The sequence below is a fragment of the Chaetodon trifascialis genome, chromosome 16, assembly GCF_039877785.1.
Source record: "Chaetodon trifascialis isolate fChaTrf1 chromosome 16, fChaTrf1.hap1, whole genome shotgun sequence".
NCBI lineage: Eukaryota > Metazoa > Chordata > Actinopteri > Chaetodontiformes > Chaetodontidae > Chaetodon > Chaetodon trifascialis.
In genome coordinates, this window is record NC_092071.1 from 10358164 (window position 1) to 10628853 (window position 270690).

A 270690-nucleotide genomic window follows, 5' to 3' on the forward strand; every position below is an offset into this window, starting at 1 on the left:
AGTAAGCCTTAGAAACACTCCTGCTGCTGGACGACAGATGGCAGAAAAGTCAAGTGTTTCCTGCGTGAATCACACACTCCAGCGCTGACTGAGTCAACGAATGCAGAGGAGACGGTGCTGTTTTGCCTGAGATTTTTATTTTATGCATGAACAAAGTGAAACACAAGACAAGAAGTTGACAAGTCCATCCCTGTTATTTCTCCCTGGGAACCAGGGTTCACTTTGCATTGATAACAAAGCTGCTACTAAGATGATGTTCAGCGCTGCAGTGTTTCCTTTTTATATTAGAAGAGGCAAAGAACATTTTTCACTTAAAGTCCTCAGGAGAACAAAACTGATATGTTTCTTAACTCTGGATTTCATAATGTGCTGAATCACTTACTTGTAACAATGTGTTTGGGTGCACAGTAAGGCTTAAAGGCACTCCTGGTGGATACAGTTTTCATTTTAAGCCCTGTCTTAACAGTATAATGCTGTAAATGAAATTCTATGACAGATGTGCGGTTGCAGGAGTATCAGGGGAGTCAGTGTTGCCTTCTGCCAGTAAAATGAGCAGAACAATGGAAATTACTCTACAATTTGCTTCAAGAGTGGATCCTTAATGATCTGTGAGCTTAACAATTCAATTAACATGAATGACGATATATACCAGTAGACAATATAAAATATGCTGCTTGTTCTTGATACAGATTTGTAATTTTTTTGTTGAATATTCTTGCTTTGTCAGGTATTTAATTTGCTCTATTAGCTAAAAAATAAGTTTCTTGTCTGTTTTTTTTCTTTTACATTAACGATTTCTCAATTGATTATGCAGAAAATGTATTATATCACCATTATCACCATGTAAATGCCATATATCAAATGAGTCATATCAAATGACAAGATATAAACAGTGACAGAGGATTTTACCTATATCTTCCACCCCTGTTAAGACATAACATTTCAACCCTTCTACATACAACATGAGTACAAAATATAAGCCACTGGCACCTTCAATCCTAAAATATCATAACTGGTACTGGCCTTAAAAGGTTCTGCCACCCCTGGATACAGTGAACTGAGGCATGCTGTTGACAGGAAGGGTGCTGAGAGGAAGTGAAATGTGGAGGCGTAAAGAGAGGTGTGAGGTAAAGACAGTGATAAACCAGCAGTGAGCCAGAGGGGAAAAGAGAGGAAAACGCAGCATTTCTTTTGTGCACGTTTTGTTACTCTGCCTTTGTGTGCTATTTGTCGACGGCCTATTGTTCCCTGTTGGTGTGTTTTGTTGCCGTTGCCTGTTTCAGCATCTCTGCATCAAAGAGCTGCACACTCCCCCTCTGTTCTCCTAATCCCCCCTCCGACTCACTGGACCGGACCACAGTGGCCATTAAGGTCACTTGTGTTTTTCCAGCAGCCCCATCCAAGTAAAAAGCAGCATATGCCGCCTTTTGAATATTAACAGCAGAGAACATACTGAGGCATCCTAAATGTGATGTCTCCGGACTGTTACTGGAATACCTTTTGGAGACATAAAGCCATTAAAATTAAAAAATGAAATCTAATGAAATGATAAAAAATAGTAAGACTAAAAAAGAAGTCCCAAAAGCCGCATCCATCTGAGGTATCTGTTGTTTTCATGGTGGAGTCCCCCTCACATGACGTACAGTTTAAATCCAATACTTCAACGCTGTTAATATAAACTTCACTGTGGATTCTGCTTTAACTGTCTGTTCTGGATCAAACATTTTAACCCAGGTCTCCAAACTCTTTGTCCTTGGTGAGAGCGGTGGCGACGACGAGACAGATGAATGACATTCTGGCTGCATGTCGACGTCGTGCAGATGATGTGCTGAGCGGGCGAGTGGAGAAAGTGTTGATCAGGACAGCTGCAGCCAGCTCAGGTCATCTGATCTGTCAGGAAGAGGAAAAAGAGTGGACAGGCTTTTATATGGATTTACAGCACTTCATGCACTTGGTTAGCCAGTGATAAGCATTCAATTATAAAATAGTTACCCAACCCTGACTCCAAAGAAGTTGGGACACTAACCATAAATAAAACAGAATGTGATCATTTGCTAATCCTGTTTGACATATCCTCAGTTGAATACAGAACAAAGACAATATATTTAACACTTCACCTCATCAGCTTCATTGATTTTTGTAAATGTCTGATTATTCTGAATTTGATGAAGCAACATGTTTCAAAGAAGTTGGGACAGGAGCAACTACAGACTGGGAAAGAGGTGGAACGCTCCAAAAACAGTTTGGAACATTCCACAGGTAACCAGGTTGATTGGTAACAGGTGATCATGATCATCTCCATGATTGGGTATGAAAGGGACATCCTGGAAAGGCTCAGTCAGTCACAAGCCGGGATGGAGAGAGGTTCACCACTTTGTGAACACATGACTGTAGAAAGGAGATTAGTACATGGGCTCTGGAACACTTTGTGAAACCGTTGGCTGTGTTTTTATTTATATTTTACACAGCGAATTAGTCAATTCCAACTTTTTTGGAATTAGGCTTGTATTTAGCCGCTTCAAAGTTCAAATGCAGTGAATTTGTTTCAATCTGTTTGGGGGTCTTTGATGCATGTCATCCCCCATCTCTCTTCCTTCATTTCCTGCTGAATCTCTACTGTTCCCTGAGCAAAAAAAATGGCTCAAAAATCTACTTTAAAAAGATGATTAATCAAAACAGAAGACAGACTTTACATACTCAGCCTCTTTCTTTGTGATGACTTTTCCTGATACGAGCCTCTCAGCTACTGCTGACACTGCTGGGTCGTAGTTTAGGCTCGCAGCCGCTATGACCTCATCGTCCCTACAGGTGAAACAACAGAACAAGCAAAAATGTACATATCTGGAAATGCAATTGTTAAAGGAGTTATATTTTTCTGGGTGCAGATGTAGTTTGTGAACAGCAGCAGCTGTTTTTCTCAACTTACTTGATGTACAATGCCAGGAACTTCTTGTCCTCAAACTTTCCTTTCATTACAATCTCAGTGTATCCCTCTCCATAGCCTGCACACAGCCACAATAAAAACACGAGTTACTTTCAGTGATGATAAGTGATCTTTGATTAAAGGGTCCAGTAAGTGAGTGAGTTATTGGCTTAAATGTTAAGATACAAACATAGAAAATAACTTAATAGAATCAAAAAGAAATGATCCAAATAATATTGCTGCATCTATCTTCCCGCATCTGCTCTTGTGTGTGTGTGTGTGTGTGGGGGGGGGGGGGGGGGTTGGGGGGGGTCTGTGTGAAAATGCTGCGACAGCCTCAATCATGTGACTATGAAGGCTGCACTGAGTATTATGGGGTTTGTATCAAACTGAATGATTACAAACAAACACACAAACATATGCAAATGTGTGTGTGTGTGTGTGTGTGTGTGTGTGTGTGTGTGTGTGTGTGTGTGTGTGTGTGTGTGTGTGTGTGTGTGCGTGCCCACCTGCATATCGGATGGTTTTACTCAGTAGGACGGTCCAGTAGAAAGGAACTGAGGTGAGTTCAGTTTGTTTATCCAGCATGTTCAGAGCTGCTATCCTCCCTGAACAACAATAAACAAACATTTATGTTCAACTGGAACTCATGTTCAGCTGGTTGCAGTCTGCAACCTCACCACTAGATGCCACTAAATCCTACGCGCTAGACTTTAAATCCTAAACTTATGCATTTCCATGGTAACAATCAATGACACCTGTGGACCAGTGGAACGAAAAACAGAAAACATGGCTCAAAATTTGGACATTTTGCTGAGTGAGCAATAAGAAGAGTGTTTTAGAGACGACAGTAACCTGTTGGAAATGTGCCACAGCGAGGACGTAATCAGTCGTTTTCATTTGTTCGAGTCTGGTTTGACATGGTTGCTGAGTTGCCATGTTTAGTTTGAAGAAAGTTTTAATCACCCAGAATGCCTGGCAAATTATTTCAGGTCAAGATAGTGAAGAACTTAATTGTTTTTAGACGCCTATCTGAAGTGTGACTATAAGTTTGACCGGACTTTGTAAATACATTTAACTTGTCACTACATTACCATGTGCTTGTGCCATCTGCCAGTGTCCGATGTTGACCAGCTGGTTTTTGGCCATCGCCAGCGGGAAGGTGGCCAGATCGCCCCCGCAGAACACATCAGGGATATTGGTGCGCATGTACTGCATGAGGGAGACACAGGCAGAGAACTGATGATGAATGGTGCAGAATATGCTGATTGATGTGAAGAAGGAGAACCTGTGCCCGATTTAACTGCTCAAGACGGTGGTCTGACAGACAATGATGCATTATGTACTTATGTGCTGACCTTGTCGACTAGTACAAAGTTTTTCGAGTCCATCTGTATTTTGCTGCTTCGCAGGAACTCTGAGTTGGGTTTGATGCCTGGGGGAAGAGAGGATGTAAGTGGTTTAGCAGGTTTTACTGCTGATGCTGTTGAGATGTGTTTTTTTTTTTCCTTAGCACTGAAGCACTGAATCTATCAGGGCTTTCTGTGTGTCATTAGGAAATATAATACAATTACAAAAACACGTTTAAAGCAAATGCTTTTTGCTTTAAATCAGCTGCCCTGACTGAGAGCAAAGGTAGCAAAGTCAGCATTTTCTAAAGCTCACTGATTAACATGTTATACCTCGTTAAAGATCAACATGCCAATGACAAAACTCTTTGTCAGTCTGATGTGAAACTGAAAAATGTCGTTGCTATATAATTACTGAATGAATAAAAATAATTCATTTACTAAAAATGCATTCTCCAAAGGTCAAGTTTCACATTTATTATATGAAGCGATTATGATTTAGAGGACACGTCTAATTGATAATGTGAAGACATTAAAGAATAATAAAGTTAATGAGCAGTACAAATAATAAATATGCAGATGATGTAATCAAAAAAGATGTCTGCGTTGCACTTACCAATACCAACGATCAAAACGTCTGCTGGGATAACTTTTCCACTTTTAAGCACGACCTCCTTCACCTTGAGGAAGCAAGGACAATGAGACAGGAAGGCTGAGAGTGTCTCAATGATGTGGTCCCAATTTGAAAAACCAATTTGGCACAGCGTGAATTTTTCCACTTTACCTTGCCGCCCACACCTTTGACCTCTGTCACATTATCGTTCATGTAGAATCTCACATTTTTCTCCGACAGCATCTGCAGGAACAGCAGAGTTTAAAGAAACTGAACTGAGAAGCAATGCGACAGCATGCAGGCCTTTCTCTCTCTCTCTCTGTCTCTTTTTTCTTACCATCATGGTGAATCTGCCAATTTCACGACCCAGGGTGTTCTGGTACGGCAGCTCACTGCTGCCGATCACTGTGATACTGGAGGCTTTGCCAATCAAATAAGATGCGATTTCCATGCCTGGAAAAAAAAAAAAGTTATTGAAGGTGCAGTAGAGAATATCGGGAAGTAGAAAATATCCAAATGAAAAGCAGACAAATGAAAATAACTGCAACTTTTTGGAGCCCCAAACCTGACAAACACTGCAAAGCACCACTAAAGTTGAAGGAAAAAGCATTTTCGCACACTGCACAGTACCGACAAAAGAGGTTCCCACGAGGACGACGTTGCAGCCCAGACAGGCTGCATGGATTTGCCGGGCGTCCTCTGGTGTCTCCAACATCTTGACATTGTCCAACTTCATGCCAGGCACATCCAGACCCTTTGCCCTAAAGGACAGGCCATGACTCTGTTTATAAGCAATGCAGTGCAGTGTGGCGCTGCTGCAACAGTGATCGTTTCCCTGGTGCGATGTTCAGATACAGTTATCTTATAAAGCTTTCACTGAATCTGTACATCATCTGTTGTGCATGTCAATGTGTCCTCTATTCTGTATCAGACTGACTATGTGAGTGTGTTTGTTGTGTTTTTTATTTTCTCATACATTTTACATCAAATGTCACCCAACAAACAACACCAGTGTTTATGATAGAAGTATAGACTTAAAAATGAGCAAAAACAATTAAAACCTAAATGAATCTTGCTGATTTTTGTTTCCTCCTGCAGCTTCTTTAGATGCTCTTTGGCTTGTATGAGTGGGAAGGAGGCACTCGATAATCTATGATCATTTCTTCAGCTACAAAACTTTAGAGAAACATCGTTCATAGCATAAGAAGGTTTATGAGAGGGAAATAGTCCAAGGAAAACAAAACAGGATCAGTGTGCACATTTGTGGGATGAGGTGTAGCTGGGCCCCTAAAAGGCACGCACAATGACACCCTTCCACACATGATCAGTGTTTGTGTGTGTATTCATCTGTACCTGCAGCCTGTTGAGATGAGAAGCTGATCATAGCACTGGACTGAACCATCATCAAATGTGACTGTCTTCTTGTCTGTGTCCACTGACAGCGCCTGTAAACACAGCAAGAGTTTCACAACGTGGCCTTTAGATCTGAAGCACTATGAATCCTCCCACACTCAGGTCCCGATCAGCGGCTCAGTCCCAGGACGACATTAACGTGTCACGAACCGTCCGGTGCAGAACTGACTCTGCAGACAACATTTGTGTGGAGACAGGAGAAAGCAAATCAACTCACCTCTTTCTTGAGCCACACCTCGATGTCATACTGATGGAAAAACTCCATCCTCCTCAGCAGAATGCTCTCACTCTCCACATTCATCACCTGTGAGATGGGTTCAGGGTGTGTGTCTTTAAGTAACGGTAGTGAATTAAGAAAATAACACACACATATTCATCATGTTCGTGTGGCGTCAGTCGCTCTGCAGCACCTTGCTGAGTCGGGTTTTGTCGTAAGGTAAAAGGTCGTCTCTGGTGGCCATGATGATTCTGCCGCCAAAGTTTTCCTGCCGCAGAATCTCAGCGCAGATCAACGACGCAGCTCCTGCGAGTTAACACACCATCACACACACATTAATTAATGAACTAATTGTTAAATCTACAATGATATAAAACAGAAAAGCAGCAAATCCTCACATTGAAGAAGCTCAAAAATGGCAAAGATCTTTGCCATTTTTGCTTCATTTAAATTACCATTATCAAAGCTTTAAATGACAGCAACACTCTCTCTCACACACACACACACACACACACACACACACATATACAAAAACATATGAAGTGCTCCACGCTCACCTCCTCCCAGCAGCAGAACAGTGTGAGTAACTCCTGGTACTGCGGTTCCCATACTCTTTATTCTTTTTTCCAGCCTGAGAGTCTAAATCATGTATAATACACAGCAGGTGTGATGAAGATGCGATGAGGCAGGAAGCAGTGAAGCAACATGAACAGACAAAGACAAGGTAACCTACTGACCTTTTTGTTTACAGACACATACACTTTGCTGTTTTGAATTTTGACCTTCAAAAGAGAAAAAGACAAAAATGATGATGAATGTCCTCGAACACTAAACGTCTGTTAGTCTGTCAGTCTCTCTGGTTTGTACCTTGTGGCAGGGTAAACAGTCGATGCCAGGGTACTCCTCCAGATCTCCTGTGTGGACGTTGAAACAGCTGCCGTGCCAGGGGCAGCGCACTGTGTGGCCTGTGATAACCCCTGAACACGCACACAAAATGTGCACGGTGTTAGTGTTAGGAAAGCTATAATTTAAGACTTAAAAACCGGATGATGGATAAACTTCATATGACACATGTAACTGTGAGTAAATGAAGGTGTGCTTATCTTCCTCTGTGTTCACACCTCTTTACCTTTGCTGAGTGGAGCGCCGTAGTGTGTGCACTGGTTTCCGATGGCACTGAATTTCCCCTCGCTGCGCGTCAACAGCACGCTGTGATGTCCCACCTCCACCTCCATCATCCTGGGGTAACACACACACACACACACTGCAGCTTTACATCCAAATGAGACTTTCATGTCTGTGGAGTTGTATATTAATCATCAAGGTGTGTTTGAAAGCAACGATTTTGTACTTGCAATCTTCGTTTTGTAGTTTTGTGTTTCTCTTTCTATTCAGGCTTGAGCTTGAAGTCCACTTTGGTCCAGATTGACACATTTCATCAACTATGAGCGTGACTGCCATGAAATTTTGTCTGACATTCATGGTCCCCACAGGATGAATCCTACAGACTCTGGCGAGCCCCTGGTCAGAATTTGAGTTTGTCCAAAACTTTGACTGCAGAACTGAGTGATTCTCCAACAGCCTCAGCTGTACCTTATGGTTACTTTGCTAATTAGCAAATGTTAGCATGCTGAACTACGATCCTGAACCTGGTAAACATTGTGCCTGATGAACATCAGCATGCCGACATTGTCACTGAGAGCATGTTAGCATTTAGCTCAAATCAGAGCTGCGTCTAAGTACAGCCTCACAGAGTTGAAAGCATGGCTGTAGACTAGTTTGATTCATCACCACTTTACTGTTTTCAGTAATTATGTTTTAGTCAGGTTGTTGGTTGGTTTGTTTCTTTATCAGAGATACATGCTTGGCCACGTATTTGTGTGGCTATCATCATTTGCTGACTTATACATCATTTTCTATTTATCAGTAATAAGTTGTGATGAATAAATAAAAGCAGGTTTGGGGTTGCCAGGTTGTGAACATCCCCCCTCCTTACTGTCCATCCTGCAGGTCTGACTCCAGACACACCACCTCTGTCAGCTCCTCTGATGTGTCCTCTGGATCAGAGTCCGGAAACTCCTGACGGGCTGAACACACACACACGCAGACACACACACACACACACACACACACACATTAATAAGCACATACACGAGTGCATGCAAACAGATTTTAGAGGAATTTAAACATTAAACTACATTACAGATGTAGTTTAATTGACACAGATCATTACTTTTGTTTCAGACACCCAGAGACTAAACTGAATTCAGTGACTGACTGATGAAAACTGTCCAACTCATTTGTTATTGAAACATTCGAGCAGGTTACTCACGTGGTTTGGTCCCAGACATGTCGCTGATTCAATTGAAACACCACAAATATACACAAAGCCCCTGCAGACACATTAAAAGCAAGTCAGATGCTCCGCCGAAAGAAGTTTTTCCTCGTTCACAGATTGTTTTCTGCTCATCAGCTCAATGATGGGATAGGAGTCCATTTCCACGGCAACCGGTCCATCCCCAACCCTCATCCCTTGATCCTGGGAGACTGTGAAAAGTGGACGATTTGGGTTTGATAAGACAAAGGTAAAATCATCCAAAAAGTTACTTTTGGGTGTCGGGTGAATGAGCAGTTTCAGTGATGTCACTGGTCATGTTCAGCCCCGTTATTGTTGCAGAGAAAGGCGACGGTGGTCTTTTGTGTTTCACAGCGGCAGTGTAGAGAAAGGCTGACGAGGCAGTCGTCACTGAATGAACAGGCAACAAAGCACAACTTACAAAACCCGAGGTAGCCTTCTGTCGTTCACACATCGTTTCAAGTTTCAAGATTCATGCCTGCAAAGCTCAAGGATTTAAAACACGGCCCAGTTCAGAGTAAAGTTTATCAATTATTGGATTACAATTATTGATCCATTAACGTGTCCATCACTGGAGCTGATTTATTTTATATGATATCTCAGTTTATGACAATCCATCATGAATTATTTGTTGTATTTGTTATTAATCTGAATCTGCAAAATACTGGAAAAACTCTGGAAGTAAAGTACAAAAACCTCAAGTTGTTCTTGTGAAGTTGGCTTGAATTAATTCATTGAGTTACTTTCCACCACTGTTAATAGGTTAATGTATTGATTCAGGGGATGTTTCATGTCACAGGTCCTATAGTTTGTTTTCAGTTTAATGAAGCTGACGGGTCAAAGGTAAACACATTGGAAGGCGTAGGCTACCTGACATGATAGTGTTTGGTACTGATTAAAGGGAGAGGATGGTGTTGAGTTGGAACACTTCCAACTAATTAATTCCAATTAATTCGTCTTTGCTCAGAGGATAGCTCCGTCAGAGCAAAGCAGGTGAACTGAAGATGTAAAAATGTGAAATTCATCAACAGGCAAGCACAAAATTCAACATTCAACAGGGATTCAACTATTTTATCAGGCCATGAAGTCGTGTTATGGTCGACCCCTCAGCTGTTATCAGTGACCCTTTTATTACTTCATGCGAGAGGAGGAATGTGTGTCAGAGGGCAGGCGTTGTTTCTGTATGTTTTACTCTTCATAAACTCCTATATTTTCCTTCAAGGTGCCAAATTCCATCGTTACAACTTACAGAGCTGTGAAATTAAGTATTATCACCTTTTTTGTATTTGTGAAATGGTTTAATTGCCTTGTTCATGTCCATCTGATAAGTGAGTAAGTGTATGTGTAATACATCTTCATAAGGTGCAAAACAGCAAAAAAAAATCAATAAATAATAATTTTATAGTATATTGTTATATTTTAATCTGTACAACACATAATATTAACATACAAATATATATTGGTTATTACTTTCATTTTCATCTATTTTTGTTTTTTCTTCGTTCATTTTTGATGCCCATGTGTCGCCTAGTCCGTTGAAATATCTCACCAGCCGTTAGATGAAATGTTAAGTTTCACCGAGTGAAAAAAAATACTGCGCGAACAAGAAAACAGTGTGTAGATGAATTTATTGTTTGCCAGAGAGGGAATCGTGTCATAACCATGACCTTCACCTGTTATCAGAGACCAGTTTATCCATTCAAGAGTGTGGAGGAATGTGTGTTAAAGGGCCGCATTGCATACATACACACACACGCTGCATGTTACGAAGACTTCGGCACTTTGTTTTTCAGTCTGTCTTTCCTCAAAGTGTGTTTCAGCGGGGCCCTGAACGCAGGACCACGTGGGATTTGAACGCAGGGCACCAGGCTCTGTGGTGAAGTCATGGATTTGAGGTCAACGTTTCTGGTCATCGGAGGATCCACCTGCTCCTTCAAACTGCTCAACACGATTGTCAGATTCCTGCCAACACCGGAGTCGGCTCGCAAGAGAGCCTGGAAGTGGAGTAATATCAGCACTTCTTTAGCTCACAGCTCGCTGACAGGGACATGGGCTGCTTTATGGTGCGTGCAGACACAACGGTCAGGGTTGGTGCGGTCATTTATTTTCATTTGTACCCTTCCTGAGGTTTCTCCCTCTCTCTCTCTGTCGATGCAGTTTGTACCGTCAACCTCAGATGTTGAAGGACCTGATCTCCTCTCACTCCTTGTTCTCCCACAGCCTTGTAGCTGTGTCTACAGGTGACACCCTCGAACTAACACACACAAATTCACACACCTACTAAAAGTTAGTTTACCTCATTTTCAAATCAAATGCTCGCCATATCACAACGTGCACATTTTGATGGCAAGAATACAGATACATGTAGATTGTAAAACATAAGCAAAGAGCTTGGATTCAGGAGGATGTTGAGCAGCTTCAGGTGTTGTCAGATAGGTAGAACCTGAGTCACGAGACAGACCACACAAACACACAAAAGGCAGCACAGCTTTCAGAGAATCTCCTGATCCACATCTAAATATCTGGAAGAAGCACCAGCAGCCAGCAGAGAGCGAGGTTCATGGTCCAGCAGAGAGGAGCCTCAGTGAACGAGAGAGAGAGGAGAAAACTAGAGAGAGAAAGTTAATATAAAGTTATATATTCACTGAGACTGAGTCCGACCCGCTGTGGTGCTGCATGCTTACATTCAACTCGTTTGCTTTCTCTTCTAGGTTATTTTATCAACGACTTCTTGGACGTGGCCTTCAACCAGTCATTTAAACAGTCCTGGGAGGTGCTCCTCCACCACTCTGCAGTAATAAACTTTACACTTTACACTGTGTAGCATCGTGGCAGAGAGAGCTCAATGTGCTGCAGCATGTAGATAAAACACAAGCACTCATCACTTTTGTCATATTTAGAAGAAAAACTACATTTGGCTTTAACATTGTGACTGCAAGTTATTATTGCAGATGCTAACTACGCTTAGCTTTAGTCTTACAAGCAAGTGTTCAGCAGTGTTCAGTGTCCCCTGGAAACGTCTTTTTTGTTGTGTCTGACCTGGAGTCGCTCTGTGTTTGCAGTGCTTGTGTTCTATTTGCAGATGATTTCTGAGGATGAAGTGTGCTCCGCTCTAAGGAGCCACCATGTGAATGCTAGTATGTTAAAGAACCAGCTCCTCAGGCAGTACTTTAGTTCAAACCGTATTGGCTAATTCTGTAAATAGAGCAAAATCTCACACACATTGAATGTAAAAAAGGAAAGCAAAACACAACATGAATCGCAGACTCAGCAGTTTATAGATTTTAGACTGCAAGTTAAATCTTTTAATCTTAGCTTAAAGATCCATTTAGCCAAGCAGTTTTACTTCCAGCCAAAACTGGAAAAAAACACTGCCCTTTTTTTTAAATGACAGCTGCAGCAGATTAGCGATATGCTTATACGGATCATTTGGGGATTTAATGGAAAATGTCCTACTGATTCATAGAAGTCTGAAGATTTGTCAGGACAAAATAACAAAAATAGCGTTTTCAGTAATGTGCAGTGGTGGAGAGTCACTACTGTGAGTACATTTGCTTCTGAACAATTTTGAGATACTTTACATATATTTACATCAGATGCTGCTTTAGACTTCCTTTCTTTCTTCTTTCTTTCATCCCAGAGAGAAATATTGCTGCTTTTAATCCACTACATTTGTCTGACAGCAAGGTAGTTAATGCACATCAAACTTTATGTTCGACACGTGCGATTATATCATGCATAATCGTATTAAATGATTCATTATTCTAGACTAAAATACCCTACAGAATGGCTGGATCAACCTGTAAAGAAGCCCTGAGGTAGGAGTTTGTTGCTTGGTCCCTCTTGCCCCCTTCTTCATCATATGTTCAACACCCAGAAACCAACCATTGCTCCCACTCACTGACCACAGTTTTTTTTGTTCTTTTCAACATAACTTTATTTAGTAATATGTATCATGTGAGCACAATATGAAATTAAGCCCTTTTACTTTTGAAACTTTAATGGCCTTTTGCTGATGAGGCCTGTATTTTTAATGAAGTAAATATTCTAAGTGCACTTGTAGTGGAGTATTTTTCCATTATGGTATTACTTCTTTCACTCAGGTAAACAATCTGGTGATAAGATCCGCTGTTAATATAAACTCTGTGCTGCTCATAACATGCTGAGGTGTTCCTCTTAATTTGTCCACCCCTTACGTAACTGTGTGTTGTAATGATGACAGGGTCAGTGAATGAAACTGCACAGTCATCCTTCAGTGTTGTGCCAGCGTTCAGCCTTGGTGTGTGTGACAGTTTAATCTCAGGCAGCAGAGGTCGTGACCTGATTCACCTCCAGCAGGGCAGCAGCTCATCGCCTCAGTGTGTGTGACTCCGCGGCCACAACTTTGTAAAATATAACACACATTCTGAGGCTGCACAGAGCGCCTGCTCGTGTGTGTTTGCTTAAAGCAGAGCAGAGTCTGGTAGGAAAGCATTTCTCTATACGTGTAGGATACTTTATATTAGACATCACAGTTCAAGGTCTGCTTCGTGCCAGTGCTGTGTGGGAGCTTTATATGCTTCAGGGCAGCTTTCAGATAAGGCTCGGGAGTTTATGGTTGCCAGGCTGGTAAATGCTCCCCAGTACATCCTCCTCTAATATGTCACTCTTTTTCATATCTTGATATTTAATTCATCAAGACCTCAGATGCAGAGTCTGATCACTTACCTTCAGGCTACACAACATCTGCACCAAAATCTGCTCACAGCAGCTTCTCAACACCTGCAGAGGTCTTCCTGATCGATTAAAGAAATTAAATATGAAACAAGCTACAGCATCGAGGGACTTTTTGCAACTTAGCAACTTAAAATGGCTTAATATTTATTATGATGCATAATGATTGACTAATTAGTACTCAAGTACTCTAAACCCTTACAAAGTTTTGCCCCAGTAGGTTTCTCAGTGTAATTCTCACCAATATTAACTGATTAATCTAAGACCTTGCAGAACTGTGTGCAGCCATGTTGCTGCATATTTCTGTGTCTGCGTGTGTGTTAACCTCTGATTCTTTTCTTCAAACTCTTTTCTCAGGTGATCTCCTGCTTCAGTTTGGCTGTAACTTCCCGTCTCTATCTGGGTTTTGCTGCGGTGTCTCTGCTCATTGAGATCAACTCTGTGTTCCTTCATATCAGACAGCTTCTCCTCCTGTCAGGACAGAGGAACAGGCCAGGGACTGAAATTACAGCCCCTCGTCCCTCCGTGACCTACAGCATGACCAGCTGGCTCAACCTGGGAACGTAGGTGGCTCAGTGTGTCTCTTCTGGACGTTTCACAAAGGTCACATGTGGAAATACAACGTCAAACTGCTTCTTGGACAGGACAGTTGTCACATGTTGTGTTTGTGCATTTGCACATGAGAAATGTTGCTGAACACAATGAGAGAATCATTTTATGTTCATGTGCAGTTTCATTGGTTTAAATCGATGGCGGTTGTGAATTTGAAGGAAAAAATATCTGTGAAGGTTTACATCGTGTCTGTCTGACTTTCTGCCTTTTCTGCAGGTTGTTGGTGTTTCGTGTCTGTACGACGGGTTGGATGAGCCGCTGGCTGGCAGCTCACCGTGAACACATACCTCGCCACGTCCTGGCGATGGGGACAGTAGGCCTGAGTCTCATCTCCACCACGAACACAGTACTGCTTTACAGACTGCTCAGAGCAGACATCCTCACCGACACAGGCAACACCAGCAAGAGCCACTAGAGGGAGCCAGTGCTGCGTTTCTCCTGGTGAAAAATGACTCCGTTCAATTCAATTTTCTACCTCATGATGTAGCTGAACAGTGGCTCATGGACCCGAGGAATTTATAGTGTTTGCTTGTAACTTGCAATGTTTTTCATTATAATAAAGCAAAAATAAAGTAAGACTTAAAAATATTCTCACAGGGGCAGCTTTCAGCTCCAATATGCTGCCTAAACTGTGGTTTTCTATGAGATCATTGGGGAAATTACACATCTGTTTTTTTTTTTTAAATATAAATTTCAGTGTAACTCAGACCATTTAATTATCAGTTAATAAATTAGAACTTTAATTTCATGACTTCAGTTTCATGAAATAAGATATTCGTTATTATACACAACCACCCAAGTATTTATTGTGTTATTATATATATATATATATATATATATATATATATATATATATATATATATATATATATATATATATATATATATATATATATATATATATATATATATATAGTTTTATTCCAAAAATGTATATTCAGTGTTTACAATGGCAGTTAATCAATCACTGCATTTTAAACATATTAATTCACTGTATGACTTATTGGAAAAATTGTCTGCGAAGCAAAAGTCATCCTTAAAGCCATAACTTTAGCATTCAAGTCTAACTCATAATTGCCATAAAATTACATCAGCGTTCCAACATTTATCTCACAACTCAGCAGGGAAAAGAGGACACAGCATGCAACAAGGTCCCTGTTTCATAATAACAGATTAGAGCAGCAGGCAGCGCATCAGGGCTAAACACTACATCATGATCCTCTTGTGCTGGAACAAGTCAACCAGAGAGGGACCTTTGCAGCTTGTCGTGGTTTGGACTTTGAGGCGCGGCAGGCGAACCTTCTCTGTCCTGGTCTCTGTCTCGTAGTAGGGACACACCTTCAGGTGCTCGGACATGGATGGGACGTCTTGGAAGCACCAAGTGTCCACAGGAGAGAACAAGGTGCTGAACTGCCATATCTGAAGTCACAGAGCAAGAGGTGATAAAGAGATAAAAGAGTGTTCAGCTCTGACTGCAGGACTGCAGTTTCCACTGGGGATGAGGAGAAATCTGCTTGTCAAAATGTCCATTTTATAATTTCAATTTCATTTTCTCACTAAACTTTAAGTGTCCTGTACATGCCCAGATGAAGGAACAGAGAGGCTGATAAAAATGTGTTTTTAATTATCAGTGATGCTTACAGCAGCTAAGCAGGAGGGAGTGTTATTATGTATGATCCACTGTTACTCCTCATTGATTCTCCTGATAGACAAACAGGCTCTTAGCTTACCTTCTGCTTCACCCTCCACTTGGCTCCTCCGTGTGAGTAGGTCCTCCTCTCCCAGCAGAGGGTCACCATCCCTCTGTCCTGCAGCAGCGTGGAGCACACCTGCCTCATGAGCTGGGACACCAGAGCCAGCTGGGACAGGGACTGACTGTCCAGGAAACTGGCCATGTGGCACAGCACCTCGTAGGGCAGCGAGCTCAGGGAGTCCTCTCCTCCTCCTGCCCGGCCTTTTCTCTTCCTCTGAGTGGTGGAGGAGTCCACTGAGCTCCTGGGAGGCTGGGAGGCGTCACTCAGAGACACAGGGATGGTGGGATAGAGGCTAAAGCAGCCCAGATCCTCACTGTACACAAAGTTGAAGCAATGGTCTTTAAAGGTGCATTATAGTAGATTTAGTAGATTTATTTATGTGCAGGGGATTTATAAGGTGTTGAACAAAAAGTGAAACAGTCACAGAGTGAATACTGGACTTACATTCATCAGATGACAGAAACTCTGAATAAGAGTAATGTTGTTGTGTATCTGCTGGATGTGTAAATAGGAATCTTACTGCTAAATTGTTTGCCATATCAGCTTTTTAAAATGATAATATCTTGTGTTCACAGCTTGTTTCTGATACCCCCAAGTGGCAAAAAATGTAACATCTCATATTTTATGAATATCAGTAATTATATATCAGATTAAATTGGCCTTTTTCACATCTGAATTTGCTCAACGCTATGTCCTTCGTTCCACCCGTAATATGTCGCTTTAACATAGAATATATCTCATTAAAGAGGGGAGAAGAAAGGTGCATCAGTACTAAACAATAATAAAGATGAACCGTTTTCTCACTTGTAGGTGACGTTGGCTTCGTACGTGGAGGGCTGCAACCTTATCTGGCTGAAGGTGCATCCCAGGTAAGCCAGGGGGCATCTCTGCTCGAGCCATCCATTCACACTCATCTGGATGTCACTGTGGACATTCCTGCATATGACAGCATATTGATTATCACAGAATTAAACCTAATAAAAACATTTTTGTGCATTACATTGCATTATCTGAGAGGAATCTTACAACAACAAAGAAAATATGAAGAAGACTTATCTCCCATCTTGGCAGGAATTTAAAAAACACAGATTCTGGAGAAAATCTGCATAAAAAGACAGAAACCCACTTATAATGTCTTCCATATTCTCTGCGCTGGAAAGTGTGTCCACAGAGGAAGGTGAAGGCGGAGGTGGCCTTGTGGTGGCGGCTGGTGACGCTCTCCACCTGCAGCTGAAGGTGCAGCTCCAGTGGTCTGGCAGTGGTCAGATCAACCAGCGACGTGTTTCTCCGGAAAGGAGCAGACAGGAAGCTGTAGGTCTGAGTGCCCTCATCTTGCAACAGACCGTCTGTGCATATGCTCTCTGCAATGAGGTGACCCCTCTGCTCCTTCTCCAGGGAGCACAGCAGAGAGGCCTGAGGAGCCAGTCAGACACATCATGTGACAAATATTCAGTGTATTTGTGGTCACGTTCGTCAGGAGTTATTAGTGTTATAGTTACTATTAATATGACGACACTGAACTCATCAAGTAATTCGATGTCTTTGAATATTTTTCACTATTTTTTAAAACAAATTAATTAAGTACATGGAGCTTTAAGGCTAGCTGTGTCTATATATATGCATAGATTGGATCTTCTCAGCACCAAGACAGACGAAGTTAGCAACAATCTTGTGAACACAGTGAAACATTTAAAGCCAGATTTTTGGCTCAGGAGATGGTGGAGACCAAAAACAGAGCCAAAAGGAAAGTTAATATTGGTGTTCAGTAACAAGACTACAAATAAATGCAAAGTTTGTTTGTGCCTGCTGGATGTGTAAATAGGCAACTGTTTGCCAACAAGACAACTTAATAAGGTGATGATGCCGGCGTTACGTTCACAGCTTGCTTCTACTGCCCTCAAATTGCCAAAAAATCCCCTTTTGCAGACATAAAAAGGACATTTTCATCAAAAGAAGCTTGATGGATTAAAAAGATTGAAAGGAGGATGAATTTCTCTCTCTCACCTGAACTTCGTCCCACACAGGCATCTCCCCAGGCCCCACCCCCAGGTCGCTGGTATCCACGGCTCGACTCTCCCTCCTGTAGAAACCAGGGTTGCGGATGCGGCTCTGCCTGGCAGCAAAGCTGGTTGGGATTTTGAAGGTACGTACGGTGATGATCTTCATCGGCTCCACATGTCCATAAACAAACTTCTTCAGACAGGAGGAGGAGGGTTTGGAGAAAGCAATGCATGCACTGCTCCCCTGTGTGCAGGTGTTGGGTACTGTGGCACCCATAGAGGTATCTGCTGTATCTTCTGTCAGAGTGGCCAGGCCTCTTCCTCTGCCTTTAGCCTGTCCACGGCCTCGGCCCGCCACAGCTGCCTCTTCAGTCTCCCTGCAGCCACCCATCTCCATACTGAACATCCGCTCCCAGGCGTTGTAGTTCACTAAAAGATCAGCACTCAGTCCTGTGGCATTGGCTATAGCCTCTCTCTCCTCCTGGGTTAGCTCCCGCTCAGGTGCAACCTCAACCTCACCCTCATCCTCATCCTCATCCTCAACTTCTTTTTCATCAGGGGTGGGGAAATTAAACAGGTTAAAAGACTTCCAGGTGTGACCACTGGCTTCCTTTGCAGCTACACTCTCTGCTGCCTTTCTCTGCTTCTCCTTCCTCCTCTCCTCCTCCTTCCTCTCTTCCTCTTTCTCCTCTTCTTCGACACTCTGGATCAGCTCTGGAAACAGTTTCTTCATCTTCATGGAGTGAAAGAGGCGGTCCTGGTCTTTCAGGGCCATGGCCAGGTCCAGACATCCTCTCTGCTCTCTCTCCTTGAGCAGGTTTTCATGCAGTTGTGTGTTCAGATGAGAATGGGCATCGTTGGCCGGCCAGCGGTTCCACTCCATGGAGCAACACACCACGCTGGCCGGACACACCTGGAGGTGAGCTGCCTGCGAGGAGCGGGGCAGGTGGACCGGGCAGCCGTACTCAGCATTGAGGCAGGGCACCCTCACGTTAGGGCAGAGCAGCAGGTGATCCTCCTCTTTGCACAGGTGGAAGAGAGCTCCACAGTGCAGGCGGCAGGGGACGAAAGCACAGCATACCGAGACCTCCACCCGAGCCCTGCAGCGCCGGCTGTAGCAGGAGTCACAGTGGAGGTGCTGTCGAACCCTGGAGGCTCGAGAGCGCTGACTCTGATTGGGTTTAGTTGAAAAAAGGATGATTACCAGAATCAAGAAAAGTTACTGAATCAGCATTTCTTTTAAACTTAAATTTTAAATTGAGTGAAGTCATAAAATAGTAACATAACACCTTTTTATATTACTTTAGCATTTCAAATACATCTGCAAGGTCAGTGTATTTATTAAAAAAACTGCCGCATCATCAGTTAACCCCACTGACCTGCAGGTGGTGCACTAATTGCTCATGCTGTGCAGCCAAAAAACAGATGTCTGGAGGAGATCCTAAAGTTTCTACTGATACCAAATATGTCAGACTGAATTTGAGGAATGTGGGTATAAAATTAAAGGCATCTACATCATTTCAATTTCATAGAATGATTCAGCCATGAAAAACAGGTCTGAATCTTACTTTTCTTCAATCAAGAGCCAAAACAGAATTTACTGTATTCAATACTGTCAAACAATATACAATAAAAATCATTTTAAAAACTTTAAAGCTACTTAAGAGGGAAACAAGGGGGGAAACTAGACAACATTTGATCTTACAGTTGGAAAATAAAACCATACCATGCTTCAGATCCACTGGCAGCACTTTTTTATCTGAAGCTGTAGGTCTGTCCTGCAAACATAGAGAGGAAACTGTGAGTCTTGAAGTCTCGCAGTGCAATCAGCTTGGAAAAATGCATGTAAATGCACAGTGAGAGGACACAGCAGAGTCCTGTGGCAATAGAGTCAATGGGAAAAGATAATTACAGACCTTAGCCTACTGCTGTAACACGCTCCTCGCACTCCGTCTTGTGATTAAAAGACCAAAGTGTGTGTGTGTGTGTGTGTGTGTGTGTGTGTGTGTGTGTGTGTGTGTGTGTGTGTGTGTGTGTGTGTGTCTGTGTGTCTCTGTGTGTCTGTGTGTGTCTGTGTGTCTCTGTGTGTCTGTGTGTGTCTGTGCAATGTGTCAGTGTTATAAATAGAGCCAAGCACTGACAGAGAAATGTTACACAGGTGGTCAGAAACATGGTTTGGGTTACCCAGCCCCTCACCCACATACATGAGGAAATATTTTTCACCGACTGCCCTCTGTCTCATATTGTGCTGCTTTCCATAATTGATTTCAACCTGCAGAGAGCAAAATGAGTCTTTTAAAGATCCAAACAGTGTCCTCTAGTGGATATTCAAGTATAATCAAAACATTGAGTGTGTTTTATTGCAGGGATCCCAACAGAGGATGACCCATTTATTCTGCTCTGGAAACAGGTGCTCAGACACATTCACTCCTCCACAAGATGAAGAGATTTAGATGAAGTCTGGCTGCAGCTTGAATCCACCGCTGCAGGGTAAGAAACTGAGGGGGGAGTTATGTCTCCTGATGAACCTGCTTGCTGCTTCTTGGCTAATTTTAACCTGCCAGTTCAAAGCGCACAGGGACGGAAAGCAAGGTTATACAAGCAAAGAGAAGAGCGCAGGACGCCTGTGGCAGCACCTTGGTAAGACCTTTGTCTATGTAGGATTTGAGCCCGCTGTGAATTTGTTTAAATATTTTGACAATGTCTGTTTTTGCTGATCTAAACTGTGAGTAGCACAGTGAAACTGCTCAAATAAATTTATCTTTAATCATTAAACATTTCAGTTGCTTTTAGTGCTCACAGTGCACCACAGGATACATAACAGAACAGTACAACGATACCAGCCCGCAGTTTACACTTTACTTTGAATATCAGCTCTTCTATTCACAGTGAGAACACAGATTAAGTACCTTTGAAATTGTAAGACAGCTTTGGAGCCAAATAACACTTGTTAGCGCTTAGTGCATGAAGGACAAAATGCTTCCCATTACTGTCTTTGTTTGCTGTTGAATGGTTGTGTGGCCTATGTCAGGTGCAGACCCCCTAAAGGATTGCAGTATAAATCTGAGGGGTCATGAGAGAACAAGACAGAAAAAAACAAACCAAACAAATTCAGGCCTCTGAAAATTTGTCTTCAGGGGTCGCATGCCGTAAAGGTGGAGGATCACTGGCCTATGTGATCCACTGCTTAAGGCTTATGTTACAGATCAAAGTATGAATCTGAATGGCAACTTTTCTTGCAGGATTACAAAACCTCTGATTCAAAGTCATACAGAGATGGTGAGTCACAGACTTTTCAGATATAATTCCTGATGTTGAATCAAGTATTAAGCATTATACAATGTTGATGTACCATGTTTAATATAATTTATCTCTCTGTCATCTTTCATCCTTGTTGTCTCCTCTCTTTTTCTCACTATCAGAGTCAGCGCTCTCGAGCCTCCAGGGTTCGACAGCACCTCCACTGTGACTCCTGCTACAGCCGGCGCTGCAGGGCTCGGGTGGAGGTCTCGGTGTGCTGTGCGGTCGTCCCCTGCCGCCTGCACTGTGGAGCTCTCTTCCACCTGTGCAAAGAGGAGGATCACCTGCTGCTCTGCCCTAACGTGAGGGTGCCCTGCCTGAACGCTGAGTACGGCTGCCCGGTCCACCTGCCCCGCTCCTCGCAGGCAGCTCACCTCCAGGTGTGTCCGGCCAGCGTGGTGTGTTGCTCCATGGAGTGGCTCCGCTGGCCCACTGATGACACAAGCCCACATGGGGATATAGCTCTGCAAGAGAACGTGATGAAGGAAAATGAGGAGCAGGGAGAGGCTCTGGATCTTGCTATGGCCCTGGTGGATCAGTCAGACCTTTATGACCGCTTGAAAATGAAGCCCCTCTATCCAGAGCTGATGGAGGCAGTAGAGGAGGAAATAAAGGATGAAAAGATAGAGGAGGCTGCAGGAGGAGGTTTAGTCAATGGTGTCGCACATGAAGATATTAAAGAAGGTAAATTGCTTTGGTCCAAAATGAAATAACTACATTTTAAAAGATGCCTCCTGTAAGAGATTGTGCCTTGTTATAAAGTCCATTATGAGTCGTTAAGGTAGAGTAACGACCAATCTTTCAAAAGTGTATCCATACTTTTAACACAAAAAACACAATTTCTGCTCTGTCGTGTCTCCTGTAGATCTCTCCACATCAGTTCCTGCAGAAAACCGCTTTTGTGAGAATAAAGGTGTTGAAGAGGCTGTACAGAACGGTGCAGTGGAAGGCTTGAGCCTCAGCAAAGAGAAATTCGACATGTGTGAGTTGATGTTCAGCAAGGAGAGAGGCGGCTGCACTGTCGCTCAGGAAAACCAAGACAATCCGAAACAAAAACCAAAACCCGGTGAGAAGGTGAAGACCCAGAGGCAGGACAGCGTGGGGACAAGTGCAGACCACAGAGACATGAAGGAAGACGGTGAGGCTGCAAACAAAAACTGTGATCCACATGACACAAGTAAGACAGGGCACGCCCCCTGGCAGGAGGGGGTGCTGGAGCGTCTGGGGCAGGAGCTCACCCCGCAGGAGTACAACATGTATGTGGTGCATCACGGACGCATGCTGCTCACCTTCGGCCAAATCCAGGCCTGCACACCAAGGGATAGAGATTTTGTCTACGGCAGCCTGGAGCCTATCCCAGTCCAGACCCTGCGCTCTTTCAAGGTGATGCTTTCAAATGTATTTACTGTCAGTGAATGTTGTGATTTCATCAGATTTGATCGATAGTGACGTAGCAATGTGAGTAAACAGTCCCAAAAACTGTCATCAGAGTTTGCTCAATCCTGATTGGTGCACAGATGCACGTGTCATCACCCTTTTCCAGATGAGCCATGTCCACTTTAAACCAGTGAGAAACACACAGACAGAAATTTATCACAGGAATTCTCCAAAACTTGACCCGCTCTTTGTTTATATTTTCTTGTATTTTTCTCTTCTGCGTTAGATCCCTGACAGCTATCACTTCAGGCGGCGGGCTCATCTGTACGACACGGCTGCTCGCGCTCAAAGTGAACCTTGCAGTGTGGACACGTCAGACCTGGGAGTCAAAGAGGAGGACTGGTACAGCGATGAAGCCACAGCCACCCTGCTAGGCTACGCCGAGATGGTGGTCATGGGTCACAAGGTCAGTCAGATATTTATGAGTATAATTTGCACACGTGCATTGCATCACCGCGCAGCTGCACTGCGGCTTTTCTTCAGAAAATAGAAAAGCAATCAAGATGCAAAATGTGCATTAAAGCCAAGCTCTCTGATGTGTATCCAGATGTAGAAGACAATGCATAACTCTTCATGCAAAAAAAAATAATTCTCCGTGGTGCATTTTTTTTTTTTTTTTGGACCACAACCATTTTCTCTGCAGTCAAAAGAAAGAAATGAACTCCTGCATGCTTTTGGTCTTCATGCAGATCAGCGAGTCAAAGGCAACCGACGGGCTCTACGTCGACGTGGGAACGCAAACGCACTCGTTCCGCTCGGCTCCGTTTAAAGAGAAGACGACCCTGGGGGAGGTGATGGTGGACAGGCCACTGAAGCTTCATCTCCAGCTGCAGGCGGAGAGGGTGAACAGTAGACACGGCAGAGCCAACTGTGCCTTCACCTTCCTCTGTGGTCACAGCTTCCACCGCAGAGAGTTCGCCACACATTTCAGGTGTCACTTTCAACAGTTTGTCTCAAAGGACTAAAATGAAAGCAATAAATGTTGATTTGTCACTGAGAATTTAACAGTTGTGGAAAACCAAAAGGATGCCACCAACTGGGAATGTCATCAAATGCTGCTGATGTAAAATAGAAGCAGAATCTATATTCGCTTGATTATGAGTGCCTTTATCCTTCTCTGTGGATGGACATGTGAGTGTTTCAACATATTGATCCTCATCTCTTTTCCAGGAACGTCCACAGCGACATCCAGACGTCTCTGAGTGGATGGTTCGAGCAGAGGTGTCCCCTGGCGTACCTGGGATGCACCTACAGCCAGAGGAGGTTTCAGCCTTCCACACATAAAGCCACCGTCTCCTACAAGTGAGAACAACTTACATTCATCAGTCCAGATTCAAGTTTTAAGATCAACATTTGTATTTTAAGAGTTTCACAACTGAAGACTTTTAGCCACTGTAAAAATACTATGATACACCCATACCTGCTCACACTCAGGACACACTTAAGTAAGACAAACTTTATACTCTCCACCACACACGCAATCTTAAAGTCGAGTGCAGAAACTCAGGTTGCATTTACTAAAGCTGGTATTTGCTTTGGTGAATGAAATCCTCATCAGTGCATCTTTACTTCCCTGCAGTAAGCAGCTGAGGAGTTTCAACCTGCGGCCAACACTTGAAGACTCAGTATTTGATGCCTCCCAGCCACCCAGGAGCTCAATGGACTCCTCCACCACTCAGAGGAAGAGAGGAGGCCGGGCAGGAAGAGCGGAGGACTCCCTGAGCTCGCTGCCCTACGAGGTGCTGTGCCACATGGCCAGTTTCCTGGACAGTCTGTCCCTGTCCCAGCTGGCTCTGGTGTCCCAGCTCATGAGGCAGGTGTGCTCCACGCTGCTGCAGGACAGAGGGATGGTGACCCTCCGCTGGGAGAGGAGGACCTACTCACATGGAGGAGCCAAGTGGAAGGCCAAACCTGTGAGATGCTAAATCATCCAGTCCATCCGTCATTTCAGTGTTTTACAATAATGAATCCATTATAACAGTGATCCTTATCCTTCTTTTCTTTCCTCCTCTTGATCTTCAGGTGTGGGAGTTTAGCCACCTCTTCTCCACCGTGGATTCATGGCATATGGCTGACGTCCCCCCTATATCTGCTCATCTCAAAGTCTGTCCTTACTACGAGCCCTCTCTGCACAGTCAGCCTGTCCCCCTCCCCAGCATGAGTGAGAAACAGCAGGGCGGCAATGAGAAGCACAGCCTCATCAAATTTTTCACGGGGAGCAGATAGCAACAGTTAAAAAAATGCATTTAATTCTACCTGCTGTGTTTATCTTAATATGATTTATGTTATTTACACTGATGGCCAGATTACACCGGTATAGGGACGATGTCTTATAACAGTATGTCACAAAGGACTCCACAGAACAAATAAACTCAACCTGAATTTGTGCAGTTTTTTTTTCTTCTTTATGTCCTGCGTTAAGTTACAGCAGAATATTGTGTGGAAAAAGAGGTTTATTATAATATGTGATTGTGGAGCATACGGACTGCCATGATTGATCTCACTTGCCTCTCTAAAATGTTGGGATGCAACCAATTTCAATTCAGAGTTTACATTGATGTTGGACATCTGTTGGCCTAAAACACAGGTGGGTTTATCCTGTGCTGAAACCTTCTGAGCAAACATAGTGAACATATTTAGTGTGTCTATAAGGGATGGTCAGTGCCACACAGTGAGGGGACGCAGAGGAAGCTGTCTGACTTTTAAAGAGTATTTTGTCATTTTTTAGCAAGAAATACCAAACATCTGTGGGTTCAAGCCTCTCAAGTGTGAGGATTTGATTTGTCATTATTTTATGAAACTTCACAGGCAGAATGACTATTGAGTAAAATCATCAGCTGATTAATTTATCGTGAAAATAATAAGAATATGAACAGCTGAAGCCTCGATTTAGAGGATGGCAAGATTTTGAACCACCAAACAGACACACTTTGATCAGCTACAACATTAATAAGCTGCTAATACTTAAATATATATCTATCCATCCATCCATCTTCTATGCCGCTTATCCCTTTCGGGGTCGCGGGGGCTGGAGCCTATCTCGGCTGTTGACGGGCGAGAGGCGGGGTACACCCTGGACCGGTCGCCAGCTGATCGCAGGGCACATACACACACCATTCACACTCACACTTGCACCTAGGGGCAATTTAGAGTCACCAATCAACCTAATGAGCATGTTTTTGGTCTATGGGAGGAAGCCGGAGTGCCCAGAGAAAACCCACGCATGCACGGGAAGAACATGCAAGCTTCACACAGAAAGGCTTGACCCGGGAATCGAACCTGTGACCTTCTTGCTGTGAGGCACGCGCACTACCTGCTGCTCCACCGTGCAGCCCACTTTAAAAAAAAAAAAAAAAAAAAAAAATATATATATATATATATATATATATATATATATAAAATATATATATATATATATAAAATCAATAACAGAAAATAATTTCAACACTGCAAGGAGACACTTCTTCTTTGCATTGCTTTACTATGCTACTAATACTAATAATACTATGCTAATATTAGTTGAATCTAGGACGTTTGAGAGTATTTTTACATTATTTCACACTATTATCACTGAAAATGAATTAATAGTCTCATATGATGCTTACACTTTTCCAAAAAGGTCAATGAAAAATAAAGGTAACACTGTAAAGGTAGACACTTTAGCTCGCTTTATGCCTTATTGCCTTTCCTTTTTGCAACAGCTGGCACCATCCTCTCCACGCAGCTCCTCCTCTTCCTGCGTCGTGGCACTGATCACCCCTCATACCGGCCTGCTTTGTTGTGTGTACAGCAGCGGCACCGTGCAGCCCGCACAGCCGGAAGGTTATGAGGAGGTTATTCCGGCTCTTGACTGCAGCAGGATCCATTCACACCAAGAAAAAAAACACATACACGCAGCTGCAGCCCTGAAACCGCTCACCCGAGAGCGCAACAAGAAGGCGCCGTTTTGCGCACTGGCCGCTTTGCACGGTTCTTTTGTTTTCTCCATCTGTGCTGCATCAAGGGCAGAGATAGCAGGGCGATACGAGGATCCATGAGAAACGCTTTGAAGAGGACGCCGTTTCAGTATCACGGTAGGCCACGGCCACAGCGATGAGTGGAGTGCACGGTTACAGGTAGACGCTGAGCAGCAGTGAGCAACGGCGCAGAGACGGGCGAGAAAATCAGACTGAATTGGATTAAATAACAGAGTGGAGGCATATTGCAAAGAAGCTCTCGAGAGAATTGCCTGATAAATCTCTTGAATGTTGCAGAAAAGATACATAAATGTAGGTCGTCATAGAGTTTGTGGCGTTATATCACAATAAGATAAGAATGTAATCTTACTGTTGAGGGGAGTAACTGAAGGTTTATGACCCTATTTTCATAAATATGCATATTATTAAATTGCATCACTATATTGGACTGACACTTAATATCCAGGCACTGTCCTCTGTCAGAGCTCAAACTGGGACACTGCTGTAGTATAAACATGCTTGTACAGGGAAGTCAGTGTGCATCTGTGTGCAGGTTGTGTGGGGATTCAGCCATGGATGCAGGGAGGCTGGAGCAGCAGGTGGCCAGCGTGGACAGAGGCATCGCCTTCCTCAAGCAGGAGCACCTGGCCATGCTGACCGGTCTGCAGCTGGAGATCACACACCTGAAGAGGCGCTGTCACGGTCAGTCTGCCGGTGACCTGCCGCTCTCCATCTCTTCATGCGTCTCTCAGCTGCTTGACTGCCTGTCCGTCACCCTGTCTTATCTTTTTTTTTCTCTCTGTCTGCCTGTTGTGTTTCTTCTCCTCTTGGCTGCAGAGCTAAGCTGTGAGCTGGACTCCAGGTTTCCTGATAGAAACACAGAAGGTAAGACTTTGCAACTCTTCGCTGACAAGGGGGGAAATGATATGTGGGAGATGCTGAAATTGTATATCCTAATTGTGGAAAGGAAAGCACAAAGGCTGTGCAGAGGAGGACTCACACAGACGTCATGATAGACAAGGGCACAGTGACAAGGCAGATACAACACAGTAAAGTGAGAGACACCTTTTTACTATAAACACCATTAATGTATGTTTATATTTAATATATTTTGTTCATTCATTTCATAATTGTTAGTAAAAGGATTGCACTGATTAGATATGCACTATTGGTATCGGCACTTATTCTGACTGACCAAGTGGATCACGTATTGGCCATTAATCTACCTCCATTAATTGCAGTTTCTCTCTAAATGCCATCATAAAAAATCTTTTGAATATGTTACCTCACATGAAAATGATCAAAAATGAGTCACTGGGAGACAAAAAGTTGGTTCGGTGCATGTGTGTGCATACGTCATGTAACACTAAGCCCTGCTTCCTGCAAGAAAATGCAAGATAGATAACTCGATAGATTTGTGATTGAGCATGTTTGCTTTGTTGCAGTGTGTGAAAACGTAATGTCACCCATAAAAAGTTAGAAAACGTAGCAACATTTTGTTGGAAATTAAAGTACGGTTTCATCCTACAACATTGCATCATGTTGTGTTTCATCATTTGAGTCACATGCATTGATTTTGTGCGTATGTACCTCAGTCCATACTTTGTGTGTTCATGTCTGTTTCTCAGAGGAGGAAGCAGAGCTCGCAGCACGATGTGAGGCTGCCGAGCGCCTCCTAGAGGACCAGCAGTGCATGACGGTCGCTGCACGTGGGGAGCTGAGGGCTGGCCGGGCACGAGCATCGGCGCTCGGAAGGAGCCTCCGGGAAGAAGAGCGATGTTTCCTGGAGGAACTGAAACGGCGTAGCCACAAGATCACGCTGCTGAGTCGTGAGCTGCAGCACCAAAATGTCATCACGACGAGCCTCTGCCACGAGCTCCACGCCGCTCGCTTAAAACTGTTCCAGCAGCGGCAGAGCACAGAACCTGCTGCAGAGGGAGAGGAAGGGCCCAGGCGAAAGGAGGTAGAAGAAGAAGAAGAAGATGAAGATGAAGAGGATGAGGAGGATGATGACGATGAAGGGGGGGGCTCAGACTGGCTTCTGTCGCCGCCTCCTCCATCCTCTCCCAGCCAACCAGACGCGAGACACAAGAGGCGTGTCAGCATGAGGGAGGAGAGAGTCCGAGCTTGCGTCCCACAGGAGAGAGTGACGTCACCGCAGAGGCCACACCCCATGCCTGACCCCGCCCTCTTCTTGGTGCCGCTTAGATACCGCCTCCTTCGCTTGAACCAACCAATCAGAACGCAGGATGCAGAGGGGCTGGAGGACGAGTGGGAAGATATAGAGGACAGCAGGGTGCACAGGAGGGTGGACATGGGAGCAGGAGAGGGAGAAACTGCTCTGTGATGAAGATGAAAGGACAGCGTTGTCTTCCAGCAGGCCTCGGCCGACATCAATAGACATCTGATGCAGTTATTCTAGAAAAAAGCTTGCGATGAGAGAGATGTAACCTTGTGATTGTCTGTAGATTTCAGGAAGTGAGTTAGATATTTAGAGTTAGTTGCACAGGACTGTGTGATCAAGCATACACATGAGCTGAATTTGTCACATTGATGGTACAGCATGTGCTTTGAATGTGAAGAAACAAGTGGATCAGCAAAGACTGACTGTTTCATATGGACGCCTTTTGATTTTGACACAGTCGATCACGGCTTTTGCCTGTAATTAGTAGCCTTGCCTCTGGGTCTATGAACACTCACACCGTACTGCTCAAAGTGGCAGCCTGCTTTTGCACTGCACTAGCCGTACTCCAGGTTCGGAAGGTCACTCTTGAAGGCTTAGGGACATTTTGTATGATTTGCACTTTATTAAATTCATGCAATGTGCCTCGTAATGGCAGAGAAGTACTCCTTGTGTCATGTTGTCTGTTTGAAGTTTTTTTCCCCACTGCAGATACTTTGACTTGTCACAGTAGGACAATCACTATAAATGTCAGCTGAAACTGAAACAGCTAAATGGAACTCAGCCATCATTTATTTTATTAGTTAAGCCTCTCATTTTCCTACTGCGACCTGTTCAAATATCTGGCCTATTGCCATCTACAAGATGCAGTTACAAAAACAATTGAAACAATTATCAGTGTGAACTGTGAATATCTTTGGGGTCTGGACTGTTGGTCAAGTCAAAATGTCACTTTTGGCTTCAGAAAATGTATTTATAGACCAAGCAATTAATTGATTAGATGATCTACGCTAGATTGCACTAAATACAAACACTTATTGAATATCAACATAATCCTGTCTGAATGGTTCACAGCCCTCTTCTCGATCTGGAGCATTTCCAGTGAACAGGGGAGAGAACAGTGTGCTGCTCATAAGTCTTTATGTCAAATCCCACACTGGGTGGCAGTGCAGCCAAACCTTGACTAAAATATGGTCGGATTTGCATGCACTGCTGAAGGCGCTAAAGAAGTAAAAGAAGGAAACTCCTACACAAACACCTGTATCACTGAGATTTCTTGCTTTTACAGTTGACCGAATGAAATATTAAAGAAAGAGTGGGTGGAGAGTTCAGACAACTCTGAGGAGGTGTGCAGGAAGAGTGTGTTGACTCACAGTCTGACCAGCCATCGTCGGAAATTCAGCAATCTGCATCTTTTCTGCTATACAGATTTATTCGCAGCATGCCATCGCAGCCCACTGAGTGATGCAGACATTGGCAAAGGTGAGTGCACACACACACACACACACACACACACACACACACACACACACACACGGCCAATGAGCTGAGAGCTGACAGAGCTGAAATTTATATTACTGTTAACAAAAAATTAAAAGCTGGACATTTTTATGATTTGAAGTTTATTGCTGTTTTTAAGTTTTTTACTGCACAGTTCTGAAAAACATGAACTAATACAGCACAATATAAAGAAATAATAATACTAATACTAATGATGGGTAAGAATAATGAAACCAACATTGTATATTAAAATACACACCAAAGGCACAATAGCAGGTAAACATATAGATATTGAATACAGCATCATTCATCCCTAAATATAAACTGTAGATCTGGTGTAGAAAAGCTGTTCATATGAGGCCACTGCAAGTCTGCTGCTGTGTTTTTAGTCCTAATCGATGAAAGTTTAAATGAAGTGAATGAAATAAAATCAAATTAAACTACATCAGCTGTTATAGTAATGACATTATTTAGCTAAAAACAAAGTGTCAAATAAATATTTATCTACTCATTGACTAATTTCTTAATGAATTTGTTGACAGTCATGAGGAGATGTTGAATCATTCAGTTATTATTTGAATAGCAAACAGCTGTCTTCCTCACATGTAGTCGTCGGTGTAACGCACACTCGCAGCTCGTCTCAAACGTCTCATTCTACAGTGTCCCACAGTTGTCGTGGAGACCGTGCTCAGCATCTTAATGTCTCTCTGCAGCGCTGCCATGGCAACCAGAGAGCTGCGTTCCAGCTCATGCCAGAAAGTGTGTAAAGACAGAAAACAGGAGGTTTGTTTTCGGGACGCTCTGTCTGGGGAGGGCTGTGCTATGTCGTGCCAAAATGCAAAGAGGTGCCAGAACCCCTGCTGCTGCTATTTATACACCTCCTGCATGTGCTCATATTCAAGGTTGATAGAGAGTGCATGAGCACAGGAAGTTACATCATGAACGGCAGAAAGGTTGCCCTCTTCTGGACTTGGATGGGTACTATAAGTGTGTGAATGTGCGTGTGTGTGTGAACAGAGGGCCTACATGCTCTCACAGCTCCTCTCCACCCATGAAGGGCAGACGCACACATGCACTGACACAGTTTGTGTAACGTGGTGTCGCAGCAAGGACGGGGGAGCCTCCTGCACTAGAGGAAAGCCTGGGGAACTCAGCTCTCTGATTTCAGCTGGATGAACAGCAGAGGAGTGTGGAGAAGATGACACAGACTGGCAGTTTCTTCCTCTCTCTACACTGGCTGGTAGGGCCCATGGATTGGTTACATTAGTGTGATGTTGACGCTGTTTTATTCTTCTGTTGTTTGAGATATATCCTCATATTTTCTGCTGCACTCTTGTGTTCTCATGGGCTTGAATGAGGGGTGCTACTTTGAAAAACTCTTTAGTAGGATTCAAGAAATTAAAACTGGGTCTTTTTAGGATTCTATGTTTAGATTTTGAGTCTTTTTACACAGCCAAACTCTAAAATCACTCAGCATATCCTTTCATCTGTGTTCCAGGATTCCCACATGTCCAACATCATTCCAGAGTTCATCTGATGAGATTTAGGCTCTGAGGTCTTCCAGTCCTTTCCACTGTAAGGTGACACCAGAGCAGGAACGCCTTATAATCTTCCTGTCATCAGCTGTTGTCTAAGGCTCTTAGCTGCTTGCGTTGGGACATGCAACACATACACACATGTGAGAGTGTCAGAGTGTATGTAAGACCTGAAGAGTTCATTCACACCAGGATGAGGGTTAGGGTTAGGGAGTCAGTTTCACCTTAGTCTGGCTCCAGTAGTGGGTTGGGTGTGGTCAGAAGTGGGCTCTATCGCACCTGTAACAGTGATGTCATAGTGTACTGACCACACCCGGTAGTACACTTCTACATCACTGCAGCGAGATGGGAAGTTAAACCACAAGAGGTCAGCAAAACAAGATTTTCAGCTGCTGTAAAAGAAAAAAATTAAAGTCTTTTACATCTTGAGTTTTTTGTTTGGCAGCATGAGCTCTGATAATGCTCTCCCCAAATAATTGCAGCCACAATGCCAAAAATAGGGCCGATAGGGACAACAAGCATCCATGGCCAGACGATCATACCGGCTGTTAATTCGGGTTGGGTCCATTTACTTTCAAATTACTTCCTCAGGTCGTCCTTGAAGTGTGCAGGTGTTACCTTTTTCCCTTGCAATGTTATTCTGATTCTATTCATTAGAATCACTGGCTGAAGCTACAAAAATAAACCCATTTATGATCAACCACAGTTTACCTTTAAAAATCTCTTATTGATTTATTGTCACTGAACCATGGTCTTTTCTCCCTTAGGCCACCTGCACATTCGCATCGCTGTTTTGTGCACAAAGGCACCATGGGAAACATAGTCCAATGCTGTCACACGCTGTCAAACTACTTTAAGTGTAAGGACACACCAGTCCAGGGTGAGGCGGAGAGATCCCCTCTGCTCTCCAGTGAGGAGAGTGAATGTGAATCGCCGAGTCTGCCGGACGACTTTGAGGACGATCTGTTAACCGTCTCCACCGGTGTGACAAACCCAACCCTTGAACCAGAGAACTTTCTGTTTCCTGACATCATCCTGAGCAGCAACCCTGGAGGGGACGTGACTCTTGTGGAACCGATGGTGTGTCTGCTGGTGTCAGAGGAGGAGGAGGGAGAGAGGGTGGACGAGCGAGGAGGTGAAGGACAGGAGAGGAGCAACAGGGGGTATTCTGAGGTGGAAACACAGACCGAAGTGGAGACACAGATTGGAATGGGGGTACAGACTCAGACGGAGTCACAGGCTGAAGTTCAGGCACAAATATTGTTGTACCACGATGAGACTGTGGAGAAAGCCATAAACACACTAACAAATACTGGTACTACAAACAAGATGGCTGTCGGTGTTTGGGAAGAACACAAAATACTAAAACAGGTGGATGTGTTCTTGGAGGTACCAACAGATGCACAAACATCACAAGCAAGATGCTCAGAGATGGAGAAACCAGAGAAAAAAATAGACTCTGGAACCTGGTCTGGCATAGATGTAGAGTCTGAGGAGCCAGGGAAGGTGCAAAGACAGACAGAGAAAAACAAACTGGCCTACGAAGACAGAGGCAAGGAAGCTGAACAGGAAGAAATGAAAAAGAGTCACATCCATAAGGAAGTGGCCGCCACATCAACAAAGCAAAATATTGAGCTGATAGAGGAGTTAAACACTGATGGAGAGAATGTCTTTGCATTGCAACAGAAGACAGACTTTGCCTGGACAGAGCACCGCACTGTGCCCACAGAGGAGAACGTTAAGGACAAAGAGCAAAAGATGGAGTCAGAGATGCTGACTGAACACAATCTAAACAACACGGAAGGGAACGTTGCTGCAGTGGATTCACAGAAGAACGTTCAGCCGACGACATACAGCGTCTGCGGCCCTGAAATTGTGGAGAACTTCTTCGCCGCTGAGTGTCGTGCAGACCCGACACAACAGAGGCATCAGGACGATGGACAGATGGGACGGGGGACTGTGGCGTCGGATCGGAACGTAAAAGAAAAAGACCACAACGTTATCCACACAAAATCAAAAACGGATCAGACGGCAGATCGGTCCATTTCAAACGCAGACCCACCAAAGGGAGAAGAGGACGACAACGAGACTGGTCTGCAGCACGTTTTGGAGTTGGAGACAGTCCTGCCACAGGTGGAGAAGGAGGAGGGAGCTGAGATGAAGCAAATGACTTTGTTTTCAGTTGACAGGCTGTTTCTGGCAGCACCACCTGTCAAAGGTGTGTGATTTTATTTGACTCTCTTCATATATTTGCTCTGTTTTCATTTCCACTTATGTTTAAGCATTTACGTTTCAGCTGTTTTAAATGAAATTTTTCAGTCTTATTTAATTAACATAATAATATCCATTTATCATTTCAGTAAACATTTCCTTTCCCAGTTTACTTTCTCTGTTTAACATTTGATAATTGCCTTATTATCCTGCATTCAAATGAAATAAATAGTTTATATTCCATATTCCCTTTTAGCTTTTTCCCCGCCATATCACACAGCCAGGTTTCAGTTTTTTTGCCTCTTCTGTTGTGAACAGTGCCTCCAAGCCAAACTGAGCAAAGCCCTGAGGATGATCCTGCAGAGGAGTCTGATGTTGACAGAGGCAAACAACTGAGCGTCCGTGACATCGTGGATCTCCAGGAGACCGGCTTTACTGTCAGAATTCAGCCTCCTGGAACAGAAAGTTTTGAGCTCCAGGTGCTGCTCTACAACTGTCATTATTTTCTTCAAGATACTTCTTGTCATGTCTTTCTGAATCCGAAGTCTCTGTCTGTCCTCCGCTCTCAGGTGTCAGGCCAGCTGCTGGTGGTGGAGCTGCACCAGGTGCTGATGGAGCACGAGCTCACCTGCCACCGCACGTGCTTCTCCCTCCAGCTGGGAGGCGCGACGCTCGACAGCCTCACAGAGCTGAGCTCCATCCAGGGCATCCAGGATGGAGCGCTGATCAAGGTGGTGGAGGGTAACTGCCTTGTCCTTTTCTGTCTTCTCTGTAACTTGTCTTTTTCTGATGATTCAGTCTGTACTTCACCTTCCCAGTGCAACACTGCCAGCATCTGACTTCAGTCCAGTTTTATTAGACCGCGCATCCGAAACTTCACATGGACCTCTCATCCCAACTGTTATTAACCTCTTCAGGCATCAGACAGAGGATCTCTCTTTGTGTATCAGAACCGCAAAGGCTCAGATCATCAGGCTGTGCAAACCAATTTTGCAAGTCAAAACTTCATCCAGGAAGGTTTAAAACATTAATTGTAACTCCACACAACCCAACCACAGTTTAATTTTGTTTTAATAAGCGTCACCACCAACTGTTCTAATGCATCACTCACCTTCAACCTTACTAGAAATGTTTCACTTTTGTGGAAAATGCAATGCTTGAATACTGTGTATTGTTCATTTTCCAAGGCTATATGGAATGATGAATTGCAAGTAATAAATTAGATCGTAAGATTAGATAATGATGCTCACTATATTGCATTGCATGTGTATGGTATCACTGATTTTGATCACTAATTTGCGTGTCACGTGACATTATAATAACATGATAAACTTCATACAGTGTCTTCTTATACAATCCATACATAGGCTGATCTTCTTCTGTGAAAAGTAACAGCTTCCACATGATCGTACGCTTGTGTGGGCTTGAATTAAACACTTTATAAGCATCTCTTCTGACTTTCTCGCAGATTCTTACTCAGTGCGTGATGCTCGTCTTCATCTCAGACATGTACGCGATCTTCTGAGGAGCCTTGACCCTGCAGATGCATACAACGGAGTGAACTGCAGCTCTCTCTCTTATGTCTCTTTTTACACCAGACGAGACAAGGGTAATATTTTTCATTGCCTCCTCTCACCAAGCTTTCTCTGAGGATTTCTGTTGGATATCCTTCAACCTCTTCACCTCCATATTCATCCCTTCAGATGGTGAAAGCATAGGCACCAGGCGAGCCTCTGAAAAGGAGTCTGGCGACTTCAGGCCTCCTGAATACATCCTCCCTGGATGTAAAGACCGACCACTTACTCCTCTGCAGCCCGTTAGAGATGACAGGAAGGTGAGAGATCAGCTTTTGCAACTGCAGATATTACTGGTTAAATACATAATATTCAGTGAAACATGTATTCAGTTTTGGTGAAGCAGCAGCAGAATTATATGAAAGTGTCATTACAGCCATTACAGTGCCTGCGGGTTCTGACCATGAGCAGCTGGAACCCGCCTCCAGGAAACAGGAAGATGCATGGGGACTTAATGTACCTCAATGTCGTGACTATGGAAGACAAAGAGCTCAACATTACATCCTCCACACGCGGTTTCTACCTCAACCAGTGAGTGTTAAACTGATCAGCCATTTCCTTCCAAGCTATGAAAACTGAAGGTCAGTCGACTGCTTTTGTCCAAAATGAATTGTAATGAAATTAAGTACAGGCATTAATGATCCCCAAAGGATGGATCCTGATGACTTTGGGGATCCTCTGGCTTTTCTTCTAGCGCTACCAGCAGGTCACATTTTTCATTTATCCCATATCTCAGCATCTTAATGGACTGCTACAACATTTTGTTCAGATGTCCATGGCTCCCAGTTGAGGTGTTTTAATGGCTTTAAATGATCCCTGTACTTTTCCCCAGGCACCATGAGCTCACTTATATTCACTTACCGTGAGAAATATTTTATACAAAAGCCTGTGCAGCCATTTGTGGCTCCCAGACGATGTATCCAATCTTGACCTTAATGGATTAATAGCGATGAAATTTGGTACATACATTAGATGCCCCCACAGGATTAATTGTAATCACTTTGGTGACCCCTTAACTTCTGATGTAACACCACCATCAGGTAAAAGTTGCAATTTGTCCAATACTTTGGTTTATGACTAACCTGACATGCCACATGGTCTTGCATCGTGTAAACTCACGACTCCAGCTGCCTTGCAAGGTAAGTGTGTGTCCAATTACCTGCAGAACTGATGATATTCCCATCAGCCTCAGTTGTGCTTTGTGCCTGTTTAACATCAGCACATTAGCGTTGTCATTGTGAGCATGTTAGCATTTAGCTCATTGCGCCACTGTGCCTGAGTACAGACTGACAGAGTCGCTAGCATGACTGTAGACTTTCAGTTTTGCTTTATAGTTATAAATTGCATTGTATTGTACTTCTTCCTCTCAAAGTCCAGAGAGCACTTAACAGTCATGCATGATGAGGGCAGTAGAAACTGACCTGGATTCAACTTGTGTCATTGTGTTATTCAGGTCAACTGCCTTCAACTTCAACCCTAAACCTGCTGTTCCCAAAATCCTCTGCCACTCTCTAGTCGAGCTGCTAAGTCAAGTCAGCCCTGCTTTCAGGAAAACCTTCAGTGCCCTGCAGAAGAAGAGGTGAGCAAACTGTAACCAAGTTGGAAAGTTCACACTAATGCAAGAGGCATGCAAGGCTGTTCAATTCATATTCAGTACAATATGTGTATGGAAATTCAGTAATTTCAGTCATCTACATTTCTAGATTGAATGAAATATTGAAAATCCTCCAACCCCTTCTAACCATACTAATAGATGTTTTCTGTCATCTGCTATGAACCAGAGTTCAGCAACACCCTTATGAGCGGATCGCAGCACCTTTCCAGGTGTTCACCTGGATTGCTCGTCAGGAAGACCACATCGACTGTGTCAGAGCGGAGGAGACTCACACCAGCCGCATGGGCCAGGACGAGCACACAGCTGGGCAGGTTGCAGACATGAAATTTGGAAACACAGAGAAACATAATATTGCAGTAAAGCACAGAACTTATGGCGCATTCATGCATGCGCATACGCACAAAACCAAAGGTTTCATGGTGCTGAGGCTACCTGATTGTGATGGTGATTGTGTTGATGCTGATATTTATGACCACAGAGTCGGGATTGGAATGAGGAGCTGCAGGGATGCAGGGAACTCACCAGGAACTCCCTTCAGGAACGCCTGCACAGAGAGAGGAGCATATTCAAGGTGAGACCACGGATTCCTGATGAATGGTTAAGGAAGCACACTTATGACAGAACCTGGATTTATAAAACCACCCTCTGTACTGTCCAGCTTTTAACTAAATAACTTCCTCTTCCTGCTCTGAGATTGGATTATGTCGCTCTTCACTAAAATCAAGGCAGATAAACTGTGTTCACCAAAATTTTAATCCCTCCATCCAGATCAACAGTGACTTTGTTGAAGCGGCAACACGAGGAGCTGTAGCCGTGATCGACGGTAACGTCATGCCGCTGAACCCAGGGGAGGTGCCACATATGCAGATGTTCATCTGGAACAACCTCTTCTTCAGCCTGGGTTTCGACATAGCTGAGCACTACCGCCCACTAGGGGGCAACGCTGCTGCTCATGCTGCTGCTGGCTGTGACCTGAGGGGAGCACAGGTAGAGTCCTGACAGCACTGTCTGCATGAGTAGTGAAGTGTTTGGGATGCAGTTAGTGTTTCATCTGTCCCAGTTAAAAGCATATTTGTTCAAGAAGGGACAGTATGACATTCACTGCTTCTGTACAAGTATGGTTATGTGGTTATTAAAGGGAAAATCAGTATTCAGCATGCACCAGGAACAAAATCTTCCCTGCAGTGGCATATACTACTCTTATTTTCACTCTTACATATGTATAATGCAGGCCTACACATCTGTCGACATAGAGGGGCTTCATACACTTGGGACCACTGTGGTGGATTATCGTGGCATCCGTGTCATTGCTCAGACAATCGTTCCTGGTATACTGGAGAAAAATCAGGAGCAGAGTGTCATCTATGGTTCCAATGACTATGGAAAAACAGTTTTCACACACCCCAGGTAGAGCACAAAAAACATTACATCTTATATTTTAGGTATTTAGATTATTAAAAGTTTAAATTTCTCAACATTGTTCCAGGTTTCTGGAGCTTCTGGATAAAACCAGTAAAGTGCTAAGAATCCAGCGTCACCAGGTGCTCGACCACAACAACAGCCCAGTGGAGCTTTGCTCTGGCGTTGAGACCAAAGGCATCCTGGGTAACGACGGGAGACCCTATATTTTGGACCTCCTCCGGACCTTCCCCCCTGACATTAACTTCCAGTTCTCAGAGACAGAGGAGAGTCGGCACGTGCCGAAGGTGTGTCATAGCTTTGGTTATCCACGGCGCCATGGTCACAGCCTGGCCAGCCTGAGACCAGAGCTGATAGAGGCCTTCATCCAGCACAGGTGAGGAAGAGGAGATGTGGAACGCAACACAAATGCAGCCACCATGCAGTTATTAAATCAGCTGGATGAACCAAGCTGTGGAAATAAAAGTATCAAATTTCTCCTGTGTTTGCTGTTGCAGATATGAACTTTATGTCAAGATGGTGTCCCAGGGGCTCATCCAACTGGAAGACCAGGATAAAACCACAAAAAAGAGTGAAGAGCCGAGAGAGGAGACAACTGGAGATGGTGCTGACATGGGTGAATAAGGCCAGGTTTTCCTTGACTAAAGAATCTGAGTACTTCCACCACTCTTGATTCTTGAACCTGGAAACAACTGAGAAAACAGGTTCAGCACAAGTTCCATTTAGTAGCTGTGAGTGAACTTTGACCTCAGCCAATGTGGACAAGAAGAAGCGCTCAGTAAAAGAAAAAGAAACTTTTTTTCCCCTCAAATTTTGAATCAGGAGTTTATAATTCTGATAACTCACAGATAAACCCTCAAAATATGCAAATATGCATTGTTAACTGATAATCAGGGCCAAGGAAAGTGCTGATCATTGTTTGATTATTCTCTGTCAGTTAATGACTCATTCATATTCCCTTTTTTAGAATATCAGAGAAGAGCTGTGATTCTGAACGCTTGTCAGGCTGTCGGATCCGTGAGTGACTCTTGCTTTGACATCCGCTTCAATCCTGATGTTTGCTCTCCAGGTATTGAACACACTCGTTCTCACACACACACACACACACACACACACACACACACACACACACACACACACACACACACACACACACACACACACACACACACACACACACACACACAGTCATGTATGAAAAGGTTTTTTTTTTTTTTTTTTTTTGAGGTTGAACTGTGTGCCTTTGCTGCAGGTGTTCGTTTCCCCTCTGAATGTGCTGAAGAGGTTCGGAGGCAGAGACTGTTGTTGGGGGACGCAGCTGCTTTTCTTCTGTCTAATCAGATTCCAGCAGTGGTGAGTCTGGTGTGGAGCGTTGTTCAGTTCAATCATGTGCAAGAAGTTAAAGATGGTATGTATGATTATACTGCTGCTCCTGTGTGCGTGTGTGTGTGTGTGGTAGCTGAGGGACTGTCTCGACCACACAGCAGTGCCGATGGATGGAGCGACCCTGACCTCAGCCCTACATCAGCGGGGTGTGAACATACGATACCTGGGCACTCTACTGAGGGAGCTGGACAGGGTGGAGGAGGGAGGGAGACTCAGCCACATACAGGTATCTACTACAGCTAGCGTTTAACCATGAGCAGGGTCGCCGTCGTAGCTGCCAACCTCTTGTTCTTGAGTTACTTTTGGATAAGATTTCCACGTCACGTTCATGTTCTTTTTCTGGTGAAGGATCTGTCAGGATGTTGAAGTCTTCCTGATCGAATAACTGTTCGAATGTTCCCTCACAGAGAATTTCAATCACTGAAGTCATCATCAGAAGTGCCAAACACATCTTCAGGACCTATCTACAGGTGAAGTGCTCAAATAATAACAAGCATGAATAACACATGCATTTTTCAATCCAGGATTACTTTTCTAATCTGACTTTCCATCTTAAATTCTCGCAGGACGTGGAACCTGCAGCGCTCTCCGCTGCTGTCAGTCACTTCCTAAACTGCCTCCTGAGTTCCTCCTCCTGTTTTCCTGAGTCCTGCTCAGACGAGCTACTCTCTCGCCGCAGGAGCCGCCGCCGACGGAGCCACGGGAGTCGAGTCGCCATGCTGACGGACAGCGTGTGGGCCAGGCTGACCCCCAGTGAGCTGTGGGGCAGGATCAGGACTGAGGCTGGAGATTATTACCACTACACAATAGATAGGTGTGTGTCTATGTGTGTGTGTGTGGTTAAATATGTGTAACAGGATTTTACACTGTCACCCTCTCTGTGTTCAGTGAAAGTATAGATGAAGTAATAGAAAAGCACGGCCTTCAGAGGATCTCCCTGCTAAGAGAGATGGCCATCAAGACGGGCATCCAGGTCAGAAATCTCCCATGTTTCTCTTCATAATACATTCACTTGTGAAATTAAATGGATCCATATTACTTACGGTACAGCTTTATTGAGAAAGGTGCCACAGGTCCATAGTTTCCACATCTCAAACAAAGGAATCAATAAGGACTTGAGAGAGAGACAAATATTCTTCTAAACATCAGGTTCTCTTTTTCCAACATTTTCACTTTGGTTTTGGGTCTGAGGTCATCTTTTTTGGCCACACCTCTGTCTGGTCAAGCTCACAGAGCAAACAAATGTATGCTCATATTTAAGTTTAATAAAACAGGTCTGACTACATTAATTGAGGTCTGACATTATGCTAAAGGATGTTTGGTCCAAAAACCCTTAAAAACTGAGATCATCCCCAAACTTGGGACTGCTGAAATGTAAAGTTAACTGGTGCAGCTTTAAAATGCAGCTGTTCCCCTTCTGCCCCTCCTTCCCTTTTCTCTGTGTTTAGGTGCAGCTGAGGGAGTACACGTTTGAATCTCGACACAAGCCGGTGTTTGGTGAGGAAGACGTTGTCAACATGTTCCCTGTGGTCAAACATCTCAAACCCACAGGAACGGACGCCACGCGGCTTATTCAACAAGCGCAGGTGGTGGTACAGCAGGGTGAGAGACACAGACACAAATACACTCACAACTGCATCAGATACAGCAATATGGTGACATTTAGAGTAGCATGGTGGCCTCGCTTGGGTACTCAAATGACTGACTGTTATCTGGAGGGCCCTCATGGAAAAGTATCTGCCCTGCTGATGTGCTGTTATTACCAGCCAAGCCAGTAGTATGACATTATTCAACATGTATCATAAAGCAAATAGAGCAAATGTCACACATCTGATGTTACTGGTACCTTCAAATTGAAGTCATGAGGTCCTGTTTTCCTTCAGGTGGTTGAAGCCTTCAGAACACGGTTGTGAGACCACATGAATGGACATTGTATTGTCCCCACTTTGAAGCAATGAGAAAAAAAACATTTAGTTAATAACAGCTTAAAAAGTAACTTCCTCAGAGACTGTCAGTGTCTTTGAACTCAGCGTAATCAGACACTTTAAGAAGAAAGTCCACATTTTTTCAAGCCTGTCTTCAAACAACACTCTCATGCACATATGTGCATTGAAAGACTTTGCGTTTGCTGCTCAAGTCCTCATTTATAGTTTATAATAATAACTGAAAATTAGGCTCTAAATACCCCATCAGTGAGTCATTCTGGGAAACACGACTCCATTTTAAGGCACCATAAGATTACATGAACATGTTCTGTCACTCAGTGCATACACACAAAGTTAGGGTCATTTAACACAATGTTTGAAGTACCCAACCTGTAGTTACAGATCCTGGCAGCTGCCATCATTTATCACATCATCTTACAGTGCAAAAACACAGATCATGTTTTCAGCATGTTTGCACAGATTTGGACTTGTTGATGGGTCAAATCATTTAGTGGATTAGAGTCCCTGTTATTAATTATAGTACTTTTAAGGCCCCTGAGCAGTGTTTTGTGTTTGCTTTCAGGGCTTCTCAAAGATGGCTATGAATTGATTAGCCAGGCCCTGACTCTGTTCAGCAGCGTATGCGGGGTCCTGCATGAGGATGTTTGCATGTGCCTGCGACTCCTGGGACGGCTCAGCTACATCTTGGGGGAATATGCAGATGTAAATATGCATTACTATTCATTTCTACCATGACCTTTTACCTAGCCTGGTTCCAGACCTCTGAGTGATCGCTCACATGTCAGGATTTGTTAAATGATATTATGCGGTCTTTGCCCTGCATTGTGATACAAACAGACAGAAATATGAACATTTGTGAGGTCTTGTCGAGTTATGTTTCCCTCATTTTCCATGCCTCATAGGCCCTCAACCACCAGGAGAAGGCCGTTATGAGTAGTGAGAGAGTACAGGGTATAGACCATCCACAGACCATTCAAGACTATGTGAGTTCCTTTACCTCCTCATGGATCCACACAGATTGTTGGCCCATAACATGTTAACTCTATCAGAATAATGTGTATTCTCTTCTCTGTGATTCAGACTCATCTGGCCCTGTACTGTTTTGCTGGAGGCCGGCTCTCGACCTCCCTGCAGCTGCTGTATCGTGCTCGGTACCTCACCCTGCTGGTGATTGGAGAAGACCATCCACAAGTCACGCTGCTGGATGTAAGTGAGATCTCACCACCAAACGTGTCAGTCTGTCTACTTTATTTTGCATAAAAATCCATTTTGATGTTGTCTATCTAATTTAAACATGAAAGGTAGTTTATATACATTATTTGGTCAGTTCTTTGAGTTAGATAAAAGTATTGGTTAGTTAAGAAAGTCAGAATAATCCAAAATAAAGTATAAATAAATACAAGGAAGAAATGTCAGGAAGCACGAAACAAATGGAGACTGATGGGATCTCAGTGTCGTTAATGTCCCTGTTGCGCTCTGCTGCATTAGAGTATGCTGGGTTTAGTGCTTCATGGACTGATGGAGTATGAGCTCTCCCTGAAGTTCCTACAGAATGCCTTAATTTCAACCTCTAAATACCACGGTGCCACGTCCCTGAAGCATGCACACAGGTAGGACAGTTGGTCATCATCTTCTTCTGTTTTCTTACATTCTTACATACATCGCAGCACATTTCAATTAGAATCTGTGAAAATTGTAGAAATGCTTTCAAATACAGCTTGCTGAGATCATCCTTCATTCTCTTCACATTAAAGTTGTCTTTACCTCTCTGTCTCTCCATGTCTATCTCCTGCGCAGTCATCATCTGCTCGCCTCTGTGTACGAGAGTAAAGGAGAGTTTCGCTCAGCTCTGCAACACGAGAAAGAGGCTTATTCAATATTTAAGTGCCAGGTGTGCCTTAAAATGCTGGAATACCATCTTTACTGGTGTTATGTTTAAGCTCTGTGCTCAGAATTTCAACTGCAAAACTTCTCTGTTGCACACATGAAGGTCGGTGAGGACCATGACAGGACGAAGGAAAGCTCAGAGTACCTGAAGAGTCTGACTCAGCAGGCTGTGATCCTTCAGAAAGCCATCAACCTGATCTACAGTAACACACCCAGTGCCTGTATCCCACCTCCAAAGGTTTGGACACTTTCGAAATCCATGATACATACATGCAAGCATTTCTTCTGTGACATTTTATCTCACCTGTGTTTCTCTGTAGTTTCCCACACCAAGCCTTCCCACAATCCTTCAGCAGCTCAACCTGACATGTGGAATCCTTCTTATTCCCCTTAGGTGAGTGTTGAATCAGTCCCAATGAAGGAAATAAAAACAAAAACTGCTACTGTTCATCTCATCTGATTGTTATTGTGATAAAAGGTGACTGTCTTTTCTTTCTAGTGCAAAAGACATTGCAGACCTGACGACTGAGTTGCAAGGAAAGGTCCTGGTGGAAGAGCTGGAAAAAAAGACTTGAGCGCTACAGACAAGGCTGTAGACAGTTACAAAAGAGCATCTGTGTTTTCAGTCAGACTTCTGAAAGTGACAATGGCAAATTGCTAGTGGCTTAGTAGGTTAGCCTACTTTGGACAACATCTATATCCCATTAACAGACAGTTGCAGCTATCTCCTATTGGAAGAGGACTTTGTTCTGCTGTTGCCTGTGGAGGACGGGACATTGAAGAGATACGTATGTAATGCAAGCGACGGGCAGCCATGTAGCTCTTGTTGAAGGATATGGGATGCATAAATGGACTCTGCAGACTGTGACTTTCATGGCAACTCTATAGTTTTTGTCAGAAAAATGCATAAACCCTTCATATTAAATGAAATGTATACTGATTATACTGCTACATGAATGGAGAAGCACAGTATGATTAGGTCCACTTCTACTGATATAGCAGTGTACTAAAAATCATTATTTCGTCGTTTTTTGTTTTTTGATGATGCGCTGTCATCTTGCAGTCCCGTGTGTGTCCACTGGGTTTCACACTTGTGCCATGGACACTTCTCAGAACATGATTATGTGTATTGTGTATACCCAGTACACACAGACATTAAAATAATCTTTATGGTTGGTTTAGACATGTACTAGCAGTCCATTGTAATTCAATCCACATTGTTGTCGTGAATATGGAGATGATTGTTAGGAAACAATAAAGAATCTGATCATCTTATGTCTTCATTCTGCAAGTCAAATTAGTGGCTTATGAAGATGGAAATGAGAGAATGACATTTTGAGCTGGTATTGTTATCAAGTGACCACATTATTGACCAACTTATTGACCATGAGCTAACTGAATATAGTATCAATTAATTTATTAACACTACCCAAAATAACTGCTAATTCAGTGTATGGCTTACATCAGAAAATGTATCCATATAGTAAGTGCAAAATCATGATAGGTTCTGTTAGAGTTTCCTGTCAGTTGCTCCATTATTCACCATCTAAGGAGCAGCTTTAGGATTGGTCTCTATGACATCATCATCACAGTCTGTCCTGTCTGTATATAATCATAATAAAAATAAGGTACATAACTCATATTTATGGTGTGTTTTCCCTTTAATTCAAAGAGCGACAGATATGCACATTGCGCGCCTCCACTCACCTCAACGTGCGCGCGACCGATATCCAATCGCGACCGTTAGCTGGGGCCGGGCGAATGCGGTGGTACCAAAGAGGAGAAAAATCTGACCGACCGTGCCGGTGATGTGAAAAGTCACAATACCACACCAAAACCGGGCTTTCCCATCGCATGCTGAGACCAGTGAAGGAGATATGAGATTGACCTTTTGTCAGATGGTAAGTTAGTAGTTTTTACACGCGTATATGTTTTTGTTTTGGCACTTAGAAAGACTTGTTATTTTTTGACGACGAATTGCCTGCAGTGTCTGCGCTTTCCCGTTCTCGTCTCAAAATGGCGGAGAGGCCGAAAGCTAAGCTAAGTGGCAAAGTTGGCATTCACAAGCGCATCGATTTAGAGACTGACCATTAAAATAATCCAACAGCGATAGCATTCAGCTATGTCGAACGCGATTGCAGTCTTCAAACATGTTAAGTGCTTCTCGGTCAATGCGTGATCTGTACCGACTTGACACACTTGTTGTGAAACCTTGTTAGCTAGCTGAGCATTTGGCTAACGCTAGCTGCGTCTATTTATGGAAGTTCTGCGGGGATGAGCTAACGTGGTACGTTAGCCGGCTAAGCTAACTTAGTGCTGTCAGCTTGCTGCCGTATTTCCGACAGCTGGATGAAAATAATTCCGATGGTGTTGGACAATACGCAAATCCAATGCTAAATTTGAAACATTGACAGTATTTGTTATGGAAACATTATAATTTGCGTGGGTAATAGTTAAACAGTTAAAACAGTGTTGTCTTGTATTATCAGCTAACGTTAATAGCCTTACAATCACACTTGGGCTACATATTCTATTCACTTACACATTTGAACGGGAAACTGTTATTTTATTTTCAACACGTGACTATGTTGCTTAGCTTCATGTCAACGCAGACCAACGCCCTTTGTGTGCTTTGCTATGGTGAGTGTAGGGTAATGGGAATCGAGCCTGCTCAAACTGACAGCTCCAGTTAACGTCTACGTTATCGTGCTAAGCTAATGTTAGCTGGAAAGGGCGTTGCTGAGCCATTGCTGCAACTTTGCCCTTGTGGCCATCGAAGCTTGGAAAGACGTCACCAAAGCAAGATTTTAAACTCAGACCTGTTTATCCTAAAAGAAAGCAGTCTCATGCTGATTTGGGTTGTTTTCATGCATACTGCAAGCTCCCTCAAGGTAATCTATCAACGTTTGAGGAATGACAATTAACGCTGGGGTGGAGACTCAAAAAGGATCAGTACGAAATACTTACATTAAACTGTGCCATACTGATTTCTGTTGAGATCTACCAAACTGACTCATGAGCGTAATTTTACCACCTTATTGCCATGTATAATCTGAAGGCCCATGCCTGTAGAATAGGTTATGAACCTTAATATGTGCTCAATTTTTCAAGGTACTCCAGCATGTCAAGCTGTTACCTAATACATGTTTTTAAAATACAATAAGATGCTGTTGTTGAAAGTGCAGTGAAGGTTTTAACAATATTTATATTAGCTATATTTATACCAACATCCCTTGCTATTCCTTTTCTCCTTTGTTTGAGAAGAACTGCACTTGCTAAAGTACAATACTTCGAAATTAAGTGGAAAAGCAAAGATGTATTGGTGTCATGTTTTAATATTCTGTCACAGCTGTTTGAAATTCTGTCACTGTCTTGTCACATTTAAATCTTGACTGTTGGCATTGCTGACATGTGCAGCATGTTTAGATAAAGGTTGAGTAAGTTTTGAACTCAGTGATTTTATTGTGACAGACTCATTTAACCGTAAAGCCTGAGAGACATTGATTAAGAAAATGTAATGAAGTAGTGTAGGCTGCCAGTTAAAGGGAGGAAAAGATTTGCCTTCATGCTTTGATTTGTAATCAAACATTGCCTTGTGGTTCAGTTTGTGCCAGCAGGGACTTGTTTGGCCTGAAGGTCACCCATAAGGAGGGGCATTGTACAGCAGCTTGACACAAACAGAGCATGATGACTGAAAACTTGATATGCAGCCCAAATTAATGCCTGTGGCTGGTTTCGTTGCCTCTTGTTTTGTTATGTTTACAATGATCGTCTCCTCAGTGCTTCTTTTTTGTAATAAATCACCCCTGCATTGGAGAATAACATTAAATTTCAAGAAAACAATTTAGCATGGGAGAAATTTTCTTTAATTTTTGCTGTTGTTTTATTCATTCAGCCAATTTTGAATGCAGACTTGATGATTCATTTATTTAAGTGAGTCAGGAGACTCAGGACATTATACCCTCTGGTTCTACCTGTAATCATTATGTAAGAGTGGTATCCCCACCCATGGGCTGAAACTAGGATTTAAATTAGCAGTGTCTATTAAAGTAAATAATTGATATGTTCTTAAAACATGTAAGCGCCACCGCCCAGAGAACAATTATTTTATCAGTTGATTATTTCACTAATACCATTAATTAATCATGTAAGTAATGAAAATCACTCTCTGGTTTGAGCTTCTCAAGTGGAAGGATTTGGTGCTTTTTATTTGGTATTGTGAATTGAATATGTTTGGGTTTACGGCTATAGATAGTCAAAATTTCTTATAATTTATAAGGATCATTACATTTACAAATTAATTTTTACATTGTTTTAGGGAATGTTGCATTCATAGCAGGATTGATAACTGCATTTGGAGAAAACAGGAAAGGTCTGTTTCACATCACAGCTGTATCTGCTGTTTGTTTAACTAAACATGACTGTGTTGAAGACATTTTCAGTGCTCTGAGAAAGACAGATGAGACATAATTGACGTCACAGGCTGGTATTGTAGCCTAATGGGAGCTTAGTCATGTCATCTGTTCACCTTTTTACATTTCACAGCTTAAACCAAGACAATATGGTATGGTCACATTTTGTAGTTGTTGAGAGAGAGTGAGATGGGCATGTACATTCTTATATCTGTATTGTGATTGAGAGTGGATGCAGAGATGGGAGCCTGCTCCACCTCTTAGTGACATCTCCGTATTCTTCAGTGGCAAATAAATTAAATGTGGTTGCCATGCTACTTATGTTCTTACTGTCCTCCGCATTGTCACATATTGCAGTAGGAATGTTTCTTTATCTAAAATGCATTATTATGACTTGATTGTGAGTTTTTAAAGTAGAGTTTTTGTATTGCTGTTTATACTAGGGATGTCCTGATCCAGTTTTTTGGCTGTGATACAGATCTGAGTCCTTTTTGATATTGGGTATTTGCAGATGATATGTCTGATATGATTCTGTATGTCTGGCACACTGAAATGAGAGCTGTAGCTTTTCACAAGCCTCTTGATTCAAATTTCAAAATGGTTATCTTGATAAATTATTTATTTGGTATGAATGAAAATTTAACGGGGATTATGAAAATAGCCTTGAAATTGGTTTGAAGTGATTGGCTACGAAGAAGACGTATCACTGTTGTAGTTACTTAAGTGATTTTCTTTTTCTGTCATAAACAATCTTTTGCACAGTACAGACACTGGCTTGCAGAGAACACGCTAACAGACAAGTTTTATTGGGCCTGTTATCAAGTTACTCACAGAATTAATGCAGTGAAAGTGAAGGCGACAGTCAGTGATCTCTGCACCTGTTACTTCGACGGCAGCAGAAACTCAGCAGAGGATGAGTGGAAAGAGAAGGAAGCAAAAACAAACCTGTAATTTTAGATTTCATTTTGTAGATAAAATATTCAGTTTCTTTCCGGGGGGGTGGCGGGTCCCATTGGCAATGATAGTGGAAACACTGGAATCATCAAGTTGTAGGTAGGGCTGGGCAACATGATTGAATGTATCATGTAAAATGATTAAATTGATTACTAATACAATTAAATGTTGAATGAATTTCACTTGATTAAACATTTTGCATATATAAAACAAAAACCTTTATCTAAGTTTCTCTAGTGAAGTCCTAAGCCAAAATATGTATCTATTTCTCTCTAGGAAATGACCACAGGTAGTGTCCACAAATGAACAGATGCAATATTGCTTATGTGAGCAAATTCATTCAAAGTGGTCATTGAGCAGAAGTAGAAGTGAGCTGAGTGGTCAGATAGTCACACTGGTTGTAAACAAACCTCTCTGCATTACTTCCTTTTGATAAGCCTGATACATAAACAGGACCTTGAACCCTTCTTGATTTATGGCTCACACCATGCTCCCTTTGTGTCGCACTAAGCCGAGATAACTGTAGATTTGCCTTTCAGTTTTACTGGATGGCTCTTTAGAATTCTTTTTACTGACTGAAACTAAGCCTCATAGTGTCACTTGTTTATTTTGCATACCCTTTTCTCTGTGTGTTGCCTTGAAACATTTCTCTCAAACTCAGTTGCTCATGAAGCTTAGGAGTCTCAGGCAGGTGCATTGTCTACCGAGATTGTCTTAGTTACGTAATAGTTTAGAGGTTGGTGTCTTTGGTCAAACGGCTATATTTGAACCCCGTACAGAGTGCTGCTCAGCTAGAATCACTATCTCTGTCCTGTCAGCTCAGAGCACTCGTCGTGTTTGCAGTTCTTTCTAGGACACTTCTGGTACGTCCCTGGCCAAATGTTTTGTTGTCCTCTACGACTGCAATGATTTTCATTGAAAGGAAATGCTACAGAGCTCATCTGTAAAGTAGAAATATATGCTGAATTACTCATCTGAATGTTATGAGTGTCATTCAAGAATTTATTTTCTGGACATAGTCTTTTTTGTGTTTAGAAGCAGCAACTGGCAACGGATGGTGGAATAGGCAAGAATGATGCACCAAACAGAAATACAGGCAAGGGCTCGCTATTAAGGTCCTCTCCTTGTGTCTGGGGTTAATCCTGTTAGCTGCCATCCAGTCCTTTCTTTACTCTGCACTGTCAGCTTTATGGAGGTCTCTATCACTTAGAAACACACACACGCATACACACAGTCTCGACTTTGTCTCGTCTAGCTGCTAAGCAGCTTCGTGCTATTGTGGCCCCAGGTGCCAGCAGTGTTGAAGCTCAGGAAGTGAACGTTCTTATTAGCTTCATAATCCTTGAGAGGTGTGTTTTGAGCCATCAGCGTGTCCTGTTGTGCTCTTGTGTTGGGATGGTCTCATTGTCCCAGAACAATAATCAAGAAACAATGTTTTCAAACTCCTACAGATTATTGATGAGATAATTGGTGCAAAGTCATGCAGGTACAAATAGCAGAATCAGCTGCTACCTTTATCGCTCAATTATGCAGCATCCAGAGTTTCAAATCAAGTGTGCACAAGGTAGAAAGTTGCTAGTTCACTCTTTAGTTTTACAATAAAAATGTTTTCCCTAACCCTAACCCGTACATTTGGAAATTGATGTTATATTATTTCCAAATATACTGAGTGTGTGGCTGCAGTGAAAGGTCTGAAGATGCATGCACCAGTGCATCAATGAATGAACAGGAGGATGACAAAGAGCCCATAAGAAGGCTTTTTTCCTGCTTCCCAGTATTGTTGAATTAAATGTTGTGCTTCCTTCTGTTGCCTCTTTACTTCATTCACCAAAACCTTGTTAAAACCTAAACTGTACTGTAAGTCTTTGCATCACTTCTTGCATGAGTGTATTTCGATGAATGAGAGAATATAAGAAAACACGATAATTAAGAAGCATGAAATTTGTCAACTTTTTGTCTTTTCCATAACTTGTCTTGGTACCTAGCTGTGCAGGTAACTCACTTCTCTCCCTTTCTCTCTCTCTCTCTCTTCATAAGGTGATGGGCACGCCTGATCAGTGAGTGAACTTTGGACTGGTACATACTGGTGGAGCCTGGTCCCAGCAGTTGATTGACAGCTCTCTAGTTCACCTCCCCCTGCGTGGCACTCTTTTCGCCACCTCCGATTCTCTGAAGGAAGAACATCACTGAGGGATTAAACACCTCCCCACCACACACTTCCCAGCCAGACTCCCCCAGCACATCACCTCACCCTCACCTCCCCAAGAGGGAGAGAACAGCAGCCACCATGGTGCTGTCACAGAGACAAAGAGATGAACTGTGAGTGCCTGAATGTAGATATATGGATGTGCACACTCATATATGCAAACAAGAATGGATATGTAGATGAACACATTTATTGCTTATGAAGAGGATATCTTTCCTTTAAGTGTGCATACATGTAGGCTTTTTAGCAATCCCTCAAAGTTTGATCACATGGCGCAGATATACATCATGTTTTCCTCTCTTGATAGAAAGCTGTTTGAGCTAAGTCATCCAGAAGAGGTCAATGTAGATGTTGTGAGAAAGTGCATTTGCAAGAATGTGAAATCATTGAGGATTTGTGAAGAGATGTGAGCTTCAAGGTGCTTCACTTGATAGGTCCTTAGTGAATATTTCATAACCCACATGACAGGAGCAAAGAAGTGAGGGGGTTGGGGAAGGAGGAGGAACTTCCGATGGCTGGTTAACATTAGCAGCACTGTGCGGTGACATCTGCCTGGCTGACTATACAGTATGCACCCCAGTCCAGACAGCACAAAAGAGCAGATATCTTCATGGTGTAACCCTCTCAGTCAAGAAAATCTGGACTGTTTATGTTCTGGTGTGTTTAAAATAGGATTTGATTGCAAATATTTAGTGGAAATCCTCCCACCAGTGATTGTCTAATCTTCAAAGTCTATAACAGACAGTTGAATCAGGGTTACAATTACCAGCCGTTCAAAGTAGCCCTGAAGCTGCAGCCTAAATTTAGCACCATTACTCATGAAATATTCACCCTTCTTCTCATAAAAAAGCTGTTCCACTCATTTATATAACTCTGTGTGTATGTCTGTGTGCGTTTGTGTGGAAGTCTATATGTGTGTTTAAGGTTGTGTTTCCTTGTGTTTGTGGTTGTCCCATCCCTGTGTTGTATGTATTCGCTCTTTGTGGCGAATCTGTGGTTTCCATAGCAGCAAAAACATAGTTTCCCAGTGATTCGGTCCTTATGTTTTGTTTTCTTCACTGAAGGATTGTAATTTCTTATGGCACATGTTCAGATTTGCTGACATTTAAGGTGGAACTGTGAAACTTGAATCCCATTGCTCCCATCTATTAGACAGGGTGTGTTCTCCACTCTTTTAAGGAGGAACCAGCATGTCTCTTAAGGTGGATATTTAATGAATAAGAACCTCACTTAGACTTTGTTGACATGTAATTCATTTCGCACAATTTTCGGCTTAGTTGAATGAATCCTGGCTGCATAAGTTTGGCAGTGGGTATGCTAGCATCTGTCACAATCTAATCTGACAACATCTGAAACCTTTTAAAAATCAACTTTATTCCACTTTCTCAGAAACCGGGCTATAGCGGACTATCTCCGTTCCAATGGATATGAGGAGGCCTATTCCACCTTCAAGAAAGAGGCAGAGTTAGATATGGTAAGGCAAGACAGGTGCATACAAACCTCAGAATAAATGACCAAAACAATATTCATGCTTACTAAGAGGAATGTGGATCCCTTTGTCAGTGTATGCCTTTTCTCCATCCATAGAATGAAGAGGTAGATAAAAAGTATGCAGGGCTTTTGGAAAAGAAATGGACCTCAGTCATCAGATTACAGAAGAAGGTAAGGAACATTTGTGTGCTGACTGATAATCTCTTTTAAATTTCCCTCTGGCAAATCTTGTGCGAGTGCGGTCTAGTTGTCATGACGTGGACAGTGCAACGTGTAATGTAGTGCTCATTGCTTTCTGCCAGGCCCCCTTACCTGTCTGAAAAAATGTAAACACAAAAACATAAGCTTTTTACTACCTGATGCATGATGATATATATTTCTTGCTTTTCTAAATCAAGTAATTAAATATTATTTCGATAAGCTTTTGCTGATCACTGAGTCTTCTGACGCCTCTGCCTTGACTCGCCACTCTGCCTCAGGTGATGGAGTTGGAGTCGAAGTTGAACGAGGCGAAGGAGGAGATGACACACGGAGGATCTGTAGGTCAGAAGAGAGACCCCAAGGAGTGGATCCCCCGTCCCCCAGAGAGATACGCCCTGAGCGGGCACCGTGCTCCGGTCACGCGTGTCATATTCCACCCTGTCTTCTCTGTCATGGTCACAGCCTCTGAGGATGCTACCATCAAGGTGTGTGTGTGTGTGTGTGTGTGTGTGTGTGTGTGTGTGTGTGTGTGTGTGTTTACACACTGAACTGCCAGTTTATTAGATACAGCTAGCTACACCTGATGCAGTCCAATGCCACAGCCCTGACATAAATCTTCACTTAATTTATCTTCATTTTTTTGTTGAGACTGTTGACCTGCTGTATGTTTGTGGGAGAACACCAAATATCAGAAACACCATTTAATCTGATGCAATGCAATCCACGTCACTATAGCCTCCACAATGCTAATGGAGTTAAATCAATACTTTTCTGACAGAGTTTCAAGAAACACTGGGGGTTATTGTGTGTGCATTAGGTTGTATTACCTCTATCTTGGTGTGCCTGCATTGCAACTGGCAGCAATGTACAAATGTATCATAGTACACTGGCAGAAACAGTTTTGATATATTGCATAATAGTATATCAATACAATTTGCTCAAGTACTTAAAATTTTGAAAAAGTGTTTTTTACTAGTTGAAAAAAACTGATGGGTCCACCCAATCTAGGATCTACTATAATAGGAGGTCCCATGTGTGCTGTCTTGAACTGTCAAGACTCTTGCATTTCTAATGTTTGCATTATTTATTTTAAAGGGACAGTTGGACAGCTCAAACATATATGCCACCATACACCGTAGTGTAATGTTGTTTCTAAAGTGAGCACTGCTTTGAAAATGTGTCTCCAGCAGGATCATTAAAACACAGTGATGGCTGCATGCAGCTGCATTCATAAGCAAAATCAGCGAGTGTTGCAGTACACCACAATGTAGCCTCTGCAGCTCTGACCCTTCAGATCAAAGCTGTACTGCAGATCTGAGCCTGTTCTCCCTTTTTATCCTCAGTGCTTTTGCTTCAACACACTCCCCCCTCTCTGCCTCCTCCCTCCCTCCCTGCTTTCCTTCCTTCCTCACTCGTTTTTCTGCTTTGTCACTGCTCATCTATGTGGAGACGGGCTGATGCTCATGTTGTCAGCGGCAACACTCCCAGAGCAGAGCACCTTGGGAAATGTGCAAACCTGTTTATCGTACATCAGCTTTTTTTTCTTTTCAGCCTTTTTTTATTAATTAAACAGTCTCAGCAGATTATTAAATGAATATAACTTGATTTTTGCTATGAGGATATCCTCTACAATTTAAAGTGTGTTTTAAGTTTAACCACAGGTCTCACAACTTCAGCATTCAAAGTATCATTTAATGTCAAAACACATCTATTCCAATCTAATGTGTCAGAAAACACATTGGTCATCTGATTTTACAGCCCGAAAAACTTGATCAATCACTAACCTCCTGTTCCTCGACATCAGTTATGCCGATATATCCATTTTTGCTGTTAAGGCTCTCGTAGACACAGTGCAATAATGGCACCACTATGCTCTGAGACCCATTATTTCCTATGGCTTGTGCGGCACCACAAAAGCTTTTCACTGCATCGGCCAAAGCACCACGCACAGCCCAGTGCGCACCACTGATGATGAACCCGGTGCTGAACACAGCTCAAATTGTGTTGTATCTGAAAGAGCCTTTAGGATGCTCGACGTACTTGGAATTGACCAATGTCAGCTGTTTCATACTTCTCTTTGATAGTGAGGGAAGGTAGACAGGTCTGTTAGATAACTGGGATGGGTGAGACTGAAACGCCTCGCAGATTGACTTTGACTGTTCCTGTCTGATTTTAGGTGTGGGACTATGAGGCAGGAGACTTTGAGCGAACCCTGAAGGGCCACACAGACTCTGTGCAGGACATCTCCTTTGACCAGACGGGAAAGCTGCTGGCTTCATGTTCAGCTGACATGAGCATCAAACTCTGGGACTTTCAGGGGTTTGAGTGCATCCGAACAATGCATGGTAAGAGAGCCTTACAGAAATAACAATGGTGACACTACAGGAGCACGTGTGAAAGTTTGTGTCTAATACACAAACACAGAAATATGACTAATGCTTTACAGTATAATTGAAAGTTATGAGCAAATACTCTATGGATTAAGATGAATGTAGACCAGTTGCAGAATTAAACTCTTGACTGTCGTCTAGGCCACGATCACAATGTGTCGTCTGTAGCCATCATGCCAAATGGTGACCACATAGTGTCTGCCTCCAGAGACAAGACCATCAAGATGTGGGAGGTGGCCACTGGGTAAGTGAGGGGGACCCTCATTTCAACTCTCACTGCCATGAGCTCTCATTGATGTAATGCTCTTTTAACTTAACAATATTTCCATCTACAGGTACTGTGTGAAGACATTTACAGGCCATAGGGAGTGGGTGAGGATGGTGCGTCCCAACCAGGATGGCTCGCTGATCGCCAGCTGCTCCAACGACCAGACGGTGCGTGTCTGGGTGGTCGCCTCAAAAGAGTGCAAAGCCGAGTTGCGGGAGCACGAACATGTGGTAGAGTGTATCGCCTGGGCCCCTGACAGTGCTCACCCCACCATCCTGGAGGCCACAGGTTCAGAGGTACGTACAGCTGCTGCAGGATCTGACATTTACCTACAGAGGATGTTTGGTTCAGCTGCAGGATTTCCCACAATTGTTTACAGCAAAGATCAACCATGTGCACTGAAATAATGACCATGCCTCATAAGACATTAATGCTCTTTTATTAACAAAAACTCCAACATAAAACAGAAGAAGCACTATTTCAGTGAGGCCAGTGAGGCTTTTGTGAGATGGTTACCTAGCTGGTAATTGAATTTAATCAGAAGATTACGTGCCATTGGGATCTTTTGGACTTGGCTCAGCAGATTAGTGATTGATCAGGTTTTCATATCACTTATGATCACTCTGTCACAAACAGCTGGGGATGTGTCAATGACTCCCCCATCATACATGTACCTTCAGTTTGTGTCTATGTTTATTACCCACTCTGCAGCCATGCTAGTGACTCTGAGACTGTGCTGAGGCACAGCGGTGCTGTAAGTTACGTGCTAACATGCTGATGTTCAGCAAGTATAATATTTACTCTTGCCATCATAGTTTACTGTGTAAGCTAACATTTTCTAATTAGCAGTAAACACAGTACAGCCAAGGCTGGTAGAAAGGTCGTTAGCTTACAGTATTTAGTTTTGTAGTTTTGTAAGCATTGGACAAATGAAGACTCTGAACTGATGCTGCTGCCACATGAAAAATCAATGAATTCATCCCTTTGATATTGCCTTCCTTAGAGCCATGCCTCCAGCATGGCTGAAAATTGCCACATCATACCTAAGTTGGCATCTTTTTTAATGACAGACTGCATTGTTGTCTTTCATGTAGCCAGTCACTGTTCTTACATCTTCCATGTATCTCTGTTTTGTAGAGCAAGAAGAGCGGAAAACCTGGCCCCTTCCTTCTCTCTGGATCCAGAGATAAAACAATTAAGATGTGGGACGTCAGCATTGGCATCTGCCTCATGACTCTGGTGAGTAATGGTTCAGATGACTGTCTTTAAGTTACTGCTTATTACTGAGGGGAGTGGTGGGTAATATGTCGTGTTTCCTCAGGTGGGACATGACAACTGGGTGCGTGGGATATTGGTTCATCCTGGAGGAAGATTCATAGTGAGCTGTGCTGATGACAAAACCCTTAGGATCTGGGACTACAAGAACAAACGGTGCATGAAGACCCTGTGTGCCCATGAACACTTTGTTACCTCTCTGGGTAAGACACAGTTAATAATGGAATTCATTTTGCTTCTCAAACATCTAGCAGTAACAGAACTTAGACCTAAGCTGAAATGCCCACTTTTTCATTCAGATTAAACTTATTTCAGCCTTCTGGTGAACCTCTTTCATTTATTGATCTTATCTTTAATGTAGCATACCTGAACAAATGTCTACCTCTCTTGCAGATTTCCACAAGACTGCTCCCTACGTGGTGACAGGCAGTGTCGATCAGACAGTCAAAGTCTGGGAGTGCCGCTGAGACTGCCTCCATCTCTCACCCTGTCCTGCTCCCCCTTCCCACCTCCGAAAGCAGCCCTAAAGCCCCACCCTACCCCAGCCCTCTTCTGCACCTCAGCCCTCTTCCTTCTGTCCTGACACCCAGCCCAGCCCAGCCCCTCACCTCTCGCACTCCAAACCATAGTTGACCATGGCGCTTTACCTTCTCCCCGTCCCCTCTCCTCGCTCTCCTCTCCTTCCCTCTTCCCCTACATCGGTCCAGCCCTATTAAGATGACTATTGTCCTTTTATGTAAATTATTCTGGATGTAGGGTACGCTTAATAAATGTCACGCAATCTCTGACACATAAACACACTCAAAAGATAAGAAGTATTCCTTGCATGGTGAATCAAACAAAAAAATTGTATACTGTTAAATTTGCCGAATTTGCATACTGTTGTCATGACTTCCTGTCGGTTCAAAGGGTAAATATCCTTGTGTGCTGGCGCAGGTGGATTTCGGTTAACTGACTGACTGACTGCCCCCCTCCCCTTGTTGAAGGGGTTTGGGTTTTGTTTTGTTCGACTCCATGCCTCCATTGTTGTGGTCTGTCACTGCGTGGATGGTGATAGAGAAGGTGCGAGGAAAGTGAGCATAAAGGAAAGAGAATGAGTGGAAGCTGTCCAGGGCAAGACGCGAACACGTTGAAGAAAAAAAAATAAAGCAGGATGCAGCTCCCTAGTTGAATCACATGAGGTTCTGTGGGCGAGTGCACGTGTACATGTGTGTATACATTGTATGAGTGTGTGTGTGTGTTTGTATATTATGACAGGAGAATCTCTCCGCCGTCTCTGCTTTGATGGTCAGAGGCGAGAGAGGAGGCAAAGCTTCTCGCCCACTGTGTTCATTCATACTACTTCATCTCTTTTAACAAACTCGCTTTCTAGTAGACACTCACAGGACCTTAATGATCCCTAAGCTGCTGAGAGCACAGTCAGGCACACGCCCCATAGCAAGTGTGTTTTACAGAGGAAAAAGTCTGCTCACCTTTTATGAGATTTGTGTGTGTGTGTATGTCGGCCCAGAGAATCGCCCAGTGCCCTCTTGCTCGCTATCTCTGCCTTGTTAACCCATTGAGGGCTCCCTCGCGCGGGATTTTCATTCTGCTTTCTGTGGTCTCACTGCTCTCTTTACACACACATACACATACACTCACAAACGCACATACACGCACAGTAAAAGTTGTGTATCAGTATATCTGGATGTCATTGTTTGCAACATAATGAAATAAAATTCTGTAAATATAAGTTATCTATTTGTGTTCTTTCTTTTTGAAGAGGAGGTGAAATGAGATGAAGGGGATAAATCTCTGGGAGTCGGACAAGATTTACCGCTGCCAGGTTTCATAGTGAGGTCAGATACTGCAGCATACCTTCCAGCTCATGCACCCGTGCTTGCAAGGTGGTACAGCAATCAAGCCAGCTGTGTTGTGCTGTACTTCCTGTGTCTCCAAATACCCATACTTTGAAGCAGGCTGGTATAATAGAAGTTTGCCTAAGTGTTACCCTTATATGGTGAGCCTGGCACTCAGACCATGTCATTATATTTTACTAATGCAAGTTGTTTTTTCTTTCCAAACTTGCTGTTGGAAAGTGCAGTTTGGTTCAGTCAGGTAAATATTAGTTTGTGACACGGAGACCAATGACAGTGTGCGGCCCAGAAAGTTAAATGTTCATTTTAATCCAAACTTTGGGTCTGATAACTTAAATCGCCAGAGTAAAGCATTCAGAAAGAAAGAAATGGGTCACCAGACAAAAACTGGGAAATGACTGCTCTAGACAGCAAATATTATTTATGTATAACTATCTGGCTGTGGTGCACAGATGTCAGTCTGCTGCTCCACCGTGGCCTCTAAGCATCTTTAGCCAACTTCCATCTGAGCACACGCTGACTGTAAATGTTACTGAAGCAGGTAGAGGAGAAACTGATCGGTCCTGACCTAGTAGTAGTTTTTTTTTTTTTTTTTAACAATAGATGAGTTGGGAGATGGCGAGGAGGGTGTAAGACTTATCACAGACAGTTTAATAACTTTTGACGTTTATTCCTCAGGTACAGCACAGCTACTTACACTGTGAGCTCAGACTGGAGAGGCATCAGACATCAGGAGGCAGCAGGGACAGTTCAGGCCCCCTTATCAATTATGTACGGTACCCCAGCCTACTTCTGTGCCACACACACACACACACACACACACACACACACACACCTGCTCACTCACCCACACAGCAGCAATTACTTTTTCTCTGCGCTCTGCGGTATCCTGGCAACAGTTGCCAGGATGGCAAGTGTGCACGCGCCACACCTCGCTCTGTCCTGCAGGTCTGTGAGGGTGGAGGAGCGGGAAACAAGCGGCGCGGTGAAGTAAAACATAAAATGCAGGTTCCAAAAAGGAAAGCTATTACAGCGTAGGGGTCGTGTAGTAACGTTGCATTGACATTGGGAACGCAGCATGATGGACTGACTCTGGTGAGGTACACCTGTGTACCTCACCAGAGTCAGTCTCTGTGTACAGAGAAGTGAGAAGTGGCTTCATGGGACTTAATGAAAGGATAATAAACCTGTCTCAGTCTGAAACTCCTGATTCTCAACAGAGGCACTGGAGTAGAAACATTGGCCTACATCCCCTCGCCACCACTCTCTCATGCCTTGCACACACTTTCCCCTCATGCAAGTTAAGGCATCAAAACAGGGAAGAAGAAGCTCACTTTCTCATTTATTTTGCTTCTAGGTCACCCATTTCTCTCCCCCTGACAAAACTGATACAGATTTATGGCAAGGAGAGGAGTGAAAAGGTAGCTGCAGAGGAGGTCTCAGGCAGCATCGATACAGATAAGCTGGCATGATTCTCAAGTGTTGAGAGGTTTCAAGGTCAGTGGATACACCAGACCTGTCTATGTCAGATGCAGCAGTATTGATTCTCTTAGAGAGGGTTGAAAAATTCTATACAGCAGGTTGGCTTTTCTTAATGAACACATTCAGGCAGATACGAGTAGTTTCAACTGCAGGCAGCTGCAGGTTCTGTATTAGTATATAGGTTTGTGTGTCATCCCAGTATACCTTACGTGAGTCCCACTGTAGTTTATGTGACCAGCGTTCTAATCCCCACAAAGCCTGGGAAGGACGCTGGGGAGGTTTGGAGCAGCTGTGGACAAGGTACGTTACAGGATGTGGCGCTCTCTAGTGGTAGCACGCATGGAGAGGTTCAATGTCCCTATAAGGAGAAAAAAAAACCTGCCTCCCTGCACTGTGTAGTGAGCAGTGGTCACATGGATGTCATGGAAAAAATAATAAGCCTGAACATCTTGCAGAGGCAGCAGAGGAGAAGTTTGTTTTTGCATTTATTGTGTCTTCACAACGACAGATCAAAGAAAACTTGAGGGAAAATGGACATTTTTGTTCAGCTCAGTCATGTTTTCCAAGTGTAGGACTGGAGTTGTAATTAGAGTTGTGCTCAGGGTAGGAATAAGCATTTTGTCTGACGTAAGGTTCAGAATGAACAGCAAGCGTTCAACACCGAAATGAATCTAAGATCTGATAATGTGTAGATATCCGAGAAGTGTACATTTTCAACTTTCTGACCAAAGAAATAGGCCTATAGACAGTACATTGCCATTCTCTAAGATGCTTTACATTAAATTAAAATTGGAATTCTTTGGTGGGAGTAATTTAATTTTAATGTTTGGGATATGGATACGGTTAGGCATTCTTCTTTTTGCACATTTGTCGTATACAATGCAAGAAACGAATCCACGAGGATCACCATTACCAAAACTTATGCATCAACTAAATCGTGACGCTTGTGCAAATTGAATTTAGTTAGGGGATATAAACTTTTCGCATTTGTGGCTCCCCCTGGTGGTATAATCTCCCAATATGCTCAGACCTAGCATCTCCACATGTGCACTGAGTTTGGTTACTTTTGCTGAAGGTTTTATATTTATTTTGTCCCCACGTGTGTGTGGCTCCACACACTCATTGCTACTCTGGTCTCTGTTTAAAATCTCCAGTATTATATTGCTTCCTCTTTGTCTCTGCTCTTTATATCCACTAGTGATGCAGCACTTCTAACTGGGTCAGCCCGTCCCTGCCTCACATCCCTCCCACCCTCCTTGTCTCTCCGCAAGCCACCTCCTCCTCCGCCTCCCCTTTTTCCTCTGTATATGCATGCCTATAGAGGTTTTTTTTAATGCAGCTCATGTGCTTACCATGTGCAGCGGCTCTCTCCTCCCTGATTTCTCCCTTGTCTTCCTTTTCTGCCTGATTCATTTTCTGTCACACATCCTCTCGTGGTATCTCATCCTGCTGCAAAATGACCCCCACCCCCTCACACACACTCTCGCACACACACACAGTCACTTGCATTTGTGTCTTATCATCCTGAGTTTTAGTTGTTCAGATAGTAATGGTGTTAGTAGGTTTGTGTGCACAGGCAGGACTTCTGGCGTGGCGAAAGCAGCTCTTATGTACATCTGAGCTGCTGTTTTGATTGGCTGAGACCGTCAGATCACCCTGTGATGCGGTGGAGGATATATGTGACCGAGCAGTGCCCAATCAAAGACTGTTACTATGCAGCCGTGCATACACTACATACATCTGTATACAGTATATAGACAAACAGACTATTGTGACATAAACCATTAATAACACTAAGATAAGATTTATTTCACCCCTGAGGCAGATATGTTACATCAGCCACCTTCCCTTTTTTGCCACATGTTACATATCATCACATAACAACATGTAACACAGCATTCACAGTATACAATACACAAGATCCAACATAAGAAGAACACCATACCAGATGGAAATAATGAGTAGCTGCAGATGAAGAGGAAATCCTTGTGATGCAGTACATCACAAGGATTTTTTTTGAGAGTGTGAGACAGAAATGGTGGGTGTGAGATGAAAAATCTGGAAAAGAGAGGCAGTAAACTGGCAAGAAGGGAAGTGAAATAGAAATTCTGAAGACATTCAAACAACGATTACAACACAGCATGAATACTATAGCATGCCATTATATTTTGTTTTTAAGTTAACAAATTGATTAGACTTACAGTATCTGTAAGATCTTTTGGTTACCACTTAATAAATTGTTTTTTCTCTGGCAAAGCAAATGTGACAATTAATGGATTGTCATGGACATTGGATTTTTTTTGGGGAGAAACATAAACGTATCTACTTTTGTTTTGTGAATTACAGTTGCCTTATATCACATAACTGTTCATCTAAATGTTAATCTCAATATAACACACACTAACAGGGATTTCAGAACACAATTTAATAAAATAACTTTCTTTTTTGGTCAGTTGCTTCTCCTCAGTATTCACCCACATGCGCTATCTTGTAACCCCGCCCCTCGTCTTTTGATTGACAGCTCTGATCCCGAGACAGCAGGGTGGCCAGTCACGCTCTCGCCATGCAAATGAGCCGCGCTCGGGCCGGGCGGGTGCCCATGTGGACCAGCACCATGCCTTGTTGTTCTGCGCGCTGATTGGCTCGCTGGCGCCCGATAGTTCTTCATGCGCTGCGGGCCAGCAGCAGGAAAGAAAACATGGAGGACCACAGACATAAACGGGACTTTCCTTTCTCGAATCTCACAGAGATACCTGAGTATACCGTGAGCCCGTTTCGCTCCGGGAGCTCTTAAGAAGAGGTTTTGATGACGATAAAGGCAATGGTGCGATATGGAAGGGCTAATTGTCGCCAAGACTGTCAGCGCGGAGTACGAGGGAGTGGTACGGTCTCCGGGTTTTGTTGGAGGCCGTAGTAACAGGGCGGGGCAAGGATCCGGGAGGGGCGGGCCTTAACGAGAACACGACTCGCCTTGTTGTGTGTATTCCCGTGCTCGCATCGCCATCTTGTTGCAATCCTATTTTTTACGTATGCGAGGATCTACTTTCCGTTCGGCCGGATTAAAAATCGCCCGTCTGCCTTCAGGAGAAACACAGGGGACGAACAGCTCGGGCCTGCGGGTGTGAACCGTGCACACGGCGCTTCCTAACGGGACACTACCTACCCCTCGGTCTTTTTCCTCCTTCCGTCCCGGGCCACCGGGTCGCCTGCCGTGAGGGTTTACGCGCAATGAGCATCGATACACTTTTGGAGGCGGCCAGATATCTGGAATGGCAAGCCCAGCAACAACAGATCACACGTGGTAAGTTGAACAGCAGACTGGCGCATCGTGCTGAACCTACATGACACCAATTAACAGCGTGTGCTACGTCCTAAACTGCCTTTTGGATGACCGTATCCCGTTACTATCAACGGCTGGTCTTGCATTTTCAACCGACCCGCCTATGATGAACGGAAGCGTTTGTAGTTTTTGTTTTTCGCCCTGGGTTCATGCCAAAAAAAACGAGCCTGAAGTCACTGCAAACTATCGGCAATTCCCGAGTGGTTAGTTATTGCACACATTTGTCTTCCTTAATGCGGAAACGGTCAAAGTTGTTTTGCGAACTACTTTGCGCGCTCTCGGCGTGTGTGTGACAGTTTCAACACTCAAGTGACTCACCGTAAGCGTGCGTGTATGTGTGTGTGTTTGTGTGCGCGCGAGAGAGAGAGATAGAGAGACACAGCAGAGGAGTTCCTGTCAGTAATCGTGGTCCATTTATTTATTGTATCTTTATTATGAAGCAGCTATCTGTAGAGTGTACATTTTAATGCAGTATATTCATCTGAAAGCTCAGCTGCGTTTATAAAAAATCTGTGAAAATCGGTGATCAGAGAGTTTTATTTTCAGGAGAGTTTCCCCATATCTGTGGTAAAAGAGCCCCGTCAGAATCGATTTGCCACAGTTTTTTGTCCGTCGAGCACCGGCAGGGCGGTGGCGAGCGGAGGCTGCTCTTTACATAATACCCTGACATTGCTCAGCTATCTCATGACACACACTGGGGCGGGCCCTCACGCGCTCACCCCGTCCCATTCGTATTGTAATCTGCGCGCGAACACGCAGAATATTTGTTTGTGTTGCTCCTTTTTATTCGAAACCGACGAGTTGTCAATCGAAATAATGATCACTGCCTGACTAAAAGGGGACAGGGGGTCTGCTTTTTGTGTTTCTCCCCTCTGATGACGTGTCAGACAAATCAACCCCCCTCCCCCCCGCATACTTACCCTACCGCGTGCTAGGGTCCGCCCACAACGACCACGTGCACACTGCCCCCCCCCCCTTCCTCCAGATACACACCTACGCGCACACAAACACATACACACACGCGCACACTAATCGTCCCCGCCCTTCCCATTCAGACTACTGACAGTGGCGGGTCAGAGAGAGAGAAGGGGGGGTAAGTAGGGCAGTGTCCGTGTTCAGCCCACCCCAGCCCAGCCTCCCTCAATGCAGAAGTTATGTAATTTACGTTTGCGTGCATTTGACAATCTGGAGCATGGTGTGTGTGCGTGCGTGCGTGTGTGTGTGGGGAGACTTGTACTACACAGGCTAGGAAAACAGTTTGGCCCATGTTAGCATACTCTGATCTGATATCGACTTCTATGTCTGCATGTGGGATTATTTTTTACTGCTGCTCTTTGTGGAATTCACCCCTGGTTGAAAGCGTAGTCATGATACTATAAAGGATTTATTCCAACGCTGTTTGATCAGCACATATGTGAACTGTTGCTGATGTTCAAATCAATGAACAGACTTTCTTTGCTTTACATGACTGGAGACCACTCTGTAATAATGATTTTGGTTCTGTCTCAGTACTAGAGCTGCAACATCGGTGGATTAGTTATTAATCAGTACCTGTTTTCATAACATACATTTTATAGACCAAACAACCAAACAAACCAAACAATGAAAATAATCATTGGTTGCTGCCCTCAGCACTACTGTGGCTGAAACAGATAATTATTTTCTTGATTTAACTGATGAATAGATTCTTCTGTTTAATGTCTTGACTCTTCAAATGTCTTGCTCTGAGCAGTAGTCCAAAACAAATATTCAGTTGGCTATCAAGATATGAAACCACAGAATGACTGGCATTTTATTTCCTTGAAAAATTACTGAAACGATTCCCCAGTAATCAAAATTGTTGATTTTTTTAATTGTCAATCGACTAACCCATCAGTTAATTGTTTCAGCTGCACATATAATAAGATTTCGTCCGACTGTATTTAAAACAAATTATGACGCTGACAAAAAGAGGGAGCAGGAGTTTGAAGGTATGTTAACACATGAAGAAGAGTAATAGTTTTGTTGTGTATGTCACGATGACTGTAGCTGGGCAGGTCTTCTCCGAGCTGAACTATTGCCCTGGCTGAGAGGGGGATTACGTCATCAGGAGTTACTTTGTAGTTTCGTGTGAGAAGCAGTAAAAGTGTTACTTAACACCCAGCCAGGGCATGCTGGCGGGTGGTGTTTCTATTTAGCTTCATGATGGTGGTGATGGCTGGGCGGTGTGTTGGCGTTATGCAGGTCGGAGGAATCCCTGGGATCTTCTCCTGTTTCTAATGTTGCTGTTTCCATGGTAACTGAGGGCTTTCCACATCGCTTTGAGTCTGCTCGCAACGGTGTGGAGTAACTACTCGCTCACATCATTAAGTGTGTGGATGTGCTTCTGTGTGTGTGTGTGTGTGTGTGTGTGTGTGTGTGTGTGTGTGTGTGTGTGTGTGTGTGTGTGCTCCTGCATGATCCACATGAGCACAGCGTGGGAACATTCCCGTCCTACCCTGTGATTCGTTTTTTGGAGGGGGGGCTCTTTTTCGCTTTTTGCCATACATCGGTGCTTTATTTCTGTGTTGTCGTTGTGCCAGCTCTACATGAGCCAGCAGAGCGGCCCCTTACAGCAGTCCACTGCTGTTGGTCAGACGGCCCTGACGTAGGCCAGGGGTGGAAGCACGCTCGGTGCTGGAACGGTCCAATCGCAGGCCAGACAGAGGGGTGTTCTCCCAGTCAGGCAGTGGATGCAGACACTGTGGTTATGTCCCCCACCCCACCACCTGATTCCCCCCAATTACATCATTATGTCTATGTGTTTGTGTGCATATAGTGTTGAGATGTTCACTGTACAAACAAAGTGACGTCCACTCTGAGACAGTAGTCTGTAGCACAACTGTGAAGCAGCCAGAGCTGCAATGATTAATCAAGTAGTTGTTAACTATTTAGTTAATTGTCAACTATTTTGATAATTGAGTAATTGGTTTGAGTAATTAAAGGAAAGTCCAAATTCTCTGATTCCAGCTTCTTAACTGTGAATATTTTCAGGTTTTTTTACTCCTTAATGACAGTGAATTGAAAATCTTTGGTTTGTGGACGAAACAAGACATTTAAGGACATCATCTTGGACTTTGGGAAACACTAAAAAAACAACTTTTCCGCATTAGCTGCAACCTTTGAAACAACTAAGATCACCTGAAGGTGAATTACAGGTAATTAATGATGGACAGCTGGACATAGGGCTGGTCCACATTCAGCACGGACGTGTGTCGGGTGCATCGGGTTTGTCATGTATATGTATGTTGAGGGCATGAAAGACAGATTTAACCACCAGAAGTGGTCAAACATGAGTTTTTCTTACATTGCACAGTGCACTTTGTCCAATTGTCTGTCTCTTCTGTTTGTCTCTCACATCTCGTCCATCTACCTTTCTTGGTGGCATCCATTATTTTCCATTGCTTACTCCTTTGTGCGTCTTCTTTTTTCTTCTCCCACAGAGGAGGAGCAGCGCAAAGAGAAGGAGCTCATCAACAAGGAGGCGGAGTCAAGGCGGGTGGAACTTGTGACCTCGCTGTCTCAGCCAGTCAGAGCCAACCACATCACTTGGGGCGATGACATTCACCGCCAGCAGTCGCATAACCCTCCCGCCCCTCCGCCCCCCTCTCTCCCGCCTCCTCAAGTCCCAATCGCCGTCATCCCAATGGTCCCAGTTGTTACTGCGACACCCTCTGTCCCGACCCTTCCGCTTACAACGCCGATTGCTGCGGCAGCGACGTCGCTCAACAGCTCCCCGCCAGCCAAGAACGCTTCCTCCCCTCCACAGCAGCAGCAGGCGCAGCAGCAGCCAGCCTCTCCTCACCTGTTGTGCACCCCTCAGATGAAGGTGGAGACAGGTCAGCAGCTGGTTGGTGCAAAGTCCAGCCAGCCACAGCCTCAGGTTCAGATTCAGTACCCAACCTCCATCAGCACTAATGGCTCTGGCTCTCAACATGCATTGGTCCCACATCAAGCCCCACCCACATCTCAGCAGCGGCCTAATGGAGTGACGATGGAGGACATGAGGGGGATGGAAGGGAAGAGGAGACCAGGAGGGTCAGTTCATCTGTGTGTGTGTGTGTGTGTGTGTTAAAGGTGATGTACAGTTAGAGTATAGTTTGATTTATTGTTGTATTTAATCATTTATTTTGTGTTTCCAGAGCGGGGACCAGAGAGGTGCATAATAAACTGGAGAAGAACAGGTTAGTCACCAAAATGTGAACTTCTCGTTGTTGCAGTTAGAGTTAATTCATCAGGAAATAAATAAAGCAGTCCTATTTAGCTTAGCTTAGCTTGACTTACTAACAAATGGTGAATATTCTCCAAGACAGCGAGCCCATGACGAACACATCAAAACTGTGACTCCTTCTCGTTTCTGACTCTTGGTCCTTCAGGCGAGCGCACCTCAAAGAGTGTTTTGAGACGCTGAAGAAGAACGTTCCGAATGTCGATGAGAAGAAAACCTCCAACCTCAGCGTTCTTCGCAGTGCTTTGCGTTACATACAGGTAGAGTTTGAATGTCTTTTCTCAGCTTTTCCAGCGTGGTGAGACTGTGAGCTTTTACATACTGACGTGGTCTGACAATATTTCGGGTACTGCTGGTGTTATTTCAGTCTTTCTCTTGTCTTGAATTGATTGGTTCAGCTCTGGAAACAGTGCAGGCTGCGCTCCAGTGTTATTGACATTTAATGCTGTTACGCCATATGTGACTATGATATGGTATCCACAAAGTCCTAGTGAATCAACCTAGAAAAATGTGGTGAATAAATCAAAAGTTTTCCTCTGGAGTTTGCTTTTCTTGAGGACATTAGGCTACATTTGAGATGTTTTAGTGAGATTCTTGTCTACTGGAAGTGTTGTGTAACTCCATCCTGCTGTGATGTCATATCAAAAAGAAAAGGTGCTGGTTTCCCCCAACAGCTAAATAACCGGAAAGGGGAAAGATTTGTAGCATATTGAAATTGTGTAGAGAAGGAACACTGCATTATTGAAGGTGGTGTGGGGGAGGGAACTGCGCACCCTGAAGAGGTGAGTTTTCAGTCTACGAAAGTAGACGAGGGAGGATTTCTGCACTGTGGCAGAAATGAATTGCAGCCTGGAGCCAGATGCAGTGTTTCTTTCTTTCTTTTTTTCTGTGAAGTCGAAGCTCATGATATTGAGTTCAATGGAATATGCGATGGGGAGTCAGTGGAAGCAGCTAAATTAGGCCGTGAGTTGCGAGAGCTTGTTCAAAACAAGACTGGCTGCAAGACGTTGGGTCAGCCTGCAGGGAGCACAGCGCAGAGGGGTTGGAGGCAGTCTTTGACAGGAGGTGGTGATGGGTTTGATATGAGGCAGAGGCAGGGTGCTGGTGAGGAAACCTACACTGCACAACTCAAGTTTTCATGTTTGAAAAATCTTTCCTTTCATCAGCCTCACAAACAAATGACAACAGAACAACAGTTTTTCACTTTTATGTAGTCAAATGCCTTCTTTGTATGAAGTCAGTCGTGAAATTAATCTGAAAAATTTGATTTGGAAAACAGACACTGTAACACAGCTGCAGTACTCTGAGCATCCAGCCTCTGCTCTGTATACGTCTCCATGCTCCTGCTTCGGCATCTTCTCCTGCGATCTAGAATATCATCGGTGGGTTTTTATCGTAGATCAGTGGCTCGCCCCCTCTTTTTCCCTCTCTTGGTACCTCTCCTCATGCAACCTCTCGCTCCCTCTCTCGGAGCCATGTGAGATCTGAGCACATGGCTAGCGCAAGCCTGATGACATCACCGCCGCTCACCCACCCCGGTGTGCTCTGCAGCGGCAGATTTTAGGGACGGCGTCAGGTACCGGGCGCGCTGATGGAGCGGTGCAACAGTGTTTCATGGTTGTGGTGGTGGAACAGGTGCAGATTTGCAACCATTGTATCAGATTTTCTTTGCCCTTCAATCCGTCTGATTCAAGCTTTCCTTCCCTTTCGTCTCGTCCTGCGTCTCCCTGCTGTCTCTTGCGATCAGAACACTTGGTGACCATAGCAACAGACGGCAGGTGGCCGGGGCACCTCAGTCAGTCCGTTCCTCCATGTTTGTCTGCATGAGTTAGTGTGTGTGAGGTGGTGCGTGTCTGTGTGTGATGTCAAGAGTAAACCAATCAGTTTCTGCTTCCAGTGATCTGTTGTCAGTGGTTGTGGATGATGGACTACCGATGTGAGATTTCAGGACATCAAGTGTCTCCATTCACTCCTTTTTTAAATTCCCTGTCCTCATATCAACCTGGTGAAGATCACACGTCTACCTGGATGTATACGTGATGAATGCAGAGACACGTTAGGGCAAAATATCGAGTCATTTTCACCTTTTTTATTAGAGGGGACGTGTTGAAAGAGGAAGGATAAAAGAGGCAGAGATGAAGCGGAGGAGGACGGGGAACAAGGGGGGGAAGGGTGTTGAGGGAGTGTGGGATGGAAGTGAGGAGGAGGAGGAGGGGGCGTGGGTCGGGAGTGATCTGAAGCACCCGACTGGCAAACGTCCAGTCACATCACTCCTTACATGTAATTACCCCTGTGCTTCACCCAGTTAGATTGCTCCTTATGTTTTTTCACAAGCTGCCGCTCAAGCAGCCAAATCCTCACGGATGGGGTTGCCAAGGAAACTGCTGTGGGTGACAGCTGTTTCCTTGGTGATTTGCCGCAGGCCTAATGGCGTCTGGGTTTGTATGGGAAGACCTTGAAATCATGTTCTGGGGGGCTCATGCGCGCACACACATAAGCAGTTGCAGTTCCTCTGTGGCCGGCGCGGGCGAGGTAATGTTTGTGTTTCCATGAATATTTGTTGGGTGTGTATGTGTGTCAGTGGTGTCACGCTTTGTCCGAAAGTCATGTAGAGGGAGTGTAGTGAGTGAGTGTGCGTATGGAGCACACACAATAGACGTTATAGTCACACATGAAACAGCAGACGTGAATCAGCTGGAAAAACTTTCCTTGGAACGACAGAAACTCGCTATTAACACAAAACCGCCAGTATGGTTTAACTCTGTCGTCAGATGTTAAGACTATTAGGACGTAATCGTTGGAAATGCTCGAGCTGATTTGCTGTTATTTCCAAAACCACCCCCTCTTCACTCACGACCCTTTAAACTGTACCGACTGTGGGAGAAGCCTGCATGTGTGGAAGCACGTAGAGGGGAGGAGGTCACGTGAGAAACGTTGAGCTGTTGTGAGATGGCAAAGTTCAGCAGGTGTGGACTGCAAGCAAGGGAGCAGTGAGGAAAGTGGGCATGTGTGTGAGGCAGAGGGTAAACGGTGTCCTGTGGAAGAATTATGTGTTTGGAATTGTTCTTTACAGAAATTATGTCCAATCCTTTGTTTTCCAGTAACATAATGAAATCAACCAGTTGCACACAGTAAAAACCGTGACTGGTTTCTGTTTACCAACCTAATCCCTTCACCCCTTCCTTTCTCACCTCTACATCCTCTGCCGTCCTTTACCCACCCATTTTCCTCCTTTACCTCCCCCGCTCCCTCATTCCTCGCCAGTAATCTGTGTTAATGTCCTTAGCCCGTCATACTATTTGGTGTTCCTGCGTCAGCTGACCCACACAGAAACTGGGTCACAGAGACAGCGTGGTGGGGCTGGAAAACTGCACTCTGTCTGTCTTTCAAGTTTTCGTTTTGTGTCTCCCGCTTTGTTTTTATTCCTCATTTCGATTGTAAAACTACAAACAGACATGCAGCTCACTTTTCAGTGCATGACAGCGCTGTGCGACGATTGAAGACTTTAATTCAGCCGCATGTGGCTCAACGCAGTGATTCAGTGACATCACAATTTATGGGATGGTGATGAACTTGAGTAATGAAACATGGCAGGACGTTTACTCCCACTCTGACCCCGTTCTCTCTCTAAAAAAAAACAAGCCTGATATCCAGGAAATAGGAGGGGCTTAAGTCAGGGACGCCAACAAAGGCAGCGTGAACATGCTTGAATTTGTATGCATGCCTTCCTGCACGGAGAACATTGTGTTTCAGGGTTGTGCAAGCTGGGTTGAATGTGGGAGTGGTCAAGACTGCACACACACAGACAAACACGCAGAGTTAGTGTGAATTATTTTTCCTGTTGCAGTGGAGACATTTAACACTGCCTCTAGCTTTGCGTACGTAAGGTTTATTCTCAGTTAGCGGCCCGGGTCTTTATTAACGAGAGACAGAGCAAGTCTTTGCTTCTTTTTTCCCCTGTGTTTAAAAATACATTTTATTAACCTGCTTCCCTGTTTTATGACCTGCCACTGTTTGGCTTTTGCCGTTGTTAACTATTAATGCAAACTGAACGCTTCCTCCATCTGTTTCATATTAACACGTTTCCAGTATTTCATGGGACATAATCCTTCTACTGGCGGACTTTTATTGGAAACCTCTGCAGGAAGTTTTGAATTATTTAACACAGAGGGGAAACCCAGCAAAGCAATATTGATCACACCTAATTAAGTGGGTGAGGGCAGTAGTTTTTGTTAACAACATGGTTTGTACACAGTCTTGAAAGTTTGGAAATGCTTATTCTAACCTTCATGTTTTCAAGGTTCGAATAAACTATTTTTAAAAAAATGCTTTATTTTTAGCATCATCTGGTGTTTCATTGACACAGTCACTCCTGTAAACCAAAAATCGTTTAATGCGTGAAATGAAACACACCCGTCATCATATATGTTCAGGTACCTCGAAAGTGCTTGAAAAATGTTTGAATTTTACTCTTAAAGTGTTGTACGAACCTGTAAAAAGGAAGTCAGAGCAACAGGTTGAGTGACTGTTTGCACTGGTGGAAATCAGGATTGTGCAGAATTTCCAAGATAATGTGAACAATTGTAATAAATATTTGTCCACATTTGTTTTCTGGGCTTTATTTATTCGCACAGACGGCAGCCTCAGCTAAAAACAGGCGTTTACTGGAGAATTTGCAGTGCACGTGTCAACTACATACCAGTCACATATTCTGAAATGTACCATGATTGTTTGTCAGAGTTTGGAAGTGTTTTGCAGTGTTTTTACATGTGCTAGCGATCCTCATCGACTGCGCTGTATTTGTCTCCCCTGGAAGACTCTGAAGAGGAAGGAGAAGGAGTACGAGCACGAGATGGAGCGTTTGGCGAGAGAGAAGATCGCTACGCAGCAGCGGCTGGCAGAGCTGAAGAACGAGCTCAGCCAGTGCATGGATGTCATCGAGATCGACAGAGTCCTCCGTCAGACCATCCAGCCGGAGGACGACCAGGCCTCCACGTCCACTGCCTCAGGTACAGGGATAGAATGCAGCAACTCTACAGTCATTCAGGAACACACACAGAGTACATACACATGACACTGTTTCTTGGATCGTGTCATGATGACTAACTGTTTCCTCTCTGGTCTGCAGAAGGAGAAGACAACTTTGAGCAGGACATCGACGATGATGTCCCCGCTCCTATTCCTGCTCCTGCTTCCCTCCCCAAACCAGCACCTCCCATCTTGCAAGCCCAGCCGCTCCTAACCTCTCACCTGTCAATCCAGCACGCCACCCTGCCTCTCTCTGGTGTCCTGACTACATCCTCCCCCTCAGCTCCCCCTCCACCTCAAGCCATCGTCCCTGCTCCAGCCCCAGGTCCGCCCCCTCCTCTGCCGGCTCATCCTGTGCAGCCCCCAGCTGTGCAAGTCCAGCCTACAGTCATCGCTCACGCCGCGGTTTCCCACCCATCTGTGATCCAGGCTGTCAATCACGGCCTGCCAGCCAATCACAAGCACCTGACACACATCGCCCCGTCACCTGGGCCCACCTCCTCCACCCCACAGCCAATCGCAGCAGCTCCAGCTGCCACCGCCACTCACCAGCCGATAGCCGCCCAGCCCATCGGACACATCACCGTCCACCCTGTGGCTCACCTGGGAGGCCCCTTGTCATCGCACCTCCCGACTCTCTACCCCCAGGGCGTGTCTGTCTCCCAGCCCACCATGGTGGGCCACATCACTCACACCTTCACACATCACACCCTGCCGCACGTCCAGGCCAATCCTCAAGCTAACACTAACGGAGCCCAGGTGAACAGCGCAGCCGTGATGAGCCAGGGGAGCCCGTCACTAGGGAAACCCACAGCTGTGCTGGCCCCCCACCCACAGCTGGTTGGACAGGCTGCCGTCCTCAACCCTGTCACCATGGTTACAGTCCCAACCTTCCCTGTCAGCACACTCAAACTGGCCTGAAAGAGTAAAACATTGCTGGGGTGGACTGATGGGAGGAAGACACGAGGAGACAAGGATTCAGAAACTCTGGACGAGTTTTCACACTCCTACCAATAATCACGAGCAGAGACACAGACACAGGAAATTTACAAGAGGAGAACATCAACTGTGTTTTGGACAACTTGCAATGAATATGTCCAGATGTTTTGGTCACAGCTCTGTCAGTTTGTGAACAATAACATTAAAGCAGAGTCAGTGGGTCAGGCCATTGTTAGTGAAAATAAGACTGTGACGTTTGTCTGTGGTGCAAAGACAGGAACTCTGTTTTACCTTCCTTCCTTCCTTCCTTCCTTCCTTCCTTCCTTCCTTCCTTCCTTCCTTCCTTCCTTCCTTTACAACCAGAAGCACTAACATAATAAGCTCAGTTCACACTCAGGCATCCAGGATTTACCTTAACTTTTCATTCACTCATTGAGGGCAAACGCATGAGAGAGAGTTGTTTGTCGTTAGGCTGCTGCCCTGGTGATACAGTGTGTGTGTCCATCTTGTATTCATATATTCATGCCGTGTCATGTGGGACATTCTGGTGAAGTAATGTCGCTGTGTGTTTGAGGGCAAGAGGAGAAGGCAGCTCAGTGGTCTTACTCATCTGAATTAATGACACACAGGGCAGACCTTGTAACATAGTTGCTAAATAGAGCTGAAGTATTGTCACTTACTGACCTTCTTCACTGGTTGTCATCAGGGACACTGACAGGGAAGTTCCTCATCTATATTGCCTCCGATTTCTTTTTCCCCTCACTTTTGCCCCCCCCCAGTCCTAGCATAAACCTGCTCCATGAAGTGGCCGCTTCAACCCTCTCCATCGTCCTTCTAAATGAAGCTTCCTCACCACTGAACTTGGCACCAAACACCCTGCAAATAGTTTAAAAGAAAGAATGAAGAGTGCAATAATGAACCTGGATCCAGTTTGCAGTTAAAAAAGAAGGAAAAGGATGCAACCTCATTACCTTTATATGTGATTTTTGTTCTGCCATCAGCTTCTGTCCCAAGTGTCCTATTCAGCAGTGGAGTTATGTATCCACTTTCCCTTGTGGCTTTCCTTTGGAGGGCCACTCAAAACAGCGGCGTGTCCCTCCAAACATGGAACAACTCCAGAAATGAGAGGCACGGTTAAAGGGGAAGAATTAGAGCAGTGATTGCCTGGTTTGCTGAACATCCAGCAGCATCTGTTTTTAACTGCCGCGTGGAGAAGTCATTTCGAGAGACAACATGACCTTTGCCTGCTGGTTATTACGCAGGCTTTGGATTTCCTCGTAGGAAACCACCAAACTGCAGATTTAAAAGTAGAGCGACAAGTCTGAGCTCAGCGGTCAGAAAGTCCTGAAACAGACAGGAAACCAAGTTGGGATTAGAAATAGCCCAAATTTTCCTTTGAAACAGGAAGTCGAGTACATGTTAAATGCGTAAAGATGATGCTTTCCTGTTTTAGTGTGATGACTTGTCCCACAATGAAAAGCCCACTCACAGTTAAATCTACCAGTAACGTTAAAGGCTCTTGGACCATCAGATTGATTTGATTCCTGCTGTGCACACAATGCAGAGCAGTCTGGACAACATGATAAAGTACATCTACACATTTGTCATTTGAGTACATCAATTCCTGTCAAGTCTTTGTGCTCGCTGGTGATTTCTGGGGCAACAAAGTTCAGGAAGGCAGCCAGAATAATTCCCGAACTCCCAGCAGTGTTCGCTTGCGCATCACATTGGCTTAATGTGATTGTTCATCAGTTAAGGCCTGCTATAGACCGTGTATCCCAAACGCCTGGATTTAATTGCAAAGACAGAAAAGATGTTGACAGCCACCTATTTGCTCTCATAACGTTTGTGAGTGTTTCCCTGAACACTGCAGGCGATACAGGTTTTCATCCTCGTCACTCTGATGCAACAGCTCCCTCTGCTGCCTTGTCCCCGACCTCATACTGATGTTACTCACAACTGCAAACTTCCTGCATGGGCCTTTAAATTTTGGAAAAATGAAAAGAGATGCGACAAGTGCAAAAGTTCGCTCTTGACCTTGAAAACAGTCATAACCAAAAAAAAAACCTTAACTGGAGAGATGATCCTGACCCGAGTCTACAGTTGGGAAGTCCAGCTGCTGGGAAGATTGTGAAGTTTGGATGAAAGCCACAGAAAAGCTCGAGTTAAGATTTTTTATTTGGTCAAAGTCGGAGAGATGCATTTTCTCACGGTCTTGAGAAGTCTGGATATAGCACAAGACATATTTAAAAAGGACCGAAGGAAGTATTGGTCAGGCCTCAGATCAGTTTCATGAAGAGTAATATGGCAGCGACGAGAGCTGCGACGATTAGTCCATCAGAAGAAAATGAATCAACCATTCTGATAATCGATGAGTCATTTCAGTCATTTTCCAAGCAAAAATGTCAAACATTTGCAGCTTCCAGCGTCTCAAACGTTTGGATTTTATAACATTTATGACAGTAAATGAAGAGTCGTTGGGTTTTGGACCGTTGGTTGGACAAATGAAGCAGTTTGAAGACGTCGCTTTAGACTTGGCAGGTTAATGGATAGTGAAAACAATCTTTAGTTGCAGCCCTGGCAGCGAGGCGATGCTTTGACATTGACAGTATCGACCACCACAGCTTAAACCCTCTGCCCCCAGTCCCAAGATCAGTTGGAGAAAATGAGTTTCTAAATGTTGTCACGCCCCCTTTTCTTTGTGTTTTTTTTGTGCGTCTATGTTTCTGTGTGTTCATGTGCACGAACTCAAAACATTCATGGCTTCACAGCCGTCTTGCCAGCCTATTCATGTCACACCATTAAATCTCCTGTCTGTGTATGTGTATGTAGTCAAAGCCGCGTGGATCCGCTCCTCGCCTCTTCTGCTGTTTCTGTGTTATGTCTGTATATGTGACTGTTCAATATGTTTTATATTCTGTATTATAATTAATCCTACTGTACCTGTAGCATGGCTGTGTTTTGGTTATACAATTTGCCCTGTGCATGATAGAGAGAGAGTGTGCAAGTGTGTGTGTGTGTGTGTGTGTGTGTGTGTGTGTGTGTGTGTAGCAAGCAAGCTATGTTTTTTTACACAGAGGTGATTTACGGTATGAGCCTGTTTGGGTGCTATCGTGTGTGCCTATACTCAGTTTTCCTGAACACTGTGACAACTCTGGCAGAACACGTACACATTGAGCGAATGGAAGAGACAAAGATTTACTGTCCTCTTTGTTTTTTATGTTTTTAAGTTTTCCATTTTGTGAGTTGGACTGAGACATGGAGTGGAAAAAGTAAAAAAAAAAAAAAAAAGTTGTTGCTCTTATCTTGATAACATAATAATGTCTAATATTCAATTTGAGTTTTGTAATATTTGTATGTACGTATGAAAGTTTTGTAAATTTGTGATCGTATGCACGTTTTGGCATATGAGTGTATGTATCTTCAAATTTTAAAATGCTTGTTTCTTTATGGTTTTGTTTTGCATGTAGATCGCCGTTTAGTTTCTTTTGTTTAAAGGTTTTGTTTTCTGTTTTTTTTTGGGACCATGTACAATACTGTATAACGTGGGCAGGATCTTGGACCTCATGCTACATTGATATTATATATGAATATAAAAACATGTTTTCCCTATGGAGAAAGTTTTAAGTTATATATCGCCTGTACACTTTGGGCTGCCTTTTAGATCTAACTGTCCACTGTTTAAGATAACAATGATGATAATGGATACAACATATTAATGATGAAGAATTATGCTGATGAAATAATAAAGATTCTTAATAAATCTTATTACATTTACAACACACCTTGCTCCTGTGTTTAATGCTGTTGTGTTAAAACATAAACAGGGATAAGCTGCAGTTAGAAAGCTTTTTTTATTGATATGTTTGGACTTGTCATTACGAAACAGTGATGATTAAAAATACAAAAACGATTTACGATGAAAAACAATTTACTCACAAGTAATAAAACAAATGTTTGCACATTTAAAACCCAACGTTGATGTCACTAAATGACCTCTAGATGGCAGCGTTACATCAGAATGAGGGTTTCTAATCAAGGAGACGTCCTGGAACACATCACAGGTCAGTCCACCTGTGGGAGCTGCTGAAGTGCTCTTGAACACAACACTGACTGACTGCTTAATGCTGGAACATGCCTGTACAGAGTTTGAGAGTAAAGTTTGGTTTTTTTTTTAAAGCAATATGGCTGACATCCTGTTTGTACAATGCTTCACAAATAGGACCTTGTCTGTGTTCCTGGGCGCTCCTCGTGTGCCCCCTCACCTGTGGACCTATGGGAGAATCAGCAGCCATCACTCTGGCTGTGCTGCATCTGCTCCTGAATCCTCTCCAGCACCTCCTGCATCCTCCTCAGCTACAGAGGGAAGTAAAGGAAAGAGTGATTACCTCCGTTACTGACTAAATGAATGAGTGAGGCGAAGAGTGAAACGTACCTCTTCGTCTTTCTCAAAGATGAGTCTTTCCCTCTCTGCGTCAACGGGGTCAACGACGGCCAGCGGCAGGGGAAAATCCGCCTCGCTCAACCCTCGATGCTTCTCCAGCAAACTGTAATCCACATTCACACAAGCAAACATACAAAGAAGATCTGTGTGAGGATGTGTCTCAACAAGAGGTGTGTTCAATCAATCAATCAGACCGTGTCCAGCTGCATCCTGGCCCCACCCACCTGCGCTTCCTCTCCTGCACCACCATGCGCGTCATGTTTTGGATGCACTGGGCTCTGTAGTTTTCATAGTGTGTTTCCTGCGTCACGTCCTTCAGGTCCTGCATGTGTGTCCTGACCAGCATGTTCCTCAGCAGCAGGAAGTCAGAGTGAACTGGGTCCTCCACTGACCGACGCAATGACAACATGTTACTGGCTCAGGCTGCTTTTTATTTGGTATCAATAGTCACATAAAACCACACTAAAACTAAAGAAACTACAACTACTGAGTGTGTGTTTGTGGAATACCTTCTACCACCCCCCAGGGATAGGAACGACCCCTGAACTTGCGACCTTTACTCTCCACCTGAACATTACTCCCAATTACTGCAAACGGGACGCTCTCCTGCAGAGAAAAGCAAAAACAAAAACACTGTGAGTCTTAACATGGAGACACCACATTTCAAGTATGTCAGCTGAAGTACCTTGAGTATCTGGTCCTGTTTCTTAAAGTCCTCCTCCTCATCTGAATCACACTCGGGAAACTGGTAGATGTTGATCCCAAACTGCTTGATCTCCTCTCTGATCTGGAATAGACGAACACAGTGAAACAGTAACATTTGAGAGGACTAGACAGAGAGAAAAATAAAAATATTGACACTTCCATCAGCTAAAAAGCACTGCTGTGCTGCTAGCATGGCTGTAAATCACTGAAGTACTCTTTGACATACGCTGAATTTTTAACAGTTAATGTAGCAAAAAAACTGTGACTTCAGCCATGTGTCTCAGATCAATGTGTGTGTTTCTGATCTCACACCTGCATCTTCTTTCTGCAGACCTCTGTGCGTGTCAGGCTGTCAGCTTTGGCCAATATGGGAACTATGTTGACTTTTTCATGCAGGGCTTTCATACACTCCACATCCAGTGGTCGAAGTCTGATTGGATAAAAACATACATGTATGTGTGTCAGTACACACATGCAGAACTGATACTGAACACGTTTTAGATGAGGTTGTTGCAGTAACTGTTGTCTGACATGCTGTCATTGTACCCGTGGCCAAATGGAGAGATGAAGTAGAGGCAGCAGTGGACTCTGTTGTCCTGGATGTTCCTTCTGTTCAACCCGCTCTCATCTCTGAAGTACTGTTCAAACTGCTGGTCGATGTAGTCTTCAAGTGGCTTCCAGCTGTTGCAAACACATGACATCTCTGTGAGTGAAACAACAACCCTGGTGCAGAACGGTTTCAAAATAAAAGTGTATTCAGTGCTCCTTGTGATGAATTGAAGTCTGCTTAATGACCTCTCTGCTCCAAATTTCAATCATGACCAATAATACAGCAGTGCCACCAACGCAGCACTGTGTCATGTCTGGATCAAGCTGGTTTGAGTCTGCAGGCGCATGTTGATGACCTCACCATTCTGTGTTGTTGATGGCATCTCCGAAGCCTGGTGTGTCTATGATAGTGAGCCTCAGTTTGATTCCTTTCTCCTCGATGCTAACTGTGTGTTTGACGATGTCGACTACTTGATTGATGCGTTCTGCAGACACATACATGTGTGAAGTAACTCAAGCTGCACAGGCACCATGCTAACAGTGAGTACAAACATGAACGACAAAGTGAGCACACACACACACACACACACACACACACAAACAAGCACACATGCATGCACGCACATACATTAAGGTCAGAAAGTAGAAGTGGTGTGACATTTTCCACCTGAAAAGTAATGTAATGTTTTTCTACAGAGACCATACATTTACAGAGCCTGGTTCAGCTACTTTCCTATTTTTTTCACATGGACCACACGTGAACAAATAATACAACTGATCTCACCTTGCGCACTAGGAACCTTCCTGTCTTTGTAGAGGTCCGTGAGGAACAAACTGTTGATTAGTGTGGATTTACCGAGGCCAGACTCCCCTACAGAGAGAAAGAGAGAGACTCTACAATCCTGTTTCTTAAAGCAGCACAAAGCAAAACATCACATCCAACTGTTCAACAACTGTATTACTCTAAATAATTATTTTCAGCACATATGGCAGTTGAGAAACCTGACACATTACTCATGATTGATTGTCAGCAGAGATATTGAAGGACTGACCTGCCACCATAAGCGTAAATGTAAAACCTTTCTTCACAGTCTTTCTGTGAACCTGGTTGGGCAATGTGGCAAAACCCACATACTCCTTGTCCTGATCCTGCAGAAGGAAAACACAAACATAACATGTGTGCATGTGGATATTGTTTCATTTAATAGGATTTGATAGGTGAACCCAAATTATTAGTTCAAATATTACGGTAAATACTCGGATATTAGTGCAATTTTTTTTCTCTTTCAACACAGTTGTGCCATCTCCACTACTTCCTTCATGCTACAGTATTGACACATTACAGCATGAAATAGCATTTCTGTTACAAGAACGAGTACAGGCCAAACAAAGGGCATCAAAAGGCCAGAAATGTCAGCACTAGTTAAAGAATAAGCCATCGGTGGTTATCAATTACCCTATCAAAGCTCCACAGATACATTCTGATTTCTGCTATGGTGTAGCAAAAACAGTATTTACTTAAAATCTTTATACACTGCTTAGTGAACACGATACTGCAGCGCATCATGTTCCCTCTGACGAAGTAGCATCAGAGGACAGAGCAGCGAGTCAAGGAAACAATACAAGGTGGCCTTTGGGGGCTGAACAGAGGTGATAACTCTGGTCTAAAACTTGTTAACCACATCGACATGAAGTTCTACTTTGAAGTAGCTGCAAGTATATCTGGAAATAGGGGTAAATGTTTAGAGATGTGTGAAGAAGATCAATGTGCAATGTTCATATCAATGTGCAATGTCAGTATTGTTTGTTCATATTTTATTATTTCTTGTTTATATTGTTTATAATGTTTGGTTTGATATTTAATGTCCTTTTTACTGATGCCCTCTACGTTTGCTATTCACTTTTGCTGCTGTAATACCTGAAATTTCCCCACTGTGGGACTAGTAAAGATATATCTTATCTTATCTCTTATCTTAAGATTGGCTGAAAAGATGTCTGATCAATTGATTCAAATTCTTGAGATTTTTTTGAAATCAGTGGTTCAATTCAGCTCACACAACCTTGTTTTGCTTCATTCTTTTTGTTTGTATTCATAGTACATATCATTTCCTCTATGGAACCAAAGACAATTACATTCACACAAATGCTGCTCTTCTCAAACTCCAAGCACTCAAAAAGAACTACATCACAAAAGCAAAAAACTTGATAATGGATAACAAAAAAACAACACACTCATCATAGGAGAACAAAAGCACTCACGTCTGGCGAGTCGTAGGGGTCGAAGCGACCCCAGGGGCTGTGTGGACGTGAGGCCGGACTGGATGGACAGTCCATAGACACCTGAGACACGAGCTGCCGCAGTGGCAGGGGCTGAAACTCTGCATCCGGTCTCACACGATTTGGTCTGGGAGGGACTGTCGGCCAGCCAGCAGGGTGGCAGGGGATGGGATGGGGCAGAGGGGGAGTCCCGGGAAGGCTGGGGAGTCTCCCGTTGTATGCTGTCCCAGTTTCCTCTGCTTCATGGTTAACTGGTGCCTGGTGGCCCGGCATCTGGTGCTGGTCACCAGGCTGTGAGACAGGAGGCAGATCCCTCATGGCGAAAGGAAACTGAGTGTCCTCCTGGTCGTCAATGGACAGGCTGGACAACTAGGATGGGAAGCAGCAGAGGTGGACATGGTTTTATATGGATGATCAAATGTCTCAGAAATAAAACACACTTTAAACTAAAAAGGAAGTTAATCTGGCTTTTTTAATTGCTTGGAAAAATGATGGCACAGTTAAAATAAATATTTGAGGATTAACATTTAGGAGGAATGAAAAGATGAAACACCATTTTTATTCAAAATGCAAGCAGAACTAAAATCATGCATTTATTTCTATTTTGCTTTTTTTTATAGCTTCTTTCAATTGACATTTATTATTTTCAAATCATCAGCTCAAGATGAACAAGTTGAGTAAGTAATATAGGCATGTATCCTATGATTGATGCCATATATGAATAAATTGTTGACATGGCCCTGTGATAATACTACAGGTGTACAGACAAACACTCACTGACAAATTGTCAGGGCCATGCTCTCTGAGTCTATTATAGGATAAGTCTTCTTTGTCTTTTGTTGTAGTGGCTGACTACAACCTTTCTTCTCTAATTAGCCCTGATCTTTGATCCCATTATACCATTACAGAGACCTTCATCCATCTGTCAAGGCAAAGGCAGGGAGACAAATAACAGACAATCTGGAGTTGGAGGTGAGTAAACACTGGGGTCAAACTCGACATATTAACTACACCGACGTGAGAGTTTTTATCGTTTTAAATGAGCATCTTCAAGCAGGAGTTTATGTACCCATAGCTAGTGGCTTTGGCCTCCTCACAGGTAATTTCCCCACTCCACCTGCTATAAAAAGCAGCTAGGACAGCCTAACGTCTACATCTGCTTCACAGGAGACGCACATTACTCCAGTCTCACATCATCCTGTTGTCCTGGTCTAATGACAGCGGAGCAACGAAGCCGGTAGTGCTCCTGGCCTGATCAGGGTTCATCTGGCGTCCCTCTACCTGTCACCTCTCATTACCCACAAAGCTTTGCAGCAGGCTTAACCCAGCTTCTAATGCTCTAACAGGGTGGGGGGGGTTGGAGATTTAACTCTTAAAAAGACACACACACACACACACACACACACACACACACACACACACACACACACACACACACACACACACAAATACAAGCTATAAACACTAGCATTAAACTAGTTAACTAGTCCACAAACCTGTCGTACCTCCTTTTCTGAGAACGCTGCAGTTTTTTTGAGCAGAGAGGATGGGACATATGAATGTGTGAAAACATGTATAGTTCGTAAAAAAGGAAATATAAATGAAGACAGACTTGTTGTATAAACTGGATGATGAGAAGAAAAAATATGGTACTTATAATACTATATGGCAGTATTAGTCCTTGAGTAATTAGCTTAACCATACCCTCCTGGTATCAGTAAAAAAAAAATCTTTAAAATACAATTGAGCACTACACGTTTAAAGTAGTATAAAAACACTGAATGGTAATCTATCGACTATATCACACACACGTACAGGTTTATACTGACCATATACACAGTAAATCAGGTGCATAAAGGTTACCATGAACCCAACAATAAAACAAGTGTCATGCATAAACAAATCCCTGCAGGAATATTATGGGCTGCTATAATGATTTTTAAGTTATCTCAGAACTACATATAACAGACACTATCGGCTGCTGTAATAAATCGGCGGTGCAGCCTGGCTGTGTTTAAATGCTGCCGGTCAGAGTTAAAAACGTACCTCTTTTATTGCTGCGGAACCTGACTGGAGAGGACATGTGCTCCATGACGCTGCCGGCTTCTCAGGCAGAAAGTGAAACTAGTATGTTTGTGATGCCAAACGGTACAAGAAGTAATAAAATGCGATGAGGCATGTGGTGTGCGTGGGTCCATGCATTGGACTGAGCTCAGGCTGCAGAGCGCTCTGCTCAGTGCCTCCTGCTCTGACGTGCAGAGTGTACGAGAGGCTACAGCCCCTAACAACCCACTGACAGGACGGAAGTGCAGGACAGTTACTATTAGTAGTGGTACTACTGGTACTTCTACTACTACTAATAATCATAATAACAATAATAATGATGCTAATAATAAAAGTAGTTTCGCCCAAAATGCTATTACTGCATTTTTCACACTATTATGTGAACATTACGCTCATACCGACGTTAAGCTAGTTTGTGCCTAATAGTTAACATTAGCTAATTTAGCCGTTACTGACCGTTTTATCCCCTGTTGAGGAAGTCGGGGCAAAGGACCGAGTAAACTGCGACGTGCTGGGCTCGAAGATACGCCAACGGCGAGCTTCAGGGCCAAAAACCAAATATAAAAGCCTCCACAGGCCATAGGCCATAGGCCGCCCTGACATCTTAAGAATTTTTACACTGTCAAATTGTATGCTGAATAGTTTTGAAACGCTCAAATATACACATTGTCCTGGAAACGGCTGTTTACGTTTGTAACGTACGTTATAACCTGAAAACAAAGACAGTAGTCAGGACTTAATGGCTGAAGCAGGTGCCTTACAGGTAGTTGTATATTTTGCTAAATACTAGTGAAATATGAGTATTTACTGCCCACTGACCATGCAAATGGACAAGTGAGATGCTGAAGCATCTCTGAAGCAAGTTTTAATGTAGCTAGGTTTTTTTTTTTTTTTTTTTTTTTTCTTAATGTAAGAATCCTTGTAGCAGGACCATCCAGCTACGTTAGCTTTGCAGCACAAGAAAAATATCTTAAACATTTAATATGCTTATTCCAATGGAAAATATCTTAAGAATAGACAGATATAATGGAGATAAATCATTTTTCATTTTTGGTCCCTTACAAATAGCTAAGTTAATGCTATTTTTCAGAGAAAGGGATGCTTAGCTAATCTTAGCTTTAGCTGTGTGATTTGAATGTAATGTTATTGATAATTGCTAGTTACAGGAGAGGCACAAATGGCTGGCCGAAGTAAGTTACAGCTACGTTCCTTGCAAAAGCATGATGTATATCACTATGACTTTTTCATAGTCACCTGTCAAGCCTACAAGAGGTGAGTGTTTGATACCTGGTTCATATATAAGCTAGTGTTCGTTTAAGCTTAATGATGTAAATTTACTCTAAGCTATAGGTGAAATATCAGAACACCAATGTCAGGTCACTTCAAGAATAATAAATTGTTGGCCACCTTCTGTGCTAAATTTCAGAGAACTGCCTTAGAAAGGGACTATTTGATAATCAAGTAGGAGCAAATTTTACTAGTGAGACATTAAATGTTAATAGTGATCTCAATTAACACATGAATTTATATTTCTTTTTATTAATTTAACTATTAGTTCATTTTACAGTTGTAGTTTTATATGTGCACAGCTCAGTGTGTTGTATGTGCTCTAAAAATTTTATGCAGAATATACATAAGGTATTCTGATAAATTATTGACCGATGCAATATAGCTTAAAGTATAAAGTGCCTTGTGTTTCACAGCTTCTGCACAAAGTTGACGCTAGAGCCCAACCGATAAACTGACTGGCCAATATTATCTTATTACAGATATACTGATATCATCATAGATGCTGGCTGATAAGAAAAGAGAAATTATAGTACAGAAATGTCAAAGGTATGTTTGAGGTAATTTGGAAACACTGTCAATATTACATAGCCTGCCACCAGAGATGACTGACAGATCTTGTGAGATCTAAGACGTATCAAATAGGTATGCACACTGTTGTTATCAAGCTGCATACAAATCTGTTTCATATTTTTCATGCAAAATATCCCATATCACTCTGCATTGATTAGTTTTATCCCCATGCATTAGTCCTCCCTATGCAGCTTTGATTGTTTACTTTTCTCCCAGTTGTTTGAAAAGGCACACACGTCTTGGCCAAGTGTTTTTATCCGTCAAAAGTGGGCTTTGTAGATGTGTCCAGTCTTGGCCATTAGATGAAGCAGTCAGAGAAAAGAGCTGTCCTCTGTAGTTCTGTCCCACAGCACTCTGCATATCCTTCTGGGCCTGCTGGACCGGCTTATTAGTGAGTTGTTGACCTGCAGCAGTTGTGAGGGCTCATGCTGGGTTTTTGGTTGTCCTGAGGGGTTATTGTGTTCATAAGTTTCAGAACCATTCGTGCCTGAGTCTGTACTTGCAGATGTGCAACAGGTTTGGCTCTTGTCTCGTGAGTGGTCATTACAGTGTTTGGTCAGGTGGTCTTGCTCAGTCCTCTCATTATGGTTGTCATGCGTGTTTTGCTGTTCATCTGTATGGCTGTCAGGTGTGCCATTTTGGTCTTGGCCCTGAGTGAGGTGACTTGACTCTGTTTGTATGTTTGTTTTGTCTGAATGTCGCATGGGGTCTGGGCTCTGTCTTTGTGAACAGTGGGTCTGTTCATGAGAATCAAGGGTCCTGTCCTGATTGTGGAAATGGTTTTGATGGTTGTGAGTCTGCCAGAAGGCTCTGCGAAGCTGCTCCAACTCAGATAGCATAGGTAGACCAATGTCCAGGTGCATCAGTAGGTTCTCCAGCCACTCCTCCAGCTTTGAAAAGGAAGGGCTAAAAGCGTAAAGACAAAGACTTATGATGAGAGGTTGTCAGGATTGGTTGAGAGGTTACTGTACTGTAGTCATGCATTAATAGGGTATTTGGCACTGTATTAATTTGTCTGTGAAATGCATTGCTGTGTCAGAAGTCACTGTTTGGGCAGCACACTGCATAAAAGCTGTATGTGTGCTCATACATCAGTTATGATACAGTAAACTTTGTACACTGTACATCAGCTAACCAGAAAATAACCTCAGGACTCTCTGACTGTACTGGTGAAGTTAAAAGATGAATTATGTTTTTTGTTGGACAATTTCCTTTACGACATTATACTACCACAGCACTTTGACACCATCAGGTGGAGCAGCTAATCCTGGAGTAAGTCATAAAGGACTGACTTACCCCAAAGTGTACAAATATCGCACTTTTTTAATGAGGTAGTTCTTGGTTAAATTTTAGTGGCTGTTGTTGTTTGCTTAACTGAGATTAACTGACTAATTAAAATGTGTTTTCGAAACAACATATAAAACAGAGATTCTTTATTTACAAATAGCTCATATTTTGTTTTATAGAAAGTTAGATCTGCAGTTGTATTGGATTTGTGCAATCATACCGTTTATCAGCGTCCATGTCACAGCAGAGGACAGCCAGTGGAAGGAAGGCTGAGGGGCATTGTGGAGTGTAGTACTGCTGCAGGAAACCATGTACATTTAGGCCGAAGTCATTTGTCCGGGGAAGGTAGTCAGGGTCGGCGTTCACTCTACCTATTATCTTAAGAGAGTGATCACATGCCTGATTAATTAACATTTCATTGACGTTTATACAGCATTGTAGCTTAAGAATTCCTACATTTTTTTTACATCACACCGTATCTTTTTAATTCTACAAACTCAAGTGCTTAATACTTAGTAATATTTTACCCTGCCTAGCTGTTCTTACCTCACATATCATGATACCAAAGGAAAAGATGTCCACCCGTTCATCATAGCTTTTCCCTGAGAGGTGCAGAGGAAAGATTGGAAAATGTGAACCACATCTTTACTGTCTTGTACTAACCCATGACAGAGATGATTTAGAGACTGGCAATCTCCTGCTATAAATGATAGCCCTGTACTGCGTGCACTCACCATGGATCATCTCAGGGGCCATCCAGTAGGGGTTTCCTACCACGGTGTACCGTTTTCTCCGGTCAGGCTTGCGGAGCTCTGTCAGCGGCCCCTTCGCAGGCCGTTCCATAGAGGATGTTCTGCCCTGATTCCTCTCCTCCATTACTAGCCTGGCTAGTCCAAAATCTGCTACCACTACAGACTGGTTCTAAATTAGAGAGAGAGAGGAGTTATGTTTATGTTGGTTATGTCTGTTTTTGTTAAAAGTGCAATATGTAGCATATGTGTTTCCCAAAAATATAGATCACATTTTCCTTAAATTGTAAGTCTTTTAGCATCCTTGAAGTCAGTTACATGTGTGACAAAGAAAAACTAACATTAAAAATACGCAGTTTTGAAAAGTTTGATTTTTGATGACATTCTAGCTTAAAAAAAAATAAAAAAGAAAAATACTGAGGCTGGCAATAGCTGGAAGATTTTCCTGTTTGTGAAAACTGAGAAATTTGAATTCCAATCCAGATGACTGCATTTTACACATTGGTCTTTGCCATTTAATAATAACAGATAAGAGATCTGCTAAACTTGGAACAGACCTGATTATTTTATCAACTTGGAATTGAGTCGAAAATGGAGCTGTCTATCAAATTGTTGTTTTTTTCATTCCACTCATTTCTGAAATGTAATGAAGTAATCAACATATTGATGTAACACTGCAGCACAGTGGGGGAATTATCATTTTTGATGTTGGTGCATCCTACAGTGAAGATATATGATGTTTGCTGATGCGTGTGATGGAATCATTTGTTTACCTCTCTGACCAGGCAGTTGTGTGAGTTTAGATCTCGATGGATAACATTCATGGAGTGTAGATAGGCCTGAGCAGGAGAGAGGTTATATACATTAGGGTGTGATGGGACCAGATTCAGAAATTATTTGGAATTTTAACCTTTTACTTTTAGTATACTGACCAGGAACACTCACCATTCCAGCTGCAATGTCTTTGGCATAACCCACTCTTATACTCCAGGGAAAACTCTTGTCCTACAACAGCAAGAACCAACATGCTGTGTCTGAGTACTCTTGACAGTACTCTTGACAGTACTCATGGAACAACATAATAACCTTTTTTAACTTACCATTTTTGTGATGGTCTCTCTGAGAGTTCCTCCCTGGATGTATTCAGAGACGAAGTTTATTCGTTTGTCTTTGTAAAATAGTCCAATGAACTTTAAAACATTAGGATGGTCCAGACAGCGCATCACCTTCACCTGTACAAATTGAGAGGAATTCTGTTCAATCAAATGCTGATGTCATTGTAGCAACATGAAAATACCTCAGTAAGACAGTCATGTAGTAACCCTCTTGATGGTGTAAGATTTAAACATTCCTGAACAAATTCATCTTTCGTACCAACTTAGTGAAGAGCATCCACCTTCCTTGACTTACTGTAGACCCCTCCCCCCATCTTCTAAATTAAGTGACAACCAGCGGGGTTGGTAGAAATTAAATTGCTGAGATTAATTCCCCGCTATTTACATTTTAAATCATAATGCCTTTCCTTCTCTGATGACCACTTACCTCTTTTAAGAAAGTCTTCTGTGTCTCTTCGTCAAACCTTATCAACTCTTTCATCACCATCACCTCCCCTGTCTCCTGGTGTGTTACCTTGACAGCAACATGTTAATCACAATGCTGATTAGGATGAATGAATTGACAACAACCGCAATATTGAAAGGGACAAAGTGATAGTGAAATTGATGAAAATTGTAGCTGCGGTACCTTAACAGCCTGTCCAAAGAAGCCCTTTCCGAGCACTTCCCCATGGATGAGGTCTGAAGGTCTGAAGATGCGATGAGTCCGATCTCCAGAGTCCACACGAAGAGACTCTGAGCGAACCATGTCTCTTCTTTGAGATAAAAGTGACAGTGCTCCAGGGGACAGAGGACACTTATCTATACTACAGCTGCGCCTGAGAAATAAAAAGAAAGACTTAGACGAAGAGAAAGAGAAGAGTAATGAATCGCAGCAAGCCGGGAGTCAGCACGTACAGAATGTGTCTGGATCGCATTCCCGTTGTTCCTTGGTGCTGAGATGGTGAGAGGCTCATTGTGATTGGCTCATCTGTCTCTTCCCCTGGACTTGGCTCTTCCTCCAGACTTGGGAGTTTGTGGGTTGAAGCAAGTTTCTCGCGTACACAAGGGTCAGGACAGCTGCTGTCATCCTGGGAATTGTTGGAGCGAAGGAGATCGTCAGGAGACTGCGGGTTGTGCTCAATGGTCAGCTGCAGTGGTCTGTTTGTGTCCTGGATCACACGGTTTATCTAGAGGAAAGGGTATGGACGTTACTACTTTTTCTGTCTTATTTGTTTAGTATTGTTTTTGTGCATGCCAGGAAGTGTATCTACATCTCACTTAGTTATGATATTATTGCTGAATTGCTAAATGGTTTGAGGCCTACCTCATCTGGGGAAATGTTGCGGACAGGAATGCCATTGACCTCCAGTACTCGGTCACCAGTGTGCACAGAGGGAAGCAGGTCACGGCTGAGGACAGCTGAGTCTAACCTGAGAGAGAATGGCAATGAGTGAATGGGTACAGGAATGAGGGGGTGAGACAGAAAACAAGCCAGGGGTGTTGGATCAGTGTTTGGGTTTAGACACAATGAGACTCACCCTGTGACAGTGACAAGAAGGCCTTTCTCTTGGCTGAGGTCAGTGGCTACAGTCAGGCCTCGTCGGCCTCCTGCACGGGGTGGTAAGGACACCAGTGCCACCATATGTGGACTCTTGGTAAGAGGAGAGGCTGGCCTCACAGTTGATTCTACACCTTGACAGAAACAATGGCCGCTATGGAATAGACAAATCAGGACATAAAAGAAAGGACACTCATCAGAAACAGAAATCTGTTTGACCAAAAATTCTACTTCATTCAGCTCACAACTTCCCTCATGCAGTTGTATTGATGAATTGTTTGTTTTTTTCAGTTTCTTCTTCAAACTTACCAGTAGAGCTTGGAGCGTTCGACGAGTGTGTAGGTGTCTCCATCTCCAATGAACATTTCACAGCTCATGCAAGTGAAGCATTCAGGGTGGTACTTCTGCTCTCCAGCAACCTGTTTAAACAGAGTGATAATAGACAGTGCAGAGGCCAAAAGAATAATTTTGGTTTTTACAAGATGACATTTCGTGGGGTCAGACTTTAGGGGCCACTCTGAATTATATCTCACTGCATTCCTGCATCAAGGCCTTGTAGTGTCAGGATGTTTTTAGAGGATATCCTCTTGTTTTGCAAGTTGAAAGAAAAGAGCATTTACTTTCATAGCAGGAGGAAAACAAGAGGCCGGAAGGCTTTGAATGTTTGAATAGACGGCGCAGCATGCTGTGATTCCATATTTCTTGTTGCAGTATTTGATCCTCCAGAGGTTATTGCCATACTTCCATCCGTGATATTACATAATGCACATATTTGATATTTGTATGACCGTCAGTCACTTCGAACAAATGGTGGCTTTGAACGATCAATATGGCAGCTATTTTTAAAGTAGCTCACCAGCTATCAATCAATTTGTTGCTGGCTGAGTTCAAAATGTTTTGGCAGAAAAACAGAGAGGAGAATTGTCTGCTAAGGTGACTTTGGCTCAGGACTGTTTGTTGGATCTGTTTGTTAGCTGTGATGTTGTGACTAATTATAATGAAATGTTAGCCAGCATTACGCAATAAGACCAGAGAGGAGGAACTGGTCAGGAAATTAGGCTTTCCTCTTATTAAGTCTAGAAGTTTATGTACAGTGAAGTTTGTGGCCTGCATAGACAAGAAGTGTTTGGTAAGAAACAGTTTTACTCGGCTGTTAAGTTACAGTATTTCCTTGAAGTGTCAGAGAGATAGCATAATCGACATAACACAAAATGAATGTGTGTTTGGTTGCTTTATGGTACAAAGTTTTAACCCTCCTTTTTGATTATCTACCTGTCCCTATCTTAAAAAATCAATGAGATTATTTCATAAAAATTCTTATTAAGTCTTATTGTGAAGCCCTAATTCAAGGTGCAATAGATGGACAGATCTGTTCTTCTTTTCAGTGATTATCATGTTACCATAATGAGTCCTGTTGTGATGGTCTCCCTGCAGCCATGGCAGTGCTCTCCATAACGGGCCCAGTAGTGCTTCTTACAGTAGAGCTGTCCTTCTCTTTCATAGTACCAGTGAGACAGGATACAGCCACATTCACAACACCTAAGGAAAGAGGGACACAGGGAGGAGACAGATGGGTGACATGGTGAGATGGCAGAAAGAGGAAACGAGAGAAGATGCAGATTTAGGTTTAGATTTAGGCTGTAAGACGATAGATGCTTCAGAGGTGTTTTCAAACAAAGTAATGTGAGACTAATCAGTGATGGAACACATGAGACTTAGGAGGAAAGTCGACCTGCTCCATCGTCACACATGGGATCAGGTAGAACACTTCCAGGTCAGTTGGACCATAAATATCATCTTCAGTTTAGCCTATTTTTAACACACAGTCGTATTCAGTGTACCTAATTCCTTCCCTGTCTTGTGATTCTGGACCATGTGTGATGCTTTTTATTAGTCACAAAGTTGAGACTGAGACATCAAGCTGCTGGTGATTCTCCAGCACAGGCCTGGAGGAAATAGTTATCTTCACTGCAGGGATGTTTTTGAAATGATGCACTATATTTTGAACTGCTGATATCACTGTGACTGAGAGCACAATCAGACTAATATTGCTTCTTACAAAAGGGCTACTCATGTAGCGTCACTGGTCAGTCACGTCTTCACAAAAACACTGTAACTTAGTGTTATTTTCCAGTGGGCACACCCACTCAAAGATTGCAAGAAAAGAAGAAATAAAGTGCAAACATTACGACAGTTGGCACTTGTTCCGTAAATGTGGTGCAGCATGTTGATTTTCAGTACTTTAAAATCTACTAACAGAAGCTTCCTGTGGCATCCCAACTTGAACTGAATGTAAAATGGTACTTTTGTACAAAAAAAACCTGCTTCCTTATCTCTCCAACACTACAACCGGAGTGGGAGGTGACTTCCTGGACAGAGTACAGCTCCATGTTTCCTCTCAACTGTAAATGCCATGCTGTTCTTACAATAGGGAATGAAAAGGTTGCCTTACTATTGAGAATGAAGCCATTGGGGAGGAAAAGACTCAGATTTCTCCAATGTAAAAGACACTTAATGACAGCATTTGACTGTGATCAACCATATTATTATACTTTTTTTATTATAAAAATGTTATAAAATGTTAATTGTGCCATCAGTGCAGTCTTAAATCTTCACAGTTCAAAGTGATAACAAGCATCACCCTACTTCTTTTACATTTTGGTATTAATCAGTCGTTGCTGGGGGTTTTGGGGATTTGTATTGTGCTTGCCAAAGATTGCTTCAATGTCAATAGTGTGACAACTGTGCCAGGAATTTCCTCTCCGTCTTCTCTTTATTCCAAAGAAATGTTGCTGTTGTTGGTAATTTAAGACACATCAGTTCTTGTGACTATGTCTGCTGGAGAACTGTTAGAGATCTATTAGACCTGACTGTCATTCGTTACTGAAGAAATAATTACAGTAAGTAATAAAACCATCAAACAGCTGCAGGTTTATTTTAGACCTCCTGTCTTTGTTATTGTGCTGCTGGCAACGGATGTAGAACCTTCCAGCTCAACATCTGCGATTCCACCTAAACATCTGGTTGTAGGAAAACCCTGGCATCAGCCCAGACGTTCATCCAGAGAATTCATTCTCTCTCCGTTTCCTACTGCTACCCAACTCCTCACATTTTCTTATTTTCCACCTGAAAATATTTGCCACATCTGGCTCGTGCTGCATTTTACTCTTATTTTTAGCCATTTATAAACCTTGTCTCTGTTCTAAGAGCTGTTGTCAACAAAAGTGGAGCTGTGGACACACCAGCATCTGCTGTACATAAAGCAAACATGCTATGATGTCAGGACGTTAACCTTGGTCAAATGTTAAGAATCTGATGACGTATTCTCCTGCCATGGTTTCCTCCCTGTTCTGTCTGTGTTGCCCTTCTGGATTTCCTTTAGAAGACAGTAGATCTTAAAAAGGAACTTGCTTTTGATCTAATTATATTGTGTGGATGTTACAGGGATACTGCCTCAATGGTGTTTTGTACATAGTTTAAGTGTGTGCATTTGTACTTTATTCTGTTTTTGTGTTTTGATATAGACCTGAGGAAGAGACGTTGTTGATGAGGTAAAACAACTAAAAAAAAGATAACAAACATAAACACCTTAGTTATAGCTAGTACTGTAGACTTCTTGGACACCTGGCAAGGCAACAACTTTACCTGTTATTGTTATACTTTTATACGCTACTCATAAGCATACTCATAGTTGATGTGAAAGTAGAGAGAATTAGATTACTCGTGTATCTGTTTGTTACTGCAAAGAGGAAGTACTGCAGACGTTGAGCTATATTTTCTCCTTCTCTTACTTTCGTTCACTCTTTGGTACTCTTTCCTTTCTGTCTCTTAGACATACACATTTCACCAATTAATAACAGTAGCTCTTACCGTCCTTTCATTCCTCTCCGAAACCTCTGGTCCCGTCGCGACATTCTGCCCTCTCAGTTCACCGATGGACAACTGTCACTCAGGAAGAATCAGTGAAGCCAGAAGCTCGTTTGCTGCGTGTGTTCATGAGCAGATCGTACATGTATTCTGCTGTGACTTTTAGCAGGCGTTGGCTTTTTTCTCTCCCTCTCTCAGTCCGTGCACTCAGAGGCTTCCTGTGCATATGCGTTCCCCCTCTAATGTGCAGAGTAGCTGTGTGAGAAAAAAGTGACCCACTGACACCAGCTGGCCAGTCTCCCTCTGCTGGCTACTGAGAAACAGACCGATCCCAGTATAGAAGTAATGCTCCACCGTCCCTCTCCTGTTACGCTCAGTATGTAGACCTCTGCAAGATACAGTTACACTCCTCTGCAGAGTCCACACTGTACGGGGGAGTTAAGCCTAGAGAGTCTAAAATATGAAGCTACATAGACTTAAGATACGTGTGTGTTTTTCTCACAAGCGATTTGAGCAGGGGTTTAGGAATGAGCTCTGTTCCCATCAGCACAGGCATAATCTCTTTATGAATGCCCCAATTACTGCACTGTCCTGACCCCACAGTAAAGCCCTCTATTCATCACACACAAGAAACAAAGAGGGAGAATTCAGTTAAAGTTCAAGAATGGGGAACAGCTCAAATCGAGGAAGAGTAAACCATTGATGCTGTTCAGTATGAAGTTAAGATATGCACGGACTATCCTTGTGAGTGTGACTCTGCTGCAGTGTATTTAGCTTGAAGAGCAAAAGACACCAAAGCGGCCACCAAAGAGCCATGAGCAATGTCAGAAGCATAGCACTGTAGGGTATCTGGTATTTGTTGTTTCAAGCTAAATTTCTACAATTAATCATTAGGTTTATAGCTACAGACTGTACTTAACAGTAGCAGTGTGCCATGTCCGCAGATGCATTTTTTCATTGCACAGAGCACGTCAGGAAAACTAAAAGACAGAAACAGGTGCGTGTGTTAATGTGTGTGGAGGGGGTGCTTCTATCATCAGACTGACAGAGTGATGAAAACAAACCATTTTTCTGATGGGACAACTTGTATTATACTATATGTGATTCTGTTACAGCATGATCTGTTCTCTTCTTATTTGTTTGGATTTAGGATTTACCGATTGAGTCATTGCTTACACATCTGCTGCTCTACACAATATGGTAAGTATTGTTGTTAACCATGTCGTATAATATGCTGTAATGTGAACTTGGTCAGTATGTGCCTTGATATGAGTCAGCGTGAAGACAATGCTTTACTTCTGCTACTACTTTTTTAGCCTGCTCAGGCAGTACGTTGTTGTTTCCTTTGTCTCATTTCAGCCTAACCTGTGGTTGTCAGAATACCACAGCAGATTAACACAGTAAAACCAACATCTGCCTCTGAATGTGTAGCTTCCTTCTCTCGCCTTGTGCCATAAACCCTCCCAGTGGTTTCACAATTTATGCATGTGCAGCATAGTCAATAATGCTAGCTCTAGCTTTAGCTTTAACTCTAGCTTTACAATGAAAATGAACTGAAACAACTGTCATTTCTTTATTTCAGAGAGCATTGTCTGAAAGTGTACAAAAGTGCATCATTTTCTTCATAGGCCACACAAAGAACACAGATGTTAAAAAAATACGTTGAGCTACACGATAGAGACGCAAGCGTAAGCTCTGATGCAAGATGGCATTCAATTTTTTATCCACATGACGTCAGCACACATTCAAGGACGATGTAGAAAACAGAGCAATTATCTTAATCATAGTAGTACACAAGTTTAAAAACTGTTAAAACTCACACACACAAATAACTCACATATTAATACTGTATTAATGCACTTGAATTCATAAAATGAGGATAAATAGATAAAGCGCATAGCTTCTTCTGCTTTTTGTCAGCATAATTTAAAAAGACTAGCAAATGGGAACAGTTTTCCAACAGTGTTAAAGGAGGTACATCAAAAAAAGAAAAACACAGTAATCAATGCTCCTCAGATGTAATTTAAATGCACGATCATGTATTCTAATCATTTTACCTCTCATTTTAGTTTGAATGCTGTCCTCAGCAGCAAATGAGAAAGCCAAATCTATAAGCCACACCATGATATCATAACAAATACGTCCTAATAAGGAAAAAAAATATGCGTGTTAACCAAACGTTTACACTAATACCAATTAGTATTACGTAGCTATAAAACAGTGCCCTTAATGTTGCAAATGGAGTGGAAGAATCTCACGAGTGTTAACAGCTGAGGACCTTCAGCCTCAACTTGTTGATACTGCTGAGGGTCTTTAAACTGAAAACAGACTGCTTGTCAGGGATCGATAATGACTAGTCAAAACACCGCACCATAAAAAAGTGCACTTGGAGTCCCTTTTGTTCCCCCAAAATAGCAGCCGTCTGTGTCCTTGTCCAAGTGTTTGCACTGATATTAAAGCTAAACAGTGAATGAATATAACATTACACGCTGCAGATCGAAGGCCTTGGAGTATTTTTTTCAAAAATTTGTGCCAGCATGCAGACAGGTCTGAAGGAGCTGCCCTGAGGGTGTCCTTAGTATCAGTCTTCACACAGATACAGGTGATACTTGAACAGCAACACAAATTATGTCACAACAATAAACACAAAGAGTATTATAGTACAGCTTTGCCTCACAATTTAAGAAGAAATCTTGATTCTTTATCTCAATGGTTCTCAGCCTGGTTATCAGGAGTCACAAGGTGTTTAATGGGGTAAAAAGATACTATCATAAGAAAATGTATCCCCATATAGACTTCCTCTAAACTTGTGCTTTTCTTGTGAAATGGTGAGTATTTTCAATTCTTTTACCAAAGCCAAATCGCTGAATTATCTGTGAAACAACATGACAATGATACATTTCACGGCTCTGCATAGCAGCCTGAAACAGAGGCATCACCTGGCTTTAAGGAATCATCCCAAACAGGTTGAGAACCACTGCTCTTTTTGAAAGACATCCTTATATAAAACCTAAGAAAATGAACGTGTAACATGTGGAGTGTGTTGAAGCCTTAGCTTCAATGGCAGGGAAGACATTTACAATCTGGGATCATGCAATAGCACCACTGTTGTTTTAATGAGGTCACTTCCTGTCTGTTGGTCTCTCACTTCCTCCTTCGGCCACAGTATTTACCCTGACAGCCAGCACCTAAATGCCAGAATAGAGAATATTATTCTTCGCTTGACATACACCATACATATGTATGGCTAAAAATAACACTGTCAAACATGTCAAGCTTGTTAGACATGAAGACGCAAGTCCCCTTGATCCCTTGATTAAATGAAAAAATTGTAATGTAATGTAATGTAAAATGCTATGTTTATAAAAGGCTAGTAAATCTAACAAGCATCATAGTGACATTATTATTATTAGAAGTTATTCATTTACCAAACCACCACATAGTTCCTGTATTTGTGGCTGTAAGACTATGTGACAATTCTTGAATATACCAGTTCTCTGGAAACCATTTCTGTACCAGAGTTAATTCAGAGAAAAGGGTAGTAAACGATCAAAAGTTCACGTAACTTCTCAGGAACAAAGTGAATGTTAATCCTCATACAGTGCAGCTTGGCAAGTGTGCCAGTATGCTAACTGTTTGTCTTTGTGAACTTAATCTGATTAGTTAAGTCGTTGCTCAGCAGAACAATCATTCAACATTCATTAAATGTTGCAACACTTGAAGTCAGAAGAACTCATGATTGGGAGCTCTGGAATGGGTCTGGATGATGACTACAAATATTTCATTAACTGGATTTCACAAAATTCCATTATATTGTTTTACAGTGTGTATATATACACTTGTAAAACAATACGGTGTGTATGATTCTTACCTCTGAAGCCCCCAGCTCCCAGTAAGGCCTGCATGGCTGCATATTTGGCTGCCTTCTGTGCACTAGCTAAAAAACATGAACATAAAAAGCAAAGTTATTCTACAGATAATATGTACAGGCCCTTAGGCTCTCTACAATAATACCCAGCACTAGAGACTATGAAAATATACACAACTTATTTTTTTCCAAAACAAAATCATCATTGCGTGTATAGTATGGACAGTATATTTATGTATTCATGCTGGACATATGAGTGAAGAGACTGAGGCTCTAATTAGAGCATGCTTATGTCAGAGGAGTTTTCTTACATTTTTGTCCAGCCCCAGTATATCCTAGAAAGCAATAACAGGGAAGACACAGTCATAATAAACAATAGATAATCTGTACAATGGTCTCAGTTTCCCAATTTGTTATATAAGCAATGACATGAATGAAAAAATAGCAAAATAAATATTCACTGTGCAAGGCCAAAAACTCAGGATAAAAGCTTTTTCTTTTTCCGGCTTTGTGTGCATGTAAGCATGTGTGTAGATCCCTTTTTGGGTTTCATGTGTCATTTTAGGTGTCATTTAGTGTCAAAAAATGGCGAAAGTGAATGTGTGATCAAGTGTTTCTGCCTCACCTGTGCCGCCTCCACCAGCCACCCCGCCATAGCCAGGGCCAACACCCCCTGCTGGAACAAAGGACACATTACAGCCTGCATCACTTTCACAATGCACTTCTCTGATGAGACTGGTACCAGCGGACAGGTTGGCAAGGTTTTTACTTTGTAGTGGTCTGAATGTTGTGAATGCATTTGTTTTCAAACCTCAAAAGGTAAAAGTGCAAATGTTTTTCACTCTTTCTTAATTGTTCTGTGTTGTATCAGTGCTCCATGTAAACTGACCTGGCAAACCACCAACTCCACCTCCTAGCCCCTGACCCGTTCCTGCAACACCTCCCGCCCCAGCTGTTCCTCCTGCTACACTACCTGGACAGGTAAGTGAGTACAGATGTGTAGAAAGATAGAAGAAGATAACTATGAATTACAGTATACCACTGGCAGAGAGAAGACTTTGCTTGTTTAGATTTTTGATGTTCGACACACTTATTGTTGTGCTTACCTACACCTAAAGTATCTAATTTTTAGTCACCTATTTCCATTATAAATAAGAAACTCGCCTGGGCCCCCGATGATGCCTCCTGTTCCTGCACCAGGAAGCACTCCTCCTCCACCACCTGATGAACAAAGGTGGGATTAAAGTAAAATGTTCAGCTCATTTTTCACATACTGTATGTCTTCCAAATGTTCTAATGGCATTTTTCAGAAAAATGAGGAGAAAATGAACTTTGAAACTGGTCACTGCATCACACTATCTTGCGAGATCTAGAGCAAGCATGTTAAACAAGCTGCAAAATAAGGCGCAAACATTACATTTCTACTGTATCTAGTGTTGTATTATTTTGACATGGACAAATTCGGAGACAAGTGTATAACATTTCATACTCTCGGTACAGCTTGAAATGCAATCTTACAGCATGTTTGGTGCAGCATTCACCTGTGTGTGATGGAATGTATTATGGATCTCTTCAGCAACTCAAACATTCAGTGTTGTCCACACTATCAAGACATTTACTTTGTATCACCTAGACAACGGTATCACCAGGATCTACTATGCCAGCCGTAAAGCCTTGGTGTCAAAATTTGCTTGAAAATGCCGCCTTATGGCCAAAATCCAGCGACAGTATGAACTTGCCTCATAGTTAACATAACCTTTTAATTAAATATTAATCCGTAGAAAATTTTACCTGGTCTGTAGCCAGTTCCACCCAACGACGAGCCATAACCTGATTTAGGAGGCTTCCTTTTCGCAAGTGCTTGGCCACCGGGTCCGTATCCACCCACACCACCAGGTCGAAAACCCCCTGGCCCAGATCCAGCACCTCCTGGGCCATAACCACCAGTTCCAGCAGCTCCTGGGCCATAACCACCAGTTCCAGCAGCTCCTGGGCCATAACCGCCAGGTCCAACACCTCCAGGCCCATAACCTAAAGGCCCTGTTCCAGTTCCAGTTGGACCATATCCTCCTGGGCCATAACCACCAGGTCCAGCTCCAACTCCACCAGGACCACCTCCTGGGCCATAGCCACCAGGTCCAGCTCCAACTCCACCAGGACCACCTCCTGGGCCATAGCCACCAGGTCCCGCTCCAACTCTACCAGAACCACCTCCTAATCCATACCCAGCTCCTCCATAACCTGGAAAAAAGGATGGGAAAGAGTACAATGAAAACATGTTTTCTTATAACATCAAAATCAAGTCTCAATCAGTATAATGAGTATTTGTATGTCATCTGCCGTATAGTTTAACTTGAATGATTTTTACTTACCAGATTTAGATGGTTTTCTTTTTCCTAATCCTTGGCCCCCTGGTCCAAAGCCTCCAGTGCCAGCCCCACTTGGTCCCACTCCACCTATTCCTGTGCCAGCACCACCTGGTCCAAAGCCTCCTGTTCCTGTGCCAGCACCACCTGGTCTGAAGCCACTTGTTCCTGCACCAGCACCACCTGGTCCGACGCCTCCTGTTCCTGTGCCAGCACCACCTGGTCCGAAGCCACCTGGTCTGAAGCCACCTGTTCCTACGCCGGCAAGACCAGGTCCGACGCCTCCTGTTCCTGTGCCAGCAGCTCCTGGTCCAAAGCCACCGATTCCTGTGCCGGCACCACCTGGTCCAAAGCCACCTGTTCCTGTGCCAACACCACCTGGCCCAAAACCACCAGGCCCATATCTGCCAGGTCCAGTACCTGTTCCACCAGATCCAAGTCCTGCTCCTAGAGAAAAGACATGGGTTTAAAATAACCCTAACCTGGCGTGTTAAGCTCTGCCATGTTGTGCTCTACTTTGAGCTTTTATACTTCCTGCATAACTTATAAGTTGTCATTTGGAGTTTTATCACACTTCTGCACCTGCTTTGGAGTAGGAGTCTTTTAACTGGCTCAATTCATCATGACGCAGCACAACATAATTATCCACGTAGCATCATTGCATTTCAAGCAACAGAATTGCTCCAAAGCACCACCATCAATAATGATTAGCTAGATATGGTATGTTATCATCTACAAAGAAAGAAACAAACATGAAACATTCTGTTCATTTCAAAGGTGTTAAAGTAATAGAATGAGGACGTTTCTCACCTTGCCCATAGCCAGCTCCACCCAGTGATCCATAGCCTGTTAAAAAGAGTTTCTGACCTGGATTATCTTATCATAATACGATATAATAAAACAAAACAAAATATATTTTTGTCATTAGGGTTAAAATACATGACCGTTATACCTGATTTAGGTGGCTTTCTTGTCCCCAGTCCTTGACCTCCAGCAGCATAAACACCTGGACTGGTTCCTGCTCCACCAGGTCCATAGCTGCCTGGTCCTGTGCCAGCACCACCTGGTCCAAAACCACCTGGCCCGGTTCCAACACCACCCAGTCCTGTCCCGGCAGTGCTAGGCCCATATCCGCCTGGTCCAGTGCCAGCAGGTCCATAACTACCAGCCCCAGGACCACCAGGCCCAAAGCTACCTGGTCCAAAACCTCCTGGACCAGAACCAACTCCACCTGGTCCAGTCCCATAGACACCAGGTCCAGCCCCAGTACCACCAATTCCTGCTCCATAACCTAAAAACAAATACTGGTTCAGTTTCGGTTCTCTGCACAAATGCTGATATATTTGTGTTTATGCTGTATCTGTTAGTGCTTATCCTACTTTTTGGTGGTTTAGCACTGCCGGTACCCAGTCCTAGACCTGTGCCATATCTTGAACCTGTATAACAGACCATATGAAATACTCAGTTAAGCAATATTTACGTTGCATTCCATGTCAATCAAAATTAAATTTAATTATTAAAATTGAGTTTATTTTCTTAGAGGTAAACTTACCACCAGGACCTACACCACCACCATATCCCCCCAGTCCACCACTGACACCACCAGGGCCTGCTCCTACTGTTCTTCCCACTCCTCCACCTAAACCTCCGGTTCCACCTCCGAGGGTCCCAGCACCCCCGGGACCACCACCAGTGCCTCTGCTTCCAGTCTTGCCTCCAAAACCTCCAGGTCCAGCTCCATATCCACCAGGGCCAGCACCATAGCCACCTGGGCCAGCCCCGTAACCTCCAGGTCCTGCCCCATAACCTCCAGGACCAGTACCATAACCACCAGGACCAGCTCCATAACTGCCAGGTCCAATCCCACCCTGGCCAGCTGCTCCAAGAGTCCCATATACTAATAGAAAGATAGAAACATTAAATGTATCATGTAGCTTCTTTCATCACTGAAGCCAAAATAAATCATTGTTAAAGACAGAAGAATGTAGTTGACAGTTTAAAGAACCTTTGCCTGGTTTTCCTCCTCCCTGTCCAACTCCAGCACCGGTCGGGTAACGTATGCCTGACAGGGAAAGAAAGATGTACTGTATATACTGTTTCGATATGTTTCTGTCATCTGTTTGCTTACTTAGACGGTTAGTGTTAGCATTACCTCCACCTGGTAAAACTCCAGCTCCACCAGCACCGTAGCCTATGATGGAGAATATGTGAAACTTACAAATAAGAAATCTTTGTGTCATTATGATAGAGACAAGTAGGTTTGGGAAGAATACACAAACATTTCAGAGAACAAAACATGGTAGCCACTCACTTTTTCCAGGTTTAAGGGCTCCTGTTCCAACTCCACCAGGCCCACCAGACCCAGGTCCCAAACCTGCACCACCAGGGCCTCCACCAACTCCTCCTGGACCTCCTCCAACTACCCCGGGACCACCTCCAACTCCTCCTGGACCTCCTCCAACTACCCCGGGACCACCTCCAACTCCTCCTGGACCTCCTCCAACTGCTCCAGTGCCTCCTCCTGCCACCCCACCTACTCCACCAAGTCCACCACTTGCGGCTCCTGCCACAGTCCCATCAGGTCCATATGCTACATTAAAAAAAAATAGTGATGTTATAGATAATGTTTCTCAGTGAATAGAAATTTATGATCCTACATTTTCTGTTACAGACTGCATGCTCATCATGCCTGGTGGCTAGGTTGGAAGTTTGATACACAGTGGTGGATATTAGGTAGGGATGGATATCTAATACAGTCAGATGGCGAAAGTGTCACCTTTAGGAGGTTTTGCCGTTCCTCCAACTGCACCAGCTGCACCTCCTGGTCCAACTCCAGTTCCAGAAGCAGGACTGTCTCCTCTTCCCACTCCTGTTATGCTACCTGAAACACCTCCTGCTGCTCCTGCACTGGTAGGAAGCCCTGCTACTCCTCCCAGTCCTCCAACTGTACCACCTCTCTCTCCATCAGGACCTCCCTCTCCGTCTCCTTCACCTGGCGTGTCACCTCTGGGGACACCTGCAGACAGAGCACAGAACACCAGACCTGTATTTTAGGTTAGAATTAAAATTGGAACCAAGTACAAAGTCCTTGGTTCACCATTACTGAGAAAAAACCTTGTGAGTATTCTTTATTTGGATCACCATTACCTTACACAAAGTGACTGTTAGTATTCCAGGGGTCCACACAAAAACAGTAACAAACCTGGAGAGACCACTCCCCAGTGTGTGATTTGCAAACCTGTTGAAACTTTTGTCACCTTTTGTTCTACATCTTCACAGAATAATCTCTTCTGAAACCTAATGGATAGCGTCAGACTGATGGAAGCTTTGACAAATTGGTCGTTAAATGGAGAAAGACAGCATTTAATTGCTGACCTGAATGTATAATTGGAGGCTGATGCTTACCACTCATTGGGGGTCTTACAGTATTTTACTTGTAAATTGGATTTTATTTTATTCACCTGGGGGTTTGAGAGGCTTAGCTCCAGGCAGTGTCCCACGTGAGAGATCACCACCAGAACCTGCAAAATGAATGTGAAAAAAAACAAAAAAACATCAGGGAATGTATTATATACAAACATCTGCCCCAGCTGTTTGAAACAAGAGCAGAAATACTGAAAAAATTATTCATTACTGATGGATGTTTACGTACCGCTTGGTTGTACAGCCCCACCACCAACTGTAAGGATAGAAATATGGATTATCTTGGTCAAACATCAATCAGAAACAGTTTTAGAATACATTTTCAAAGCTAAACACTCTTCAAATATGTTTGTAGCAAGCTCCAGTCAGCTAGTGTCAGTCTGCCATGCAGTATTCTGTGGTGCCAGTTTTGTGATTGGATGTGTGAAAAACACTCTCGGGTACTGGTAAAGCGGTGACAGCTGTGAAAGCATTCAAATTGAGGAATAATGTGATCTGCATCAAAATTAAAAGCATTTGTGATAGCGTGATGGATACAACTGTATCATATTAGGCAGTTTTGTGTTTAAATTATGCTCATGATTCCGCAAACTCCACAGCCATTTATTGTATCATAAGCTCTATTAATCTCACATAAGAAACTTCGCAGTGCTCAGCATACTTTATGTCAACTTACCAGGGGCAGCTCCTGTGGAACCTGCAGAATATGAGATGCCATCAGACAAGAGGATCTTATGGCCTTTCAGTTTTGATTTGCAAATATACACATATCCCAAATGTTTAATGTTTTTAAGACCACTCCAAATATTTAGCCCCTTCAGCTTTTAGCAAAATACCAGTAGTGTCTGAGCTAGCTAGCTGAAGTGTCTGTAATCACACTGTCCAAATGCTTTATACATATAAATTATTAACCCATGTTAGAAATCTTTAATAGCATTAGTGTAAAAGTGAAATTTTATTTGAGTGGTTAAGTCTTTCCACTTCCAAAATGCATTTTGAAGCTCATAATCTAAAGTTGGCAAGCAAGTATTTGGCAACCAATTAAGAGTGAGGTCTATCAAAAAGAGTAATTCAAAACTCTTATGCACTAAATTTAGTTATTGAATGAAATTTGTAAACTAAGTAAGTAAATGAGTGAAAGCAGAAAGTGCTTTATATATGGCCACATGATGGCACTGTTCACACCAAAATCCAAGAAATGCTGATCCTTTCCACCAAATTTAATTGAAACCTGCATAATGGTTTTTGGGATGACCAGCTGACTAACAGGCATGCAAAGAAAGAAAGAAACATGACCTAAAAAGTGACACAGCTACAGATGCACTCTGTCAGAAATAGATGAACATGCACTGGTTGCAGACAAACATGCATAAAGTCTGGGCAAACATCACTGACCTGGAACTTCTGTCCCATTGAGTGCTGTTTTATAAAGGTAATTTAAAAAACATTATAGTGGGAGACAAAACAGCTGAAACAACAACTGGAGGACTAAATTGAGAGATTTCAGGCAGCAAAGTTTTTCCACCATTGTACATTTTCACTTTACTACTTCTAAAAAACTTGTGAATGAATTAGCTGTAGAATGAATCATTAACACATTAGCTTGCATTAATATGCATTTTGTATTTGTAGTATAGATGACCAAAATACCTGGTTTTGCTCCAATGATGGGGATTCCTGTTCCACCCAGGCCATCTCCATCACCTCCTGCACCCACTGGTCTGCCAGCTACACCAGTACCTCCTGTTTTAATATTAGTGCAGCAGCTTTTTCACATGTGGACACTTTTTTTTATGGTACAATGTTGAAGAAAGACGTGTACATGTGTAAGAGTAATACGTTTTCCTTTTTTTCATCAAATCATATTTTAACATTTTAGTGTTTTGTTCTTCGGTGTCACATTATTTCATCCTTGGACCTGATTTTTTTGTTTGTGTTGTTTGTGATGATTGTTATTATCTATGCACAAAATCTGTGCAATTTCAAGGTAAGAAAAGACAGTTTTCAGTTCCAGCAAGTTTAAACACACCTTCTCCTGCAGAACTTCCAGACCCCTCTATCACACTGCCATCACCTGGAATAAGGGCAAAATATTAAAAAGACTGAGATTTGGAAATAGCACTGTATGTGAAGGGATATGGTGATCAGATAGGATGATCCCTTTGGAAGCTAAAAAACAGTATACAGTTGTATCAAGTTGTAATAAAAAGGAGGTGTGACAAAAGCATCTAATATCCTGAAAAATGGTGCCAAATGCAGGGGTTTTGGTAAGTGTGTGAACTGAATAAATCAAAGACAATAACAAAATCCTTTTTCGATAAGCTACTTTTCTGTTTCCTCTTCCTCTAATTTGGACACTCACCTCCATCACTGTCTTTTCCATCCTTGTTAGACATATTTTATATTGAAACTAATGTACTGGGAACCCTATGAGTACATGTATTGTGGTAATATGTGACAAGAAATGTGTTTTTGTCACCAGCTGCTTTGTTAACACTGTACAAATACCTTCTGATGCTGGAGCTGGTGTTCCTCCTGTGGCTCCAAGTCCCTCACCTGATCCATCAGACGTAGATTATCACACAAAGAGGGTCTAATTAATGATAGATAATTAATTGTAACCCAAATGTGTATTCTTAATCCTCAAAACAGAAGCTTACCAGTGGGTCCAGCTGTTGACCCTGCACCTCTGCCTGTGCTGGTGCCATTCCCTGAAGGACCAGTCCCGGTCCCTGTACCAGGTCCTGTAGTGCCAGTTCCTGTACCTGCCCCTGCAGTGTCAGTCCCTGTGCCAGCTCCTGGAGTACCAGACCCTGTTCCTACCCCAGGTACCACTCCACCAGGTTTCCCTACAGCATATTAAAGAGATTATCTGGTGAAGTAATAAATATATTAACAGATCTGTTCCTCAGTTCAAACAGCTGTATGATATACACATTATACTGTACTTGACACAGGATCTTGATACCTTACCATACTTTGCAGCTTTAGATCCAGCTGTACCATAGCCTGAAGATCACAACAGATAAGATGTGGTATAAGTACTGACCACTCAGAATGTGATAAAAAACGGTGATCAAAATTTGCAGATGAGTCTCAAACTACTACAATAAAACGAACGACAGCAATATTGCCATTCCAATATCTTGCTATATTACTATTTAACTTTGCTTTTCGACTGTATTTCTGTTCCCGTAGGTGTAACCAGATCATTTGTTTGAGTTTTAGTCCAGGTGTAGTGACAGGGACCTGTTACTGTAATTCCTGCTAACCACCAATAGAGGTCAATAAAGGAATAGGTCATTCTTAAATGTGATTTTGACTTTTAACATGTTTCAGATCTAAACGTTGACAAAACATGTTACAACACAGACAATACTGAAAACCAACCTAGACCTCCAGCGCCAGTCCCAAAACCTCCTGGTCCATAACCGACTGTAAAATGACACATGATAACAAAACAAGGTGTAAGAAAATCCATCAGAATTAGATAGATAGATAGATAGATAGATAGATAGATAGATAGATAGATAGATAGATAGATAGATAGATAGATAGATAGATAGATAGATAGATAGATAGATAAACAAAATACCAGAAAGCAGAAAAAAAAATCTGTGCTAATAAGAAAATCATTTTTTTCTCTCAGCTTGCAGTTTTTACAACTCACCACCTCGCCCTGCTCCACCTCCAAGTACCCCACCAGCACCTGTTCCACCTTGACCTACACCAGGATCATATGAAAATAAGTGAGCTTTGACTTGATTTTGAATGAAACATCCACCATCATGTTTTTAATAAAAAATTATGTTTTAATACCATATTTAGCAGGTTTTGATCCAGCTCCATAGCCTGTAAGTGACACATTCCATTTAGTTCTGGCAAGCTTAGTTTGAGCTTGGCAAAATTGATATTGGACAAAATTGAAATGCCCCCTCAACCTGTTCCATATCCAGCCCCTGGTCCTGTACCATAGCCTCCACCTGGTCCGTAACCAGCTCCAGGCCCAAAACCACCAGGCCCAAAACCACCAGGCCCATAACCACCAGGTCCATATCCTGTCCATTTGTGAGAAACTCCACAGAATTAAAAGACGTGCACACCACAAAAGGAGTTCATATAAAGGCGTTGGTTAAGTAATATTTTGATGTGCTCACATTCAATATGTTTCATTCAGTACTGTAATTCTAGTAAGGTTATTACAGCCGCAGGCTGCTGGTGTTAAAAATCAACTTATCAACATTACATTAAAAATGACCATTAAAGATTGACAACCACAAAATGGAACAGCAAGAGGCTGGTAGTGTAACTAATTAGCTACTGAAATTAAATATTTAGTCATATACATGTGCATAGTACAGTGTGTTCAATGATCTTTAATAATCTGCTTCTGTTTGTTTCATACGGTTTCTGAGGAACTATGAGAATTTAGTCCTGTTCATACCTCCAGCACCGCCTGGTCCAAAGCCACCTGGTCCACCGCCTGTTCCAACACCAGAACCAGGTATCCCACCGGTCCCCAGTCCAGCTCCAGGTCCACCACCAGTTGTTACTCCAACACCTCGTCCCGGGACTCCTCCTCCTACTCCAAGCCCAGAACTAGGCCCACCTCCACCACCAAGTCCTCCAGCACCCAGGGCACCTCCTGGTAGACCTGCAGAGAGCAGCATTTTATCAGAAAATATAAACCAACCCGAGAGTGCTTAGAGCCCGCGGTATTCTACCAACAAACATCAGGTCATTTTCATGGCAGACATTGTATATCAAAACACAATTGGATATTATATGCATTTAATGATAGTTTTGTTTGTTGATACAAATGCATGAAATCACAGATTTACTGTAAAGACCACGAGACCATAAATCTACATTTATGAAATGTTTTTTTAAAGTTGTTTCTTACCATATTTGCGGGCTTTTGCACGAGCATAACCTGCAAAATGCAGACACATGAAGATCATTTCAGAGAACTATATTAGCCAATGGAGCTGTATGAATTCAGACATGCCTCCTTATTTAAATGTATCTTTATCTTTCATCCTACCTTCAGGTCCATAGCCAGCACCACCAGGGCCAACTCCACCTGGTCCATAACCTGTACCAGCACCACCGGGGCCAACTCCACCTGGTCCAAAGCCAGTACCAGCACCACCTGGTCTAACTCCTCCAGGTCCATAGCCTGTACCAGCAGCACCAGGTCCAAGTCCACCTGGTCCAAAACCAGTACCAGCACCACCTGGTCCAACTCCTCCTGGTCCATAGCCTGTACCAGCAGCACCAGGTCCAAGTCCACCTGGTCCAAAACCAGTACCAGCACCACCTGGTCCAACTCCTCCTGGTCCATAGCCCGTACCAGCACCCCCTGGTCCAACTCCTCCAGGTCCATAGCCCGTACCAGCACCACCTGGTCCAACTCCTCCTGGTCCATAGCCTGTACCAGCACCACCTGGTCCAACTCCTCCTGGTCCATAACCCATACCAGCAACACCAGGTCCAACTCCACCTGGTCCAAAGCCAGCACCAGCACCACCAGGCCTGATTCCAGGACTTGTTCCTGTGCCTCCAAGTGCTCCACTTAACATGCCTATATAGAGAAGAACAGTTGTTTTATTTGTTCTGATATTCTGTGCATGCAATTATACAATAACAACACAGTTGTGTATAGACTTTATGTCACATAACTATTCTTACCATATTTCCGAGCTTTGGCACTGGCATCATACCCTGAAATATAATGTATAATATAGTAGTAATACATTTGTCCTTGCTAATGCAGTGAAATCTGTGGAATTACTATATGATGTATTTCCAAAGCCTTAAATTTGCTGATTCATAATTACCTCCAGGTCCTGTTCCTGTTCCTCCTAATCCTGTACCAGTTCTACCTGGACCATAACCAGCTCCTCCAGGGCCAGTACCAGCACCACCAGGACCATAACCAAGACCACCTGAACCAGTGCTGGCACCACCTGGACCAAAACCATAGCCACCACCTGTCCCAATCCCAGTGGTAGGTCCCCCTCCTGTGCCGGGACCAACTCCAGCTCCTCCACCTGGTATTCCCCTTCCAAGGCCTCCAGCTACACCAGTGCCTGTACCGCCCAGCTGACCTGAAGAGATTGAAGGCATTTTTCAGTGTTTCTCAGCTCTAGACTATATGAGGTTGTTAAATGCACACACGACATATTCAGCATGTTATTTTGGTATTTTACAAAAATGTGCAAATGTGTCTCACCATATTTCCGTGCTTTGGCTGAGCCAGGACCATAACCTATGACACAAAACAATGTCCAAGTAAATAGTTACTGACACACAAAGTGACTTGTGCAGATTTACTGAAAGAAATCTGATTTCATATGTAAAAGGATATTGATTGATTTTATTGATGATATTTGTTGAAAATATTCCAAGAATGGTAAATCACAGTCTATGAAAAAGTCCGTGATGGGGACATCCCCCACTTGGGTCCTCCACAAAAGACCTGAAAAAGGTGCACTACCACAGATTTACCTAATCCAGGTCCGCCTCCTGTTCCAACTCCACCTCCAAATCCAGGTACAGCTCCAGGTCCACCACCTGTTCCAACTCCACCTCCAAATCCAGGTCCACCACCTGTTCCAACACCACCTCCAAATCCAGGTCCACCACCTGTTCCAACTCCACCTCCAAATCCAGGTCCACCACCTGTTCCAACTCCGCCTCCGAATCCAGGCCCACCTCCCGTACCAACTCCACCTCCGAATCCAGGCCCACCTCCTGTTCCAACTCCACCTCCAAATCCAGGTCCACCTCCTGTTCCTCCTCCAGGGAGTCTTCCAGGCCCAACCCCCAAAGCACCCCCTTGACCAAGTGCACCTCCTCCAGCTCCAGCTCCTCCTGGTCAAGAAAACAAACAGGTGAGCTTACAAAAATGTCACTGCAGAGTATTTAATAAGTGGATGATGTGAATGTGTCATGCTAGTTATTTTTACAGCACGTTAAATTATTTTGTAACCATCATGTGTTGAACATGAGGTAGACACCGCACTCTGTCTTTACCATATTTAGCGGCAGCTTTGGCTGGATTCTTCTTAGATTTGCCTGCCCCTGTAATTATAAGAATAAATTATATTGTACTCTTTGGGCTTTCTTCCTTTACACTTATTATTGTCACCCTGTACATGCAGCTCCACAGTTTATGGCATCACTGGTTCTTGCGCACCTGATTTTGGTGATATTAGAGGGTAACCACGGAAAACGCCAGGCAACTGCTGTCCACGACCATCTGAGATGAGAAATACAGTGCAGAGATGCTCATTCTGTGAAATACTGAATTTCAGACTATTAGTGTTATCTTATTTTTGGACTTCATGACACTTACTCCCAGCTCCTCCTGGGCCAGCACCTCCCTGGCCGAGCACTCCAGCTCCTGCAAGGAACAAGGCAAAAATGCTACTTTTAGGCATGTGTGCCTCACCAAGATGTTATTTTCCAATATTCACATTAACACACCAGTCTGAGGCCCAACTCCAGATCCTGTGGCCACTCCAGGGAGAACACCACGGCCTCCAAAACCTAGCCAGGGAAGATGAGAAGACAGACAAATTTGTCTTAAAGCTGATGTAAAAACACTGAATCTCTCACAATGATACTGTATACATGTTTTTTTATTTTTTGCTATTTGTTTCTTGTGTTAAACATACCTTGGCCTGGTACAAATCCACCTTGATAGAGTCCAGGCACCCCAACTCCTGTGTGAAAACAGACGGAAATTCAAAACAGTGCACCAAAAAATTCTGTGTTTGTGGTCAATCATAAACCAATTAACTCATCTGATGTTGGAAATCCTTTAATAGCAGTGGTTGTCTTCTTTGGGAGTTTACCTGGAACTTGTTTCGATGCTTTACCACCGCTCTTTCCTCCAGGTCCTGCCCCAGTAGTACCAGTCTGTGGCAGCATTGGAACTGAAACAGGAATGAGGTAAAAACAAATGAGACTTGCACACAGAACTGAAATCGCAAAGCAATAAACAAGACACATAAGAATGAATATTTAATACTTGAAATAAGCATTTCCCCTGGAAATGCAATGTAGGTTATTGTTTTAATTTAAATGACTTTCAATCGTTTGTGCTTTTAATGTTCTCCATTTTAGAATACATATATGTATATGTTGCTCTGTATGGTATCGAATATACAATGAATCATATTATCTACCTCCTCCGGCAGCTCCTCCAGGTCCAACTCCTACACCACCAGGCCCAACCCCTGCACCACCAGGGCCAACACCTGTACCACCTGGCCCAAATCCAGCACCACCAGGACCAAATCCAGCACCGCCAGGTCCAACTCCTACACCGCCAGGTCCAACTCCGACACCACCAGGTCCAACTCCTGCACCACCAGGACCGAATCCTGTTCCACCAGGCCCAACCCCTGCACCACCAGGCCCAAATCCTGTTCCTCCAGGCCCAACCCCTGCACCACCAGGCCCAAATCCGACACCACCAGGCCCAACTCCTGCTCCACCAGGACCAAATCCTGTTCCACCTGGCCCAACTCCTGCTCCACCAGGCCCAAATCCTGTTCCACCTGGCCCAACTCCTGCTCCACCAGGCCCAAATCCGACACCACCAGGCCCAAAACCAGTTCCTCCGAGTGATGTTCCAGTGCCACCTAAGGTGAAAAAATTAAATGCATATTCAGTCATATTTCAGTGATTGAAAGTGTGTAATGTTCACTAGTAAACAGAAAATACCTGTTTTAGGAGGTTTTGGAACAGTTCCACCAGTTCCTGTGTATTGACCAGCACCACCCGGTCCATAACCTCCATAGCCTCCATAGCCACCTGGGTCAGAGAATAATTTTAAGCTGTATTTTTGGTTGTTTCGGAGGAGCAGCTCTGCGGCATCTTAATTTGTGATGCTTCGTGCCACGCATATTGCTTCATCCCCTCAGTGGTACGTGGTCTCTGAGCAACACTGAGATAAAGCTAAATCAGTGAATAAATTGAATATGCTGTTTAATGATTCTCATAGTTACATCGCAGTACTACAACTTATTTTATTCATAGATTTATTCATTCTGGCACTTGTTGCTTGCTAGAAGAAAGTGAAATAGACCTATGCATTTATCACTGGTGTCACATAAAGATACAGATGTAGACAAATGAAAACCATTCACCTCCAGGTACGTAGCCTGTTCCAGCTCCATGTCCTCCAGCTCCCTGACCTCTGCCTGCCCCAAGGCCTCCTGCTCCAAGCGCTCCTCCACCCAACCCCCCTGCCCCCAGGCCTAATGAGCAGATAAAAGAGAAACAGTATTTAGTATTTCCTATACTTGCTGTAGTGACTGCAGTACACTACATCATGCATTAATGAAGTCAGTGTGTCCCTCTGCGACCCCACCCTATTGTAATATTATACATGTATGATGGCTGCCCGAGAGAACCCTCACAAGGATTAATTTGTTCTCCGGAAAGGTTTTGAACATTTGTTTGAAGTGTGCATGTTTGACTTTAAAAACTAAATCTCTCATAGGGTTTGGCTATAGATTGATCACTAACGATTACATGACTACAGAGAGGGACCTGACGCCTGTGTGGGGAGCGACCAGAATTAGTCTTTCTTTCTAATGCTGAAGAAATGCTGCAACCACATCAAATTGACTAAGTTAAATTCTCCCACTCCCTGTTAAAAGAGAGCTAGTATCCACGATGCCTCATAATGAAATACAGGATTTTGATCTACGTAGTCTTCAGGCTTCTGGCTCTTCAACCTTTGCATGAATAAATCCATTTCTTTCAAATTTGTAGAGGCTCCAGGTTACTGTGTTCACACCGTGTTTGCTTTAATTGTGTTTGTGGATAGTTGTTTGAAATTTTAGCTTGGTGTTTATAAATGCGTGCCTCTCTTTGCTTGTTCAGGTGAACTAAATGCTTATTTCAGGCTGGAGCAGGACAACACAAACACACTTTGTGGACACTATTGTGTAGCATAAATGAAAAAATGCATTCGGCTGAGATGGCCAGACTTTTAGTAAACTGGAAAGTGTGACATATGAGTCTGTTTCCTGTGCTCACACTGACCCATTTTCTACCCACCGGCATGATTGGTGGAATTCAAAAGGTTCCACAAGGCTTAACCTCTTAAGAATCATTTGGATATTATCACCAACATTCGTCATTCTGCACAGGCAACTCACATGTTTGAGGGATGAAAAACAGAGAGGCCTGAAATTCCAAAGCAAATCAGTCTGTCTGACTGACGTGATGACTTCCGTCCTTTATCAGGGACCTGCCATGCCTAATGCATTAGCCTTTATCACCGCATGTCTGTGTGCGTGCGTGTGTGCATGAGGGTGGGTGGCCCCTCAACAATAGCTTATAACCTTGAGGTAATGAGGAAATGAAATAATGGTACATTTATGCAGTCCTTATCCTGCTGCATTGAATTGACCAGAGGAACAATATTTACAGTACAGGGGCTGACTGCTAATCCATGTGTGCTGAACAGGGAACTTCCACTTATTGTGAAAGTCACATGATGCAAGTAAACATAGCAGGCACTCTGGTCGAAGGTAATGAGGTTAAACTACACATTTATTTTAATTGTGCAATGGTATATTCAAAGGTTGGTGTGACATTTTAACTTTGCAATCCCATTTTAATATGAGAGGAAAAGTATGTGCTCAGTGAGTGTTTTGGTGCTTAATGAGGGTGATGTTTTATTTTGTGTTTTATTTAACTGTCTTTTCCACCAGCTCCTGAAAGACAAAACCTTATTTCTTAATCCTTCCAAGAGATGGAAGATCTAATATTAACCCTGATATAAGTTACTGAGCCAAGACAAAAAACAAAATCCATGCCTGTGCCTTGTCCACCGGCACCGGTGCGTCCTGGTCCAAAACCACCTGGACCAACTCCTCCAGGCCCAGTTCCATAGCCTCCAGGACCAACACCACCTGGTCCAAAGCCACCTGACCCAACTCCTCCCGGTCCCACTCCTCCTACACCTCCCTGTCCTGCTCCGAATCCTCCTGTCACTCCTCCATGGCCACCGTAGCCGCCTCCTGGAGACAAACAAGACACAGAGAAAAATCTGACAAATTGTTGCATCATTACTGTCTTTGAGAAGCCTCTTTTTGTCCTAATTAAAGACAAAAAATTTCTTCTCTAAGACCCTACAAACAATCTTAAATCAGTGCTGATGGGCCTGGAAGTCTCACCTGTTTTGGGGGGTTTTCCACCTGTAAGAAGGGAGCAATCACAACAATTAAATCAACAGTAGCATAGTAGACTTTCTCTACAGATGGTGGAATGAACAGATAATGTAGACAATGATAATGACAATGAGCCATATTTGTCCTACCAGCCCCGACACCTCCAGGGACGACTCCCAGTCCACCACTGCCGGGGCCAAAGGTGCTGGGCCTGAAACCTCCTGGTCCAACTCCTGCTGGTCCAGCTCCTCCCGGGCCGACTCCTCCTGGTCCAACTCCACCTGGTCCAACTCCACCTGGTCCAACTCCTCCTGGTCCGACTCCTCCTAGTCCAACTCCACCTGGTCCGACCCCTCCTGCCCCGACTCCACCCGGTCCAACTCCTCCTGGTCCGACTCCTCCCGGTCCTTGGCCATAGCCCCCTGCGGAACACAGTCATCAGGACATGAAAGTGAAGGTAAGGCATCGTCCACACACTTTTGTCACATTCATTTCTTGTGGCTGAAATCAACATGAGGGATTTAATATCTGTAAGACATATAAAACACGCCCTCTGTTTCGCCGGGGTGTAACCTGGAACTTCTACAGTAACTGATGTCATTCAAACAGTTTACATTTTTAATTATGGTAATTCGTGATAGGCTTGATCCTACATTTTTAAATTAAAATTTTCATGACCACAACTACATCTAAAAGCTGTAGTCTGCAAGTTACTTGAAGTGAAAGAATTCTGTGTGTTCTCAGTCAAACATGTCAGTCCTCATATTCATAATTTAAAACTGAATCAGTGTTTCGAAAATTTAACAGAAAACTCAAATGACAGTACCTCCACCAGCTCCTGGCCCAAAGCCTCCTAGACCAGCACCAGCTCCTCCTGCTCCTGGTCCAGCTCCTCCACCAGGCTGAAATCCAGTCCCAGCTCCTCCAGGCCCAAATCCAGTTCCAGTCCCACCCGGTCCGAATCCAGGTCCTATGCCAGCTCCAGCTCCTCCTGCTGCTCCACCAGCAGGTATATATACACCTGATTCACAGAACCGATATGATTTTGTAATGATTTGCAGTTTTAATATTTTTTTTCTGTTCAATTAAATATATCACTTTTTACATAAAAGAACAACTAATTTGCACTATTCCTATTAGAAGTTTGCATCAGATTTGTACATACAACAGTTCAATGGTGAAAGGTGTTTTCATTTTCCTCACAGGTGACAGAATTTGTGGAATTTATGAGTCATCATTTAGAGCTAATGAGGCACGATTTTCTGCTCTTTGCCAGCACTTAATAAAACCAATTTAATTTAATACAAACAAATAGGATCAGATGCCACACAGGCAGAGAGAAAACAACGTGTGTATGTGTCCATATGTTCAGTGTGTGTGTGTAGTGATTATCAACCCTGTGCTCTCTATCTGAGTCTCTCTGTAGCTGATAACAAACACCCCTTCATTCCAAAAGGCATGCATCTTTGGTCATAATTCTCACACTTTTCTGCACCTACGTTCTGTTTCACAAATCACAATAGCCAAAAATAGAAACACAGAGAGCCAACAACTATAAAAGGGAAGGCTTTTTAAGATCCCACAGCCCAGATGTGAAAAGAAGAGGTCTGTAGGGATTCCTAAAGAATGTGAGTTACTGATCTCACAGTAATGCCATGTACAGCACATTAACAACACAGTAAATAACTCAAGTAAGCAGTCATTCAGCTCTGTCTGCTGGATTCTGCTGGACAGAAACAAACCCCGCCACCACCCCCCCCAAAAAAAATTTGGGAGGAATTTTTCTTGAAATGAAATACTGTACAGGTACAACTACACACTCAAATTCTGCTGAAATGTGTTACACTAGAGCATGAGAGAAAACAGCAGTTGGGCTTGGCAGCGATTCACATAAATATGATATATTTTTATTTGGCATGCTGCGATTGCTCAGTGTTCACTGTTTTTTATGGTGACATTAATATCTCATTACTGAATTAATAATGTTTGTCTTATTTTATTACTCTGTCCATGATAACATACTGTAAACACTCACGGTTTTAGTGGACTTGAGCAATTCTATGACTTTTCATCGAGGCCCACCATCAGGTCAAAATCTAAATTTGTCCAGTTCTTTGTTTTATCTATCTAATAGCTTTGTTTTGTTTATGGTGACCGTCATAGCCTCATAGACCTGCTTTGTTGACTCTTCATCTCGTTTAAGGTGCGCTGGCACTATTTTTAATGTTGGCTTAGTAAAATGAGCAAGTAAATTAGTTATGAAGTCAGTATACATCCTGGTGGCCTGTATACTGCACTGTCTCACATCTAATAAAGGCACTTTTCATCCAAAACGTTGTCATCTTCATCACAGGTAACAATTTGGCTATTGCTGTTAACGTGAATATTCTGTGCTGAGAGGCTTCCAGTCTACTTATGAGTTAAACTGACTGTTCCCAACTTTAGAGACTTAGGTGGAAACGTTCATCTAGTCCGCTTCAGTTAAACCAAAACACAGAAACAAAAGAACCAATGACATGACTCCTTAGTGTGTAGTGAGATGAGGAAGAGGATGAGGGGGATGTCCTCATATCAGTCAACTCAAAACTTAAACGGACAAGACATTGAGGAGGGATGAAGTCTGGAGCACATGGTTATAATTAAAGCTTTTAATAAGGTACAGCACCTTATTAAACACTTTAACTATTACCTTCTTGTCCAGCACTCACGCCTCAAGAGGAAGAAGAGCTGCGATGAAAAATACACCTGGGCTCGCAGAGAACAAGCAGTGTTGTTTTCCTGTGGTTCGTCTAAGGATTGTTGTACTTACTGAACTTGTTTACATACTGAAGAGCTTGTATCCAGACAAACATCTGGAAGTTGAATGCTATGCAGCTATCTGTACATCTTAAAAAAGTGTGTGTGGAAAGTTAGGTCAGGTGAATCATTCAGTAAAAATGTCAACAAAGACAAGTTGGCAGTAATCTTGAAAACCTTTGGTTTAAAGGCTGTCCAATGTCCTCCACAACCAGGTCTTAATCTGACAGCGAGACTGGAGATGAGTTTGAGCTTTGGTTCAGAGATCACAAATCCTTTCACAAATTCTAAGTCTTTAAACTCTCTCCGAGACACGAAGACGAGATGCAAAGAGCATGACTGCAGGAATGATCATGATGATGTCAGTGATGACCATTTATGATGCCGTCACTTCTCTTCAGTGAAACCACACTTGCACACATTTTTTTGCAACTCTCTTGCATTTGTGCATTCTAGAAAAAAATCTTCAGCAGATTATTTATATCATCATCACCACCAATAATCTGCAGCAACCAAGGTCTACAAGAATTGTAGACAATTTCCATTATCATCATCATGATTGTCATAGTTTGTGCAGCTCACAAAATCTCTCACAAATCTCAGAAAATGCACAAAACTATCCATAAAGAGCATCTGAGTTCATACATCCCTCTCCTGCCAACACTGCTGCATAAATTTTATGTGACGCCTGATCCACAGGTGCTGCACTGCTGAGCTCCACACACATGCAGCTAAGGGGACCCACCTCCTTGCAGTGAGGGCTTCCACAGAGCCAGGAGAAGGACTCCATGTAGGTACGTGGCCACCATCCCTCTCGCCATCTTGCTCCCAAATGTCCCTCTCCTCTCCCAAGCTCCAGGTTTTATCCCCAGCAAGCCTATCAGGGCTCAACGAGGCCTTAAGAAAGAAGGAGGGAAAATAAGTGAGAGCAGAAAAAAAGGGGACAGGATGCAAGACAGGACACTGTGTAATTGGCTAAGAGACACACAGAGAAAGATAGACAAGGACAGAGGGGGAGAGAAAACACACTGGATCACCTCATTAAACCAAATGGGTTGTTCTAACCCCCCAATGATTGTAGGGCTGCATTTATTTGGTTGTCCACTGCCAAAAAGAGGGAGTATGAAGGGTGGGTGGGGGCCTGAGATTGAGAGAGAGAGAGAGAGAGAGAGAGAGAGAACATGTATGAGAGGTAAGAGTCTGTGAATTGTAAAACTTGGGGGTTCCTGCTTTTCACTTTCTCCAGGCACCTCAAAAAGAAAAAGGTACTGTGCCAGACGTTCCTTATGGATTTAAAAACAGCGTCATGTCTCCCACTGAACGCTGACTGTAGTGACTCAATAAGGCATATATCATGAATCTTTGGTATCCATTTATGAAATGTAGCCTAAACAGATGTATGCAGTGCGTATATAAATACTCTAATTAAATCTTTGTGTCTGTCATGTCAAACATTTGGCCCATCCCACATGGGATTAGACTCCACGAGACATGACTGTTTTACAAAACAGGCGTCTTCAGGTAATATTTATACAAAACCAAAAGAACAATAAAAGCTACACTTCTCTATTCTTTTAAGTGACATATTTATGTGGATACATTTCAAAGGAACTCTGAAAAGGACTATGCTACATATAGTTTATCCTGCAAAAGGGCTTTTTTTTCTCATCTCCCAGACTTTCTCCAAGAAACTGAATAAATGTTTCATATGTGAGCAGCCAACTTAGTCCTTGTGCTTGGTACTAAAAAATGAACTTATAATGGTAACATAAATATTGTGAGACTGACACATAACTTATAAATATGGATGATGGAGAGAGACATAAACGTTGTAGTTGCAGCCTGTTGTCTGAGGTGTGTGTGTGTGTGTGTGTGTGTGTGTGTGTGTGTGTGTGTGTGTGTGTGTGTGTGTGTGTGTGTGTGTGTGTGTGTGTGTGTGTGTGTGTGTGTTTGGCAAGCGTCCACACATCACAGCTCGTCGCCAAAGAAAAAATTCTGTCAGTAGAAATAAAACCTGAAATGTAAATCTGTTCTTCATGACTGGTCAAATAAAAGAACACCTGAAACAAGATGCTGAATGCTTGTGACCTTATAGTCTGATCACAGCATCTTCTGGGGGGGCATTATACAAGAAAGTAGGACAGGCAAGGGACGATTGATAAGAAGCAGACAAAGAATAGGCAAGAAAAAAAGGAAAAAACAGCAGAAATAATGTAATGGACCTTCCTGTCAGCAGTGCAGTGCCAGTGTCTTACTAGTGACTCACGGGGCCTTCATAAGAAAGAATGGCAACATCTTAAACGATGCCATCACATGTGTCACCTGCTCAGTGAGTCATCTCTGGAGGACTTTTATCCACAAAGCCCACCAGCTGCCACAGAGACACACCACTCAGCATACCTGGAAACAATCAGTGTTTTTATTTCAACCAGCAGTATCGCTGGGCTATTTCTCCATGTTTGGGCTGGCTGGCTGGTCCTGTCCCAGCTCCTGAGGGTCAATGTCTGAGTCTGGCAAGATTCTGAAACATTTTCTTTGTCAGGAGGTAATGGGCCTGGAAACAGATGAAGTAAATGAGTTACAGTAATGACACCTAAACACTGAGAGACTGAGGTTGGGAGAAGCACTTGACTCCCGTTACAGAGACTGCTTTGCTCATCCTTTGGCAGAACAACGTAGCCTCACACTTGATGAGTCGACTCTTTCCTGACCTCTGGGAGGAGGACTTGAGTGTCAGGTCGTTATGTGAATCCTGTTCACCTGTGATCCTGTGACTCGTTACCACCTTGGTAAGACAAACAGGGCTTCTGAGCTGGAAGTGGCCAGTAAAAGTGATCGCATTATCAACTGTGCCTGCGAAGCAACTTTAAGTCTTTCATGAAATGATAAACAGTTCATCACAAGTGAGTGACTGAAGCAGCGGCAGGGGCTGATGTGAGTTACACCACTCTGGAATGCAGCAAATATTTCTGAGATGTGATCACGTAGAAACCTTCGGCTCTGAGCTCTGTCTCAAATGGCTCAATTAGAAAGAGTGTATTGTATATTTGTATTTCTGTGTGTGTGTGTGCTTGCCCTGCGGAGATGTGTGTTTACATTTGTATGTGTGTGTGTGTGTGTGTGTGTGTGTGTGTGTGTGTGTGTGTGTGTGTGTGTGTGTTAGAGAGAGAGAGGGAGAGAGGCAGTGCTACCTGAGCACCCAAAATTGGTCTTAAAGTGTAGCTTTATTGCTCTGTTTTCAGACCTGGTATGCTTTGTGTTCAGCTTTGATGCAACTGCATAGGTATGCAGTGAAATAATACTTGGGCAAGAAGATTGAAGCATGAAGGGAAGAAATGAAAACTATATGCTTAGAGCCATATACATTTTCAGTCTTGTGGTCATTAACACAGGTGTGAAGTCAAGACAAAACAAGTGGAAAACAAGGCGATTTGTCAGACACCAGAGAGACGATTTCAAATTGTGATTGACCACAAGTTATAATCCATGCTGGTGTGCTCAGATGATTCATGAATACAGGAAACTCATGCAGACTGTAGTGCCTACATAGACCACCTTTTCTCCCCTGTGCCATCTTCAGTCTGGCTCTCAGCTTTTGTTCAAAGACTTAAAAGATTAATTGATTTTGACTTTGAAGGCAAGTAAAATCCCAGCTGATTCCCTGAGTCTGTAAAATGAATGAATGAAATGAAAGTACACCCACAGAGTGTCTAACAGTGAAAGTGGTCAGAGGAGCCAGTTTGTTGCACAGTTTGTACAAGGAGAAAATCAGACCTGTTTATTCATTCTGAGTGCAACTTTCCACTACAATTATATCCGTAATGATGACATAATTACGCTCACACCTGCACATGTAAACACAGAGAGAAACATTAACAAACGTTTGCACGTTGTCCCGATGTTAATGTGGATTTCTGCCCATAACTCAGAGTCATTAAAGTCTGGTGAAATGGAGACTGTAAAACTGTAAATATGATCTTATTAATCCTGCACGTCATCACACATCCTTTCCAATTATGCTTCCCCTGACGATGATTATATGAGGACGATGGTAGTCTCTTCTCCTTAGATAACTTGCTCTTTCCAAAACTGCAGCTGACATTTTAAAGGACGTCCATATCCTCAAAGTCAAACATGTCTTGCACAAAATATAGAGTGATGACCCAAACAAAGTCATAGCAGTCTTTAATGTGTCCAGCACAATGTTGGAAACAGTGACAAACCAAAAAGATATTTCACCCTTGAAAACTCCCTTTGTCTTCCATATATGAACAGTTCTTTTTAAAAAGTGAATGAACATTAGTTTTTTATGTCATGTGCTGAGAGACCCTGTCTAGACTTCATGCATTTAGCTGTTGGTTACACGTGTAGGATGCAGCAGTCAATAGTGATGGCTTAGAGAGAGTAAGACAAATTGTTATATCAAATTCTATTGTACTGCAGTTACAGTGGAAACACGTAGACATGACATCATGTTGTCTGCATTTGGCCAGCTGTGTACAGGATTAAGAAAAAAGTGCCTAAAAATGGGCACAGAAATGCAGGTTGTATTGCCAACAATTTTTTAAACGGAGTTAAGGTGTTATTCTTCAAATGGATAGGGCCATGAATGTGGTAATGTGTGTAAACAGTGTGATTCATACACACTTTCACAGTCACCACTACAAACACACACACAGTCTCTCTCATCCACCTGCTACCCACTTCCCACATCCATCCACACAGCCTGCGGTGCCATGTGCCCTCATCTCTGCCAGCTCAGAGAAGCAAATCGGTGTTAGAAATAAAGTAGCCGACTGAGTAGTGCCTGTTTTGAGTTTACCTAACGTCTACCTAGCGTTTACCTAACGTCTGCTGCCTATATATGGGCGTGTGTGTACTGGAGGACTGCACACCCCCTCCTACCAGACTGGTAATGGTAAGGAAAGGGGAGGTAAAGGCGGAGAGGGAGACAGAAAAGGCGTAACCCAGACAGACAGAAAAACAGACAGACGTGCACACTCAGACGTGCACTGGTTTGACTTGATAAAACTGGCCGGCGTGCTGGTGAATATCAGGCTAAAGGCCTGGGTAAGATCGACTTTCACGACTTATCTGTGCCAAAGAATTACATCTGCAAAACCTGATGGCCCCCGAGCTGACCAAACACACACACACACACACACACACACACACATACACACACACACACACACACACACACACACACACCCCTTAAGAAACTTGTTACCTGAAATAATTCATCTTTCACTGGTAGTCAGGTGCATCAGGGGTCCAACTGGGAATCATTCATCTCCTTGTAAAAGCGTAATGTTAGTTTTAGTTAGCATGTGGACGTAGTGTTGCATCAGCTGTGAGGCTGTCCGACTTCAAAAGAGCTTTAGTATCATCAGCTCTATGGTAATTATCGTGTGTGATATTTTAGACCTAATTCTCAGAGCCCTCTTAGTTTATTTTTACAATAGTGTTTTGGACTCAGCCAGATTACTCATCATACAGTAACTATGTCAATAATGTATTACAGAGAACTGACTGGATCCTGACACTGGACCAAACTGTTTCATTTGGTTTATGGTACAACATTTCTATTCTTTTAACCTCTTTGGTTATGTTACAGCCAGGATAATGTGTCCTGTGGCATGAATAATAAATACCAGCCTGTTGCAATCAACTTTGTGAACTCATGCATGCATTGTGAGCCACTGCACCGACAGTCACAGATGTAAAACATACATAAAGCAGAACAAAGACAATGTATTTAATGTTTGACCTCATCAACTTCATTGATTTTTGTAAATATCTGCTTATCGTGAATCTGATGCGGCAGTTGGGACAGGAGCATCAAAAGACTGGGAAAGATGTGGAATGCTCCAAAAACACCTGTCTGGAACATTCCACAGGTAAACAGGTTCACTGGTAACAGGTGAGAGTATCATGATTGGGTCTGAGGCTACGTTTACACTTAGGGAAAACGCATATGTTTTCATTTGGTTTGGCCTCTTGTTTACATGCATCATTTACATTTTCACGGAAAACGATCATTTTTAAAAACTCCGGCCAAAGTGGAGATTTCTGAAAACAGTGGTTATGTGTTGCCATGTAAACAGGGTTAAACAGCGTTTTAGGTTCCAAAATGTCACAACATGTGACTGAAAATACTTAGCGTCATGTGAGCGACCTATGTTTACACTTGCGTCCATAGGTTTGGTGTAGTTATGATGGTGCTCGACAGCGTATTTATCCGGGTTCATGTAAACGACAACATTTTTGAAAACTGAGGGGCCAAAATATCTGTTTTCCAATATATCCTGCTACGTGTAAATGTAGCCTAAGTCTTCCAGTGTTTGCCAGATGTTTTTCACCCCATTCTGTCTGTCTGCTTGTCTGTCTGCTGCTGCACACACTGTCTTATAATTTCAAATGGTCATTTCAGATTCATCCATTAAAATGTGAAATTGAAATGTAAAAAAGTAATTTTTAATTTAAATCCTACATTGGAAATATTTCAACAGTTCCACAGCACTGGTGGAAGTATGAATGCTGTCTCACTAACAATGAAACACTTGAAACCCACAACAAAGAACTGGATTCAAGATGCTTGATCAGCACTACAAGGCATCTCTTTCTGATAACAGTCTTACTGACAACATTACACTCTCTCGGTAACACTCCTCATTTACCCATTAAAAACAAAAGATCAGCTCGCAGTGTGGTGCCTGAGGCTGCAGAATGCCATCCATCTACACATTACGGCCTACACCCTGCCCAGGACAACATTACATTTAGGAGAAAACAGGGAAAAGCAGAAAAAGAAATTTGGGGTCCCAGTTGGTAGTGGTCCCACATGTGGCAGACTGCTTAAACTGAAGACAGCAAGCATTTACTTAATGGCTTGATCAAGTCATTGAGGTAGAATTACATCATGATAGCATGGGAACACTTACAAAGCCCCAAAAGAGTTTTGACCTCTCGCTTGCTACAGATACACTCAGACAAAGGAGAATATACCAATAGTGAATGTGTACACACACACAAATAGACAAAGGCACATAATCGTGCAGGTTTTATATGACAAAATGCAGCCGAGGAGTGCGACAGATGAGATGAGTCAGATGAATTATGCGGTACGATGTCGTCCGTTGCTAGCAGGCCTCTTCCCACGACTCATAACGACCCTCAGCGTAGAGCGGGGAGACTTCTCTTCCCCGGAGGTTTGCAATGACACCAAAAGAGAAGCGCTTTTCATAAACACCGCAGTATTGTAATATATAGAGGAGATCATCCATCAATGTGCAGCAAGGAAAAAAAGAGACCGAAAGACACGAGGGCCACAGGAAACAGCCGGTTAGGAGGTCATGCAGAGACGACTGAGAGGCCTGAGGTCAGAGCACTTAGTGAGTGTGTGTGTAAGGATCAGCAGCGGTGTCGACCGTGAATACTTGAGCTTACCAGAGTGAGATTCAGGAAGTGATTGTGCGGGAATGTCAGTGTCACACATGCTGTGCAGCGATGCTGTGAACTCAGCATAAATCAGACGGTAATTTCTCTGACGTTAGAGATGGATTTCAGATACCAGGATGTGAAAACGAGACGATCTTACTTCCTGACAAGTTTCTTCATATAAGTTAATGATGGAGCATGTGTGTGTGTGTATGTGTGTGTGTGTGTGTGTGTGTGCGTGCGTGTGTGTGTGCGTGTCACTCACTGTCAGATGTTTTGTGTTGCACTTTCTTCAGGCAGACTGATGTAAGTGGAATGATGAGGTCAATACTTCACTTCTTGCCAGACGTCCTCTGACATGACACACATGCACAGACACGCACACGCCTCACATAATGTAAAGCCTGACGTTCATGCAAACTAACGTGTTTGCAGAGGCAATTTTGATTTTATAAATGAGGTAAATTCTAAATGGATTTTAGGGCCTTCTGCACAATGTTTCATGTCATTTCATGACCTTGACCTCCTTAAGTAATATGAAGGTAAACTGGTGCCCAGTGAGTCCTGGTGCCTGGTTTCACAGTGATTTCATTTTTAATAGACAAACGTCTGTGGTGGTTTGGGAAATCCTGGTATTTTCTTTTCTTCTTGTTTGGTTCCTGTGTGTCCGTTTTTGGCAGAGGCTAGGTGTGGTTCTCCAGGTGGCTTGGGAGCTGGCTCCAACACAGCTGGGACTCATCACAATCAAGCACAGCACAAAGACTGTGGACTGTAGAGGACTCATTGGCCGTCTTATTAGTGCTACTTGTGAGTAAAAGTTTACATTTAGTCACCTTTTCTGTCATCTTTTGTGTTGATTACCAGTGCTTGATCTCTTGTGTCTTTTTCTTTGTGTTCAGTATCCCTTGTGACAGATCCCCTGTTCCCTGTCTGCATGTCCGTATCACTACCTAGTTTCATCTGTGCCTCTACCACCACGTGCCAGTTACACATTTCCCGCATACCCGGAGTCTCCAGCCTACCTCCATCTACAGCTGTTGATCATCTGTCCTCAAGCTGCGATCCCCAGGCTTTCTAGACTTCAATGCATATCTCCCTTCTCCACTTTTCCTTCATTATCCACTCAGTAAGTTCCTATTTCACCCTTGCTCGCTGTCTATTGGGTCCAAATCCTGCCTTAACACAACAAAATCACTGGATTTTGAAAGCATAATCTCATTCACAAAGTATATCCACATATGTCTACTAAATTATGTTTAAATCAAGTTTATCAGCTGTTTTGATGGATTTTCAGGGCCCACTCCTGTAAATCATATCTTAGTGGTAATTTGTCATTGCAAATTAAGGTGGTCTATTTTAACAAATCATCTAAGGATGACACTGCCTTCTGAGAAAAGAGGATTACATCATTCTAATCTCGAGCTCTAAAGTTAAATGATGTTTTAAAGATAGATATTTTAAACCTTCCAGACTTGGCAGGATAGACATGTAGTTCACAAAAAGAATTCACTTGAAGTTCAAGAAAGATCTCTTTTTTGGTAAGACTGTCTGCAAAGTCATCCAGACTCTGATATTCATTTTGCTGATTTATAATAAATACCACTCATAAAGATTGTTTGTGTCTAACATTTTAACTTTTGTGTTACAGTATGAAATTTATGATATTTTGTTCTCATATTTCTTATTTTTTCCCTTCATCAGTTCTTAAACTCTTGCCCTTTTCCCTGTTTTCACCACCTTCAATGGCAGATGTAGCAGAGATCCAGCCAGTGCCAGTACTGTAATCCATCCACAGTCATGCACGGCTGAGCCTTAAAGCGGACATGAAGTTTCTGCTGATTGAAATGTAATGCCACATTGCAGAAATAGGAACCCCCATCATGCAGTCTGAGGTCATTCACCTCCCTGTTTAGCCTGGATCACCCATCCGAGGACCCCAGTGATGAGTCTGTCTCTGTCATCGCCACAAGATCAGGACCGAGGCAACCAGATGGAGTCAATTTGGATGAGGAAATCGTCTCATTCTCCTGCTGATATCATCAGAGGGGGCCAATTAGAACGCAGGCTGATCTATCGTCTTCTCTGATCAGATAGCGTTTTACACTCGTGATTGTACATGCTGGAAACCGGAACAGACCTCTGCAGTCACATCCATCCATCGTCTTATGGAGTTGTCTGCAGTTGCTCTGTGACTGGTCATAGTCCAAGAGATGATGATGAGTTTGGTGATGTGAGGCTTTGTTTAGGTCTGATACGACAGCGTTCAGTGTTTGTGTGTGCATTGGGTGAGCATACTGTGTGTGTGTGTGTGTGTGTGTGTGTGTGTGTGTGTGTGTGTGTTTCTGTTTCTGTTTCTGTCTTTGGGCCGTTGACACACCAAGCATGTTTGAAATGACTCATATTAGTTTCTCCCTTAGCTCTCTGCATTTGCTCAGGTGCTAAAAATGCCAATCAATCTGTATCCACACCACCTGAAAACGTAGCTCTTGGTTCTTTTCCAAGTGACCTGTGGTGCAGTTCATGGGCAGTGAGAACATAATTGTACCAGCTACAGGAAATTGCACTCAAACGCACCGTTTTACAGGCAGAAGGAGGCAGACTCTGACATCGGATAGCCAGTTATTACTCATACTGCAGTCTAGTGTAAAAATGATTCATGATGCTCATATTAATCTTTTTTTGCTGCATGTTTTTACAGGTTCTGAGCAGTGAACACCAAGGAAGGTAAAATATCATGAAGAGGTCAGCGAGGGCCATCGTACTGCAAGATGACAGATTACCAACACGCTGTTCATAAAATGAGCCTGTAAGTCCAGTTTTGTTAGCAGTCCCCGTTTTTCTTGTAATTGGACAATAAGGACTTAAAGTATATACAGAGTTTCCATGCAGGTTTGAGAGCAAAGAAAACAAACTGTAAGTATGAGTGCACATCATGAAGGATGGAATATGAAATAATGGTGTCCCAGCAGGAATAGATTGATATTGTTTCATTAGCAGAGGGACACATATGGACCCCGGCCAGTCCAATGAAGAGCCATCTTGGAGCTCTCACCACGTCCAGCATGAATGATGACCTGCTGCCTGACTTATGTGAGCAGCAGAGCGTCGAAACGTTGACAGAACCTACAGGAACACACACACACACACACACACACACAGAATAAACATTAACACACACACCTAGGATAATGGATGTATAGTACAGAAAACAGTCACAGTATTTAAATACTGCACTGAGTTTTTAAAGAATTGGCCTTTATTATTAGCATGTACAGTAAGTACCCAGAAGTTTGTGTCTAACTGATTTGAACCAGACCTCATAAAGAGACCTAAAACTGTCCCGACTGCACATATCATTAGTACAAATGTACTATATTGGAAATAGGCAACCAACAACTTGTGAGTTGCATGTGTTACTTTGAACAGTAACCGTGTTACAGCTCGTTCTCATCTGACTGTGACTGCTGGCTCTGTGGAAGCGTACGCAAACCAAGTGGCCCGCAAGTGTCAGCTTCTTATCGCCATGATTAATGTCGTCTAAATGCCACCGCTGCAGTGGACAGGTGGCAGGGCCTGTGGGTCTGTCACATGTGACGTTACACAGTCGCAGTCTCTCACCATATCGTATCCAGCGAGGCAAGATTTAACACATTACTCACATACAGCACATGCTTCATTTATGCACAACAGCTCACTTGGGCCGAGACATTTTAGTTGGCACCGAAAGCGGTCGTCTTGACTACTGTGAGAAAGATGTAAGACGACTTTTCTCTGGATAGGAGCACATTAAAGAAAGAGGCTTGAGTCAACCGGTCAAATGTGGCTGAAATGAGAAAGTCTTGATACTGAGTGAATGTCGCGTAGCTGATATGGAGCAGGACCACCCCAGCTTCAGCCCTGCTTGCTATTGTAGCAGACAGGGGGCAGCTGAAATATGCTCGCACAAAAGGAATGCCTGCGTCACTTATTTTAATAAATGTGCTGTGGGAATATATGTGCCTCCATGCATGCTTACTTTTAGAAGTGAGCGGATCGTGGCTCATTGATAACACAAAGAAAAGGGAAATATAACAAAACGCTAACGTTGAGTAGCATTTTACTTACATTCTGAATCTTTCCAGTGATCTTTCATTCTGTCGTGAGTAAATAGGTTTAGTTACTGCTGCCTAAATTATACAGTAAAGTGGAGATAAGAATAAAAACCTCCTGATCATTAGTCGGCTGTTACAGTGTAACACAGTGCAAACATCCTCTTTGCAAAAAGATGCAAAGGTTGCTTTAGCTGCAAAACCCTTTGAGTGCCATTTTACTGGATCATTTAGTATTCATATTCATTTGACTGATTACTTTGACTGCTGTGACTCACCTACATTCATATTTTAACTGACTACAACACAAGCTGGAGGCATCAGCATCTTGTAACCTGGGAACACTCTAAAAGAACAACGAGCTGCTCCAGCTCCTGTAATATAACCTGAACAGTTGGCAGCAGGTATTGTGGGTTTCCTTTGGTTTTGTCCTAACGTGACCTCAGACCAGTTCGCTTTCACATTGCTCACATTCACACACATTTCTACACATTCAACAAGATATGCAATCAAATGGTGTCAGAGTGGCCGACTTGTTCTATTTCTATTTTTGGTAGAAGTCTCAAAAGCTCATTTCCATGTGGATCCCGGCCGTACATAACTGTGTGAAGCTCACAGCCCATCTTTTTGGGGCATTGAGCAGCTTTTCTGTTGCTCTTTTTTGATGCAGCTTGTCCCTGTTTGAGATGTGTTATCATGTCTTTCTAAACTCTTCTCCGGGCCATATACAAGGAGTCTTTGCAGGGTTTACATTTGCACACACAGTCCAGGCTGCAGTATAAGTAGATTTGGTTAATTGAGTGAAATACATACGTATAGCTTTACATAAAGGCTTAATAGACTAAGTGAATTACAATAAAAGTGACTTAAGTGGAAAAGTTTTTAAAAGTCTCCAACCCCTGACTTTTTTTTGTTGTTTTTTTTGGAGGGATGTCCCTCGTACAGGCCTCATAACATTAGCATCTTAGCCAGACAGCATCTGGCAGTGACAGTGAAAGGATGTTGCTGTGTTTGTGTGTGTGAGAACAACACTGCTGACCTGTGCAATGACTGCACCGCTGTAAAAACACTAATTATAGTCATTACTGGGACTGTGCAGAGCAGAGAGGGATGTGTTGTCTTTACAGTGTTGGGTATTCTGAAGCGTCTGCCAACAATGCAAGAGGAAACATTGAAAAATAGAAATAAGTGACCTATCAAGCATTAACAAAGGGAGATATTTTAATTACGACTGCTCTGACCTAGCGGGAAAGAAATAAAACATATACAGACGATATAAACAGACGATCAGGTGAAAAGTACAAAAGGACGTTTGGCTTCTCGTGCTGTTATTTGTCCAGAGTTGAGAGAGTTTGTCCTTTACCCAGAGGACCAATGAACGAAGGCAATCATCTCACTAATGATGTCATTAAAAATCTGGGTTAAATTCGTGCTTGCCAGAATAGATTCATGGCTTGTCAGATGACTTAATGCGGCAATTACAATTATCTCTTTTCAGTCTGATAGTCTGAGCTTTGCGCTTCATGAGATTGAGAACGTAAACATAAAACTCACTTGTCTTCTGCACATCGATGCCTGTGCTCTGCAGAATGACACGGTGTGTGTGTGCGTGTGTGTGTGTGTGTGTGTGTGTGTGGGTATTGCCAGTGAATGCCACAGCTATGGCTGTAAACTGTCTGATCTTTGAGTCACATCCAAAATGCAACAGGAGAATTTAATCACTCTGCAGAGAGAGAGAGAGAGAGAGAGAGAGAGAGACAGTTGAGCTGAGATGCCACTCAAGCCTTTGGCAGCAGAATTCATGAGCTCTGCTTGTGGCGCATACGTCCTCTCCCCCTGACCATACATAGAATCAGGCACAATCAGGCAGCCGTCACATAAATATTGAGTTGAGACATTTTGGCAGCTGGAGCTGTGACCTAAATGCTGAAACTATGAGCAGCACTGATGGAGGTTTCTTAGAGGCAAGAGAGAAAATAAAACTAATGAAGTTAATGTAATCTTTTTATAGACTATCTGAGCAGTCTGCTCGGTTGTGCCATTAATCATAGATGGTGATGCCTTCGCTTGCTGGAAACTTAACGTTTTACAGTGTACTGTATACTGGTGAAAGTTGTTTTGGGGTGATTCTGATGACCAACAGTGGCCATGGAGTTGCTTTTCCCGTTTCCTGGAGACACTTTTTTTGACTTTGTTCGATGGATTCAAAGCGAGCTGCGATGGTCCATTTGACCTTTGGAGTGTTCAGCTGTGAACGTCATCGAGCGGAAGAGAAAAGTCAAGCAACAGTCATGGTTCAGACACACTGGGCCAAGACTTGAGCTGTGTCCCAACTGCATACTTTACGCTATACTATAATTCTATTTAGAGTATGTTGTTCTTTATACTGGAAAATCGTGCTCAGTGGCCACTTTATTAGACGCCCCCAGCTAAAACTAATGCAGTCTAATACAACAGTCCTGCAATAAATCCCACCTTCATGAAGGTTATGATGCCGAGCTTTGGTTGAAACTGGTTTAGAGAGGTTCTGATTCAGCTATATTCTGTTAAACTGACAGGTGTTTTTAATATTCAGCCTACCTTCATTGGTATGACTGGGATGGACAAAATACTAGAAACTACACTACACAAAAGTGTGAAAAACACAGCAAACAGTGATTTTACAAAAAGTAGTAGTCTGTGCTGTTTTCATGGGATTTTTTTTTTATTATTTGTGGAAGTTATGTGATGTAGGAGCTCAATTTATGTTCATTGACAAATACATTATTTTAAGTTCTGTTTTAAAACCTGCCAAAACAGAACACTTTCAAACTGTGTTTACTGTAAACTAGTGAACACTGTTGTTCTGCAGTAGAAATATTTTCTCACTGGCTCAGTTAAAATCAGTTTCAAACCAAGTTTTTCCTCACATGAGTTTGATGCAGTGATAGAGAACTGTGAGAATATAAAACATTTGCCTGACTTCACTTAACTCAGAGACACTTTTTCACATTTTCAGATACTGGCCAAAACATTTCTGTAGTCTTTACAACTCATTATCAGTGGTTATCAACACATAGCTCAACCTGGATGGTGGATTACTCGAGATTTGACGGGACAGAACACACAGAGTGGAAATATCTGCACGGCTCGATTCGACCCAGCTGTTGGCACTTGATTAAAACGCTTAACTGTCCTGTATCAATCATTGCTCATTCGGGTCGAACAGGGCACCTCCCGAAATGTGCTCCATGCTTACACCATGAGTGCTTTTTTCGGCCAGAGTTTGTAGAACAGACAAGCCAGTGGAGACTTGAAGTTGTCTTTTCATCATATGTTCAGAGATAGAGCTCAATTATCTGCGGAGGTCCCAGAGGACTCCAGCCAAAACCATGACCTCACTGCACTGTGGGAAATGTCTGCGGTGTTCTACCTCCATCGCTGTTTAATTCAATCATGTTTTTTCTCTGTTAGTGTAATGATAGGGATTCACGTGGATGGGCTTGGGATTCCCACACACACACACACACACACACACACACGAACATTTTAACCAGTCATCAAAGCACAGTTTTTTTTAAATTAAATAAAGCTGCTATAATGAATGTTTTTAGGTTTGGGACGTTCTGGTATGTTCTTATGCACGCACACGCCTCACATAATGTAAAGCCTGACATTCATGCAAACTAACATGTGTTTGCAGGGGCAATTTTGATTTTATAAATGAGGTAAATTCTAAATGGATTTTAGGGCCTTCTGCACTATGTTTCATGTCCTTTCATGCCCTTGACCTCCTTAAGTAGGTAAACTGATGCCCAGTGAGTCCTGGTGCCTGGTTTCACAGTGATTTCATTCTTAATAGACAAACGTCTTATTCACTACAGATTTGTGCTCAAATATTATGCCACACCATACAAACGCTTTACAATGAAACTGATAATGACCCCAACTGTACGAAATGTGATCAAAACGCAGGTGGCACATATCTTCATGTCTTTTGGGAATGTCCTTCAGTCTATGGCCTCTGGTCCAAGGTGCATATTTATCTTATAAATGTTTTGGGATTCCCTATTCCTATGCATCCCCCCCTACTTTCATTCAATGATGACTCCGGCCATGGCAGCAACATTAGATTGGCACAGAGGAAAATTATATTTGCAGGACTGACTGCTGCTAAGAAAACTATAATACACTCATGGTTTTCCCTGGACACCCCATTGGCAAAGGAATGGCTCAATTACTTTAGAGATATTACCCTTTTAGAAAGATATTTGGCGGTTATACATAAAGCACGAGCATCTACTGTGCAAACCTGGGACGCTCCTTCAACTTCTCTTTCTGACGTAACTCTGCTTGCTGGTACATAAGGTACTAATCTGGCCTGAATTGTCTGACTGCGAGACTCTCTGCCATCTAATACAATGCATCTAACTGTATATATAACATGTGGGTGCATGTTTTTTTTTTTCCCTAAAATCAATAATGGCAAGGCAATGGCACTATGTTTGTAATATAATATAATGTTCAAATTATTCAATAAAAAGTATGTCACAAAAAAATAGACAAACGTCTGCGGTGGTTTGGGAAATCCTGGTATTTCCTTTTCTTACTTGGTTCCTGTGTGTCCTTTTTTGGCAGAGGCTGGGCGTGGGTCTCCAGGTGGCTTGGGAGCTGGCTCCAACTCAGATGGGACTCATCACAATCAAGCACAGCACAAAGACTGTGGACTGTAGAGGACTCGAGGCCAGATTGTTTCCGCTGCCTCGTGGTAGAGTTGGCTGCTTTACTAGTGCTACCTGTGAGTAGCAGTTCATATTTAGTCTTTGCTTCTCTCGTGTCGATTGCCAGTACTTGAGCTCTTGTGTCTTTTTCTTTGTGTTCAGTGTCCCTTGTCACAAGTCCCTTGCTCCCTGTCTGCGTGTCTGCTGTTGGGTCCAAATCCGACAGGATCAAATGACAATCTGAAAACATGATAATGTGTAACCGCTCAGTGTGCAAATATACAACTGTTTTCCAACAAGGTTGCGACATCAACTTAAAAGGTGATAATACCTGTAACTCAATGTTGTGTTCACACCTTGCTTCCACTGCCCCTGAGTGACCAAAGCAATAAAAGTTTAAATAAACTGTTTTGTTCTAACAGGAAATTATACAAGGCATGCTGTAACAGATGCCGATCAAACTGCATGTTTGCAACAGTTAGATCTGAAAACAGACGCCATTAAAAATGATTGTCCACTGATTCCTCACCTCACTGTTTAACACTCATGCCCAGTGCAGAATAGCATCTGTCCTCGGTTAATGAAGGGAGACAAGTGTGAAGAGTAGGTTCTGAAAAACAGCTGAATACTTGACAAACCTCTAAAACTTTTGAGTTGTACTGTTTATCGCGTGTTACAAGACATTGGAGATTGCTGGAGAAAAAGACTTCATGAACACAATCAAATTGTTCTACCGTGAGTTATGAGTGCCGGGGTGACATCTTATAGCAGAGGGATTTACAATAACATGCCTCCTTCACACGCTCAGGGGTATGACACACAGCAACAACAGCAATATGTCATGTGTTTCAGCCACAGGTATTGACAAGGATATCACCTACGTCAAACCGCAGAGTCCCATTGTGAAGCCTGCACAGGGCCGACTGTTTGACGCTCCATTTAGAGGGAGTATTCGCTTACAGCACGCACTGTGCAAGGTCAGGGGGCTGGCAGCGGAGACAGGAAGAGATGATGTCACTGCCCGGGGAATATCTCTGAATCCCACCCGACTTGGATATTTAATTTGCAGCACATTAGCCAAAGTGATACCATATTGTTACCTATGACCTACTTTAATGTTTAATGTGTGTTTGTGGCAGAACATATGGCACTGAACATGACTCTGATGCCGCTACATGCAGGGTGACATAACTCAGCGGCCTCGGTGTCACGCCTTCCACTCAGCATCAGTTTGTTAGCATCACTAACACACTGTATACGAAACATGCAGCAAAACAATCCTACTATAATAATAATGATTAAAAAAAGGTGTTTTTGTCTTTATTTCACAGAGGACAGTAGAGAGGATGACAGGCACTAAAGGCCCACGTCCGAACATGGTCAGCACCCTAAAACCCAAAGCCTCCGAGATGCCCCAACTACAACTACTTATTACACCTTCTGATTTGAGGAAGTCCCTTACAGGCAGCACAGGACGCTCAAAGATCTAATTTGGTGTTCTGACACGGGCTCAATTGCAATTTCATGAGCAAAAAGAAATATTGTTTTGGCTTCAAATGCCAAGTGAGTGCAGGCCAACTTGATACCAGTGATGGTTTTTTTGTGCCTTTTATTAGACAACTTACAGAAATGTAAGGGCAGAGAGAAAATTGCGTGAATCAAAGGAAGAAAATCGAATCAGGAGGGTAGCAGTTATATTTTATGCATCTTAACCACTAGACCACAGAACATTCCACTCATGCTCATATTTCATGCTCATATTCTCGTCTTATATATTTAACAGGAATGGAAATATTTCAGGAAATGCAGTTTACTATGAATGCAAAATCAACGTGTTGCTTCTACATTTATGCATCAGTAATTATAATACAAACATATAACATATGCATCATAATAACCATAACCACAATGCTCTCAATGGGCCTGTTCTGCAAAATGAACACTTTTAACACTGAAGGACAGCTTGCTGTTCTCAGTATGAGATCCAGAAAAGTTGTATATTATTTTGGTAAATACTATGATTTACGCCCCTCTCTGAGGACCCAGAGCTCTGTGTTGATGTAATAACTTCACGTCTGTGAGGGCACAGACGGAGGCCTGTGCACACCAGCACAAACAGAGCACAGAGACACATTCACCCCACATTCCCTTGCATGCAAAATCTGGAATAAACAGTCACTTTTAATTATTAGCACAAGCCATGTCAACAGATGTTGTTAGAGGCAGCAGAGCGAACCATACCACAACTGCACTTTGTAATGCTCTGCATGACGGAAGTGTGGTGTGAAAGCCAAGGAAAAGACAGGATGTCATGTGTTGTGACAGTGTCACGCTGTCATGGAGTAGAGTGGAAAATTCTCACCTCTGACTCCATCAAATACCAGCTGAGGTAGGAGTCCCTATACATGGGAACCAAAAGGCTGCCAAACGTCTATATGTTAAGGATCCATAAACACCAGAATATTACAGTGCAGGCACCATTTTTACATAAGAGAGGACTTAATATCTGTCTGTCCTGGATGCGAGGAGGTAACAGTGGGGTTAGGAATAGTCAAAGCATTTTACTCGTAGTTTTCTGTAGTTTTCAGGCCCAACTGATGCTGACTCCAGTGACATCACATCACAGAGTTTGCACAGCTCCAAGAACCATGCAGAACGAGGGCCAGTTCAAAGATTCAAGCCCTACAGTGCTGGACAGCTGATTTAGCTTTTCTTAAAATACTAACAGTCAGTCATAAAAATAGTGTACAAAACTCTGATTAAGAGCGCCCTAATGTTCCATTTGGCATCACGGTTTGGTCATGACTTCAGCCTTATGGGTAAGCTTCTTACAATAGTCAGAATGGCCTGGAACAAGGGTAGGAAGGGAAGGGAAGCCCCGGGCAATGCTGAGATTAAGAGTGAAGAGATAAAGTCACGAACATCCCATTAGACAGTTCTCGTCCTTTGTTCCCTCAGTTTGACTCTGAACTCTGGATGGTGCACAGGCTGCAGAACAATATAGTGCGACCTGAACCACAAGCCGCCAAACACGTTGCTTTAGCCGTGTGGCTTTGTGAACTCCCCGTCCAGACCACAAGCCACGTGCCGCCACTTGTTATCTCAGACGAATCATCAGCAAGTGAGGTTAAAGCAACACTTAAACTGTAATGAGAACAAAAGATGAGAGAAAGTGCAGAGACAGTCAGCGACAGACAGGACCTCGAGCAACCATCTCTGTCTAATCATCACCAGCTCTCTTTAAGTTTTGACTGCGGTCCAAAGGGGAACACTTTCATTAACCCTGCAGTCAATCCACCGTGAAAACAAACACATTAGCCTGCCGTTCTGACTCACTGCCCTTTCACATCGACCACAACCTTTAGCGCTGCCAAGCTCTTTCCTGTCCGCCATGCCTCACCCTTCCACGGCTCTTGCTGCCATCACTGTGCTATCTCACAGTCAGCTTTTAACCCTTTGTGCACGGACTGACTGACCTTATCAGTTTCACAGACCAGATCCAAAGTTTATTTTATCTATTAAACATGATTTTGTGCTTCTTTTTTTTTTGGTTTGTTTGTTTAGGATTTTTCAGTCCTCATACCACAAAGGTCTACTGATTTCTCTTTGTGGAAAGTTACATTAATCAGATAGATGCCAGGCTGTAGACGTTCCTTGATTGACCAAACCTTAGCAATATCTAAATATGAATGTTATAGACAATCCAGATCCTGATCTACATTTTTTTGCCCTCAGTTGCCGACCAGGTAGATCTCCTTTCAAGCTGCAAATTCCGCCTCCTGCACCAGAATTAGGTCATACTAAAGGCCTCAGTGTGCTTAAAATGTGAAGTTAAGTGTTAATAGATCTTCTAACAGTGGAGGCAGGGAGGGCTGTATGCAACCATTAATCAGCTTTATATAGGAATTGGCAAGATGTGAAGTGATGTGAAGTGTGGCAGTAGGCAACGTTTCAACTCTCAAGCGTCTCTCTCAAGCTCTTCACTTTTCATAGGAACCAACAAGTGCAACCCCACGAATGCCATGGAGGAGAGACTGTGTTCACCGCTATCCCCAGGCGTACATTTCGAGCATTGATGCTATAAAGGCGAAAGACAGAGTTCATGGAGAGATCATGCCGCCAGGAGGAGGCTATGATGGCCGGCTTTTCAAACCCGCCTTCAGTCATTTCCAGTCGGAACAGGAATACTTTTGCCTTTAGACGTGGTCAAAGCACAACCTGTGGCCCTGACCCCTTCATTAGTAGAGCTTGGTGGGAGTACTGCACAGCCTCTGTGGAAGTGCTGTTTGGGAGACTAATTTCATGAAAAAAAGTCCCATATATCCATGTGCCACCTTGAGTTTGTGGGATATTGTGACCTTTTTCTAAACTCTTACAACAGCAAAACAACCAAATCTTCCCAGTATTTCCACAATGCAATCTCTCAGCTTTTCCCAGCTTTAAAACGACCCCATGCGCAGGTCCCGAGGGCCAATCTTAACTCAGCGATGGGCTCGCTCAGTCATACACAAACACTCTTGCTAAATAGTCTAATCTATTGAAAAATGTCATATCTGGAGACTATTAACATACACAAGAGGATGTGTGCCAACATTATTCTAGCATGTTAATCTGAAAATATAAAACTTGCTGATTAAGAGGTCACTGTGTTATCATAGAAAACATACGTGTGATCACATAGTCTAATGTGCTATCAGGCCTCTGTCTTATGTCACAGCAGCCGTGCTTTCACATGATTCAGAGCTGATAACTCACCATTTCAGCTCTCTCATATATAAAAACATTGACTGCATGTGCAAATGGGTCTGTATGTGATTATCTTTAGGTAAATATTATAATATGGCCGTTAATACCACGTGATCAGCACTTGTAGGCCTACCTACAGATTTGATAAGATATAGACCTTATAGTGGGGCTGTTCCTGTGATTTTTCTTTTTTTACATTATAAAACAGACTTTCCATTCTTTAGTCCCATAATGTTACAGTGTATTGTACAATGACGTGGTAGCAGCCTGTGTAGGCAGCACCTCTGTTCTTAATAACGCTGCTCAACATCAGTTTAGCCCTCCATCATTTGTAAGACAGTATGTTTAACAGGGAGCAGTATGAAAACAGTTGGATCTATGTGAATTGTCTCAGTGTTCTTGTATGAAGGAGACTAAAGTTGGCTGATGCTGTAATTCTGGCAGAGGTGTACCGATGCTGCACTGCCTTAAATGGGAAACAGAGACCCAGACCTGTGCTTTACTACAACATGGCTCTGATTAAGACCAGATTGGTCTGCCTGTGGTTGGTTCTGAGCCACAGCCAATTCCTACTCAGGGACAAGACTTAACGCTGTGAATGCATCTATGTTGATCTCTCCCCCTTTTCAGCCATTTATATCTGTTTTCAGTGGAGATCCAGAGGAGAAGTGAGGGGACATAAAGAAGTCTGTATGAAAGAAGACACAAGAATTAATAAAGGAATGACAACAATCCATGACACAGATGTCAAAATACTTTTTTCCCTATTCCGTTATCTCAAGGTTCATGAGTTGTTTTCTTGTGACAATCGAGAAGACAAAAGGCATTTTTGTCAAGATAATAGGATAATTACCTCATCATGAATATTGTTATCTTAAGATAAGAACGGGAAAATGTATTTGAGTGATTCTACTAGCACTTTTAGCTTTGGGGATAGCAATGTTGGTTTGGTCCACCCTGAAATATCTCAGCAAGTATCGGATGAACTCCCATGAAATTTTGCAGAGACATTCATGGATCCCAGAGGATGAATCCTGCTGACTTTCATCAGATCAATCTGTCCAGTACTGTGGTGTATGACCAAACACCTGCAAAACTAATGACATTTCCGCCTCAGCTGTACTTTGGCGTGACTGCTAACTCATAAAGTTTAGCATGCTAACGTGCTATATTAACATGTATATATCAACACGTGGTAAACATTATACTTGGTAAACATCAGGATGTTAGCATTATGACTGGGAGTACCATTAGCATTTAGCCCAAAGCACAGCTGTGCCTAAGAACAACCTCAAATAGATGCTGATGTACCTGTTCAGTTCAGGCTCAGTTTTATTAACTAAACAGTCCAACATGTACACCTCTCTGGTTTTAATGTGCATCTCTCATAGATTATTCACCACTTATAAAGTCAATGTCAGCAGGATCTGCATGTTTGGATCTCCTAGATCTGATAATGTCAGATTAAATCAGATACTGCATTATCCAACCCAGAGCATCGGTCGGTGCACATGCGCTAATGTGATAAGAAAAAACTTGTTATCTTGAGATAATATTTTATCTTAAGAAAACAACTTTCTTATCCTGAGATAATGAGAAAATATAAACATGATCTCGAGATAAGTGGACTGAAAAAATAATTGCAACCTGTGGCGCTACCAGCTTCTGTGCTACCCACGGTAGTACAAGTATCTACAACCAAGTCCAGCTGCCCTAGAATTAGCTCTCCTTAGTTATGACCTGGATGATTTGGACAATCTTCACAAACAACTTATTTTTCTCTCATTCCTGCCTTAATCGACAGTATTAACACAAATCTCTTCCACTTTTGTTTCTCTTTCTTTTGTCTGATGACCAGACTCTCGCCCACTTTACTGTTTAGATGTTTTTCCCCGTTGTAGAGCTTTGATGTGGTTCTGTTGTTGATTGTCACCTCCTTTCTCTTTTATGATAACACTTTCAAAGCCCTTTGAGTCACATCTGCAGTCCTGGTTACATCAGTTCAGCTGTATGTCATCAGGTGGTGTGAGGAGACCCAGCTGCAGCTCATTACCACACAGGCTGCAGCATGGCAAGAATCCATCACACCTGTCCTGTTGTTATAATAAATGTCTATCAGAGCTTATATTAGGCTTACCTGGTAGTTCATGTAACCCAGTTTAAAGTCTCTTCTCTCCTCCTCTCTTCATGTTTAGGAACTAATGTTTCTCTGCTACCATCTCGTGGCCACAATGAAAATTAAATTTCCTTAAAAGAAAAGCAAATTTGCGAAGCAAATGACAAAGTGGTAGCTTAGTTGTCAAAACACATTGGTAATAACCAGTTAGGCCATCAGCGTTAACAGAATAAAGCAGAGTTGAACAGGTAAGAATAGACAGAAAAAATGGAAACTGGACTTAATATTTAATATTGTGTTATTCTTAGTTAATCTTGAACCTTGCCTCTTTTTTTGCTTTCTTGGGTTACTACTAACTCATCAGTTTTATCAAAAAGACAATTTTGCATGAATTCCACAAAAAGTTAGCCGCACCACACGGTACGTCCCTCGTTGCTAGCCGTAGTTTACGTCACCAAACAAGCCAACCTGAGCAGCATGGCGGAAGTCTCTCGCTGAAGAATTTGTGACCTTCTGAAATTATTCCTTTCAAGTAATTTCGGTGAGTTGGTTCTTTACATGCTTCTATGTTAATGTTAACTGAAGTCGGTGTGGCTTGTAATTGCACATTTTGAATGAATGTGGTTGTCTTAAAGTTAAATAACGTTAGCACCATCGAGGCTAATGCTATGTAGCCCAGTTTGTCTCCTCATGTCATCCTCCTTTTAACGTCCTAATGTGCACAGAAGACAGCGATGTAATTTTCAATACAGAAGTCTCAGTTGTACATTGATGTGAATACAGATGGTGTAATAATCAGAGGTGAAAAACGTTAAGGTGTTTCTATGATTAGCACAAACTGGAGCTGTGCAAACTATATAAATGGTAGCCTTTCAATGTGTGATGGAGATCAGTTATTGTTATAATAAGAAATTTGCTTTACAAAAGATGAGCCAGACATTCAGTTGATGATCATGTGGGAACAAGGCTTAATGTTGTGTTGGTCTTCTGTATTACAGGGTTGGATAGAGATTTCCAGAATGTCGGTGAGGCACGCATCGGTCCATGCGAAATGGATCATCGGCAGAGTAATAGGGACCAAAATGGAGAAAACTGCCAAAGTGCGAGTCACAAGGCTGGTGCTGGACCCTTACCTGCTCAAGGTGAACTTAAGATAGTTTGCATTCACTGCTGATGCATGCAGGAAAAACAGGTGGCTTTGATGTTGCCTGGTCTAGTTTCCAAATACAAGAAATACCCCCTAAAAATATTTCTCCATGCCATTATGATGCCTGAGTTTTGGTACCTATGTCGAAATAATCCTCAGTTTCAGAAGTAGAGAAATATTTTCCAAAAACACATCGCAAGTTGTCAGTAACATTAATTTGCTCTGTTTGCTTATTTATTTATTTTATTTTATTTTATTTTTTTTTACAGTACATCTCTTCACAAAGTATTAATTCACTACCTGTGGATGTATGCAGTGATCAACTTCAATGTATATGATTTAATGTCAGGGTTTTTTTTGTTGGGTTTTTTTTTTCAGATCAGTGATTTATTGTTGTACAATTGCACTTAAATAAGCCCAACGCTGTCTTTTCCTCTCCATAGTACTTCAACAAGAGAAAAACCTACTTTGCCCATGATGCCTTGCAACAGTGCACTGTGGGAGATATCGTCCTTCTCAAGGCTCTGCCTGTGGCCAGGTCCAAAAACGTGAAGCATGAACTGTCTGAGATAGTGTATAAAGTCGGCCGGGTGGTTGACCCACTGACAGGAAAGAGAGTTGCAGGAACTGAGTTTCTGGAGCCTCTGACAGACCTTCCACTCAGCCTGGAAGAGGATACGACGCTGTCAGAAAAACTGCAGGAGCTCAACATCTCAGCGGCCTCGAGCGGTCCTGATTCCCCACCGGCACAAACTCCCACTTCATGATAGGAAACTGCTCTCTGTTATGGAGCTATGCTAACTTAAATGTCACTCTGCAATTGCGTGTCTGTTTCAGTTGTTCTTGTGAATATAAATGTGTAAAGCAGTAATCAGCACATATCCATTAATGTGCTTAGCCTAAGTACATTCTTGGCTACCTGCTCAGGTAGTTTTGAATTCAAGACACATTTTTGAGGAATTTGCAATAAAATGACAATGAGAACGGATGGTGTCAGTCACAAACATATATGCCCATATTTGTTTACTGTCAGACCTGTCTGTACAGGGTCCATATGCATTATCATTTTTAATCACTATCTGTCATTGGTGCATAACCTGCTATTATGTTGTGTGTCTTCAGCAGGTTTACTCTAATTTACTAACGATCTGTAAACACAGGACATAAATTTGATCAGTTTACTATTCATTAAAATGTGTTTGTCTGTACAATAGTGCCCAAACAGTGCACCGAATAGGCCAGTGTAAGTTATATTTTGAACTAAAGTTATTGTTAGAAGTTGAAGGGAAGTAGAAGTTAAGAACAGAGCTTATTCTGTTGTGTTTGTTTTATTCAGGCGAAGTCTAAAACCCCACGAGAAATTCATCAAGTGTCTCTTAACTCTTAATCAAGAGCAGGTGGAAAATCAAAGTTATGGCAGTACTTAACTGCTGTAACTTTAACCACTACATACAAATTATCAGGTCCCTTAGGTATCAGATTAACCACGTAGCGTTAACTCATTCTGGTACATAAAGTTACGGGGTTACGTTATTCTAGGTAACGTCAGCTCCACCGGGAGCGACTCGGACTGCGGCTGCAGCCGAGTCAAACAACCTCAACTGACTACAGCTTCCAGGCAAAAGATGGCGACCCGAGTCCTTCAAAGAGTAGGCAAAGGCCTTAAACAGACGAAAAATGGGCTTCAGGCGAATGGACAGGTCACGGTTGTCGTAAGGTTAGAGTTTTACATATTGAATTCGCTGGTACAGACGCAGAAGCGCTTCTTAAAATGTGTTTATTGTCAGTGGAGCTGAGAGCAATGACAAAGTCTGGCGTGCTAGGTGGCTAAGCTAGTGCTAAAGTTAACGCTAACGTGGGGACGTTGGCTACGTTTACATCTCCGTGTAACGTAGCTCGCGTTAGCCTTTTAGCTCCAAACTTGCTAACTTTCTGCTAATGCTAATAATTACCCTCCCGAAGAACAAAGTTGTGACGCAATTTGTGTTCGCATGTAACCGTTGACATTTCATTATTTATATATGATTATTATTATTATTACATTCTCCATATGTATAAATAAAACGAAATCACAACTGAGTTTCTGTTAGTCCTAAACTGAACGCAACTTCAAGGTCATAATGCAAGAAATCGCTGCTCAGCAGTACTTGTTTTGATCAGAGGATGACAGTTTGTTGCTGCGGAAATGTGTGCCCTAAACCAAGCTGTGAAGTAAAAATGTTTTCACCTGAAATGCTGCGAGACGTATATATAAAGTTTAACCAAAATGTGACAGGTTTGAAGGCTCCGTGTAACATTAAATTAATAGTTGTTTGCATCAGCTGACACACTGTTATTGGGCCACTTCCTGACTCACACTGATCATTGCATGGAGTTCTTGTTGGTGCATTTAAATTAAGTTTAAAACGAATTCCTTCTCATATGTGAAGGCTGCTTAGGAGTCCATGCAGGCTAATCCTATGGTTATGTGCAGTATGAACAGCTTATAGCCCTCTGTGCTGCTGTCCCCTGAGCTGGTCTAAAAACACATATAAAGTTTGTAGTTTGCTACAGCCATCATTAACTAGTATACTGTATCACCTTGTGCATTTACACTGAACTCAGTCTTAATAAGAGGCACAAGGTAGTTTCATTTATATTGCATCTTTCATTGCAAGTAAACTAGAACTCATCAAAAGGCAGTTAAGAACATAAAGTGATTCATCGTAACCTGAGAGAGTAAGACATTTTCTAAGTTTGCTTTTGAACTTTGACACAGTTGTGACAGATCTCAGGTCATCAGGCACTTTGTTCCAGATCATAACTGAAAGCACTTTCACCAAAGCAAACAGTCTGAAAACCACCTGATGACCTGAGATGACTTGACTGTAGCCAGTTTGCAGGCCTGAAGTGTACTGAGGAGGCAAACCACGCAGTGCTTTAGAGACTCGCAGCATTAGAGCGGCGTACAGACAGCACAGCTGTATGCTCAGTTTGTCAGCTTTTCTGTTGTTGCTGGTCTCTTATTTTTTTCCCTCATTTAATTCATTATTTTCGTATAGCAGAAGAGTCGATTGTATCTAACTTTCGTCTTTTGTTCACAACAGGAGCCTTTCAGCTTTCCGAGAAGACAGCTGGTTCAAGTCTCTCTTTGTTAGAAAGGTCGACCCCCGAAAAGACGCTCACTCTCATCTGCTTGCCAAGAAGGAAGACAACAATCTGTACAAAATACAGTGTATGTGTTGTTTGTGACTTGCTGTGAGTGATGTGGTGGTAAAAAGATAACCCTGACTGTGTGTTTAGCATTGTTTTAAGACTGATTGAATAGTCTTATAAAATCTGTTAGATGGGTCATTATCCACTCATGTTTTGTTGTCTTATTGCAGTTCACAATGTCAAGCCCGAGTGCCTTGATGCTTACAATGAACTTTGGTAAGAAGTCTGTTCCTTAATTGAGTTCATTCAGGTGCTTTTTCAAGATGCTGTTTTTGTAAACATCGCACGTCTTTGGCTCTCTTACACATGTTTCTGTAGTGAGGACATCTTGCCTTCCATTCACGCTGACCCTGAATACCCTTGTGAGCTTGTGGGCACCTGGAACACATGGTACGGAGAGCAGGATCAAGCAGGTAAGAGCGCACCTCAAGCTCTGTGTCTGAAGGTTGCAGTGCACGAGCAAGTGATAAACCTGCCTGTGAGCGACATTTGACAGATTGATTTTTAGCCCATTCAATCAGGTGGTCTAAGTACAGCATAAACTTCTTTTTCAGGACAGGAAACATGAATTAAAAAACACAATATTGAAGTGCCCAATGGATCAGTTGATGAATCAATCAACAGACAGTGAATTGACAACAATAATCTATCACGCATATAATTCATCCAATGTGTGTCTAGGGTGTATAGACTGACATTTCCTAAGAAGATTGTTGTTTCTCGCCTCCCCAGCAACACAAACTGGAGCTTTGGCAGCTTTTACATATTAGTTAATTATAGTCGTGACTGTAATGCACTTTTCCTGGCTGCTGTCCATTTTGTCCTTGTGGTGACATTTGTCCTTCCTCAGTTGTAATCTGAGTCTGATGGTACAGCACAGTGATACTGGCAACCACAGTAAAGATCATCTAAAAGGCTGCAAAGAAAAAACATGTTTACAAGATGAGCACTGAGAAACAGTATCCAGTACTCTGCTCTGAGAGATTTGGTCCATACTGTGTCTCTGAGAGACAGCTGTCACTTTTTTCCTGTTTAGTTCTGTAAAATTGGCAGTCTTCAGAACTGGTTTCTCATCCTGAACACTGGATTCAGGATATTTTTGCATTACGGTGAGGTTTTTGTACTGCACTGCTCTACTGTACTCAGGTATTGGAAATGGGTGACAGACTGAACTCATCATGCCAGCTCAGATCACAGGTGATCTAGAGAGATAAACAATTCAATTACAGTTGCTGAAGACAGACACCGAGATCTGCTTGAGAGCTGCATTATTTTTGGCTCTTCTGCTCCTTCTATTCTAGTTCACCTGTGGAGATATCGGGGAGGATACCCGGCTCTCACCGAAGTCATGAACAAACTCAGGCAGAATAAGGTAACGGGTGCTTGAACCAGTTCAGTTTACTGGCCTTTTGTGGTTTGCAGTTTCTGGCAGTGCACCCATTAAATTAGACCCACAGCCCATTTTTCCACCCATGTGTTTAGTGTTCTTTATCTGAGGTCTTCCAGCTGTTCGGTGCTATTGTGATTATGGTGCAAATATCTTAAAAGTTAATTTACAGAAATGCAGTTTAAGACCAATGATAAGGTAAGTGCAATTAATGGATCCAGTCCTGCCTTATCCACGTTGTATGTCTGTGTTCACTTCAGAAATAGGGGAGAGTTTTTTTTTTTTGGTCTGTTTGTTTTTTACTTGGTCAGTTTGAAGTTTCACCAAAAAATAACTTTTGTAGATTTTAAGAACATAACATTGTTCATCATCATTATATACATGTATACATGTACAATATTTACATTGTTAATCTAAAACTATTTTAGGTGTTTTGCCCACATCGATGTTGCTCATTAAAGTGGACATTTTTTTTAAATTAAGATGTTATTGATCACAGGCAGTGTAGTGAGGTAAATCCATTTTAAATAGCTTGAACATTACATTCTCACATTGTGCATTCCCACATAAATTTAAGGCCATTAACACAGAGTAACCTAGATTACTGGAGAAATTATGGAAGAATTTATTCTCATGTATTGCAATAAAATTCAAGAGATCATTTTGTGTTGGGACTGGATGGCAACCTCCTGAAACAGAGGCAGCCACGATTGTTCTCTGTCTCTGCTCTGCATTGTCATTATACTTCGTCATAGAGCACGTGATTTGTTGTTCCAGTTGTTTAGAGTATTAATACACTTAAAGGACTCTTCAGTCACAGCCCGTTAATCATTTGAATCATCAGCACGTTCTCGTTGGCTCGCATTGGGTTGTGACAATCATTATGTTATACTGGAAAATATGTGCTAAATACTATATGCTAAATATAGGCATATTCAGGAGTTGGCGGGCTGAGGCAGATATGCAGACTAATGTGTTACTGTTGTTGTTGTTATTGTCGTGTCTGTAGAAGTTCATGGACTACAGGAATGAGAGGGGGAAGATGCTGCTGTCTCGTAGGAACCAGCTGCTGCTGGAGTTCAGTTTCTGGAATGAACCCGTCCCTCGTTCAGGACCCAACATCTATGAGCTCCGATCATACCAACTCAGGGTAACTCTGTCTTTTACATAGTAAATTCACCAGTGTCCTCCTCTTCAGCAGAACTGCATGTTTTCTCTGTTGCTTTCTCAGTCAGACAACTTGTTTCCTACATCTCTCCCCTCTTCACTTTCTTCTTTCAGCCAGGGACGATGATCGAGTGGGGAAACTACTGGTAACACATCACTTTTCTTAATCTTTCTTTTTTTATATGTACTACCAGAAAGTCATCAAAGTGGATTCATTTTCATAGTTTGAGAAGCACATGTGGTTTCTCTTTGTATTAATATATAAAGCCACCATTATTATGTACCATTTAAAATTTCCTCATTATTATTTTATTGGTTTTACAGATCAGATTGTAGCAGATGAATATGAGTCAACAGTACCTTCTGGCTACACAATCAATGCATGACTTCAAAGCATGATGAGATATATCACACATAATTTGGAAATCCTGAGCATAATGGACTTCTTTACCCTGTATTTAATATATGTATGCATCTGATTAAATGTGAATGACTGGGAAATTTGCCTGTTAATGTGCTAAAACCAAACCTGTTGGAGGGTTCAAACAATTCTAAAATTTGATGTTCTGATTGGAAAGAAATGATTGGGATTAGTCTTTTAACATTCTGTTCACTTTATTGATGCTGCTGTGAAATTGGAATTTCCGCTCGCGGGATGAATAAAGGCATATTGAATTGAACTGAATTGAATTGGATGTCGGTGAATACCAGCATCAGCTGAACTTTAAAACCTGCAAATTTGTGCTGATCGTTTAATTGGTGCAGTGCTTCAATAACGAGCTGTTTTTTGTTGTTTGTTCGTTTTTTCACGTGAAACATCTCTTCGGTGCTCTGCAGGGCTCGTGCTATTGAGATCCGCCAGCAGAACCACGAGGCAGTGGGAGGCTTTTTCTCACAGATTGGAAGTCTGTACACGGTTCACCACTTATGGGGTGAGCAGTGTTTCCACCTTTAATCTGTGCAGCATTGTGATATGTTTTTTAAAGGAAACTACACAAAAAATCAGATATGTTGAATATTTACATATTGGGGATGTTCGCAAATGTATCACTGTATTACAAATAGCTATACACATTTTAATAACATGCTTACGTACCAGTTTACTTACTGGGTGCATTTTTGATGGCCCCTCAGCATTTTCTCCACGTTTCAGTGTTACTATCCAAGAAACATGTTCCACACCTTTTAGGCCGTGGAATCGATGTGTATGACTTAATGCCAGAGTTTCAGCACTTTTCTAAGTGTGGAGACTTTAGGTATTATATATGTGTGGATTTGATTAAAAACTGTATGCAACTATTTAAACTAAGCAATATCTTCTTTTTTTTAGCGTACAAAGACCTTCAGTCCAGAGAAATCACCAGAAATGCAGCGTGGCAGCGTGATGGCTGGGACGAGGTTGTGTATTACACAGGTAAGTCTTAGTCTCCTGTCTGTCTGTCCTCTCTTTACCCGAACATAACTCTGGATAAAATCATCAACTTCCAGTGGAATCTTATCATAAGGAAGATATTATCTTAAAATATTTGCATTTTACATGATTCCAAACATACTACATGACACAAAAATCTAAGTTGCTTCTTTCCCATCTCATAGTCCCTCTGATTCAGCACATGGAATCTAGAATAATGATTCCCATGAAGAATTCACCCTTGAAGTAACCACTGACATCAGGGGAAGCTCTCAACAGCCACTGCAACCACCGCACTGACCTATGGAGAGCGTTGCCAACCATCGGAGTGTGCACTGCCAGGGATATCTGCGTAACATCCAGATGTTGTTTCAGTTTTTGTTTCCTTTCTTGTTTCTTCACTCTCATTTTCTGCATTGGCCTAGAACGACTTACTTCAGATGCAAATGTGACCACCAAACTGTTAGAGCAGTTACTGTGTTACTGATCAATCAATACGCCATGTGTAGACAAACTATGATTTGACACGCTCCTCCTCTTCACTGTCTCTCATTTAAAGGGTCAGGATTTAAATGGTTTGTCTTTTTTATGATGAGATAAAAACTGCTTTCATTGAGTGTTGAGATACCAGGACAAGATGTGAATCAAACATTTAGCAGTTCTAGTGCTGGTCACAGGGGCTGAGGATGTCTCATGGTCTTTTCATAACGATGTGTCACAAAAGTAAACTCATGACCCGTAAGCCCTGTTGCGCTAGCATTGATAACAAATCAAACATAAACTGCCTCTAGTATCTAACAGAAACACAGTGTCCAGAGCTCACACCTCATTATCAGTATGTATCAGAAACGGTTATTTGAATGTTAAATGTCAGAGGTGATGGTCAGTTTTACAAAGAGAAACAAACTGTTTACAAACCAGTGCTCTTTAACAGACGATGAAGCTGAGATGGTGGCCTGTGTCGCAGGGCCACAGCCAGACTCTAGCTTACGTATACACTCCAACAGAACATGTGACTTTATGTTTACAGGGCTTTGATCCAGCCAGCTGATTGCTCGCTGTGTACCAGTAATGTGATTCACAATCAGTTGGATGGATGAAAGGATTCATGACGACGCTGTTATGAAGACGCACAAAAAATGAAGTTCACAAACACACCACAGCGTGTCAGACTGAGCAGCCTTTGATGTTGAGCACAGCCTCTCTGTTCCTGCTGGGTACATGAATGTACTGTCCAGTTCTTGGGATGAAGCTGAATCCCCTGAAGGGGTCGTTCTCCCTGTTTGTGTCTCCTCTGTTAAACTGACCGCATCTCTTTTTTAACTTTAACATCTTAACACATCATCGCTCTTCTAGATGCGTGGAGGGGGGCAAGATGATTCAAATGATTAGAAATTATTTTTGATTTCCACCCAGCTAATCGGTATCTACACACTGCTGTAAACTGAGTGGTTTGGCCTATCTGTATCAAGTTAATGTCAGCCAGGTGATTGCGTGCTCTAACTGAGATTAATGGTTATTTTTTAATCATCAGATTGTAGATATACATAGAGGACTTAATGACCAAGCCAGAGATGTGATCAGTCGTGTGTCTGTAAATGAAGTGTGGTGTTCTAAAATCTCTTATGTTGATGAATAGGTGGACAGAGAGGAGTAATATCTTGGTCTGGTAAATGCGAATTGCAGCGCTTAATTAATGAGACTAGTTGTACATATTGAATTAAACTTCTGATGAAAAGAGAAAAAAGTATTGGGCTCATTTTGATCATGTGTTGTTCACATATCCATCCATGGCAGAAAAAATAGGTCTTTTGTAGGACTGAGGACCGAGTTTACACAAACTTCCTTGCATCAGTATGAAGAGGGAGAAACACCACTCGCACTTAACATGATTATTAAATAGTAAGAAGTCTATAACATCCATTGTCTGTACATCCCAAATGCTCCTACTTACATATCGTGAAAGGGACGTGTCTTAATCAGCGCGCCGTCTAGGGTGTGACTTTTGCTGCCTTCAGTGTATGTCGGAGATTTTACCATCGCTTTAGCAATCGTGAACGGCTCTGACCACTTGGTTACCACGGCAGAAAATGTGTTTTCCAGTAAGGTATAATTGAGGATAGCAGTATGCCACCCCAAGACCTAATGGAAGTCCTGGAAATTTTCTTGTATCACAATAGGCCAATTTAATTTTTTTTTTAGTCATGAAAATGTGATGCGCAGAGTCTCATTTATACAAAGAAAGAAGCCGATTGGAAAAGTTCAAACCATGTAACCATTATCTGACTTTAATAACACAGCAACTTTTGCACTTTAATATATAGCCCCCATGGCAAGCTTGCATGAGTAAAAACATTGCTAATGAGAAAACAAATGATAGTCGATTTTTTTTAACCTGAGCTTTTACTAACGTGGTTTTCACGTTTCTCGTGGGGGAACTGAATCTCCCTTACTCCCCCATCATTACAATACTGGGTGCAATCACTTAGAACTGGATAACTCGTGATTCATTTTGTCATAATGTAAATGGGGAGTTTGAAGCTTTCAAATTTAAGGATGTCCGAGCCTAGACTGGTTACGTAAAGGCAGCACGAGAACACGTGTTGGAGCCTTCTGGAAACGGACTCTCCTTTCTAGCCCGACCAGTGCGAAGTCCCTGCCGGCGATACTTTTTACTTTTACTTCGCTGGTTGTGCGGCATCGGCATGGCTGCGGTGAAATCCCTAAACCCAAAAGCAGAGGTGGCCAGGGCACAGGCTGCTCTGGCGGTAAACATCAGTGCCGCCCGGGGGCTTCAGGACGTGCTGAGAACTAACCTGGGACCGAAGGGGACCATGAAAATGTGAGTACCGACAGAGCCCTTTGTGCAGCACGCGTGCTAAGCTAACTTTGCTAAGTAGCTAACGTTAACTGACGCTCACCGGCAGACTGCACAGGTAGCGACATAATCATTCTGCCGCAACTTATTATGCATTAATTAAAGAAGAGATTCGAATCCCTCCGCTGTGTACAGGCTCTCTTCCACAAAATTGCTAAATCATAGTGTAGGCCTCTGCTGGCTAAGCGGATAGCGGATTTTCCCGGCGCACGTTGCCCTGCCCAGTCATCGTCACGATCCGTTTTGACAAGCACCAAGCTAACGTTAGCATGTTAGCATCAGTTGGTTAGCAGATTATGCTAACGTTAACATAAGTTAGTGTGTACGGAGCTTTATCGTCAACTGGTGGGACTAATGACTGAATGAATGACTTAATCACCAATAACCAAGTTAACACTATTTATTATTATGTTCCAGAATGATTATTTCAGGATGTTCAGGCAGATGGTTAACAGTTATTGTACATTTTCTAGCCAGCTAGCGAGCAGACTATGGACGTAGTGAACAGTTGCTTATGGGCAAGGCTGACTGGAAACTCTCACTTTTCTTGGTTATCAGTTGACCAACAGTGTACAAGCTAACAGGAGGTTGTAAAGTAGTGAAGCAGCCTTAGCTTTGCTCAGTTAACATTAACCCTTCCCTGCCTGTTTGGGTCTGCAGGCTGGTGTCTGGTGCAGGAGACATCAAGCTGACCAAAGATGGCAACGTCTTGTTACACGAGATGGTAAGAAGCACTGAGCTGTGATATGGCTCTCTTTCTGTCACACCACCTAGTTCTTTCTGTACTGCATTCTTCATTGTTAAAAATTGACCACACCCCTAATATATGTGGTGGCCATTTAAGGTTGAGTAAGTATGTGTAACACATTCACATATCAGAGCAAATAATAGCACAGTTTGCCATGTATGATTAAATGGCTACCTAATAAGGCTGAAAATCAAACCACTACACTTATTTCTGACTAATTTCTACAGTACAGCTCAAATTAGTCTTTGTGGATCCAAGAGGGAAATGCATACACATACAAACTCTCAGGTCCTAGCCTCTCAGGTGGCGTCTCTGTCACATATTCTAGTAAACTCAATACCTTTTCATGAACCAAACAATTGATTTATTGAAAAAATAGCCTGTAGTGAAAATAGTCAAGAGTTGCAGCCATATTTATGGTGTTTTTTCATTTAACCATGGTGGTTTGCTTTTTATGTTACCCTAATTCTTTCCTCTTCTCGTTCCCTCTCAGCAAATTCAGCACCCAACAGCATCACTGATTGCGAAGGTTGCCACAGCGCAGGATGACATCACGGGAGATGGAACCACCTCCAACGTCCTCATCATTGGAGAACTGCTGAAGCAGGCTGACCTCTACGTGTCCGAGGTAAGAGAAGGGCCTGTCTGAGTATGCATCCAAACGTCAGTCCTTTTATTAATATAATATATATATTTTTTTGTTGGTTTGTTTTACTGAATTTGGCTTGTGAATCTCTTCAGAATACATGTAAGCATCCATCATTTGGATCTGGATATATTTTCCTTCCATGACCCCCTTTAACTTCCTGTTGTAGGGTCTTCATCCAAGAATCATTGCAGAGGGCTTTGAGGCGGCAAAGGATAAAGCCTTGGCTGCTCTGGAGGAGCTGAAGGTGACTCGGGAAATGGACAGAGAGACCCTCATCAACGTAGCACGCACCTCCCTCAGGACCAAGGTTCACAAAGAGCTGGCAGACCTGCTCACTGAGGTGAGACATGAGGGAACAGAGCTTAGTGTACGCCTGTTGGACATTAGCTGACAGTTGGTGCTGGTTACAGATAGTTAGGAAGTCCAGAACTTAAAAGTCTGAAAAGGTCCTTTGGCAGGGAGCTGATTGTTTTGTGTCATTCTTTGAATGGTTAATGTGACATGTTTGTCTGCAGGCTGTAGTAGATGCTGTGCTGGCCATCGCTAAACCCAATGAGCCCATCGACCTGTACATGGTGGAAATCATGGAGATGAAGCATAAGACGGACTGCGATACACAGTGAGTTTACTAAAAACTTGGCACAATTTATCACTTTAGTTATACTTGCCGATAGACATCTAAGGTTTTGTTTTGTTTTTATTTCCTTAGGCTAATTAGAGGTTTGGTGTTGGACCACGGTGCCCGACACCCAGACATGAAGAAGAGGGTGGAGGATGCCTATGTGTTGACCTGCAACGTTTCTTTGGAGTACGAAAAGACTGAGGTCAACTCTGGCTTCTTCTACAAGAGTGCGCAGGAGAGGGAGAAGCTTGTGGCTGCAGAGAGGAAGTTCATCGAGGATCGCGTGCAGAAGATCATCGCACTGAAGAACAAAGTCTGTCCCAATGGGGAGAAGGGTTTTGTCGTCATTAACCAGAAGGTATGCTTGTAGAGGATGCATGCAGTATGGGTATTTAAACTACAGGCCACTCACACTATGGTCGTTGTCTCCTTCCTGGAAATAGTGTTAAATGTTCTGTTAGAAATACTATTGGGAAAAAAGTGTTAAACATATTCGATACTATTGACCCTTGATAATATTGACTATTGTCTGAGTCAGTTTTCCTATTTGAGGATATATAAAATACATTAGTTGGATAAAAGTAAATGCAAATGTATCATACATTTTCCCAAAGTTAAATTCATATATAATTTGAGACTTTTCATTTTTAAATGAACACTAAGCATATTATGATTGTTGACATGTGCACAGTGAACACCCAAGGATGCTAAACATGGCTCTCCCTGGTCTCTTGTATCTGTGCTACAGTAAACCTGATCTGTACCTCTGCATTAGGAGAGCCTGTTCCTCCCCTACATGTATTCAGCGGATCAGAATAAATGTTACTTTGCTGAGGATGACATAAAAGTTAATTTATTGAAATGGAAGTTTCATCTTGCTTTTGTCGTTTAGGGTATTGACCCATTCTCCCTGGATGCCCTGGCCAAGGAAGGCATTGTAGCTCTGCGCAGGGCAAAGAGGAGGAACATGGAGAGGTAAGAAAGTAACATTTAACCTGCAACAGCTTTTTGTGCAGAAGAAGCATTTTCTGCGTTTTGTGAAAGACTGGGGCTGTCCAAAGTCTTAAATGTACGATCTAAGAAATGATAAAAATGCATAGAAATTGAATTAAAAAAACATTAATATAAGAAGAAACACCACACTAAACCGGGATGTTCGAAATGAGAAGCAAGCAAGAGACGGGCTGTATGCTGTTGTTTCTATACATCATAGTGAGTCATACTCATCTATACACACTGTCAGCACTTTCTTATGACCGTATTGCTGGGACTGTCGTTTTTAGAGGGCACCATGAATGCGTCACAGTTCTTGCTTCTTTCATAGTCTTAGTTTGCTTTGCCACAAGGGAGCACCCTTGAGCCTGTCAAACAGAGGCAGAGCAGCTTCAACAGGCCACCTGACCAGTCTCTATTATATAAATCAGCGCTTCAACTTGTTTTACACATATCGTTCTTGTCTTGTTGAGCCGGGTATCTTCTTTCCATCTTTGTCTCTTCAGCTAGTGTCTAGCCATTGTGGTAATGCTAACATTAGCTAGTTGACTTGCTGACGTGTGAAGCGTTGCAGTATACAGGTCACTTTTTGGTGGCAGTTAGGTTTGAAACCATCTCAGTCTTGTTCAGGTCAGGTGATTGTGGAGGCCATCTGAGGTCATCTGATGCAGCACTCAATCACTCTTCTTGGATGAATAGCCCTCACATAGCCTGCAGGTGTATTTTGGGTCATTGTCCTGTTGAAAAACAAACAATGGTCCCTCTAAGCACAAACCAGATGGGAAGACATGTCACTGCAGAATGCTGTGGTAGCCATGCTGGTTAAGTGTACCTTGAATTTTTAATATATTGCCAACAGTGTCACTAGCAAAGCGCCCCAACACCATCACACCTCCTCCTCCATGCTTCATGGTGGGACCACACATGCAAATATCATCTGTTCACCTCCTCTGTGTCTCACAAAGATACGGCGTTTGGAAGCAAACATCTCAAATTTGGACTCTTGAGACCAAAGTACAGTTTTCTGTTGGTCTAATGTCCATTCCTCGTGTTTCATGGCCAAAGTTGTCTTTATTGTGTTGGTCTCCCTCGGTGGTGGTTTCTTTGCAGCAATTTGACCATGATGGCCTGATTGACTCGGTCTCCTCTGGATGGTTGATGTTGAAATGTAGTGTCTATGTGGGCTTTATTCTGAGATGCTGTTAATTGACTATTTTTGAGGCTGGTAACTGTAATGAACTTATCCACTGGGGCAGTCCTCACGAGAGCCAGTTCCATGTAGCATTTGGTGGTATTTGTGTTTGCTCTTGAAGCTACATTCAGAGTTTATTTTTTCTGGATTGACTGACCTCAAATTAATGATGGATGATCGTTGCTTTTCATGTAGTCGAATGGTTCGACATGGCACATCTGTTAACTGCAAAGTGTTCCAGGTGGCCACCTCATGAAGCTGGTTAACATAATGCCAGTAGTGATCAAAGCAAAAGGTGGCTACTTTGAATAATCTAAAATATCAGACATATTTTGGTTTGTTCACTTTTTTTGTTTACTACATAATTCCACATGTATTATTTCATAGTTTCAATGTCTTAAGTATTCATCTACAATGTAGAAAATAATAAAAATAAAGGAAGCCCATTGGAGAAGGTGTGTCCAGACTTTTGACTGGTGCCATGTATCCTATTTGTATCATCTGAGAGGTGCTAAAAATGTTGCAGTATGGCACATTATGCTTGCTGCTTTTACTGTATTTTGCAGTGTGACATGTCACGCCTTCTGCATTTTGCAATTTATTTTTAATGTGTGAAAATCAAAGTGTAAATTCATTGTTTTCTCTCAGTCCCTCAATCTATAATGCATTTAAACAAACTCTTGCATCAATGTTTCATGAGAAATCCATTGTGTTAAAGACAGAGATGCACTACCTTCATTAGACCTCAGTAAATGAGCCAGCTTGATTGGGTTGCATCAGGACAACAGCACCTGCACGGACAACACTTTGTTTTAGTTGTTGAGGCTGTGTATTCCCACTTAAAGCACATCAACTGAATTATACACGTCTTGTTCTCTTGGCAGGCTGTCCCTCGCTTGCGGTGGCGTTGCCATGAATTCAGTCGATGACCTCACACCCGACTGCTTGGGAAATGCTGGGTTGGTCTATGAGCACACGCTGGTGAGAATTCAGTGTGAAAAGCAAATGTGAAATGAATTTCTTCAAGTGCATGGAATCTGTTAACATTTATGCATGTGTTAGGCAGAGTTGTTGATTTTCCCTCATGGTGTTTACAGGGAGAGGAGAAGTACACGTTCATCGAGAAGTGTGGAAACCCTCGTTCAGTTACCCTGCTGGTGAAGGGACCCAACAAACACACCCTCACACAGATCAAAGATGCTGTCAGGGATGGTTTGCGGGCAGTCAAGAACGCCATCGAAGATGGTAAGACACCAAGGAGTTTTTTTGACTTAATGGAAATACAAACAGTTGCAGCTAACTTGTAGCAAAAGTGATTCAGTTACAGTATTTGAAGAAAAAGAAGAAGAAGAATTTCCTTTATTAGTCACATTTTTTTCATATTCGTCATTGTTTTGCTACGTGGTTGCAGTTCCAATATTTTGTATGCAATGCTCCTAATTTAAATCAAATTCAGGGTTGGTAATTGTTTGTAATTATTGTTCCACTTACTGCAACTGGCTTGAAAACATCTTCTGGTTTATGTGTCATTTGCACAGCGAACACCCAGGGATGCTAATGTGGCTCTCCTTGGTCTCTCATGTCTGTGCTACAGTGACTCTGGTCTTTTCCTCTGCATTATGAGAGCTGTTGTCTCTCCTACATGTATTCAGCTGATCAGAACAAACTGCCCAAAGTTTTTTTTGCGATTGATTTTGTTTTAAACGTGTTGTTCTTGTCTTATTGTGCCGAGACACTTGTCAATTGTCTGAGTATCTTCTTTTAATCTCTGTCTCTTCAGGTAGCGTCGTGCCTGGTGCAGGTGCGTTGGAGGTGGCTGTGGCGGACGCTCTGGTAAAACACAAGCCCAACGTGAAAGGCAGAGCCCAGCTGGGAGTGCAGGCATTCGCGGATGCTCTGCTCATCATCCCCAAGGTGAGGGGTTTATACTTTCCCCCGTCTGTCAGTGTTGTGCTACTCCTAATATCTCAGGTCCTCCAACCCAAGTTTGTCATTAGACAGGAAAAACAATAGAACTGATTTGTTATCTGTTGGAATTCATACATTACCAGCCTCTGTAGGCTTTAATCATGCACCTTCTTTTGTAGGTTTTGGCCCAGAACTCTGGCTATGACCCTCAGGAGACCCTGTTGAAGCTGCAGATGGAGTACAAGGAGTCTGGTCAGCTTGTTGGAGTGGACCTCAGCACAGGTCAGAACCGCAGCACACTGTTAAGAGAACATTGTGTTCTGCAATATATTTCATCTACAGGGCATCACAATATGTTTTTCAAAAGCAGAAATCTGTAATATTGAACCTACACAATGAAATTGGAAGTGTTTTCGTTGTTAAGTTTGAGGTCAAACTATAATACACTGCAGAGAATTTAAGCCTTTTAACACACTGAGCATCAAGTGAATACTCTCTGTTACATAGATGTCATAGATGAAATAAACTGGGAAAAGACTAAAATATCAAAACATTTAGCACAAGTAACATGTTTGCAGTAAAGCATTCACCTCTTGTCTTACATAGTATCCGTTGTGGTACTGTTAATTGTTCCAGATGGGTAATAATTCACTTTTATCACAAGCCTGTTTTTTACTCACATGCTGTTGTTTTTCAGGGGAACCCATGGTGTCAGGAGAAGCAGGTGTATGGGATAATTACAGCGTTAAGAAACAGCTTCTCCATTCATGGTGAGATTATTCATTTCTAAATGGTACAAAACCAATTATCCTGGTGCATCGTCCCATCAGTCTCTCACACGGGTCTTTATTCCTTTACAGCACGGTGATCGCCAGCAACATCTTGTTGGTGGATGAGATCATGCGCGCTGGAATGTCTTCTCTCAAAGGTTAGAGGTCAGCCGAAGAAGCTGCAGCTGTTATCATACTCACAGGGATAGTTGTTTACCCAACAGTTCGGTCACCGTGTTCCCGCTCTTGGAACTCTGAAGCCCCCCAGTCTGATGGACAGCCCGCTTTAAACACCACGGCATCCATCACAGCATCTGTCAGAAACCATTGTTATGGTAGTCATGGTTTTTTTTTTTTCTGTGGATTTGTCAATGCCTCCCTCTGATTGGTTTATTTATGAGATTTTGTTAAAAGCACTGACCTCTGCCACTCAGTTTTGTTTCTACCCATTAAAGGTTTTCTTGGCTCTTGAAAGATGTGGTTGTGTTTTGTCTTTGCTCAGCTCCTCAAATCTATATACAAGTACCCTATTTTTGGTGCTTGAACTTTTGCATTTCCATTTTCTGGTACTTCTACTCCACTACATTTCAAAACTAAATAAAACTCAAGCAAAGGTTACTCATCTAGATTTTATATATACAACATGAAATCTTCTAAAACACACACAGTCGCCACATTTCTGAACAGTAACAATTTGTAGCCATTCCTATTTCTTCTTCCACAGTGCTTAACATATTGATATTGATAACATATTCATGACAATGACCTAAAAACTGACAGTGTGAAAGTTCTGGATGTTCATTTTGTATAAACAAAAAATGAATCATTCACGCAGGAAAATGAGAAATGAACGCTGTGTTCGAGTTCTAATAAATTAAGCGGAACCTTTATTTCACATGGAACCTGTTTGCAGTTGAACGCATTTCCGGTGCGACGTTGAAATTCGTTCGACAGAAACGTCAGAAATGTTAAGTTGGACAGACTGATTCGATATTCCCGGATCAATAACTCATGAACGAAACGTTGTAAAAACAAAAACGACGGCTCTTTCGAAACCCAGTGAGGTAGACAATGCGCTTCAGCCTCATTTTAATCAAAACGAGCCGTCCTCCGCGCGAGACAAATTACATTGGTCTCCATGTGCAGGCGCCGGGAGAGGAGCGCGCAGGGACCGTCTACAAAGTGCAAAACCGAAAAGAGATACTCGAAACATATTGGATAATTATAGAGAATTGCTATTGTGAAAAATATTCATTAAATTCACTGGAATTATTATTTTTCAAGATTCATTTAATTGGCACCAAATTCATGTCAAACACCAGGAACATCTGAAGGTAATACAAAACAAAAAAACCCAAATCTTCATCATTGAAACCATGTACCATGGTGTCATATATGCTTTCCACAAACTAAATAATTGGTTTAATCTACTTCCAGGAACTGATTGATTTACAGACTCAAACCCAATACATTGTATGTTTTTGATATTATAAAGTGTGTGAGACCTCAACAGCCCTACACACTTTACAACAGAGAACATCACCTTCTGTGTGGAGAATGCTGCACCCTCTAGGACTGTAAGGTGTTTTTCCAACAACAAACCCTGGACTACTTCTGACAGAAATGATCTCCTCACGGAAAAAATGATTATCTTTAGGTCAGAAATGAAAGAGGAGCTGAAGAATTTGCAGAAGGAGCTGAGAAGGAGGATCAGAGAAAGAAAAACATCTATGTGTGGAAAATAGAGGAACAGTAGGAGCACAACAGCATCAGTAGAGTCTGGCAGGGCCTTAAAACTGTTTCTGGCTACAAGGAGCCAACTCCCAGTCTCTGGGGGATCGGCACAGTGAAGTTATTGAATATTTTTGTGGTCTGCTTTCGTTTTTGCACTTTGTAGACGGTCCCTGGGCTCTCGTCTCACTGCTGCCTGAACATAGATATCAATGTAACTCGTCTCGTTTGGAGGACGGCTCGTTTTGATTAAAGTGAGGCTGTAGCTCATTGTCTACCTTACTGCGATTCGATAGAGGCGTCGTTTGTGTTTTTACAACGTGTCATTCACGAGTTATTGATCCGGGAACATCGAATCTGTCGGATCCAAGTTTGAGAAGTTCCGCTGCTCGTTAACTCTTCGGCTTTTATGCATTATATTCGTAATGTCAAATGAATAATGGCTTTACGTGGCGCGTTAAAGATGAATGTTAAAGTAATGTCCTGGATGTCAGCTGTGTGCGCGTGTTTACTGACAGCGGCAGGTAAGATAACACCTTTTCGTGTCTGAACATACCAAAAACTTTGATTAAACTAACTCTAGTTCAACATGATCGAGACAAGTTTCCTCCTGACACCCAGCAGCAGACGAGATGCTGAATATACCAGGAGGAAAGATGTTACTGGGAACCAGTGCAGCTGATGGGAAAGATGGAGGGTCTCCCACCAAGGAAGTTGCAGTCCAGCCTTTTAAAATAGACAAATACCCCATCACAAATGCCGAGTTCAGGTAATACAGCTTCACACCTGACAGTAGGGTGTTTGGTAGTTGAAAATGATGTAATAACGCCTCTGATTTGGCCTTCAGAGACTTTGTGAGAGCGCAGAAGTACAAAACTGAAGCTGAGACGTTTGGCTGGAGTTTCGTGTTTCAAGACTTTGTGTCAGAGGAGCTGAAGAGCAAAGTCACACAGAGGATTGAGGTGGGGGCACATCAGCTGACCATCAATTAACCAGTCACTGAAATCATCATCACAAGAAAAAAAAAAAAAAGCTTCTTAAATGTGAAGATGTGCTGCTGGTGGAAAGTAACTAATTTCAATCAGAAAACACAAGTGATTGAACTCAAGATAACTGTTTGTTATGACAGACGATGTGTGATGATGCAGTCTTATCAGAAAGTCTTTGGTGCTTAGACTCTAACGGGAGATATTTGTAATTGAGGGGCAACAAGAAGATAAATCTCTGGTGGTCGCGGCGGCTGATGAAACGAAGAAGCTGAAGAACAGCAGCAGGAGAAAAGTAATGCAGAGAGAGAATCCTTTTTGAAAAGACAGCAGCGAGGTGATAGGCCAGCAGTGCAGCTGTGTCAGGGCGCTATTGGATGGATGCGACCAGCTGAAGAGAACAGCTGACATCTCAGTGACAGCAAAGAAACAATGAGTGAGCATTCCTGAGGGGAGTGAAGGCGGGGCGGGCTGAGACTTAACCTGCAGGCCTAATGGGTGCAAAAGAAGTGAAAGTATTTAAAAGCAGCCTCACCTTCAGCAGCTGAAACAGTGAAGATGTGCACATTAATCTGTCGATAATATACATTATTCTGTGAGGAGTCTTTCTGCACAATGAGTACTTTCACTTTTTGTACAAGAGTCACATTAAAAGAGACATATGGACACATTTCCTGTATGCACAGCCTTTCTGGACAGATTGACTTTATGGACACCATTTGAAAGACTGTTTTTGACTCCCCTTTCTCATCCAGTCGGCTCCTTGGTGGTTGCCTGTACAACGGGTGTTTTGGAGACAGGTGAGGTCTTTTCATTTGTTTTTTGTGTGTCTCCTAACAAAGCATTGACTTTCACCCCACTGACCCTCTACTGCTCAGCCTGCAGGACCTGGTTCAGGCATTCGGGAGCGCCTGGACTTCCCGGTGGTTCAGGTGAGCTGGAATGATGCTCAGGCCTTCTGCCGCTGGAAGGACAAGAGACTGCCCACTGAGGAGGAGTGGGAGTGGGCTGCACGCGGGGGGCTGCAAGGTACGCAGTTAATGCATTGAAAGCATGGAATACTGTATAATGTAATACTTGTACTGTATGTTCCACCATTATGATGGGGTTTTGACTGATGTCCATTAAACAGAGTTAGAAGTGTGTTTTAATTCACACTGAGGCTTCTGGTCAGTCTGCTGCATGGAGGGAGTGCCAGCACTTTATTTACAGTCAGAACAACAGTTTAGGTCGTGTTTCAGACGCATAAGAGAAGTGTGTTCATGAGTCAAAGAGGGGAAACTAGTTAATCTCTTTCCTTACGTTGCAGGTCGGGTTTATCCATGGGGAAACAAGTTCCAGGTGAACAGATGCAACTTGTGGCAGGTTAGCCTTTTACAATAATGCATATTACAGTAGCAGTGGCACAGCTCATTGTCATCACAGGATGCTTTGACTGGGGATTCACTGATATGTTTTATTTTTAAAGAGACACGCATGGTTTCCACTCATATCTGCAGATAATAACACTATTTTCTTCAGCTAAATATGCAGATTTGAATTCAAACTGATTAAACTTTGTCCGACCGACCGAACAGTAATGATGTGTTATTTAAACAGACCTTGGAGACTTGAGTGTGTTGCTAATTGGAACGTTGCATTAACTGAGATGCTTTTAGCACAATGTTGCAGTAATAATATGTGTTCGATGTGATTTTCCTCTTTAAATGAGTGAATACTTTCAGGTGAAATACATGTTTTGTAATATTTTCTTTCTGTATGTTTCAGGGATCGTTTCCAGACAGAGACACTGCAGAAGATGGATACCATGGCATCTCTCCTGTCACAGCATTCCCTCCTCAAAACAGTTATGGTAACTGTCCCGTAGTTAAAGTAAAAAATAATAATAATAATAATAGAAAACAAGTCTCACGGTAACAGAGATGCCTGTTAATTGAAAGCAGTGAACAGAAAAAGATGTTACAGATATATTAAAACCAGTCTGAGGTACTTTGCAGTGATGGTTTCATGCTTTATGAATAGTATGAGAAAGATACTGAATCTTCCTGCAGGACTCTATGACATGATGGGAAACACATGGGAGTGGACATCCACACCCTTCCCAGCAGCACAACCAATGTATGTGCTGCGTGGTGGCTCCTGGATCGACACCGTGGATGGTTCAGCCAATCATAAGGCACAAGTCACGACCAGGTGAGTTGTAAACATGATGTTTTATAATCCAAGTCTACAGATCAGCTGCTCTGCTGTCCTGACCGATGGCTCTGATTCTGTGTCCTGCAGGATGGGCAACACTCCCGACTCCGCCTCCGATAACCTGGGGTTCAGGTGTGCTGCGGACAGACAGAAACAAGGGAAGAAAAAAGACAAAAGTGATCTGTAGCAACACACAGGAAGTCACAAATAATGTTTATTTGAACCAATGGGGATTCGGGTGTTATTAATGGATCTGATGACTTTGAAGCTGGCAAGGAACAAGAAAGAAGGAGGGGACCAATTAAATATCAATGAGTGACAGTGAATATATGACAGGAAGATGTGAGTACAGAAACAAACTGTATTTCTCCTGTGGAGAACTTGAGGATTTGATGAAGAATAAACATACTAATACCAAACATTGAAGTTTTGTTTTTCCATAACGTATTAGTTCACACCCCGAAACATGCTAATTACTTCACATTCATGAGTGAAGAGACATGCTGGAATGTCTTGTTGTCTAACAGAATGGAAGAAATGGGACACTGTCAGCATTGGTAGTCTTCCTTCCACACGCTGTCTTTTGTTGAGTGTTTTCGTGTGACTGGAGAGTAAATTGGCCCGTTGCTTTAGTCACAGTCTCCTCTAATCCCGTCTTTGTCTTTTTGTTTTCCTTCTCATCACGGGTGGCCGGCTGAGTTTGGGCTGTTTCCGTTAACCACCACAGATGAGACGCTCTATCAAAACTCCAGCTTTGTTCTGTCTTACTGTGTAAAGAGCAGCCTCACTTCTGTTCTTAAGAAATGGCCGAGTGCTTTTGACCTGGCCACATAATCCAGACATGAGATGTAAAATGATACCAAATATTTACTCAAGGCATAATCACAGTTGGCAGTTTTGTCATTGTAACATACATTATGTGGACAGTTAGTTTTGAAATCAGCATATAGGAAATTTAGCATCTAGTTTTTTTGTTGTTGTTTTTTTTTTAAACTGCTTGGAATTGGACTTCCCCCATTTCTGTCTTCTGTTGTTACCTGAACATCTCCACATTGTCAGAGTGCCTCCACCATACATGTTTGAGGTCTATGCAGTGTTTCCCTGAAGTGCAGCAGTTTACAGGATGATAACATATTACATCTCGTTTGTTCAATACCTACAAAACCTAATATTAAACACAGTTTTACAGCGGTTACGTGCCAGACTGCGGACTTTTGGCTCTGAGCAGTTGCTAGGTAACCAGCGGAGAGTCCAGGAAGTTACTGCTCCCGCCCCCTAAAAGTGTTCGTCACGTGACCTCCTGTAAACAACAAACGTGCTGATACAACGTGTTAATTAGTGAGCTTTAGGACTGCTGGTAAGTGGATTTTGTGTCTTTGGGTAAAGCTGGGCTAACTGTTTCCCCCTGTTTCCAGTCTTTGTGCTAAGCTAAGCTAAGCTAAGCTAAGCTAACTAGCGGTTGGCTGTCTTTAGCTTTATTTAGACGACAAGTGAGAGTGTTATCAATCTTGTCATGTAGCTGTATAGGAGTTATTGTATTTTTCAGACAATGTTCCGATTTTCGGTAACTTTGAGTGTTAAAAACATTTTTCAGAAAACAAACAGTATGACAAATGTATGTATTCAACAAGCCATTCAAGGTGTTTTATACAAGACACAAGTTATTTGGAGAAGATATAACAAATGCACAGCTCCAAATAAAAGATGTAAATAGGATGTGAAAGTAGAAAAGAAAGGAAAAATATGATAAGAGTATTAAGATTATAGAATTTTAGAAAAGCAAATAAAATCTTTTTAAAGACAGAGAATTACTTTTCTTCATACTTTTTATTTCAGGGATGTGCTTTTTTCTGTCTTGTTATTGACAATTATTCCAAAAATATTACTGAAACACCAGATATATAAACACAGGCACAGACAAGGTGTCCTAAATACTCGAATAGGTTTGACCTATTTGAAATAAAATGTAAATAATTGGAGATCAGAGCAGAGGAAAGATCAATCAACAGTTTTACTCTGAAGACTGCATCCACCTGCTTGAATATGTTGTTTTAATAATCAGTGACCTACTTCTGACAAGAGAGCATGCAAAGTGTGCAGCACAGAACGTGAAGCACACACCTTTAACAGGGACACCGATAAGGAAAACACTTGACTGTAAATCCACTCCATACAAATATGAACCACTTCTTCCTCCTGCATCAGGTCAACTAGGCCCATGATCCAAGTAAATGTAATCAGATTAAAGGTTCTTTTTGTGCACCCTGCAACATAAAGATACTGCCTAGTTTTGAGTTTTGAAACAGGATGTGTTGATGTGTCACTGACTCCTCTCTGCACATGTATGTGGGAGGTTTGTCACCAAAAATTACCATCTTAACTTTACTGCTAGGAAGGACTTCGTCTGGTGTTTTCCCCGAAGTGATTCAATTCCAAAAATACATCGATGACTAGATAAGAGTCTGTGGTTTGGACTCTGCATGAGTTTTTTTTATTTCATTTTTTGATCAAATAAGGAAAAGAAAACTTACAGCATTGAGACTGACAGCAGTGCAATGTAATTGAGTACTTGTACCAATTCAAGGTTCTTGTACTTAACTTGAGTATTTCCATGATATGCAGCTATATGTTTTTATTCCACTACATCTCAGAGGCTAATAATATTCTTTTTTATTGTACTGCTACATTTGTCTGACAGTTTTTTTGTTTTTGCATTTGAGTCACGTGACAAAAGAAGCAGGTATCATGCGTCAAGTCTGCATAATCTGACTGTGTGAAAGATCAAAAAGCCCTCCTCCCTTTGTTCCCCTGTGGCTGTGGTATGTGAGCACGTCATGTGTTTGTGTAGCGACTGAAAAGGAGGAAGAAAACCCAGACGAGCCACATGAAGGCACGGCCTCCAGTGACCTCACATCGTGTCATGTCGTGTCCCAGTGAGGACGCACACCATTCAGGATAAACGAGTTTGGAGACATTCTGTTCGTCATCCTCCCTCCTCCTTGTTTTGCTGTCTTTCTCTTGCTCTTTCATGTTAATACTTAACTTGACAGTATCTGCGGTTGGAGGTGGCTGAATTGATTCCACTTCTGCCTGCGACGTCTACCAAGCTGATCATGGACTACTCTGGGTCTTTCTCAGCCCTCAACGAGAGGCTGAGACCTCGAATCACCACCAGTCAACAGCTCTACTCCTCTCTGAGCAGGCTGGAGATCAGACAGTCTTACCGACCCACAATTCTGCCAACAAAACCAGAGCCAGAGCCAGGAGACCCAGAGGAGCCTCAGGAGGATGCAGCGCAGGAGGATTTGGCCTCTGATGACCTAGATGGTGGACATTGTGCTGATCCACTGGCATTTAACAACTCATGCCTCATCACTGAATTGAACTCAAACGATGAGGGTGAAGAGGAGCTGGTTGACGAGGACAGCAGCACCTCAACGTCCAAGGAGGAAGACATTCCAGGTGAGCTGACCTCAAAGGGGACAGGTGATTCCTCACGGTCAGCAGCCGGTGAAGGTGGGAGCTCCATCCAGAGAAGCTACATAGACGGGACTCTACCAGATCTGATCAGGAGCGGCAGGCCGCTCGGCAGACGCCGGACACTGGGACATGTCTCAGACACGGTAGGATAACAGTCTCTAAATGTCTGTGTTTAGAATGAGAGAGAGATTGTTGGTGGATCTTTTTGACAATGCATGAAGTTAAATCTACAAAAGCTGCAAACAGGCTTGTCCAACAGTGAAACCTGTCAGGGAGGAGATTCTCCCAACTGTCACCCAGGAGTGTTTTCAGAACACAAAAAAATCATGGCCATCAACATAATGAATGAGGATCAGAGTGAGTGTGAGTGCAGTAAACCTCACTTTGCTCAGTGAACCACTTAATTTAACACGAGGACTCTCTATCACCTCATGATGAAAGGGCTTGATTTGTGGTTACGAGCGTATAGATGGAAACAGTGTTGGCGGAAAATGTTTTCTGCCTCATACTTTATGTTTACAGCTTTCATTACTCAAGTTATCATGGTGTGTTTTTGAGTGTGTTTCCGTGAATGAGCTCATCTGTGCATACATGCAGTGTTCCTGAACACTGATTAACATCTCAGCCGGTATGACTGGATTTCTTGTCGACAGTTTCACCCAGCAATCTAAATTAGCAGTTTCTATTTACAGTGTGCTAAAATGTCATGAGGTGGCCCTTTCTGTGTGCAGGCCCGCAGTTATCGACAGAGCAAAAAGTGGTGGTTAAAATGCACTGATAGCATATTTTTTGTGTGCAGCTTAAAGAAGTGCGAAGGGAAGTGGAGCTGTCTCGGAGACGAAGCATCAAGCTGAAGGCCCAGGTGGACAAACTACAGGAGAGCAGAGAAGGGGTGGGATGGAGCCAACACAGAGAGAGGGTAAAGGTCACACACAGCGCCGGGACACGGTCCATTTAGCACAACTTTGCAGGACTATTAGGATTTATTTCTGCTCAATTCTATCCCAGGTCACAGAGGAGGTTCTGTCCGTTCTGCGGCTGCTACAACCGCTGACAGAACCGGAGTGCAGCCCACCTGAACCCCCTCATGGGGAAAACCAGCTGGACGCTGCCCTGGCCCAGCTGAAGAATGTGGCCCGCACCCTGGCAATCAGTCACACCAAAGAGGTAAAGGCAACACCTGCACTCAAATGAAGCTACTTACCCTCATCATATTCCTGCAGTCTCACTTTTCATGAGTTTATTCTAGTGGGTGTGTTTCCTGGGAAAGTGTTTGCTTTGCACATGAAGCTGGCTAATTATTTACATGCACAAAATCCGACTTTTAATTTCAGTTTGTATCTAAAATCTGACTATGTTGCTGCAAGTGCCTTTAAGATGCTTTTACTTTTAAATAATAAAAGACTCATAGATATATTATTGGCAACGCAGCAGTAATTTATATCGTCAGCAAGGCAGTTGAATAGTAGAGGCATTAAAATAGCCCTGAGGCCTGTACAGAGATACTATTAAGGCTCTGAGATACTCCCCAAGTGAATCATCTTCCTCATTGTTTCCCTGGCCAGATCATTACGTATTGAAGCTCAGCTATGTGGCATGACAAGTTTACAAGTGACCCTATCGGTGATCTGAGTCTTCCAGGAATTCACTGTGTAATACAGAGAGTCATAAGGTGTGTGACTGACGGTGGGATTAGACCAGAATCCTGTTAAAAACAGAGAGTGAAGCCAGTGCGGTCAAAGGCAGATAATAACAAGAGTTGTGACAAGACATAACCAGGCCTCTCCTGCTTGCTCATTCAAAAGGTCAAATCTGGAAAAGGACCGGAGGACAGTGCTGTTCTCCAGCAGGCGCTCTGTGACAGAGATGAGGCCATAGAGAAGTGAGTACACACTCATGGCGTACACACTCACCTCTCCTCGAAATAACAAGTGGATCAAGATTTAAACGTGCAACAAAAAACAAGGACGCTGAAAGACCCGAATCTATTTTGAGGAATGTGTCATTCTCTGTTTCCACCGTGCAGGAAGAAGGCAATGGAGGCCGAGCTGCTGCGGAGTAAAACGGAGTTGATGTTGCTGAACAACCAGCTGCTGGAGGCCGCGCAGAAACGTCTGGAGCTGTCGCTGGAGGTCGAGGCCTGGAAGGTAAAGCTGAGACGAGTCAAAGTCAGACAGAGACAAAAGAAAAGTGAATGAAGTGAAAATGGCAGCGTGTGATCACTGAACAAACACGAAAGTCAAATACAAATGAAAATATGGAATCATATTGAGCAAAAAGGAGCCAGTGGGAAAAATGTAAATATGTGTGACTAGAAGTAGGACACAGAGCATACACACCCACACACGAAAACACATAATTAGTGCTCACGTGTTACTTTCGGAGCACAGAATGTGTTCAGCCATAAAACACACCATTAACATTGACATATATTACATTCAGCACATTCAGCACATGCAGAATGTGCCATCAGCTGGTATCCTGCCACAGTGTTTTGGCCTCAGGCCCACGTGTTCGTCTGGTGAGAGACCAGCATCCTGCAGTTCAACTGAAACTGTGTTTTATTTTTAGTGAAGTTGCAGTCCACTCTTTGTACTTTTATACACTCTTTCTGTCACAGAAGAAACACACAATTTATTTTTTCGTAATGGGTTTGTTACTTTGTTGAATTTCAGTCATCTGATGGGTTAAGCTTAGGGTCAGTATGAAAATAATTGGGGGACAGTGTGTAAGTCTTACCCTTTTTAAACTTATTTTCTTTGGACCATCCCCTTGAAAAAAATACTGCAAACCTAAGTTAAAACGACTTGTTTCACCTTAACTAACTAAAAGAGGCAAAGCAGAAAGAATTTGTGATTGAGTGATCTAATATAAAAGTTAATAAATGAGGGGAATCATTTTCACAATAGTCTCCATAACACACACTAGAGGTGGAATTAGCAATTTCCCAATTTATGGCAGTCATAAAATTCAGAGTATTCCAGCCTCTCTGTGTTTTAAAGAGATGCTACATAAAAGGCTCAACTTGAATTATAATATAGACCAATTTTTAACATTTCATTATGATTAACACTAAAGTGAAGGGGGAACAAGTGCTGGTAGAGATAACATTTAATCACTATTAGCCACAATTCATCAGTATCTGTATTCTGTGTTTCTCATAACTGAATGTCGATCCTTTTAGCTGGTTGACAGTCCTTTATTCACTCAGTGCACGATGCTCTGAAAGCAGAAGTCACTCTCTCTTTAAAGCCTGGCTAATCACCACATGTATCTCTCTAAGCTGTTTTTTACAGTCAATTCTTCATGTGCTCTGACAGCCTGTTTGTTTTCCTCGCCTCAGGAGGACGTCCAGCTGATCCTCCATCAGCAGCTGCACAATCAGCAGCAGGCAGAGCAGAACCAGAGGAAGCCCAGCCGCCTGGGCATCCTGAGGAGAAACAACAGAGTGCCCATGCAGCGGCCGTCCAGCGTCTCTTCGCCTGCACCGGCCCCTCCCACGACCAACTCGAGCCAAATCTTCATCTCCAGATCTTCGGTGTCTGCTGCTCCAACTCCCAGTACGCCTCCCTCTACAGGCACCCAACGCAACTGGAGGGACAAGCTGAGGAGGGGCAAGACCAGTCGTCAAGACCAGGATGCAGCAGGGCAGGAGGCAGAGTGGGGCAGGGGTGACAACAGCTTCCAGGTTGTACCACTCGATTAAAACAGTGACTACTTTGCACTTTGAGTACGTTTATTCTGATGCACTAAAGTCCCCCTCCACTCAAAATGCTTTTTCTTATCGTCATTTTGCCGTGCAGCTTGCTGCTCAGCACACAAGTACTTTAGAGCCAATCGTGGTTCAATTTGCAACTTAGATATTATATGTCACTCACATCTTCCTTGAATATACACAGAGAATGGACTCTTCACAGAATTAAGAGACATCGTGTGTCCTGGGGTTACATGTTGGAAATGAACAATATTTACAGTCAGATTCTGGATTTTTTCCACAGAGAGAGGAATTTCAAGAATTTCTGAGGTTATTGTTCTGTGGAAAAACATACTATATCAGACTCCAATTATTACAAGCAGTTATTACAAGAGTATTTTTTATGTCTTAAAACACGTCTAGAGGGGATCTTTAATGTATTCTTCGGAAAACATGCTTTGACTCATTTAAAGTATGTATGATTATATTTAACGAGTCATGTAATTTTTTCATTCTGTAAAGCCTTACACTTAATTTCCTGAATACCGTTAGTCGCCATGTTGTAAATAAAAGATATTCTTGCGCAGAATCTTTGTGAGACACTACACCACTTTAGACCCTTCACTGGCTGCAGTTTTGCTTGTTGAATTTTCAAGCTGCAAAAGAAAAAATGCTAAACTTTGTTGGAGATTTTTGCCATTTTATTGTATAATATTAGTTTGTACATTTTCAATAATATATAATCCACTCCTATATGCATCTCGCAACATTTAAAATTTATATATGGCATTATCTAGAATGAGTGCCACCGTCCTGGCAACATGTTCAACAAACAGACGCACATAGCACAGCAAAGCTACACCTGATGACGAGAGAAGGCATGCTCATAGTGAAACAATATACAATCCTGAACGGATGATTACAGTCTTCAAAAGCTGATTGAATAGATTCACTTTTCTACATCGTTGACACCAAGTTCCCTTTAGACACACTCTTGTCCCACTGCGACACTAAAGCAGCTAAAGCAGGGCCTGCATCCCCCCCCCCCTCCCAGCTCTCTATTCATATTGTGCAACAAGATACGGAGGAGGACGAGAGGGTTCTTCTCTACCAACTGGAGCTTTCCAAAAAGAATAAAATACAGGAGAGTTTCACTCAACTTAGTTCTAGTATTTCAAAGCCTTTTAGACTTCTGTATTCACATCAAACAGAAAACACTGACTGTAGTAAAAATCTAGCGCCATGAAGGTGTGCACCCTCATCTGTTAAACTTCCTTGTGAAAAAAATTCACACAGAACTGGCAACCCAGCTGCCAATCTAAAGTCTGCTAGTTATTATTGTAGCATAAAAGGGTTTTTTTTTCTTCTCTTTTTTTTAACAAGTTTTACAGAAATGGAAAAGAAGCTCTCGACAAAAGAGGCACATACAAATTTACAACACCCTGCTTATTCATACAGATGGCAGTTTCACTGCTGTGGACTGTACTGTTCAAACCCATGGAAACAGAAATGATATTAACACTATTGTGATTAGATAACAACATACACTGTTGCAGTATATATCTGTGAGATACCCATATAGCCTTACGCCTTAGACCTTAAAGATTAGTGAGATACAGATAATACATCGGTAAAACATGTTCATCAAAACACTGATTGGACTGACCAAATACAAAGACACAACAACATTACCACGGCTCATTGCCAGACAGACACATTAATAGTATAAGTGTATATTTAGCATATCCAGTTGTCACCTGAGATGTTCAGGAAACAGATTGCAAATACTGCATTTGAGTGTTTCAGCTTGGTTTTCATAGAGGATGATGTCGGCATAAAAATATAACCAGCGCTCTCAGTGACCTGGAGTTGAGATAAATTAACTGACTTGTAAATCCTCATCTCTGATATACAGCAGATTTACAGAGGAGAGGATAAATAAAGTTTACGACCAAAATATTCAGTTTATCACTACTAATAACATTAAAATAAGTCTCTACAACAAACCATCTGGACACATGAAATCTGTATTACAGCCTCTTTGCAGAGCTCCAAGCTCCTGACGACACACCAAACTGCCTCGCGCAAAAATGCGACTTTTGATTTGCACATTCTTCACTTCTCTCCCAGAAGAGCTTCTCAAATATACAGCATTTTTTTCATTCCAGTGCTGTCAAAACTTTCGTATGCAAGTATCTCACTGCTGGTGCTTCAGCAGTCCCAGATTGTACTTGGCCTGAAGCCACTTTTTGCTGTTATACTGGCATAAATGTTTCAACGTAAAGAAAGCAGTGTGCAAATGAAAGTTTCTTTGGATTAGTACATTGCCTCCGAAACAGCCCTGTTATGTTACACTGGAGACATTTTTGTGTTATTTTCTACCTACTAATGTAAAATTCAATGAAAAGACATCTAGAAACCAGCCAGTCCAGTCACACTGTCTGTCTGGCAGAGAGACTAAATGAAAGAGAAGCTCTTCTACACTACACTACTGACTGTTGTAAAAGGGTGAGTTTGGTCCAGTGTTGGCATCTATTAGCATCGTTAATGAATCCGCTCACTCTTGCTGAAGCTGCTGAATTCTAACCTTCACTCTCAGTGATGGGACGCTCAGAGCGCTGAGCATAAAAAAAGTTCAGAGGCGTACGGGCAGGAGGCGGCTAGGACTGAAGGAAGGAGATGATGGAGCTGATGAAATCTAAGGGTTTATCTGCGTGGATCCAGTGGCTCGCGTCTGGGATGTACTGGATGTCAGCATTAGGGAACAGCCTCTGGATTTCCGGGTAATCATCCGAGCTGGACCAGGAGTGAAGACACGGAGAGGGAGAACATCAGGTCAAATGGGGTGGTGTGAGGGCAAACGGGAAGGAAACAGACAAAGTTAAATACATGTGAAACACAGCAATGGTACATTTATTGTAATCTGCATTTTCTATATACCTGATATAAGCCGAACTGGCTCCACCCAAAAACAGCGTAGGCCCCTCATAGATGGTGTCAAAGCTGGGGAAGCTCATGATACTGTCAAGGTGTGCTGAGATGGCCTCCAAGTTGACCCTCCAGGCATAGTGGCCGTTCTGCTCCACCAGGTTAGTCAGCAGGAACTGACGCACTGAGCGCTCCTGAGGAGAGGGACGGACAGTTTGTGACCACACTGATTTAAAAGCAAACTTACATTTCAGGTTCAGAGTTTGACTTTAAAAACCCACCGTACGCTACGTTTCTAATGCCCCCAAGTGAGCAAATAAAAATCTGTTATTGCAGGTTTAAATATCAGACACAGGAAACTAATTGACAAAATAAACATCCTGACAAACTGGCTTCCCAGCTGTAATTCACTGAGAACACTGAAATCAAAAAGGAGTCCTGACCTTGACCAACATGCGCAGCTGATCCTCAGCCATCCGCCTGGCGGTGGAACGTGGGATGTCACTGGAGATCTTCACCTCCTGCATGGCCTGGATGTAAGAGTGGAAGTTGGTGCGTGTGGATGTCTGGGCGGGACTGATGTCCACGACCACCAAGCTCTCCACTAAACCCGGCTACAAACAGACACAGACAGATTGAGGTAAGCAGGCAGGAAGGTGTGGCATGAACACCAGAGGAGGAATGTGCCATGGTCAGGTGACTTTCAGTGAGGGGACTGTAGCGTCACACGACACGTCTTGACCACAAACCTGTGCCAGGGCGGTCGTCATGGCCGTCTTCCCGCCCATGCTGTGGCCAATGAGGACGCACTTCTCGATGCGCAGCTGGGTGAGGAGGTGTTTCAAATCATCGCTCATCGCTTCATAGGTCAGCACCGGACTGTGAGGGCTGTTGCCATGGTTACGGGCATCTACAGTCAGCACCTAACTGGACAAAGGACAGTTAGGACACTTGGAATGGAGCAAAAGAGGCAACAGAGCAAAAAACAAAAAAAACTTTTCAGTCAGCCGTATCCTTTTTTTTTTTTGTTCGCCACAGCTCAGGCGAGTGACAGCGCAAACAAAGGCCGATTGTGTGCATGAGGTGATGAGTTTCGTCAAGCAAGCCAAAGAGGAGATTATCTATCAGTATTTATTACAGTACAGACTGCTGAGGAGTTGTATCAAATGACCGGCAGCACACTGGTTGATTGTACGTTCCCATTCCCGCTATTGTAAGAGGGCTAGCGTCAGATGGCTGAGAAGAAACTCAAACACATAAAGATGAATTGTTCTTGATGTAGCAACAGACAGGTGTGATGTCTTCACCGCTGCATTACCTTTCGGCCTGTGCGCTGCACCAAGGACTTCGCTATCGAGTGGAAGTTGGACTTGCTGCCAAAAAGGCCGTGGAGAAACACCAGGGGAGTGCTCTCCCCCTTCCCATCGAAGACATCATAGGTCAAGTTGACTGGGCTGGGGAGGAAAGGTGACTGATTAGTTCGAATCTCCCCGGTTACGTCTGTGGTGGCATGTCCTGACTTAGACAGGAACAGGATTAAAACGCTGCAAACTGATGAAACTTTTAGAAACAGTCTTTGTGAGGCTTTCATTTTCAGGTTTTGCTGAGTCAGAAAGACTCAACTCTGTCAGAGGTGGAAAAAAAAAAAAATCATTGTTGATTATTCTGTCAATTCTGTTTTTCATCATTGATTTACTTAGTCTATAAAAGAGACAAAATTGCAAAAAACACAAAGTCCCAGAACCAGAGTGGACATCTTCAGATTACTTATTGACCAGGAGTCCAAAATCCAGAGATACTCAATGTACAATAATATAAAACAGAAGAAAAACCTAACATCTGAGAAGTAGGAACCTGCAAATATCTGCCACATTTGCATCACAATTGACATAATGGATTAATCTGCTGTCAAAATGTTATTTTCTGTCGAACTGATTAATCATCTAATCACTTCAGCATTGAACTCTATGGCTTATAATGTACTCTAGTGTACTACATGTGTACCTAATGTTTCCTTATCTGTTCTCTTCACAGATTGGCAATTACATGCAAATATTTTAAACTGTAATTACTTGTAGACACCTCTCCTCAGTATTCACAAGTTAGTTGCCTGATTGTATACGATGCATTATAATGTGCTAAGCTAGCTAAATGTAATGCAACAAATCTTGGCTTCATACCGAGAGGTGTTTCTAATATTGTGTCTACCCTCGATAAAAATGGGGTGGACAAAATGTTAAGACACGAGGCGAAACAGTTAATCTCTAAACCAGTTCAAACAAAAACCGAAGAGTGTAACATCCATGAAGGGAGGATTTATGTTGTATTAGACAGCATTAATTTTGCCTAAGCTTAGCTAACAAACTGGTAACTTAGCGTACATGTAGCATAGCATAACTGTTACCATACACACGAGCGCAAAGAGCGTTTTATTTAGCCACACAACTGAATAAGATAAAGCTGGGCAGAGAGTCCATATCTAAAATCCTCTTTGTATCTGTGATCATAGCTCAACTGCAGGTTAACCCTCTTGCTAACCAGACGCCTGAATGTCATTTATGTAAACTGTGTAAAGTTAACGGTTAATAACGAAGCAAAGACACGGCACGGAGACAAATTCCAACGGTCGAGTAAGCGGCTGCTTTTAAAGGGATATACTGGGCTGTCATGTCCACCGGGCGCTCAGCTCAGGTTGACAGAGGGCATCAGTTAGCCGGGGAGCTAGCGGGAATACCTGGATGAGCTGGCTGTCCGGACCATGGGAGCCACCCCGCACACATCCTGCTGTCCGGGGAATAAACGACACGGCGACCGGCCGTTCAGCAGTCCTCTCTGGATCAGGCGACACAAAGCACTCATGGCAGCATATGCTCCGTTACCGGGCGGTCGACAAGCAGCATGTGAGTTTAAAAACGGCTACAATGACGGCGGAGATTCAGTGAGCGTGCACGCACAGCGCCCCGGAGGTCGAGCTTGTAGGGAGCTAGCCAGTCTGGCAACAGCTGACAGTGCGTCATGACGTAGAATGCACGTGCGTCATGACGTAGAATGCACGTAAGCTTCTGGGTTGCCTCCCTGAATTTGGTCTCTCAGGCTCAGAGGAGCAGTTGCCTGTGAGTGATAATCACCACTGAGACAGTTAAAACCATAGACATATGGTTCAAACCAAATATGAGCAGAGAGCGGTGCGATTCAGTATGAATATTATGATAAATTTTACGTGACTTGCTTCAAAGCTGGTGTATACAAGGGGGGGAAGTGTATTTCATGGTTCATAATATATTTATTTAGGTGGATGTATATTGAGATTAAGCCCCCAATTAACAGGAGGAAAAACAGGAAACTGAAGTTAAGTGTAAAATCTCTGTAGATGTTGAAAGTTAAAGGGCCCAGACTTGAGTTCACTATTTTTGACTTCACATGCCACATGCATCTTTTTTTCCGCATTAATTTTCAGTTCAACACGATTGTAATCTGAAACACACTTTCTTTCTTTCTGTGTTAAGTGTATGCACCTTGCACTGGGGCATTAAAGGAGGAAAAAGTGGGAAGTCAAACTATACGCATTTGTTTAATGAGCCTCTAGGTGGCGCCACAGTGTCACAATGTCAACAAGATGCGGATCTGACCGCACTGCATGGAGCTGCTCTCTGTGAGAACAGCTCACAGTAAATGATCAGGTCATTCATTGTCTTTTCGAGACATTTGCAGACGACACGTCTAACCTGTGATTGTTTTGACTGGATGTTTCCCACACCAGGCTGCTGTGTGACCTCAAAAAAAGCTAAATCATCATGCGTCATGTTGGGGACTATGCTGCTATACTTTTTATAGTTTTCTATTGCACAACCGGAGAGTTCACAAGTAAAGATGTGGTTCAGTATGAAGTAAAATAATGATAGTTGCTAATACCTTTTTTTTTTTAAGCATGGATTTCCATTGGTTTATTCTACACCTCATTACACATCATCATTACAGTTTCAGTTGTATGAATTTTAATTATTTCTTAGAGCCTTATGTCTAAAAATGTTGTAGACTTCACTTGTGCAAACAAACAGTATATAACACAAATATTTATAGCATCTTAATTTGAGGCTTTCTTAAGTCTTACTTTCACAATCATCCCAAAGGAGTTCAGGCAGCAAGGAAATGTAAGAACAGGTGCTCTTCATCCCACACTGCACTCATTATTGCTGGAAACATACATCTGTTTGTTATCCTGTTTCAGCCCCTCTGTCTGTCTGTATCGCTCTGGTTTGGTTTGCGATCGGTGCAGCTGATTTTCGTCCTTGTGTTTGTGTCTCCTCTCATATGCAAGAACTTAAAAACAAAGCATCAGTCTATGGGCTTGGAGAATCAGGCCTTTCTTGCTGTGTCTCCACTCATTCATTGCTATGGGAGACGTGTCTGCTGGGATAAAGCATGCTGTGGGCTGTCACCATAGTGATGGCTTGAGACAGAGGCCTCTGGGAGGACACGGGACAGACCTGACTGAGAGAAGAAAAGGGAATGAGCAGATGAGTGTGCATTTTTTATTCTGTTCAAACGTACAAGGAAAAGAACAGTGGAGGGATTACACGTGGGATCATCTAAGGATCATAATTACTATCATGTCAGTGATAAATGTCTCATCTTCATTCAGAAACAACGGTAGACTTAGCTCACACAGCCTTCAACAACATTTAATGACCAGTACACTTTACAAACGACTGAGCTGCACTATAAAACTATAAATTATATTTAACCAAAGAAACTATGTGAAGTTCCTAAACTGTCACAGAAACCAGTCGAATACAGTTACTCAAGTACTGTAGCTAAGTACAATTTGTGGAACTTGCACTTCACTTGAGTATTTTTATTACTTACATTTCTTTACTCCCCCCACAGGAATTTCACAAGACACCCAGCAGTATATAAAGTAATTAAAATCAGCCCCAACTTTACTTTACTTTAACTATAGTATAAAACATACTGTTTTTGAAAATTCTGCATAAAGAGTACGTTTGGTGCTTTAATTATAGTTTGATGCCAATACTTTTTCATACTTTTAGTACAGTAACACTTTGAATACACGATGTTGACTTGTAACAAAGTATTTCTACACTGTGGTATTGCTACTTTTACTTACTTACTTACTCTTACTTACTTAAGAAGTAAACTCTGAGTACTTCCTCTGTCACATGAAAGTGAGCAGGTTTATTATTCTTTGACCTGCTATTTGTAGGCAGTAACCTGTGATGTATTAAATCACGCTTTATTGCCTCCTCTGACCATGTGTAACAACCTGTGTGCAGACTGTCATCCAACACACATCCAGACTGTTTCAAACTGAAGTGGAGACCAGAGAAGTTGATTCAATAAATGTACGTCAACAGGAACATTTACTGTAAGTGTGTCAACCCACAATTGACATTTAAATATCATGCACCATGTCCTGTCACAGCACTTCCGCTTCACTGACTCTTCTCCTTTCACTGGTGCCAGTTTTGGTGCCTGTGTCACTTTTAGAAACCTTTGACCACCTTAGATTTTTTTTTTTTTTCATTTTAAGTGATTTTTTTTTGCAATTATCATGTTAATTTCAAAAGGCCCTAATAAAAATTCATTGAGAGAAATTTTAATTAAAAGCCAGAATCTACAATAGTTTGATGCTCATGTGCAAAATATTGAGTCCCTGCTCTTCACATAGCATGTCACTGTCGCATTGTATAAAATAAGATAATCCTTTATTAGTCCCATAATGGGGGAAATTTGCAGTGTTACAGAAGCAGAAGGTATAGAGAAATAATGAAAAAGCAAGATTGTTGGGTCTGCAGTTTCCCCCTCCTTTGTCTCCTGTCTGTCTCTCTCCTGTCTGTTGTGTCACTTTAGGGAGTGGCTGGCAGATCTGGTTCAGCCTCCTCCTCCCCTACCTGAGCACACCTGCTCTCAATCATTCAATCAGGACTCACCTGCTGCTACAGTATAAACACCGGCCTTCCACCAGAATTTGTTGAATACTATTTTAACGGGATGCTTTATATCATGCAGCTTCACTTATCTGCTTGCCTGCATTTCTATTCTTCGTGCCCGGGGGCTGTGCTTCTGTTTGCTCCCATCCATGCCTTGTCAGTCTGTCTGCCATGAGTAATCTGGATTTAGATCCTTTTCCCACCTGCTCACTCTCAGTCATCTCGTCAGCCCTTTGTGTGTAGATCTACAAGATAAGTCTGTTGCACATTCCTGAACACTTATGAAACTGTTGTTTTTTTTACTCTACTCCTGTCTGTGTGTTCTGAATTTAGGGTTTAGGTCCAGTTTCTCTGTTTAAAAATATAAGAAATATAAGTACACAATTTAATACAAACAGTCATTGAATTCACATTATTGCACATAGCAGTGTCCCCTGCAGTCCAAAAGACCTAAGTCTCCTCAGCAATTTGCTGTGGCCTTTCTTATATGATGCATTTGTATTGTCAGTCCAGTTCAGTTTATTATTCAGGTGGACACCCAGGTACTTGTAAGATTTCACCAACTTGATGTCTGTTCACTTGTGTAAGAGAAAAGAACAGTGTTTGCACCTGCAGAAGTCCACTGTCAGTCAGCTCTTTGGTTTTCCCTCCACTGATTCGGAGGCAGTATCCTCACATACTGTGGTGGTTGGTTGGTTGGTTGGTGTGGTAGTCCATGACCCATGGTGTAAGGTGGTGGTCCAACCCTGTGTGGCGCTGATTCTTACAGAGCTCCCAGCCTTTTTCAAGTGAGATGGAGCTGTGTAGGAAGTAGATGAAAGCATCAGTCAGCCCAAGGCCAGGTTGATGGCTGAAATGCAGCAGGTCCATTGATGATCTCAGCGGGGGGTGGAGATGGACAAGGGCCATCGACAGGTGTGATGTCAGTGTCACCGGCCTGTGGCTGTTGAGGTCCTGAGAGTGCAGAGTCTTTGGCACTGGTACCACACAGGATGTTTTCCACAGCTCTCTGGCCAGCTTCAGGCTCAGGTTGAAGATGCGCTGGAGTAGCCTGCATAACTGGTCTGCAGAGACGACATACAATTTTGTGTCGTTCTTGTTTTTTTGTTGTTTTTTTCTTAAATGTATACATAAGTAAAGCCAAACACTTTCCTGTTAAGCTCTTTCTCAGACACGATTTGTTGCCAGTATCTTGAGTCTTTATTTATTGTTTATCCACTTGTGACATAAATGGTGATAGCAAAATATTTCTATCCAATTAGTCGCTATTTTAGCCTTTCACAACAGCTCTGTATTTACAGATTTAGATAGTTTGACGACTCATTAAGTCATAAACACGGCACAAAGCTCCCTGATAAGAGCTGCAGAACAGGAATGTTCTCCTTTCAGGGAAAACGGTGTCAAAAGTCAAAACAGAAGTCAGTGCACAACAACCACATCCTGACAGAAATCAGTTCATACTCTATGTATTCTACAGTCCCTTCAGTCAGCATCAAGGATCACTGTGATGAAGTCATTTTTAAACCAACAAAACAAGGGCATGGTCAAAATTCCTTATGGTGCCCTTTTTTTTCACTCTCTAAAAATGAATATGGGATATTTCTGATTTTCAGTACCTTGTAGGTAGGAGTTTTTAATTGAATTACTGAAGGTTTGACTCACAGTGTGAACCAATATGCTTCCAAGTTACCAGAGTCGCCCGTATCCTCATTTTAAAATCGAAGATTCACATCAAAGTTACATTAAAAGAGCATACACACAAACAAAGAAAGGCGCGGGTGGGGGTCATTTTTGTCTTTATCATAGACTGTATAAAACATGTACATAGTCTCCATGAAGTCACCCATAGGTTTCTGAGGAGCCATTGTGAAGCTCAGTGACTGTGGCTTTGTCTGTCGCCATCTTGACAGTGCCTGACTCCATAATCCCATATAATCCAAAAATAAGCAAAGTGTGGAGTGTGGGTGGAGCTGAGGTGGCCGAATTAAGTCTGGTTGCTGAAACCTAGCGGCTAGCTGTCACTCAAAGCAGCCATGTCCACAATTCTGCGTAACTTTAAGCCTCAATATGATTTAAACAAGTCAGTTATATTAAAAAAAAACTTGGCTAGACATGTCCATTTCTGCCGTAAAGTTGGCTATTTTAATATGGAAGTCTATGGGGATTGACTCGCCTTTGGAACCAACCTCAAGTGGCCATTTGAAGAACTGCAGCTTTTGGCACTTCCATGTTGGCTGAATTTTTCAACACTGTAGTTTCCCTCTTGATCTTTATAAATGATAAATAGTGCAGACAATAGACGATATGTGAGACGCTGAACTGATGTGCCTGAGTTTAAGACCCCTCCACTGTATCTACCCACAGTTTGTGAATATCATCCTAATATCACTGATCAATCATTGATATGACACAGTTAAAAAATGTCTCATGCACCTCAGATGACTTGTAGAAAGCAAATGAATTAAATGACTTGCACCTGAGATTTGAAAGCCATGACTTGTCCTCTGAGTGTATGTTTTAGAGATGATCTCTGTTATCTATCAGGATGCAAGGCTGGTGGTTGACCCTGACAAGGTCGCACCTGTATCAAGAAGGCCACAGGGCCAGATGGCATCTCTGCATTTCTCCTGAAAAGTGTGCACTATGTATGATTTTATCTTCTGTGGAACTGCAGGACATAGTCCAGAACAAATGTCCCTACGGGGACGTTTCAGTATATATCTATCAATCTATCCATCTACACAAAACAGAGATAGCAATGTGTCTTAATCACAGCATATCTATTGACACACGCCTGCTGAAGTGTTAACAACAGATACTTTATCTGCTTTGCACAACTTCACCGCTCATCAGTCAGTCAGGTTAAAAAATCAGTGATAACCTGAGCTCATACTTTCTAGTCTCATCAGGTTCCTGTTGGACTTTGCTGTTTGGTCATCTTCTTGTTTGTGAGAAATCTGCTACCTGTCAACTGCACGTGTTCTGGCAGGAAGGAGAAGTTGACATTTAAAAGGTAGCCTTTCTTCTCTGTACACATTGTCCTAACACTTTGTTGATCTTTCATTTTTTTGCCCTGTCATGCCACTCTAGTTCTCACTTTGCTCCCTTATCATGCACAAGTACAAACATCTGAACAACATGAATGCAGCTTTAACTTGTTTGAGGAATGATAGAGGAATTTGTATTTTTGTCTTCTCAATGATGCATTTTCTCCCTGTGTTATTGTTTTGTGTCAGTGTTCACTGGTGAGTCTAAAGCAGGGTTTTCTCGCAAGCCCTCCCCACACCCGTCAATCAGTAACAATGATGGTCAGAACAGCAGCATCAGCAAACTCTTTTTAGTTTATTTTCCCTACATAAATCACATTCAGTCATCTTTGTTTCACTCCATATGTTTCCCCTGGTCATCCATGCCCTCCCTGTAGTGGCTCTATGCCCACCCAGGGGGGGTAGTTTGAGTTTGAGAACTGCTGGTCTAGAGACACCAAAAGCCAATATTCACTAGTCGTCTCTGTCGAAAAGAAACACTTAAACCACTCATAGATGAGCTGTCTGAGAGGATGCAACATGTTCCAAGGCTGATAAAGCACCTTGTTGCACATCTACTGATAAGGCTGTAAAATGTTGTGACTTAGTGGTGCAAAACATCATGTGACTCTGCATGAACGAGGATGATACTGATCAGTCTCACCTATTTTCTTGATACTTAATCTATCTTACCCAGCAGAGACACGTCAACACCATGGTTTAATTCTGAACATTGATTATTCACAATATTTACATTTCCATTAAACTGGCACCTCAGTGGTGCAATTATGTACAATTAAAAATAGGGATAAATTGGCAAAAGGACAAAAAAAAACGGCATTAAGCAAGTGCTAAATAAATATATTTTATTCAGTGATATGGGGTGAAGGCCTAGTTAAAGGTGTATTATGCGGGAAGAATGTACAGACTCACATAGAAGTAATCCCTCTCAATCATCACTTAAGACCCACTAGCAGTGTGTTGTGGTGTATTTATCTGCAGTGACCCTGCCCTCTGCCTGTGGTTTCTTATTTTCTTATTTTGCTGTGGTCATGACATTTCTGTGCTGCAACCTTTGGGCAGTGGGTGTGTTGCCCCCAGCCAATAACAGGTGAGGTCAGGACTTAATAAAAGGTGCCAGACTGGAAGCATTGATGTTGAGCACAGGCCTTTAAGCCGGGGAGGAGGGACCTTCGTTTGAATGTTGTGTTTACAAACAGTAACTGACAATAGGTTGTTTGCACATGACGTCACATCCCTCTTTGGTTGTGCAAGAAACTGACTGAAAAATGTGGGAAAAATGGGAGGAGTCAGGAGGAGCTGAGTTGGCTAATGGTAGAAATGGTGTGAAATTAGCTGTTGTCTTAAATCTATCGTGATAGATTTAAAGTAATAGCTACACTCAACATGACTAACACTTGTTAAATCAGTGTTAATGGTTTCAAATGACAGCTGAAATTAAGTAACCTATCTTGTTTGGAGATCATCCACCTCTTTAGTGGCGTTTCACCGAACATTTGCGAGTAGTTAGCCTAGCAAACAATGCCACAGCACTCAAAGTTTGTTGCTCGGTTAATCCACAAAACGACAGTCATCGCGGAGCACTATGGTACAGAGGTCATAACTAACTAACTGCTAACGAGAAAGTTGAATGCCTCCATACTCTTGTCTGCTTTCATTTGTTTTCTGGGGAAGAACGACGTCTGAATGAACGGGTAGTTGTTATATCTGCTGCCTCAGTAGCAGCAAAACTTTCAGTTCTGTTAAAAAATCACTCCTTCATTACATAAAGGTCACATCCAACATATGCTCTGATTTTCTGTTTCTACCTTTCTCTCATAATTTCATCCAAACTAGCACAGTAAGAACTTTCCTCCATCTCGTCCATTGTGCTTTTCACTTCCTGCCCTTCATCTGAATTTAACGCTGCGTGACTGTAAACCTTTTCCTTCACAGTGCACCTTTAACCTTAAAAATCAGTCACACTTAAGACTTTCCACATCAGCCCAATAAAGCATTTGATGCAGATCCTGCTGCAGTTTGCTTCTCTTTTAAATGTGGAAACCTTCAGAAAGAGTTTGTGTTGTCTAGTCAAGCTTTCTTGTGCTGCAGAACACATGCAGGATATATACAGCAGGCTTCAAACTGACAGAGAGCGTCAATAAACTCCTGACACCCTAAAGCCGTCACCTCTCAAAGAGCTGCTGCAAGACATCAAGCGTCTCGTCACAGCCACTGGAGCTGCAGTACAGACTTAACAAGTGTTCTCTCTTTCCTTTGTCCATAATGTAGCCAACAGGCATGAGTTTTTGTCATCTTGACAGGTCTGTGGCAGCATAATGAAGCCAACTGTATCCACCACACCTAAGCATTATATGACTCCTGCAAACCTGATAGATGACTTTAAGTCAGTTGTACCGCTGGCTAAACAAAGACACTCCTGAAGCCCAACCCAGTGTTCAGCTTTTTAAACTATTTGATTTGGACTGACCCTTGTTTGTTTTGTGTTTGGCTAAGTGGTCTTTTTTGAGCAAAGAGGGAGAAAAAACATCATCATTAATATGGCTTTTATTAAAATCTTCAACACATTTGCAATTTCAGCACTTTTAACAAAGCATTTAACAAAGCATTTTATTTCATAAATCAGCTGTTTTGACAGCATTTAAACAACAACAAAGTAAAAAATATTATCTAAAAGAGACAGAGACGAATTTGTGAAATATTTCATTTTTACACACACACAAATGTATCATGATGATCAGGAAACAAACATCCTACAACTGCTGCAGTCATGTTCCCTCAGGGAGTGTCTCTCTCTCTCACACACACACACACACACACACACACATACACACACACACACACACACACACACACACACACACTAAAGACAATAAAGAGGGTCAGCTCTTTGTTTGACACACCGAGGACTGTACAGGCTGTTGCTTCTCATATAAAATATACAGAAATGTTTGAAACTAAGATACAATATAAATCTATTTGAAACACAGACACATGATGGAATATATGGTGTTAAAATACATTACAAATACGTTTTTATTACAGAAATATAAGATTAACTCACTCATACGGACACATAAACTGTCAGGCTTTGTGTACTGACTGAAACAGTTTCTGTGTCCCCGAACAGTGAGAGCTGCGAGGAAGAAGATAAAGTTGTTACCTGGGGCCATATCATGGATCCATCTTTAGTTTCAGCCACAGCAGAAACTCTCCTAAGCAAATATAACATGCAAAACACACACTCGTGCGTGCACACACACACACATTGTACAATCACACACCCAAATCCATGTTAAATGAGAGCAGCCTCTTCCTCATTATTGTCAGTGAACTCACACACACTGTTTTAACTGAAAGTCTCAGTGAAACTCGACACCAGTCAGCCAACAGCTAATGATAGAGAGAGGCACACACACACACACACACACACACACACACACACACACACACACACACACACACACACACACGCACACAAGAAGCAGGTGTTTTCAGTTTCACATATATAAATGCAACATGCGCGCACACATTTCAAAAGAGTAAAATATTTTTTTTTTACTGGAAAACTCGCTGTTCATTCACCGAACATCTAAGACACACCTGCTGAAAAGCAAAGCAGAAAGATCAGGATTTGTACACTCATCTTCATGTCGGAGTCTTTTCCCAGGGTTCTCCCTGTGGTTTCACACAACAACAAACAGCACAGACACAGATACACTCATGTGCAACAGACATTTTCATCTTATCCCACCAAAACTCTATCCAATCAAACATAGTCTTTCCTGTCATACCCTCCACCTGCACTGGCGGTGCGCGGGGCGGAGTAAGCCATCCGAGGCGGCTTGTACTGCTTCTCTTTTGGAGGGCAGCTGCTGCACAGCATAGCTCCACCAATCAGGAGCAAGGCGGCCGCTCCCCAGCCGATGTAGAGCGATGCGCCCAGCTCCCTCCTCTGCGCGTTGGTCAGGATGGGGTTGTAGAAATCCCGGATGGTAACACTGGCTGTCCAGGAGACGGGGATGAGGACCAAGAGGCCAGCGAGGATGAAGAAGATTCCAGAGATGATCATCACTTTAGCCTTGGACGCCTCGTCTTCGATGCAGTTGGTGCACTTGGCGCCGACGATGGAGATCATGACCCCCAGCACTCCGAGTATGATGGAGATGATGGTCATTGCTCTGGACGCCTGCAGCTCCGGAGGCAAGGCCAGCATCGAGTCGTAGACCTTGCACTGCATCTGGCCCGTGCTCTGGGTGACACAGTTCATCCACAAACCCTCCCAGATGGTCTGAGCCGTGATGATGTTGGCTCCAATGAAGGCCGTCACCTTCCACATTGGCAGGGCACATGTCACTATCGCAATGATAAATCCAAGGACTCCAAGGGCGATGCCCACGATCTCCATGCCCATCGACATGCCGGCTCTTTATCTGATGACAGAGCAAAACTTAAAATAGCAAGTGAACTGATTTTCCAACAAACAAAACCCTCTCAGATCTCAGTGAAGAGTCTCCTCCGGTTGTTCAGGTTCCTTTGAAAAGTGTGAGCACCTGTAAGAGGGTGTGATGCAGCTATGAGATGCTACCACGGAAACAAGAGATCCTTTATACCTCAGGGGAGCAAGGAGGAGTCCCCTGGTGATGATGTCAGCAGGAGGCTGTCTTCACCTATGGAGAAGGGGAGGCAGTGCGGGTGAGGACGGATGTGATGGAGGAAGGGTGTGTGTGTGTGTGTGTGTGTGTGTGTGTGTGTGTGTGTGTGTGTGTGTGTGTGTGTGTGTGTACGTAGTTGGTGGGGGTTGGTTTTTGGTGAGATGGCAGCCTCCTTGACTACCAAAAATGAACGCTACAAAAAAAAAACACAGTTTCCTGCCTGGATTTGTGTTCTGCAGTGATGATTAAATCAAAGCAGTGGTAAAAAGTTGAGCAAACAAGACCTTTAAATGAGGTTTGATGAGATAAATCACTGATCCTCTGAGTGGAAGAGGAAGCAGAGGTGAGTCACAGAACAGCAGGTATGTAGTCCCTGACACAGAACACGCGGTAGCTCGAGCCTCTGGCCACTTAAGCTTGTTGTGAGTAAGCATAGAAACACAAACACACACACACACACACACACACACACACACACACACACACACACACACACACACACACACACACACACACACACAGGTGCAAACACTCACTCAGGCTATGCTGTTCCTCTGAGACTGTTGGTCTTTTGTTACTTCCTGGTTCCAGTTGTGTGAGTTTCTTCAACAGTCGGGACTCAGTGTTAGGAACACAATCCCAAAGCTGGAATGGAAACCGGAATAACTGCACCCAGAGTAAATATGAGCAGAGAGAAAACATAATAGATTTATTCTGAGACTCCTTTAACATACAGACAGCGTGGTCATGTCAGTATCGGCTGAACTCTTTACTCTAACCAAGCAGATGCCACAGACACACATGTCTCCGGTTAGTGGATGTGAAGAAATCAATGAATTACTGTTGCTCGCAGTTTTATTTGAACCCTTGCTGAGAATAAATCAAACAATCCAGATTTTTTATTTTATTTTAGATGCAGGCTTTTTTGATCAGGAATGAATGTTCAGAATCAGAATGTTCAAATAGAATGGCACAATATTTGTTATTAAAAGCAAAAAATTTGAGAATCATAGGTTTAATTTGAGTTAAAAAATGTAATGACATTTTGTCAGGAATGAAGCCTTTTTGGATGCGTTCTATATGACAGGTGCTTAATTTTCTAATAGCTGCAAATTTCCTGGAAAAAAATCGCTGTAATTCTGTTCTTATTACATGAAACGCCACTAAAGACGTGGATTGTCTCCAAAAAAGACAGGCCACGCTATTTAAGTTCAGCTGTCTTATGTGAAACTGTTAAGGCTGATTTAACAAGTGTTAGTCGTGTTGCTTGTAGCTATTACTTTAAATCTATCACCATTGAATAATGTCACATTTAACCAAAATAATAATTCATTCATTATTAATCTATAATTGCCAACTTTATTCTGCGTATACATCCAATGATTAGCACCAATTTAGTACTTGACAGGAAATGTATTTAAATTACTTCTACATACATCTAATTGTCTCTAATGTAATTTTTATCGCCATTATTGTGAGGGCTAAACAACAGGGCAACAGGGAAACACACCTCCAAACCTAACGTTGGATGTATTTCCATTGTCTGCAGCTGCTTGTAGGCTTGAATAACAGGCTGCTCCAGTGTTTTTGCCATACACACAAAAACATTTTGAAAGAGAAATGCCCTCACATTATGAGTGTGGAGCCCAAAATATTTCTACCAAAGATGTAAAAACCACAACACGCATAAATAAACCTGAGGGCTGAGCAGCAGGGAGGCTGTTTGTCGTTCCATTGAGAACGTCTTCATCAGTCAGTTTCTGGTGTTTACGTAACAACATCAGCTGATGTATCACAAGAGAGATAAGAGCCATGAACTGTAGGTTACCTTTTTCAGTACACCTGAGTTGACCAGCTGCTCGTGTTAACAAAACAAGTGCAGAAGCATTCACAGAAATGCTCTTGTCGATTAGTAAAGATGTGTTTTCCATATTAACCTGTTCAATGGGTCACTCTACGTTATGACTGCTTTTACTTTCGATACATTGATTATATTTTCTTGCTAATTTTTTTCTACGGTGGCTGACAAGGGGAAACGCGCCGCAAACGGCAAAACGCTGCAAACACAGGAATGATGCAAAGCCAAAAACACACAAGCACATAAAACAAATGCAACAGAAAGACACTGCAAGAGAAAAATGCTGCAATCACAGAAACGAAGTGGAAGCAAAAACTTACAAACACACAAAACAAATGTGAAAGAAAAATGCTGCAAATATCAAAACACACACAACCCCAAAACAACTGCAAGGGAGAAACGCTGCAAATTCACTCCACAAAACGAAAGTGCGACAGGCCACTAGGGGGACTTGACCTGAGGAATGGACCGGTCCTGCAGGACCAGACCACAGACATATAAAGAGTAGACGCCGCATCAACCGCTACTGCCTATTGACGCTGACGAGCCGTGGGGCCGCCACCTTGGACCGGTCACCTGCTCCACTCAGTGCTGTTTTACAGGCGCAAAGAAGTGTCAGCGCATTTAATACATCGTAACTCTCTGAATACTAAACTGATTTTCACGAGATTTTTTGCTGCAAACGTCATACATGTAGCTATGATACAGGACAAATGGTTCGGCGTATTTTAACATTCATATGGGATTAAAAGTAATAGAATATTCTGATGTAGCCTAGACTGTAGACAGGTATTTTGCAAACACTGTAAACACACACATTATACACACACACACACACACACACACACACACACACACACACACACACACACACACACACACACACACACACACACACACTAATATATGATAGAGAAACAGATAGACCAATGTTGAAATGGTGTTGTTCGGTGTTGTTCAGTGGATAGACGTGTGTAGTAATGTGTACAATTAACAGGCTCATCCACTGTGCCTGAGCACACCTGCTGGGACACAGAGGGATGATTTGACTATTCAAAGCAGGGAAAAGGTGGTATCTGTTGTTCAGACACTGCGTCAGACACCATCTGATTTCTGTTCAAAAGATCGTGAAAGAAAATCCTCTGTTATGAGCTACTCTGACCGACATAGGGAAGATGACATTAACTCTATAAAACATAATATAACATACATAAGTCTTTAACTTAGTGATCATCATCATATAGAATCAAAACCTTTTTCTCTATTTATCTTGTAAGCCGTTGCTCTCATGCCAAGCATTAACTCTCATCTCATCTTAATCACTGTTAAGTCTCACTAGGATAAATTAGGCCCACATAATGTTTCACAGTGAAAATCTTTATTCATTTATTATATATTATTATTTATTTTGAGCTTTTTCAATCAGTTCAGTAGATTTTAAAACAAAACATTTCCATTCACAAAGTCCACTTCATAGATTTTCATAAAACACAAATTTTTGTCTCGTTTTAGCGAACACATTTAATGTTAGTACAGCAAAAGACGTGTTATACAAAAGCAACCTTTGTAGAAAATGTCAGAAATGTCATAAACAGCCACAAAATGCGCAGTGGGATGTGATCTCTCATGTACCGCTCCATATATACTACATAAAATAAGTATACTTCCTTCATTCTTTCTGCAGTCCACTCCGCCATGTTGACCTTGCTTTGGAGCCCAAAGTGAGCTCCATTTTGCACGGCTGTACAAAGTTTCATATCTGTGACTCAACCTATGTCTGTATTATGTAATAATATCAAGAAAAATATTGTTCCCCCACAACAATTTAAAACTTTAAAGTACAGTCAAAGCAGTCACAAGTGTCCCTATTTGCTTTACAATAGTTGACAGTATGATACCTGATATGTACACACTAATCAGCACAATAAGGAACATCCACAATGGAAATGTTATGAGCTCAAATAATAAATATATATATGACTGCATAGACTGTATCTGGTCACGTCTTCTTATGGTAATTGTAAACAGGACCATCATATTTCCATGCATTTATGGTATCGTAAACACCTGGTTCCTACCATTTTCTGGAACAGTTGGTTCCAGTTAAACCAACATGATTATTATTTATCTACATTTCTGTCCACATTTCATGAAAACGTATGAATATGCAGGATACATGTGAACATAGTCATGTTATGCTTCCTGATCCCTCTGCCCTCACACATAGTCTCTCATGTTGTAGGAGCTATGAACTGCTGACCTCGGTGCGGCGGAATATGCTATACGAGTCTGGGGGTGCATGTTGTACATTGCTGCTTTCTCTGCCGGTGGAGGGCAGCTGCAGCAGAGGATGGCGCCCCCAATCAGTAACAGAGCCGCGGCACCCCAGCCCACATACAGCGCCGCCCCGATCTCCATCTTCTGACCATTGAGGATGATTGGACTGTAAAACTCTATTATGATGGTGTGTGCTGACCACGAAACTGGCACCAGCTGGGCCAGAGCTGCTGTGATGAACGCCCCGCCTGAGGACGCCACCACCCTGGCTTTAACCCTGTCATCATCAATGCAGTTGGTGCACTTCGCTCCCGCCAAAGCGATGAGGAGAGCCACTAACCCCACAATAATGGAGACAACGGTGAGCGCCCTGGCAGCCTGCAGGTCCTGAGGTAAAGCCAGCATGGAGTCGTAGACCTTGCACTGCATCTGGCCCGTGCTCTGGAACACACAGTTCATCCACAAGCCCTCCCAGAACACCTGAGCTGTGACGATGTTGGCGCCAATGAAGGCAGACACCCTCCACATAGGCAAGGCGCAGCTGATTATAGCCATCACCCAGCCGAGCACTGACAGAGAGACGCCTACCAGTTCAAGTCCAAAAGATGCCATCGTGCACCCAGAAAGGTGTCCCCTCTTTGGATCAAAAGTTTCTTTATTTGTCCTCTCGGTTCCTCTTTATTCAAAATTTGTCTTTCTCTTGGTTTTCCTGTCTTCCCTTTCTCCCTTTTATTTTCCAGCAAATATCTGAAGGCCCTCTTGATATTTGCTCCTCTTTGATGACCCTTCTTTCCACCAGGTGTGCCTTCTCCTCAAGCTGTAGCTGCTGCACCTGCTGCTGGATCCAGAAGTGTTGATTTGTCACCGTGTGCTTCCTCCTCAAACTCTGAGCTTGGTGTACACGTCCGCTCAGATGTTGTTTTCCTGTATTCTGCTGCTTGTACGGCGTCAAAGCCCCTTATCCATGTATCGTTTTATTATTAAGTGGTCAGGCCCTCCTAAGAGATGACATCACTCAGCAACCCAAACCAATCAGGTGAGCCCTGAGCACTGGGCTCATTTACCACCTGGGTGTGTTGGTGCTCGTTTGTGTGCTTTCTCAAATGAAGAGCATTTTTATGGTTTAACCTTTTGCCCATGGTAGCTGTGGGCGTGTTCGCTTTATTGCTGTCAGGAGGTAATGAGTGGCCAAGGCAGAGCTTGTTACTTGGTTGATAGGTGACCACATGAGACAGTAAGGGACATACAAACATGTATTCTAATAGATGTGTGTGTGTGTGTGCGTGCGTGTGTGTGTGTGTGTGTGTAAGTGTGTTTACATGGAATGGGATTGTGCTTAAGAGCAACAGAGAAGAGAAAAGGCCATATTAAAATCTTGCAGGCTTTCTGTTTTCTGTCGTATATTTTCTGCTCTCTCTCTCTCTCTCTCTCTCTCTCTCTCGCTTTCTGTCTATCTGTCTGTCTCTCTCTCTCTTTTGGTTTTGTTGTGATGTGTCATGTTTTTATAGCCTCAGCGAAAACAAGCTGCAGTTTTTATTGCAGAAACTTGCACCATCTCCACTGGGTCACACAGTCTACGGGTAATCGTACAATAAAACTTTAGTTAATGACAAACTAGAAATGCTAGAAATATATTTTATAGACAAGAACTGTGGACTCAACTGAACACGAATACATGAGTCCAATGAATAGACCGAAACCAACAATGCTAGTTGTTCCTTCCCTGTTTGTGGCACACAGCTGCTAGGTGGTTGGTACATGCTCAAGAAATGTTTAAAAAGGGGTCATAGATATGTTGTTTGTATTTTTTAAAAGGTTCAGTAATTTCCTAAAACAGGTGGGTACTGCAGTTTTTAGCAAACATTACTCAAACTGGAGTTCACTCAAATGAATTACAAAAAAATTACGAAAGAAATGAAGGAACGTGTCTCCCATTGCAACGCTGCCTGATTTCTGATACTGAGGAATCATTTACATCAGGTATTGGATACAATACTTGGTAGATGGATCAATTGTTGTAATCATATAAGATATCCTCAGACTTCCCTGTCCCTGTTCCCTGAAGTTGAGAAAATAGAGCTTTAAAAAAATATTTTAGATCACATCCCCAGTAATGCTGTGGACAAATTGAACAACATATGCCAAAAAATACAAAATACAAAAAAAAAAAAAATAAAATAAAATCTTATATCAAAATCTTATCACATTTTCTTCTTGTATAAGAAAATACGATGTGCACTTACATAGGCTTGAACCAGTCAGTTTCAATCAATAATATAATATCCACCCATCAATCAATCATTAGCTTTCAGTGGCACAGAGGTTCATTAGTTGTCTAGCTAGAAACAGCATGGCGTGTCAGTGTGTCTTTGGGTGTTGGTCACTAACCTTGTTTCATTTCTCCAAGATAGCTGACTGGTTATTACTTCCTCATATGAGGACAGTTCCTGATTATGCACACGAAGTTTTACAGCGGACTTCTTCTGCATGGGTTAGGGTTAGGGTTAGGGCTGTGCAGGGTTAGGGTTAGGGTTAGGGTTAGGCCCATCCTACACTCCTACAGGGAGGAGTTTATCCTCAAGTTATGGCTGACCCTTGAAAATCAGATAATAGTGACACAGATTCTTGTTACTTGCCTAAACCAGCTCTGAATGACCATCAGTGAGGATCCATGTGCTGTATATCACAGACACAGATTTGTCGAGTGTCACTATCACATTTTATCTTGTATACGTGCGCACATTATCACACTTCCACACCCTTCCAGCAAGTCCTTTATAGAATGGCCAACTCAGTGACCGCAATAAGATAAAGCCTGATAAAAGGCAATTCATTGACATTATCTTGGTATTAAGGAAGGAAACCAACTATGTACCAATGATTCAAATCATATCTGAAAGTCAATACCACCAATTTCTTTGTTTGCATGCTCAAACAAGAAGTTGCTGCTCACCAACACAATGACCGCAGCGCGTTCTCTAAACAGCTGAGCGTGCCTGACTTCACCTGCAGGTGGATTACAGACTTCCTGTCTGACAGGAAACAGTGTGTGAAACTGGCGAAACACATCTCCGACGCAAAGACCATCAGCACCGGATCCCCTCAGGGCTGCGTTCTTTCTCCTCTGCTCTTCTCCCTGTACACGAACAGCTGCACCTGCAGTCACCAGTCCGTCAAGCTACTGAAGTTTGCGGGCGACACCACCCTCATCGGACTCATCTCTGATGGCGACGAGTCCACCTACAGGTGGGAGGTTGACCATCTGGTGACCTGGTGTAAACAGAACAACCTAGAGCTCAACGCTCCAAAGACAGTGGAGATGGTTGTGGACTACAGGAAGAACTCAGCCTCACCTGCCCCCTGCCCCTTGCCCCCAGAGGATGTACTTCCTACGGCAGCTGAAGAAATTCAAACTGCCAAAGACAATGATGGTGCACTTCTTCACAAGGACACTAACCAAGGACAAGGGCAGACTGCAGCGTGTCATTCGGTCTGCAGAGAAGGTGATCGGCTGCAATCTCCCATCTCTTCAGGACCTGTACGCCTCCAGGACCCTGAGGCATGCAGGAAAGCTTGTGGCTGATCCCTCCCACCCCGGACATAAACTCGAGACACTCTCCTCTGGCAGGAGGCTGCGGTCCATCAGGACCAAAACCTCACACCACAAGAACAGACAAAAAACAGACTTATGTATATATATTTATATTGCTAGATTTCTTTTACTACTTTAACAGCTTATTTTTTACTAGATGTGTCATGCAACAACTTCACCAGAGCAAATTCCTCGTATGAGTAAAACCGTATTTGGCAATAAAGGCTTTTCTGATTCTGATTCTGATTCTGATTCTGATTCTGATTCTGATTCAGCTGTGTTGTATGACAGATACACAGCCCTGATATTGCCTTGTCTTAATCATTTTTTACAGAAAACCATTTCTTATTTTCACATGGCAAAAGTAGCATTAATTTTGAATTGTGTTTTTTCACCATCTGAAAGCCCAATTCACTCTTCTTCTAGCTCTTTTTTGGTTTCCACCAACTTGTGAGGCAAACATCTGGCTCTTAAGTTGCTTTGTTCTGCTACATTTACCAGCTAGTTGTTAAGTTTGTCTGCTGTTTGATGCTGGGCAGCTACAGCGGGTTTATTAAAGCTTTTCTCAAAGTGTTAGTTCAGATTTCCACCAAAGTCACACAATAACAGAAACAACTCTCAGGCTCTGTGAGGTAAATTACCATTGTTGTCAAAGGAGTCTGGCTTGGACTGTGTCTATGAAGAGAGTGATATTATCAGCTTCAGCTCCCATCGGGAAGGGCTGTCTGACATCAAGGTAAAGCGGTGAAAACATTCTAAATTCAGCGTGAACTTAGATTGATCCAAATAGCTTATGTGGGCTTTTTTTTGTACCTAAAATATGTTTTACTGCTGCCCCTGACCACAGCACGTAAATCGCTTAGTTTTAATATAGAAGAATATTGTTTAGTGAAGTTTTAGTAGCGACCAAGTAACAGAGGCAATGTCACTATCTTTAGTATTATATACTAATAGTATAAGTTGTGCCCCATGTAACATACTTCAAAGGTTCATAAAAGTAGAAATGCACATGTAAAAAATAATCTCAACACTATTAAGACTTTACAAAATGAGAGCCAAAATGATTCGACACTTTTTTTTAATTTGGTTTTAGATATTGAAGCTATGATGCGAGCCACTCTAGCTTTGCTTGTTTGGTACTTTATGACTGTGAAACCTGCTTCATCATTGCCCTTTCAAGGCCGTTTGCCACCATAAAAAAAAGGTTATCATCACCAGTCGGAATCAGTGAAGCTCTCTGCCAACACTGTTTGCAGTTGTCATGGTCATTTTCATTTTCTGATTTAAGAGTTGCTGTTTAGATGATGTACACAACCTGTGTATCTATGTTGATCTTTTTCATCCTTGTCACTGTTTTCTGTCGACATTTCACTGGCACTGACTCACCACAGATGACACCCCTATTCTTGATCCCACCTACAAAGCTCTTATTGGTTCGTTGATGTTTTTCAAACCATGCAAACAGCTGTCAATGAGACCATAACAATTTGAACTGCTGAAAAACTGAATTTATGGGCAGGCTAGATATTGATTTGTTGTATACTCACTCTATATTTAGAGCCCAGGAGCCTGGATTAACTACAGAACATGAAGTCCATTTCCATGCTACTGAAACAGCTTTGATTATACATAATGTCACGACTCCAGAGACGTTTTTTCTGTGGAATTAGATTTGTGCAGTTTGGGGAGTTTCACTGGATGACTCTATCTCTCACCAGAGTTGATAAGTGAGTTTCAGTTAGCAGAAGGATTACCCATGTCTCTGTTGTTTCCTTGTGTGCGTTGGTGTATTTGTGAGCGTGTGAGCTCTTCCTCCTCTCCAGCTGCAGAGAAAAACACACAAATGATCTATCATCAAATCCGTGGCGGGCGTGTGGAGATGGTATTTCACCATACTGGATGAATAACAGGTTTATCTATTTGCATCGCTGCCAAGGGAAGTTCAGATAGCATACGTGCATGTATCAGCAACTGCTGCCAACACGGCTCACAGTAACCTAAATACAGGAGGGAAAGCGGCTATAAAAATACACTTCAGAGTGGAAGTATTGTAAAAAAAAAAAAAAAAAAAAAGAAGTAAAGTACAAGGCATGTAGATGAATAAGGATGTGTTATTTCTGGCTTCTGTTCACAACAATAAATCTTTCAGTGTAAACAGGTTTCAGGAGAACGAGTTGAAGGATCTGATTTTGGATCTGACCTCCTGTATGTTGGTCAGTCAAAAACAAAGGCGAACTGTGGAAATATGGTGCATTATTTGCTATATATATAAATAGAAATGCAAAATTGTTTTTAAAAATAATTTTATATAATACATTTTAGAAACTGACTGTGAAAGTCGTGCCATGACCCAGTCTTTGATTTACAGAAAACATGAGAAGGACCAGCTGAGTATAAGATTGATGGTAAATTTGACTGTAAAGTCAACGCTAACTTGTTAGTTTGACACTTAATTCACTACTTTGTTCACTTTCACTGTCTATGCTCGGTAGCATGTGAGTAAAATGGGAGAAAGCCACCATTAAAAAGAGATGGAAAGAAAAGATGTATGATGTTTGGTCCAAAGCGTTTGTCCATTACCCCATTAATAATAATGCTCATCACTCACTTCTGCTGCACCTTGATGTTTTCATTGAGGTGAGGATGACTGTAACATGTACAAATATGAACATCAGTAGTAAAAATTTCAACAGAAGTGGCCATTTTTGGACGTTTTCTCATTACACAAATTTTGGAAGTCTGTAAAAAACTTTCAGTGTTTGTCATGTTTGTTAAAAAAAGTCCATGTTTACGAGAAGGGTGAGACTGTACTCCAGTAACCGCTGATAAGAATTAATTCGTGCAAAGACACCATAGAAACTAAAACACTTCCTCTTCTATCATATCAAAGATTGCAAGCTCTTCAACCGTCTCTCTATCGAGATAGGGGCAATAATGTGATCAAAACTTGGCCTGAGACGACCTTGTAAAGACGTTACACCCATACTTACCTAATGACTAAAAAATAATGGTTTTATATTCAGGTACATTTACTTTTATTGAGGTAAATTTATTTATTTATTTTTATTTTTTGCAAAATAATACTCATAAACCAGTATTTATTTTTCAAATTTCTGTTAACCAATCATCAAGCTTCATTTCAAACTTCCTGTTTCAAAGATAGATGGGGTTTTCCACTGGCAGCCTTTATTAGGTCACCAGTCAGTGGAGAATCTGCTCTAGAAGCAAACTATCAGTTACTCAGTAATGAGTCCTTTGAAAGAGTTAGGGAGCCTTGGATTTAATGGCTGTGTAGAGATTTATGGACACATTCAAAACTGCAGTCAAAAGCCCTTTGAACACTCTGTGATGCCACACTTTCACAACCACTCAGACATCATTCTTTCTCTTTGTGCATAGAAAGCTCCAGAGCAGAGCAAACAAAAGCCATGTTGTGTGCTCTGTTGCTGCAAGCAGCCATGATTCCAAAAAAAAAGGAAAAAAAGAGATGCTGTATTCCCAGGCCCATGTAGTCATATCCGTTATACAGTCATGTGTTCACAAAGTGATGAACCTCGCTCCATCCTCGCTTGTGATTGACTGAGCCTTTCCAGGATGCCCCTTTCCTACCCAATCATGATACTGTCACCTGTTACCAATGAACCTGTTTACCTGTGGAATGTTCCAAACAGGTGTTTTTGAAGCATTCCACCACTTTCCCAGTCTCTAGTGGATCCTGACCCAACGTGCTGCTGGCATCAAATTCAGAATGAGCACATATGTACAAAAATCAATGAAGTTCATGAGGTCAAACAGTAAATATATTGTCTTTGTACTGTTTTCAGTTGAGTTTAGGTCAAAATGGTTTAGCAAGTTATCACATTCTGTTTTATTTATGTTTTATACAAAGTCTGGGTTGCTCTGATCAAACTGCATAAAACTAAACTTTTTTTAATGATAAGATTTAGATATCAGTCTGCCTGTGTTCACTCTCAGTCAGATCTGAACCCGAGTGATTCTTCCAGGAAATTGAGGGCAGATATGACACAAATTTGTACTCATCAAACACACACACACACACACACACACACACACAGTAAAATGACAGAAGCTGCTGCCTCCCTTTGGACAGAGTGGAGAACAGCAGACAGAAGAGCCAGACTCCAGAGAGTTGGAGCATTTTTTCTGTCATGTCAGGGTTGCAACATTTAGAGGGTACAAAATCCAGACCTGTCAAATTTGTCGTATATCATAGCACTTGCACTTACACTGACCCCTCTTCTTTGCCTTTCCCACTCTAATTTCACATAAATATCAAACAAGAGATCCCTTCCTGTGATCCTCTCTGAACAAAAACCCTTGTATGTTCATACTCACAATCAGCCTTCAGTCTGATTCACAGAACACAGAGAGACCAAACATGTCAGAGCTCAAAGCCAACCTCAGCCCTCATTTCACAGGGTCACTTAATTTTTTCACTTTATTATTTTGTTCCCAATAAATTCCATTTGTTCTTTTGAGAAACGTAACTTTTCAAAGGCACCACAGGCACATTTCACCACTGCATGCACACCATTTAGTTATCTAACCTCAGAGATTGTACCTGTGGGAGGATTGACCTGCCTTTTATCAGAGCGAGGTCACATGCCTCACACGATGTGGCTGCTTATTAAAACATTTTAATTGCAAGTATGTGGCTAAGTGTGAGTGAACTTTTCACCCTCTGCATACACACCAGTCAAGGACTGCAGATGACCTGCAATAAAACTGAACACACTAAAGCACATGAATGATTATTTTTTTCACAAGGAAAAATGTACTGGAGACACCTTAAAAACAACTGTAACACACTGTACACAGTGTATACAAACTGATAAATCACAATGCATTCAAATACATATGCTTTTTTATTTATTTATTTATGTACTTTAGAGCAAATTTATATAATTTACAGAGAAAAAACTTGAGTTAACTTGTAATGGTATGAAATATATAATACTTTCAGACTTGACAATATACTTAATATTTGAAAGTCATCACAATCCAAAAATGTCACATAGTACCCTGGAGCTGTTTTAATGAGAAGGCACAACCTATAAACCTATAAAACAGCCAACAGGTACAGCTGCAGTGAAGTGAAGAGAAATGTGATCTTATACTGAGATGACATTTTTGATCAACGGGAAATGTTTTTAAAAGAGGTGCCTGCAGATTATCATTTTCATGATCATGTTTACATACTTTAGGCTTCTTGAAGGTAAAGACTGTGGTCTTGGTTAAAACGAAAATCTCAAAATGAACTTACAGGAGACAAAGCTTGTTGAAATTTTCAATATTTAAAAGTAAAATGTGTAAAATATGGTCGGAATTTTAGTTTAAAACAGTATTGACATAATATGAAGTTACAGTTCTGACGTATGTCAAAGAACTCTATGCATTGTGTTGCAGAGATATCTACTGAAGTTTAGCATGCTAACCAGCTAGCTGTGACCCATCCTGTCTCATAATACCACCTTGTGATAGGTATAAAATGATAGTATGAGATGTATGCAAGTTTGCTACGTTTCACAAGCTCTCTTAGCTTTTTTTAGTCTAATGGACAAATAAACTCTGGACTGATCTAAGATGAGCATAACTGGCCACATTGTAAACACCAACAATCCCCCCCAAATCAGCTAATAGGACCACCATCTGCATGGCTAACAGAGCTAACTAGCAAAGGGCAGCTAGTAGCTACAGCCAAAGATAGCTAGAGCAAAGATTACAGTGAGCAGCTGCTGGTGGTTACTTTAGTGATATGTTGCCCCCTGTTGGTTTGGAGTAACCTTTGACAGGTGGCCAATTTTTACACATAATACCTTTAATTGAAAACACGATCTTTACCTAGCTTGTGCTTTTGTTGCCTCATGGTGGGTCTGGTCTTTGAAAGTCTTTAACAAAGATAATCAGTAGTATATAGTGGTGTGAGGACATTTTGACTCTGACAGCATGTCATCCATATTTTGTGAAGGTGTAATGCAATAAAATCATTGAGCACAAGACCATATTTGGTCAGTTTGAATTTTTTGTCAAAGTTATTGTCATTCAAACAGACTGAATCATCTTTGACTCAGGACGCAACTCCTCCCACCTGCTGGTTCAGGCGAAACTATGGGGGAGGGGAAATGAAGGGGAGGGGGGGAGAAGAAGAAGAAGAAGAAGAAGAAGAAGAAGAAGAAGAAGAAGAAGAAGAAGAAGAAGAAGAAAAAACACTCTGTTACCATCAGCTTTTCATAAATAAGATGCCTATACTGTGTTAAAATTGAGTGTTTAATCATGCATGTGGTGCTGCTGCATGCAAAGCAGTTTCCCATGTTGTTGTATTCTTTTGTTAGATGGATGGTTGGGGGAGGGTAAACAGATTATGGGTTTGTGCACTTTGGGGCTGGACCTGAAGAGCAGGGACTACTGACTGTGAACTGTTTTCCTCCAGGGCCCCTCCTCTTTCAGGGAGGAAATCATATGTACCTGCTCTCCTCTGAATCCTCTCCCATTTTGCAAGCTCACCTGTTGAACGGAGGACCTGCTTCCATCACAGAGGCAGACAAACAATCAACACGCTTACATCACTGCAAGGGAGAAATTGCAGTGTACTGAGAGATCTTTCAAGTCTCGACTGAAAAGAGGAAGAAGTTTCATTTGAAGAGCAAATCCGTTGTCCACGATGGTGTCAGCTGGGCTACAAATGCTGGGCGCAGCTCTGGGGATCCTTGGCTGGATTGGCGCCATCGTCGTTTGTGCCCTTCCCATGTGGAAGGTCACTGCTTTTATTGGCAGCAACATTGTCACCTCGCAGACCTCCTGGGAAGGTATTTGGATGAGCTGTGTGGTCCAGAGCACAGGCCAGATGCAGTGTAAGGTCTACGACTCCTTGCTGGCCCTCAGCTCTGACCTCCAGGCTGCCCGGGCCCTGACCATCGTCGCCATCATAGTGGGCATCATGGCTATATTGCTGTCTGTGGCCGGGGGGCAGTGCACCAACTGTGTGGAGAATCCGTCATCCAAGATCAAGGTGGGCATTGCAGCTGGAGTTATGTTCATCGTAGCTGGGGTCCTCTGCCTCATCCCTGTCTGCTGGACGGCCCACACCATCATCCGAGACTTCTACAACCCGTTGATGGTCAGCGCCCAGAAGAGAGAGCTGGGCGCTTCGCTCTACATCGGTTGGGGGGCGGCCGCTTTGATGCTGATCGGAGGGGGGATGCTCTGCTGCAACTGTCCCCCCAAAGACGAGGGCTCCTACACTGCACGGTACAAAGCTGCCAGATCTGATGCCTCAGCACCAGTGTCTGGGAAAGACTATGTCTGAAACAAATGAGTACGTAGCTTCCACAAAGCAACGTTTACTGGACAGATGAACAGGTGCTACTGGGGTGTGAGTGTATATATTTCAGGATGCTACTTAAGTAAAAAGTATTGCTGAGGTTTACTCCTCTCGAGAGCAGTTGAAGGAAATAAATAGCAGGAGAGGAGCCACACCCAAAGAGGAAATTCATCCATTTGATATGTTAATGTTTATTTGTATGGTTGTTAACATGAATATTATTAATTTCCAAGTCTTTTCTTAGTAATATGCTCTCTGATCTCAGCCTTATTTTTGAAATTCTGTATGTGGGTTGTTGTTATGAACCATGTGTTTGAGATTCATGATGTCCCAGTTATTCTGTAAATAAATATTTTGTTAACAAATCTGAGATGACTTGTGCTTGAGTCTTGTTTTTACATGCATTCACACAGCAGCTGTGTTCTTCTCTGTTGTCTTCAAATGAAAAAAAAAAAAAAAAAAAAATCAAATGAGTCAAATTCTTTTCTTGTATTCACTGTTTTTAATATTAATTCGTCTTTTTATTAAGAGATGCACACATGTCCACTCACCCCAGCATTACAATCAAAACAAGGATCTTTTTAAAAAAACAAAACAAAACAACAACTACCTAACAGCATTCGAGACATATCTATTGTCTCACTTTCCTGCCGATCAGGTTTAGGTGTGGCAGAAAAAAGAGGCATGACGGCTGAAAACTGGTCTTTGTTCAAACTGTGAGCCTACAGGCAAAGGTATTTCTACTTTCTATGGACTCACAGGACCAATTTCTCATTTGCTCAGAGAGTGGATATTAAAGTGCTGAGAAATATTCATGTCCTTTTGCTTTCATCTTTTACTGTCTTTTTCTATGATTAAAGTCTTTTAATTGAACATGCAAACCTGGAGATAATACAACAGCATGTGTTGGGGAGAGTCAGGATGATCAGTTTTAGTTGTCCTGTAAATGGAAAAAGCAATTCAAGGGTTAATTCTCTATTGTTTGAATGAAGATTGCATCGAGGAACTTTTATGAACTTTTTTTCTTTTCCTTCCAGAAAACTCACTTCCTGGTCTGTTTTTACCTGAATACCTTGACCAAAACTCTTAAGTTTGTGTTTGTTCAAGGCTTGACCTATGTGTGTGTGTGTGTGTGTGTGTGTGTGTGTGTGTGTGTGTGTGTGTGTGTGTGTGTGTGTGTGTGTGAGCACAGGTCGGGTCATTGTTCCCTGTCTTGAAGCCTTGCTTGAGGTAACAAAGCTTGTATGTATGGGAACAATGAGCAGAAAGGGGAGAGAACAAGGATTGTGGATATTAGGTCTCGGCTTTCCCCTTTTGTCTGGGAGCACAGAGACCCCACCCTGAAAGTTTGAACCACAATGGGAGGCAGGTTTCTTCTCACAGTGCGACCAGTGACCAGAGCACAGCAAACACTTCCTCACGCAGGTGTTCGAGTGGAGTATGTTGTGTTTTTACACATTCAGAATCTAATCTGTGAGACGTGAACCATGGCTTCTCAGGGCCTCCAGATCATGGGTGTGCTGCTGGCCTTCATCGGCTGGCTGGGCACCATCATCACCTGCGCTATGCCCATGTGGAGGGTCACCGCTTTTGTTGGGGCAAACATCGTCACTGCCCAGGTGATCTGGGAGGGCTTGTGGATGAACTGCGTGGTCCAGAGCACAGGCCAAATGCAGTGCAAGGTGTACGACTCCATGCTGGCTCTGCCTCAAGACCTGCAGGCCGCCAGGGCCATGGTGGTCATCTCAGTGATTGTCGGAGTGTTCGGCGTCCTCATGGCTGTGGTTGGAGGGAAGTGCACGAACTGCATGGAGGACGAAGTGGCCAAAGCCAAAGCTTGCATCGCGTCCGGAGTGATCTTCATAATAGCCGCCTTGCTGATCATGATCCCAGTGTCATGGTCAGCTCATGCAGTGATCAGGGACTTTTATAATCCCATGCTGGTTGCGGCTCAGAGGAGGGAGCTTGGGGCTGCACTTTACATCGGCTGGGGTTCCACTGGGCTGCTGCTGCTGGGGGGAGGCTTACTCTGCAACAACTGCCCCCCGAAAGACAGCAGACCCTACATACCTGCCAAGTTCTCCCCTGCAAGAACCGTGGCTTCAAATGTGGACTATGTGTGAATTTTTGGGCTGGAAGTGCAGCACAAGGTGTCTTGAGATTTTCATTCAATTTTGTTAATGTTTTCACCAAAAAACTGCACAAGAGGATCTGTTTGTTAAGGTGCTTAAGAAGTTGTTGCTGACAAAAGAAGGAATACTGCTTAATTGGTTGATTAGGGGGAAAAGACCCTCAGAATTTGAGTTACTTTTTAAACCTAATATACAATTTGGAGCATTAAAGTAGCAGACAGCACAGTAAAGTAAAGTATATATTATGGTAGTTTGTTTGCTTGTGTTTAAATTAAAGGCTAACCTATGATGCCAATTGTCCATTTTCATGGAAATATTTTTCTTAGATCAAATGAATATTTTCCCTACTCTGAATCTACAGGCTAAATCTACGGGGAAACCTGTAACACTTCTCAGAAACAATATTTTTATTAGGAACAAAAGACAGTTTTAATTATTCTAATCTGTATCAATGATTGTACAGTTTGGTGCTGATAGAAATCCAAACCAATCAGATGATTGCAGTCTTTTCAACAGGACAATGTGCCCTTGAAATCAGTTGTGAATTGTATTTTTAATTCAACTGTATAATGATCTAATGTTCCCTGTTGGACTTCAAGTTGTCTTTCAAATGTTGGAAATAAAGCTTCTTTGTTCGTCCTGATGTCTCCCTGTCTTGTGTTCACTGTGCACCTGCAGACACACTGTGATAGAACTGAAACTGAACTGCTCGTGATAAGGCTTTCAGGAATTCAGGGGAGTAGGCTCCTGGGAATTTACTGTATCTGGTTGAGATGTTTGCCATGCTGTAATAGTGTGCCCTTGTGTTAACACGGTAATTTACAGTTGCTGTCTTCAGTAAAATGGACGTCACAACCAGAGACAACACTGCTCTGTGTATGCTTGGAATCATGTTGCTAAGGGACTGTTTTATATCTCCAAAGAATGGATATGTACACTTTGCCCAATGAGAGCACATCTGCCAAGTCTTGTCAGGTTGATATATACGAAACCCCTTTAATGGTTTTCTTTTTGTTTACAGACATTTTCAATTGAAACCGGTCTGACAAGAAAAACAATACATCGCTGTAATTTTTCACTCGTGTCTGTTTCCATTTTGAACGCTCAGATGAGGCCAGGCCAGAGGTGGAAGAACTATCAGATCATTTACTTATGTAAAAGCAACAAGGGCACAATGTAAAAATAGCTAATTCTAGATAAAATCCTGCATTGAAAATATTACTTAGTAAAACTACAAATTTATTGTGAACAAAATGTGCTTAAATTATCAAGCGTACACTAAAAGTATTAATGCAGAATGCAAACTGTCGGTGTAGAACATTCATACTAACGTGTGAATGTGTAAGCAACATTTTCATGTTTTAGCTGGTCAAGGTGGAGCTAAACTGACCTATACAGTCAACTGAAGTGTTTTTAATATATAATGTTATATATAAAATAAGTAATAAGTAAAAAGTAGAATGTAGCATAGAATAAAAGTTCTCAAGGTAGGTATCTTAAAATTGCACACAAACACAGTATTTAGGTAATTTAATTTGTTATGTTCCAGATCAGACCAGATCGGACAAATGAAAAAAAGTTGTTGACAAAAATACTGTTTATTGTCTGAATGACAAACAACACTTGATGAATACATGAGACTTTATGAAGTGCTTACGTTGCAAAACATCAGGAGAGTCTCAGCCAGGCTGAATTAATATTGAAAAAATAGCACAAAACAATGTCAAAAGAAATTAATAAAACTGCAACACTAACATGGCACATACCTTAGGGTCTCTTGTATGTTTCAGAAACAAAAGGCCACTGTGTGTTAGTCAAAAAAAAGTTAGCCACAATGCAAATCACGACTTGATAAGAAACAGGTTTGAACTGTATGTAAAGTCAGGCCCTTTCAAAGGCTGCTGCCCCTCGTGTCATGCAGCAACTCAAACAAATTCCTTCCCGGGTGTTGTGGATTTAGGCGCAGAGTACTTTGCTCCATTATAGCGGTCTCCTCCTGACGGGCACTGACAGCAGAGTAGAGCACCACCGATCAGCAGCAGTCCTGATGCTCCCCAGCCCATGTACAAACACGCACCCAGCTCCCTCCTCTGGGCGTCAGGAACCATGGGGTTGTAGAAATCCTTGATGATCGTGTTAGCAGGCAGAGACACAGTCACCAGACACAGAGCACCGCTCAGGATGAAGAAAACACCTGCAGAGATGGCCACTCTGGCTTTTGCAGCCTTGTCTCCAATGCAAGTGGTGCATTTCCCTCCCACCACAGAAAGCAGCAGGCCGAACAGCGAGAACAGGATAGCGATGACCACCATAGCCCGAGCTGCCTGGAGGTCTGGAGGCAGGGCCAGCAGGGAGTCGTAGACCTTGCACTGCATCTGGCCCGTGCTCTGCACCACACAGGTCATCCACAGTCCTTCCCAGATGGTCTGAGCCACCACGATGTTGTTCCCAATGAAAGCAGATACCTTCCACAGGGGCAGCATGCAGATCAGTATGTTCCCAATCCACCCGAGCACTGCCAACCCAACGCCCAGAATCTGCAGCCCTAAAGATGCCATCGCTATTTATTAATGCTCCTTCACTTTCTTGGTCTGTCTCAGTACTTGACTGGGATGCCAGCTAAAAGCTCTCCCAACTGTGGGGAAGTTTTATATGACCTGCAGATGCCCCCGAGTAGCCCCCTCCTCTGGGTGGGCTTTGGCTTCATTGCTCAGATATAAACATCCATCATGGTGCCTTTGAGTTCAGAGGTGTTTCTCTTCTACAAAGAGGCCCTCTGGTGCGCCAGAAGCTGAAACAGTGTGACTCAGTGAAAGGCCTGCTACAGTGAATGACGCTGTGAACAGCTGAAACATGAAAATTTCATTTTAAGAACATACTGTAGAACGCTAACTTTCTCTTTTGCAAACATGTCAAACAACAATGGATTAATAAAACTGAAGATGACTGAAAGAAGCTCGGCCAGTAAAAGTAGACAAGCTGATTTGGTTAAAATATATCCTAGGAGGAAAATAAACATAAGTAGGATTACAAATGGAAATAACATCATAACCAATAAACTACCAGCTAACATTTCAACAACCACATACAGCAACTTGTTTATGAAAAGTAGGAGGCAAAGGAAAAATAGGAAACTAAAAGTCATGAAAAAAGAGAGTCAGCCATTTGCTGCCAGTGGCACAAGAAGTCAGGGATTCATCAAAGTCAGTACATTCATCTTCTGGGTACCATGAATGTCTGTTCAATAATTGTTGAGATATTTCAGAACCACACGTATCTGAAAAATGGCTGACACCTTCAGCTTTTGAGCTACTAAGAGTTGTAATAGATAAACCGTGAACATTGACAAATCCATTATCATTATGTCTTGTATGAAAAACATGATTGTAATAATATCCATATTTTTTATAATTAGGATGGGCTCATAAAAAAGGTTGCAATTCATGACTTGTACACTTATCAAACATCGACATGATCTATTCCTACAAGGAAGTTTTAGTATCAGCTAGTATTTGCTCTGCAAAGAATATCTCTTGGAATATCCTTCACCTCTCTCCTCCTATTTTTGTTTAGATATAAATTTATTGTTGATTTTATATATGGATGTACAACAACAAGAGTGACAACAGGCAAACCCAGCCAACCAGCTGAGGCTCACTGACTAATCAGCACAGGTGGAATCACTCAGAACATGAACTAAGGTGGGGAGCAGACAGTCTCCAATAAAATGTCATGTTCATGGACTTTATACACTTGAAAATGAAAAAAGGGAAAATATTTTATGTGTTGTTGCATAGTGTGGGATGTTGCACCTAGGCAGTCAAAATAAAAGTGAAATTATATTCTTCTGTGTCTCATTTCTCCTCATGGTTTAGATCAAAGTGAGGCTTATAAATGCCACACCTGAGACATTTCCCCATGTTTTAAATATTCTTTATTTTCAGTTCACAAATGGCACAAATCACAGGAGAAAATAGGAACAACAGTGGACAGCTGCCATCTCCTCAGAGTCACTGGGACTAGCTTAATGACCACAGGTGTTTTCAGTTTGAACAATTTTGGACAACCAATCAGGAGACACCTTGGCTCATGTGGGTATAAAAGCTGCAGGTGAGAGAGAAGTGTCTGTCTTTCATTGTTGGTGCAGCTGACTTGGCACACAGTTCCTGCTCGGCGTGAGGCAAAGATGGCTTCTGCAGGTCTCCAGATCCTCGGCATCTTTCTGGCAGCTATTGGCTTTCTGGGAGACATCATCATCTGCGCCCTGCCCATGTGGAAGGTCTCTGCTTTCATTGGGAACAACATTGTGACGGCGCAGATCTTCTGGGAAGGCCTGTGGATGAACTGTGTGAAGCAGAGCACTGGACAGATGCAGTGCAAGGTTTATGACTCCATGCTGGCTCTGCCCCGCGACCTGCAGGCGGCCCGGGCCCTGGTAGTGATCTCCATCCTGGTTGTCCTCATGGGCATCCTGCTTGCCGTTGCCGGGGGTAAATGCACCAACTGCATTGAAGATGAGATGGCCAAAAGCAAGGTGGCCATCGCTGCGGGAGTGTTCTTCATCATCGGCGGCATCTTGTGCCTGATCCCTGTATCCTGGTCTGCTAACGAGGTCATCAGGAACTTCTACAACCCGATTATGATCGACGCACAGAGGAGGGAGCTCGGAGCGTCGCTGTTCATCGGCTGGGGTTCAGCAGGACTTCTGCTCATCGGAGGGGCACTCCTCTGTTGTCAGTGTCACCAGCGTAAGGATAGCAGATACTCTGTCAAATATTCTGCCCCACGCTCAGCAGCCAGTGGAGGAGCCTATGTTTAAAAATGCCTGGAAGTTTGAGTCTGCTTATCTTGCTCCAGGAAGCTGAACTCTACAAAATCCTGTTTTTATAGTTTTAACTGATGTCGAGATGTTTTTACTGATTTTAATAAATTAAACTTCAATATGATCAATGAGTTTTCTTCGTGTGGTTGTTGTATACTTTTGGAAATTAAGACCAGTTTTTAAAATACTGTTTAGTCTTAAAGCCTTAATTGGTTAATTTGGACGGAGTGGCTGATTTATCTGGTATTTAAGTTTTATCAACTCTTAAACCTCCCAACATCTGGCACTACTTCATAGCTCACTGAGGCTGAAGCATTTCAGCAAGTCACTTTGTGGCCAGAGTTGCTCTCTCAAAAAATGTTAATGTAGAATTTTGACTTTCCACACAGAGTCTGCAAATGTAACACAACAGGTCTTGGATATACTTGGGAAAGTGCAGGTGTTGCTAATTAACAATGTCTCCATGTTGTGTCCCAGTGAACTAGCACAACTGAAGACCTTTAAAATCTGAAACCACTTCATTCACTACTCAAGTGAGCAGTAAATATATTGGAAAGAACTTTGACTGGGTTGCATAAAAACCAATGTCATTGTGGGATCTTTTGTTGTTTGAATATTTGAGAACTATAGAACAAACTGCAGACATTCAAACTAAATGGTGAGAGGGTAAAGGCAGTGCACTACATGTCTTCCATGGAAAAGACATTTCCACAGCTAAAGTCAAAAAGCAACAACAGCTGTTGAACTTGTGTGTTGTCTTTACTGATGGTCTGGTATAAAAGGTACATTTCATAACTGACATTGTTGCAAAACAAAGCAAAAATAAAGTGGAGGGAAGTGAAAGTCGTGGTACAAGCAAAAATAAAAGCCACAAATGAACAATACATGTTGTTCTTAAATGCTTCCTCAGCACCATTAAAGAATCCCCTTCAGGATTAATCCACACCAAAAACATTTCAGTTGACTACTCTGCATTATGTTATGGTTAAGTGACCTCTTATTTTGAAAGAACATGAGCGAAATGTTGTAACCACTGATCAAAGATGATGATGCACCTTTTCAACAGCAGGTATTTTGAGTTGTAGGAAAGCACAGGTATAACTAATAACATTAACAATGGCTTCAGGTTATTTAAGTTTCCAAGTAGGTCATTACAGTGAGCCACCTGGCACAGTATCAGGATCTAAAACTGAAACAGCTAAATGGAATTCAGCCATAATTAAATTTAATCTGTGCACCTGACTTCTCAAAATGCAGAACCACCTTAAGCATGTCTAAAGAGTTAGATAACACCATCAATACCACTTTCTTCTCTGTCTGATAGAGCTGAAGCTACACTCAGTGGCCATTTAGCTTAGTTTAGCACAGACTGGACCAGAGGGAAATGGCTCAAAACAGCTGGCTGGCTCTGTCCTGCAGTAACAAACTGTTTTACAGGAAGATATCCAGAGAGGAAAAGTCATTTTCATACAACAGTTGTTGTATGGATTAAACAAACATACAAAATCAAATAGATTTGAAAGAAATGCATTACAGATCCAAGCTAGCTCATATCCCCCTTTTTAAATCTTGCTAAGCTAACTGACTGCTGGACATGAGAGCGGCCTCCATTTTCCCCTTTAACTCTTAGAAGAAGGCATATTTCACAAAATGTTAAGTCATACGTGGTGAAACGCTTTGCTCCAGTATACATGAAGTATGGGACAGCAGCTTAGATCTGATTAATCTACAATACATTTCTCAAACCAGGATGACACTTCTGCAAATATTGTTGATACGCTGTAGTCTTTCTTAGCATGCAGCAGTGTGTGTTTCCTCTTCCCAACCTTTGTACAGGTTAGGAACTGTTAGATGCTTCATGCATTCATATAATATGTCAGGTTTTAAAGGATTCTTCTTTCTGCAGAGGATATGTATATGTGTCATTGGTTGCTGCATTACTTCATTTAAAGTTTGTGACCAAAGCCTTTTGTTTTGGGTCACAAAGCCATTCTTCACGCATGCTTGCTCCTCCTCCTCCTACCGTATTCATAGTGAGCAGGAATCAGGACGAGCAGGAAACCTGATCTACAAACTAACACAGTCCCTCCCTGTTGCTCTCCCTCACACACCTGCGAGTGCAAAACCCATTCAGCCAGCACTGTTTACAGCCAAGGAAAACAATGATCTTCAACTGAAGGTGGATTTTGTCGCTGTTTTGGACTTAGTGGCAAAGTTTCTACTCTGGGTTTGCTTTTTTGGCAACATGCAGACTCAGCTCGTTGGTGTGTGCTTGGCAATCATCGGCTTTCTTGGCACCATCCTTATCTGCGGACTGCCCATGTGGAAAGTGACAGCCTTTGTTGGGGCAAACATCGTCACAGCTCAGGTCTTCTGGGAGGGTTTATGGATGAACTGTGTGATCCAGAGTACAGGTCACTTACAGTGTAAGGCCTACGACTCCTTTCTGGCTTTACCACAAGATCTGCAGGCTTCCAGGGCTCTGATCTCCGTCTCCATCGCTGTCAGTGTGGTGGCCATCGGGCTCACTGTGGTTGGGGTCCGCTGCACCAACTTCTACCATGACGATTGGCTGACCAAAGCTAACGTTGGCCTGGCTGGAGGTGTGGTGTTTATATTAGCAGGGCTCCTGTGTGTTATTCCTGTCAGCTGGTCGGCTCACAGCATCATCACAGGTTTCTACAACCCCCTGGCCACCGAGGAGAGACGGGGAGAGCTCGGGGCTTCCATATATGTGGGCTGGGCATCTGGAGCTCTGCTCATCATTGGAGGAGGGGTTTTGTGTAGCACCTACAGATGCTGAGAATGGGGAGAAGAGGGCGACGAGGAGAGTACAGGATGGCATCCATCAGATACAAACTGTTGTCGAAAATATACAGAAATGTGTTTACTGCGATGAACTTTCTTTGTTTTCCTTTTTCAAGCTTAGTTAATTGCACTATCCTGACGTTTTACAATATATCAGTTCAAATCTGTGTAAAACATTAAAATGTGTAGCATACTGCAGTGTATGGTGGATTGCACAACTGGGTCATGCAGTGTTTATGGTTTCTTTTAAAGTGAAGAATTGAAAAATGAAGTCTGGTTGAGCTAATGAGATATTAGAGGATGTGACCTGAAAAAAGTTGCATGTGAATGCTGCATGAACAATCAGTTTTTAAAATCTTTAAAGACCACTGGTGTGATCATCGTGTCTTAGTATTTTCTTAACTGCCATGCGCTTAGGAATTTTCTCTTTGTTTTCAACAAGACAGTCTTACTTAGAAACCTGAAATATAACAAGGCAAAGAAATCAGTTGAGTAAAAAGTTATTACGACTCTTTTTCACATGAGAGTTGTGAAAGTTGAATCACACTGAAAACAACTAACGTCTCAGTTCACAGACTGTTTCCTGAGTACTGAGTAATTGAAGTATATGCTTGCTAAGCTGTTCAGTTGTTGGCAGTGCTAAGCCATGTCAAGTGGATGAAACAACTGTATGAATGTTTGTGCCTTAGTATGTCAACATGCCAATAAATCACCTTGTGTATTTGTACTTTTGTACAGACGTTGTGCATTTCCTTCGTCTCTCACACTATCATTTATCAAACGATGCAGATTTTTAGCACTAGAGTAGTTCCTTGAGTCCACAGAAATCTCTCCATCTCTCCAGAGATGTTGCCCAAACAGAAACAAATCAGAACCTGATAAAAAAGAAAAAAAAAGCTCTCTGAGATCCTGTGCACTCTACATCCGCCATTCCTGACTGTATAAAAGCCTGAAAAACTTGATTTGGTTCTAGCTCAAAGCTGTTTTTCTGTATAATTACAGACATCTCAAAAGCTTCTTGTCTCGAGACCATGTTTGCACAAGTCTGTTGATTTTTGATCATATGACTTTCAAATGTAACCACTGACGAGAGGATCTTACTCTCAATTTCAACAGAGACAAGACAAAAGAAATGCTTATTTTCTCCTCTGAAAAACAGCAAAGAAGATTAGATTATTAAGATTTTTCTCAAGTTACAGTGGGCTTTTTGGTGAATTAGCTATTTTTTGTCGCTCTGGTTTTAGCCCACTGCTGCATAACTGCAGATATTCTTTAAATGGGGGGGCAGGGCAGGCAGATCGGGGGCCTGGTACTGGTTCTACTGGGTGTTTTGGGAGTGTGTTTAGCATGTGGACTGCCAATGTGGCGTGAGACATCTTTTGTGGGAGCAAATATTCTGACTGCACAATCGGTAAGTAGATAGACAACGCAAAAAAATTCATTTCACGTACTGCAAGTTAAATCTGATCATCTACCCTGTTCTATCCATTTAATGACAAAAGCACAGACTGCATGAAATCTCACGAAAATTTGCATGAAAATAAGGGGTGAAGAATCCGCAAAGCATGGAGGGTCAGTATGAAAGTGTGATGAGTACTGTATGTAACATGACAATGATGTAAATTTGTCACAGTGTGATTCTGGATTACACTGAAATGTTTTCACTTCTCACTATAAAATCAGGAATTCAGAGATTATGGACCACCTCGCCTACATCGAACCTTAGGATCTTAGCATGCATGTAAATCTTCACTCTGTCTCTGTATTAGGCATGGGAGGGTCTTTGGTTACAGTGCGTCATTCAGGCCACGGGACAGATGCAGTGCAAGAGATACACAACTTCCACCACTATGACTGTCGACATCCAGGCTGGACGTGCCCTCACATTGCTCTCTATCCTTGTCGGTTTCCTCGGCTTCATTGTCACCCTCGGGGGAGGAGGTGTGGCCAACTGTAGTGGCGCTCCACCTGACCCTTTAGACCCTCCGACAACTGCTTCCTCCAGAAAGAAGGTGCTGAAGTTTGGGCTCTGAACGGAGACACTGTAATGAGGCAGACTGTAGCAAAGATTTTTTCAGTTTTAAAACCCAAAAACTGCCCTCACAACAATAAAAATGGAGAGCAGGGCTGTTAGGAATATGATTCGTCCTCAAAATTAAGTAAAAATACAGGAGCAAACATCGGTTTAGACTGTGCTTCAGTCGTACATATGACCAAATCAATGTTACGGTCTGAGCCTCAGAAAAAATGACCAGTGTGTGTAAAACCTTGTTAGTGTGTGTGAATGCCACGATAAAGCCTCTATGTGTGGGATTTGAACATTTCTGACTTTGGTCTCAATCATTTTGCAAACATAAAGCTTAGGTCATGCTTTTGTTTTCCCAGGCGTCTCTGCTGGGAGGCATTCTGTGCATCCTGGCAGGCATCCTGTGCCTGGTTTCAGTCAGCTGGTCAGCAGTCGCAACCATCTCAATCTACAATGACCCTTTGGTGGCTGCAGCCCTCAAGAGAGAGGTGGGCTCCTCCATCTACATAGGCTGGGCCGCCTCTCTGCTGCTCCTGCTCAGCGGAGCTCTGATCTGCTTCGTCTGTGGGGAGAAGGAGAGGTCCCAGCCTCCCTTCTACTCCTACACGCCCTACAGCAACAGCGCTCGATTCAGCGATGCTTCATCTCACATGTCCACTCTGAGGTCTGACACCATGAGGTCAAACAGCTCCAGGATGTTTTATAGTGAGCAGCCAAGTAGGATGGTAGAGCACATAGCCCAAGTGCACAACTATGTATGACTCCCTGCTTAAAGCCCAGAGTGGCACTGGGAGGTCTTATCAGCCTCAGGGGACACAACCAGGAGACTTTGGATGGTAATCCTCAAAACAGATCAGGGACACCAAACAAGAGGAAGAGCTTATTCATGGGGATGAAGCCAAATCTGGTGTGTGACATTCCCAACAGCTCCACAACAGAGCCGAGTGAATGTTATTACAGTGTGCCCTAAATCTGGACTGTGAATGTGCATGGATCATTGTTCTGAGAGTGACTGCACGCAGGAATCCACTTAGTTGTTAGGAGCTTTTTTATAGCTACTTTTGGGGAAATAGAAGGGGAAATCTATGTGGTTAATTTTGTTAGCTGCACTTGTCTTTCAACACATATATTATCAAATGGAGTCAATAGGTTTCCCATTTCCTTTGAGCTTTAGAAAGATAAGGACCATGCACACACTTTGGAAGATGAATCTTATTTTATTTGGTAGAATCTGACTGAAGAATCTTCCTCTGAAGGTATTTTTGTGATAAATGTTGTGATGGCAAAATGCAGATTTAGGACTCCATGTTAAATATATTTTTTTCTGGGCAAGGCAAAACACATCAGAGTTTGACTTGTTTAAAATTAGCAATCATAATTAAAACCACTGCTTTTCGGTTCAGATTCACCACACTGACTTGTCTTTATATGCAGGATGGTGGAAAAGACAGTATTCAGATTATTTCTTGTTTCGAGAAACTTGACTTTAATGAAATGACTCATCTGACTGAAGGTCAACTACAGCTTGTGCTACAATGTTAGCAAAGTGCTAATGTTTCAGATTTGCGTTCAAGGACACTTTCGCAGGACAGATGCTTGTTTAAATATCTGCTGCAACATCCACCATCAGTGAACAATGACCACATCACACGGGCGGTGCTGCATGGAGCTGACCTCCCTCTGCTGGGACGACAGGGAATTTCCCTGCAGGGATTTCGTCCTGTGTGTGTTCAAACGCCTACATGTCATCACACTCTGAGTGCTGCTAGTATCGATGGGCAGTGTGATCACTCTGGAAGTGATGTGAAGGAAACATTTCAAAGCCTTTTGATCTTTGCCAGACAATAGAGTAAATGTGCATTTACATTCACTGTGAATGACTGTCACATATTTCAGTGCTAATTTACGACTTTTGATTTCTTAAGATGAGCTTTTTCACTCAGGGATTTAAATTTTTATTTAAAAGTTTCATGAATAATAAATCAGAACTGGATGGTTTCAGTTTGAAATATATATATATATAATATATAATATTTCATCTTCATTTCCCACTTTAATGAATCAAAACTCACACCTCTCTCCTTTTCCACTGTCTCTGTGCTGGACTATTCTGTTATAGACAGTATTTTCTTATATATTATACTATAATTTTTTTTTATTTGTCTTATACCTTAATATATTATACTATACTCTACCACATTATATTTGACTTATGGTCTATTCCTGTATTATACTATATTATGTTATACTGTATTACTACATTACACCTTATACTGTATTTTATATCCCATACTATATTATATTAGCCCTATATTATTTTGCTGTGTTATTCTGTATTATTACATTATATTATATGTTGCATTTCTATTATTTTCTATGTTAATACATACATACATTGAATATTGTTGATTATGTGACTGATTCACATAAGCTCATTTTATTTGGCTTATGTTTCTCTCTTTGTATTTTTCTTTTTGTATTATTGTATGCCATTAAAATGTAGATCATTTGTATGACACATACTTGTAAGCGTATGATTTTATTTCCCCCCATTCTTCGATCTCGTCATGGCCGTTTTTACTTTTTCAAAGGGAAGAACAGTTGTGATGATGACAAATGCCAAAAAATCTCGCTAAACGGTGGGTCTGGTTTTTCAAGTGTACATGAGAGAATCTTCACAAACAGGTTGTGTGACGATGTGTGTCTTGCCTGCCAAAGAAACGCTGCTATATAAACAGAGGAGGCTGAGTAATAATCGTGTGTTTGTGTGTGTTCTGAGTTTCAATGTGTGCATGTAGGATTCCTACTTTATGTCTCATAAGACTGATAGGGTTTGAAAACATTTGCACAACAGAAAGAGATTTATTGTGTCCTTTAAGCACAATTGAATATTTTGTTTGTCATAATGCTGTGGAGGGAAAGGAATACACAGAACGTATCCCTCTAACTTTACAAGGACAGCACGATTAAAGATCATTTGAAGTACTCTCTCTCTCTCTCTCTCTCTCTCTCTCTCTCTGTGTGTGTGTGTGTGTGTGTGTGTGTGTGTGTGTGTGTGTGTGTGTGTGTGTGTGTGCTGGGAGAAGTTTTGCATGTTTCAGACAGGTTTTTCCACGCAGTTGCAGCTGCTAGACTGAAACTGGTTTGTCCTACAAGATTATGTTTCACTTCATCTTGTTGTTACACAAATACATTCTGCGTGCACACATGACTCACATGCACATATACATTGCCAGAGGATATATTCACACTCATGTTTGCACTTCTATCCTTGTGAGGACCCTAACCTTAACCACGACAACCAAATGTCCTAACCCTTTGACGTTGTGAGGACCGGCCAAACTGTCCTCACTTTCCAAAAATGTCCTTACTCTGTTCCACTATGTAGCAAATACAAGTACACACGGCCGCACGCACGCACGCACGCACGCACACACACACCGAGCTCATACATGCATTAACCTTTGAATCACATTATATTCGCAATCCAATTCAGCCTTTCTGCAGGAAGATAGTTCATGACTGAATAAAGACAACGATGCTCAGAGGTCAATCATTCTCTTCACTTTATCCAAAGCTTATTGTTTCAAAAATAAGCTCGTCAGACAAAGATAATGAAGGCGGGAATAGATGATGTCATGGTTTCACAGCTACCTCTCTCTCTCTCTCTCTCTCTCTCTGTTTTGCTATTAGCCTCCTCCCCTTTCTTTTCCCTGAAGAGAAGGTGTGGTGTATCATCACCTGGGCAGTAGCACACAGGCAGCCGCTCAGGTGACAGAACACTCTCAGGTAGAGAAATAAAGAGAGAGGGGGGAGTGCAGCAGTTTGGGATACAAAGGAGGAGGGGGAGGCAAAGTCATCTGTAAACAAATTAACTGAGGCTGAAGTGAGACACACCTGGAGTCAAGTAAAGGCTGCTGGAGGCTGAACCGACAACTGAAATAGTCAGACAGGGCTCTGAGTTCCTGGGACAGATACCTCACAGCACTGCAACAATGGCAAGAGAAAGATAATGGAAGAAAGGCACAAAAATGGAGGCATATGAAAAGGGCAGCATCACATGTTGAGAAAGACTGACAGAGAAAATCTCACAGAAACATAGAAGAGAGAGAGACCGGGAGTGAAAACAAAAGAAGCTCCACAGAAAAGAGTAAAAACATCGGAGCGCTTCTCAAAGGATTGCAAGGATTTCCTCCAGCAGCTTCAGAGATCTTCTCTTCACCTCTACATCATGGCCTCTATGGGGATGCAGATGCTGGCTAGCGCCTTGTGCCTCCTGGGTTGGGCAGGGGTCATCATCAGCTGCATACTGCCGATGTGGCGGGTCACAGCCTTCGTGGGAAGCACCATCGTCACCTCCCAGACCATCTGGGAGGGCATCTGGATGACCTGTGTGGTCCAGAGCACAGGGCAGATCCAGTGTAAACCTTACGAGTCTCTCCTTGCTCTCAGCGCCGACCTGCAGGCCGCCAGGGCTCTCACCGTCCTCGCCATCACTACAGGAAGCGTGGGCCTCATTCTGGCCTTCATTGGTGGGAAGTGCACTCGCTTTTTGGATCAAGAAGGAGGTGGGATTAAGGGCAAAGTGGCCGTGGCAGCAGGGGCAGTGCTGATTGCCACAGGGCTGCTGTGTTTGATTCCCACGTCGTGGGCGGCCGGGGCTGTTGTGAGGAGGTTCTACAGCGCCTCCATTGATGCTCAGCGGAGGGAGATTGGAGCCTGTCTCTACATCGGCTGGGGAGCATCCATCCTGCTTATTCTGGGAGGGGGTTTGTTCATCAGCTCAGCATGCCCCCTCAAAGCCCACGACGCAGACAAGAGCCCCTCTGTCCGCTACCTGGTGGTCCGCTCCTCCAATGGAACCAGCCAGGCAGGTTCTCATCGCAGCAGAGTACCACCAGCAAAGTCTCAGCCTGTTGGAGCCGTGTTTTCCAGGTCTCAAAGCTACGAGGGGGCATTAACAAAGCCTCAGCCATACACACGGCCGCCCTGGGAGGACGGGCCTCAGCAGGGCCCGAGGCAGGAGTCAGAAAGATCATGGGCACCATCAACAAAGTCTCAGATGAAGAAGCCAGAGTCAGTAAAATCTGAACACAGTGAGGCGCCATCTACAAAGTCTGCGCTGAAACAAGCAGAAATGGAGGAGAACTTACCAGCTGCAAGTGACAATGAGGACACATCCTCTAATCCAGCGAGAACATACCTGTAATGTGGGCACACACATGCACACAAATGCAACAAATTATTTAGAAGTGGTAGTTTACTTATTTTGTGATTGTTTACTGATGAAATGGAGTTTGAGGTTGGCATTGTTGTTCTATTTACAGTCGTCATCATGTTGTTTTCATCACAAGACAGAAGGGAAAAGGTCTGGCCTACATTCATCAGAGTAAAACAGCTTTAATATGTTATGTGCACTAAAACTGAACTCACAACCAAATACAGAAACAGAGTAAATCCCGGTGCAAGTGAAGTATGCCATTGTTGTCTTCTTTTCTTTTTAGACATTGTTAGCTTTAATTTTGACATGTTTGATTTGACATGACATGACACTTTTTTTGACTGTTTAAATGCAGTGAGTGAGGATGAATCCGTCCACATGAAAAATTTTACCTCAGACTTTTTACCTTGTCTGTTTCTGCTGGACATACAGCAACTTGAATGCAATGTGGGTAATGAAGAAGCTTGAAGCAGTGACATGCTTTGGCCTATTTTAACTGATAACTGATGGACTTGTCGCAAACAAAAGTTACATTTTTTGTGTTGCGTTGGCTAATAGACCGCTACTGTCAGCAGGACTTTATGTAAAGATGATGATTTTGCTTTTTGTCACAACTGTGAAATTTGATTTTATGTGTATTCTATTTGTATGTTTACTTTTCAATGACCATAAAGCAAATTATAGCCTTTCTCTCTCATCTCAATGTGTTAAACATGCTGAAAAGAGCCTTTCCTTTAAGGCTTAAAGCATCCCCCTGGACTTTTAGTCCTCTTTCTGACAATTAAACTCCACAAGACAAACTGGTTTGACAGAGAGTGGTTACAGCCTCAGTGTTAGAGGAGGGAGGCACGATATGTTTGTGAAGGATTCAGACTTAGTTTCAGTGAATCAAGGTTATGGAACATTTGTGGAGTTTTTTGTTTGTTTTATTCAAATGTGTAGTTGCATAATTTTGTGCTCATCTAATGCTGAAAGCTAGAAATGCAAAAACTGTTTTACATTAGAGAAGACTTTGTGTTATGGGCAGTACATAAACACATGAGAGAGGAAGAAATTGCAGACGTTTGTGTGAGTAACACCAAAATAAAACAATGAAGGAAGCCCAAGAATATGAGCTTTAATAAAAAAAACCCTCAGGTTTGTTTCACTTCACTTCAACGACTTGACAACAAAAACATAGCAGGTAATATGACTGGGTGGATGCTGCCTCATCGAGAGCGGCCTATAAATTCTTCACAGCATCAGCAGGTGCACTATAAGATCTACTTTAACCTGTTAATGTTCAGTAGCTTCAAGGATGTTAAAATAATCTTATTCCACAAGCATATATATTGTGCCTTGAGTGAAATATTCAAAGGCAGTACTCCATGTTTTTAATGGTTGCACTATTCCATCAAATGGAAATATTCTTGAGGTCTTGTGTGTGATTTTACGCACGTTGTCTCTAAAATTCTGCCTGACAAGTTTGGTTTTGTTGGTGTGTGGATTTGAAATAAAGTTCTGTGGGTTTGAACAATGGCTGGACAGTTTGACTGATCCTCTGTGTATGCCCGTAAAGCACAGGACTGATGTTCATGTTCATCTCACGGTCTTGAGAAACGCTGCCATCTTGTGGTTAGAGGTACACATAAGAAGAAGAAAATCCAAGAAATCCATCCATCCATTGGAGGGGGGGTGCTGGAACCTATCTCTGCTGTCAACACCCTGGACTGGTCGCCAGCCGATCGCAGGGCAACATATATACACAAACAACCATTCACGCTCACACTCACACCTAGGGGCAATTTTAGAGTCACCAATTAACCTAATGTGCATGTTTTTGGTCTGTGGGAGGAAGCCGGAGTGCCCGGAGAGAACCCACGCATGCACGGGAAGAACATGCAAACTTCACACAGAAAGGCCTGACCCGGGAATCGAACTGGCGACCTTCTTGCTGTGAGGCACGCGCGTATTATATCATTATGATTTTTTTTCCTCATGAATTATTTGTTAAATCACTGAGGCCCTGAGAAGTTTGTATCTGTTCTCCTGAGCCCTCTGGCGGTAATCTGAATACTTAAACTCAGTCTGGACGACACAATGGTCCAAATTGCTCAACTATGATCGGCGGTCAAAGGTCAGCGGTCAGGTAATCATACATTCCCTCTCACTAGACATGCAGTAGAAACCCTCCTCTAGCATTTGAGCGACTGACACTGTAAGATTTTGTGCATCTGTAGAAATCAACAGTGGTTTATAAGGACAACGAGGACATTTTGCTGCAACGTGCCTATGCATGTCACATGAATACTGATTATCATGAAACTAAACCATTTAGTCGAGAACATTTCAAGTCTTATGTTTACATCCAGATATGTAGCTTTTTATCTTCAATTCAAAGACCGTAAGACAATGAAAATGTCAAAAAAATCTTGAAACTTTCTTTTTGAAGTGATTCATGATTTATTTGAATATTTTGTATCTTCTTGCATAACGTTGTTTCGTGCCTTTGCTGCTGTGATGTCACATCTCCCTGATCATGCACTGTGCTGTAGTTGTGGCTTCTTATAGAGGTAGAGGACACCAGATATGTAGCCGTCCTCGTGCTCTGACACCGCTCTCTCCCATTCTTCCACCTCAGTGACCTCTACAGAAGCCCACAGCCCCTCTTCCTCCATCTCTTTCAGCTCACTCTCCAAGGCAGCTTTGTACTCCTTGTTGGAACAGTTGTTTCTGGTTGTCATGCAAACGTAGCCACCTGGTGTAAAACAGGCGACAGTGCAGCAGTGTGGTTGAGTGATGAAAACACAACTAGACTGTGGAGATACTGATTTACAACCAAGATCAGAACTGCAGTTGAAACAGCATCAAACCAAGACACATATTCTCACCTGGTTTGGTGGCCTTGCACAACTCTCTGACCACACTGACCGGGACCTGACCAACACTCAGCGATCCGACAATCACAACCACATCAAACAAACCTGCAGGAAGTGAGGAGGTGGAGGAGTGAAGCAGATAATCCATCTAATTTAGATCATATCAGTTCCATAAGAAATGCATAAAACTACAGCTACTACTGCTGATAATACTTAAGATTAGTAACATTTAATAGCCATAATATTTTTTTTCATATCACACTTAAAAAGTCGATAACAAACGAAGGTACAGGACTGACAATAAAACAACCAACCATTTTAACAGTGATTCCAACTATAACACACACGTAATAAATCTGCAGTAAACTCATGATGAAATAATCATAACAGACGAGTGATGGCAATCAATCTGAACAAAAATACTGAATAAACCAGCGCCCCCCGATATAACCTACTGAATCACAGTGATCACTGACCACCGTGAAATAATGAACCATTAAATTACCCCACTGGACAGGCAGTGGCTTCTCTCCCAGCATGGACAGCTTCAGGTCCTGGTATAACCCGCTCTTTCTGGCCAGCTCCAGCATCACCTCGCTTCCATCAATACCCACAAAACGTCCAAATCCATGTCTCTTCATCTGGACAACAGAGACACATTTGGTTGTTCATCAGTCATACTGGTCAAATCAACTGAATGTGGGAATTAAAAGCAGATAGTGAAAGGGTCAGTGTAGCTCTAAATCACAGGACCAAGAAGTGAAGAGTCTTAAATAAAAGGTTTGATCCAAACAAGTAAAAATATGCAAGGAGAGAATCGAACATTTGTAGGAATTATTTTGTCTTCTAAACTGGACCTGATATCACAGAAGTCATATTTTATAGAAAACAATGTTTTTGGTTGATTGAGTCTTTTAATTCAGCTTTCATTCATCCAGAACGTCATTGGTGCAGGACTTTCTTCTCTTGTGAGTTTACCTGTTTGGCCACCAGTCCTGTGCCACAGGCCACATCCAACACGACAGCTGCTTCACGATCGCCACTGAAATGGGAGGAGATGCTGTCTGCTGCCAGACTTGGTGCTCGGTACTCCAGAATAGCCACATCCTATTTAAAGGAGTTTTGAGACACAACAGTGGCTTTTAGCACAGATTAAGAGGGCAAACATGAAGAGGGATCTTCACATAGTTATTTACTATGGGAGAAAAACAGTTATAATGCTATATTCCTGATAAAATACATAGATTCAAAGCCACTAAATATTGTTATATTTTGGACTGCATTATTTTTCTTAGTGTTTTCAACCAAATATATTTCACTTTATTTATGCACATTAATATCATTAAAAGTACATTTCCTCTAACCTAATTGGACAAAAACATCCAAACAAAGCAAATAAAACCTCCAATATTTTGCTGTTATCATCTTATTATACTTCAGTTTCCTCACTTGATCGTAGTTCTCTGCCCACGAGTTGTAGAAGTCTGACTTTTCCTTTAATGTGGAGTTCTTGTGAGCTGATAGGATGGTCGCTTTCACATTTTCAAATGTGTTGGTGGCTGCAGACATTATAGACGGACCTGTTCAAAGGAAGTAACCAGAGACAAAATAGTCAGGTGATGATAACAGTTGATATCAGAACCTTTATTACAGATAGCAAGTTTAAAGTCTGAATGACAGCTCAGCTGGCTGTGCTTTTATCTAATCTGGTGATCCTTTTTCGTCTTGTAACAAGCTGATCATCTCAGTTTCTAGTTTTGACTTGGTCTTACCGTGATTTGTTTTTAATGATATGTGTTACGTATATATTTATCCACTGTGCAATAGTGCAAAACACTGTAATTAATCATCCATAAATTAAAAAACCCACGTGCAATTTTCAATTCAATGTGCGACTTCCAATTTTTCCAATCTTATTTTTAAATAGAATGCACATATATATAGCTGATGTTTTATTTTGTATTTTTCAATCTCTTCTACGTATTATCAAATAACACTGATTTACAAGGTTTCAGTAAATCAGTGTTATTTGATTGCACAGTTTTTGAGTCTTGGCTTGTCTGATATTTCGGTTTTAAAACAACAGCCTGCTGCTACTGTGCAACTACCTGACATTACACGTAAACATGCATGTAAGTTATTAACATACAGTAGCCTCGTTAGTAGTATCTTCTTCACAAGTTCGCAACTGGATATTAAGTTGGTTTTCCCCAGCTGTTTCCTTAATATAATGATACACTATCTAAGACTTGCTGCTGAGACAGTGTTGTTATTCAGAGCAACACGCAACAGGAAGCAATGCTAGTATGAGTTCGCTGTCAGCAATTCCCTCAGTAAAAACTGACAGGAGAGTTGAACTTCCGTGGCACATTTATGCCCCTTTCGGTAGTGAAAACAGCTTTTCCCTCCTACCTAACTGTACGTTTTGTTTCCTCCGTATGCTTTTTATACGAGCGACCAGCCAGACAACTCTTCTCTACTGGAGTCCCTGCTGCTGCATTCACGGCCACCACAATCTCTGCTATTAAAACGACCGGAAGTAAAATATTTCCGATACGATCCGAAGGACTCATTCGAGCTTCCAAATTCTTGCACATGCGCAGTAGCATTACTCCAAGCTGCTGTTCGTGTTCCCACCTGTAGAGTGAGTAGGAGTCAAAACAAAAATCTTCTGGAAAGTCCTGCTGAATATTCAACAGCAAGCTAAGCAGCTAAAACACGTAGCCGACGACAACGTTAGCAAAGTTGTTTCCAAGTGAAACAACGTAAATACTTACAAAGCCATTTCGTCCGATACATTTCATTATGGAGATATCGCAAAAGTTTCGCTCTTTCTACAACTTGTTTTGGTCCGTTTTCGTGGCGTAGCTGGAAAGCTAACGCTGTCTAGTAATATCGGTTAGCTTAGCATTGGTCTTCCCAACAAAAAAGCCCAGCCTCTCCTGAGCCTTGTTGGACGGCAGAAGTTTGTGACTTGACTCGCTGGTAATGGGCCTCATGTATGATTCACTTCAGCTGCTTGTTGTATTTAACAAATAAGTAACAGTTCACTGATATTTTTCTGTAAAACCGCTTTGAACATTAAATTGTTCTTGCGTGGAAGCTAATTCACACATCCAATTAAAGTTTTGCCAGAACGGTGGCTTGATTCACTCCCAAAGCTTAAATGGTATATTGTATAAAAATGTGCCATTTGAGTTACCTCTTGTTAAAGTCACGTTTTGTCCTGAGAGCATTTATACTTTTGAAATACTTAAGTTGTGTTCTTTCCCACAGGTTTCTGTGACAGCAGCACCCTCAAAATGTCTATCCTAGGATTAAAGAAGAAACAGCCAAAGACTTTCAAAGTCAAAGTCATCACCATGGATGCTGAGATGGAGTTCAGCTGTGAGGTATGGATTTATACTCAACCTCTGAGTCTAAATGGATGCTCTCCATGAAATTAGCCATGTCAGGCTCATGGACAAGCGCACTGAAGAAAGGCCTGAAACATACTTACATCCAATAATATTTGGTTGCTTACATCATGGTGTGCACTCCTTTCAGATAAAAATAGATTAAGAATTAAGATGTCATACAGCTTTCCTTGGAAAAGCATCAGTCAGCGTTTCCCCCAAGAAATTCTTCAGCAGACGTGGTAAACTGCCCAGATGCTGGTGCATCTCATTTTATGATCAGATTAGGTCGTAGCTGACACACTCGTTAAAAATGTGGTATTTGCAGTGTCAAATAGTGCCTCTGCAAACCAACATGTTGGCTTTCAGCATCTTTGCTCACCGCTCTCGTCGCTGCTCACTGTGTTTCTTAGGTGAAGTGGAAAGGTAAAGACCTGTTTGATCTGGTGTGTCGCACTGTTGGTTTGAGGGAGACCTGGTTCTTTGGACTCAGGTACACAGTAAAGGACACCTACGCCTGGCTGAAACCAGAGAAAAGGGTGAGTGTCCAAAACCCCAAGCATATTCACTTTGATATAAAACAACAAATACACACACCCAAGAGTCCAGAACGAGCTAATGTTTGCCCCGTTTGTTTGATAAATTACCTGAATGATTAATTGATTATTGTTGATAAATTAACAGTTGACCAGTTAAGTAGTTAGTATTAAAGCAGTTATTGCCTGCTTATTTCGTGTGTTGCCGGTAATGAATTACATACTGATTGTGACATGACGTTGTGGCTTTAGTGAGAGTCTGGTCTAACAACTTTTCTTCTTCCTGTACTCTTTATTTATTCATCAAGGTCTTGGACCAGGAGGTTCCCAAGGACTCCCCGATAACATTTCATTTCCTTGCTAAATTCTTCCCAGAAAAAGTAGAAGATGAGCTGGTCCAAGAAATAACCCAACACCTCTTCTTCTTACAGGTAATTTGTAGCTGGAAATATTCCTTATAAATAACCTCTGGTCTAATCTTTTCTGTAGAAACACTTTTGGAGATGTTTTTTTTGTTGTTGTTGTTTTTTGTTTACACGCAAGTAGAATTCATCTACGTGTTTTAGAAAACTCAGTGAAAAACTTGTGCTTGGTTCAACACATGTTCACGCATGTCTTCCAACTCTTGTGTAGGTGAAAAAACAGATATTAGATGAAGAGATATTCTGTTCCCCTGAAGCGTCTGTTCTGTTGGCATCATATGCTGTCCAAGCCAAGGTAAGAGGAAGAAAACAAAACAAGAAAAAGCACACTGCAGAATAAATGTTTTGATCAAAGAAGTTTTCACAGATGGGGCTCATTCATAAGACCAACAAGTAAAGAAACACATTTGTCCCCAAAAGAAGGAAAACTTAATAACAGAGCAGATATATGTCATGGTGAATTCAGGTAGACGCTATATGCGGAATGCTTTAAGTTTTGCTACTGTGCAGCATTTACATCAGCATTTCTTTTCCGCTGTCTCAATCCCAGTATGGGGACTATGACCCAAACTTCCACAAGCCAGGCTTCCTGGCACAAGATGAGCTTTTGCCAAAAAGAGTAAGTACACAGTACCATGTGCACATTTGACTATTAGTGAAAGCACATTGTAAAGGCTTGTTCTCTTGTTCTAACTGCAAACAGCAGTTAACCAATGTGTGTATAAAATGTTTTCCCTGCAATCCTGTGTCTGTATTCCAGGTTTTGATGCAATACCAAATGACAGCTGACATGTGGGAAGAGAAAATCACAGCTTGGTACGCAGAGCACAGAGGCATTGCCAGGTAGGACTGACCCAGTACGGCTTCTGGACCCCAGCATGTAAAGAGAAATTCTCACCTTTACAAAAGGTCTATTCTGTAGCTATTCTGTAGCTGAAGTGTTATTAATGTATCATGGTCTGATAAGCCTTCTCTTCCTTATTTTTACACTGTCCCTTCAGGGATGAGGCGGAGATGGAATACCTGAAAATTGCTCAGGACCTTGAGATGTACGGTGTCAGCTACTTTGCCATTACTGTGAGTGTAAATTACACTGCCTTGATGCATGTCAGTTAAGGTAAACTTTGCATGGTACTTTGAAAATTGCAACCTTAAACATAACTGTCATGTTGGTTTACACATTGCACCGACAGCAAAATAAGAGGGACACAGACCTGTTACTTGGCGTGGACGCTCAGGGTCTTCACATCTACAGCCCCAATAGCAAGCTCAACCCCAACAAGTCCTTTCCTTGGAGTGGCATCCGCAACATCTCTTACAGCGAAAAGGAGGTAAATGCAAGCCGTGGACAGCCTTTACTGTCTTTCTTCAGTCAGCACATTCTGCAGTTTTTGGTCACTTTCTTTGTGAAGGAAATACGTATATTTCAAAAGACAAGTGATTTTCAGGCTGACACATTTGGATGTTCGTGAAACCTGCAAACTTTCAGTGGAGTGTTTTGAACCAGTTAGCTGTGCTCTTGTTGAGGCATTAAAGCTGGGATTGAAACAGTGCTGTCAGTGCAGAAGAACTGAACTTTGTAACTTTCCCATGTTGTAGTTCACAATCAAACCCCTCGACAAGAAGAAAGATGTTTTCAAGTTCTACTCATCTCAACTGCGTGTCAACAAGCTGGTTGGTTTACCTCTTTCCATCTAAATATTCAGCTATAAGAAAGTTTTATGAGAGTTATATGAAATAAGATATCGTTAATGTCACTTGTGTCTCTAGATCCTGCAGCTGTGCATTGGTAACCATGATCTGTTCATGAGGAGGAGGAAGGTGGACTCCATTGAAGTGCAGCAGATGAAGGCTCAAGCTAAAGAGGAGAAGGCGCGCAAGAAGGTGCGTGTTGTCTCTGCTCCACTGGTACAACAAAGTACCAGATTCGACAGGATCCACACATTAATTGTTTCTACTTTAACTGGATTTCTTGGCCTCTATCCAGATGGAGCGTCAAATCCTGGCCCGGGAAAAACAGATGAGGGAGGAAGCGGAACGAGCAAAAGAAGAGATGGAGCGACGACTTTTCCAGCTGCAGGATGAGGCGCGACTGGCCAACGAGGCACTGGTGAGAGCTCAACATGAGATGACTGTTAAATGTGGCAGACTTTTGGGTGAGGTCCTGTTTGGGCAGCAAGCTTCAACATTTGTTATATCAAAGAAATGGTGACAGATAGAAAACACCTTACTGCAAAGTACGCCGTTACACATGCAACTTTTTAAAAATGTTTTTTTTAATGTTACAATGCGTCTTTCTCAAGCTTCGATCTGAGGAGACCGCGGACCTGCTTGCAGAGAAGGCCCAGATTGCTGAGGAGGAGGCCAAGCTGTTGGCCCACAAGGCTGCAGAGGCGGAACAGGAGAGGCAGAGGTTAGAGGTCACCGCCATGAAGACCAAGGAGGAGAAAAGGCTGATGGAGCAGAAGATGCGGGAGGCCGAGCAGCTTGCCGTCAAACTGGTGGAGCAGTCTGAGAGAAGGTCTGGAATCAACTTGTGTGTTGCATTTATTTTAGTTTACATTACTAGTATTAACTGATAATGGGTGTAATTATTATTCACTTCCAGCTATTCTGTACACCTTACATTTATTTATTAACTCAGTCTGTTACCATTCAGCTTAAACACTCCACTGACAGGCTACAGCAACCTCAAAGGGTCAGAAATTCCTAATAGGTTTTAAAAAACAGAGAACTCTGTGCCAGGAGAGGTAACACATATGGTATATACTGTATGCTTCTTATGTATATTGTATCTCCCACTTTTATATAGTGTCAGGTCCGGTGTTTTGAAAGGACAGTTTTCATGTTGATTTTATATGTGAAGGACGTTAAAGTCTCACTTCTGTGCTGTGAGCACCTTCCAGGATGTGAAAATCACACACAGTATTCTGCTTAGGAATCTCTCAAGTAATTACTTTTTATTAATATCACCATTACTGTTTTTGATGAGCTTTGAATCAACCAAACCTCTGGTTCCAGGCTGAAGGAGGCAGATCACCTGAAACAGGACCTGACTGAGGCGAAGGATGCTGAGCGGAGAGCCAAACAGAAGCTGCTGGAGATCACCAAAACCACATACCCAGTACGGTGACGATCGAACTGCTGCCTGTGATGCCTTTGCTTCTTTTTGTGGATGAATGCAGCCTTTTATGGTTTATAAAGTTATTGAGTATCTGTGAAGTATAAATTCAGGTTATTACACTGCTTGACCTGTGTTTGCTTTGTCTTCCAGCTCATAGCTGCCTACTCTCCTCCGCCTGCTCCCCCTGCTCCTCCTCCTGAAGCACCTGACTTTGCCTACGAATCTGCATCCACGCGCCTGGACTTCAAGGACTCTGACATGAAAAGGCTGTCTATGGAGATAGAGAGAGAGAGGTGAGTTGAGATTGGCTGCGGCGATGCTTTCAAAGACAGTTCATATTGGCTCGTTCATGTCTTGTCTTACGTTTATCCAGGCTGGAGTACATGGAGAAGAGCAAACACCTGCAGGACCAGCTGAAGGAGCTGAAGACTGAAATCGAGTCTCTGAAGTTGGAGGAGCAGCAGCAACAGGCTGGCCTCTACAACCTCCGCAGTGAGGCGAGGGGATATGTCCAGGAGCCTGTCTACATACCTCACAGCAACGTACGTATGATCACTTAGTGTTGTCGCTCTAATAGAATGAATAAACCAATAAATCCAGCTTATGGCTAATAATACACCTGCTTTCGCTCTGTCTACTACTTCATAATACTGGACTCACTCGTAGAACACAGCCGACAGACTGCGTGTCAACGTTGGACTTCTGTTTGTGTTACCCAAAGCATGATGGGAGCTGTAGTGTCTAAAGTGTTCTTCTCCAATTGAAATAATGATTACATAACTGCATACATACTTATTGTCTTTCACCTTTGCCTCTCTCTCAAACTGCTCCTGCTTGTCTTGTTTTGCAGCGAAACTCTGCGTACATGTCTCAGATGGCCTACTTTGAAGAAGTGTGAGCCCAGTCCTGCAGGACGAGGAGGGAGGACTCGGTGCTTTCTAGAAATGTTTGGTTAACAGACACACACATACAGACACCGTGCCTGTGTGCTTTGGAAAGACTATCCTCGATAACAAACAGCCACTAGCTTGGCGACCCGCACAGGCTGCCATGTTAGGTTGCACCGTCTGCCACACTGCGGCACCTTCACGTCTTTTTCTTTATATAAACACATTAACGTGTGTAACACTGATTCAGGATATGGTGCTGAAGATGGATGTTTTGATTTGCTGATGTTTTTTTTTTGTGGCTTTAAGGGACACTTAGCTGTAAGGTGTAGAATCACGCCTTAATGACAAGTTACACATTAATGCCTTGAAAACGTTTTGGGGCAGGGATTAAGATTTGTCACAAAACGCCTTCAGGCAAAGTTCCTGCATCATGTTTTTCAGGCTGTGGGAAATTATGAAAAGACGTAAATACCCTTAAGATTTTCTAAATACTGATGATTTTGGTCATTTCTTTGAAACGAAGAAAGTATTCCTCAAACTTGGCTTTTGATTCAGTACATCAAACAGCGTAACAGCACATCAAAGAAACCCACGTGGCCAAATTTCTGATTATACATCTAACAAGCTATTTTTGATTGGAGCTTTGAACAATGAAAATGAAAAATGAAAGAACATTGTGATCTTGCTCGTAAAGATAATTCATAAAAACAGCACAGAAAAGTCGACATTTGACGAGCAGACGTGTGCAGGGACAGTGTCGAGTGCGACACTCCATACAAATGCAAGATGAGGTGTTTGATCTTTGTTTTGGTCTTTCATTTGTATTTGCTTGCTGTTCCTGTCACCTGGTTCACAAACTGCCTTTACCGATAACAGCACACAGGTGCCTTTACTGTTTCTAGTGCCTCAATGTGATAGTTAATAGAAATGTAGTCATTTCAGTTTTTATATTTTGTACTCTAGACTGTTGATGTGCCTTGAACTTTATTTTGTACTATTATGATTTGAGTTACTAAGGTTTTATTTGGTATCATTGTGCCCATGTGTCTTAGTGTTACTTTAAGTTTGGGGTTGATGTCACACCCTGACGGATTTGCAGAATAGCAGATTGATGGCTTTTCCATTTTCTTTTTGTTCCTCAGCTCATGTTCTTCTCAGGGTCAGTGTTTGAGACAATCACTGCAGGTAGAATCTTTCTGTTTTTCCCCTGAGATCTGCAGCATGGCATCCATTAACGTTTACCTTTTTCAGCAGGCGATTTTCATTTAACTTGCATAAGTCTAGTTGGGATTTTTTTGGCCAGCAGTGGGTGCATTGCATTTCACAAATCTAGTGATGGGTTAACTTTAATTTGTTCACACTCCTCATTACATCCTCAGAAAGAGACAGGCTGGATGCCAGAAGTACAGCCAGAGAGTCTACGTGTTTGTTTATTGGGACTGATTTCATTATGGACTGAACAGTGACAGATGATCAGTTAATTAATGCCCTCATGATTGGGTTATAAATGGTGTTGTGTTAATAGTTTTTAGTCAAATGTCCAAGTAGAAATGCTCTTTTGTTCACATTGCTTAAGTGCTTCAGGTTGCATTTTTAACCTTATTTATTTGTGCTATAAATCCTTAAATAACATCACCATACACATTTTCTGGAGGTCATTGTGTGGGACTTTGTCATTTTTGACCTTGTAATTTAATGTTTGTTTTTTCTTTTTCTATCATGGGATTTTCCTGCCAAATTCAAGCCCTGAGTTACAAAATCATTTGACATCTGAAACAGTGTTGTTCCTTATGGGATTAGGTTTGCTTTGAAATGCACAACAAAGTTTTGTCAGTGATTTACAATCTCAAGTTATTTTGTGCATGTTATTTCATTACAGCAGTGGTCATATAACAGTGTTTTTCCTGATTTCTGTGCAGATGTTAGGAGTTGTATTATAGATAATGATGGAGTCACTCTCGCTCCGTAATGTGTCAGTAAAATAGTCATCTTAACTACAAGGTAAATTCATCCCAGCCACACAATACAACCCTGATTCCAAAAATAGTTGGGATGTTTTTGTAAAACATAAATAAAACAGAACATGGTCATTTGATAATCCTTTCTATACTCAATTGAAAACAGTCCAAAGACAATATATTTAATGTTTGACCTCATCAGCTGCTTATTCTGAATTTGATACCAGCAACATGTTTCAAACTAGTTTGGGCAGGAGCAACTTAAGACTGGGAAAGTTGTGGAACGCTCCAAAAACTCCTGTTTGGAACATTCCACAGGTAAACAGGTTGATTGGTAACAGGTGATCATATCATGATTGGGTAAGAACCCGAGGATGGAGCGAGGTTCACCACTTGAAAAACTGTGTGGCCAAAGTCAACCCACAATAGTGAGAATTGTGGGGATTTCACCCTCTACAAATAACTAAGTAACTATGGCTGTCAGACAAATGTGTAAAAAGTACAATATTTCCCTCCGCAATGGCCTCGAACCATAAAGCAGCAGACTTGAGTAAGTGATATTTAGTCACTTCCCATCACTGGTCAGCACAATATGTGTGTGTCTGTGTGTGCGCCTGTCTGTTCATCACAGCTTGTTGATTTTCGCAGTTTATCTAATTATTGTCATTCTGTCTCTTCTTGTCGCCTGCCAGTGATAAAACTTCTTCTTCTGTCTTCTCTCCTTTTTCATTACTTCACAGAGGCTGAAGCTTGTTTGTTTTGAGGCAAACTGTGATATATACGCAATAAACAAAACAATATACAGTGGAAAGGTTAGTGTGAATGAAGCCCTCAGCCTTGGCAGTGTTAGTGCATGGACTGTCCAACACCTGATGGAAAAATAAAATAGAAATGGGTCTGCTGTTTGGAAACACACTTTTCCTGTTTGTTTTTAAGGTGTGGAGAGAAAAACAGCTGATCGATGATGGACTGGGTGCTCCACACTGAAAGAAAAAGAGACTGCCCCTGATACAGAATCACTTTAAGGGCCTTTTGCTGCATAAACTGCCCGATGATGGATCCACTCAGATTTTCTAGGAAATAAGGAAAGTGAGGGAGATAAGTGGATGAGGGAGAGGCTCTCCCTCACAGGGACTCATCACAGCATGATGTCCAGCAGCCACAGGAATATCATGTTTGGGCGAATGAGTATCACTCAGAGATGGATTTGCCTGGAGATGAGTTCACTGCCTCTTTATCTGTGGAAACCCTGAGACCGTTCCTTCCAGCTGCAATCTGTCTCATGGCATTTGTCACACAGGCTTAGTCATCATCATAAGTACATCTGTCATGTACCAGGTTGTGAGGAGGTTATATTTTTTGTTCTGCTGCACTTGAGTGCACCAACTCTACGAGGACTCATCTCCACTTTTTTCAGGACCATTTCAGTCTCGCTGTTGCTTCCCACTCCAGCTGGCTGGAAAAATAAATGTGCAGAAGTTAATTTATTGTCCACTTTTTCTTTTATAGTCGTCCGTTTATATTCGTCTCCTTGCTTTCAGGCGTAGGGTCAGTGTTGGAGACAATCACAGGTAGAGTGTTTTTTGCCTTGAGATCTACTGCATGGCGTCCATTAATATTTGAATAGACTATTTTCATTTTTGTTGCATAAATCTTGCAGTAAGTCACATTGTAGAGGTTTTTGCCAGCAGTGGGTACACTGTATTTCACGAACATACAGATCAGTAACCTGAGTGAACTTTAACTCTACTGGACTCCTCATTACATCCTCAAAAGGGAGAGGCTGGAGGCCAAATGTGCAACCAGAGATTCTGTATGTTTGTTTGTTCTGACTGGCCTGTTGGACAGATTCCATCATGGACTGAACATACACAAATCATTGGTTCATCATTGGCTTTTTTTTCATTTGGTTAGACCTCTCTGATAGATTGAAGATATTTATCAAAAAGCTGCTTTATCCATCCAGGTGCATGAATAAGTAAAATGGTGAAAGACTTAGTAAAAGAGGCATTATTTCTACCTAAACACTGCTCTGTATGTATATTCCTGTCTTTCAGTCACTTGGACAAGTGCAGCATGAGGACTCTGGCCAGCAACATGGTCCAGACCAAGACAGCCCAGCTGAAGTGGTGCTGGACCGCCGGCGTCCATCCTGCAGGCCCTGCGATGAGCCCTTCTGGACACCAAAGCAGGAAACAACGAGCTGGCTCCTGAAAATGCTGCTCTGAGGGAGCAGACAGCCAGCTGTCCTTCCTCTCCCTCCACCCCCTCAACTCTCCCATCAACCCACTGCCCAGACTCCCCTCCTCCCATCATCCATCCTTCCTCTCCCTCCTTCTTTCTCCTCCTCCAGGGCAGCATGGTGGCTCAGTGATCATCTGCACAGCCTCACAGATGAAAAGAAGCTGCTGGTTTCAAACTGGACCAGCCTCTTCTACCTGAGTGGACGTCCCCCTTGCGTCCATGTGGGTTTACTCCCTGTTCTCTGGTTTCCTCCCACAGTCCAGACGTGGAGGTAAGATAACCTGATCACATTAATAAGCACAATTAAATATAAAACAAAAAACAATCACATCTGCTTATATCTGCTTGGTGAGTGCAGAGATAATGTGAGGATGACCCTTCATTTTCACTTAAACAAAGCATGATGGGATTGTAGAGGTACCAGTTACTGCAGCTGATGCTGCTCAGACAGCAGGGAAATGCTGCCCTCTGCTGATAAAAGATGAGTGTTGCGTCAAAGTGTTTGCAGAGATCTTGCAGTACTTCAGAGACAGTACGGCTCTTTGTTCAATGAGCTGTGAAAATGCAGTATTTAACTGAATAAAAACTCACTCAGTGTGGTTCTACATCAAAGCATTTGCACAAATCACTTTCTTTGACTTTTCAGTCAGAGGATATGGGCTTGAATATATTATGTGTTTGCATATCAGACATAATTGATTTAAGTCTTGAATAAGGAGAGGACATTTAATTGAATTTTCAGATTTTACTTGAACTAGCATTGGTAAACATTGTCTTTGGTGAATCTGAATTAGCCCTTTAAAACACCAACGTCACAGAATAACACAAACAAACTAACCGAGGCAGCAGCAGACCAGCAGCTCTGTGAGGCAAAATGAGGGGTTCTGTCGAAGGAGTTTTGTGCCTTTGAAGAGAGCATAGATGGATGTAACGGCTTCAGTCTCCAGTTGGAAAGGGCTGTCTGTCAAGATATAGCAGTGAAAATATTCTCAATCTGATATTGATTTTTTTTCAGTGTGCGCTTTCCTAGCTATCTAAAACATGTTTTGCTGCAGCTCCCATCCACAGCAGTACATCCCTTAGCTTCCTTCACCACCACTCCTGCTGCTTCTCCAAATTCGTGTTGTGCCGTCCACCATCTACTGCAGGTAATACACTGATTGTTGATAAACACCTCATACAACCCCACCTCAAAAAGCCTGAACTATCCCTTTAAACAATTTGGTTACCACCAGAGGGCTCAAGAGAACAGATATTAACCTCCTCTGGGCTTCAGCAATTCAACAAATAATTTATAAGATAAAAAATCCGAATATGAAATGTAGCCTAACAGACTGTCACAGTGTTATGACAGATGGCGGTTTCTATATTAATTTATAGTGTATCATGAGATAAGAAGTGAGACAGAGAGAAGAAAGAAATGTTTTACTCACCCGCTGAATTTAATCAGATAACCCTCAGACACATTGAAAGGCATTAAGATGAGTATGTTCCTGTGAGTGTTTGTCTGTGTGTTTGAATTAATAAACACAGTGTTTGCACAGTCGTGACTGCATGAGAGGGTATTATTGAAAAAGTGTTCCAGCAGCCTGGAGCAGCTTGTATTTTCTCACCAGCACAGAGATCATATTGAATAATCCCAGGCCTTCAATCAAACTATCAAACAAAAACACTTGTTGTTTTTCCCATTCGTTCAGCCAGCTGAAGTTTGGAGACTACATAAGACGGACCAGCTGTACTGCAGCGCGTTTGTGAAGACGTGTAAATGGACAATGAGGGTTGTTCTCGGTTTGCTGTTGCTGCCTCTCGGTCTGTGTGGTTCAGGGACTCAGAGGGAGGGTGGAGGCTTCGGTGAGGCGGGTGAGATCAGCAGGTTTCAGCCCCTTTCCAGCCCTGACATGTGGGCGGAGGTGAGGGCACTGAGAGTTATGGTGGTGGATTTCAAGGTGGAGCTGAGGAACCTGGAGGCCAGAGTGAAGGACAGCGAGAGCCAGATGAATGAACTAAAAGCTGAGCAGATCATCTCCAAGGTGCACATGGAGCAGCTGCAGAGAGAGGAATCTGGTACAGACTGATTACACTTCCTGTTTATTATTATGATTATTATATGACAGAAGTATGTCAGTGGACTGATGCTCTTATTGTGAGCTCCAGAACAATTCTTTAATAGACAGTGTGTTATGAATCGGATCAGTCATCAACATTTAATGAAAAATACAACAGAGCTCATTGTGCTGTTGAAATGAGAAATTCATTTAACCATTCACGAATAAAAATCTACGTTCTTCTGTTTTTCAGTCCAAGCCACAAAACTTGTTTCTCTGGAAACTAGACTGACTGCCACCGGGAGCAGAACAGGTGACCTAGAAAAAGAGACTGCAGGTATTTCACTGACAGACATGATGGTCTGATAAGTTTGATGGTTTGTTATTGTGTGCTATTGTTTTAACTGGTGCTATTGTAATTTCATTTTTTTTTTTAAAGGAAAATATAGCTAAAAAAGTGATGGTGTGAGGTGAAAAGTCTACATTATATTGGTTGTGTTGGGCAGCACTGACAGTAAAACGTAGTTTAATCATATCATGGACATTTACAGTATTTTTCTAGTACATTTTTGAGTATTGTTCAGCAGATAAGATGAGGGTCAAATACTGTGTAAAATCCATTGTGCATGTTAACAGTGTGATATTCACTCTGCTCTCTAATTCACTATCATTGCTTTCACTCCAGACTTACAGTCCAGACTGAGGAGCAGTGAGAGCGAACTCCTCGTCAGTAAGTCCAGGATTGACCAGCTGCAGAGAGAAAACGCAGGTGATGATTGCACCTGTTCATCCACAACACACACATGCATGACTTATTTAGCCCAGGTTAACTTTAATTTATATTTTTGTGTTGACAGAGAAACCAAAGGTGGCCTTTTACACAGCTCTGACTGATGAAGGAAATATTGGCTCATACAACACAGACATCACACTGAGATACAGCAAGGTCTTCACCAACACTGGCAATGGCTACAGTCCAGCCACAGGTAACACACAGCAGGTCACATGAGCACGTGTGGTCGTGTCAGTCTATACAAATCAATAGTTTCACTTTCTACTCTTACTCTGTAGGTTTCTTCACAGCACCAGTCAGAGGGGTCTACTATTTCCAGTTCACTGTGTGTGGTGACCAAACAGGTCATATGGGTGTATCTGTGTACAAGAACAGCCAAAGGATTATGTTTAATGTGGAGTGGAAGGAGGAAGAGGGCTTTAAGCACTTCACTAACTCGGTTGTCTTGGAGCTGATAGCAGGAGATGAAATTCGCCTGGTTCTCCCATCAGACTTTTCTCTCTATGATGATGCAAATAGCCACAGCACCTTCAGTGGATCCCTTCTCTTCCCACTGTAAGGATGCTGTTTAGGCTGCTGAGCGATTGATTAGTCACAAACCCAGTTGTTACTGGCTTTGATTCTTTAGAAATGCTGATATATCTCTGCACCGCTGCCTCTTCATATACTGACTTCCCTCATGTGTCGTCACACGAAAACATTAAGATAAAGTTTTTGGATTCTGTTTATTGCATCATCTTTATATAGAAACTTCACATGAGACAGTTCCATGAGCTGCACGGATGTTCACATGCTGTAACTGCTTAAATTCAATCTATAACAGCAAAAAATGTTAAGTTGTTGTACGCAGTTGTTGAACTCAGCTGTCAGCACCAGCAGCGGAAAATATTCATAAGTAAAAGTACTCGTTCTGATACTGATTCAACAACGTGCCAGCAGCATTTTGCTGTTGTTGCTGTTCGAAGTTGAGCTAGTTTATTATTTAAATGTATACAGTATAATAGATTAATCCAGTGAGTCCTAATAGAATAAAAGAGAGTAGAGTTAAAGATCACGAGATAAATCTGAGGGGTCACAAGATGATTAATGAGATACAGAAGTAGAGGAATAAAGCTCCATTAAACAAATTTACATGAACTTTTGGGACTTTTCTCTAATTTTTATTAAGTATTGGATAATCTCACCTCTTTTGGCCTCAAATTGATATTTAAATGAAACATCTGAGAGGCTAAGCGGAGAAATGTCTCTGGTGGAACTGATAACAGACATCTGAAACATGGCGTAGAGCTTATGTTTATAAATCTAGTGGAATAGAAGTGTGAAGAAGCATAAAAATGGAAATACTAAATTACGAGTACATCAAAATTTAAAGTCCAGTACTTGAGTAAATGTAATTAGTTACTTCCCATCATGGGTAAGCACAATGTTCACGTGTGCCCGTCTGTCTGTCACAGCCGCTTTCTGCTTCCTCCCTTTGTTGACTGTCCCAGTGTATCTAATTATTTTTCTCTCGTCTTTTTTCCTCCTGTCAATGATAAAATTGACTTCTCTTCTTATTCTGTCTTCTCTGCTTTTTAAATTCTCCAGGGAGGCTGAACCTCTGTTTGTTTTGTCTTTGCAGTCTCAGAGAAGAATATCCATATAATCTTCATCTTAACACTCAAAAATGCACGCACATGAAAATGTGATTAGCGTGAAACTCAACTTGCCTCGGGTCTCGTGGCACATTTATGCCACTCCGTCATTTTCCCAAGGTGGGAATGTGTGGATGGGGATGTGGGAATGTTGCATTCTCCTTCCATGTTACAGAGGTATGCAGATGTCAGCCTGTCCAGGATGCCTTCTTCCCTTCAGCGCTATGCATGCTGGGTCAGGCTTCAGCAGTGGTTGAAGACATATTTAGAGCCTTTACTTAAGTAAATATAACAATATGACAATGGAAAAATACTCAATTACAAATTAAAGTCCTGCATTTAAAATTGTACTTAATTAGCTAATTGCACTCTAAGTATCATTATGAAGAAAAATAGCCCCTGTGAGAGCTATAGTCATATTATATTCTATATATACAGTATATATAATTATTGTTGCTGCTACATCAGTGTATAAGCAGTATTTTAAGTTATAGCTGCTTGAGGTGGAGCTATTTCTGTACTTTATGGACTGCTGGGCAGTTTAACAATTTAGAAATTGATCATAGTATAAGCAAAAGATAAAGGTTGAATGAGGGTGCAACTGCAAACACGTGTTTGTCCCTTTCAAAATTAAATTATGTGATAATACAAACACATTTTTTGGACTTCTATCCTCCTCTATGTGATTTCTACCATCATTACTGAATGTACAGTTTTTGCACTTTTACTGTTAATGTTTAATTAACTTTTTGAAACTTGTTATTTGTATAATTCATCTCATCAATTCACAAACAAATGCATAATTATGGCATAATGTATTTTGAGTGAAAGGTGCTCCATCCAAAAAGTTCTTATGAAAAGAAAAAAAAAAAGAGAAGAAAGAAAGACAATAAAATCAGACTGAAAACATCCATTCATACACTTTTAATGTCTAATATGCTATTAGATTCTACTTTATTGTCATTGCACACAGTACAAGTACGACTAAGTGCAGCATATAGCCAGATAGTGCTAACAGTAGCAAAAGTGCATTTGTTATATATGTAGATATGAACACATGCACAGGACAGAATGAACGATAAAGCAGTGGGGTCCTGCCAGTAAGAAGAGATGTAATTGTGATATATACAAAATAAACAAAGATGGAATAAGAGGATGAGCAGTGAATGAACTCCTCAGCCTTTGCAGTGTGAGTGCATTGACTGTCTAACACCTTGGAGGGAAATAAAATAGAAATGGGTCAACACGAAATCGCTGCTGTTTGGAAACACTGTATCTAAATCATAGAGATTTCTGTGCCTTTTGTTTGTTTTTAATGTGTGGAGACCAAAAAAAAAAGCTGAAATGAGGTAGAGTGGGTGCTCCGTAGTAATAAAAGAAGGAACTTTCTCTGTTACAGAATCACTTTAAGGGCCTTGTGCTGCATAAACTGTCTCAATGGCAATGATGGGTCTGCCTGAATGAGATTATGATTACACACAAAAAAGGATTTTCTAAGAACTAAAGAAGAGTGGGGGAGATAAGTGGATGAGGGAGAGGCTTTCCCTCACAGGGGCTCATCACAGCGTGGTGTCCAGCAGCCACAGGAATATCAGATTTGGGAGAACTAGTATCATTCAGAGAGTTCATTTTGCCTGGAGATGGGTTCACTGCCTCTTTATCTCAGGAAACCCTGAGACTGTTATTCCCATCTGTTTTAGCTGTGATCTGTCCCATGGCATTTGGCACACAGATTAGAGTAATAGGACAGAAGGGGCAGAGGTGCATTTAGAGGCTCTGAATTGCTTTCGAGGCAGCGCCGACTGGACAGGGAGGGCTGCAATGACATGGAGTGAAATCACGTCTTGCACAGAGAGGAGGAGAGAACGGGCCTTTGATGGGGTTTTGCTGTGAAGGCACTTAAATGAGTGAAATAATTGGATGCTGGAGGCCTCGTCTCAGCTAAAGCAAGAATGCAAACACCATTCTTTCCATGAGTGTCAGGCATGTGGAGGAGGTAAAGTCCAGTACAGTCACAGCCAAGGGGCTTTAATATCATTTCTTTCACACCACCCCATACATTCAATCTAAACAGAATTAGGGCACTTTTTCAGTTGAATTGTATCGGGAAGTTATACAGGTACCAGGGGATCCACGCACTGTATTGCTTCGTCAGAGATATTGATCCTCCCATGGCTTCCCTGCTTCGCTGCAGATGAAAGCAAGCTGCTTCCCTGCTTGGTGTCACACCGGTGAACTTGGCGAGGAATGAATGAATGCCTGGGAAAGAAATGGAGGCAGAACATTTGAATGTAAGTCTGACTCTTACCCCTACACTTACCACAATTTGGCTCTCATGTAAAGAACAACAGGACAAAGAGCAAGCGTATCCTCGTTCATCCTCATTCAGTTTATGGTAATTGACTGGAGCTGAGTTAAGGTTCGACCAATATTTCATTCAAACGTCACAGTATATCTGCTGTGATTTAGTAGTGCCGGCTCAAAGGGAAACTTTTCAACCTGGACCTTATTTTCCCATGTTTTTGTCTGATGGGGACAACAATGGGGTTTTGAAATTGGTCCAGTATTGAGCGAGAGGGCATCAGCCATCAGCTGCGAAACAAACCGCAACGTGATCCTTCCTGGCAATTTCACATTGTCATCGTACGTCCGCTGAAGTGCTGTTTTTGCCACTGAGAGGCTCAAATTGTTTTTCTAAGTCTCTGAGAACATTAAGGAGAGAACCCTACAGAGAAATACATGATTTCTTCTTTCAAAAAAGCATTTTTGTTTTTTTCACCTTCTTTCCAAGAGGTGGACAAGAAGATCAAAAACCACTGTCTTGTCTGTGCCTTTAGCACTGGGCAACCTGAGGGGGGATGCCATCCCTCTTATTACCAAAGTGCATCCCCCTTGTTAACCTGTTGCCCCCTTCTCCACGCCCCAGCAGCAGAGAGAGTGCAGGGGCATAGGGGTTATTTGGTTGAATATATTGGTCTAGTGTGTCTGACTGATCCTTTATCTGACTGAGCTTTGTACAAGTTAGAATCTATGACCTCGACCATGGCTCTGAAATATCAGCAGCCTCACTGTGTGTTGATAAACCCGTGGTGCTGTCCATGGTGCTGAAGTAGCAAATACTCAATTCTGTACTATATTGTGGCCTATATACTCTATGGAGTATTCTCACCTTTATGATCATAGTGACAATTGGAGTCATGGAGAAGATCATAGAGACACACTGCTGAATGTAGTATTCCTATAATAGTCCTACTTCTATGATTGTTAAGTAGCACTTATGATGCTGAAAATATACCCAGGAACCCATGAGAGTTAAGTAGCCCTAATCCTAACTCATCCCCCCTGTTAAAAATGAACAAATCACAAACTGGCGTTAAATATATCGCAAGAGAATTGAGGTGATTATGTGAGGATAATGACTGAAAACATGGGGAAACGGCTCCCCTGGCCTCCCTCCAGAGTTCAGAAAACAGTGTGCGAGCGTGAAAATGAGAATCTGTGGTTTCAGGGGGAGTTATGTGCTGTAACCATTTCAGTAGTTCAATGATGACCCACATCATACAGTGTAACTCTTCCTGGTTTACAATGTCACTTTTCATTATATTTTGTTGGAAATTTTGTTTGAATTCAATCACATGGACCAGAGGAGGGACACATATGAGCTACAGTGTGTATCAGCATCTTCATGGAGATAGGGGCAAATCCAGACAGTGAAGTAGAACGGCTGAATGGTGTTGATGGTAAAATAAACGCATTTGAATTTGAGGCGGGAATGACAGGAGGAGGGCAATTTACAAGCTGGTTAGTAGTGCTAAACAGGAACCTCGAGTTGTGTTTTTTTACCATTAATTAAGCCAGAAAAGTAGGCTGCTCGCACATTTAAGTAGGACAACCCTGCAAGTGTATGGAGTGGAAGCATCTCGGGCTGATATACACAAATCATTAAACCATCTAACTCGGTCATTAATATTAGCAAAATCAGAATCAGAATCAGAATCAGAATTCCTTTATTGATCCCCGAGGGGAAATTGTTTTTTGTACAGTGCTCCACACAAAACAGAATTACAGGTTAGTAAATATACAACACAAAATATGCAACACAGTGAAATGTACAGTAATAAAAATAAGTAATATACTGAGTATGTTGGATGTGCAAAAAAATGTGCAAAATGGAATCAGATGTGCAAAGTGAAATTGTAAAATATTCAACAGAACAGACCAGACAGTGACAGTGACAAAGTGAGTAAGGCAATTGGCCAGATTAGAAAAGTAGTAGTCTCTAGACTTCTCATAAAAGATGCAACAGCAGTAGGTAGTAAAAGGGCATCAAAGCTAATACATTTGTGGTCAGAGACAAAGACAGTTTTAATGATGGAATTCAGAGACATGCAAAGAGAAACACAAAGTCAAGGGCCTGCCTGTGGTTATGTGTGGGGCCAGAGACGTGTTGCACAAGGTTAAAAGATTTAAAAATATTTAGAAAAACACATAACACCCAAGCTTAAATTCAAAGCTGATAAAAGAACCAAAAGTAAAAGGAAAACAAGTGAGCTGATTCTTAAAAACAGCTGCAACGCCCCCACCACAGCCAGCTCACCTATAGGTGCATTCAGAGAGTTGATACTGAGTAGGCGGAGGGACTCCAGGTTTAAGACAGGTCTCAGTGAGGAACAGGAAGTTGAGGTTATGGGATGTAATTAGAGCACTGTGGATGAAAGGTTTATTAGACAGTGACTGGGCTGTGGGCTGTGATGCATTTAGTTTTATTTTATCTTCCATTCAGATCAAAACTCTCTCTTACAGCAGAGTCTTGGCCAAGGTAGCAGCTCAACACAATCGCAACATATAGGAGGGTACAGAGGTGAACTGGACGTTTACCTAGTATTGCTTTAGAGATAAAAATATACCAGCACAGTTGTCTGCCAATGGTTAGCCAATGATGTCCAAGCCACCAAAGCATTAGGAATGTGATGGTGAGTAAGAGATTTTGCATTTTTAATGAAACATAGAGATGCTTGGTACACTGAATTAAAGCTCTTTAGAATGGAGGAGGCTGCACGCATACACAATAAATCTCTGTAATAAATCACCACAATCTAAAGCGTCACCCCATTTCTTGACGGACGACACTTTATCCATCCGCCCACCACTTCTGTGCCGCGTCTCTGGCTAGAACGCTGGTTGTCTGGCAACCTAACGGTGACAACAAAGCTCCAGGAAGTTCACTTTCAGCACGTAACTTCTTCTAAAGTCACAAAAATATACTGATTAAAGTAATGAAACATAACGTCATCAGTGAGCTGGTGTGTTTTTGAACTCTGGACAGAGCCAGGCTAGCTGTCCCCCCTGCTTCCAGTCTTTATGCTAAGCTAAGCTAATCATCTGCTGGCTGTAGCTCTATGATCAGTACACAGACGTGAGAATGGTATCAATCCTCTCACCTCACTCTCTGGATGAAAATGAATGATCCTTTCCCAAAACACTGAACTACTCCTTTAAACCCCCCGTTCTCTATATGTGTATATAAATCCAGTGTTGAGGATGTTGTGTCCGTTCACATTTAGCCACTTGTGAATTCAGTTCTTAATTTTGACTAGATTTGTTTACCAAATTCGTTCAAGAACATTATGTCCTCCTCAACCGGTGTGTTTGAAATGTTCGTTCAGTGTCTTGTCCCCGCTCCAGTCCAGCCACATAAGTGAGTCCCACCGGGAGGTTTTTGCGGTCCCTGATGAATTAGCAGTGTCTCAAGTCTGGTCTTATTTTCAAGGTCAACAAGGAACTTTCACACATGGCCGTTAATGTTTGTTACGGAGTGTTAAAAAACACCATCCATGACTGGTCAGCACGTATAGGAGGATAAGGGCAAAAGGGTGTTTTTATTTTAACCTTCACATGCTCTGCATTGCAGTGACAGCATGTTGGTGTGTATTCACCCTGCACCACATAGAGACCGTTGAAGCAGTTTTGTCTGTAGACATGAAATGTGCTCGGCAGAATGCCCGTGTTCAGTGTGATGTTTCCGTATGTGCCATCTTTAGCTGCTGGATTTTTTTTTAGTTTCTTTTGAGCTGTAACAGTCATTGAACTGAAGATGGATGCCCCTCTGGACCTGTGTACCCATGCAATGCTATCAGTGTCAAACAGAATTTCACAGACAATTCACAGATTTTCACAAAGCCACAGCATACAGAGACAGCAGCAGCACTGCACGCAGACATTTGCTTGTTGCATTTCTGGCTCTTTAACCAGAAGCTACATGCTGGATGTTCAGTAAAACACAGAACACAGTAGCTGGAGCGATAGTGACCATGTGCAGTCATTGAAATGGAGACCTCACCTCCCCTGAAAGAGGCATGAGCTCCGCAGAAAGAAATTTAGAAATTTGTAGAGCGCAAAGATGGATAAAATATTTTCGAGGTCCTGGAATAAATGATAACAGTAAAGCACTTAGCATAACTCTCAACTCAAGTGTTTAATTGTGTTTAGCCATTTCCAATGCAATGCTGTTTATTCCTGCTGTGGCAATCCATGTGTGGTGGCACACTTGGATTTGCATGTGACGCACCATACATTGTCTTCTGAAAGACATCTTCTGGCTAAGAAGTGTTGGTTTTCACAGTTGGTTAACAGACAAACACATGTCTGAACATGTGATTACAGTTTATAGAGACTGTGCTTGACTTGTGTAGACATTTAAGTTATGCACACAGAAAGACAGAAGGGACCAAAAACTTACAGCGTACAGCTGTTGTGTTCACTGTCGCTGGTTGACTTGAACACTAACATGAAGCAGGGGGAGTTCAGTGAATATCCACAGTGTATGGAACACTGAAATGAGAAATTAGCATTCTTTTAGCTTTTGGAGGCATTTGATGACTGATTATTGCAAATACCAGGGGACACAAATTATCATATTTTGCATATTACAGGGGATATAACCCTCCATCACCTACAGCGGTTACATGTTTGTGTCTGAGAGTGTTTGCATATACTCATACTGTGTATGCATGTGTGTGTGTGTGTGTGTGTGTGTGTGTGTGTGTGTGTGTGTGTGTGTGTGTGTGTGTATATATATGCATGTGTGTGTGTGTGCGCACGCGCCATTTGTCTGTACCTGGCAAGGTCAATTCCTCACATCAGTCATCTAGGCCGTTGGGATTTCTCTAATCTGTCAAAATCTGTCAACATTTGGCTGCACGGAACAAATGACAGATGCAGACTGACTGCTTTATATCTAGAGGGCTTGTTTCAGTGCGATTTATATGTGTGCAACTGTGTGCATGCGCTTGTGTTACAGCCGTATGCTTCTGTCTTTGTGGAGACAAACCTATATATGGGTTTTCCTTTTGTTAGACTGTAATCGCTGTGCAGCCTCAGAGGGAACTAACTAGGCAGCATTATGAGAACTTCATCTTTTATTGTTCATCACTTCCATTTGACTCGATGCAGTGAGAATAACAGGGGGAAAGAGAGATGCTTTTATTTTGAGTTCAAACGGGCCCTTACAGAGAAGCTTTTTGGTGCAACTCACAGAGAGAGTGCTTTCTTTAGCTGATAAACTTTGTCAATGAGATGCAAATCCATGCAGCACTGTGGAGGGAAAAAGCCAAGAGAGCTGGGCTACTGCTTACACACACACACACACACACACACACACACACACACACACACACACACACACACACACACACACACACACACACACAGACAACACACGACATTAAAGGCTAACTTTCTCCTTCAAGCACTTCAGACATGCATGCATTTGCTGAGACAGTGCGTAGTAAAAGTGTCTTTGTTCCTGATCCGTCGCTTAGCGATTCACACACGGTCGCTGTCAGCTGCAGCAGCCGTCTGTGCAGCCCTGTACACAAATTGAATCAAGCCAATCATCCTCACAAAATCCAATCAGTCTGCAATACAGGTATTCCACGTGGGGCTTTATTCAATAACAGAAGAATTGTATTCCAAAACATTATACAGTATCCATTTCAGCTTTGAGATATAACCAGAAGTTTTCAGCTGACTCAGTGGGACTGAAAGAAATGGGACTTACTTGTTAATATTATTTTCAAAATCAGCAGTAAAATTTAAATGTAGAGACTCTTTTACACTGATGAGGAGAGTCAGGGTGAGACTCACAGTCACAGAGGCAGTTACTTTATGTGTGAATTACCAAAAAATATTTGGAAATGTAAGCATTTTTAAAAGTGGAACTGTAATATCAGAGAGTAAAAACATTTGATCATTTCTCAACTTTCCCTGTTTTTGATGTGTGACTAATACCGGGATCAGACTACAGGACATTTTTTGAGACGGTCACCGCGTCAGATTAGGCCATCAGAGAGACATAAATCCTTGCCGTGACTCAGCAGAGAGACTTCACAGACTTCATGTTGGATTCAGGGTCTGACTTTACTGCTCCACTCGATAGCATGAACACGTATGTGATCACAGTTATGTGAATTTAAGTTAACCTGGAATTTAGGTTAATTTAAGTTAACCTGTGCCTTGACATGTTAGCTTTGTGTCTGGATGTCATCCCAGGTGCTGCATCAGTTGTCTTATAAGTTTCCATCCAAATGCAACACAAATTTGACAAGAATTTTCAGATAATCAGCAAAAGGAAATGCAAATGCTTCCATCTGCTACTTTTATGTGAATAACAGGAGTTGAGCGCATCAAGAAAAACAGTTGGTGGTGCTAATTTTCCAGTCTGGTGCCATTAAACTATTGCAGCAGAAAAAGGTGCAACAAGATGACATAATTAAAAGAGTGCCAATCAAACTGGTGGAAAGTCATTTGGAAAATTTGATGGAAATGTACCATTTATGTTTGTTTGATGTATTCATTTGCTGCACGTCTCCACACATTTTCATCTCTCTCTGTGTTCCTTTCACTTCATCACATTTTTCTTCCAACTTGAAATTGCACAAAAAACATGTGGATGACTTTAAGACGCACTACACAAGGTAGAACGAGCAATTGTCCTGCCCAACTTTCATTTCTGTTCCCAACATATTTGCATAGTGATCAGGCTGACAGCGTGTAGTCTGAGCCTAGCATTAGCCTCCTATCCCTCTGGGGAAACACCCCTCTGATGCATCCTAATCTGCCATCAAAGCTACACTCTAGGCCACAGCATTATATTTACAAGTCTCCCTACATAAGCTTGGGATGGGACGAGTCTTGGTCACACAAGAAGAGCCACATGGTCACCGCCGCCACTCTGTGATTGGAGTCAGAGGTCACGGTTTGCTTTGCTCCGCAGATGTGGTGAAGGTGACAGCTGTGTCAAATTAGATATTGATCTTAGGTGTGTGTCAGCTCATTTCTGGGTGCTCTTCTTTTTCTGGTCTCCATATAATCGATTTATCTGAAAGCCACATCTGTGAGTTGCAGGACATTCTTTGATATCAAGTTCCTCGGAGCGTGTTAGCAGTTAGCCAGCGGCTCGTTGAATATTTGATGTCCTCTCCCTTCTTGAAATGTGTGTGCATGTGGTTGAGCGTGTTGTGCATTCCACAAATATTAGTGGATCGATTCTCGTTGTGTGGATGGACCCTGAATGTGAAGGCTGAGTCCTGCTTTTATCTGCTATGCAGCTCGCCAACATAAGGTGACACTGTTGATTTGAGGATGGATCAATAGGACAGGATACTGTGAAAGCAGCAGATAATGAGGCATCTCGCACCCGCAGCATCATGTGTGTACTGATGCCATGTTCAGTGCATTTTCTTCGGTCTGCACTGTAGTGTTGTACAAGGATGAGGATCTTTTTAGAGGCTGTTTGAGTGCAAAACAGTTCTTACTGTAAGTTAGATGTCAAAGCTCAGTTTAACTGTCTTTGAGTTCACAGTCTTTTTTATGACTGTGCCTTATTAACACTTTTCAAAGTCTGACTGTGTACTTTCACAGTCTTTTTTATTCTCCTTTTAATTTCAGCATGAAAATGCACTCGCATAAAAATACACGACTTTTACTGCTATTTTTAGCAGTAAAAGTCGTGTATTTTTACTCCCAGGTCAATGGTCTGGAACATTTTCTTTATGACCATTCAGACCCAATTAGCAGACTTCCTTACTTCTTTAAGGAGCTTCCCACCCTATAATATGCTTTGATACAAACTTTGAAAGGCATTTTCATAAAAGATTGTGCTTGATGTCTTTCATCCTCTTAGAGTGTTGTTTCATGTTAAAGCATCTATAACCGTTATTTCTAATAACTGCTCATAGTGATGAATATACAGAGAATTATCACCTGAATCTGCAGCTTCTCTTAACTTTACGAAGCTTTATCATGAGTTTCAGCTCATTGTTTAGCCGTCCGTACTTCACTGTTTTATTTCACTCTCGCTGCTCACATTGCGTCATTTTTAGCTGCAGCAGGCAGCTGTTTTCTGCAAAAAAAAAAGCTCTAACAACCCACTGCGCACTACCTGCTCAGCAGCAAACGGCAGACAGATACAGTCAGCAACAATGGAGTGAACATAGAGGAGCATTCTGCTGCTAAAGAGCCAGATGTTTCCCTCAGGAGTTGGTGGAGACCAAAACAGAGGTAAAAGAGAGTGAATACTGGACTCTTAGCTGCATGTGAAACAATATTTGCCATGTCAAATTTATACTGGAGGCCTGTATGTTGTTTTTCTGCCTCCAAAAAATCAAGGGCCAAAGAAATCATAGCCATTTTAATCAAATTCTCGAGGAATTTGTCTTTACTTTGTCAGAATGTGTGTAGTAATATTAAGTTCCACATGCTCTGAGCCAGATACAGTCAGGGAGACATCTGGAGGAGCCAACTTGAGGCACTCCATGAGCTCCAGCTCTGCCGCCAGAGTGTCAAACTCTCAGTTGTTTCATTTAAAAACATGATTTGGCATGAACAAAGACAATTTGAAGGAGATGACTCAGCAGAGGAAACTGCACACAGCAGAATGATAGATGTCTGCACAGAACAACAACAAGCTGCAGCTCTGGCCTCTGTTGCTGTCAGATGTTGACATGCGTAAAGAGTTTCTCCATGTTTTTTGAAACCAGAAAATGTCTGTGTGCATTTCAGCTGTTAGAGGATGGCATCTAAGACAGGCAAGTGCTTTTTCTTTTGATACGAGAACTTGAAAAAAGGAAAGTTCTAGAAGTGCTCATCGACATTTCAGAAACATATGCGAAATGTAGACGGTAAAATACATTCCAGGTTGCAGATTTTATCTCACGTTAGATTTAAATGGTTTCAGTCAAGAGAGTGAGAGCAAGAAAGGTTGTGTGTGTGTGTGTGTGTGTGTGTGTGTGTGTGTGTGTGTGTGTGTGTGTGTGTGTGTGTGTGTGTGTGTGTGTGTGTTTTGGCTCAACCTCCTAAATCCTCAGGCTGTTCATTTTATCATCTGAGATTTGGCAGCTTTGCCCTGTTTGTGTATGTATATTTAGATATTAAAATGTGTGTCCGCGTGTGTGTGTGTCTATCTGTCTGTGTGTGTTAATATGTGCTGGAAGTCTAACTATGCTAATACGGATTCTCTCTCTCTCTCTCTCTCTCTCACACACACACACACACACACACACACACACACACACACACACACACACACACACACACACACACACACACACACACACAATACTCCCTCATACTCTCTGTTATGGCCTACTTCCCTCCTGATCACGTGACCAGCTGGCAGCGAAGGTGATTTAGTGGGAGAACCAACGATGCTGGAGGGCACTACAGGTCCCAAGATGCCAAGGGGCGCCCTCTGTTTTCCCTGCCCCCTTGAGAATCCTCATGTCAGTAATTAGTGAACACCACCTCCAATGTCCGTGTGTGTGGGCTTGTGTGTGTGAGGATACTCTGTTTTTAGATTTTTTGTTTGCACGTGTAAGAGCGAATATTTTGAGACGAGCCGTTGATCGCTTTCAGTCTAAACCTCCAGTTGTTGCTTATTTGCATGTTAAAGCCTTAACGCTGATAACAAGTTCTGTCTACTCATGTCAGATCCCTCATTACAGATTTACCGCTGTCTGTACCTTTCACAGCATTCTGCTGGTGCTCTCCTCCAATTTCAAAAGAGAGTTCAGTATTCTGCTCAAGTGCACTTTGTCAGGGCTCATGACTTCGGAGGAAATTAGCGACTCTGTGCCGGGATTCAAACGTGACCTTTGGATCACAGGATGATCTCTGTTGATCTTCAGCCTCCTCGGTGCAAATGCAACAATCCCCCTTCACAGCCTCTTTCACATCGTCTTTCAGCAACACACATATGAAGCAGGGATACTACTAATTGCTCTCTTCCAATACAGGAAGTTAACGACCTGTAACCTTGTAGCTTTCAAGAACCCATGAGGCTTTAGTTCTGCCTGGTATTTCCACTGTGTTTTACAGCCACAACATTCTGGATGTACTTCATTGAAAAGGCAACTAAGCCTCAGACACCAGGACAAATGTTATCTTTTTTATGTGCTGTTTGGAAGGCGAGTGCAATCTAATTGTGGGACCAACATAAATGGCACTAATATTGATTTCCTTTAACATTTACACATAGTGACTTTCAAATGTCAGTATCATTAGATTAATAGAAGGGCTCCACCTGTAGTACAGTAGGAGGCGGACAGAATGTATTAAAGAGTGAAGGAGACTGGCTCCAGACCAGCTCCCATCCTGCTCACCGGCTCTCTAAAGCCCAGCGAGTCCCTCGAGACAGGCCCTGCTCTCTCTCTGCTCCGTGCTGTCAAACCATCCTGCTGCTGTCCTGAAACAGAAGACAGGGAGGCGCAGGTGGAATATCTGGTAAATAACAAGCAAGAGATTTTTTTTCGTTAAGAGAAAATAAAATGTAAAGATTTGTTTGGTTAGGTTAAAAAAGAAAAAATATCGCGCTTCTTCAAATTTTTTTTAGTAATTTTGAAAATACAGACCAAAAAAATGAACATTACTGTGAAATATAGACTCCATAGCAAGGCAGCAAAAAATACACGCTGGGTGTTCAGAATCAGTGTATCGCCTGCATATTGAAACACACTTCCTTGCAGTGTTTATCCAAGCAGCAACCTCCGGCGCTGAAAAATGAAGCCAACGCGAATGTGCCAAAATCAGCTCCACTTGAGGCTGGCTCCAAAACTGAGACAGTCCCCATAGACCCCCATATTAAAATACCTAAGGAGAAATAAACATGTTTACAGCCTGGTACAAAAAAACAGTTTTGGTCTCTGTTGCTATGTCAGGAGTCAGGCGCTTGAGTTCAGTCTCTGAGCTTCCCAATGAAACCTGTGGGTGACGTCACAGAGACTATGTCCATGTTTTACACAGTCTGTGTGTTCATCTATAGAAATTTCACCTCCAGATCTGTACATCCTGCCCAATCGGTGCTGCACATGTGCATAGGTCAGTTCGTAACACCTGAGAGTTAGTCTAACGATAATCATTTCCCAACCAATTACGTTTGAAGGTCACATTTTCACACATGCATAGAACCAAATCTGGTTTCTGGTATGGATCAGCCAGTGACAACATCTTGAGCTGCATCATTCCTTGAGGGTCTGAAAAATTGACACTCAGTGGTTGTTTGGAAAACCAGGCAAGATGTAATGTGGCACCACTGCTCACCTGGTCACGATTGCATAAAGAGCAGTGAGAGTTTTAACAGCTAATATAAACTCGTGACAGACACTTTAGCAAAAGTGAGGTTTTAATGATGCTCAGTGGCTTCGTTTAAAGAATAATGAGTGTGATTTTACAGTAATTCACTGAGAGCCGTTATACTAAAATATCTGTAAACACACAGAACGAGCAAGCCGGTGAGTGCTGCTTTTAATTCAGCAATTTCTTTTGAATTATGAGAGCTTCTCCACATATCTGCTTTGAGCCAAAGGCATAGATATTGCAAGTCCCTCAGGGAAAATATGAGTATGTCTCACCATCTATAACAGCTGCTGATAAAAATGCCTTTGACCTCAGCTTTACCTGTAAAGCTTCACAGCACAACACAGAGGTTGCGCTGGGAAGCTGCTTGCATTAATGTAAGGATCTGGATAAATATGAGCCTGAGCTGTGCATCACTAGAAAGGAATAAACATGCTCAGTTGTCTCTTTCTGGGTAAACAGAGATATAAAATTATCTTTTTTGCTTGCAAGAGTCCTGCAATTAACAGGCGAGTTAAAGCAAGAGTTGTTCAGGTAGCTTACTCTTATTTTGTTACTGTGCAGTTCACTATCAGGTTAATGGAGACCACCTCTCCATATTAAGTGTGTCCTTGATCTTTCTGTCCTTCCACCGTTGTCCTGAATCACATTACACATGCACTCCCTTACACACACATGCATGGCAAACACACAAAGCCCTGCACATGCACCAACAACAACAGCGCACAGAGAGAGAGAGACACACACTTGCCATTGTTTCAGATTTTCCAAAGTCCAAACACCTCATTCACTCAAACTCAATCATATCCCCACTCTTATCATTTCCCAATTCTTAGCCCATTATATCGCCTGCTCACACTCTCCCTTTCGTGACGACGCCAATAAGGAGACAAAGACAGGGGAAATGAAAAAAATTAGTTTAGACACGGCCCTCATTATTCCCATTCGCAGCACCAGCAACATTGTAATTGCAGAAAAACCTCGCTGTCTCTTCCTCCTCACATGCTCCATTTAAGTCTGAACCCCTGAAAAGAACAAGTGATTGATGTCTCTCTCTCTCTCTCTCTCTCTCTCTCTCTCTCTCTCTCTCTCTCTCTCTTTCTCTTTCTCTTCCCCCCTCATCGTTTCATTCATCCAAGCACTCTTTCATGTTCTTACTGCGTCTGCCCCACATGAAAAGAGCGAATGAAGATTACAGAAAAAGAGGTAACATTCAGCAAGAGGGGCGAAGCTCCGTGTAGACCTACTGAGTGACACAAAGTAGCCTTTAATTGTTCACTAGAAATCTTTCTTCCCACATGTCTTTGATCCTCTTGTTGCAGAATCAATACTGTGAACAGACACACACGAGTGCATACTAACACGCACGTGCGCACACTCACAACAAGAGCACGCACACATTGATATTTGCAGGAAATCGATGAGGACGTTCGGTCTTCTCATAGCAGTGTTTCTGGCTGCAACAAAGAATTTATCACTGCTGAGTTTGACTTTCACAGAGATTCAATATAAGAAAAAATGCACTGTTTGAGCTGCAGGTAATTCTTCATTCAGGCCCATAACAGGTGGATGACTGCTGTGGTGTGTGACACTTTGTTTGATGTGTGTGTGTATGTTTCTGTTTGAAGTGCATTGATGATGTGACACAGAGGTGTTATCTCAGCTATCCTGCTCTCTCGTTTCCTGGTCCGCTCTCCAGGACAGTTGGAGGACTTTTTGTAGACCTGCTATACATGAGATGGACATACTGGGCTCTGATTGGCTGTCCCTCATCAAGGTGAGCTTGTCCCTGAACGCCCACCCCACCCTGTTCATGTGTCAGTCTCCGTCGCAGCAGCAGCAGGACTTCGAGCATGTGGCGATTACGTGAACTTGCTCCTCTTTCAAGTGCTGATGCGAAGGTTTGGCATCTGGTTTCCAAGCAGCGTTGAATTAATTTGCTATTTTCTTGGGAAAGCAAATATAAACAAGATCACGTAGACTGGCCAACTATAATTATAGCTTATATAGCATTTTTTTCCTAGTCTCACTGATGGACACAAAATGGTTGAACTGGCTCAGCAAAGTGTTCAGATTTATTATTTCATGGGCATGTGATTGCATGCAAAGAAAAGCCTGTGTGTTTATGAGCATCTGTGCATGTTTACCTGCAGACGGGATGGTGCATGTATGTTTGTTCATTCCTCACAAGCTGTTGACAGATGGTGACGTGCACAAGGTGTCCAGGTTCAATGTCAACCCAGACGTGCACAAAAGCATTTTACATCCTTACTTGATTTCACTATGAGCGCTACACTGCAAACATCTGTCATAATCAGACTTCCTGGTCAGACATGATTGTGGCTGAGATCAGACACTGGTGATTGAGGAGTGTCTTGTTTGGGAGGATGGAGACCAATAAAAGTGGTGCTATGAAGGCATTGTTGACAGATAGAGTGGTGTGTTTATTATGGGGCATTAAACTGGAAACAGATGGAGACCTTTGCCTGCTGTTCTAGTTTAAACAAGGGCAAATGTCATCATTCTGCATTGTTTTTTGGCCCTTGTTTGGCCCTGTTATTTCACTCTTAATGTGTGCAAATATATATGTGTGTGTGTTTTTGTCAGCGTTTGTGTGTGTGTGTGTGTGAGAGAGAGTGCTCACACCTGCTTGATGCTGTGGGTCTACTCTTTACTCATTAGTATTAATGAATCACGCGCTAACTACATCCCGTTCATTATCTCGGTCTCTTTCAATTCACTTCACTTCAAAGAGACATTGGTAATCAGTAAACATGAAACAAAATATGAAACAAGACAGATGACAGGGAACACATATGCACTTAATACTGTATGATAAGTAAGGACAGCAAAAAGAGCTAGAAACATCTCAAAGGTTAGACCAAAGCAGGAAGTGTGGACATGGTGTGTGTGGCTTTATGTGAGTATTTAAGCCTTGACTTGCACTTAATTCACATCGCCATCATCATCATCATGTTACTTGTTGAATGAAGTGTCGCTGAGGTTGAGTGAGCGAGCCGCAAAACCCTGAGAAAGAAAGTGAACACACGCACAGAGCATATTGGACCTTACATTCAGCAGGTGGATGGAAACAGCTAATGTTGCTCTGCTGGATGTGTAACTAGCTGTTTGCTAACATGTTAGCTCCTTGTCAGTGTATTCACAGCTGTTTCTGCTGCCCTCAAGTTGACAAAAATGTTTTAATGCTGCTTTAAGATGTTTAGAAATTGAAAGACACAATGAAAAGAAGTAAGATTACTATTAATCACCTAACTTCTTGTTACTGACTTTGTATTTTGAGTGAGAAATCCCCACTGACAGTCAATATGACCAAAGTCTGTTCACTTCCACACTGTCTTCAAAAACAGGTCCAGCAGCTCCCACTTGATTGTGGTGGCTAATCTCACGTACAGCATATTTTAATTTTCTCCATTTTTAGTTTCTGCCTTGTTATCTTTGGCTTTCTTGTTCTTTTCTGGATAGATGATGTCTGCTCTGCACAGCTACTCTCTGGGCCAACGGAAACCCCCCAAACTATCAATCCTGCTTCCTGGCCCCTGGCAGCCCCAATGCTGCGGCAATGAAATGTGAACCTATGTTGTGACAGAGCTGACCTCCTTTTTCGTTCTCCGGGGATTGTGCCAGTGGGAGGTGAGGAGAGAGGATAGGGGAGGAATCGACAAAGATGTGGATGATGGGGAAAGGCAACTGTTGGTGATGAACTGAGAAAATTGGGTTGGCTGAGATAGAGCTGAAGCAGTGAAATGAAGTCTTTGAGAGAAGTGGGAGATGAGGGGGCGTGCATGTGAGAGAGGAAAGGCTGCGAGGTAGGAAAGTGGAAGGAAAAGGGGTAAATTAAGGGGTAAGAAAGGTCGACGGTTTGGGGTGAGTGGAACAGGTTACAGCCAATGGGGGGTGGTGGGGTGTGAGGGCAGGCAGAGCGCCATCACTCTCTCTGATTTCTGGCTCCTTGTGCCTCAAGCTGGAGTTGATTTACTGCCCACAACCAAATGAAGATCCCCTCCATGGTCATCTACCTCCGTCTCCCGTTTAGTGCTCCTTCCCAGGGGTCACATTAATACCTGAGGAAACATAGTGCTTCTATTCACCTGCTGCAGCATGGACTTTATAGGGCACTTCACTGCCAGAGAGGTACAGCATTACTCACAAAAAAATGTAGAGTGCTATTGTGGTTGCAAAATATTCTCTGCTTTGCAATAGCGACACTCCACAGTGCTTTTATGGCCCTTCACCAGAACTTGAATGGAACAAAACAGCCTTTTGTTACTGCGCTGCACTCTTTAAGCGGTTGTACATTTACTGTAAAACGCTTGATAATGTTGTCATGGAAATAAGCACCAGTTTCCGCTCTGAGTTTGGACCAATGAACATATGACTCAGAAAGCTAATATGTTGCCATGGCAATTCCCGTGGCAACATATTAGCTTATATTAGCTGAGCTGAATATCTCTGTCGCTTGTGTGTGATGAGCTGGCCTCAAATGAAACAACGTGTTTCCATCACATTATTTTAGATTAAGTTTACGAAAGGAGATGTTTTGTTGTGCAGATTTGGATGCGTGCATACACACACACACACACACACACACACACACACACACACACACACACACACACACACACACACACATTCCCAGTCCTCCTGGCTCCTCATCAAGAGTTTCATCTTACTATAACCTCTCTCGGCTCGTCCCCATCACCTTGCTCCTCCTTTCCTCGCTCTTTCTCCTCAGCTTCCCCTTTTCTCTCTTCTCACCTCTTTCTCTCCACGACCTCTCTTTCACCTTAAATCTAGATAAACTCTTTTGCTCCCTCTCTTTCCCCCTCTCCCCTCTCTCCTTCCCGTCACTATCCCTGCACAACCCTTGCATCCTCTCTTCCCCCTGCTCCTCAGTGATGTTTCATTTACTTTAATCTAATTTGATGTTATTTAATTTAGAGAGCCGTGACTTGTGATGGCTCAGCAGGGATTCGGTGGTGTAGCTGCACTGTCGCGCGCCTGTTTGTGTGCGTGTGTAAGATCACGTGCATGTACGTGCATTTACGGATCTGCAGTGTGCACACGTGCACAGGTGTGCCCTTCTGCAGGGCTGAAATTTTTGATTTTTGCAGCCCGAGTTTGTCTCAGAGAAAACAAACTAACTTACAATTATGTGAGGATGGTCATCACTTATTTACATGGCTGACTAAGAGTTGGGAGACAGTAGGGAGAGCCGGATTGAAAGGATGATGAGGGGTAATGTTCAGATAACTATAGCAGGGAAGAAATGAGGTCTGCGGGATGAGAAATAGATCAGAGGAAGAAGGAGAGGAAGAAGAAGAGGAGGAATGACCTTGGGGAGGCCAGATAAACAGACATATTGTGATTTATATGACTTCATGCATTATTGACAAGGGAATCATTGGCTTCAGGGAATGGTCTTCGCTTGCAATAATCTCCAGACTGTGTTGACATGCTGCTATAGACACTGGCTATGAAGACAAAAGTGTATTGCCCATTTAAATTCAACCCAAAGGACTTACTCCAAGCTACAGAGGACAGATGTGAAAGTCTGAGATAAAGTAAAATCTTGTCCGCGCTGTCTTATCTGTGATATGGATCTGCTGATATGAGATGTCTCAGACACAGAGCTGTTTTAGACATTTTCAGCTGCAGTGATATGAGAATATTCCTGTAAAAAAATAAAAGTTAAAAGTAGATTGTAGCAACAAATATCTGTTTTTATACAACAAACACTTTTATAAATCACAAAAAAAATTATATAGGAAAATATATGATTTCACTGTTGAACTTTATGGTTTTTCTGGAGAGGCATTTGATGCTTTTTTCAAAATTGCATCACTTGTCTAAATTGTTTGTTTACTTTGTAATTCCTAAAGTTTTGAGCTCAGATGAACTCATGATCCTGTTAATTTCATCCCCCAGACTTTCTCAGAGAGCCGTAATGCCAGCAACATTACCATATCATGAATTAAAAGTAATATAATCATGTTTTAATTAAGCCTCATTTGGGTCTGTTACCAGCGTGTGGTACTGTGTGCGTGCGTGTGCATATGTGCATGTGTGTCTGAGTGTGTAGGTGGATGATGGGGTTTTATATTGTGTTTTTGTGTTTGCCTACTGGAGTGAGTCTGCTGTTGCGTTGTTGTGTACGTGCATGCGTTTTTTTTCTCTAAAGGAGAAAAACCTCTCATCGTGCTGCTCAGACAGAGACGGGCTACAGCGCTGCACTCTCATTGTTATCTCATCTCACTGATTCACTTACTTTCCTCATTTTTCTCTCTGTTGCAACTCTCTTACTGTTTGTACCTCGCTTTAAATCAGGTCGGGATGTATGCCTTTACTGTCACTTTTCATACAAAGACACATCGAGACTCAAAGACGTTCACACAAAATATGTCCAGTCAAATGTTTTTATTAGTTTGTTGACTACCTCCACATAGCGTGTGTGCGCCTTTCGGATATAAATTCACTCTGATTCAAACTCAAACCATTTGGAACCAGACAGGATAAGAAGAAAACTGCTGCTGCTGAATTCAGGGTGTCTGGAGGGATGATGGACTGGCAGCTGCCTGGCTCAGAAGAGAAAACAGGCTAGAACAGCTTAGACCTACCAAGGTGTGAGATTTATTCATGCTGTGTGTGGGGGGGGTGTGGGTATATATGTGTGTGTGTGTATCTGCTGGGGTTCAGCTGATATGGACTTTTTTTTTTTTTTTTTTTTTTTGAAGGCTGATATTTTTGCGTTGAAGGTTCCTATAGCTGACATTACATTTGAGCATCTTCATGCTGAAAAATGACTCGATTTCTATCCATCACCATCTATTTTTATTTCTCAGGTGGAAAAAGCCTCTGAAATAGCATTTAGACCATCATGTCGCACTAAAACTTCCCTAGGAAGCCATTAAAAATTAAATTGTCCCAGGGTTTAACAGCTCCTATTGAATGTTAGGGGAAAGTTTGGGATAAATTGAGCTTTTAATTTACCAAAACATTAGCAGATAATTAAATGAGGAAATTGAATCTGCAAAGAACATAAAGGGAGGATCTTTGGATCAGCCGTGTCCACAGTGAGCAACGCTGACTGACAAGTAGCAGAATGACATACTGGAATACAGTGTGTGTGTGTGTGCGCGCGTGCGCATGTATACACCATGTATTCCTTATGTTGTGGGGACACAAATCTGTTTACATGGTCACATTAAATTTACGGTTAGGCAAGCAGTGGTTTTGGTTATGGTCAGGCTAACTCTCCAGGAAATGAATGCTAGTCTATGTAATGTCCCCATAAATTATGTATACACGACTCTGTGTGTGTGTGTGTGTGTGTGTGTGTGTGTGTGTGTGTGTGTGTGTGTGTGTGTGTGTGTGTGTGTGTGTGTGTGTGTGTGTGTGTGTGGTGTTTGTGTGCACGTGTATTCCTGAGTGTATCCATCTATTTAAGGGAGATGATGACTCACCCAGTAATCTCCAAATGGAAGCAGTGCTACATTTTGAGGATACATCCTGCAGGTGCATGCAGGTCACCATCATCACCGCAGTGCACAGCTAACTCGTTAGCACTTCTACCAGTTTCTCACTCTGCCAGTTACTACACCGCAGTTGGCAGTAATTCCTAATTTTATGGTCTGTGGACAGCAGGGGTGACAAACTATGTTAAAGTTACCATGGCTAATGTCATTACAGGCTGTCAAATGCTCTTTACTTCAGTTATTTAGCTGACAGCTTATAAACAGTGAGCAGGTGAAGCTTCATTGGCTTTCTCAAATGCTCTCTCTGTATCATAGTTGCATACTATGACCTAACTCAGACATTTTTTTCATTTTGCAAAAACAGCGCACTCCTACTGGGAAAAAAAAATGCTTAGATCAAATATACATAGTAATGGGATCATGCAATTTCAAATTGCTCAGTTTAGAGTGTGGCGTTGATGGAGACCATTTCCCCACAATTCAATCTGCAAGTGAAATGGAGGAGGAAAAGTGAGAGGGGAAAAGTGCGATGGATCTGCCAAAATATGAAGTTTGGACAAGTTACTTCTGTTAAAAACTGCACCGTCTTATAAAGTCACACTTTATTCATCAAAGTTGTATCTCGTAATATAATCCTCAACCTCACATCACACATTTAGTCCCTCCATCCTTATTCTTATCTTCTTTTTACTGTTATTATCAAATGGTTTTATTTTCCATCTTTTTTCCCCATTATTTTTCTATCCCTGTTTTTATGCTCATTCTATGTCTCCTTTCTGTGAAGCCCTTGGAGCATTTAAGTTCTTTGTTGTAAAGATAAGGTAAGATAAGATAAGACTTTCCTATTGATCCCATGCGGGGGGAAATTTACTTGTTACGGACGGCGTGTGAAGAAATCACTTTGAGCTGCTTTTCTTGTATGAAAGATTCTTTACAACTAATGATTATTATAATCTTTATTATTATTACTGTCAGGCTGTTTTATGTAAGGCATACAAACAGAACTAAAACATTCAATATTAATAGATTTACCTACAAAATGTCCCATTTTTATAGTATGAACTTCAATGTCTCATGATGTTCTTTATCTTTGTCTGCAAACAGCTGGCCTCTCTCTCTCTCTCTCTCTCTCTCTCTCTCTCTCTCTCTCTCTCTCTCTCTCTCTCTCTCTCTCTCTCTCTCTCTCTCTCTCTCTCTCTCCTCTCTCCCCCCGCCTCTCTCTCATGTCATGTCCTGTGTCTGCACACAACCTTTCCTCCAAAGGTCTGGATGTTAAATCCAGCCAGTGTTGTATTATTCATATGGCGTTGCAGACATAACCTTCCCGCATCGAACTTAAGGTTTTACCCTCAGCTCTTGAGGATACTGTATATGTTCCAGGACATGTATTCATTTCTGTGTGAGAGACAACAGTGAGTTTCTTTATAAGACCACAGGATGCCCAGCCTTACTGTTTACATGACCTTTGAAATGAATTGAAATGTTGTGATTGAATTATATATGTATGTCTGGTCCACTTGCAGGATTCACCTGTCTCAAAGATTTTTCTTGATCGCTGTTTCTTGCTCACCTGCACATTTACGTATTCATGTAAATGCACTACATCACACTTATCAGCTGATTGTTTTAAAATCTCCTGCTGTTCACAATCCTGGTGACATACCATGCACACATACACCTGCTTAGGGATTTTAAATGTAATTTTCCATGATGCCTACGGTGCAAAACTCTGGCTGACAGGATCCAGTTTTTTTCCCCACGGAAGGTCATCGTTGCTGCAGGACTTGGAATAAGCATGGCAGAGATGTGGAGTGGAATGGATGATGACAATATCTAAATGCTAATGAAAATGAGGTTGGATCTGGAGAGATGTTGAATGTATTATACAGCAGGATTGTGATCTGAAACCATAATCTGCTTTCTCATGTTTCTGCGGCAGCCAGGTTTTCCACCTCATGAGGGAGCAAGAAACAGGATCAAGGCACGGCTCCTTCTCCAGCTGCAACTTCAGAGAGTGGACAGCATTTATATAAGAAGCATTTGAAGCACCACAGACATCCGTACCGTTGAGGAGCGCGTCTTCTGCGGCTGTAGGCTGCAGTGTAAAGTTAAGTCATCTCCAATTTCAGTTTTATCATCACAAGGCTCAATTCACACCACAAACTTTGCTGCCCTTCTAGATAATCCTGCCATTTTGATAAATACACCACTCTGAAAGAGGCTATTAAAACAGCACGTTATCGTCACCTTTCACTCTATGGAGGAAATAAATTACCATATCTGAAGATGGACTTTGAAATGCTAATGTTCTTGTTCAGAAGACTGCTGTAGCACAACCTCAATAGAGACTCTTCCAGTCCATAAATTCACTCTGGCCCTTTCCACTTTCTGATCTGTTGCTGCTTCGTTTAATTATTGATTGAATTTGACTTTATTTGAGCCTTCGGGTGTCCTGGTGGCCATCAGATATCATAACCGCTCCAAGACTCAAATTTGACCTTTTATCACATGTCACCCCCTTATATTTATTGGCTCTCTCTGCTGTCAGTAATCTAATTAAAAAAATCTGGAGTGTTCAGCCTGTCACGTCAGGCTATGTTTTAGTCATGCTCTCATTAATGTAATGATTAAAACCCAGGAGGCAGGATAAAAGCATATCTCTATTAGTGAGCAATAAACGGTCTGACAGAGTAAACACAGAGTAACACTACAGCAAAAAATAGGGCAGCTGCTTGTGATTGCCAACAGGACCTCCTGTACTGATCTATCATGAGGTCAGAGTCCATATTAAGTGTGTCCCTCTGGCTCTACTCGATGGTTCAGACCTCGTCTTACGACTCCTCTTTTAAATTTGCGAAGCCTGAGGTTTTTGCCAATCGTCAATTCTCTCAGGTCACTTGGCAGAATCCAGCTGTGAATGTAAAATCCATGTTACACTCAGGGTTAAGTGTATTAGTCAGTCAGTCAGCAGGGAGCTGCAACACTGTGAATCAGGACGCTGAAAATAAGTCAGGTTCTTTGACTCAGTGGTGAGGTTCCTTTGAATCAGTGAAGGAAACACAAACAGGAGCTGCTGACATTTTGTTATTATGTGATAGTGATTTTTCTTCTTGTGAATGAATTGCAAATGTTGCAGCGTATGACCAACCCACCCCATCTCTTAAAAAATAGGCAATGAATACAATTTCTGAATGCCTGAGAAGCTGTGCTCAAGTCACCATAAGCTTTAGATCATCGCCTGGCCAGATACTCGACACAGCCGTGTCCATTTAGAGCAGCAGGTGGAATCAGATAACATGGCCATTAGAGAACAAGTTGATTAAACTTTAGAGTTTTCAACTGTAACCATCCATTATTCACCATTTTATTTTCTATAATCAGTGATGTGAAAATAGGGACGAAACAGTAGTTAAAAAAAAGTCAAAATCTACCCTTCAAAGCTACTGATGGGAGACAAAATAAAGGCCCAAGTCACTGAATGGTTTGAGTATAAAAATGATGTCAATCATAAGCTGTAGCCTTCACAGTCACCACATATCAGCCCAGCTGAACACCTCTGAGAGACTTTGGTCCGATGTGTTAAACAGCCTGTTCCATCATCAAAGCACCAGCTGAGAGAAAATCTTTTCAAAGTCATCCGTCCAGCAGAGTTAAGAGACTTGAATCTGTGACAAGGAGCAGTGAAGCTGGTTTCAAGGCTTGTGGTGTGATTGATTTAGATCCACCTTTTTCATTTAGGTATGGCTGCAGCAAAATGCTTATTTTAATTATTGATTAATCTGCCAGTTATATTCTCAATTAATCGCTTAATCATTTGATCTATAAAACATCAGAAACAGTGAAAGAAGGTGAGGTCATCATACATTTTGTTGTGTCTAAAATCACCAAATAGAAAGAAAATACAGTAAATTCTCATATATCAGAAGTTGTGACCAAATAATTTCTGGCATTTGTGCTTGAGAAATTGCCTAAATTAATAATAATGAATTTTGATTGACTGATCAATTAAGCAGTTTATTAAAGTAATCACTGCACCTGACCTGGGGGGAGCATTAAAGCATCGTTACAACAGTGAATACAAACAAGATAAATATACTCACATTCCAGAAAAGAAGATGACTTTTTACATTTTAAGACATATAACTTAATGAGCTGGACCTTGAGCTTTGAGTGCTTTTATTGATTGTGACATGTTGGTTTGTCGGTAGAATGATGTCACATCAGGGACCATAATTTAAAGTGGCCTCCTTGATTTTTTCCTAATTGTGTTTGATTTAATTTCCTCCGTCTGATACTGTCAATTAAACTGAAGGGAAAAAAACAAAGCCACTTTATGTTGGTTTTTCCTTTGATTTGTTACCCAGCTGTGCACGTTCAGCACACAAATGGACGGGAGATTTGGGAAATTAAAAAATCATAAAGTGCTCATAAAAGTGTTATTTTGGGGTTGAGTATTTTAATATCGTTATGATATAAAAGCTTATCAATCCAGTGTGTTTGTAGATGTATCAAACCACATTCATGGTTTTCATTACAGCATTACAGGAGATCTATGAAAAGGGCCAATGGACTGCTGTTGTCTGTTTTCTCTCTCAAGACAGCCCTCGTGTCTTTTGACAATCTCAAATCTAACTGAACCTGGCAGAGATCACAGCCATGCAGGCTGGACTGTTTGTGAAGGCTGACGCTGAGGAGGCGCATCACTTCACCTTCACGTGTCCTGCCTCTGATGAAGAAAGCCCTTCAGCACCATGGACAGCGCCAAATAAATAGATGATAATCTGCACTGCAGACAAGCACATGTCGAGGAAATTTCCACCTCTTTTAAGTCTCCGTGTGAGATTTAAAAGGTGAATTCGGTAACTTTGCGTCTCAGATTTGACCTGGTTTTCCCATGAACCTCTCCGATCTGCTCAGAAACGCAGTGAGGCTCGGTAGATATACCCACAGTGCTGTCACAGCTTTCATGACTCACTTATGTTGTATTTACTTTTCAGTGATGCCTCAACTCCCAGTGACAAAACAGCAGTCTTGTGGCCCGTCGCACTGTTAAACCCCTGAGGCGCGTAATGTATTAACCCAGTGCAATCAGCGGGAGGGTTAAATAAGCTGCTGTAACCACGTTTAATTATAAGCGTCAGAGACACGGTTTCCAACCTCAAGGCTAAAACTGCGCTTGAGCTGCTGGTGGGGGGAAAACAGAAACTTCGCATCGTCTATTATATAATTAGTATAGAGGATGTAAACGGGATGGCGGTGGGGTGTTCTGAGGCACCGAGTGGAAAACACAAACAGTCTGATCTGGTCCACGAAGAAGAAGAAGAAGAAGAAGAAGAAGAAGAAGAAGAAGAAGAAGAAGAAGAAGAAGAAGAAGAAGAAGATTTAGGATGGGTGGTGGGGAGGAAGAGGGGGGATTAGACACTGCATCATTTAAGTACTGCGGCTGATGTCATTTCCTAAGCACCATAATTGGTCATCAATGACTCTTAAAGCTGTGAAGAATGGCTAAATGAAATCACACACACACACACACACACACACACACACACACACACACACACACACACACACACACACACACGTCCCCAGGGGAGAGGTTGTAGCTTCACTGATCCATTGAAACCTTAATTGCTCGGACCTCTCTCTCTCTCTCTCTCTCTCTCTCTCTCTCTCTCTCTCTCTCTCTCTCTCACTCACACACACACACACACACACACACACACACACACACACACACACACACACACACACACACACACACACACACCTGCGAAGAGAGCAGCTCGCTCTGAGCGCCACGGCGTCGCATATTCCCCTCTCACCTATACACAGTCGCACCTCTGCTGCCGTGGACCCCATGTGGCCCCTCCCTTACCGGACTGGACCGATAAATAGGTTAACTCTGTCACCAGGAGTAGCCGAGATAAATGCACCGGGAGCGTCGGGAGATCCCTTCCCACCCCTCCGCTGTTTGACCGATCTGCGCTCAAAGGCATCACCCTCTCCTCTCCGCCGTGTTGATTCGACAGAGTAGATTGAATTTGAAACCGTGATTTAAAAAAAAAAAAATTTAATTTTTTTTTTTTAACAAGAGGCGACCGGCAGCAGCAACAGCAGCAGCAGCAGCAGCAGCAGCACCGGTTCTTAGACCCAGACCCGTGGGCGGCTGGGTGGCGTCCGTCTGGGCGAGCTGATAGGACGAAGATTTGGCACTCTACCTACCCAATTGCTTCATCCCAATTTTCAAGATATGGCGATGAGAAGTGAGATGTAGGAAACGGATGGGAGGCCATTCATGTGGGTCTGGGCTTCATCTAAAACGGACAAAATCTCCCAGCACCGCCACCATCCTCCTCCTCACCTAACCAGTTGATTTTTTTCAAATAACTATCTAAAAAGTGCGGAACACATGAGGCACTGGTGAATCCCCGAGGCAGATCCCACACGCAGACTGAATGAGTCCATCTTTGGCTGTCGGACGGACTCCTCAAGAGCACAGGACGGATGCAAACAGACTAAACACATTTTGGCAATTCAAAACACCCTCAGCATCTCCGCCAACGGTGTTCTAACCGAGCTGGGGGAATCTCACACAACGGGGGGACCAGTCGTTTCACAGGCAGGTAGGCTATACCCCGACTCTTAATTAGTGTGTCACCTCTGGGTTGTTAAAGGTGATAAAGGTGATTACCGCCACCGACCGCCCATGCGTCGGTCCCGCTGATGGCCGCAGAGCCGCGCGGGCGACTGCACCTGTTGTAATCTGTGGAAATGTGCGGAGCGTGCCCGAGCGTGAGCGTGTGCGCGTGTGTGAAAGGACCTCTGTGTGTGTGTGTGTTGACAGTCTAGATGAGCTGTGCTGTTTTAATGGCTGACAACCTGACGACAGAATGATGTCTGTGTCTATTTGCATTCCCTGTCCGACTATTTCAACTGCTCCCGAAAATCTCTTTCCAGCTGTTTGTGAGCGTCGCGCGCGTCGGTGCGCGCTGCGTGGGTTTGATCGGTGTGATTAGGTGATTATAGGTCCATCAGACACGCGCTATAAGTGTAATTGCAGAATGAGCGTCTCGACACGCTGCGGGATGTAAAGCACTCCATCACACGCACTATACACCATGTTTGTGGCTTTGTCAGCCGCGCTCCTGTTCACTCAGCTGTAGCAGCTCACATTTGGGTTCTGATGAATGGGGAATGGCTGCAGTCTAAAACCCAACTGTATACATTCTCATTGCCAGATGCTCTAAAACTCCAAAGCCATGAAGCATGATGGCCAAATCTGACACCTGCCCTGTAAACATTCATCATGATACCCCGGAGGAGACCCTCCTGTGGATGGTAACGGATGGAGGGTGTTACAGTACGTGCGTGGTATTGGGCGGTGTGGGTGCGAGCATATTTGGCGGGTAGCGCGCATGTTTTTTTTTTTCTTTTAATTCTCAGACACCCCATTCTCGGTGCAGTGAGGGTGACATGTAGCAGCAGCTTTGAGCATCAGTGGGTGTGAGTCCAGCTGCGCTCCCTCCGCTGCAGATGCGCGCAGTGTGGCAGACCTTCATGGGTGTCCAATTCTTTTTCCCGTCGCGTGGGACGCTTTTAGCATCCAACAACATCGTTTCAGACCATCTGAGAGAAGATCGAGGGCTCGCGCCTCAACATCAAGCACCAGAGCTACTCCATTAGCGCCGCAGCTGGTTTTGGGGTCAGATAGAGCGTGTTGGATGACCCATGCTGACCTCCTCCAGAGGCGGCTAAAGGCGGCTAAGGGCGACAAGATGGGCAGCTCACCCCGCGCCTCTGTTGAGGAAATGTTTTTAGAGTTCAGCCTTGATGGGAAAGAGAGAGACAGCAGAGATCACAGCTGTGTGGAGGCTGCCTATCTTTGCCCAAGGTGACTTCAGGAGGATGCTGACAATGTGACATTGAGCAGGGACAGAAAAGCAAGTTAACTGTATTCCATCAGTCATTTTTTTGATTATTATTGGTTTAGCTGTAAATCTAATAAGAAGCCATTCTGTTATTGCTTGCTTGCTGAGGTAACATGGGCCCTTTTTTGATGCCTGAAATTGATCTCCTGTCCATTTTGTGTGGCTTTGTGGTCTATCTGATAAATCGCAGAGTTCCTTTATCCAACAGTGCTGGTGCCTCAGCTCATCAGCATTGTCTCTCATTAGTTTGGCAGGCGACAGGGCCCTTATCTCCAAAACTGGAGAAGCTGGAGAGCGAACTGACGTTTTAGTGGCTTGAAGTAAAAAGAGAATCATTTGTTGATTTATCTTGAAGTCCGCCTGGCCAGCGAACACATCTAGCGCACATCAGAGAATCCCTGGATGGAGTTAAATCACACAGTTTTCCATGTGTTGACGGTTAATTGGTAGCTGCAGTAGCAACCTGTTTCCTCTGATCTGGCAGATTTTAGGCTTGATTCTGTTAATGCTGATGTCTTGTCAGGGCTGCTTGCTTGTAGTGGCGGCTTTGTGCATGTGCTGTTTGGAAAAAATACTGTTGTCACCCCTCAGCTCTTTTCTGCCGTTCTGCTAATGCATCTCTCTACATGGGGATCGAGGGAGGTGAGGAAAAAAAACATGATTCTCCTTTCTCCCCATTCCCAGATTTTGGTTCAATCTCGGTTGCTCCTTTCCCTTCATCTCAGCCTCCACCCTTCCGTCTCAGCTTAAATTCGTTCTGATCACCACGCTGCAGACTTGAAACTTGGCTCCCTGGGGCGCAGGTGACCCCACAGTTCAAACGCTGTCAGTCAGTCCGCTTTGATTTGCTCCTTTCATCCCTTCCACCCACCCTGTCTCACCTGTCTGCCTGTCTGTCTGTCTGTCTATCTCTCTATCTGTCTGCCACTCCTCTTCCTGCACTCCTCTGCCAGGCGATGAGACTTATCAGATGGAGGTTTTCTGCTAAAGCTTGTCCTTGTCAGCTTTCATGTCCGTCTCTGTGACAACAGTCTGTGTTTTCACAAGTAGAAAAACCACAATCCAAAAATATATGGGAGAAAAATAGGGAGTGAGCGAGAGAGAGGGAAAAAAAAGAGAAAGACTCAGCGTGTGACTGAGTTTGATGTATGTGTATGTGCGTCTGCTGGTTTTTGCCATGACTGAGTAGGTGTTTCTGTCAGGGGAACAATTGTGAGAGCAGATGGACTGTTAAAATACATTCTCATATTAATTTCATATCATATGTCTTATTAATTTGTCCACTGATTAAATAATTGCTGGGTCTTGTTGAAATTGAACACTTAAAGAACTGAAAGAATTTATTTATTAAGCAGCCATTAAATGTTCATCATTTTGAATCGTGACTCTTTTTTATTTTAGCGATCCTTGCTTTAGTCATATCTTCCATAACAACACATCCCTGATACATTTTGAAGAACTGTGTATCATGACGGAAATATAAATCATTCTCGTCTACTCAACTGTCCCCACCACTGCAGTAATGGTACCCACGGTTCTCAGCATCTGCAGGTACATGCATGAACTTGTCATACAGACATGCATGCAATAAGGCACTCATTGGAATTTCAACATGCAGATGGATTCAGTAATTTATCTGCAGTCGCACACCCGTGTGCACACTTCAACATACATCCATAAATCTGTTGAATCTGCACATGCATGCCAACATACAAATGTAGCACTGCAGAAAGCAATGTGC

General features: G+C 42.5%; 26 protein-coding genes, 2 non-coding genes and 1 pseudogene across 41 annotated transcripts in view; 20 read left to right on the plus strand and 9 right to left on the minus strand.

The window, feature by feature from the left end:
- Positions 1-1856: 1856 nt before the first annotated feature.
- On the minus strand, positions 1857-8866 carry aifm5 (apoptosis inducing factor mitochondria associated 5). Its single transcript, XM_070983281.1, has 19 exons — positions 8848-8866; positions 8512-8602; positions 7645-7754; positions 7383-7492; positions 7253-7297; positions 7073-7154; positions 6709-6821; positions 6516-6602; positions 6239-6330; positions 5516-5646; positions 5223-5338; positions 5057-5128; positions 4889-4952; positions 4282-4358; positions 4018-4135; positions 3433-3531; positions 2927-3002; positions 2698-2802; positions 1857-1890 (listed from the first exon to the last, which is right to left on the minus strand). The coding sequence occupies exons 1-19, from the start codon at positions 8864-8866 to the stop codon at positions 1857-1859; spliced, it is 1641 nt and encodes a 546-aa protein (XP_070839382.1).
- A 1889-nt stretch (positions 8867-10755) lies between these two features.
- Positions 10756-14611, plus strand: LOC139344917 (TLC domain-containing protein 2-like). The gene is made up of 5 exons (XM_070983355.1): positions 10756-10934; positions 11029-11111; positions 11583-11665; positions 13942-14147; positions 14413-14611. Exons 1-5 carry the CDS (start codon positions 10756-10758, stop codon positions 14609-14611), a joined length of 750 nt encoding a protein of 249 aa, XP_070839456.1.
- Positions 14612-15402: 791 nt separating this feature from the next.
- LOC139344916 (F-box only protein 40-like) lies at positions 15403-19707 on the minus strand. The gene is made up of 6 exons (XM_070983354.1): positions 19677-19707; positions 17955-19121; positions 17077-17363; positions 16755-16886; positions 15927-16263; positions 15403-15615 (listed from the first exon to the last, which is right to left on the minus strand). The coding sequence occupies exons 1-6, from the start codon at positions 19677-19679 to the stop codon at positions 15403-15405; spliced, it is 2139 nt and encodes a 712-aa protein (XP_070839455.1). The 5' UTR covers positions 19680-19707.
- A 92-nt stretch (positions 19708-19799) lies between these two features.
- LOC139345029 (F-box only protein 40-like) lies at positions 19800-24913 on the plus strand. Its single transcript, XM_070983477.1, has 8 exons — positions 19800-19829; positions 21379-21934; positions 22116-22633; positions 22914-23093; positions 23377-23618; positions 23858-23989; positions 24267-24600; positions 24710-24913. Exons 1-8 carry the CDS (start codon positions 19800-19802, stop codon positions 24911-24913), a joined length of 2196 nt encoding a protein of 731 aa, XP_070839578.1.
- A 1551-nt stretch (positions 24914-26464) lies between these two features.
- LOC139344755 (coiled-coil domain-containing 92B-like) lies at positions 26465-29489 on the plus strand. 2 transcript variants are annotated; one of them, XM_070983125.1, is made up of 4 exons: positions 26465-26760; positions 27197-27345; positions 27481-27528; positions 28272-29489. In XM_070983125.1, exons 2-4 carry the CDS (start codon positions 27216-27218, stop codon positions 28988-28990), a joined length of 897 nt encoding a protein of 298 aa, XP_070839226.1. In that variant the 5' UTR covers positions 26465-26760; positions 27197-27215; the 3' UTR covers positions 28991-29489. The 2 variants fall into 2 exon arrangements, with proteins under 2 accessions (XP_070839226.1, XP_070839225.1); XM_070983124.1 differs by lacking the exon at positions 26465-26760 and having other exon boundaries at positions 27047-27345.
- Positions 29490-30168: 679 nt separating this feature from the next.
- LOC139345038 (clustered mitochondria protein homolog) lies at positions 30169-45173 on the plus strand. 2 transcript variants are annotated; one of them, XM_070983488.1, is made up of 31 exons: positions 30169-30307; positions 31432-31565; positions 31824-31900; positions 32628-34078; positions 34390-34550; positions 34641-34812; positions 35540-35680; positions 35775-35905; positions 36022-36176; positions 37099-37224; positions 37427-37571; positions 37739-37831; positions 38029-38247; positions 38492-38667; positions 38747-39055; positions 39177-39295; positions 39647-39748; positions 39932-40032; positions 40139-40291; positions 40473-40535; positions 40632-40879; positions 40954-41038; positions 41514-41667; positions 42574-42713; positions 42914-42994; positions 43092-43217; positions 43500-43621; positions 43809-43902; positions 44002-44136; positions 44219-44292; positions 44398-45173. In XM_070983488.1, exons 4-31 carry the CDS (start codon positions 32671-32673, stop codon positions 44471-44473), a joined length of 5109 nt encoding a protein of 1702 aa, XP_070839589.1. In that variant the 5' UTR covers positions 30169-30307; positions 31432-31565; positions 31824-31900; positions 32628-32670; the 3' UTR covers positions 44474-45173. The 2 variants fall into 2 exon arrangements, with proteins under 2 accessions (XP_070839589.1, XP_070839590.1); XM_070983489.1 differs by lacking the exon at positions 30169-30307 and having other exon boundaries at positions 31225-31565.
- Positions 45174-45608: 435 nt separating this feature from the next.
- LOC139344547 (lissencephaly-1 homolog B) lies at positions 45609-58831 on the plus strand. 2 transcript variants are annotated; one of them, XM_070982827.1, is made up of 11 exons: positions 45609-45799; positions 51302-51583; positions 52860-52944; positions 53058-53132; positions 53441-53647; positions 55339-55507; positions 55694-55796; positions 55888-56116; positions 56958-57059; positions 57142-57298; positions 57489-58831. In XM_070982827.1, the coding sequence occupies exons 2-11, from the start codon at positions 51552-51554 to the stop codon at positions 57560-57562; spliced, it is 1233 nt and encodes a 410-aa protein (XP_070838928.1). In that variant the 5' UTR covers positions 45609-45799; positions 51302-51551; the 3' UTR covers positions 57563-58831. The 2 variants fall into 2 exon arrangements, with proteins under 2 accessions (XP_070838928.1, XP_070838929.1); XM_070982828.1 differs by lacking the exons at positions 56958-57059; positions 57142-57298; positions 57489-58831 and adding an exon at positions 56740-56768 and having other exon boundaries at positions 45620-45799; positions 55888-56213.
- Positions 58832-63388: 4557 nt separating this feature from the next.
- On the plus strand, positions 63389-77763 carry mntb (MAX network transcriptional repressor b). Its single transcript, XM_070983033.1, has 6 exons — positions 63389-63734; positions 67235-67829; positions 67934-67975; positions 68168-68279; positions 72836-73028; positions 73148-77763. The coding sequence occupies exons 1-6, from the start codon at positions 63662-63664 to the stop codon at positions 73966-73968; spliced, it is 1836 nt and encodes a 611-aa protein (XP_070839134.1). The 5' UTR covers positions 63389-63661; the 3' UTR covers positions 73969-77763.
- Positions 77764-78224: 461 nt separating this feature from the next.
- Positions 78225-84149, minus strand: LOC139344450 (septin-5-like). 3 transcript variants are annotated; one of them, XM_070982634.1, is made up of 13 exons: positions 84008-84149; positions 83458-83483; positions 81944-82330; positions 80737-80833; positions 80469-80555; positions 80046-80169; positions 79682-79816; positions 79448-79565; positions 79116-79217; positions 78940-79036; positions 78655-78817; positions 78422-78533; positions 78225-78342 (listed from the first exon to the last, which is right to left on the minus strand). In XM_070982634.1, the coding sequence occupies exons 1-13, from the start codon at positions 84051-84053 to the stop codon at positions 78271-78273; spliced, it is 1566 nt and encodes a 521-aa protein (XP_070838735.1). In that variant the 5' UTR covers positions 84054-84149; the 3' UTR covers positions 78225-78270. The 3 variants fall into 3 exon arrangements, with proteins under 3 accessions (XP_070838735.1, XP_070838736.1, XP_070838737.1); XM_070982635.1 differs by lacking the exon at positions 83458-83483 and having other exon boundaries at positions 84008-84083; XM_070982636.1 differs by lacking the exon at positions 84008-84149 and having other exon boundaries at positions 83467-83481.
- Positions 84150-84931: 782 nt separating this feature from the next.
- On the minus strand, positions 84932-94924 carry LOC139344449 (LIM domain kinase 1-like). 2 transcript variants are annotated; one of them, XM_070982632.1, is made up of 15 exons: positions 94447-94924; positions 91977-92115; positions 90886-90995; positions 90557-90730; positions 90343-90448; positions 89934-90205; positions 89665-89854; positions 89464-89550; positions 89022-89153; positions 88867-88926; positions 88695-88760; positions 87907-88093; positions 87719-87774; positions 87393-87550; positions 84932-86791 (listed from the first exon to the last, which is right to left on the minus strand). In XM_070982632.1, the coding sequence occupies exons 1-15, from the start codon at positions 94488-94490 to the stop codon at positions 86197-86199; spliced, it is 2376 nt and encodes a 791-aa protein (XP_070838733.1). In that variant the 5' UTR covers positions 94491-94924; the 3' UTR covers positions 84932-86196. The 2 variants fall into 2 exon arrangements, with proteins under 2 accessions (XP_070838733.1, XP_070838734.1); XM_070982633.1 differs by having other exon boundaries at positions 86053-86791; positions 89464-89538.
- A 2636-nt stretch (positions 94925-97560) lies between these two features.
- On the minus strand, positions 97561-101181 carry LOC139345009 (spidroin-2-like). Its single transcript, XM_070983456.1, has 8 exons — positions 101160-101181; positions 100684-101118; positions 100103-100552; positions 99472-99532; positions 99201-99280; positions 98623-98646; positions 98315-98380; positions 97561-97631 (listed from the first exon to the last, which is right to left on the minus strand). Exons 1-8 carry the CDS (start codon positions 101179-101181, stop codon positions 97588-97590), a joined length of 1182 nt encoding a protein of 393 aa, XP_070839557.1. The 3' UTR covers positions 97561-97587.
- A 7265-nt stretch (positions 101182-108446) lies between these two features.
- Positions 108447-109917, plus strand: LOC139345010 (uncharacterized). The gene is made up of 3 exons (XM_070983457.1): positions 108447-108460; positions 108551-108742; positions 109145-109917. Exons 1-3 carry the CDS (start codon positions 108447-108449, stop codon positions 109677-109679), a joined length of 741 nt encoding a protein of 246 aa, XP_070839558.1. The 3' UTR covers positions 109680-109917.
- A 423-nt stretch (positions 109918-110340) lies between these two features.
- mettl27 (methyltransferase like 27) lies at positions 110341-225389 on the minus strand. 4 transcript variants are annotated; one of them, XM_070982608.1, is made up of 7 exons: positions 225001-225046; positions 224305-224435; positions 223834-223962; positions 223361-223496; positions 222868-222960; positions 222490-222734; positions 110341-110353 (listed from the first exon to the last, which is right to left on the minus strand). In XM_070982608.1, the coding sequence occupies exons 2-6, from the start codon at positions 224422-224424 to the stop codon at positions 222514-222516; spliced, it is 699 nt and encodes a 232-aa protein (XP_070838709.1). In that variant the 5' UTR covers positions 224425-224435; positions 225001-225046; the 3' UTR covers positions 110341-110353; positions 222490-222513. The 4 variants fall into 4 exon arrangements, with proteins under 4 accessions (XP_070838709.1, XP_070838711.1, XP_070838710.1 ...); XM_070982610.1 differs by lacking the exons at positions 110341-110353; positions 225001-225046 and adding an exon at positions 225268-225389 and having other exon boundaries at positions 222202-222734; XM_070982609.1 differs by lacking the exon at positions 110341-110353 and having other exon boundaries at positions 222202-222734; positions 225005-225389.
- mrps17 (mitochondrial ribosomal protein S17) lies at positions 141626-143642 on the plus strand. Its single transcript, XM_070982611.1, has 3 exons — positions 141626-141725; positions 142183-142326; positions 142775-143642. The coding sequence occupies exons 2-3, from the start codon at positions 142204-142206 to the stop codon at positions 143096-143098; spliced, it is 447 nt and encodes a 148-aa protein (XP_070838712.1). The 5' UTR covers positions 141626-141725; positions 142183-142203; the 3' UTR covers positions 143099-143642.
- Positions 143923-151232, plus strand: LOC139344436 (protein NipSnap homolog 2-like). The gene is made up of 10 exons (XM_070982606.1): positions 143923-144048; positions 145418-145545; positions 145697-145742; positions 145845-145939; positions 146828-146898; positions 147923-148063; positions 148195-148226; positions 148918-149012; positions 149411-149494; positions 149677-151232. The coding sequence occupies exons 1-10, from the start codon at positions 143957-143959 to the stop codon at positions 149739-149741; spliced, it is 849 nt and encodes a 282-aa protein (XP_070838707.1). The 5' UTR covers positions 143923-143956; the 3' UTR covers positions 149742-151232.
- cct6a (chaperonin containing TCP1, subunit 6A (zeta 1)) lies at positions 152101-159725 on the plus strand. Its single transcript, XM_070983381.1, has 13 exons — positions 152101-152333; positions 153030-153093; positions 153611-153745; positions 153933-154106; positions 154282-154385; positions 154476-154746; positions 155281-155363; positions 157458-157554; positions 157671-157818; positions 158354-158487; positions 158661-158763; positions 159179-159251; positions 159342-159725. The coding sequence occupies exons 1-13, from the start codon at positions 152197-152199 to the stop codon at positions 159412-159414; spliced, it is 1596 nt and encodes a 531-aa protein (XP_070839482.1). The 5' UTR covers positions 152101-152196; the 3' UTR covers positions 159415-159725.
- Positions 155072-155209, plus strand: LOC139345309 (small nucleolar RNA SNORA22). Its single transcript, XR_011603199.1, has one exon. It is a non-coding gene; the product is annotated as a small nucleolar RNA SNORA22 (small nucleolar RNA).
- On the plus strand, positions 158104-158240 carry LOC139345311 (small nucleolar RNA SNORA22). Its single transcript, XR_011603200.1, has one exon. It is a non-coding gene; the product is annotated as a small nucleolar RNA SNORA22 (small nucleolar RNA).
- sumf2 (sulfatase modifying factor 2) lies at positions 161145-164580 on the plus strand. 2 transcript variants are annotated; one of them, XM_070983145.1, is made up of 9 exons: positions 161145-161506; positions 161604-161751; positions 161830-161944; positions 162724-162768; positions 162847-162997; positions 163278-163333; positions 163736-163820; positions 164020-164161; positions 164252-164580. In XM_070983145.1, the coding sequence occupies exons 1-9, from the start codon at positions 161422-161424 to the stop codon at positions 164349-164351; spliced, it is 927 nt and encodes a 308-aa protein (XP_070839246.1). In that variant the 5' UTR covers positions 161145-161421; the 3' UTR covers positions 164352-164580. The 2 variants fall into 2 exon arrangements, with proteins under 2 accessions (XP_070839246.1, XP_070839245.1); XM_070983144.1 differs by having other exon boundaries at positions 161332-161506; positions 161607-161751.
- bicdl2l (bicaudal-D-related protein 2-like) lies at positions 167029-171925 on the plus strand. Its single transcript, XM_070983165.1, has 6 exons — positions 167029-167787; positions 168444-168563; positions 168653-168811; positions 169450-169526; positions 169671-169791; positions 170988-171925. The coding sequence occupies exons 1-6, from the start codon at positions 167278-167280 to the stop codon at positions 171348-171350; spliced, it is 1350 nt and encodes a 449-aa protein (XP_070839266.1). The 5' UTR covers positions 167029-167277; the 3' UTR covers positions 171351-171925.
- Positions 172024-177241, minus strand: abhd11 (abhydrolase domain containing 11). Its single transcript, XM_070983166.1, has 6 exons — positions 177001-177241; positions 175585-175720; positions 175016-175189; positions 174710-174880; positions 174279-174460; positions 172024-174134 (listed from the first exon to the last, which is right to left on the minus strand). The coding sequence occupies exons 1-6, from the start codon at positions 177123-177125 to the stop codon at positions 173999-174001; spliced, it is 924 nt and encodes a 307-aa protein (XP_070839267.1). The 5' UTR covers positions 177126-177241; the 3' UTR covers positions 172024-173998.
- Positions 186803-192666, minus strand: LOC139344313 (claudin-4-like). Its single transcript, XM_070982373.1, has 2 exons — positions 192168-192666; positions 186803-187689 (listed from the first exon to the last, which is right to left on the minus strand). The coding sequence occupies exons 1-2, from the start codon at positions 192664-192666 to the stop codon at positions 187034-187036; spliced, it is 1155 nt and encodes a 384-aa protein (XP_070838474.1). The 3' UTR covers positions 186803-187033.
- Positions 202173-205111, plus strand: LOC139344314 (claudin-4-like). The gene is given in 2 exon segments (XM_070982374.1): positions 202173-202811; positions 204467-205111. Coding segments are annotated over 2 exon segments (1128 nt in total). The 5' UTR covers positions 202173-202328.
- On the minus strand, positions 207046-207678 carry cldn29 (claudin 29). Its single transcript, XM_070982378.1, has one exon. It carries the CDS (start codon positions 207676-207678, stop codon positions 207046-207048), a length of 633 nt encoding a protein of 210 aa, XP_070838479.1.
- LOC139344315 (claudin-like protein ZF-A89) lies at positions 209307-212966 on the plus strand. The gene is made up of 2 exons (XM_070982375.1): positions 209307-209789; positions 212194-212966. The coding sequence occupies exons 1-2, from the start codon at positions 209307-209309 to the stop codon at positions 212743-212745; spliced, it is 1035 nt and encodes a 344-aa protein (XP_070838476.1). The 3' UTR covers positions 212746-212966.
- LOC139345011 (claudin-4-like) lies at positions 214027-215616 on the plus strand (annotated as a pseudogene).
- LOC139344316 (claudin-4-like) lies at positions 218549-220710 on the plus strand. The gene has a single exon (XM_070982376.1). The coding sequence runs from the start codon at positions 219008-219010 to the stop codon at positions 219983-219985; it is 978 nt and encodes a 325-aa protein (XP_070838477.1). The 5' UTR covers positions 218549-219007; the 3' UTR covers positions 219986-220710.
- A 128-nt stretch (positions 225390-225517) lies between the features above and the next one.
- nf2b (NF2, moesin-ezrin-radixin like (MERLIN) tumor suppressor b) lies at positions 225518-232861 on the plus strand. 4 transcript variants are annotated; one of them, XM_070983570.1, is made up of 17 exons: positions 225518-225840; positions 226132-226247; positions 226664-226789; positions 227095-227217; positions 227420-227503; positions 227759-227827; positions 227969-228051; positions 228210-228285; positions 228402-228539; positions 228808-228882; positions 228979-229092; positions 229196-229318; positions 229512-229729; positions 230230-230332; positions 230483-230625; positions 230706-230874; positions 231183-232861. In XM_070983570.1, exons 2-17 carry the CDS (start codon positions 226158-226160, stop codon positions 231228-231230), a joined length of 1782 nt encoding a protein of 593 aa, XP_070839671.1. In that variant the 5' UTR covers positions 225518-225840; positions 226132-226157; the 3' UTR covers positions 231231-232861. The 4 variants fall into 4 exon arrangements, with proteins under 4 accessions (XP_070839671.1, XP_070839670.1, XP_070839672.1 ...); XM_070983569.1 differs by having other exon boundaries at positions 225725-225840; positions 226145-226247; positions 231183-231358; XM_070983571.1 differs by having other exon boundaries at positions 225753-225854; positions 231183-231358.
- A 33891-nt stretch (positions 232862-266752) lies between these two features.
- Positions 266753-270690, plus strand: part of caln2 (calneuron 2) — a 26782-nt gene continuing 22844 nt past the window's right edge. The window contains exon 1 of the mRNA XM_070983577.1: positions 266753-267644. The gene's annotated coding sequence lies outside the window, so the exon portion shown is untranslated. The remainder of the gene's footprint in view (positions 267645-270690) is intronic.

Excerpts from the sequence above, each read along its gene's own strand:
- aifm5 (XM_070983281.1), bottom strand. Across the intron at positions 6,331-6,515 it reads AGGTGTGGCTCAAGAAAGAG|GCGCTGTCAGTGGACACAGA; the intron begins GTGAGTTGATTT and ends CTGTGTTTACAG. Across the intron at positions 5,647-6,238 it reads CTCATCTCAACAGGCTGCAG|GGCAAAGGGTCTGGATGTGC; the intron begins GTACAGATGAAT and ends CCTGTCCTTTAG.
- LOC139344917 (XM_070983355.1), top strand. The coding sequence starts at position 10,756 with ATGGATTTGAGGTCAACGTTTCTGGTCATCGGAGGATCCACCTGCTCC. Across the intron at positions 11,666-13,941 it reads TGCTCCTCCACCACTCTGCA|GTGATCTCCTGCTTCAGTTT; the intron begins GTAATAAACTTT and ends CTCTTTTCTCAG. Across the intron at positions 14,148-14,412 it reads AGCTGGCTCAACCTGGGAAC|GTTGTTGGTGTTTCGTGTCT; the intron begins GTAGGTGGCTCA and ends CCTTTTCTGCAG.
- LOC139344916 (XM_070983354.1), bottom strand. Across the intron at positions 16,887-17,076 it reads GAATATGGAAGACATTATAA|GAATGTCCACAGTGACATCC; the intron begins GTGGGTTTCTGT and ends TGTCATATGCAG. Across the intron at positions 16,264-16,754 it reads GAAGCCAACGTCACCTACAA|TGAGGATCTGGGCTGCTTTA; the intron begins GTGAGAAAACGG and ends CTTTGTGTACAG.
- LOC139345029 (XM_070983477.1), top strand. The coding sequence starts at position 19,800 with ATGCACAGTGAGAGGACACAGCAGAGTCCT. Across the intron at positions 21,935-22,115 it reads ACATGAAGATATTAAAGAAG|ATCTCTCCACATCAGTTCCT; the intron begins GTAAATTGCTTT and ends TGTCTCCTGTAG. Across the intron at positions 23,990-24,266 it reads AAAGCCACCGTCTCCTACAA|TAAGCAGCTGAGGAGTTTCA; the intron begins GTGAGAACAACT and ends ACTTCCCTGCAG.
- LOC139344755 (XM_070983124.1), top strand. The coding sequence starts at position 27,159 with ATGCTTGTACAGGGAAGTCAGTGTGCATCTGTGTGCAGGTTGTGTGGG. Across the intron at positions 27,346-27,480 it reads CCTGAAGAGGCGCTGTCACG|AGCTAAGCTGTGAGCTGGAC; the intron begins GTCAGTCTGCCG and ends TCTTGGCTGCAG. Across the intron at positions 27,529-28,271 it reads TCCTGATAGAAACACAGAAG|AGGAGGAAGCAGAGCTCGCA; the intron begins GTAAGACTTTGC and ends TCTGTTTCTCAG.
- LOC139345038 (XM_070983488.1), top strand. The coding sequence starts at position 32,671 with ATGGGAAACATAGTCCAATGCTGTCACACGCTGTCAAACTACTTTAAG. Across the intron at positions 36,177-37,098 it reads CGCGGTTTCTACCTCAACCA|GTCAACTGCCTTCAACTTCA; the intron begins GTGAGTGTTAAA and ends TGTGTTATTCAG. Across the intron at positions 37,832-38,028 it reads GAGAGAGGAGCATATTCAAG|ATCAACAGTGACTTTGTTGA; the intron begins GTGAGACCACGG and ends CCCTCCATCCAG.
- LOC139344547 (XM_070982827.1), top strand. The coding sequence starts at position 51,552 with ATGGTGCTGTCACAGAGACAAAGAGATGAACT. Across the intron at positions 53,648-55,338 it reads CTGAGGATGCTACCATCAAG|GTGTGGGACTATGAGGCAGG; the intron begins GTGTGTGTGTGT and ends GTCTGATTTTAG. Across the intron at positions 55,797-55,887 it reads ATGTGGGAGGTGGCCACTGG|GTACTGTGTGAAGACATTTA; the intron begins GTAAGTGAGGGG and ends TTCCATCTACAG.
- mntb (XM_070983033.1), top strand. The coding sequence starts at position 63,662 with ATGAGCATCGATACACTTTTGGAGGCGGCCAGATATCTGGAATGGCAA. Across the intron at positions 63,735-67,234 it reads GCAACAACAGATCACACGTG|AGGAGGAGCAGCGCAAAGAG; the intron begins GTAAGTTGAACA and ends CTTCTCCCACAG. Across the intron at positions 68,280-72,835 it reads GTGCTTTGCGTTACATACAG|ACTCTGAAGAGGAAGGAGAA; the intron begins GTAGAGTTTGAA and ends CTCCCCTGGAAG.
- LOC139344450 (XM_070982634.1), bottom strand. The coding sequence starts at position 84,053 with ATGGAGCACATGTCCTCTCCAGTCAGGTTCCGCAGCAATAAAAGAG. Across the intron at positions 79,566-79,681 it reads ATCTCTCCATTTGGCCACGG|ACTTCGACCACTGGATGTGG; the intron begins GTACAATGACAG and ends TTATCCAATCAG. Across the intron at positions 78,534-78,654 it reads GTGCAGGAGAGGAAGCGCAG|TTTGCTGGAGAAGCATCGAG; the intron begins GTGGGTGGGGCC and ends TGTGGATTACAG.
- LOC139344449 (XM_070982632.1), bottom strand. The coding sequence starts at position 94,490 with ATGTCGCGACGGGACCAGAGGTTTCGGAGAGGAATGAAAGGACG. Across the intron at positions 90,206-90,342 it reads GCAACATTTCCCCAGATGAG|ATAAACCGTGTGATCCAGGA; the intron begins GTAGGCCTCAAA and ends CCTTTCCTCTAG. Across the intron at positions 89,154-89,463 it reads AGAAGACTTTCTTAAAAGAG|GTGAAGGTGATGCGCTGTCT; the intron begins GTAAGTGGTCAT and ends CAATTTGTACAG.
- LOC139345009 (XM_070983456.1), bottom strand. The coding sequence starts at position 101,181 with ATGGCAGAGCTTAACACGCCAG. Across the intron at positions 101,119-101,159 it reads GGCAGAGCTTAACACGCCAG|GACTTGGATCTGGTGGAACA; the intron begins GTTAGGGTTATT and ends CTCTAGGAGCAG. Across the intron at positions 100,553-100,683 it reads AAGAAAACCATCTAAATCTG|GTTATGGAGGAGCTGGGTAT; the intron begins GTAAGTAAAAAT and ends CCTTTTTTCCAG.
- LOC139345010 (XM_070983457.1), top strand. Across the intron at positions 108,743-109,144 it reads TCCTCCAGCACCCAGGGCAC|CTTCAGGTCCATAGCCAGCA; the intron begins CTCCTGGTAGAC and ends CTTTCATCCTAC.
- mrps17 (XM_070982611.1), top strand. The coding sequence starts at position 142,204 with ATGTCGGTGAGGCACGCATCGGTCCATGCGAAATGGATCATCGGCAGA. Across the intron at positions 142,327-142,774 it reads TGGACCCTTACCTGCTCAAG|TACTTCAACAAGAGAAAAAC; the intron begins GTGAACTTAAGA and ends TCCTCTCCATAG.
- LOC139344436 (XM_070982606.1), top strand. The coding sequence starts at position 143,957 with ATGGCGACCCGAGTCCTTCAAAGAGTAGGCAAAGGCCTTAAACAGACG. Across the intron at positions 145,546-145,696 it reads CAATCTGTACAAAATACAGT|TTCACAATGTCAAGCCCGAG; the intron begins GTATGTGTTGTT and ends GTCTTATTGCAG. Across the intron at positions 146,899-147,922 it reads ACAAACTCAGGCAGAATAAG|AAGTTCATGGACTACAGGAA; the intron begins GTAACGGGTGCT and ends TCGTGTCTGTAG.
- cct6a (XM_070983381.1), top strand. The coding sequence starts at position 152,197 with ATGGCTGCGGTGAAATCCCTAAACCCAAAAGCAGAGGTGGCCAGGGCA. Across the intron at positions 154,747-155,280 it reads TTGTCGTCATTAACCAGAAG|GGTATTGACCCATTCTCCCT; the intron begins GTATGCTTGTAG and ends TTTGTCGTTTAG. Across the intron at positions 158,764-159,178 it reads TGGAGTGGACCTCAGCACAG|GGGAACCCATGGTGTCAGGA; the intron begins GTCAGAACCGCA and ends GTTGTTTTTCAG.
- sumf2 (XM_070983145.1), top strand. The coding sequence starts at position 161,422 with ATGGCTTTACGTGGCGCGTTAAAGATGAATGTTAAAGTAATGTCCTGG. Across the intron at positions 161,507-161,603 it reads GTGTTTACTGACAGCGGCAG|CAGCAGACGAGATGCTGAAT; the intron begins GTAAGATAACAC and ends CCTGACACCCAG. Across the intron at positions 162,998-163,277 it reads TGCACGCGGGGGGCTGCAAG|GTCGGGTTTATCCATGGGGA; the intron begins GTACGCAGTTAA and ends CTTACGTTGCAG.
- bicdl2l (XM_070983165.1), top strand. The coding sequence starts at position 167,278 with ATGGACTACTCTGGGTCTTTCTCAGCCCTCAACGAGAGGCTGAGACCT. Across the intron at positions 168,564-168,652 it reads GGAGCCAACACAGAGAGAGG|GTCACAGAGGAGGTTCTGTC; the intron begins GTAAAGGTCACA and ends ATTCTATCCCAG. Across the intron at positions 168,812-169,449 it reads CAATCAGTCACACCAAAGAG|GTCAAATCTGGAAAAGGACC; the intron begins GTAAAGGCAACA and ends CTCATTCAAAAG.
- abhd11 (XM_070983166.1), bottom strand. The coding sequence starts at position 177,125 with ATGAGTGCTTTGTGTCGCCTGATCCAGAGAGGACTGCTGAACGGCCGG. Across the intron at positions 175,721-177,000 it reads CGGACAGCCAGCTCATCCAG|CCCAGTCAACTTGACCTATG; the intron begins GTATTCCCGCTA and ends TTTCCTCCCCAG. Across the intron at positions 174,881-175,015 it reads TGACGACCGCCCTGGCACAG|CCGGGTTTAGTGGAGAGCTT; the intron begins GTTTGTGGTCAA and ends GTCTGTTTGTAG.
- LOC139344313 (XM_070982373.1), bottom strand. The coding sequence starts at position 192,666 with ATGGCATCTTTTGGACTTGAACTGGTAGGCGTCTCTCTGTCAGTGCTC. Across the intron at positions 187,690-192,167 it reads CGGGGCGGCGCTGTATGTGG|CCGGCATGTCGATGGGCATG; the intron begins GCTGGGGTGCCG and ends TCAGATAAAGAG.
- cldn29 (XM_070982378.1), bottom strand. The coding sequence starts at position 207,678 with ATGGCATCTTTAGGGCTGCAGATTCTGGGCGTTGGGTTGGCAGTGCTC.
- LOC139344315 (XM_070982375.1), top strand. The coding sequence starts at position 209,307 with ATGGCTTCTGCAGGTCTCCAGATCCTCGGCATCTTTCTGGCAGCTATT. Across the intron at positions 209,790-212,193 it reads CACAGAGGAGGGAGCTCGGA|ACTCAGCTCGTTGGTGTGTG; the intron begins GCGTCGCTGTTC and ends GGCAACATGCAG.
- LOC139344316 (XM_070982376.1), top strand. The coding sequence starts at position 219,008 with ATGGCCTCTATGGGGATGCAGATGCTGGCTAGCGCCTTGTGCCTCCTG.
- mettl27 (XM_070982608.1), bottom strand. The coding sequence starts at position 224,424 with ATGTCTGCAGCCACCAACACATTTGAAAATGTGAAAGCGACCATCCTA. Across the intron at positions 222,961-223,360 it reads GCCACTGCCTGTCCAGTGGG|GTTTGTTTGATGTGGTTGTG; the intron begins GTAATTTAATGG and ends CACTTCCTGCAG. Across the intron at positions 222,735-222,867 it reads GTGCAAGGCCACCAAACCAG|GTGGCTACGTTTGCATGACA; the intron begins GTGAGAATATGT and ends GTTTTACACCAG.
- nf2b (XM_070983570.1), top strand. The coding sequence starts at position 226,158 with ATGTCTATCCTAGGATTAAAGAAGAAACAGCCAAAGACTTTCAAAGTC. Across the intron at positions 229,319-229,511 it reads GACTGGCCAACGAGGCACTG|CTTCGATCTGAGGAGACCGC; the intron begins GTGAGAGCTCAA and ends GTCTTTCTCAAG. Across the intron at positions 230,626-230,705 it reads ATGGAGATAGAGAGAGAGAG|GCTGGAGTACATGGAGAAGA; the intron begins GTGAGTTGAGAT and ends ACGTTTATCCAG.